We start from the raw sequence: 241,959 nt of genomic DNA on the forward strand, positions 1-241,959 counted from the left end.
GCTTGCGCTGAAGATAGCTTCCTGTCTCCAGCAGCTCCGAGATGCAGTGCAAATCACTCATAGCGCTTGTCTAAAATTACTTAATACCGTGCAAACAGAAAGATTGGGAGCAGTTAGCAAGACCAACCAAGATGAAAATGGCAAGAAGATGTTTCTAAACTTAATTCTTAAATGTTAGGAGGAACACACTCGTTTTCCCCATACCAAGGCGTTCTTGGAGGTGACGTTCCAAGGTGGAGCTCTTAGCTCTTCCCCAAGGGTTGCCAGATTTCCTACAGTATCTGGGTTTGAACAAAAAGCCAAAGCAGACATGGTTCTTAGGATACTTTTAGTTTAAATTTTAAACGGGTTTAGCAATGGTATTATCCACAAGGTATAAAGAGTACAGTGAAAAACCAGACTCCTGTTCCTATTCCCTAATTCCCCTTATTTCTTACTCCCAGAGGCAAACAGTATTACCAGGTTCTTCTGTGTCTTTCTAGAAATAGTCTACATGTATAAAAACAAATATGTAGTTCCTTTTCCCCAAACTTTTTATTTTGAAATAGATCAAACCTACAGAAAATCAAGTATAAGACAGTGAACACCCATCTCCTTCTAGACTTATTGTTGTGGGGCACACAGATTAAAAACACAGCGAGACTTTTGAGATCAAATTAGGAGTCTTTATTAGCCAGCTGCAACTGCCTTCTCACAGAGCAAGTCTGGAGAAGGCAGCCCTGAGCTGCAGGGGGAGGGGTGTTAAAGGCAAAACCTCTTCTTGTCAGTCTCCTGATAGGGAGAGCACTGGACTTGAACCCCTCTAATTAATAGGCAGGTGCCCTTACCTTGGAGATCACCAAGAGTAAGTCTTGGTATTTTTCTCCATTGGCAAAGCTTTTGTTGATGGGCTTGACTGGCAGTGATGTTCCGAAAGTCAGAAGAATTAGTGCCCATAGAAGCGTTAGTTCCCACACCCACATAATTGGCGGGCTCTGGGTTTACATACAGCCAACAATCCTAGGGTAGCGTTAGGATTAGTTTCACTCAGAAAGGTGAAAACGGAAGTCAGCATGTCCAATAGGGGACGGTGTGGTACACTGGACTCTGTCTGGTTGCTTGGTCTCTCTGTAACAGATGCTAAGGATGGCTCTGGGGAGCTACCGGACATGGGCTGGGGAGCAGGAGGGGACCTTGCAGGTAGTAACCGCAGCCTTGTCTCCTTTTCCAGCCCAGTGGGGTTAAGACTTAGCTTTAGGGGTAAAGTTGAATGGTGAATTCTATTCCTGGATCATAGCCAAGTACCTACAGTCCAAGTCCCAAAGTGTGTCCAGTTGCCCACCGCTTGCCCTATCCATCTTTTACCTTTATAATAATGGGGTTAAATCGGCCCTTTTGGCACCGTTTTTGTTTGGGTCCTCTGGAGAGGCTTATAAGGTGGTCTCTGTTAGTTTAGTCGGTTATAGTCTCACAACCTCAGCTAGCAACAATGATACTGGATTGTTCCCAGGCACCCAGGAGATCCTTTGGAACAGACATAGAACTGCTGTGCTGAGATCTTATTTTACCCAATCTTCTCTAGAGTGGAGAGCTGGGGGGTAAGGCCCCGCTGCATAGCAGACATAGGCCCCCGCCCCTTTCTCCTTGATTACAAATTCTGTCACTACTGGACCCAAACAGTGAACAGAGATCAAATTGAAACCAGGGGGAAGCGAGGGAGGAGTTCTTTACAATAATGGTGCCATCCCCAGTCCTATGCAGCTCCCGGTATAGTTTATTAACAATGCTCCCCTGCTGCTAGTATGTTAAACACTAAGATACTTAGGAAGCAAGAGTAAGTCTTATCTTTTGGGTCTCTCATAGGGCTGGCGGTCCATCATTCCGGGGCTTCAGACAATGAGGCTCCTTTTACCTGGGTGTGGTGAATCCCATGGCGTTTTCCTGCTACTTTAACTGCCATTGGCGTACTCAAGATCACAGGCAGAGGTTCAGTCCATCACGGCTTGAGAGTTGAGGAATTGTGTTTATCTTATGCACACGAGCTCCCTGGGTTGGATGTTGCAGGTGTCAGCACCAGGTCAGTTAAGGGAGATCTGGTCGTGTGGCTCTCTCCAGGGCATGGGCTTGTTGGAGGACCATCTGAAGAGCTTGTAAGGACTTAAGAAAGGAGTCATTATCCACTTCTGCCAGCCGTTCCTCCCCTAGTCTGGGGAGTAGGGGTGGTGGTCTCTCAAACATTATCTCATAGGGGGTTAAACCTACATAAGGAATACACTGTGCTGTAATAGGGCGAAGGGAAAGAGGCTTACCCAATTCCTGCCAGTTTCTCCTATTTATTTTTTTTTAACTTGTTGTGAACTCTGTGGTCTATAGGCAAATGCAGCTTTCAGTTTATCTTTAACACCTTAGTAGTAATTGAGTCACCTGAGCGATGAATGAGGGGACCATTGTCAAACCCTGTTGTTAGCGGGAGGCCGAATCTGGGGAGAATCTCAGAGACTAATTTCTTTACTACCACTTGGGCTGTTTCTGCCTTGATGGGGTAGGCTTTCACCCGCCCAGAAAGTGTGTCAACAAAAACCAGAAGATAACAGTAACCATATTTTCCAGGTAATATTTTCGTAAAATCCACTTCCCAATGTTCTGCAGGAGCCTTTCCCAGTAACCGCGCTCCTTGGGTTATCTCACCTCTTTGTCCTGGGTTTACCTGGGTGCAGATATGACACCGGGCTGAGACTTGGCATGTTCACTGACCTAGTCCGGGGATGTAATAGTAGCGTTGCAATAACTCAGTCAGTTTTGTACTTCCTAAATGGGTGCTGTGATGGACTTGTTCTACCACTTTCTGACCGATTGTGGTTGGGAGGAACGGCCTCCCATCAGGCAGGCACATCCATCCCTCATGGTCCATCTTAGCCCTTAGTGACTGTCCTTTGATTTTTCCTCTTCCATGTAGACGGGAGCCTTTGGCAGAGCTTGGACAGGCGCAACGGGGAGAATCTGGAGGAGCCCCCTGGTTTTAAGGCAGCTTCCTGAGCTGTTTTATCCACAAATGCATTTGCTTTGGCCTCTGGGGACTCCAAGTTCTCATGTTCCTTGTAGTGAATGATGGCTAATTTCCTTGGTAACCACACTGTTTCCAGCAGGACCAAGATTTCAGACACTTTATTTAATCTGTTTTCTTCCAGATGTTAGAAGGCTCCTCTCCCTACACAGTGCCCCGTGAACATGGACAATGGCAAAAACATAGCTGTTGTCCACGTAGATGTTGCCAGATATTTCCCTATTCCATCTTAGAGACTGAGTTAGTGCTATTAACTCAGTGCTCTGAGCAGAAGTTCCATGTTCTAATGCTTGGTCCCAAATAACTTCTGAGGAGGTGACTACAGCTGCACCCGCATACCTTACTCCTTCGGAGATAAAGCTGCTCCCAATCAGTGACCACAACAGCATCTGGGGTGTCCGTCAGATCCGCCCTGGTCTGCTGGTTAAGGACTCCAGCACCTCCTTGCAATCTTGGATGGCCTCCAATGGGTCATCATCAGGAAGCAGGGTGGCAGGATTTAAAGCCGGTGTTCTTAGGAATTTGATTCTTGGTGGATATAAGAGCAGTATCTAGTTTGAGGTGGTCCTTGCACTGGAGAGCCACCTCTCTGGGGGGCTTCCACTGGGGGGGGCACTATTTGTAAGTCCTGACCCAGAGTTAGCTCTGAGGCTTCCTTTGTGAGGATAGCCGTAGCTGCTGTAGCCCTCAAACATCCGGGCCATCTGGCAGCTACATAGTCCAATCTTCCTTGCAGTAGGCACACTGATCTTTGCTTAAGGGCGATCATGCCTTAGGGGGCCTTTGTCTGGCCCAACCTCTGGGGTTTCTTTCCTGTTCTTTAAAGGTTAGCACCATAATCCTGGCCATCTTTTTAGTCTGGGTAATAACAGGGTCACCTCTATTATTATAGACCTGTTGAGCACCTCCATCAATTCAGAATGAGGCTTTCCCCCGAACCCTTCCAATCTTTGTAACTTACGTCTAATATCTGGGGCCGACTGGGATACAAATGCTACATTAATGGCATGGCTATTAAATGAATTTGCTTCTTTGCTGCTGTGTGTACCTCCGTTATGAGAATATGGCGATACCCATTGAGAGCCTCCTTACGTCTATCATCATTTGGGTTCCAATCGGGGCAGCTAAGGGGAAACACTCTCTTCAGTCTGATGGGTTCAGAGGAAGGCTGGCGGTCAGGGCCCAAAACCAGTTTTTGGCCCTCTCACCAGTTGTGATCTCTCTCCTCCAGGGCGAAGAGGGTTTGGAGAAGTTGTTGACAGTCATCCAGGTCAGTTGATGAGTAAAAAGATAGACTCAAGGAGAGAGATTAATCCCTGCAGCCTCTCAGAGAAAGAGGGATTTTGTTGTTGTTAATTATATAGATTACTAGTAGAAAAGGGGACCCAAACCTTAAAAGGGGGCTTGTCTCCCCCCAAGGGAGGGGCAGTTTGCCACAACGGAAGGACTGGGACAGGTGGCTGTGTAGAATCCAGTGTTCCTTGAGGCTGTGGGTGAGATGTTGACCTGCTCCACCTATGTGGGGGGGCTGAAAGGACTGGGCTCCCCCTGGTGACGGTCCTCATTTGTGAAGAGTGGGAGGCCACCGGAGGTCCCTGGGGTGGGTCCCTGACACTATGCATTTGATAAAGCCTATTACACAGTCCAAAGTGTAAGTCACAAATATATTTAAATTACATTAGTTAGAATGTGGCAGCATTCAAGTATGGTATGCAGAATGTAAGTCTGTTTTCCCACACACAGAATCTGTGTCACACATGCGTGGAAACACTCACTGCAGGTGGTGGCAAACCGTGCTTGTCTAAGTCACCCAATGGGTCGAATCTACAGACTGAAAGAGAAAGGAAATGCACACGAACAGTGGATTCTACAGTGCTTTCCCACAAAGATAAAGTGGCACTTTGAGGGGCTGTCATTGTGGGGCAGCTGGTTAAGCTGCTGCCTCCTAATGCTGGCATCCCGTAAGGGTGCTAGTTAGAGTCCCGGCTGCTTCAGTTCCAATCCAGCACCCTGATAATGTTCCTGGGAAAGCAGCAGAAGATGGCTCAAGTCCTTGTGCCTCTGTTGTGGGGCCAATAGACTGGCTCCATAGGGAAGAGGGTCCAGTAGGCCTGGATTCTTAGGGAAGGGGGAACCTGAATAACAGGAGGTGGTGGCACCTTCCCCTTTGACTTGGCCAGGAGGACATCCTGTCCCTCAAGCATTTTTTACCTCCAAGTCTGGTCAGGATGGCTAGGCTTCCCTTAAATCACCTTCTGGACCTGTAAAGCTGTAGGAAGGTTGGTGGTTCCCTCTGGCGGCCACCTGGCATCAAAGGTTGGCCATTCACACAGAATGATTCACACAGAAGATCTGGAAATCGAAAACATTCAAAGTAAAACCAAAAGACTTAGCAGCATGCTTTTTTACTTCACTAAAATTTTGTAAGGATTAGCCCAATGGTGGATCAGCAGGGAGGGGTGATCCTTGCCCCATCCCTACGACTGTGACAACACTAACACAACAAAACAGAAGGAACAGACTGACCTTTATACAGATTGGACTCAACCAAGACCAGAAATCTGAGATGACGCCTCGAACTCAGACCAGGCTGTGGAAATGATACTGTGTCCAGCCTTCCAACAACCCCAGATGGGTTGACCCACAGACCAGAAACCAGAAAAAATAAAAAAATGATTTCTATTCACTGGTGAGGTAACAGACAACTCTTCTTATTTAAATTTAGCGAAGACTCCTGCCAGCAGTCAGCCCAGGGCTGAGGCACGTCTCTCTGAGCCTCCTCCTTGGGCTACACCACAGTGTTGGAGCTAGCCCACCTGTCCCAGGAGGGATGGGGGAGAGGACTGGAGCCTCCAAATGTTGTGGGGCGCACAGATTATAAACACTGTGAGAGTTTCGAGGTCAAATTAGGAGACTATTAGCCAGCTGGTGACTGCTTTCTCATAGAGCAAGTCCGGAGAAGACAGCCCGGAGTTGCAGTGGCAGGGTGGGAGTTTAAAGGCAAAACCTCTTCTTATCGGTCATTTAATCACGTGTGCGAGCTTGTGCAAGCAGAAAGCAGGCATACAGAAGTGAGAAGCGGTTAGCTAATTAGCTAGTTTTTTTAACTTTTTTTTTTTTTTTGCAGTGGGTGTATCCTTTTCAATAGCAGTTCAGCAAAACTTTTTTTCTTTGAAAAATGTAGCTATTCAGTTGTTCCCGGTCAGGTCAGGCATGGCGTTACTGACCTTGGTGCCACCTGTGTTATCCTGTGGCTGCAGCCAGAAGACAGGAGGAACCATAGTCTGGTGACCTTGGCCGTTATCAAGCAAGCAGAGGTACAGAAACCAGAAACAGGCCAGTCACAAACTAATATTTATTTTTATGAAGAACAGGCCCTGCTTTTAAAACAACCAAACAAAATAACCTATAGTCTATAACCACCCAGGCGTACTATACCTTGTAGACAATTCAAACATTTGAGTCACCTGTCACACTACTGTCCGGTTTAGTAGCTCTAGCAACATGTGGCATCACAATGTCACCAGTATGAATTTAGATATTCTGTAATGTGGAATGCACACTGGATTTTTAAGCTTTAGTCTGGAAAAAAAAATGTAAAACTTCTTAATGTTTTTTACATTGATTACATTTAAAATGATAATTAGATGTTTGGTTAAATAAAATATTTGAATTAATTTTACTTTCTTTTACTTAAAAAATTTTATTTATTTAAATGACATAGACAGGGTCAGAGGATGGGGAATCTTCCATCTACTGGTTCACTCCTCAGATGTCCACATCAGCTAGCTTTGGGCCAGGCCAAAGCCAGGAGCCAAGAACTTAATCCAGGTCTCCTGCATGAGTGGCTGGAACCCAATTGCTTGAACCATGACCACTGCCTCCCAAGGTCTGCATTGTTGGAAGCTGGAGCTGGGAATTGAATCCTGGAACTTAGATACAGGGCGTTGGTGTATCAGTGGCTAAGCCAAGCATCCACTCTTAAACTTAGATTTCAAGTCAATTTTCTGTGACCTTTTGAAGTAGGCTCATATATGTAGTTGTATAATGTTTCTGTTTTATAGTTCTGATCTAGATTCACCTGTTAATATGCTGCTCTATTTGCTTTCTCTCAATCTCTTTTTTTTCTGAGCCATGTGAGGTTACTTGCAGATAAGTTGATATTTTATTTCTATATTATACATCTCCTAAGAACAAGCAATAGTGTGATCACAGCTGGGAAATTTAAGTTTAACACAATATTGTTATTTATTATATAATCAATAATTGAATGTTCCAATTGTAATGTATTTCATAGTTTTTTATTCTTTTTTTAAAAGATTTGTTTATTTGAAAGACAGTTATAAAGATATATATATGTATATAAAGATATGTATATATATACATATACATATATATATATATATATTCCATCTACTGGTTCACTCCCCAGATGGCTGCAATGGCCAGAGCTTAGCTGATCCAAAGTCAGGAGCCAGGAGCTTCTTCTGGGTCTCCCATGTGGGTGCAGGGGTCCAAAGACATGGGCCATCTTCTGCTGCTTTCCCAGGAGCACTAGCAGGGAGCTGGATCAGAAGTGGAACAGCCAAGACTTGAACCGGCACCCAATATGGGATGCCGACACTGCAGACTGGGACTTTAACCACCTGCACCTACAACAATGGCCCCCTTTTTAAAATCTTTTTAATTCAAGATCCACTATACATAGTATTCAGATGTTACATGTCTATTATAGTCCAGTATCTAGTTTCCTTAATCTAGAACAATTCACACAGCCTTCTCTCTCTTGTACAAGAAAACAATTGTTTCAGAAACTCCCTAGGTTTTTATTCTTGCAGAGAAACTAGTAAATGATGTGTCCTCTTCAGTGTGTGCAGAATGTGCATCACCCCACTGCAGATCATCATCTTGAATGTTAAGTGGGGTGAACAGAATAATACTCACCCCCACACACACACATTCCCAGAACACACATAATCTCAGGATTTTTTAAAAAGATTTTAATTTATTCATTTGAAAGACAGAATAACAGAGAGAGAGAGAGAGAGAGAGAGAGAGAGAGAGATCCAACTTCCATCCGCTGCAGTTGCTGGTAACTTCCATCCGCTGCAGTTGCTGGTTCACTCCCCAGAAGGCTACAAAGGCTGGTGCTGGGCCAGGCCAAAGTCCTGGGTCTCCCAAGTGAGTGGCAGAGGTCCACATACTTGGACCATTATCTGTTGCTTTCCTAGGTGCATTAGCAGGGAACTGGATTGGAGCAGCCGGGATGGGAATCAGTGCTGTGATATGGGATGTCAGTGTTGCAAGCAGCCCACATTTCAGGATTTGAGATAGAAGAAATTATCCTAGAGTATCAGGGTGGACTGAAATTCATCACAAAAGACTCAAGTGGCCATTGCTAGCTCTGGAAACAGAGGAAAGGAACCAGGGACCCAGGGATGCAGGTGGTTTTGAGAAGCCAGAGAAAGCAGGGGTAGACTCCCCCAGGAGCCCCTGGAAAGCTGGCAGCCCTGCCAGCACCTTGACTGTAACCCGCTGAGACCTGTGCTGGACTTTGAATTACAGGGCTGTAAGCTAGGATGTGTGTGTTGTTTAAGCTACTAATTTTGTCATAATTTTTACAGCAGCAGTAGGAAATTAACACAGTATTTCTAGTCATTTGGTTATGGTGTCTGCCATATTTCTCTACTATAAGGATATCTTTTATACTTATAATTTACTAATATTGGAAAAAGCAAATATCCTTTGGAAGTGATACCCCAAGACTGGATACTGGTTCTATTCCAAGAAGACTTTCACTCTAAGGCTTTAGCTGGACATTTAGATGGTTTCAATCTTTGACTGTTACCAAAGTTCTACAAGAAATAACCTTGGACTAATATAAGAAAGCATTTATTTCCTATTAATTTGCCCACAAGTGATTTCACCTTAGAATGTCAATTTCTGATTTGAAAATACTGTTATATATTTGGAAGAAAAACAATGATATCTAACTAAAATTCAGCTATGTTTATAATTTGTTGAAAAATTTATTTTTCAATTTGATTTCAATCTGACTCAGTCATTTCTTTTGTTCATTAGTTTGTTTTCATAAGACAAATACCTATTGCAGCTAATTATACCAGGCACTGTTCGTCACCAAGAACACCATGGTGAACAAAATAGGATCCTGACCTTGAAGCTTGATCTGGAGGGTTCCAGTAACTGAGCAATTATAATATTGTAAAAGAAATATTTCATGCACCTTGATTAGTTCATTTAATAGATTGAAGATCCTTCTTGCATCACACATTCATATTGATGGGAATATAAAACACTGCAGCTACTCTGGAAAATAGTTTGGCAGTTTCTCATAATGCTAAATCATGCACTTAACATATGACCTAAAAAATATACTTTTGGGCTCTTATTCCAGAGAAATGAAAATTTATGTTCACATAAAACCTGCACATGAATTCTGACAGTAGTTGCTTTGTTATGGGCAGAAACTAGAAACAACTGAAATGTCCTTCAGAAAGCAAGTGGTGGGACAAACGATGGTAATCCACCCCATGGAGCATGGACATGCTATGTATTCATTTAAATTCTTAAAATATATATGTAAGTTCTTAAAATAGATATCTCTGCCTCGCTGTGACTCTACCTTTCAAATAAATAAATCTTTTTAAAAAATAGATATCTAAGAATATTTTAAATTGTATACATTTATGGTGTACAGTGTGATAATTTGATGATACATGGATATCTCATGATCTATTAGGGTCATTATGTTTCCATCTCCTTAAGCATTTATTATCTCTGTCTTTGGAGGTGTCAAACTCCTGCCTTCCAGTTCTTTATAAATTCCATAATAAGTTGTTGTGGACTGTAATCATCCTGCTATGCTGTGGAACTTATAACTCCTAATAGTATTTTGCTACCTGTTTTTTATGTCACAAAATACTTGTCAATAAAAGGAAGAAACTACTGATCCTCATAATGGCCTGGATAGGTATCAAGGGACTTGGACTACATGGGGGGAAAAAAGCCATTACAAGAGGTTGCATACTGTATGATTCATATATACAGCATTCTTGAAATTATAACAATGGGGACAAAGGTAGTGATTGCTAGGAATTATGGATATGGTAAGAAAGAGGTTTGGTGTGACTGTCAAGGGCATGACTCCTGGGAGCCTATATCTTATAGTGTTGCTGGTACAAGAACATATGCATGGGATAGAACACACACACACACACACACACTCACCCTACAAGAATGTATGTACAACTGGTGAAATTTGAATAAGCTGTCGAGATTACTTCAATTTCAATTTTCTGGGTTCTTTTGGAGGGGATTGTTTAATTCAAGAGAGATAGAGATAGACAGAGAGAGAGAGAGAGAGAGAGAGAGAGAGAGAGAAAGGAGAGAAAAAAAGCTATCCCATGTTTTGGTTCACTCTCCAAATGCCCAAAGCCAGAAATTCAATCCAGATCTCTTACATGTGTGACAGGAACCCAACTACTTGAACCTGTTGCCATCTCCACCCAGGGTTTGCACTGGCAAGAACTGGAACTGGGAGCTGCAGCCAGAGCCTGCTGCCACTCAGGGTCTGCATTGGCATGAAGCTGTGGGAGCTGGGGCCAGAGTTGGTACTCAAACCCACACACTCTGATATGGGTGGTAGACAAGTTTTATTTATGATTTTTTAAAAAAATATTTATTTATTTTATTTGAAAGGGTTACAGAGAAGGAGAGAAAGAGGCAGAGAGAGAGAGAGAGAGAGAGGGAAAGAGAGAGGTCTCCCATCTGTTGGTTCACCACCCAAATGGCTGCAATGGCGAGAACTGGGCTGATCCAAAGCCAGGAGCCAGGAGCTTCTTCAGGGTCTCCCACATGGGTGCATGGGCGCAAGTACTTGGGTCATCTTTTGCTGCTTTCTTAGGCCATTAGCAGGGAGCTGGATCAGAAGTGGAGCAGCTGGAACTCAAACAGGTGCCCACATTACTGGTGCTGCAGGCAGTGACTTTACCCACTCTGCCACAGTACAGGCCCCTGGGTGGTGGGAATCTTAAACACTCCATCTCAAACACCTAATGCTCAGTTTTCAGGTTTTGGCATTGTAGTGTAGTTATGAAAGCTATTACTGTTGTGGGAAAACTGAAAGGGAACACAGTACTTCCTCTGCACATTTTTTGGCATAATTTTGTGAATCTATATTATTTGCTTTGAGAAACTCAAATTTAGAATATTCATTGTAAATGTATTTCTATTTTTTAAGATTTTATTTATTTATTTGAGAGTTAGAGTTGCATACAGAGAAGGATAGATAGAGAGAGAGGTCTTCCATCTGCTGATTCACTCCCCCAAATAGCCACAACAGCTATAGCTGGGGCTATCTGAAGCCAGGAGCCAGGAGCTTCTTCGGGATCTCCCATGTGGGTGCAGGGGCCCAAACACTTGGGCCATCTTCCACTGTTTTCCCAGGCTGCAAGCAGAGAGCTGGATTGGAAGAGGAACTGCCTGGACTAGAACTGGTGCCCAAATGGGATACCGGCTCCTTAGGTGGAGGCTTAGTCTACTACACCACAGCACCGATTCCCATAAATTTGTTCCACTCAATAAATCCAAACTACCACTGGATATCATGTTGAGCTCAGGAATTCCTTTTAGAATTATAGATTGTGTCTTAGCACCAATGTCTTAACGCCAGTTTTTTTATTTGAAAGAGTTTCAGAGGTGTGGCAGGTGTGGTGGTGGGGAGGACAGAGAGAGAGACCTTCCATCTGCTAGTTCATACCTCTGGTGTCCACAAGTGGTCTCCCTTGTGGGTGGCAGGAGCCCAAGTGCTTGGGTCATCTTTGCTGGTTTCCCAGGTGCATTAGCAGGGAGCTGGCTAGGAAGTTGAGTAGCCTGGACTTGAACTGGCTCTCATGTGGATGCAGGTTTTACAGATGGCAGCTTAACCTGCTGCACCACACCAGCCCTAAAACCAGTTTATTTAAATATGTTTTCCAGAAAGTATCAGAAATATACTATGAACTATCAAGCTGTTGAACTATTTTTTTTTTTAGCAGAAATAAGCTGAAAGGGAATTGAAAAAGACATTTTAAAATTAGTTGAGGGACAAAAGGGCAAATTTATTGGACTTACTCTAATAAGCCATAAGTTCAACAAGCTGACAGGCACACAGACAAATTTGCCCTTCTCATTACAGATCAGTATTTCTTTCTCAAAGTACTCTGGACGATTCTTCATTTCAAATGACAAGGTGATTTCCACTTCCTGTTCAGATTTATCGTAAGCCCAAAGAAGCACTGCTCTCTGGGTCCATCCACACAAGGGCCCTGTTTCAGACTTCTTAGAACTTAAGATGGTATCTTAAAGAACCAACAGACCAATGACCTCACTGTGTGAAAATGAGCCACTGCCTTCAACACTCGTGAATAACAGGCTAATTTCTGTCTATTTAGGTGCAAGACAGCTACCCACACAGCTCTGCAGATGTCAGGAGTATTTACCTCTCAAGTTTACTGAAGTTGTTTCTCTCTCTGCTAAATAGTGGCCTGTCTTGGAGCTAGTAGCCTCAACTAGTCATTCAATGTAGGCATTTCCTCCCTGACACCTTTGCAGAGAACCTTCCAAAGAAGTTTCAGTACTTCTAGGAGTTATAAGATCATCATCTATCCAGGGAACCTTTTGTTTTGGCAAAGTATCATGCAATAAAAAAGGTCTTCAAAAAGCCTTTTTCCTTTTTTGAAAGAAATGTGTATAGTGTATTGTGAAAAAAATTATGCTTAGATTTCAACTATTTTGCATGAAAAATAAAATTAGTTTTTTTTTAAAGATTTATTTATTTGAAAGGCAGAGTTGAGGCCGGCGCCATGGCACAGTAGACTAATCCTCCGCCTGTGTTGCCAGCATCCAATATGGGTGCCAGTTCTAGTCCTGGCTGCCACTCTTCCAATCCAGCTCTCTGCTATGGCCTGGGAAAAGTAGTAGAAGATGGCTCAAGTGCTTTGGCCCCTGCACCTGCATGGGCAACCTGGAGGAAGCACCTGGTCCCTGGCTTCGGATCGGTGCAGCTCCGGCCTCTTACTCTCTGTAACTCTACCTCTCAAATAAATAACATATAAAAAAGGGCAGAGTTACAGAGAGGCAGAGGCTGAGGCTGGGGGGGGGGGGTGTCTTCCATCCACTGGTTCATTCCCTAGATGGCCACAGTGGCCAGAGCTGGGCCAATCTGAAGCCAGGAGCCAGGAGCTTCTTCCGGGTCTCTCATGTGGATGCAGGGGCCCAAGGACTTGAGCCATCTTCTACTGCTTTCCCAGGGCACAGCAGAGAGCTGGATCAGAAGTGGAACAGCCAGGACTCTAACCAGTGCCCATGTGGGATGTCAGCACTGCAGACAGAGGCTTTACCTGCTATGCCGCAGTGCCAGTCCCATAAACTCACTTTTTAAAACTTGCTTTCCACACCCATTTTTTGAAAAACCCTTGTATTTGCCAATACTTCTAGATTTCCATGACCCTGGGAAGTTACCAGTGCTGTGTTTCAGAGCAGAATGCTAGCCATATTTTTCCATGACAGAATTATCCCTAGATAGGTGGCTAAGAAAAATACTGAACTCATTTGCTTGGCTGCTATTGGTTGGTGATGCTTCTCTAAGCCCTGGAGTGCTCACCAAAGCCCTCTAGAAAGTCACTTGGGAGAACACCTGTGCCTGATCTCAGAGATGCAGCTGCCTCCTGGGTTCAGTTCCTATCCTGTGGATCAACAAAGGACAGGGCAAGGGAGGTGAACCCCCTTTCTTCTTGACAAGCTCCAGGCATTTCTGCTTTTCTTATCTACCTCAAATCTTCATCCCAGCAGTGAGCCAACAATTTCATATAAATTGTCCTACAGTGGCTTCTAGTCTTATCAAAGAAAGAATATTTAACAGAGGACTTCATAGCTATGTAATCAGTGTAGCATTTCATCTTTGCATTGACTCAGCATTCACCAGATACTGTGAAGGGGCATACAATTTTATTATTTTTATTAAATATTTATTATTGTAAAGTATCTTGATACAGTAATAGATTTTCTTGAAGACCAGATTCTAGACTTTAGTCTAAGCACTGTTCATGGATTGTCTCACCTACTGCCTATATCGAGCCTGTTATCCTCCCTTTAGGGAGAAAGCCATAGAGGCTAAGTAATTTACTCAAGGTCAGCACATGGTGGCGCTGTAGTCTGAAGCCAGGGACTGACTTCTTAAATACCACCGCATTCTTAAGAAGTACACTTCTAATGAGGTTTGACCTGTAGTGTACTGAAATTTTCCATTACCTCCTGTATTATATATTATCTCACAACTAAAAATTGGCCTCTATTCCAAAAAAGATTTTTGTACTATTGAATACTGGAGATGTTCTGTTCTGTGCTGCCCAAAAGGGTAGTCACTAGCCAAGTATGGCTCTTTAGCATTGAAATACGGCTAGTGCACCGAAGAAGAATTACATTTTAAATTGCATTTAGTTCAAATTTAGATGGCCACATGTGGCTAGTGGAGACAGTACAGGTCACCACAAATTTAGAGGATAAGGAAGTGGTTTTATTTCTTCTAATTTCTCTATGAAATTTAGGTAAATCAATAAGTACTCTCTGTGGAAAAGAATGAGTGAATAATCTTTAAAGAGTAAGTTTCTCATTTCTGAGCTAGGAGCATAAATCATATTATGTTAGGATTTTCACCACAGTAAGGTGTTATAATAAGAATGTAATACAATATGTAGTCCCAGAGGAGTTCCTGAAGACATTTAGATTATTTGCAATGTTTCTAAAAGGCTGACATTTTATAACAGAGGGTCATTACTTGTTAAATATACCGTTTTATCTTTCTCTCTACTACAAAAAATAATTTGTTTCCTTTTTCTAAATGGATGCATGGTTGATCTATCCTTTTAAAAAAAAATAATGATTACTCGAAAAACAGAGTGACACAGGGAGGGAGACAGAGAGATCTTCCATCCCCTGATTCATTTCCCAAATACCTGCAACAGTCATGGCTGAGCCAGGCACCCAGAGCTCAACTCAGATAATCTATGTGGGTATCAGGGACCAAGTACCTGAGCTGTCATCTGTTACCTCGCAGGGGTGTGCATTAGCAAGAAGTGAAATCCGGAGTGCACCCGGCATGCAAGCTCAGGTACCCCTATGTGAACGGGGCTGTGTCACAACCCTGCCCCTAATTTGTTTCTTGACAAGACACAGGGTCCATGAAAACAAAAGAGGGCTGCTGGTAATGGAAGGATGGGAAGCAGTTTAGAATTGGAGCCCAATGGGTTCTGTAGAACCCATTTTCTGTAGAAGCCACATTCAGAATTTGTAGAAGCCACATTCAGAATTTGTAAATTTGGGTAGAGTAAGCACTGTCAAATTTTCCTCGATACTGGGTTTATCCCGTTACTTATACATCACATATGCACATATGTACTTTTATAATCAACTAATTCAGGATTTTGGACAAAATACCATAAACTGCATAACAGGCAGTTTTAAAAAATACAGTGGGGCTCTCAATTAGAGAGACTCGGGGAGCAGCCAAATCACATGGTGATGTTTCCTGACTCAGCTCAGTGCAGGCAGGGCCCCACCCCCCACCCAACCTCCAATGTGCTAAAAGAACTCATCTCAAACAACTTTAGCTATCTTATTACAATTTGGATTTGCCAGGGCACAAGTTTCTCTTTTGCCTGATGTTTATTAACCTTGGATTTCAAAATCATAAGAGCACTCATCAAAGAAGTATGAGAGCAGCTCCAACTCTGGAGATTTCCAGCCAGGTTCGTTTGCTACAATGAAATCAGCTCTTCATATTTCAGAAACCGAATGTTTCCTTTCTAAACCCTAACTGGTTTACAAATAGCACAATGCCTGCAGATACAAAGAGGGAATATGCCTCATTCCCCACATTCAAACCAAAAATGTAAACCTGAAGTCTCCATTTAGACCCCTGGCAGAATGGGGAGATTATTTCGCATGTGTTAACCAGGGTAACAACCATCTGCAACTGAAATCCCAAAGCCACCGCTGTTCAGTTCTTTGTTCCGCCTGCCAGAGAGGCTGTCACAGCATAATCAGCAGCAACAGCCCAGGGGACGCCACTCTCTGTGGGTCTGTGGGGATGGCTTTGGCCACACCAATGCAATGTCATCAGGCCAACTGCAGGCTCTTCCTTGAGGTTTTGCTGTTGTTGACGACTGTAAGGCTGAACTCCGTGGCCAGGTCCTCCTAGCCATCACGCAGCGCTGGTCATGGGACCGCAGAGGGAGCTGCATCCAAGTGGGGGTGGGAAGCTCAAGGCACAGGCCCGGCTGCTGATGCAAATCTTCCCCAGGTTCTCTGGGGTCCCTGCCAAGAGGCAGCTGGGAGGGCCCCATGGCTACATGCCTATTGCTGTAAGATTGCAATTTGGCAGCGTCCTGGATGTTGTACGGGGACGGGCGGGGGAGGAGATGGTGGGCCCCTTTGCTCAGCGCCTCGCCGGAAGGCAGAGAAGGATGAATTCATTGTGGCCAGCGGTCCCCGCGCTGCAAGGAGAGTCAGGGGGTTCGAGAGCTCGGGGAGACGCTCGGGCCCCAGGTCTGCTCTCACAGCCCGACTTCCCACCAAGGGTGTGAGCCAAGGCCGGCCACAGGGGCTGCAGCCCGGGGCGAGGTAAGCAGACCTTTGCAGGTCCTGCGGCCGGCTGCAGGCACACGCTCGGGAGGCGTCACAAAGGGCCGCGGCCTGCGGAGGCCGCGCGCGCAGCTCTCCAGGGCGGAGCCGACGGCCCGGGCTGGGCTGTGCGGAGGCCGCCGAGGCTGCGGCAGTCGGGGTGGCCGGGCGGCAGGCCTCCCGGCTGCGAGGTCCAGAGGGCAGGGAGCATGCGGCAGCTGCAGCCCGAGCCTCCCCGCCAGGCCGCCGAGCGCCCCGGCCCCCGCCGCCGCCGCCGCCGCGGAGGGGCGCAGAGCGCGCCGCGAACCGGGCGGAGCTAGAGGCGGGCATTTGCACCGCGTCGCGCCACCCGCAACTCCCCGCCTTCGGCCTGGCCGGGAGCCGTCGTGGCTGATGCGCTGACCGCGGGCGCAGCGGCCGCCGCGCGTGGGGCGAGGCCTGAGGCGTCCGGGCAGCGGCTGCGCCCAGCAGAGCGCGGACGCGGGGCTCCACGGGCGCGCACCCCGCGCCCCTGCCTCCTCCCGTCGCCCCTCCTCGGCGCACGGTCCACCCCCACGCCTTCCTTCCACCCACCCTAAAGGATGCGCTCCCCCGCGCCCAGCGGCAGAGGCCACCGCTCCCCGAAATGTGTGCGCCCGACCCCCTTCTCCGCGAACCCAGGAGCTGGCGCCCCCGCCCTGTAGGTAGGTGGGTGGGGCGGGGCCGAAGCTCGCGGCCGCCTGCGGCTGATGCTGCCGGGAGAGGCCAGGGGCCCAACTTGCCTCCCGCCGCGCTCCGGGGAGCACTCGGAGGTGTGTTAATGGCGCTGGGGCGCAGCCCCCTGCTACCCTGCAGACCTCTTGGTGGGCTCAGGAGGCCGGGCGGGGGCGAAGGAGAGCTTGACCCTTCCCCGGCCAGCCCCTGGGGGCATGTGGGGTGCGGGGTGGGGAGGACAGGCTGGCGTGCGGCGGATTGGCAGAGGGGACCGTTGGCATTTCAGCGGCTCAGGTGGAAATGTCACTGCGATTTTCCGACTGGATTAGCAGATGGCTTCTTCCTGTCTTTTTAGCCCGAACAGGTAGACAGGCGAAGCATTCTGTTAGCGACAGGGAGCAGTCGCCGTGGCTTGCTGTGTTTCATTTCAGAGCTAGCTGGATGGCACATAAAATTGGTAGACCAGACCTTTCCCGACAACAGTCTAGGGCAGGTTGAAAGAAAGTCCTTCTAGAAGTCGGAGTGTCCAGGAGGTGGGTGAGGCCGGGGTGGTGTTGTGCTGCCCGGTTCGGAGCCCGCGGCTTGGAGAAGGGCGGTGCTGGCGGTGAAGTTGGATACAGGTGTCGGGTCAGGCTCTGCCGCAGGGACGCGCCGGGTCAGCCAGCAGAGGCGCCTCGTGCTCAGCCCCACGCCAGCCCGGTGGCAGGGTTTGTGTTTTCGAGAAACTGGTGATGAATGATTTTTTTTTTTTTCTCCTCCAGGTAGGAAGTTCGTGAAACAGAGCATTTGACAAGATTATCTTTCCAGACCGTGATTTTTAATTTTATATTAAGCAGTAAGGTCTAGAGGTTTGGAAAATTGATCATTTGTAAACTCGGTTTAGGTTTAGAGATTTGGAGAGATGAATCAGTAAAAACTCCAACCGCAAGTTCCTGTAATCTTAGTGCATTCTGCATTTCAAGCTTCATCTAAAGACGATTTAAAACTAGAGTGTAGGAAGGGATTCTCAAAAAATTCATGGAAAATGCGTATTATGAAAAAGCTATGCGTGGATTTCAAAATTTTTTTGCCCCCAAATTAATTCCATTTTCCATGAACTTTTTGAAGCATGCTTGTTATTTGTTCTGTAGCAGTGAAGTTTAACTGGATTTTAAAAATTACTACTTTATTTAAATTGGCACACTCATCGATGTTAACATGCAGATTTCAATTCTGCCCTTTTTAGGACCAAGGCTATCCTTCTGGAATATGTTATTAAATGAGGTAATTGTCTCCAAGTCCTAATTTCGTGTCTGAGCTTGCAAATTTTCCAGTCTCATTGGTGATCAACTCCATTTAAACTCTCACACAGTTTTAAAGTACAATTCATGTTTTAAAGAAAATTCTGAGTTACTTAAGAGGGCACAGTGATTTGGTTAATAAGTCACATATTAACTTGTTTTATGGTTGAATTATTGTGGTTTGCGCTAATTATAAAGGATTTTATTGCAGGTGTAGGTAAAAATAAACCACTTAGAAGTGTCTCTGATTACTAAGTAATTAAAAATGTGGTAGGAATACAAATTTTAACTGTCTTCTCGGTATATAGGTAAGCATATACGTTTCCAAGTTTGACAACCCTATTGGTTGTTAAAATGATGCCTTTGGAACAAACAGGGTCTTGCTGCTTTAAAATGTTAACGTCGTTTTACAGGAAAAACAAATCAAGGATAACCACATCACATTTCACGTGGCTTGTTTTTGTGCAGTGATATTTCCAATTTGGATTTCATTTTTGTTTTCCTGCCACATCAATTTTATGAGTCCATATTAGCTTCTTTTCAATCTCTGCTTAAAAATTTTTCTGGGAGTGGCCACATCATTTCCTTTCTATCTGTGGTTTTAGTACATCTTTACCATCCTCACTACATATTATCCAGAATTATTTTCATACAATATGGTAAGCCACAGTTTGTTATTGTTGCTTTTCTAACCTAGTGTTCTCAGTTGTGTGAAGCAATAACCCTTATAACCCTTTTGTGCAAAAGGCAGTAGTAAGGATCCAACAGTGGGAGGGAACTTAAGGGAAAAATCCAATTTGTTATGACTTATTAAGACAAAGCAGAAATTCTTCATGCAGTAAAGATAATATATTTTGCATGTCTTAAATTTGTAATCAAGGGTATTGAGCAGTTAGTTTACATTGTTTCTTCTTGTTCTCTCCTGTGGCTACAGACAAGTCTTTTTACTTTGCTCAGATAAACGTTTATTTGTATGTGTGACAAGAGAAGTTGAGTTCTTAACAATGTATTGTAACTCTGGGCCTTGGAGTCACAGTCAACCAAGAGCTGGCTCCTAACCTCACAGTGGAATAGGCATTTTTCTCTTCTCCGGGTCCTACATCCAATGCGCAATGCCTCTGAGATTGGATGAGTCACTTCTTGGGTCCTGTCTCCTGAGCGCCCAGTATCCGGTCATCACACATGCCCCTGGAGTGCTATTTTAAGACCCAGATTACTCTCTTATCTTTCTGTATCTTCCTTGAGGTTTTACTTTAGGAACCTCTCTTGCTGAATATCACTTACCTGCCTGTTAGAAAAAAATCCAAGCCCATCATTTTCTGAAGTTCAGTAGGATCTATTCAGTTCACATAGGCTGAACTCCAAGTTGTTATTTGCATATAATTCATAGTATGTGAAGAAAATGTGTAAATCATTGGAGTTCAAGTAGAGGGAAAATATTGTTGAAGAATAATTGTTATGTACAGGTCTCAGCAGTGGTACAAAATGCTTTTGCTTCTGCACAGATGAGGGGATAGGAATTGTCTGTAAATTTGATCAGAAGCTTAATTGAGAGAATTGATGTTTATGGAGGCTTGGCTGAACAAAGACTGAGGAGTCGGCCCATTCTTTTCCAGTGCTAGAATAGTCAGATCCTCCAAGGCTGTGTACTTTCATGACCTTGTTTTCCATCTTTGACACCCCCTCATTGTTCTCCCTCTGAGGGATTCTATTAATCAGGACACTGCAAAGAATCCTATGTTTGAGGGAGATGGTTAAGGTCATGATCCCTTCTAAGGTTCCTGTTGAAGGACCCTTGCAAGATATTTAGTTCTAGATGTGGAACGAAAGCTTTCCTTCATCTGGAAGGTAATATGTATGTGTCTTTTTAGTCATGAAAAATGAGAAACAAATTACTGACTATATTTTCCTTTCTAATTTGGCAACTAGGAAATTTACAACTTAATTTGAATACCATTTAAAAATTTCTAAGTTAATATTGATGCTGTCACTTTCCCTTTGGTCTTAAGCTTCTGTTCTGTTTCTCTTGCTACCATTTCTGTCTCATTATATATATTTTTTCTACTGGATTATTTTAAGCCAGCCCACAATCTTTGTAGAACAAGGCAAAACATAAAACCAAGTGAAAATTTTGCAGAAAGTATTTTTTTTTTTTTTGGACAGGCAGAGTGGACAGAGAGAGACAGGGAGAAAGGTCTTCCTTTACCGCTGGTTCACCTTCCAATGGCCGCTGTGGCCAGCATGCTGCGGCCAGCACACCACACTGATCCGAAGCCAGGAGCCAGGTGCTTCTCCTGGTCTCCCATGCAGGTACAGGGCACGAGCACTTGGGCCATCCTCCACTGTACTCCTGGGCCACAGCAGAGAGCTGGACTGGAAGAGGGGCAACAGGGCAGAATCTGGTGCCCTGATGGGGACTAGAACCTGGGGTGCCGGCGCCTCAGGCGGAGGATTAGCCTATTGAGCCGCAGCGCCGGCCAGAAAGTATGTTTTTGTTTTTTGTTTTTTTTTCATTTATTAAACTTTTATTTAATGAATATAAATTTCCAAAGTACAGCTTATGGGTTACAATGGCTTCCCCCCTCCCATAACTTCCCTCCCACCTGCAACCCTCCCCTTTCCCGCTCCCTCTCCCCTTCCATTCACATCAAGATTCATTTTCAATTCTCTTTATATACAGAAGATCAGTTTAGTATATGTTAGGTAAAGATTTCAACAGTTTGCCCCCATATAGCAACACAAAGTGAAAAAAATACCGTTGGAGTACTAGTTATAGAATTAAATAACAGTGTACAGCACATTAAAGACAGAAAGTATGTTTTTGATGAACAGGTTTTATGGGTTACGTTAAATGTATTTTTGATTAAGTAGTGCAGGTTTAGTGTACTGAGCTTGTATATACAAATACAAGAGTACTGCAAAAAGTGCTGCAAAAAAATATGTTTAAACCAATGCATACAAAGGGCATTCAAAAAGTTTGTGGAAATATGTATTACAAAAAAACTTTACACAAATTTCATATCTTTTTGCACCTATATAAGTTTCTATTCTGCTTTCCACAAACTTGTAAAAATACCCTTGTGTATATAGTCATGTGGAAAGCATGTTAGTTTTGCAAAACTAAATTCCACTTCTTTTTTTTTCTATTACATTTATGTTCTCTTATTACTAGTTTGAAGTTGCTAAAGCTATCAATGTAAGCCAATTCTATCTGGTAAACTTCCCTTGTATGCTATATTAGATGATTAGGAGATTGTGTATAATAAGAAAGGAGTTGATGTTTATCCTAAAGTGGCTTCACACTCACCGCTGCATTGGAAGCTTGACCTTCACATAGATGGTTCATGCTTGTTTTACTAAATTGTATGTGGGGTCTTCTCTGAGCCTTCGTTATTTGTTATGAAATTTAAAAGACTTGCCTGAATGTTTAACCAGAGTTTCTTCATTCTTACGTTTTAACAACTGTGAAGCTGGTTGGATTTTGCCAGGTAATTGTAATTTACATTTAATTGATGCCAAGTTAAGTTTGATATGTTTATCACCCAGGTCAGTAGAGAAATTGGCCCTTTTCAGGGATCAGGCACTGGTGCAGTCTTTGAGCCTGTGACATAAAAATAATCTGAATTTACAAGTGTACCTTGAGCAATAAGAGAGGGTTTGAAGAGATAACATGGGCAGAATTTTTTTTTTTTTTTATGAAGTGGCATCTCATTCTGATAACATCCGTGTCTTTTTGAAATTTATTTTTAGAATAGGTAGTACCTTCATGTGGCTTAACAAGTACAAATGAGCATACAGGAAAAGACTGCCTGTCATCCTTACACACCCACCCCTAACTCCCGCCAGGCCCACCGGTGCCCAGTCCCCAGGCAGCCAGTGTCATTAGCGAATTGAGACCCTTCCAGTGGTGTTTTTACACTTAAATAGGCCCTTATGAACACAGAGCCTCTCATTTCTCTCTCACCCACTTCTGCAATTCCCTCTTCCACCTCCACCGCCCTCCTTTGGCTCCTCAGATGCCTTGGGCTGTTGTCTGCATTCCGCTTTCCTCTCCGTGTCAGCCGGCTGCCTTGTGACTTCCCTCTTCAGACCTGCTATGGGGTTTCCATCACACACAGGAAGGAATCCATACACCTTCGCCCAGCCCCTAGGGCCATGCAGGATTCATTTCCTACCCCCTGCCCCTCCCAGGCAGGCATTTGACCTACAATCACTCCTAGCTAAGCCTCCCTCTTCATTTCATTTTTTTCCTTTAAAAAGTCTGATGAAAGTTCAAGGTGTCATCACACACCCGTTTTTCCCCCTACGTGTCCTTATTCATGGACCCCGAGTTAAGAATCTCTGTTTTAGTCCTACTAGATGGATTGCGTTTCCTGTCCACGTGTGCTGCTTCATGCTGGTCCCTCAACTTGGAACACACTCTCTTATTTGCGTTAGCAAGCCACACCCACTACTGGCATTACCTCCAGGAGCTTTCTTTAGTGGACATTTCATAAACTCATGGAGCCTTCTTCATGGAACTTAGTGTCTCAAGTAGGTGTCCACACGGGGAACAGATATTCTGCATAAATAATCACCTTTTTAGTTAAAATTAACTCTGATTTTGGATAATGTATAAGATTGGTCCAAAAAAAAAGTTGAGGCTTTTATTTAACTGTTCATCCCTCTTCTTCCCTCCTCACCCCTCCTTCAGTATAACACATGTCTGTATCATTTGTTTAGCAGCTCTGCCTTACTTGACTAATTCTCAAATCTGTGTTTACACTCATTAAAAATAGCTTTCATTTGGGAGGGTGGCTTTTGTGCCTCTGACCCTGGGTATTCCTCTGTAGTGGGTGCATAAAGCTGAAACCTTCAAAGAGGTGTCAGTATAGTTTAGGGATCTCATAGGAAAAAGGTTGCTGTTAAGAAATTGAAAGTTTTAAACATTGACCCTGATAGATGACATGAACACTCTAGATAGAGTTGCTCATCCTAAGAAGTAACTTCTGAGTGTGTGTGAGGTGTTTTTAAATCCGACTCAGGCAATCAAAGGGTATTCTGGGTGCTCAATTTTATTGCAAAGCACTTGGCATGAAGTAATTTGCTTTTCATGACTGCTTAACATAGGATTTAGAGAGTGAGAATTTAATGGCATTTGCTTAGCAATGTTTGTGTGAAATTTCTGCTGGGTTATCATAACCACTAACCAGGTGTCTCTTGTAGAATAGGAATAATTCATGAGACAGTTCTGTAGGTTCACTGATTTTACTTCTGTGATTCTGACCTTCCCATGCAATCCTCAGATTTACTGACTTCTTTTCCCATCAGGAATTGAGAGTTTCCCTGAGTAGCAGTGAGAATACTGTCACCATTGATGAAGAGGAGCTCCTGCTATATGAGAGAAGTCTCCATTTCAGGCAATTAATCAATCTGGAGGGAAAGTCTACTCAGTTCCCTGGTTTCTGGTGATTTCCTTAAGGTACTGCCTGTCTGTAGGGTCTCTCACTGAAATTGCTAGTTAATACACTTTACTGTTTCAAATCACAGAGCCTTCAAATCACAGAGCGAACATACCTTCTCTTTAAGAGACATTATAAAAAGGAATATGAATAGAACATTCACAAAACAGGAAATTAAGATGCCCAAGACATGAAATAATGCTGACTTCCTTGCATAAAAACATGCAGATTATAATTAGATTTTAGAAGTTAGTAACAGTGCTGGCCAGGGTGAGGTTGCGTCATATCCTTGATAGTATGAGAGTATGTTGTTACTATACCTTAGATGGAGAGTGGTTCAGCTCATGGACTCCCTTGGCACCAGTCATTCTTTTCTGAGTATATTCTAAGGAAGCAATCAGAGTTGAGGCTGAAGTTCAGTGATGAGCCCATTGTCTCTGAGAGACAGATGGTGTAGAATAGAGGTGAGAGCAAGGATGCTTGAGCCAGTTGCTAGCCTGGAATCCTGTTCCATCATCTACCTGTGTGAAGTTAGGCTAAAGTTAATTCCTCCACACTTTGAGTTTTCTCATCTGTCAAGTAAAGACAAAAATAGTATTTACCTCCTACGACATAGCACAGAGAATCAGGTAAAATACCTGTATCCTGGTTGGTACTGAGTAAGTAATTATGAAGTATTTGTTTTTTTATCAGGGGTGTTACTGTGAAAATTTGAGAAAAATCCAACAATGCAGTCATTTTTCAAGTGACTATGCATAAGTATGATAAAATATTTATCCATTAAAATAATAGTATTCGGCAATATCTAATCACATGGGAGATACTGATAAGAATTGAATAAGTCATCATATTATATATACAAAAAGAACCTAATTTGATTTTAAGGTATATCTGCTTAACAGACAACAGGAAAGTGACAAAATATTAAAATTCTTTCTCCAATAAAGGAACCATAGGTGACTTACATTTTCTTTTTTCACATTTTAATTTGCCATGTATTATGAATAAATGTTAGAATTATTATAATTACTATATCATAGAATTCTTATTTTTTTAGGTTTCTTTACCAAATGCATATTCATTTTGACATATTTTACTTTCTATTCCTCTTTTCAAATCTAGTAATATTTCACTTCCTCAGTATCTTCCCCCACACACTGATGCTTGGTAGTTTCTTTTAGAATTTTATTTATTTACCTATTTATTTGAAAGGCAGGTTAGCAAGGGGAGAGGGGTGTGGAGGAAGAAAGAGAAAAAAATCTTACATTTCCTGGTTCATTCCCCAAATATCCACAACAGCCAGGAGGCTGGTAATGCATCCAGGTATCTGCTGTATGAGTGGCAGGAATCCAAGTACTGAGGCCATCATCTACTGCCTTCCTAGGTGCATTAGCAGGAAGCTGGATTGGAAGTGGGGAAGTCGGGACTTCAACCAAGCATTCCAATATGGGATACAGACAACCCAAGCAGCAGTTTAATCCACGATGCCACTCTGCACCCTGCTTGGCATTTTCTTGGCATTTATCTTGCTTGTGTATAGATCAGCTTCCAGACATTTCTTCAAGTGTAGATAGGCCACATGAAGTGAGTTGTGAGAGTTTACTGGTGGTAGCTTTCTCTTGGAAGTTTAAGCCAGAGGAATCTGTTTAGGTGATGGGGGCACTGAATCCTCTGCATGTTTTACACATTCAAGTTTGTCTCCTGCTTTGACCCTGCTTGACCTTGGTGCTCCAGTGGAGTCAGACTCCTCAGTAATCCCACACATACAGGAGGGTGACTCCTACCTCCAAGCCATCTGCAACCCTTCCTATCTGAAATTTTTTTGCACATTTCTTCCTTAAAAGTCAATCTTCCACACTATATTGATACTTAATTTCATGAATACTTTCCAAAACCATCTGTCCTACTCTGATTTCAGATCTTTTGGCACTTAAATATTCGTACCACAAATGGACTGAATATTGGCTTTCTTTATTGCCTAGTTTTGTTATAGTAACTTTATAGGGGTTGCATTTTGTTTTACTCTGTGTCCATCAGTTTGTAGCACAACAGTATCCACTACATGCACATAGAACACAAGAAATTGCCTAAGAATTTGTTAGTCATATTCTTAGAGATGATTTATGAGTTTTTCAACTCAATCATCCCTTTTGCAATCCTTTTTTCCTTTTGTTTCAAGATCAGATTGTTATCTTAGTTGGTTCTCTCAGTGTTAGAGATACTTGTCTGAGGATCTGATAATAGATTTTCACTGTTAAAAATCTAAAAATTAAAAGGTTCAGTTGCTAAGAGTACCAGAGTGAGGAAATGTATTGACAGTAGGGATCTAGTAATGTGCAAACTAATCCTAGTTGCAAGGACAACTCTACCATTAAGTGTAAAATATTGCTTATTTGCCTTATAAATATGCCAGAGAATATTTGAAGTTCACAAATATATTAAGGCTTTATAAATCTATACATTCTGGAAAGTACCAAATTCCAGGAAGAGTTTTCGAATATCTGCTCTCAGTGTAGATCAGTGTTTTTCAAAGTGGGAAGAAATGGCTGGAAGGTCCGTGTCTTTTCACGACTTCCAGTTTTGCTCTGTGTCTTTTATATGTTAGTGCAGAAGACATGCTTTTGTATTACAAAAATTGGGATTTTATGCTCAGTTACTTTCACTGAATGGGGACCAGAGCTGATGTTGTTAAGCTAGGTTAAGCTGCCGCCTGTGACATGGTATCCTGTGTGGTGCCATTTTGAGTCCCAGCTGCTCTGTTTCCAATCCAGCTCCCTGCCAGTGTGCCTAGGAAAGCAGCAGGTTGGATAGCCTGAGTTCTTGGGCACCTGCCACCCATGTGAGAAACCCAGCTAGAGTTATAGGCTTCAGGCTTTGACCTGGTCCACTCCCTGCCCTGGTGGCCATTTGGGGAGTGTACTAGCAGATGGTAGATCAATGCTGTCTCCCTTGGTCTCTGTCTCTCTCTGTTTCTCCCTCTCTCTCTAATTCTGCCATTCAAATAACTAAAATAAACATTTAAAAAAGAAAAAAAAAACTGGTGCAGCAGGTTAAAGCCTCTGCCTGTATCACTGGCATCCCACATGGGTGCCTTTTCATGTCCTGTCTGCTCCACTTCCTATCCAGCTCTCTGCCAGTGTGCCTGGGAAAGCAGCAGAGGATGGCCCAAATCCTTGGGACCCTGCACACACATGGGAGACCTGGAGGAGGCTCCTGGCCCCAGTCATGGCAGCTATGTGGGGAGTGGACCAGTGGGTGGAAGACCCCTCTCTTTCTGTCTCTACCTCTCTCTGTAACTCTTTCAAATAAAATAAAATAATTCTTTGAAAAGAAAAAAAGTGGGGACCACTAATGTAAATAAAAAGCATGATATTATTATTCCATAACCTGAAGTAAGTCAGTTTATGAACAGTGTATTCTGTGTCCAGCCTAAACTGGGAGCTGTGATGTGTTTGTTCACATGAACATGCAGGGACATCTTAAAATACATTCCTTGCACTAAAAGAGTCTGTGGTCTGATTGGAAGGAATGTGGGTACGAAAAGCAACTAATTAGAACACAAGATCTATAGTCATTACAACTTTGATTGCACCCAGTCTCATCTGATCTCGGAAGCTAAGCAGGACCGGGCCTGGTTAGCACTTGGATAGGAGAAAACAAGGCAAGGTCCTACAGAAGACCATGGCTGCTACGTGGCCAACTTTTTATAAGGATGCCTGTCATTGGATTAGGGGTCTACACATTCCAGTACAACCTCATCTTAACTGATTACAAATGCAATGAGCCTATTTTCAATCAGGTCACATCCTGGGGTACCAAGGATTATGACTTCAATGTGTTCTTTTTTGGGGGGTGTGAAACAATTCAATTCATGACAATAGATGATCTATAAAAGCCTATAGATTAATAAAATATCAAATGATGCCTTCTTGGCTAAAACTTGAGCCATGCAAATCCATTTTGAGGTAAGTGACAACTGGAAGAAACGGAAGCTTCCTTGGCTACTTGGGTCACTTGGCAGCTTCTGTCTCTGGGCTTTGATATCCCAAGCCTAGGTAGAATTATTCATATAGGTAGTAATATGTACTGTGGTTTTTTTTTTTTTTTTTTGTGGATCAAGATGTTTCCAAGGGTATATTGAGTCTTTTTGTTGTGGTAATGCCACATAACAACCTCAAACCTCTAGAGTTTAGATCAACAAATATTTTTTCACTTCATGAAATCGGCAGGTTGACTGTGGTTTGACTACTCTTGGCTGTGTTTGGTAGGGCTGGGCTTGGCAGAGCTGTCTCCAGAATTGAAGTAGGGAATTCAGATCCGTTCCATATATCTTTGTCCTGGGACCTGAGCTGAAGAAAGACAACAACTGTCTTGAGCATGCTCTTCTGGTAGGGAGCAGAAACTTGACATGTGTCTTCGTGCTTCAAGTCAAAATATGTAACATGGTAAATCTTCAGAGTCCATTGGTCAAATCAAGTCATATGGCAAATTGAGTGGCGATGTACTCCTGCTCGATATACTAGTGCAAAGCTCCACAAAGTTATATAGCAAAGAACAGGGGTCTCTTTATAGCAAGGGTAAGAGTGTCCACCAAAGAGCCATTTTCTTTCCTTCCTTCCTTCCTTCCTTCCTTCCTCCCTCCCTCCCTCCCTCCCTCCCTCCCCCCTTTCTTTCTTTCTTTCTGACATTTTCTTAATAGCTTATATATCAAGCCACTTAATCACCTTTTAGAAGAAATATACACTTAAACCATAGACTTGATTTCTTAACCCAGTCTCCTGGAAAATTATAGTTGATTACCATATATATAATTTTTTCTTTCCAAAAAACTGGTCATAGTACTCACAGTGCCAGTTCAGTTTCACTTCAGGCCTAGTTCCTGCTATGTTGATACTTCCGTTTTGTCTTGTTCCTGAACCCGTATTAGTGTATTTGCCACATTTTACATTGTGCTCGCCAAAGCACAGTTTGCCTCTCCCCATTGTTGTCCAACATCTGAGATAGAATCCAGTAGAACTGCTGTTTTCTTTAGTGTGATCTGATAGAGAACATTTTTGTTCAGGATAAAACTGTTTTCCAGTTTACAGATGTGACTGTTGATGTGTAGCTCTGTTAACATAGAACCATGAATGATTATTTTGGGAGATGTTCTGCTTTTCACGCCTTCCCTAGCAATGCTGGCCCCTGTGACTTGGACCCTTTCTTCCCATTAGAACTTCCTCTGTGTTCATGCATTTTATCTCATATCCAGTTTTTATTCCACTTTTCTTTTAGTTTATTTTATGCAACTCTTGTATCCCTTGTCAAAAACGAATGTCTCCTCACAGTATATTGAACCCTTTCTATATCCATAGTTTTTAGTACAGTGGTAGTCATAAAACAGATTCTTAGCACGTGGTCACTGCATTGAAGAGAATGACTCACAGATGTTAGAAGGCACAAAGGATTAAGTACAGATTATTAATTATCGCTTAGACACTCAAAGTAAATAAATATGTTGAAAGCACATTGAAAAGAGTGGTCATGCAGTTACTGTTTATTTTGAAAATGTATTGGATCACACATATCATCCGCAGAAAAGAAAAGTGCATGTGCTTTTCCTTAGTGAATCAGCAATTGGCGGGGGTAGGGTAAACTTTGTATTTTCTTGATAAAGTCTCTGAAGACACTCAGATTTAATACTTAAAACATTAATGTTTATAGCCAGTATATATTAAGTGTTTTTTGCAAAGACGTTCATTTGTTTTTAAAATATTTTATCCATTATATTTAATTGATCATTCTCTTCAGCTAGCTCTTAATTCAATCAATTAATTTGATGACACCCACCAAATAATAATAATTAGTAGTAACAACTTTTTTCTTTAGACTGTCCCAATAGTTATTCATATAGATCTTTTGGACGTTATGCAATTCTCAAGTATAAGGGACAATTCTTCATTTTCTTGGATGTCCCACTCATTGCAAGACACTTGGCATCTGCTATCCCCAACTAAATGCCAGACAGTGTCTCCTACATGACCATGCCCACCAGTGCTTTGGTGGGGGGTGAGGGTGAGTAACTGCATACATTGAGAAACACCCTTAAGAGGAAAATCAAGTCCTTTGGGCAAGCTAATATTTTAAATTAGAGATTTTTAAGGCTGGTGTTGTGGTGCAGTGAATTAAGCTGCTGCTTGGGATGTTTGGGTTCGAGTCCTGCCTCTGATTCCTGTCTAGCTTCTTGAAAATGTGCACCCTGGGAGGCAACAGATGATGGCTCAAATACTTGGGTCCTTGTCACCCATTGGAAGACCTGGATAGAGTTCCTGGCTCCTGGCTTTGGTCTGGCCCAGTGTTGGCTGTTGTAGGAGGAGTGAACCAGCAGATGGACGATCTGTCTCTCCCTCTCTCTTTGTCAATCTGCCTTTCAAATAAAATGAAAATGAATTTTGAAAGGAAAAGATGTCTCTAAAAAATTTTTAAATTTTAGTTCCCAAAAGCTATGATTTTAGAAACTCTACACACCTGAGTTTTCAGTATGCTCTGTGTGTCACCTGAGGAGCACTTAACCCACGTTACTAAGGCAGAACAGCCAAAGCAAGACAGGCCTGGTTAAAATACAAACTGCTACCTGCAAGATATGTAACACTGTGCAAGTTACCCAGTTTCTCTAACCCTCCTTAGTTCCTTTATCTGTAAAAAGGCAATTGCAAAGATTAAATGTGTCTAACAGATGTCACTAGAGTCTGGTACCCTGTGAAACACAAAAATCCTACCCCCTGAGATTTCAGCAAATCCAAAATAGGATTTGAGAAAATCCTATTTTTTCCAACACCTGGAGAGCTGTTTTCAAATCTGCCCTCAATAGAAAAACTACATAGTGAATAAGCGAGGCAGACCTAGTGATTGGAAAGATTATAGGGAGCAAATTTCTTGTTTAGTGCTGACACACGTTGTTTGATCTTTATGGCTGTGTGAATAGTTCATATTATTAATCCTTTTCAGATAAAGAGTCTGAATCCATTCAGGGTCAAGGAGCCATGAGTTAGTCAGAATGATCAGGTCTGTGTAGGCCTGAAGAAAGAAGCACTAGTAATAACTGCCAATACAGTTCAAAAGAATAATAAGGGATGAACACCAGCATTCTGGCTGTTGTCCTTTAGGGTATAAACCCTGATCTATATTCAGGATAGGCATAACCAATGCATTGCAGTGAGTGTGAAGTGCCTTCAGGAAGTATGTACTGAGGGACCGGCATTGTGGCATAGTGTGTTAAGCTGCCACCTGTGAGCCAGTTTCCTGTATGAGCACAAGTTCCAGTCCTGGCTGTTCTGCTTCCTATCTAACTTCCTTTTAGTGCTCCTGGGAAGGCAATGGAAGATGGCCCAAGTACTTTGGCCCCTGCCACCCATGTGGGAGACCTGGATGGAGTTCCAGGCTTCAGCCTGGCCCAACCCTGGCTATTGTGGCCATTTGGGGAGTGAATGAACCACTGGATGGAAAATCTCTCTCTCTCTCTCTGCCTTTCAAATAAATCTTTTCAAATAGTAAAATATTTATTGCACTGATTATGTTTTAATGGGTTTAACTGGAAAACCCATTCTTTTAATTCACTAAATTAAATAAATGACCTCATAAATTTTAAGAACAGAAATAATGATATGTCTTTGAATGTTCTGGAGATATTTCTTTTAGCAGCTGGCATTTTCTTTTCTGTTTCTGTTGCATTGAAATGTAATATTCTACCAATCTGATTATTTCCTGATAGAAAATGGAATTTGTAAATCCAGAAAATCAGAATTTGGAATATTGATCAAAATTTTTTAGTTGATTTTAAATTTCAGAGGTCAATTTTTTCTAATGACCAAAAATATAGTACCTTTTCTATTGAGTTTTATAAGAATTCTCCAAGATATTTTTAATATGTTGAATGCATTCTGTCATGAATATAGAAATCAGCTTTGAGCAATTTTCTCTCTCTCTCTCTCTCTTTTTTTTTTTTTTTTTGACAGGCAGAGTGGACAGTAGAGGGAGATAGAGAGAAAGGTCTTCCTTTTTGCCGTTGGTTCACCCTCCAATGGCCGCCGCGGTAGGCACGCTGCGGCCAGCGCACCGCGCTGATCCGATGGCAGGAGCCAGGTGCTTCTCCTGGTCTCCCATGGGGTGCAGGGCCCAAGGACTTGGGCCATCCTCCACTGCACTCCCTGGCCACAGCAGAGAGCTGGCCTGGAAGAGGGGCAACCGGGACAGGATCGGTGCCCCGACCGGGACTAGAACCCGGTGTGCCGGCGCCGGCGCCGCAAGGCGGAGGATTAGCCTAGTGAGCTGCGGCGCCGGCCTCTTTTTTTTAAATATTTGAAAAGCAGAGTTACAATGGGAGATAGAGACAGTGAGAGAGCAAACACCAGCTTTCATCTCCCCAAATGGTCACAACAGTCAGGTCTGGGCTAGGCCAAAACCAGGAGTCCAGAACTATATCCCGGTCTCCCTTATGGGTGACAGGGTTCCAGTCCTTTGGGCCATCTTCTACTGCTTTCCTAAGTGCATTGTCAGGGAGCTGGATCAGAAGTGGAGCCAGCTGAGACTTGAACCGACACTCCATTGCAAGTGGTGGCTTAACCCACTGTGCTACAGTGCTGGCCCTGTGAATAGCTTTCTACTTGCACAGAAAGCAGTTAGAGGGGAGAAATCTGCATGTGATCACACAAGAAGTTCCTGGAGGCCAGGGAAACACCACAGTCGCCTGTGTTGTTCCCCTCTGCGAAGCACAAGAGAAAACATCCTCTTTGTACGTCAGTCATTGTTTATCTGCTACAGGAATGTGATTGTCCCTCGTAAGGGCTAAAGAGTTTTCTGAAGATAAGTCCCCACTATTGCTTAGATCACTTCAGATGATCTCTAAGATAAATTAAAGTGATAGGATCCATATCATCAAGGTGACTTGGGAAGAAAAGTTTGATCTTGGGGCCAGCGCTGTGACATAGTAGGCTAATCCTCCACCTGTGGCACCAGCATCCCATATGGATGCCGGTTCATGTCCTGGCTACTCCTCTTCTGATACAGTTCTTTGCTTATGGCCTGGGAAATCAGTCAAAGATGGCCCAAGTGCTTGGGCGCCTATACCCATGTGGGAGTCCCAGAGGAAGCTCCTGGCTCCTGGTTTCGGATTGGCCCAACCCTGGCTGTTGTGGCTATTTGGGGAGTGAGCCAGCAGATGAAAGACCTTTCTCTCTGTTTTTCCCTCTCTCTGTTACTCTACCTCTTAAATAAATAAATAGTCTTTAAAAAAAGGAAGTTTAATTTTTTTCTTCCCCTTGATAATAACATTTATCGGTTACAACATGAAATGGAAGAGGGGAGTTGGATATGATTCTCTGGCCCCCAGGGTGTTGTCTTCAGACTCCCCTGGAATTCTTTTTTTAATTTTTTAAGATTATTTATTTAGAAAGTCTGAGTTACAGAGAGAGAGGGAGAAACAGAGAGAGAGAGGGAGGGAGGGAGAGAGAGAATCTTCCATTCACTGGTTCATGCCCCAGATGGTTGCAGTGGCCAGCTTTGGGCCAGGTTGAAGCCAGGAGCTTTATTCTGGTATCCCACATGGGTGCAGGGACCCAAGGACCATCTTTCACTGCTTTTTCTAGGCCATTAGCAGGGAGCTTGGATTGGAAGTGGAGCAGCTAATGCTCGAACCGGCATCCATATGGGATGCTGGTGTTGCAGGTGGTGGCTTTGCCCACAATGCCACAGTGTCAGCCCCTGGAATTCTCTTTAGTACTCTCACACCCATTTAGAGAGAGGAGAGGCAGAGAAAGAGAGAGAGAGAGAGAGAGAGAGAGAGAGAGAGAGAGAGAGAGAGAGAGGAGAGAGAGAGGTCTTCATCTGATGTTTCACTTCCCAATTGGCCGCAACGGCTGGAGCTGTGGCAATCCGAAGCCAGGAAACAGGAGCTTCTTCCAGGTCTCCTACACAGGTGCAGGGGCCTGAGGACCTGGGCCATCTTCCACTGCTTTCCCAGGCCATAGCAGAGAGCTGGATCAGAAGTGGAGCAGCCAGGTCTTGAACTGGCGCCCATATGGGGTGCTGGTGCTTTAGGCCAGGGTGTTAACCCACTGTCTCACATCCATTTCTAAAATTACAGGGTCTTTGATCTGATTGACTTTTGTACAGGCATTTTCTAGCTCCAGCCTAAAAGGAATAAACTCCACCCTCTTCTGGAGTCTCGCTACAGGCACAGAAATTGGTCTCCTTTCTAAAGCTTTGCCAGGACCTGGTGCTGATGTGGATCACAGCACCCTGTTCTCACAGCAATGCCAGCGCCATTGCCTTGGGTCCTGGCCTTGCACCACACCCAGCTCCTTCAATTCCATGTAGAGAACTAAAGGGTTCTTTGAAAAGTTCGTGGAAAAGGTAATGTGTGTTTTCCAAGAACTTTTTGAAGACCTTTGTATCTGTATAGCTCTGCTGTATAGCACTGGTTTTTTCCCTAGTGTCTTTTTAGTACTCTCCTGCACCAGCCCCCTTTCAACTCTCCTTTCCTAGCCCCTCACCTCTGCTCTTTCATTTTCTGCTCCTGTGTAGTGAAATGGACTCTGATCGTACATCTCCTGTATCTAAACTTGACCTCATAAGCAAGCATATGAATATGTCATTATGTCTTCTAATAAACTTAGGCATAAGAACTTACTTATTGAAATACTTGTTTTCAGTTACTTTCCTTTTGGGCATCCTACTGATTTTTAAAAAGTTTTTTTTTTTTTTAATTTTATTTGCAAGGCCAAGAGACACAATGGGAGACAGAGTTTCTCGTCTGCTGGTTCACTCACCAAGTCCCTGCAACACCTAGGACTGTGCCAGGCTTGAACCCAGGAGCTGGGTACTCAGGCTGCATCTCCCATGTGTGTGGCAGGAATCAAAGAACTTGTGCTATCACCTGCTGCCTCCCAGGGTGTGCATTAGCAGGGAGTTGGATTGGAAGTGGAGCTGCTGGAACCCAAACCGGCACTGCAGTTTGGGATGCCAGTGTTGCAAACAGCAGCTTCACCCACTGCAGCACAATCCAGCCCCCAAAGCAGAGTCTTAACTGTGGCTGTAAACACACCCCCCCCGCCGCCGCCCATATTGGTTTTATAAAGTAAGAATGTAAATTCATATGGCTATGAATTTCAGTTTCATATTATCAAAAGACGTATAATAAAATATTTGTTTAGATGAGAATGTTGGGTTTGATCAGGATGAGAACTGCTCCTCTCCAGCAATTGCACACAGTGATTGTTGAGCTCACATATGGTCACTTTTGAGACGAGGAAGCCATTCTGTTTAGTCTGCTTATTGCATGTCTGTAGCAGTTTTCCTTATGTTGGTTGTGACCTTTCTCCTGTTGTATCTAATGCCTGGTCTTAGGTGCTCCCTTGAAGATCTATCAATCCTAAATCCTGCGTGAAGATGCTTTAGATATTTTAAAACCATTGCCACTTAGTCCTAAGTCTTCTCTTTAAGCTAAACCCAGCCAACTCTTTGACTAACAGTGATTAAATTTAGTTTTCAGTCATTAAACTGTTCTGGCTGCTTTAATTTCTCTGTGTTTGACCTCTAGCGTGGGTCCTGGAGCTACAGGCAGTCATCCTGAAATATTCTAATCCTCAAAAAGGCTAAGACAGACTCTTGTAAGCTTTTTATTCTGGGTTAATTTCGTTAGTGACTGGGGGGAGAATGGGCAGAGGACTCCCGCAGCTGGATGTTTGGGTATCGCTGTTATCTGACATCACACATCACATTCACTGGTGTAACCTCTGGCTCTGCCTCTTGCCCTCCTCAGCTTCTCACCTGTAGAACCTGAGATCCATCTGAGGCAGATCCCACCTTGTAACTGTGTACTCCCTCCCACAGAGGCTGAAGTCTTCCTGAGTCTTAAGGCTGTTATCCAGGATGCAGCTGGCTCCTCCCAAGGGCTGATAAGGCCTCTAGACTTTCATGCTAGTCGGGAAGACAGGGCATAAGAAAAGATCCTGCTTTCACCCGGTGACATCTTCCCTCCAGGTTGAGGTGGAGGTTGCCTCCTAGCTCTGTGAGGTTAGGTAGTCAGTGCATACTTGGTGCAGTGGGTCACTGACTCCCTTTACCCATCTAATCACAGAAGCATCTGTCCACATATCCATCTGCCCACATATCCAGCTCCCATTTCTCCATCTTACTCATAAGCATATTAGAGAAATTGAGCAGATGCCTTTTAAGTGCACTTACCCTGTGTTCACCTCATTTTCCCCATCCACTAGAAGAGTCACTTGTCAAAGAAGGAGGTTAGGTCAGTGTGGTTTGACTAAGCCCGCATTCCCTGGGTATCCAGTCCTCCCCCAGCCCGGCTCTCCACTCACCCTGACCACCCACCTTCCCTCCTGCTGGCTGTGCATCCTTGTTCTACCTGATGAGCCCAAGCTCCTGTGCATTCACCACTGGGGGATTCCTGCTCTCCTGCCTACCCAGCACTGGCCTCACCGGTGACATCTCCCGACACTCCTCCTCTTTGAGGTGCAGCTGCTTCCCTTTCTGTGTCTGTGGTTCTTTGCAGCTACCAGTGATATCAGAGCTCTCACCACTTCTCATTCTCCCAGCTCACGGGTTGCAGTCCCCCTGTTCTTCCTGAACGTCCTGGCCAGTGAGTGCTGCCATCATCATTGTGTCTGTAGCAGAATATTTAGTCCATGATAGCTTTGAAAAGGGAATTTTTTTTTTTTTGGTGGCTCTGCTGAATGGTTGGTTTTCTGGGAACTATCTGGATCTCAGAGTTCACAGCTTCCTCATCTGTGTCCTTAATAACCTTAATAATAAAATTTCAGATTTCTGAAATTTTCTTGGGGATATATATGATATCCTGCAGTGTATGGTTTGCACAATCCCCTTTCTAGCTTTTGTTGAAAATTAAAACTTTTGCCTGTTATCAAGCAGAGTTAGACAGTGAGAGAGAGACAGAGAGAAAGGTCTTCCTTCTGTTGGTTCACCCCCCAAATGGCTGCTATGGCTGGTGTGCATCACTGATCTGAAGCCAGGAGCCAGGTGCTTCCTCCTGGTCTCCCACGAGGGTACAGGGCCCAAGTACTTGGGCCATCTTCCACTGCCCTCCCGGGCCACAGTAGAGAGCTGGACTGGAAGAGGAGCAACTGGGACAGAACCGGTGCCCCGACCAGTACTAAAACCCGGGGTACCGGTGCCGCAGGTGGAAGATTAGGCTAGTGAAGCCCTTGCTCTTTTGACAATTCATTAACCTGCCAATGACTTTGTAGATATTTCCTTTGGATTTTTTTTTTTTCAAAGAAAACTTAGGGAATAATCTGGATCTGTCTAGCCCAGAGAATCTAGGAACTTGGAAAGAACCTTTTTACTCAAGTAAAAAGAGAGCACTGAAACACTTGTTTATGTCCTTCATGCCAAGATTGAGTTCTCGAGGCAGAGAATAAAGGAGTAAGAGCTGCTGAGTTCTCCAATAATTTTGCCTCCAAAAACTTTTGTTTGCTTGTCCCAAGTACAGATTGTAGCTGGTCCTTGATCGTCACCATGTTTCAGGCATAACTTTGTTTTTTTTGCTGGTGTTAAGTCTTGGTTTTTGTTGTTGCTTTGCTTTTGTGACATGCACGTGGTTATCAGGGGTGTGCTCTCCAACTGCTCACCTTACAAGCTTTGCGGCACATGTTTGTGTCTGGTTCTCTGTCATCCGCTTCCAGTTTCTTGTGACAGTAGTCAAGCTTCTGGCCTTGGTTAACAGCGAAATTTGAATAGTCACCCTTTGTTTAGATGACAGTGTGGCTTTGAGAGAGGCTGCACACCTGCCATGTCTCCATAGGAGTGTGAGCATTTTCCAGGAGGAAATGTCCATATGCAAAGGGACATTTTGGCTTGTTCCTTAAGTGCTAAACAGTGTGACTGAGCTGCAACCAGTGTTTCCACCATGATCTCATTTTGTATATTAGGAAACATGTTATTGGGTAAACAGCCAATGGGCATCATGGGTACACTGGCGTTTTTCTAGATCCAGCTGGTCATACGTGAGAGCTCAAGGTTGCAAATCCAAAAGTCACCCTGTGATGTGCAGGTTCATGCTGGTTTGATGTAGTTAGGCACTCTCTACCCAGGCTGTTCTGAAGTTCTCTCTAAATGGCACCATGGCCTCAAACAGGGAACACTTTGCTGGAAATACAAAAAGCACTTTGTCTCCAGCCAGGCTCCTGTGAGGGAAGAATTAGTATGTGCCATTTTAATGTGGATAATGAACTGAATTTAGTTTTCAGTTGAGTATACTGATTAAAGATTGCAAAAAGAAATATTTACATGGACCATTCATTGTATGCTCCCTCATAAAATCCTTTTCGGTCTTGAGCATACTATAAATGCAGGAGATGCTTACAAGCCAGTGTGTGGATGAGTCTAGAGTGTATTGATGTGAGGCGAAGTCAACACTAAATGAACCAAGGGCTTTTAAGAAGTCCATTATCTCCACTTATAATGGGAGTGCAGCTCCTATTAGAGATTGATTTAAGGAGCTCTGATTCTTTACCGAAGCATGAAGTCTGCTCTGTGGTGCCCTGCAAATCATTTTTATAGCTTCCTCTGCTGAGCTCTTTCTGGTTCACGTGCTGGTGGGTTTAGACCCAATAGGACTCTCTTGCTTAAAGTCACATAAGAATTCCCAGAAACTTAGAAGTCAAAAAGGAGCATATCTTTCATTTACCAAATAGAATATTGAAAAATGAAAAAAGCTTTACCAGTTCTGAGTAGACACAGCAGCACCAGATGTCAGTTCTTGGATCATTTAATCTTTTCCTCTTGTGTTTATTTTTGTCAATATTTTCCTGCTGGAACCAAGCACTGGTTCCTGGCTCAGCTTGTAATATAAAAAATTTCCAATTAGATTGTTATGACCTCATTTTTATTCATGAGGGGAAACTTAATAAACAGATCATCACATTTTTGAGTGTGTAGGAGAGGAACTTTAAAATAAACCACCTGGCCCAGGACAGTAACAAGGGCCTGGGATTCTAATTTTCTCTGGAGTCTGAGGGAGGCTGGCGTGATTCTGCATCCTCAATTCTTAATTTGGGTGGAATTCTTACTTAGAGACTTGACTCAGTCTCCCATATAATTGACCTTGTCCCCAGTTCTGGGTTAAGTTAACTCTTTGCTTAGCTCTTGGATGAATTTTCTGCCTACATCTCTGGAAGGAAGTGTAAGGAAAGTAGGAGACATGGTGGCAGTTAATTTGAAGGAATTTAGAGTTTGGGACTGAGGAGCCTAGATAAAATGGTTTTTTTCCAAAGTACAATGATTCTTCAAAAAGTTTGTGGAAAGGGGCTGATGCTGTGGTAAAGCCGCTTGCAATACCAGCATCCCATACGGGCGCCGATTCTAGTCCCAACTGCTCCACTTCTGATCCAGCTGTCTGCTATGACCTGGAAAAGCAGTAGAAGATGGCCTAAGTCTTTGGGCCCCTACACACACTTGGGAGACTGAAAGAAGCTCCTGGCTCCTGGCTTCAGATTGGCACAGCTGCAGCCATTGAGGCCATTGGAGAGTGAACCAGTAGATGGAAGACCTCTCCCTGCCTCCCCCCCTCCCTCCCTCCGTCCCTCTCTCTCTCTCTCTGTCTCTGTTATGCCTCTCTATATCTCTTCTTTTCAAATAAAATAAATAAATTAAAAAAAAAAAACTGTGTAAAATGGAATTGTATGGATTTTGGCCAGGTCGAAGCCGAGAGCCAGAAACTCAGTCCAGTTCTCCCATGTGAGTCGCAGGGACCGATTACTTGAGCCATCACCATTGCCTCCCAGGAAGCATTGGACATTGTAGTTTCCAGACTACTTTTTCTAGCTCACCTCAAAATGCTTTCTGGCTCCAAAGATTACTGAAAGACATTAGAGATCCTAGCAGGAAGCTGGAATCAGCAGCCACAGCTTGGACTCGAAACCAAACACTGATGTAGGAGATATGCATCCCAACCCATGTTGGAACTGCTAAGCTAAATGCCCACTTGCAGACCTATCTTTGAATTCCTCCTTTGCATGAACATTTTCAGGTCTCCCTTGCAGTAAGATAAAACGTGAAATATGTTCTAAGAGAGGAGAGAGACAAGCACACAAGTGTCAGGGAAGGCTTTACAGCAGAACTGATACTCATGCTAGGTGTGGTCAGAAGGGGAGAACTGATACTCATGCTAGGTGCAAGATCCTCAGATCTGGGGAAGGACTGAGGGCAAAGGCACAGAGCTGTGGAGTGGGTACAAACCACAGTGTGAGGTGGAGCTAACGAGAGCTGGGCGCACGGTCACAATCTTTGATTTTTCTTCTTTGTTTCATCATCCCAATTTGGGAATAAGTGTTAACTTGTTGTAGTATGGTTTCCTTGTAGTATGGTTTCCACTCCCACTACTCCATGGAGAAGTCCTGATGGAGGCTTTCAGTGACCGCCGTCCAGGGGGCAGGTGCATCTCTGTCTCTGTAGAATGTGTACAGAGGCATTGGTTATTGTTGATTCCAGACTACTTTGTCTTGCTCTCCTCAACATGCTTTCTGGCCCCAAACATTACAGAAAGACACTGGATTGTATAACCAACTGTATTTAAATCCTTCTCAACTGTGGCTGATGCTGTTGAATTAGGGAAATTCATTAGTATCTCTCAGCCTTCTTTGAAAGGAAGGAGAGATACCTAACTTGGAATGTGGTTGTAAGGATTAGTAGAGATAACTTACAGTTAATATGTTGAAATAAGTGGCTGCAGGCATCCGGGAGGCTCACTGTGTGCTTCCTGGCAGAATGTGCCTTGCCCTTTTCCCTCTCATTCTGTTGCCCAAGTGTTAGCCTCCTCTATCTCAGATACCTTGTCTCTCTTGTTTACCTGTTGAAACACTCACCACCCTGAAAGCTTAGCTTTCGTGCCTCCATCAAAATTGAGCCTTTTGTCTTCTGGGGTCTCAGGACTGATCATTGGAAAGCTGCAGTGACTACCAAATATTTTCGTTGTTTGCATCTCTTACTTTCCCACTGGATGATAAACTCCTTCAGGATAGAGGCATGGCAGGGAGATAAACTGGGTTGAGACAGTGCCCCCACGACTTCTCTACAGTGCCTTACACATAGCTATCATGCCTTAGGGCTGACTTCATCACCCTATTGTTTTGTCATTTCTTTTTTCCCGTAACTATAACCATATGCTGTTAATTCCTAAGTCTTTTCTGTAGCCCTCACTGCCCTCCTGAACTTTCTATGTGATCGAAGATCTGGTGAATGTCCCCAGCTGGCTATCCCAAAAGGCAACCTGTCCCACACTGATCTTCATCTCTTTCTATTCCCATGTGCAGTCTGCCTTTACCCTGCATATTGTATCCTTTGATGTCTTAGTCCTCCCAGCCACTGAAGCAGAAATTGGGAAGCCATTCTTCATTGCTTCCTCTTCTTTGTCATCTACATTGAATGAGTCACCAGCTCATTTGTCTTCTAACTATCTTCTTTTTTTTAAGATCTATACTTATTTGAATAGCAGAGTTACAGGCAGAGAGAGAGAGAGAGAGAGAGAGAGAGGCGGTCTTCCATCTACTGGTTCACTCCCCAGATGGCCGCAATGGCTGGAGCTGTGCCAATCCAATGCCAGGAGCTAGGAGCTTCTTCCGGGTCTCTCATGTGAGTGCAGGGGCCCAAGGCCTTGGGCCATCTTCTGTTGCTTTCTCAGCCCGTAGTAGAGCTGGATCAGAAGAGGAGCAGCCAGGACTTGAACAGGCGCCCATATGCGATGCTGGTACTGCAGGCGGCAGCGGCTTTACCTGCTTACTGTTTCTTGAATTCATCCCCCCTCTTGCTATACCAGCAATTGCTGCCTTCGTTTGGGCATCTTCTCTCAGCAGGTTTTACTGTCATTTCTTTCTAATGAGTCTACTTCACCCTGTTCCTATTTTGTCTTCTACCTCTACGACCTCTTTATGCCACAACCCCACAAGTAAAACCCTTTGGTGGCTCCTTTTCCTATATATTAGGGAGGAGAAAATTGGTTTTCTCCTGTCAGCCAGCCCTGATCCATTTGGTACTGGCTGCTGCAAACACTGCCATTGGGCTCAGAATGATTATTTAGTGATGTTGACAGTGCAGTGGAGTGGGCCAGGCATCACCCGTGGCTCAGATTAAGGTCAAGTGCTTTAGATGGCACAGGATCTTCCACAATCCTGATCTCCCCTGTCCTTATCCATAGCTCCCACCATTACCCTGCATCACATTATACCTTGGAGCAGAGGGAACTATTTTCCCTTCTTGATTTTGTGCAAGCTCTACCTGCTTCCCTCATACTTAACAACAACCTTAGTGTGTGAGAGGCATTCATGAGGTGGTTCCTGCCTGAAGCTAAGTGTGATTTTTTTTTAATTGTTATTGGGGCCAACACTGTGGCATAATGGGTAAAGATGCCTCCTTCAATGCCAGCATCTCATACAGGCACTGGTTCGAGTCCTGGCTGTTCCACTTCTGATCAAGCTCCCTGCTATGGGCTGGGAAAGCAGTAGAAGATGGCCCAAGTCCTTGGGCCCCTGCACTGTTGTGGAAGATGAACAAGCTGCTCCTGGCTCCTGGCTTTGGATTGGTGCAGCTCCAGCCTTTACAGCCATTTGAGGATTGAACCAGTGGTTGGAAGTGCTCTCTCTCTGTCTCTCTCTCTGCCTCTTCTCTCTGTAACTCTTTCAAATAAATTTTAAAAAAATCTTAAAAATTGTTATTTTAATTGACAAGTAAAAAACTTGGGTTCATCATATATAACATGGTATTTTAAAATATGCACACTGTGGAATGGCTGAGCTGGTTAAGTGTTGTTCCTCTAGGCTCTCTTGGTACCTGGTCCCTTCTCTATAACACACATCCCATTGTCTTAAAAACCGCAGTGTCAACCCTCACAGTAAATTCCATGAGAGCAAATATCATGACTCATTGTCTTTGGTCTTCAGTAGTGAACACGATACCTTTCGTGCAGTATGACTTGTGCCCCACATTGCATGCTGAATTATAATGAATTAGCAAGGAATTTTGATGGATGAATGTCTTTTGCCCTTTTTGATTCAAGTGATTGGTGAACGTCCTTTTGCTTCAGGGTGAAAGGACAGATTGGAGGAGTGTTAATGCAGAAGATGTAGACTGGCACATCAGGCAGTCAGCAGCCATTGGAAATTTTTGAACAGGAGAGCATGTAATGAATGTGGTATTTAAGGAAGATTGATCTGGAGACAACCTTTTATTACAGGTTTAAAGCTCTGCTGGCAAGCGTAGGTGGGGTGGCAGGGGTGGGGAGAGGGAGAGGCAAGCAAGCGTTTGAAGCCGTTCAAGAACAGCTTCCTGGGTCTCTGTACTTTCATTTCCACATTTGCTCGAGTGGGATATACTTGCTGGCTCCTTTCCTAATATAAAGCGGAACACTGTGGTTATTTTTATTTTTAAAGAAAGAACATTCTTATAAAACACCTAAGTGAGCCATTTTGCATAGTTACCTATGTACCATATTTGTTGTGAATTACTTGGAAAGATGGATTATGAGTTCACAACATTAAAAAAAAAATTGCACCTGCATAGCTAGGCTACAATTGTCTGAAGTCAGTGAAGTTTTCATTTGTGTACATTTTGAAATAATTGTTACTATGAAGAAAACTTTAGTTGGGGTTTTCATCACCCCCCTTTTAGTTTAACATCTCTATTTTCAGGGTAGTTTTGCGTCTTTTTCTCTCTCAGGAACATTTGTATTTTGTGTTTGACTCATGTGACTGTGCTTCCTGGTTAAAGTTTGTCTTTCATTTATTTTGAGCCATGTAGTTCTACCCTGCTTTATTCTTAATATTGGCCATTATAAACTTCTTAAATTACAGTTGCTTTGTTATTTTTTATTACAGGGTTATGACTCGTTGATCAAAACGGACTTTTACAAATACTTTGCACTTTTGATTGTTTATTATGGATACCAAGGAAGAAAAGAAGGAACGGAAACAAAGTTATTTTGCTCGGTAAGCATTAACTTTGCAAAGTTGTTTCTGTACTTAAAAAACATTTATATATCTATGAAGACTTTGTAAGTTTTGCTTGCCCTTTTTTGTCTTGTGACTTCATGTATAGAGCAGGTAATCAGTAGAGGGAATATCTATCTTTCAGAGTATTTTCAAAATATATCTGTCGTTCAAAATATTTTGCTTCATCCTTTTTCTTAATTGTGTTAGAGAGGAAACATTTGGTTCTACTCTTTCTTGGACAGTTCTCCCAGGCCAGTGCTAAGAGAATCTAGCTGCCTGCACTGACCTGCAGGTAGCTCTGAATTTCATGTTTGGCGACTTACTTTGAATTTAAAGTTGCATATGCTTAGTTCCTGCCATACTGTAGCTTAATTGGCAAAAGTCTGTGGCACAGTTCAAGCTTACCACCTTGTGGGGTGTCCATTACTAAAAAGTGCTTTTGTAGATAGGCGGAGTTGGGGAAATTAAGGCATTGGAATATGTGTCACTTTTAAGGCTTAAACTCTTTCACATATGTACATTTGGTGATAGCTGAATAGAAGTAATCTGGTATGTGATTGGTTACTGTTTATAGGCTTAAACTTCTTTGTGGCAGCACTTACTAATCGTAATAAAATGAATGACATGTTAAACATTTATAAATCATTTTGATAGAATTTTTTCACGCTCAGACAATATTCTTTTTTATAGATTGATCTTTGTGTTCTCTTAAATTGAAATAATTATTAAGGTATGAATTTAACCTCATTCCATCCCCAGTTCCCAAAGCATGCTCCTTAAAGATACATTTCCAGTTTCCTAAATATAAGTCTTGGAACTTAATCCAAAAATTTTTTTGTTGATGTATTTATCCAAAAATTATGCTGAATTTTAGGTTGCTCATAGGAAAAGGAAGGAAATAATTTAAGGACTGGCTATATAAGTACTTCATTATTTATATTAAATCAGTCTGTGACATAGGTTAGTTTATAGAAATAATTTAAGGACTGGCTATATAAGTACTTCATTGTTTATATTAAATCAGTCTCTGACATAGGTTCGTTTATGCTCACTTTGCCAGCGAGGTAGTTGAGGCTCAGAGTCTTATGTCTGTTTTATGGAGGGTTTGAGTCAGCATTCAAACATATGGCTGTCTCTCAAGGGCGTGCTCCAGTTAGGAGTAATGAACCATGAAGAAGGATTTTTTTGGGGAAGCAAGATTTTTTATTTATTTGAAAGGCAAAGTGACACACACACACACACACAGAGAAAGAGAGAGACAGACAGACAGAGAGACAGAGAGAGAGAGAGATAGAGTGAGAAAGAAAAACAGATATTCCCTCTGCTGGTTCACTCACCAAATGGCCACATTGGTTGAGACTGGGCCAGTCCAAAGCCAAGAGCCAGGTACTCCATCTGATTCTCCCGTGCGAGGCTGAGGTCCGCATACATGGGCCGTCTTCTGCTGCATTCCCCAGCACATTAGTAGGGAGCTGACTTGGGAGCATAACAGTGTGGACCTGAGCCAGTGCTCAGATGCAGGATGCTGGCATCACAGTCAGTGCCACAACACAGGTCATGGAAAGCAGAATTTAATTTACTAGTTGTGGTGAAATGTTTTCTGGTGTTCAGAACCAGAGAGTAACAAGATTGTGGAAGGAAGAAATCAGGCATCTAACAGGTGAAATGTTAGATAGGAGATAGGATGTTTAGAATAAATAAGAACCAGGGCCAGTACTGTGGCGCAGTGGGTAGGCCACCTCCTTTGATGCCAGCATCCCATATGGGTGCTGGTTTGAGTCCTGGCTGCTCCACTCTGATCCCAGCTCCTCGCTTCATCCTGGCCCAACCCTGACTACTGTGGGCATTTGGGGACTGAGCCAACAGATGGAAAATCCCTCTCTTCCTCTGTCTCTGTCTCTCTCTTTCTCACTCTTCCTTTCAAATAAATAAATCTTAAAAAATAAATAAGAACCATGTAACTTTATGTTGAGATAACTATAGATTCATGTGTAGTTGTATGCAATAATAGATACCCTGTGTTCTTTTTCCAGTGGACCCCAACACTAACATTTACAAGCCTATAATATGATATCACACTAGGACATTGACATGGATACAATCCACCAACTCTATTCAGATTTCACTAGGTTTCCAAGCACTCACTGTGCCTGTGTTTGTATGTATTCAGTTCTATGCACTTTTATCACATGTACAGATACCCACCAGTACCCACCATCTCAGCCAAGTACAGAACAATTCTATAAAAGGGATCCCACCTTTCATAGCTAATGCTCAACTCCCATACACACCTGCCACCCCGACAACTACTAACACACCCTCAATTTCTGTAATTTGTTATTTCAAGAATACTATATAAGTGGATTCATATACTATATAACCTTTGGCAATTAGCTTTTTTACTTGGCATAATTCCTGTGAGATCTGTCCAAAATGCTGCATGTATCATTGGTTTCTTTTTTCTTATTGCTTAGTAGTCTTTTGCAGTGGGGAATCTATCACAGTTTTTTAGTCATTTACTTTTGAACAGACAGTGGGGTTGTTTCCAACTTGAACTGCCGTGAGCAGAGATGCTCGAATCAGCCGTATGTGAGCTTTTGTGTGGACATCGGTTTTCAGCTTCTGGGATAAATGTCTGAAAGTGCTGTGATGTGGGATGCCAGCACCACAACCGGCAGCCTCACCTGCTTTACCACAGTGCTGGTGCCATTCTGTTAAGTGTGTAGCGATAGCTTGCTGAGGTTTCAATTTGTTTTATTTCATGACTGATGAAATTAAGCATCTTTTCATGTGCTTATTAGCCATCTGTGTATCTCCTGAATTCAGTGAAATCTCTTTTCATGTCTTTGCCATTTACTAATTGAATTGTTCATTGTTTTTACTGTTGAATTTTGAGAAATCTTTATATGTTATAGATACTAATCCTTAATCATATATGCGGTTTACAAACATTTTCTCCCAGCCTGTGGCCTGTTTTTGTTTGTTGGTTGATTTGCTTTTTATTTTATTTGGAGGGAGAGGGCGGGGAGAGATCTATTGCTCGTTCATTCCCTAGATGCTGGCAACAGCCAGGATGGGTCCAGGCTGAAGTCAAGAGCACAGAACTCAGTCTAGGTCCCCCATGTTAGGTAGCAGAGACCCAAGTACCTGGGCCATTGACCATCACCTGCTGCCTCCCAGACGATACATTAGCAGGAAGCTGGATTGGAAGTGAAAGAGCTGGGGTACAAACCAGGCACTGCTATATGGAATGTGGGTACCAAGCTGTGGCTTAGCCAGCTGTAGCACAATGCTTAGCTCTGTGGCTTGTTTTCTTATGCTCTTATCAGAGTCTTTAGTGAAGCAAAAATTTAATTTTAATATGCTTCAGTTTATCAATTTCTCCTTTTGTGAATTATGCTTTTGGTGTCAATTCTGACAGTCTTTAGCCTAACTTTAGATTTTGAAGGTTTTTTCTTAAGGATTTTATAATGTATATTTTATATTTAAGGCTATGATCCATTTCAAGTTAATTTTTGTATGGTAAATGAATTTAGGTCAAGATTTTTTTTTTTTTTTTTGGTTTGCCTATGGATGCCCTGCACGGTGTTTTTAAAAAGGTGTGTGCCTTTTCAGTCTGAATCTAAAGTGATTCCAATAATAAAAGTAATGGGCAGTTCTTGAATAGCCACCTGCTCAGTGTTAAAGCTCTTCATGTCCCTAAAATGTAGAGTAAGGGGTGACTCTTAAACTGAGAACACAACCCAAACTGTTCTGGGAGAATAGCAGTTTTATCGCCTTTGATATGTCAAATGCCTACCTTGACTTCTGAAAAGTATTCCGAGGCTAAAAAGAAAAACATATCCAAAAGTGTTTAAATGCAACCTTGGGAGATGTAAGATAAGGGCATAAATCTGGAGTGCTATTGAAATAGTACTTGGGGTTGGCGCCGTGGCGCAGCAGGTTAAAGCTGTGCCCTGCAGTGGCAGCATCCCATATGGGCGCTGGTTCGAGTCCTGGCTGCTCCACTTCTGATCCAGATTACTGCTGGTGCTCTTGGGAAAGTTGTGGAAGATAGCTCAAGTTCTTGGGACCCTGCACCCATGTGGGAGACCCAGAAGAAGCTCCTGGCTCCTGACTGCCTGACCAAGCCTCAGCCACTGCAGCCATTTGGGGAGTGAACCAGTGGATGGAAGACCTCTCTCCCTTTCTCTGGCTCTCTCTCTGTAACTCTGTGTTTCAAATAAATAAATCTTTAAAAAAATAAAAAAACAAAAAGAAATAATATTCAACATGATTTGTTATTGGGAAGTGACAGAGAGGAAGGTAAGAAAAAGAGAAAACAAGCCTATAGTTTACTTATTATAATACAATGACCAGAAATGGTCAAGCTATTAAAAGCAAAAAGTGATTAAAAAAAAACACAATCCCCCGAAACCCATCATTAGAGAGAGCCAAAGTTTTGCTTATTTTCAAATGCCTTTGACAAAACTGTGCCACTGCCATAAAGAAGAATCACTGACAGAAGTCACCTGGATGCTGGTTTCTGACAGCATGGGGCAGATTTCTCTGCAGTAGGGTACTTAGAGGCCATGGAAGCGAGCTGTCTGCAGAGGAATATTAAGGGCAGACCAAAGTGAGGACCCCACAGTTTTCTCTTACTGAGTCACACCACCTGTCTCAGCTGTTTGCTCGTGGTCAGAAGAAGGCGAGGGCTTTCCCTGAGGTTCTGCCTGCTACCACAGTGGTGTATCTGAAACCCCAGAACTTGCCTTTCACTTCCCTTTGGGCCTTGCTCCTTCCTGGTCCCCTTTGCAGTGGTTACATGACCCGAGTGATATCTTATCATGCAGCTTCCTAAACGCTGTGTGACTGTTTTGGTAAATGATCCTTTACCAGAACTCCTTTGTTGATGGCTCTCTCTCTGAATGTAACATCAAAGTTAAATTTAAAAGATGCTATTTTGATGTTTGGTTCAAAATTTAGTGATTTGAGTGTCACCTGGTCCTTCCTTCCTCATAGCTTATCTTGAAAAACTGCTGTGCAAGTTGAAACAGCAAGGGTGGGTTAGTATCACTTCCAGATTCATTCTGGGGAGGTCCTGGTACGTTTTCAGGATCTCCTCACCTTGGCCCCCCTGGTTTCAGGAGCCTCAGTGTAGTGTCGTTCATTCCAGAACAAATGAGTCATGAGATCCTTTACCATGGGTTTGCAAAGAATTGCTGTGTTCAAAAGCAATGAGTCTTATATGTATATTAATTCTGTGATCCCTGACAGATGTTAAGAAATAAATGAGAACTCATTGACTCAAGCAGATTCTGCTTTCTGTCCTGTTTGTCCGTGTGTCGTCAGGACCCCTGCTTTCTCTTCTCCCGCCTGTGGTTGGAATGCAGGTCTTTTTCCAGTAGTGCCATATGGGGCTGTCTTTCTCCATGCTCATTTGACATTATTTGATTTTTGTGAGTTTCATGTAGATCCTCCTATGCTATTTGTATGTGTGCTTGAAAGTGCTTTGAAAGTGTATTTTTCAGAATCAATGATTAACTGAAGACATCAAAAATACATTTGTATTTTTGAATGGAAGTGGTGTGCCTTGGAAGGTTTACGTTTGTCTCTGATAAGGTGTGGGAGGGCTTGTGCATGGACTCTGAGTGATAAAGCGTCATCAGCAGACCCTGCCTCCTCCAGGTCCCTCCTCCCTAGATCTGCTGGCTCCCACCACCAGTATTCCCTGGTTATCAAGAGAAGCAGAACAGCCACTCCCACCGCATCTCTGCTCTTACCAACCACTGCAGAGCTAGCACCACAATCCCTGCTACCTCTGTGGCCGCCTCCATGGTGATGGATGCAAAGTGTAGAACCAGCCTTAGCTCCCATCCCTACTCCTCAAATACCTCCTCACTCCTATCCCCAGCCACTGTCCTGGCAGTACAACGACCGTGAGCCTCTGACCCACCAGCAGAACACCTAATGTTTGAAAATCACCTCTGTGTATACCTTGGGCAAGTTTCCTAAACTTCTTTTACCTCCCATCTCTTCAATTGCTAAATGCAGCATCCCAGCTAAAAATGGGGAGAAGAAGAAGCCCAAATGGAATACCACAGGGAAGACCAAGGCTGAGCTGCTGGTCCCTCATCCCAGTCTTCAGGGAAGAGGATTTGTAGACCGTTTGAACCTACTGCATAGTTTTTTTAGTGTGCATGTTTAGGAACTTATATAACTTTTCCATTCAAACAAAACAAACCAGTATAGTTGTGAAAATTGAGCTGATAGAGCAAGAATTCCTGGTACAGTAGGTATTCAAATATTCTTTAAAAAATTATTTACTTACAGAGAGGGAGAGACAGCGAGAGAGTGAAAAAGCAAGAGAGAGATCGTCCATCCTGCACTCAGTGGTTTACTCCCCAACTGGCTGCATAACCCACTGTGCCACAGTGCCTGCCCCCTCAAACACCCCTTTACTAACAAACCATACCTAGCCTCCTGTACCCAGCTGTGCCTTTTTTATCACATAGTTCTCATATTGATGCCCTAGTCCCATCCTGTGAACTGTTCTTGTCATTCAAATAAGAGAGCAATGACAATATTACAAGTTGGAATCATGGTTTCCCAAAGATGATTTGTTGGCACTGCTAGGTTCTAGAATATGATAAAACTGAATTATATACTGTGGTCTAAATAGCCTTGAGAAATGTGAAGCCTCCTTTTGTTTAACAGTTGGACCACAAGTCCATGAGGCTTGGTGGACAGATGTGCTGGCTCCGTGGCTTTCCATGCATAGAATTGGGAATCAGAGTCCCACTACTTCTGTTGCTTGGCATCCTATGAAATCTCACATGTGCTGGAGATATGGACCCTCTCAGCCCTCAGAGTCGCCAGGCAGGGATTGGGTGACCAAGGACCTAGGCCAGTCACTTTTAGCTATGAGCTGCACCTTATCTCAGTACTTGGTGTGAGTACTATCCTTTCTGTACATGCCTTGCTGTGACACAGGCTTGTAAAAGTGGATCCAGATTGTTTTTATACCTAAAAGCTAATAAATAGAAATTTTGATGCCCAAATATGATTTGACTGCTGGGGAAATTTGGACTCAAAGGAGTTGAATAACTTCAGTGCTGCATGTAAGCAAAGGAGGATTTGAGCCCACCTCTGCCCTGCACCCAGAGCATAAGGCTGTGCTGCTTGCCCAAGGCTGTGTGACACCTTGGTGGCAAAGACTAGAACACAGCTTGCCTGACCTGCTCTCTTCACAGTGTGGGTTGAGTCCTGGCAGCTTAATGTTAATTTACACATTGTAAACTAATTTGAAGAAATGTATTCTGGATTCTAAAGATCTGACTTAAAAAAAGTAATCTTTTCAAAAGCATGTTTATGATTTGAAAATATCCCATACCACCTGTCTTGTTAGTTTTATCCATCCATAGTATATTTAATGCCAGAGTATTAACCAGCCAAGGCAATGGGGAACATGTAGTATGTGTACTCTGCCTGTGTGAGTCAGGGTCTTGCATTGCAGTTTTCCACTTTCTACTCTATTGCCCGTAGTAGAAATGAATGCAGAAATGCATTTAAGCTGAAAGCCTCTGTTTGCCTCTTGGTTAGGACCTGAGATCCCGTGGAAGGCATCACTTGGACAGGGCTGGCTGACATCTATGCAGTGGTTGACATCAGGATGTATTCTCTGTCTCCAGCCTCACAGAGGCAGACTTTGAACCCTGGGAAAGAACTGTCTCTTTCTGTAACGCCCGTTGTAAGAGTGAATGAACCACGTGGGTAGAGGGGTGTGAGGTGAACTCTGCCCTTTCTTTAGTTAACAGGCTGTAGATTGTTTTTTATTGCTGGCTAAAGGCCATTAGAGAAGATTTGACCATTCTTAGTATGTCTGAAATTTGAGAAGAAATATACTACCAGTTGTTGGATTTAGATATTCTATCATATCACAGGTTTTAGTTGTGTTAAGATTTCAAAAGCAAATAGAGCAATTTTAGTCTGTATTTACTCTGTATCATCTTAGTATTTGGTCATTTTATTCTGTGAATTTCACTATGCCTACTGATTTTCATAAAAGTTAATGCTAATGGCATTTGTTGGTACTTTTTATAATTTTTTTAACTTTTATTTAATAAATACAGATTTCCAAAGTACAACTTTTGGATTATAGCGACTTATTCCCCCCATAACCTCCCTCCCACCTGCAACCATCCCATCTCCCGCTCCCTCTCCCATCCCATTCACATCAACATTCATTATCAATTATCTTTATAATTTTTATAATTTATTTTTCTTTATTTGAAAACCAGAGCTAGAAGGGAGAGAGAGAGAATGTGTATGTGTGTGTGTGTATGTGTGTGTGTGTCTGGGGGTGGGGAGAGAGAGAGAGAGAGAGAAAGAGAGAGAGAGATCACTTATCTCCTAATTCTCTCACTAAATGACTAACAGTTGGGGCTGGTCCAGGATGAAGCTTGAGAGCCAGGAACTCTATCCCGGTCTCCCACATAGGTGGCAAGGACCCACATACTCGAGCCATCATCTGCTGCCTTAGCATCTATCTGCTCCACTAGTAGGAAGCTGATCAGAAGTGAAGGCAGGACTGCCTCCCAAGTACTCCAGTATGGAATGCAGGTGTCCCAAGCTGTGGCTCAACCTGCTGTGCCACAACATCCACCCCAACTTGTAAGTACTTTACAAAGTGCTTTCAAGACATTCCTCACAATGATCATACAGTATATATAAATGAGATGATTGATTTATTGTTTTGGAGGTTAAGGACTTGCCCCCAATTCTTAGCCTCACAATGGCAGTTCTGAACCCTGAATCCCTATTTACCGCATCTGTATCTCTGGTTGTTTTTCTTCATTCTGCATTGTCTCAGTTTACATTGTGTGAAATAATTTTACTTTGAAAGGGAGATTAGAACAACCTGTTAGCATCATAACATAGTAAATAGGAAAAAAACATAGATGGCTTTAGTAGTAGAATGTTTTAGTTGACTTTACTGGAAACCATACTGATTTCAGGTTCAGGGAACCATCGTCGATGACTGTTGTGTCGTATGCCTGTAGCAATCCACAGCACTGCCCAAGAATATTCTCTTGCATGACCTTCATAGCTCTTGCTTGTTTATGTGTTTATAGTCAGTCTCCTCTTGAGTGGCCATCTTGGGGGTGGAGCCTTTAATAGTTCAGGTCACCCTCAGTGTTTAATAGAGATTGGTTTGTAACAAATGTTAAATATTTGCTGACAAACTGACAGACTAAGAATAATTGAAACAGCTTCTTAACTGCAGGATATAAATGGTTTTTGAGTCTCGATTTTTATCACCACAGAATTTTCAGGATTCAGCAGTTTTGTTAAGAGGTTTTCACAATTCAACACTTTTTTTAATCTAAAAAAGATTAAGAATGTTTCAAAATCATTTCTTACAAAAATTTGTAAGTGCCTTATTTAACAATATTGTTATCATTAACTCTTGCCTGCATTGTAATGTTGTTTATGGCTTACATTTCCTATTTTCTCGATTAAGCTGAGACCAAGAGGCTCTTAAGGGACATTTACATTGCTTATCATACATTACTGTGAAAAACATCCATGGTCAGGTTTGATCGTCTCATGTTTCAAGGAAATCATTAACTTTTTTCTTTTCTTTTTTCTTTCTTTTTTTTTTTTTTTTTTTTTTTTTTTTTTTTTGACAGAGTGGATAGTGAGAGAGAGGCAGAGAGAAAGGCCTTCCTTTTTGCCGTTGGTTCACCCTCCAATGGCCACTGCGGCTGGCGCATCCCGCTGATCCAAAGCCAGGAGCCAGGTGCTTCTCCTGGTCTCCCATGCAGGTGCAGGGCCCAAGGACTTGGGCCATCCTCCACTGTCTTCCCGGGCCATAGCAGAGAGTTGGCCTGGAAGAGGGGCAACCAGGACAGAATCCGGCGCCACAAGGCGGAGGATTAGCCTGTTAAGCCACAGCGCCGGCCATCATAAACTTTTTTCTAAAGAGATTAAAAACAAGAAGGGCTTATAAACATTCAGCCACTAACAGGTATGTTGTGCTTAATTTTAAAGGGACAGGCAGTTACTTGATTTGATTCCATATAGAGTACTGATTTTTCAGGCCAAAGGTTACAACCCATTGGGGATGATCAATGGGAACCAGCACTTTTTTTAATGGACTGGAACAGAACAGATTGCACTAGGCTAAGCTAGGCTGAAAAGAAAAATATCAGAGGTGGTGTGTGTAGTAATAAAAAATAATCACTCATAAAAATTTTGTTTTAAATATTTTAAGTACATATTTAATCATAAAATGATCTTTTATTGTGGGCCACGATCTCAAATGCCTCTAGGATATTGAGAGTGAGGTTATTTTTTTTATCATTAAAAAAGAAATTTCTTTGAAAAGTATTCATCTAACACACATTGAGCAGTTGTTCCAAGGCAGCTGTGCATAAAGTGCCTGTTCTGTAAATATCCCTTCCCACAGAACAATGTCCTTATACTATTAGGATAATGTCAAGGGATCAATGACAAGCAGGTTTCCGTTTAACCTGAAATCATGGAGTGATTTGGATATCGCAAATCCCAGATAGAGACCAATAAATTGCAGCAAAACCCCAGGTGGAATTAGTGCATTTATGAAGCTTGGATCACTTTGGACCCCCTGTAAATTTCTTCTCTTAGGAACTACATGTTAGCCATGGAGCCTTGGGTATAGTTTTCTTTAAAACAGAAATGATAATACTATCTACTTTATAAGGTTGTTGAGAGAATTGAATGCACTAAAATTTATAAAGAATATTTTTAAAATAAGCACTAATGAATTTTAGTATAAAATTGTGCTCTATAAATGAGAAAGAATAGAGGAATAAATGAGAAAAAGTAAGAATAAATACATATGCACACATCTTATGTAAATTTCAAGCTGTTCTATATCCCCCACCCCCAACTCATCAATTTACATAATCTAGGCACAGTGCTCAGTGAAAGGCCTGGGAGTCCAGATTCCAAGATTCCAGGGGAAGAAAAGTGATTTGAGCCACTCAGCTGTCCACTCAGCTCTCTTATTGTTTTGACAGTTGAGGACAATTGTATCTGAACTGGCTCCTGAATATGAATTTAAACCTAGCACTCTTGGCTTGAGATAGCTTTTGTTACGTTGCTATAAACCGAATGTTCAGGCCCCTGCTCCCCCTAAAACTCACGTACTGAAGCTCCAAGTCCCTGGTGTGATGGTATTAACAGCTGCATGGATCTTTAGGAGATAATTAGGTCACAAGGGTAGAGCCCTCAAGATAGAATTAGTGCCCTTATAAGAGAGACACAGGGAAGATGTTATCTCTGTCTACAGTGGGAGGAGACAAGAAGGCGGCCACATACAAGCCAGGAGGAGGGCTCTCTCCAGGAGCTCCAGGACCCAAATCAGTCAGCACTGAGACCTTCGACTTCCCAGCCTCTAGAACTGTGAGAATAAATGCTTGTTGTTTAAGGTCTCCTTGCTGACCTCCACGGAGTATTTGTCAGCAGCAACACCAACTAAGATGTGCCAGCATCTGACATCTTCCAGTGTTGCTGCTCAGAGACCTTTCAGTAAGAGAAAAGTGAGTTCTGAGCCAAAAATTCTTGGTGCCACAGCTCTGAAGCTTCAGTTCTCACACTTGCAATTCAGCTGCTGGTGTCTTTTCCCTGAAAACTTACATCTGAAAATTCCAACTAATCATCTTCATTCTGTCTACCTTCATAAGTCAAGTTTTAACTGCCTAGTTTCCCACGCATCTTGCCAGATTAGTATTCCTGGGCAGAGCTCAGATATGTCACTTCTGTGTCCCAGCTTCTTGCTGGCATTTGAGATTCTTACACAATATGGCTCATTCCTACCTTCTGTCTTTATAGTATACTTTGGTTTTCTGTGCATGTCCTACACTTTTTCCCACTTAGAACTTGGACTTCTGCATACAAAGCTGTTTTTCACTCTCCTATAGACAGTGATGAGTGCATCCTTCTGTCAAAGCCATCTTTAATGGTGGCTTTGCCCTCTGGAGGCTTTCACTGTCATTTTTCCCCTCCTACCCCTCAGCCCTTAGCTGCCCCCCCCCCCTCCCCCCGCCACTCGACTCAGTGGGCATCATGGGGCTTCTTTGTGCCTGCTGTCGGGGCCCCTACCCCAGCTTATGTGTTGGGATTACCCAATGTCTTTCCTTATGTGTCTGTTGTTATTTATTCTCCATTCTTTTTCCTTTTTATATTCCTCACAGGATCAAGCCCTGTTTGTCAAATGTATCTCACACACATCTATGGTGTAACAGACTGATTTGCATTGTCATGTAATCTTGTAATTATTCCATGAGGTTTTCCCTGTTATCATCCTAATTACAGATATAGTTGCTAAGCCATGTAGATATGTGCCTTGCCCAAGGCTACATAACTATGTAGTAGCAAATGCAGGTTTCAGCCTGGGTGTGCCTGACCTCACAGCCCACACACTTCATTAAGCTATGTAAAATTTAACTTTCTAGAACCTCATGAGTTTTAATATGAGGGTAAATGGGAATTACTAAACAATAAAATGATGAAATATGGTATCTTCTGATTTTCAGTAGCACTTGTTCATGGGAACTTTGGGAAGAAACTAGGATATCTGTTCTACCAAAGAAACCTTGAACATCCCCATGTACCAACAACAAAAAAAAAATACAGTCTCCTGACCATATATTTTTGAAATAATTCCTCTATTACTTCATTCTAGGTTCAAGGTTGCAGGCTGTAATAGCTGTAACTCTCTGAGCTTGCATACTTTTGTGGTAAATAGGATGACCAGGTGCTTAAGCCACAGGACATTTGTTCATATAGCTTTACTACTCTTTTCCTTTGTTTATTTCCATTTCAAATAAAGTTTGCATAAACCAAATGATTAGGGTTTCATTGTTTTTTCTGTGCTCATTTTTGGGGTATTGTACCAGTGAACAGACATGTAGGGGCCTTGCCTACTTACTTTCAATTTTTGCTTTTTGCACATAATGGTAATGACAAGGGTAGGGGGCTATGTTTAAGGAGCCCTAGCAAGAGACAGGTTGTTCCAGGATTTGCAAATGTGATTCAGCACCAGACAATGCAAAGTCGGTCTGTCAATAGCTTAGAATATGAAATTGAATGTTCAAGGTGCAAGAAGGGGGAGAGATGAGCTGGTTGAATTGGAGGACTTCCCAGGCCTCTTCCCAAAGCAAGACAGGATCTAGCATCTGGTGAGGCAGAAGGTAGTGGAGAGTGGGAAAAGCATCCCTTCTCAGCAATGCTCTTACGTGGGGCCGGCATTTGGCACAGCGGTTAAAATAACTCTTGGGACACCCACTTCCCATATTGGAGTGCCTGAGCTTAAGTCCCAGCTCTACTTCTGACTCCAGCTTCTTGCTCAGTGCAACCTGGGAAGCAGCACGTGATAGCTCTAGTACTTGAGACACTGCTACTCATGTGAGAAATCCAAATTGAGTTCCTGGGTCCTGGCTTCAGTCTGACCCAGCCCTGGCTGCTGTGGCCCTTTGGGGAGTGAACCAATGGTTGAAAGATCTCTCTTTCTCTGTCCTTCCCTCCTTTTCTCCTTCCCTCCCTCCCTCCATTTCTTTCTCTCTCTTCCTTTAAAATAAATAAAAAATAAGTAAATAAATGAATTTAAAAATTCTTTTACTAAAGCTAAGAACCGATTTAATTTGAGGAAGAATCAAAGGTGATTTTGAGGTAAGGTTTCATGAAGTGAAATGAGAAGTGTAGTTTGGCTATGAAATAAAAAATGTTAGAAATGGAGAATATGAAGGAAAATTTAAATATAGGACAACCAGAGAATGGGGAAGATAAAATATGCCAATAAATTTTAAAGTGGTATTTATTAGTTTATTTATGGAATGCTTGAAGACAAAATGGTCAAAATGTGATCTTTGGAACTTATGAAGCAACTAGAGGCCAATTATGCATGTTTTAAGTATTATTTTCTAAATAAAATATTAATTGTATTTCTAAATCACCCTGGCTTTTTAAAATAAAATTGGCACATGTGTTTTCAAGGGCACATCTGTTGAACAAAGCAGACTGGACTCAGCATTAATTGAGTTCACTTTTGGACAGGTGAAGTAATTTAAACCAAATCCATGTCTGAGATGATTGAGCTGAGTCATTAATCATTGTGTTAACTTTTCCTGGGGGTGTGAGAATGTGTTCCTGTTGACAGTGACAGCCGTAGTGCATGTACTTCACAATTTTCAGTGAGAAGGGGCTTTGCTTTTGAAGTTTCATAATACATAATATAAAGCAGATGAGTTTTGCTATTTTAGATTAACTTTGTTAGCACAGCAGAAAGCTGAGTGGTAATTTGGTTATTTCATTTGGAGAAGGTAATTGAAGCAGATGCTGGTGAGGTCACTGGAGACTGCAATCTCCATCTCACTGGCTCCATCTTTGGTTTTTTTCAAGGGAGGTTGTTTCCTTTTGTTGTTCAAGATCAACTGCTTTCGCTTGATAATGAGAGAAATTTAATTTTGCTTACCACAACTTGAAGCTTATGTTATATGGATATTTTTCTTTTATATGAGTAGATGCATTTTAAGTGTAAAAATGAGTTATCTGCACACATTTATATATGTGACAATGTATAATATTTTCCTTTGATAACAGTGTATGAATTTTTAAAATATAAAAATCAGTTGTAAGCATGCACATATATGTTTATATTATCTTTTGGTGCAATTATATGAAATTACATTGACAAAGACTGTTGACAGTTAGATTGTTATGCAGTTAATTGAGTTGTGAACCTAATATATGTAATCTTTACCTTTTCGTTATTTATTTTTAATGCAGAGTATAACTGTTTCCTAGGTTTAAATAAATGGCCCATTCAGATTTAGTATTTTCTAATTCAGCTACATACTTGACTCCTCCCAGGTCTTTTAATCAAATATAAGACTTTTTTAGAGTCATAGAATGTTTATATTTGCGTTTGAAATCACGTGTGCTGTGGAGAGAAACACATACGTTGCTTGCACCACAGATAGACTTGAGATGCCTGCATCTGCTAAGTCCAGAAGGTAGAGTGGTAAGCCAAGCAAATATGGTCCTTGCTCTTAGGGAGAAGTTGTTTGTTTTTTTTTTTTTTTTTTTTTTTTCATGAAGACATTAGAGAAAACCGCAAATACATAAGCCATTGTGCACTGTCTTTTTTTGCCATGAGGGAAAAGCTGTTATAAAATTATGAGGACTGCTGGGAATGTATCCACTTTAGACAGGAGTGGTACTCAAGGAAGACCTCTATAGAAAAATGGCATTTATATGCAAGTAATGCTCCCACCTGAGGTCATTAAATGACACATATTTAATAAATTCACCGGGTAATCTGTGTTTTTAGGAAAAGGGCTGGGGAGAGAGGAAAGGAGGGGATTCTTAGGTAGCAAAAAAACTTAGATGAAAAGTCTGAAGGTGGCTGGCGCCGCGGCTCACTAGGCTAATCTTCCGCCTTGCGGCGCCGGCACACCGGGTTCTAGTCCTGGTCGGGGCACCGGATTCTGTCCCGGTTGCCCCTCTTCCAGGCCAGCTCTCTGCTGTGGCCAGGGAGTGCAGTGGAGGATGGCCCAAGTCCTTGGGCCCTGCACCTGCATGGGAGACCAGGAGAAGCACCTGGCTCCTGCCATCAGATCAGCACGGTGCGCTGGTCGCAGCGCGCCAACCGCGGCGGCCATTGGAGGGTGAACCAACGGCAAAAGGAAGACTTTTCTCTCTGTCTCTCTCTGTCCACTCTGCCTGTCAAAAAGAAAAAAAAAAAAGTCTGAAGGTGACAAAAGAATTGGCTGTTCCTGGGTCCACAACGCAGCCATGTACCTTGAACAGAGTGCTTTTTAGTGAGAATTGCACAAGAGGGGAGAAGAGGTAGACTGAGGCAGGCCATGCAGGGCCTTGCTGGTCATGGGTAGATTTGTATTGAGTAACTATTTAAATGGAGATGCCCTGAACTGAAATGAGAAAACTAGCAGCATGACAGTTTTGAGAGGACAGCTCAATAATTTTAAGTTTGGAAGTGAGTTTGAGTTGCTGATGAGACATCCCAGGGGGTCACAGTTAGAGACATGAATCTAGAGTAGAAACAGAGAAAGCCTGGGCCAAGATGGCAACCTAAGAGTTGTTGGCCTCAGCTGTGGGAATACAGCGTAACATACAAGGAGAGAGTGGACAGTAAAAAGAGAACAGAACCAAGGGGTAGGGAAAGCCCAACAATTAGTGGTCTTAGTATAGAAGGAGAAATAGGGTGAAGTCCAGAAGAGGCGGACTCACAGCAGCCAAAAGACGAGAGCTTGTCAGCAGGGAGAGACTCATCAGCAGTCTTGCAAGCAGCTGAGTGGTAAACTAAGCCAAAGATTGAAAAGTATTCATTGACACTGACCATGTGGAGGTCACCGATGAGTGACCGGTTGAGTGTACCAGTGAGAGAAGCCAATTTGATGTGAATGGGAAGGAAGAAGGTGGCCCTCAAGCCTCTAGGCAATTCTTTTGGGAATTTGGCTGGATAGGGAAACCAAATATCCAGGCCTGGGCAGTAGAGAAATACGGGGGTCAAGGAAAGATATGTTTGTTTGGATGGAGCAGGCATTATGGCCTGCTTGTCCACTGACAGTGATCCATTGGCAATGGATGTCTTGGAATTGCCAGTATGTAATGTTCAAGGATATTAGGAAGCAGTCGAGCAGGAGATGAGCCATACCAAGTTCCATGCACCCTGGCCATCTTCGGCCCATAGCATGGTATAAAGTTCAACTTGTGTATGCTGGTGGCACTGTGGGTTCTCTGCTCACTCTAGGGGCTTCCCAGATATGACCTCACTGACTTCTCAGAACAACCTCATGAGATATTTGGTGTTAGTTTCCTCCTTTTTATTTTATTTTGTTTTTAAAGATTTATTTATTTAAAAGGCAGAGCATCAAAGGGAGAGGGAGAGGGAGAGGGAGAGGGAGAGAGAGAGAGAGAGAGAATCTTCCATCTGCTGGTTCACTTCCCAAATAACCACAATAGCTAGAACTAGGCCAGGCTAAAGCCAGGAGCAGGAACTCCATCCAGGTCTCCCATATGGGTGGCAAGATTCCAATACTTGGGCCACCTTCTGCTTTCTTCCCAGGTGCATTACCAGGGAATAGCATTGGAAGCAGAACAGCTGGGATTTGAACCAGTGCTCCCGTATGGGATGCTGGTGTCACAAGCTGTGACTTAGCCCAATGTGCCACTATGCTGACCCCAGTTTCCTCATTTTCACGGCAAGGAAGCAGGCTCAGAGTGGTTTCCAACCCTCAAGTTAGACAGCTAGCAAGTAGTGGAGCCAGGATTTCTTCCTACTTGTGTCTAACTCCAAAACTTTTGTTTTTAACTTTTTGTTCTTAACCTCCATATTACCCTCCAAGTATAATATAATTAGAATAATTCTGTTCCATAATGGAAATTTTAGTTGTAATATTTTAAATGAAAACATTAATTTAGAGATTTTATAATTTAAAATCATAATAAAATTTAGTATTTTGAAGTTTATTTATTTTTATTTTTTAAAAATATTTACTTATTTATTCAAAAGACAGACATACAGAGAGGCAGAGGCAGAGAGAGAGAGAGAGAAAGAGAGAGAAAGGTCTTCCATCTGTTGGTTTACTCCCCAAATAGCCACAACTGGAGCTGCACCTATCTGAAACCAGGACCCAGGAGCTTCTTCCGAGTTTCCCATGTGGGTGCAGGGGGCCAGGGACTTGAGCCATCTTCTGCTTTCCCAGGCCATAGCAGCAAGCTGGGTCAGAAGTGGAGCAGCTGGGACTAGAAACTGGCACCTGTATGGGATGCTGGCACTGCAGGCGGTGACTTTTACTCACTACGCCACAGTGCTGGCCCCTGTAGAAGTATTTTGTAAAAATCTTATAATCAGGCCGGCACCGTGGCTTAACAGGCTAATCCTCCACCTTGCGGCGCCGGCACACCAGGTTCTAGTCCCAGTTGGGGCGCCGGATTCTATCCCGGTTGCCCCTCTTCCAGGCCAGCTCTCTACTATGGCCCAGGCAGGCAGTGGAGGATGGCCCAAGTCCTTGGGCCCTGCACCTGCATGGGAGACCAGGAGAAGCACCTGACTCCTGGCTTCGGATCAGCGGGATGCGCTGGCCGCAGCGGCCATTGAAGGGTGAACCAACGGCAAAAAGGAAGACCTTTCTCTCTCTCTCTCTCTCTCTTTCACTATCCACTCTGCCTATCCAAAAAAAAAAAAAAAAAAAAAAAAAACTTATAATCATTTGTAAAAACCTGTTATAATATGTAGTTTGTAATATATTTGTATATCAAACATAGTTAGAGAAGTCCTAAATGGTTCAGTTTAGTAAGTAGAACTTTTGCATATTATTTTAAGAACCAGATCTATAATGCTATGGATTAGAATACCTTGATGCTGTTACAACATTTTTTCTGAATGATATGGATTCTTGAAATAAACTGTGACAGCATTTTAACATATTATTAGTGTTTTAGTGTAATGCTGTTATAGGTGAGCTGCAATCATTCTTGTCTGTTTAAATGAAGAATACTAATCTTAATGGTGTAGGCAGCGATGACTATGCAGTAGCATGATGCACAGTTTGTTGAGCATGGCTCATTAGGCAGATTGTAGCATCTTCCTCTGTGTACAGAAAAGCAGACGACAAGCAGACATGTCCCTGCATTTTCGAGTAAACAGCACATAGTGAAAAGCTTGTGTCTTTTGAGCTCTGACAGTAGCTGGTAGATTTCTTTCCCTGTATACAGAATTCTGATGAGTGTCTCCATGACCTTTTCTTGTTGTACTATTTTTTTTTTTGGGGGGGGGGGGACAGGCAGAGTTAGACAGTGAGAGAGAGAGAGAGAGATAGAGAGAAAGGTCTTCTTTTTTCCGTTGGTTCACCCTCCAATGGCTGCTATGGCCAGCGTGTTGCGGCAGGTGCGCTGCGCCGATCTGAAGCCAGGAGCCAGGTGCTTCCTCTTGGTCTCCCATGCGGGTGCAGGGCCAAAGGACCTGGGCCATCCTCCACTGCACTCCCAGGCCACAGCAGAGAGCTGGACTGGAAGAGGAGCAACCGGGACAGAATCCGGCACCCCAACCAGGACTAGAACCCGGAGTGTCAGCGCCGCAGTTGGAGGATTAGCCTATTTCACAAAGGCTTAATCTTGTGGCCATATCATGTGAGGAACTTCATATGATAAGAGTAGGTGAAGTTGGTTCCAGTACTTATCCCATTGCTACCACTGTATAAGCATTCTGCTGTTACCATACATCCCTACAAATGTTTGCTGAGGGGAAGGTTAATCTCATGGTCAGAGAATAAAAGGGAAATGGTTCAAGAGGGATGAATGAACTTTCATCTCACAACTTCACCTGTAAGAGTAGGTGAGGCTTGTAGAAGCACCCACCAACATGGTCATTAGATAATGCCCTGAGGACCTGGAAGTAATGATTGAGAAATTAGAAGAAGACAGCATTTTCTTTTCTAAGCATCAGGTTCATGTTAACTTGGTATCCTTTATTTTCCTCACTATCTCCTTAATACTGGCACCATTTCTAATACAATCATAAATTCCTTTATTTGAAAGATACAGGTCATTTGGGCTGGAATTTTGACTGCATCTGACAAATAGCCCTTTTCCAGCCTGGACTTGAACTTTCTAGCTATATGGAAGTCTCAGGGATGCCCAAGGCTGCTCATTTCTTGCTTGACATTCTTGTTAGTTGAAAGTTGTTTTCTAATTCATCATTTCATTGATTTCAGAGTTCTTTGCACTAAAGTAAACATCTTTTGATTCCATTTTCCATGAATTTTCTGAACTACCCTATACAACTTGAACAGTTTGACTTCCAAACAGGCTGAATTGAATAGCTTTATGCATTATACCATATTAGTGCCACCAGTATATTAGATTATTACTTTTCAGCATTTCAACTTGTTATGAATGAGTTTTCTCTAAATTCATAGAACCAAATTCTCTAGTCCAACCATTTTCATTTTATTGTCAAGAAAATAGAGATACATTTTTCAAGGGACTTAGTGAAATTTTGATATATGTCCCCTGTAACTTGTCCATCAAGATGCCAACTATCAAGACACTATTTGAATTATGTTAGTTTGTATTCACTCACCCTAGTGTACTGTCGGTGGCCCCTAGCAGTCAATAATTATCTTAATTTAATGACACATGTGTTGTTTTAACATCTGCCCATTCATTTTTCTGGGAGTCATTGTCAGGCTGTTTAGTGTGCCATTTCTGGTTTACATTTTTCTCTTAAAATCAGAGGAATTGTTCTCCACTTTCACTCTTCTTCCCTGTGATTTTGCAGAATTTACTACTAATGGTTGCACAACTCGGAGGCTCTCTTCATATAGAACTAGAGACTTCCTAGATTTCGTTTTCTTCCTAGCCATTGTGGCTTGTCCATTTTAGCTTTTTTGCTTTTCTCGTTGATAGTCCTGCAGAAGTAGATTGGAGCTGCAAAATTCGATCTACTTTCCCTTTGTCGTAATTTAGCTTCACTTATTGTGTCATTAGTAGTTGGCCTATTTGCTTCTTGCCCCTTCATTTTCTTGATATCCCTAAAATTGTCTGACTAGTTTTCCTTTGCATTGTTTGCAGGCTTCTGCTCATTCTGCTTCTATTTAGGCTTCCATGGTTGTCTGTCATTTGCTTTTCTCCTTTTGATTGTACTTTACATGTGCCTCCTAGCCATCCCTTCTATTCCCCTTGAAATCTCGAGTTCACTGGGGCATATTTCTTTCTCGAGTTGCTTTCAGCTTTGACCCTTCAACAGGCTCATTTGTGATGTAGTTGACAGATTTTTTTTTTTTTTGAAAAACATTCATCCCTCTTGAACCATTTCCCTTTTATTCTGTGACCATGAGATTAACCTTCCCCTCAGCAAGCATTTGTAGGGATGTATGGTAATAGCAGAATGCTTATACAGTGGTAGCAATGGGATAAGTACTGGAACCAAGGTGACCACCAAGTGCTGTGGGTATCAGGCAGGAGAGCTGACTGTTCAGAGGATCCTGGACGTGATAAAAAGATGACACTGAGCTGTCTTTATGTGGAGTAAGTTCTCCATGGAGATGGGAGGAGAATTCCAGGCAGAGAGGAGACTGTGGACAGATGCAGGGACTTGTGAAAGTCAATGGGATTTTCATGAGACTGGGACACAGAGAGATTGTTTATATATATTCTTTGGGGGGGAAACTTGACATTTGGGTCAGTTCTTTCACACTGTCCAGTGCTTAATTCCATTGCGTCCTTTTGATTTACTGTCAGTCTTCAACTAGATGGTAAGAGGAAAATGTTGAAGACCCAAATCCACAAGATTCCCATTCAGAACTTCAAAGACCCTGGGTAATCATTTCAGGCTTCTTCCATTGAGGCTCAGTCTCTTGTCCATGTTCCTCCAGATGGTTTTGATCATTCTTAGAAAGTTCTCTGCCACTTTGTCATTGTGTTGACAAAACCTAACTAACTCTGTCAGGTCAGATTTTGGTTGATTTCATGCCCCCTGACAAGGACCCCCAAATACTATATTATTTTAACTATTAAAGAGATCAACCAAACAAGTACTGGATTTATTTTCTTGGTTGCCCGGCAAAGAACATGTACCAATTCATTGGTCATCTTACTGAGAATCAATTTTGCAGCCTGGGTAGAGGGGATGAGTCCAGAAGGACACAAACAATAGATTTTAACCAGTCCCCCTTTTTAACTGGTCAGTAAAGAGCCTGGAGTTAGAGCCCTTGAAGGCTAAGGATACTCAGAGAGGATAGTTTTATACCAGCTTGGGCCAGAGGTTCACTTAAAACTCATAACCAGTTCGAGTGAATACGGCAGCAAGTTGATCTCTTGGGGAAATACTGCTGCAGTGGGAAGTTTTTGACAGCACTCATGAAGGAGGACTCCTATCTCTTAGTCTCCTTTGCTGTTTTGCATAGCTGGGGCTGGTCCAGATTGAAGATCTGCAGGATGTCATTGTACTTGGGTCATAGCTTGGTTTCTGGGCCTTCTTCATTTGAAAATTCTGTTACTGATTTCAGTTTCTCTCTGGAACTTCAGAATAGCTTTTTTTTTTTTCCCTGTGTGTGTGTGTGTGTGTGTAAGATTGATTTTATTTATTTGAAAGGCAGAGTTAGAGAAGGAGAGACAAGGAGGTCTCCATCCGCTGGTTCACTCCCTAGATGCCCACAAGTGCCAGGACTGGGCCAGGCCAAAGCCAGGAATGAGAAACTTCTTCCAGATCTGCCACAAGGGTGGCAGGGGCCCAAGCACTTGGGCCATCCTTCGCTGCTTTTCCCAGACCATTAGCAGGGATCTGGATTAGAAGTGGAGCAATGGGGACTCTAACCAGCACCCATATGAGATGCTGACACTGCAGCTTAACCTGCTGCGCCACAGTGCCAGTCCCTCTTGTATTTTATGTAAATTATTTTCTAATTTCTAGAAACTCTGCTTACTGAAACAGACTTTTTTCAAAATAAAATTTCTGCTACAGTCTATGTTACCATAGAGTGAAACTATTGGCCATGGAAATGGTGATGTGTTAATTTGAGGTCATAAATTTTAAGTGATTTTTATAGTTTAATCTCATTCAAGAGAAAATGGGAAATCAAGGAGAAGTGGAAATTCAGAGAGACAAATGAGCATAGAATGAAGATCACACACATACATATAAGACATTTAGTTGAGCAGACACCTGAAACTTGGAAGAAATCAGTGATGAGAGCCGTTTATTTCAGTCAGGGTAGAGACACAAGGCACTTTAGGAGCGAGGCTCTCTCCTCCAACTCCATTGCAGTGAGCACTTCCCACACTGTCATAATGCAGAGAACCTGCTTGCTCAGTAGATGCGGCCTTAAGACATGACTGTGACAGGGCCGGTGCTGTGGTGTAGCAGGTAAAGCCACTGCCTGCAGTGCTGGCATCCCATATGGGCTCCGGTTCAAGTCCCAGCTGCTCCACTTCCGATCCCGCTCTCTGCTATGGCCTGGAAACACAGAAGATGGCCCAAGTGTTTGGGCTCCAGCACCCACATGGGAGACCTGGATAAAGCTCCTGGCTCCTGGCTTTGGATCAGCCCAGCCCTGGCCATTACAACATTTGGGTAGTGAACCAATGGATGGAAGATAGCTCTCTGTCTCTCTCTCTCTCTCTCTGCCTTTCAAATAAATAAAAGAGTAATAATAAAAAAAGATGTGACCTTGAGCTCCCCTCCTCTGCAAAGTCAGGTCTCCCCCAGCCTCTTCCTGTAGAGAAGTTATAGAGTAGCTACTGGCCTGCATATGGCCATTTATCTCTCCTTCTCCTTCTTCCTTTTTGTTGGTTCTACAGAGTTGTTTCCTCTGAGAAATAATAACAGACCTTTACAAAAACTGTCATGTTTAACTATAATGCCTTTCACTGTTTTCTAAGAATCATTTATGTAAAAACATTTGGGAGGTAGGACTATCAAGAAGTGATAATCTTTAAAAATAAGATGTACTTTGATCCACAGTAGGAGAGTATTAAAAGAAATATGTGGGTGGTTTCTTTTTGGTTTGTTTTTTCAGTAGTCACAAATGTTTAGTTTTAACCATGGAAAGTTCTCATGAAACACTTATCTGTGTGTCAAAATCATCACTAGAGAAAACACAAATAATACTTATTAAAATACAAAGCTTGTATTGAGTACAGATAATTTAGTTTATATGTCTAAACTACAGCTATAAGAAAATTCTAAGAAATTTCGTAAAGCATGACCATTTTATTATTTTGAGGGAGAGCAAGAGAGCTTTCATCCACTGATTTTGACTCCGCAAATGCCTGTAGTGGCTGGGATGGTCTGGGGCTAGGGCTGGACCTGAAGGTGAGAACCAGAAATACAGTCCAGGTCTCCAACATGGATGGCAGGAACCCAATCACTTGAGCTATTATTGCTGCCTTCCTGGGTCTGCAGTAGCAGGAAGTTAGAATCCGGAGCCGGAGATCTCAGTTGAAGCCAAGTACTCTGATGTGGCAGGAGGGTATCTGAACTACTAGGCTAAATGCCTGCTCCAGCTCCTGAGTTTTAGGAAGTTATTTAATCACAGTTACCAGATCATCAGTACTTGGAAACCATAAAGGTTTTCTCTTAGAAGAGTTGTATTTTCATCAAATTCTGCTTTCAGCAGACCAATTATAGTCCAAGCTTGCCATATTTTTAAACATCTAAAGACTAAAAGGTAGATAACTTACCCCAGAATCCTAAAGGTCCCCTAATACTGCAGGATGAAAAGCACCTTGATTTAGTAGTCCTAAAGTAGAGCAGGCATCCATTTTATTAGTATGTGATAAAAATTGCCAACTTCCTAACTACCATTCAGCTCAGCTCAGCCAGTCTACATTTTGGAGTGGACTCACATGGAGCATCCTTACTTCTTATGCAAGTTTCCATAATTGGATCCTTTTCCCTTTAGTTAGAGGCAAGTAAAGAAACAGATCAGAGGCTGGTATTGTGGCTCAACGGGTTAAGCTGCTGCTTGAGGAGCCAGCATCCCAGGTTTGAGTCCAGGCTGGTCCACTTCCCATCCGGCTCCCCACTAACGTGCCTGGGAAATCAGAGGAAGATGACCCAGGTGTCTGGGCCCCTGCCACCTCCATGGGAGACCCAGAAGAAGCTACTGGCTCCTGGCTTCAGCCCAGCCCAGCCCTGGCCCTTGGAGTGATCTGGGGAGTGAGCCAGTGGATGCAATATCTCTGTCTCTCTCTTTGTAACTCTGTCTTTCAAATAAATAAATAAATAAATAAATCTTTGAGGAAAAAATTAACAATCAAATTGGTTAATGAGAAAAAGGAATTTGGGGATTATTGATTCTCAGAAGATTAAAGTAGTCTTGGGTTAGATTTGACTTTAAAAATTCCTGTATATAGGGCTCTAGTAATGTCCTCATGACTCTTTTTTTTTTTTCCTGTCTGTCCATTCCTTGGGCTCCCTTTGTCAGGCTTTCCTCCATAAATACTGCCAACTCTGAATGCCCCTGGCCCAACAGCAGGCAAAGCAGAGGCCTGAAATGCACTTTCACTGAACTGTCTTAGATGGTGAGCTGGTTCTTGGAGTAACAGTCACAGCTGGGCAGTCTCAGAGGTGGGCATTCTGTGCCTTTGTTGGACAGGCACGTGTCAAGCATTTCCTTTCTGAAGCTAGGATGGAGCGCTACTCAGATCTGCTATTAGGGTGAAGGGTGTATATTTAATGAAAATTGCACCTTGTTGCCAAAACAAGGAGAAATCAAGAGAAGTCTACTACAGTTATCTGTGGCATGTCAGGTGCTGTACTAGGCACTGGAGTCAAAGCTTTGAAAAATAGAATGATACATATTAAGCCTTTTTAAAAAAGGTTTATTTATTTATTTATTTGAAAGAGTTACACAGAGAGAGAAGGAGAGGCAGAGAGAGAGAGAGAGAAAGAGAGAGAGAGAGGTCTTCCATCTGCTGGTTCAGTCCCCAGTTGGGTGCAACGGCCACAGCTACACTGATCTGAAGTCAGGAGCCAGGAGCTTCCTCTGGGTCTCCCACGTGGGTGCAGGGACCCAAGCACTTGGGCCATCTTCTACTGTTTTCCCAGGCCAGAGCAGAGAGCTGGATTGGAAGTGGAGCAGCTTGGACTTGAACCAGCACCCATATGGGGTGGTGGCATTGCAGGCAGCGGCCTTATCCACTATGCCACAGCACTGGCCCCCCTATTAAGTCTTAATAAGTTTCTAGGCCCTGGAGTTTTTTTTTTTAATTAAACTTTTATTTAATGAATATAAATTTCCAAAGTACAGCTTATGGGTTACAATGGCTTCCCCCCCTCCCAAAACTTCCCTCCCACCCACAACCCTCCCCTTTCCCGCTCCCTCTCCCCTTCCAATCACATCAAGATTCATTTTCAATTCTCTTTACATATAGAAGATCAGTTTAGTATATATTAGATAAAGATTTCAACAGTTTGCCCCCATATAGCAACACAAAGTGAAAAAAAATACTGTTGGAGTACTAGTTATAGCATTAAATAAGAGTGTACAGCACATTAAAGACAGAGATCCTACATAATTTTTTTTAAAAAAATTAATTAATTTTCTATGCCATTTCCAATTTAACACCAGGTTTTTTTTGGTCATTTCCAATTATCTTTATATACAGAAGATCGATTCAGTATATAATTAGTAAAGATCTCATCAGTTTGTATCCACGCAGAAACACAAAGTGTAAAAATACTGTTTCAGTACTAGTTATAGCATCACTGCACATTAGACAACACATTAAGGACAGATCCCACATGGGGTGTAAGTACACAGTGACTCCTGTTGCTGACTTAACAATTTGACACTCCTGTTCTTGGCGTCAGTAATCTCCCTAGGCTCTAGTCATGAGTTGCCAGGGCTATGGAAGCCTTTCCTGGAGTGTTTTGAAGGAGGCTCTGAGTATTGTAATTCATTCCATCAGTGAGTGGCTGATTTACTGAGATGACCTTTAAGAAGATACTTTTCTTTTTTTTTTTTAATTTTTTTTAAATTTTTTTTATTAAACTTTTATTTAATGAATATAAATTTCCAAAGTATAGCTTATGGGTTACAATGGCTTCCCCCCTCCCATAACTTCCCTCCCGCCCGCAACCCTCCCCTTTCCCGCTCCCTTTCCCCTTCCATTCATGTAAAGATTCATTTTCAATTCTCTTTGTATACAGAAGATCAGTTTAGTATATATTAGGTAAAGATTTCAACATTTTGCCCATATAGCAACATAAAGTGAAAAAACTACCATTGGATTACTAATTATAGCATTAAATAGCAATGTACAGCACATTAAAGACAGAGATCCTACATAATTTTTTTTTCAAATTAATTAATTTTCTATGCCATTTCCATTTTAACACCAGGTTGTTTTTTTTTTTTTTCATTTCCAATTCTCTTTATATACAGAAGATCACTTCAGTATATAATTAGTAAAGACCTCATCAGTTTGTGCCCACACAGAAACGCAAAGTATAAAAATACTGTTTCAGTACTAGTTATAGCATCACTTGGCTTTAGACGACACATTAGGGACAGATCCCACATGGGGTGTAAGTACACAGTGACTCCTGTTGGTGATTTAACAATTTGACACTCCTGTTCATGGCGTCAGTAATCTCCCTAGGCTCTAGTCATGAGTTGCCAGGGCTATGGAAGCCTTTAGAGTTCGCTGACTTTGATCTTATTCCGATAGGGTCATAGTCAAAGTGGAAGTTCTCTCCTCCCTTCGGAGAAGGGTACCTCCTTCTTTGATGGCCCCGTTCTTTCCACTGGGATCTCACTCACAGAGATCATTCATTTAGGTCTTTTTTTTTTTTCCATGATATCTTGGCTTTCCATGCCTGCTATACTCTCATGGGCTCTTCAGCCAGATCTGAATGCCTTGAGGGCTGATTCTGAGGCCAGAGTGTTGTTTAGGACATCTGCCATTCTATGAGTCTGCTGTGTATCCCACTTCCCATGTTGGATCTTTCTCTCCCTTTTTGATTCTATCAGTTAGTATTAGCAGATACTTGTCTTGTTTGTGTGATCTCTTTGACTCTTAGAGCTATCAGAGCTATCAATTGTGAGCTGAAATTGATCACTTGGACTAGTGCGATGGCATTGGTACATGCCATCTTGATGGGATTGTGTTGGAATCCCCTGGCACATTTCTAACTCCACCATTTGCGGCCAGTCTGATTGAGCATGTTCCAAATTGTTCATCTCCTCCCTCTCTTTTTCCACTCTTAGATTTAACAGGGATCACTTTTCAGTTAAAATTTAAACACCTAAGAATAATTGTGTGTTAATTACTGAGTTCAACCAATAGTACTAGAACAACAACAACAACAAATACTAAAAAGGATAAAGTATTACATTGTACATCTAAAGTCAGGACGGGAGCTGATCAGTTCATTGTTGCTTATAGTGTCCATTTCACTTAACAGGTTTTCCCTTTGGCACTCAGTTGTCACCGATCAGGGAAAACAAATGATATTTTTCTCTTTGGGACTGGCTTAATTCACTCAGCATGATGTTTTCCAGATTGCTCCATCTTGTTGCAAATGACTGGTTTCGTTGTTTCTTACTGCTGTATAGTATTCTATGGAGTACATGTCCCATAATTTCTTTATCCAGTCTACTGTTGATGGGCATTTGGGTTGGTTCCAGGTCTTAGCTATTGTGAATTGAGCTGCAATAAACATTAATGTGCAGATGGCTTGTTTATTTGCCAAATTAATTTCCTTTGGGTAAATTCCAAGGAGTGGGATGGCTGGGTTGTATGGTAGGGTTATGTTCAGGTTTCTGATGAATCTCCAGACAGACTTCCATAGTGGCTTAACCAGTTTGCATTCCCACCAACAGTGGGTTAGTGTCCCTTTTTCCCCACATCCTCTCCAGCATCTGTTGTTGGTAGATTTCTGAATGTGAGCCATTCTCACCGGGGTGAGATGGAACCTCATTGTGGTTTTGATTTGCATTTCTCTGATTGCTAGTGATCTTGAACATTTTTTCATGTGTCTGTTGGCCATTTGGATTTCCTTTTTTGAAAAATGTCTATTGAGGTCCTTGGCCCATCTCTTAAGTGGGTTGTTTGTTTTGTTGTTGTGGATTTTCTTGATTTCTTTGTAGATTCTGGTTATCAATCCTTTATCTGTAGTATAGTTTGCAAATATTTTTTCCCATTCTGTTGGTTGCCTCTTCACTTTCCTGACTGTTTGTTTTGAAGTACAGAAACTTCTCAATTTGATGCAATCCCAAATGTTAATTTTGGTTTTGACTGCCTGTGCTGTTGGAGTATTTTCCAGGAAGTCTTTGCCTGTGCCTATATCTTGCAGGGTTTCTCCAATGCTCTCTAATAATTTGATGGTTTCGGGTCGTAGATTTAAGTCTTTAATCCATGTTGAGTGAATTTTTGTGTAAGGTGATAGGTATGGGTCTTGCTTCAAGCTTCTGCACATGGAAATCCAATTTTCCCAGCACCATTTATTGAATAGACTGTCCTTATTCCAGGGATTGGATTTGGATCTTTGGTCAAATATAAGTTGGCTGTAGATGTTTGGATTGATTTCTGGTGTTTCTATTCTGTTCCATTGGTCTATCCATCTGTTTCTGTACCAGTACCATGCTGTTTTGATAACAACTGCCCTGTAGTATGTCCTAAAATCAGGTATTGTGATGCCTCCGGCTTTGTTTTTGTTGTACAGGATTGCTTTGGCTATTCGAGGTCTTCTGTGTCTCCATATGAATTTCAGCATCATTGTTTCCAGATCTGAGAAGAAGGTCTTCAGGATCTTGATGGGTATTGCATTGAATGTATAAATTGCTTTTGGGAGAATAGACATTTTGATGATATTGATTCTTCCAATCCATGAGCATGGAAGATTTCTCCATTCTTTGGTATCCTCTTCTATTTCTTTCTTTAAGGTTTTGTAGTTTTCATCGTAGAGATCTTTAACGTCTTTGGTTAAGTTTATTCCAAGGTATTTGATTGTTTTTGTAGCTATTGTGAATGGGATTGATTTTAGAAGTTCTTCCTCAGCCGTGGCATTGCCTGTGTATACAAAGGCTGTTGATTTTTGTGCATTGATTTTATATCCTGCTACTTTGCCAAACTCTTCGATGAGTTCCAGCAGTCTCTTAGTAGAGTTCTTTGGGTCCCCTAAATATCATCTGCAAAGAGGGATAGTTTGAGTTCGTCCTTCCCAATTTGTATCCCTTTAATTTCTTTTTCTTGCCTAATAGCTCTGGCCAAAACTTCCAGAACTATATTGAATAGCAGTGGTGAGAGAGGGCATCCCTGTCTGGTACCAGATTTCAGCGGAAATGCTTCCAACTTTTCCCCATTCAATAGGATGTTGGCCGTGGGTTTTTCATATATTGCTTTGATTGTATTGAGGAATGTTCCTTCCATACCCAGTTTGCTTAGAGTTTTCATCATGAAAGGGTGTTGTATTTTATCAAATGCTTTCTCTGCGTCTATTGAGAGAATCATATGGTTTTTCTTCTGCAGTCTGTTAATGTAGTGTATTACGTTGATTGTTTTGCGAATGTTGAACCATCCCTGCATACCGGGGATGAATCCCACTTGGTCTGGGTGGATGATCTTTCTGATGTGTTGTTGCATTCTATTGGCCAGAATTTTATTGAGTATTTTTGCATCTATGTTCATCAGGGATATTGGTCTGTAATTCTCTTTCAATGTTGCGTGTCTTTCTGGCTTAGGAATTAAGGTGATGGTGGCTTCATAGAAAGAATTTGGGAGGATTCCCTCTTTTTCGATTGCTCTGAATAGTTTGAGAAGAATAGGAGTTAGTTCTTCTCTAAATGTCTGGTAGAACTCAGCAGTGAATCCATCTGGCCCTGGGCTTTTCTTTGTTGGGAGGGCCTTTATTACTGTTTCAATTTCTGTGTCAGTTATTGGTCTGTTTAGGTTTTCTATGTCTTCCTGGCTCAATTTAGGGAGGTTGTATGTGTCCAAAAATCTGTCCATTTCTGATAGATTTCCCTGTTTGCTGACATACAAGTCCTTGTAGTAATTTCTGATGATTCTTTTTATTTCTGTGGCGTCTGTTGTTACGTTTCCCATTTCATCTCTGATCCTATTGATTTGGGTCTTTTCTCTTCTTTTTTTAGTTAGTTGGGCCAATGGGGTGTCAATTTTGTTTATTTTTTCAAAAAACCAGCTCCTCGTTTGGCTGATTTTTTGTAATGTTTTTTTGGATTCAATCCTGTTGATTTCTTCTCTGATTTTAATTATTTCTCTTCTCCTACTGGGTTTGGGTTTGGTTTGCTGCAGATTTTCTAGATCCTTGAGATGACTTGAAAGCTCATCTATTTGGTGCCTTTCCAATTTCTTGATGTAGGCACCTATTGATATAAACTTTCCTCTTAACACTGCTTTTGTTGTATCCCATAGGTTTTGGTATGTTGTGCTGTTATCCTCATTTACTTCCAGAAAATTTTTGATTTCTCTTTTAATTTCTTCTATGACCCATTGTTCATTCAGGAGCATGTTGTTCAATCTCCATGTGTTTGCACGTGCTCTAGGGATTCCTGAGTTGCCAATTTCCAATTTCATTCCTTTGTGGTCTGAGAAGCTGCATGGTATGATTCTAATTCTTTTGAATTTGCTGAGACTTGCTTTATGGCCTAGTATGTGGTCAATCCTAGAGAGGGTTCCATGTACTGCTGAGAAGAATGTAAAGTCCTTAGATGTAGGATGAAATGTTCTGTAGATATCTGTTAGATCCATTTGGGCTATAGTGTCATTTAAATCTACTGTCTCCTTGTTGATCTTCTGTCCTGTTGATCTGTCTATCTCTGAGAGTGGAGTATTGAAGTCCCCCAGTACTATTGTATTGGGGTCTAAGTCTCCCTTTAAGTCCCTTAACAAGTCTTTTAAATAAGCTGGTGCCCTGTAATTAGGTGCATATACATTGATAATCGTTATATCTTCCTGTTGAATAGATCCCTTAATCATTAAATAGTGCCCCTCTTTATCTTTCTTAACAGTTTTTGTGGTAAAGTTTACGTTGTCCGATATTAAGATGGCTACGCCCGCTCTCTTTTCATTTCTGTTGGCGTGGTATATCTTTTTCCAGACTTTCACTCTCAGCCTGTATGGATCATTGTTGGATAGATGGGTTTCTTGTAAGCAGCAAAAGGATGGGTTTTGTTCCTTAACCCAATCAGCCAATCGGTGTCTTTTAACTGGACAGTTCAAGCCATTAACATTCAATGTGACTATTGAGAAGGAGTAACTTTGCCCTGCCATTAGCCAAAGATACTTTCTAATATATGGTTTGAGATTCCTGTGATCTTTTGGTGTGAGGTTTCCTACCTTTACCTTCTTTCATATTGGTGACCGTGTTTCTGTGTTTCTGTATGTAACACATCTTTAAGCATCTTTTGCAGGGCTGGACGAGTGGCGACAAATTCTTTCAATGTCTGTTTGCTGTGAAAGGTCTTTATTTCACCTTCATTCATAAATGAGAGCTTTGCAGGATATAATATTCTGGGCTGGCGGAATAGGCAGGGAGCACACTATTAGTCCGGAGAGAGAGACAGGTTAATATAAGTGGAGATACTGCAGGGTCAAGGAAGAGTAGGGGATGAAACAGCATAGGAAACTCTTCTGGAACTAGTGATTCACAGTGTACCTGCGTGGAGAGCGTGGGAGCCCAAGTTCGGGACACCAGTGGCAGACTCAACACACCAGCGCTGGAACGCGAGGTGAGCCGAACCACAATAGCCCGAGACACCAGCGGGCAAGCGGAAAGAGGAGGCTAGAGGGAACGAGGCTTGAAACTTCGTGGGGAAAAGTTCACCAGGCTAACTAGAAGAGAGAGAGGAAAAAAATAAAAAAAAGCGACCGATACGGACACAAGTTTCTCTCTCTCCGCTCACCTCTCAAAGGCGAGCAAAACAAAGAGCAGGCGCCATTTTGGACATACGTCATAAGCAGGGCGACCTCAGGTCTGCACCAGCCCTGAGCCTAGCAGAAAAACCTGACTCTGGGGGGAGGGGTGAAATAACAGGAGATTAGCATCTAACTTGGCAACCCAGTGGGAGATTGCAGGAGAATTGGAGCCCACACTGAGGGCAGCAGAGATTCCCTGTGTGGTCCTTGGGAAAGAGCTTCCGATCTCTGGCTCCTGTGGGTATATCATTTGCCTGCTAACTACCTCCAATTACGTTCAGCTGTGCGGAATTACTTCCCTTTTGAATCAAAAAAGAGAGAGATTTACCACACCTAACCTGGGAGTGTCATCTTTGACACACCCTCAGCCCTGAGGAACCAAACACAGCTCTCAGTCCACACTCATCTCAAGCCTCTAAGGCACCACTGAAAGCAGACAGTCCACTTAATATAGAGCCATATGTAACAAGAAAAAACACCACAGTGAAGAAACCAAATATCTCCAACATGCCAAACAACAAACGCAAAAACCAAGCTAACAAGAACAAGGAAGACACTATGACACCCCCAAATGAAAAAGACACCCCAATTCAAGATTATGAAGATGAGGAGATTGAAGAAATACAAGAAGCAGATCTCAAAAAATTGATAAGAACATTAAGAAGTTCTCAAAAACAAATTCTTGAACTACAGAAATCCTTAATGGACAAGATAAAAAATCTCTCTCGTGAAAATGAAATATTAAGGAGGAATCAAAATGAAATGAAACAACTAGTGGAACAAGAAATGGTGATAGTGACGAGAAATCATAATGAAATGAAGAATTCAATAGATCAAATGACAAACACATTAGAGAGTCTTAAAAACAGAATGGGCGAAGCAGAAGAGAGAATATCAGACTTAGAAGACAGAGAACAGGAAAGGAAACAATCAAATCAAAGAAAAGAAGAAGAAATCAGAAATCTAAAAAATACTGTCAGGAATCTACAGGATACTATTAAAAAACCCAACATTCGGGTTCTAGGAGTACCTGAAGGCATGGAGAGAGAGAAAGGATTAGAAGGCCTTTTTAATGAGATACTAGCAGAAAATTTCCCAGGTTTGGAGAAAGACAGAGACATCCTAATACAGGAAGCTCATAGAACCCCTAATAAACATGACCAAAAGAGATCCTCACCACGACACGTCGTAATCAAACTCACCACAGTGAAACACAAAGAAAAGATCCTAAAATGTGCAAGAGAGAAACGCCAGATTACTCTCAGAGGATCTCCAATTAGACTCACAGCTGACTTCTCTTCAGAAACCCTACAAGCTAGGAGAGAATGGCGAGACATAGCCCAGGTGCTAAGAAAGAAGATACTTTTCTACCTGAGATTCTATGATTTATGCTTTTCAGAAAAATAATATGAAAAAGGCAATTTGTTTATTAGTTTAGATAATTATTTTGTTATTTTAAATTATTGTTTAACTTTTAAAACTTTTAATACTATGACAGCTTTATGTGGATTTCAGAAAGTTCAATTCAGTACTTATCACTAGATCTAATAATATCTAAATATGGAAGAATTAATATACTGAGAAAGAGTGCCTTTTTGTGTGTTTAATAATCATACTCAGGATATAATTGTTGGTACATGTGCAATTTTAGTTCTTGCTTGTGCCATTGTATAATTGAAATGAATATATCGGTTAAATTTTGAGCCCTCAATTTTTAAAATTTATTTGAGAGACAGAGACAAGGAGAGATCTTCCACCCAGTGGTTCACTCTGCAAATGCCTGCCACAGCCAGGGATAGGCTAAGCTGAAGGCAGGAGCCTGGAAGTCTCCCAACCTGGGTCACCCAAGTACTTGAGTTGTCACCTACTGCCTCCTTTAGTTCACATTTGCAGGAAGCTTGACTGGAACTAGATCTGAGACTTGATCCAGGGACTCTGGTGTAGGATGTGGGTCTCCCTAGTGGTGACTTAGCTGCCTGCCTTAATCCCTTTTTCATAAGGCACTGTTTGCTCAGGATATTGAAGATTCTTTGGCCTAAGACACACAAACAGCCGTAAGACTTTCTTCTATTCAAATTACACTGAATTGTAGCTAATATACTCCCCACAAAGAGTCTCAGTAATAGTTGAAAATATATATATATATATTTCCCCCATTATTAAATATTATTATAATTCCATTTTAGTTTTCTTCAGAGGCCATTTTAAATCTCAACCAGAATAAGATCCAGCTGAGTTTTCTTATGGCTTAATGCAGGCCCCAGAAAATCCACAGGAAATTTGGATGACTACAATTCTAATAATAAATGGTTAAGAGTTTTATAACGTGTATTAAAATTAATAGATATTTCTGAGAGCAAAACATCTGAAACTACCTAAACAAGTGCAAGTCTGTGAGAAATTATCATTGTTTTAAAAGATATTATTTATTTATCTGAGTGGTAGAGTTATAGACAGAGAGAGGGAGAGATAGAGAGAAAGGTCTTCCGTACAGTGGTTCACTCCCCAAATGGCCACAATGGCCAGAGCTGAGCAGATCCAAAGCCAGAAACCAGGAGCTTCTCCTGGGTCTCCCACGCAGGTGCAGGGGCCCAAGCACTTGAGTAATCTTTAACTGCTTTCCCAGGCCATAGCAGAGAGCTACTGGATTGGAGGAGGAGTGGCCAAGACTCCTAAATTTTTCTCATTTTAAGAGTTTAAAAGGGATGATGGGTTGGGGGTTGCGGCAATGTGGCATCCTAGGCTAAGGTTCCTCCTGAGTTGCTGGCATCCCCATATTGGTGCCAAATCCTAGCTGTTCCTCTTCCAGTCCAGCTCTCTGCTATGGCCTGGGAAAGCAATGGAAGATGGCCCGAGTGCTTGGGCCCCTGCACCCATGTGGGAGACACTGAAAAACTTCTGGCTCCTGGCATTAGATTGGCTCAGCTCTGGCCATTGCAGCCATTTGGGGAGTGAACCAGTGAGTGGAAGACCTTTCTCTCTGTCGTTGCCTTTCTTTATCTTTAACTCTACCTCTCAAATAAATATATAAATCTTTTTTTTAAAAAAAAAATTTAAAGGGCAACTTTATTGGAGATATTGGGCTCTTTTAGTCTCTGTCACATGATTAAATTCAAGGGTTATATCAATTCATGCAGTTTTACATAGATACCTTATGTTTAGCTTGCTTTATCTTTCCCGAATTAAAGTTTATTCATTTTCTCATTATTTCATTCATTGATTCATGTGCCATCATTAGAACACCTAAAAAAAAACCTGTGTATGTGGAACCCATGTATGACCAGCCTTATTTTGATCTAGTCCCAACATTAAGTCCTCTTCAATGAAGTAAGTATAACAGAAAAATAATTTAGTTGTTTACTTCACATCTCAGAAAACAGCCAAGACAGGAACAACTGCATGATATTTAATGACAATTTTAATCCTCCCCCTCCCCTGCATCTCTGACCTTTTACATAGGGGTCAGCCATGACTCCCTGTTTTTTTTTTTTTTTTTTTTTTTAAGATTTGTTTATTTGAAAGGTCAAGTTACAGAAAGGCAGAGAAAGAGAGGGGGAGAGAGAGAAAGAGAGAGAGAGGTGTCTTCCATCCACTGGTTCACTCCCCAAATGGCTGTAACGGCTGAAGCTGGGCCGATCTGAAGCCAGGAGCCAGGAGCTTCTTCCCTGTCTCCCATGCGGGTGCAGGGGCCCAAGGATTTGGGTCATCTTCTGCTGCTTTTTTGTATAAATCTTTCTCAGTCTTGGTTCCACATTGTTTTTTGCTGTGCTCTATTTGGGTTCTTTGGCAAAACTGAGACTTTCCTGTGCACTTCAATTCATTAACAGCTGGGGTGGTGCTGAGCTCCCAGGCCCTCTGCAGGTGCTACCACCCCCTGCATCCCAGTGTGCTCATCACTGTGGAAACTTTCCAGACCAAACTCTGGCCTTTAAGTGTTGTATGGAGGTGCAGTTATGCAGGCATGATTGATTAAATCATCGACTGCTGAGGATTCCACTCCGTCTCCAGGTGAGGGTAGGAGGGTGGGAAGAAAGTTCCACCCTTTCAGTCTTGGCTTGGTCTTGCTCATGACCAGCCCCCCTCTCCAGCTCCCTGGACATGTTCCCTCCTCCCTAGCTGTGAGTCTTCTCATTAGAATACAAAGACACCCTTATCATTGCAAGATTCCAACTGTTCTAGGTGGTTTGTGCCAGAAACAGGGACAAAGACCAAATATTTGCTTTGTTATTGTGCTGCAGGTATTCTCTGAGATCAGTGGAGAGTAAGCTGGTGCCCTTGAGAGGTGACCGTTGGTGGAGTTTTTTAAAGCACTTGATCAAGACTCATGTGATAGTCTCTAATATAAATATATGTTTTCTACCTTCAAAAAATTCATCTAAACTCAGTAATGAAGCAATGCACATCTTTTAGCAATTAAAAAACAAAGACTCACCTGATGAATGGTCAGTCCCACTGGAAATGGTCCTCAAAAATGGGCAAAGACTGGATTTTTTTTCTCAAAAAATCTCTTCTGGCTTTCACTTTTACATGCAAATGAATCCTCTTAACCTCAGAGTTCTACACTAATTTTAGAAAGAAAAAATTTCAGAATAGGTTCTATCAACCACCCACTCATGAGTACTATTTTTGAACAGTGTCTCTTTCCAAGCAAATGGCCAGTATATATCAATTGGAAAAATACCTCTGTGACATTGAATGGCTGTACTGGATGTACATCAAGTAAACTGAGGGAATCTGCCAAGATAACTTTCCAATTTTTATAGCTGACATCTGATTATTTTTTTTTGAAAGAATCTATGATGACTGGATGAGTTATGAGTTATAAGGCACCTTTTAGTTTATGGCACTGAAAGCTCATTATCATAAAAGGTAAATATATGTGTGTGTCTGAAATTGTTCCAAAGCAATTTAAAATTAATAAAATGGATTTTTTTTTCAGATTGCATTTTTTTAACTTTTATTTAATGAATATAAATTTCCAGTGTACAGTTTATGGATTACAATGGCTTCCCCCTCCCATAACTTCCCTCCCACCCGCAACCCTCCCCTCTCCCGCTCCCTCTCCCCTTCTATTTGCATCAAGATTCATTTTCAATTCTCTTTATATACAGAAGATCAATTTAGTATAAAGATTTCAACAGTTTGCACCCACATAGAAACACAAAGTGAAACATACTCTTTGAGTACTAGTTTTAGCATTAAATCACAATGTACAGCACATTAAGGACAGAGATCCCACATGAGGAACAAGTGCACAGTGGCTCCTGTTGTTGACCCAACAAATTGACACTCTAGTTTATGGCGCCAGTAACCACCCTAGGCTGTCGTCATGAGTTGCCAAGGCTATGGAAACCTTCCAAGTTTGCCGACTCTGATCATATTTAGACAAGGTCATAAAAGACAGAGTGAGGATAGTAACCAATGATCCTAAGAGTGGCATTTACCAGGTTTGAACCATTATACAGCATTAAGTGGGGAAGAGGACCATCGGTACACCCAGGTTGGGAGTAGAGCCATTGGTGGTAGAGTAGAGATTATGATTACGAAGGAATGAGGCCCAAGTACGCTAGACAGGGTCTAGAACAAAGGACAGAGTCATTATTAGAGGAGCTAAGAAAGATGATGTCTAAGCTACAATTAAGTTTTCTGATTTAGAGGTAAATAGAACCTGATAGAAGGGGCTTGATAATAATCTGGTGGGCTTTAGGCCTTGTAAGTTAAGAGGCCCAGACCTATCTATCTCTTCACATGGGGTATATCCTAAGGGAGGTGTGAACCCCCAAGGGAAGGCACTCTGTTGACTTTCATTACTTGGCTGGGCTGGGAGGAGAGCTGGCCAGGTAAAGGCAGGGGGCATCTCTAACAAGCAATTGACAGTTCTGCCTGCAATGTTGCTGACCCTACTTGACCATCCCCTCAGCTGCAGTGGTCACTTTGGAAATTGGGCTGAGTGAAGGGCTTTTCAGCTTAGAGCCAATAAGATCTGTGGCTCTGACCTGGGCATCCTTCAACTCCAGGGCAGGTCCATTTCCAGTGATCCAACTCTTGGCAGAGTTGCCAGGGCTCTTCACAAGCTGACTTCTGCTGAAGCCCAGGCTCACCACATTGAAAGCCACTGCAGTGGACTGGCCTGTTGGGTCTCCTTGAGGGCAGATCACTGTACAGATCAGCCATTAATAGGCCTGCCACCCATTGCTTCTGATGCCGAGCTTTCTTTTCCTCCTGGTTTGTGTTAAAGCAGACCAGAGGATGCAAGTCCAGGGAGTGCCCGTGTCCCATCTCTAATCTTCGGTGGCCTGAACTACAAGTCTATAGTCACAGGCATGTTCTGTAGTAGTTTTTCTAAGGTAGACAATGCCCATTAGGAAAATTATATTCTCACTTTAAAACTTTCTTTCCCTTTGGTCTGAAAGGGAGGTTTTTTTCTACTTACTGTATACTTTGCTGATGGCGAAGTGAATCTAGCTATGAGATTATTATTTAAGTTCTTATTTTGGCTCTGCTATTACAGAAAAATGTTAGCCATCTCTTTTATAAGGTCTAAAGATTAAATTGTGTGTCCTACAGATTCCTTCATAATAGAATTAGTTTCCTACCTTGAAGAGAATAGAGAAATGAAAGAACAAGTTGGGCTTAGAATAGAGAAATGAGGGAGCAAGTCCTAGATCGCTCGCTGACAATAGCAATATCACATGAATACTTAGCAAACAGTTTCAACCATTAGATAACAACTTAAGAAAACATTTACCAGAAGGTCCAATGCCTTCTATAAATTTTAAGAATCATGTATTTGAAAACACCTCTTAAATATCTAAGATGGTGTAGTTTGTTTAACCAGTAAACTTAAGCACAACCATATAAAATGTTTTTAGTTTCTTTCTACCAACAAGTTTAAAACATATGATACACAGATTCAGGTCACACAAATTGAAATGTATCTTTGATTGATTTTAGCAGCTTAAATTTATGGACAATCTTATCTAAAAGCCATTTAAAATAAAACTCTTAATAAAATTTCCCCATGTGGACATACAATATGTACACACATATAACATAGCATAATAGACCAATATAGCAATTTTAATAATAGCTTTTAAAATCTTTAACTCTTTTTGTAGATTGCCAATTGATTTGAATTGCTTTTTGTTTTTAGTAACCTCAGTTAACCATACTTTCTCTCAGTTGGTACTGTTAATACATTATTGGCTTCATCTGTTTACAGAGCCATCCCAAAGTACTGAATACAATAGAAGTGGTTGGAAAAAGTCCATAGGAACCTATAGGAGGGCAGCTAAACACAGAACCAACAACGCTTTAGTTTTATGAGCAGCAAATCATATATAACTGTGGATGACAAAAGACTTTAAGTCACCATGTTTAAAATTATAAACTCATCAACCAACAAGAGACACTTGCTTACTTCACAGTATTTTTGAAAGCACCTGTAGGATTGTACAAGTATTTAACCCTTTAGGCCTCTGGGGCTTTCTCATTAGGATAACTATCATGTCTAGTAACACAAGATCATTAGACTTTTTAATTCTCAAACATTTGTATTAATAGCATTTTCCATTATAGAAACTTAAAGTTTGGTACCACATCACATCTTGACAGTCCTTCTAATATAATCCAAATAGCCTGATTAGTTGGTGTCTCTATAAGATGAGAGACATAGAGGAGGGAGAGAAGTTGAGCTGGTGCATATTCTAGTTTCCTAATTGTTTTCTTTCAGCAGATCATTTCTGCTGTCAACTTTATGTCTCACTAGAGTATCAGGACAGCATTAATTTATATAATGAACCGATTATTTTCAGAGTTGCATTTTTGAACCTTTATTTTCCTCCTTGCTTCTTCACTCTAAGCAGTTATCAGGAAAGTTGGTTAAAATTGACAAACAAAATCCCTGGCATCATTGCATTTGTGTTTGCGATTTTTCAGGGTAGCTATGGTTTCATTGCTTGCTTTATTTAAAAAAGATGCAAGAAATCAAACTTTTCTATTTCTCCAGAAGAATTGTGTATCTGAAATATATTGCTGTTATAGAAAAATATGTTGCTAAAATATGCGTATATCTCAATGCTGTTTTCTATAAAATTGAGTAATCAGAGCATACATTTTTGTACAAGTGAAAAACAATTTCTAAAAATCTGACTTCTACCCAAACCACCCTAGGTAAAAAGACTGGGACTGGCGCTCTGCTATAGCAGGTAAAGCTGCTGCCTGCGAAGGTGGCATCCCATATGGGTGCCAGTTCGTGTCCTGGCTGCTCCACTTCTGATCTAGCTCCCTGCTGATGGCCCAGGGTAGCAGCAGAAGATGGCTCAAGTGCTTGGGCCTCTGGGCCCACGTGGAATACCTGAAAGAAACTCCTGGTTCCTGGCTTTGGCCTGGCCCAGCCCCGGTCATTGCCACCATTTGGGGAGTGAACTATCAGATGGAAGATTGTTCTCTGTATCTCCCTCTCTCTGTAACTCTCAAATAAATAAATAAGTCTTAAAAAATGACTCAGGGCATGCTAAGGAGCTCTGCTATAAAGAAAAAAAATAATTGGACAACTTCTTGGCTTTGGGAGTAATCATAAACAGTGAAGGACTGATTTCATGTTGAAGTGATAGACATGAAAATGAGATCCAACCCTTTAGAAATCCTGCCTGTTAACGTTTTCCCTCTAGTGTTCGCACCTGAAGGAGCCTGTCTTTAGTCACCCGATAGAAAACCAAAGCTTGTGTCTGTGGCGTGTTCACTGAGTAAACTTTGGTTTCCTTCGGAATCTCTTTCGTCCCAGCCCTGCCTGCAGCGAGCCTTTCCACAGGCGTGGTTTGCACGTGGAAGCTAAGACTCTTGCTGCAGTGGCACAGTGCTCAGCTTACCATAGTTTATAACACAAAAGCTAAATGAACCAATATGCTAAGTGAAAAACAAAGCTGCCCAAGATAGCCAGGTTCTAGTCCCTGGGACCTGAGAATGTTACCTTTTGTGGCAGAAGAGCCCTAGCAGATGTGATTAAATTAAGGATCTTCAGGTCGGAAGATTGGTTTGGGTTATCTGGTTGGGTGCTGTGCTCCATCACGGGTGTCCATAGGAGAGGGAGACAGAGGGAGATTCACCTGTGACTAAGGCAGTGTCACCTTGAAGCCAGTTGCTATGCTCCTGGTTCTGAAGATGCAGCAGAGGGCCACAAGGAATGCAGCTCTCAAAGCTGAGGAAGTCAAGGAAAGAGCCCCCTTCAGTCTGGCCAATCCGACTGCAGTCCGCTGATCTGAACTGTAGGAGAGGAAGTGTGCTGTTTTACATCATCAAGTTTGTGGGAATTTGCTGTGGCAGTCATAGGAAACTAACACAATGTTAGTTGAACTTTACATGGGTATTTCAAAAAGCTCTTGAAGGGGCTAATGTTCTAATATTGTGGCTCAATGGTTTAAGCTACTTCTTGCAACACCAGTATCCCATATAGAAGTGCAGGTTCAAGTCTCAGCTGCTTTGCTTCCAATTCAGCTTCCTGCTAAAGCACCTGAGAAAACAGCAGAAGATGGTTCAGTAGAATTCCTGGCTCCTGGCTTCAGCCTTGCCCAGATCTGGCTGTTGCAGCCATTTGGGGAGTGAACCAGCAGATAGAAGATTTTCGTATATTTCTCTCTCTCTCTCTCTCCTTTTGTCACTCTGCCTTTCAAATAAATAAATAAACCTTTGTTTTAAAAAAGTTCATGGAAAATACATATGATGAAAAATATATGCATGGAGTTCAGTTTTCTTTGCAGCACAATAAACTTGCCTGTTAATTTCATTTTTTTCATAAACTTTGTGAAATACCCCCATGTTAAATTAGCCACATGCATAACACTATTGTAAAGCAAAAGTACATAAACAGCTTCCAAATACTTTGCCACTACTTAGCATTTTGTTATCTTCTGTGTTGCAGTGTTTATCAGCTTTTTCTGGGTTGATAAGCAATAAAATTCCTAATATTTAAATATAGAATTTACAGGACTTTGCTGATTATTCTTAAACAACACAGTGTTCTGATTACCTGGAGCAAGTTTACTTACTTTCTTCTTCTGTAGCTGAGGTGTAGATCACCATTGTATAAGCTTTCAGTTGTAATTCATCAGCCTAACTTTTAGAAAAGGGACCTAGACTCCCATATGGGGAAACCTGTATATGTAACACAGCCTGTCCTGTTTCACCACTACCAGGCCAACGTTCTACACACTGTGCATCTGCTTTGTGGCAGTGTCGCAGTAATCCTGGTACTGTGGTGGTGGTGGTGAGGGGGGTGACTCATAAAGTTCTCTGAAATGTCCAGTATGAACCCACCCAAGATTCTACTTGAAGATTGTGAATTTGTTTGCATCTGTTTCTGGCCCTGTGCTTTGGTTACTTGAGGTCCCTAAAATTATCTGAGGCCAGCACTGTTTTAGTAGCACAGGAAATCCTGGAAAAGGGAAATTGGCTTTTTGTGGCTTGCCCCAGATCAACACTGTTTTTTTATTGATCTTTATTAGAATGTGGTTGTCCTTGAATCCAAGGGCAATTCGGTTAAGTGTATGTGTAGCTGTGTGGGAATATACCACTAGGTATTGAACTCAAAGCCAAAGAGTTGCTCTCCTTTTCTGTATCAGTTCTGTGAAACCAAAGAAGAAAAAAGAAGAATGTACTAGAATTAGGTACATCTATAGATATTTCCAGTGGTTATTCCTAAATTTTTTGTTTTTATTTGACCATGATTCCAAGAGTTTTCACTGAGGGAGGGTGGTATATTTGTATGTATTAACAGTTGTTCTTCTCATGTCTTTAAGTTTCATTTTATTTGGCACATTTCACAAACAGAGATTTGCAGTAGAAGCTGAAAACTCAGCCTCTATTTATATCACAAAATAAAAATGCATTGCAAGAAGTGATATTCTTCTAGAAACAATAAATAGCTTTGCACTGGTGACTTCATTCACAGCAGGGTTAAATAACATTAATATGTACAGTGAGGGAAAGAATGTGAATTTATCTTAGTACCTGGGATTTATCAAATAACTTCTTTCCCGGGTTATATATGTTGTGTTTTATGTTCTCTAATTTACTTAGATCCTTAGAAATCTCCAAGTGTACCAGCAGCAGCACAGCAAATTAGGAAGTTCTGGTTCCTGAGCTCTGGTGTGAGCCAAGCACGGGCTCTGTTTAACAGTAAAGTAAGCTTTCTGCGCACTGTTTAATCATGTGAGCTTACTGTTTTTATTTCAAGGACAAAGATACTGTGGTTTATACTAATGTGCCAAAGATGCACATCCAAGGAGCAAAAGAGAATTGAAACGCAAATGTTTTTGCACAAAACACTGAGCTTTAGTACCTGTTTCTCTGAGTCTGGGGGTAGCAAAAATCACGATCAAACAAACAGGAAAAAAACAGCCAGACTCTGAAGGTCAGAACAGTGCAGTGACCAGGTTGCAGCCTTAACGGCCAAGAGCGAGATCCAAAAGAAGGCTCCCCTGAGAGAGATGTACCGGCTCTGCCTGTTTGGGGGAAAGAAAGGGCGTTGGTCTGCAGTCCAGGAATTCACTGCAATAGCTGAATTCCCGAGAAGGAATAAATCACTGAGCAAAATCATCTTGGGCAAAATGTTGCCATAGTTGTAGATACTTCATTTTTTCTTGTTTATTGACCTTATCTTTACCAAAGTAACAGATACTTGAGTATCTAAAATCCAACATTCCAACATAAATTATACAAGTATAAAGTCAAAGTTCTTCTCTTCCCCTACCCACTGACCAACCATTTGCCCCTGTATACCACCAATCCTGTGTACATACATCTGTATGTTTATATTGTGATTAGTTTGGGTGAGAGGATTACCTTATTTTTTCTCCATAAAAATGAGGTCATACTGAAATACTATTTTATGATTTTTTTCATGGTATTGCATTGTACCTATGTCTTTTAATGCTAGCACTCGTATTTCCCTACAGATAATTTTAAGGAGAAATTTTGTTTGAAAGAACCATACTGGGGGCTGGAGCTGTGACACAGCAGGTTAAGCCATGGCCTGCAGTACCAGCATTCCTTATGGGCTCTGTTTCAAATCTTGACTGCTCCACTTCCAATGCAGCTCCGTGCTAATGCACCTGGGAAAGCAGCAAAGGATGGCCCAACTCCTTGGGCCTCTACACCCATGTGAGAGACCTGGATGAAGCTCCTGGCTTTGGCCTGGCCCAGCCCTCACCATTGTACCCGTTTGGGGAATGAACCAGTGGATGGAAGATCTCTCTCTCTCTCTCTCTTTCTTTCTGTCCTTCTCTGTCTCTGTAACTCTGCCTTTCAAATAAGTAAATACATCTTTAAAAAAACTAAAAGAACTATACTGCTCTCATGATTGGTCAATCATGTATTAATGTATTAATTTGAGAGAGACAGACATTCCCATTCCCTGGTTCACTCACCAAATCCCTGCAGTGGCCCTGGCTGAGCTGGGCAGAAGGTGGGAACCTGGAAATTCAATCCCTGTCTTCCATGTGGGTGGCAGGAACCCGAGGACGTGGGCCACCCAGGGTCTGCACATCAGTTAGGAGTAGAGCCAGACATCAAACCCAAGTACTGTGATATGGAACACAGGCATCTTAACCACCAGGTTAAACACCTGGATATTTTTTTAAAGATTTATTTATTTGTTTGAAAGAGTTACACAGAGAGAGAAGGAGAAGCAGAGAGAGAGATGATACTGGTCACAGAGGGGAGGGCGGTTGCCGGAGCGAGTCTTGTGGGTTCTTTTCCTCAGCTTAGTATAGAAATAAAAGGCCATGAAACAGTTTGCAAAGAGACAAACTTTTATTTGATTGGCAAACGATAGAGAAAGCGTCTGGTCTGAGAGGAGACCAGGCGGAGTGCCCGAGTGGGACACTGGCTTTGAGGAAGTGTCCTGGATTTTTAATGCATTACTCTGTGTTCATTGGTTATCTTATTGGGGGTGCCCATTGGACAGAGGGCCTTACATACGTATGTTGATTTGCTTGGGGCTCCTGGAGATAGCGGGGGCTCCTGGAGGCTGTGTACTTAGGGGCTCAGCCCCCTCCTCTGCTAGCTCTGGGTGAAACATTGCAGCCACCCTGAAGGTGTGATTTAAGGCCACAAGGTCACTCAGGATAGTCTGGATCTCCTGGAACCAGTCTGGCTCTCCCCAGGGGCTCAGCTCTCTCCTCTGCTAGCTCTGAATGAAAGATTGCACCCACCCTGCAGGTGTGATTTAAGGCTTCAAGGTTGGTGCTGGTGCTGTGGCGTAGTGGGTAAAGCTGTTGTCTGCAGTGCCGGTATCCCATATAGGCACCAGTTCAAGTCCTGGCTGCTCCACTTCCGATACTGCTCTCTGCTATGGCCAGGGAAAGCAGCAAAAGATGGCCCAACTCCTTGGGCCCCTGCACCCATGTGAGAGACCCAGAAGAAGCCCCTGGCTCCTGGCTTTGGATTGGCACAGCTCTGGCCATTGTGACCGATTGGGGAGTGAACCAGCGGATGGAAGACCTCTCTCTCTCTCTCTCTCTCTCTCTCTCTGCCTCTCTCCGTGTAACTCTGACTTTCAAATAAATAAATAAATACTTAAAAAAAAAAAAAAGGCTGCAAGGTCACACATGCAGCTGTTAGCAGGGGAGATGCCAGTTGGCCTGGAGACAGGCTTTGCAGCTGCAGCTGACAGTTTGCTTGTGAAGGACATTCTACCTATGTCTGAAGGGGCCCACAGACCCCAGCCCCCCTGGCTAGCCTCAAGGGAGAAAGGTCTTCCATACACTGGTTCACTCCCCAGTTGGCCGCAACAGCCGGAGTTGCACCAATCTGAAGCCAGGAGCCAGGAGCGTCTTCCAGGTCTCCCATACGGGTGCAGAGGCCCAAGGACTTGGGCCATCTTCTACTGCTTTCCCAGGCCAGAGCAGAGAGCTGGATAGGAAGAGGAACAGTCAGGATATGAACTGGTGCCCATATGGGATGCTGGCAGTGCAGGTGGCGGCTTTACCAGCTATGCCACAGCTCCAGCCCCTGGATATTTTTCACTTTTTTCCTAGAGCTAGTTAGTCCCAGATTGTAGATCACTGTTTGGGGGGGTGGGGTGGAGAAACTGTGGTTTTTGTTTTTTAATAGATGTTGTATATGAAGGATGTTCTGTCTTGACTTCTGAACATTCCCTTTTCTGGCAGCTCTGTCTTGGAAAGAAAATGTAATCAGATATAGGGAAGTACAAGACTCTTGGGAAGGTTTAGTTTGGATTTTTTTTTTTAACATAGTAACAGCTTTAGCACATTTCCTATCTTCTCAGCCAAGTGTAAACAGCTAGAGCCAGATAGGACCTTGAAAATCATGTCAGCCTCTTGGCTTTGTTTATTTAGAAGTCCCAGAGAGTATATCCTATTTCCTAAGAAGGTCAAAGAGCTGCTTACCCAGAGCCAAGGCTAGAACCCAAATCTGGGGTCACATCTTCCTGTGAGTGCATACCCTAAGAAGCCCACTGCATTTGTCAGTCTAACCGCCCCCAAGTTGGCCATTAAATTTCTGTAGTCGAGGTCATTTTATTTTAAAGGCAAGGTAAATATACACCATAGAGTACTTTTACAACAGGTAGTACTGGGAGGCCCAGGCAAATTGGCTCCAACCTAGGTTTGTGAATTCCTGTTGCACAACTCAGCTTTGCCCTCTGACCTGGGGAAATGGCTATGGTTTTTTTCAGCTTTCCTTTTCTTATCTGTAAAATGAAGATAAAATTTCCTAAGTCACTGGGCTTTAAGTAGGACAGGGTGATATATATTTGTATAGTACATAGCATAGTGCCTGACTCCTTAGTCAACTCAGTAGCTGATGCTAGAACAAAGCTCTTTCTTTTTTTTTTTATTTTTTTGACAGGCAGAGTGGACAGTGAGAGAGAGACAGAGAGAAAGGTCTTCCTTTGCCGTTGGTTCACCCTCCAATGGCCGCCGCGGTAAGCGCGCTGTGGCCTGTGCACCGCACTGATCCGATGGATGGCAGGAGCCAGGTGCTTCTCCTGGTCTCCCATGGGGTACAGGGCCCAAGGACTTGGGCCATCCTCCACTGTACTCCCTGGCTACAGCAAAGAGCTGGCCTGGAAGAGGGGCATCCGGGAATCCGGCGCCCCGACCGGGACTAGAACCCGGTGTGCTGGCGCCGCAAGGCGGAGGATTAGCCTAGTGAGCCACAGCGCTGGCCGAACAAAGCTCTTTCAACCTCTTCATAATAGCTTTTCGAAAAAGTGAAGCTCAGTTTTTAAAAATTTGACAATACTTGTTAAAGTATTCTTATAGTAGGAAGGAAACTTAAACGACTATATTTTTGAAAAAATTCTTGAATACCTATTCTACAGGGTATACAATTCAAAAGGTACAATGAAAAGTAATTTTTCTTACTAACTCTTCTTCCATCCCTAGGTAATAACTCTTTTTTTCTGGAAACTCACTTAGCCAATTTTTTGTGCATACTCATTGAGTTTTTTTTTTTTTTTCACCTTATGTAGCCTCTTTTTTGTTGTTGTTGTTGTTGTTGTTTCTCCCCAAAGAAACCTTTTATTTAATGAATACAAACTTCATGCATTTTATAAGTACAGCTTTAGGAATATAGTGATTCTTCCCACCATACCCACCTTCCCACCCACACTCCCACCCCTCCTCCTCCCTCTCCCATTCCCAGTTCCATTCTCCATTAAGATCCATTTTCGATTAACTTTATACACAGAAGACCAACTCTATACTAAGTAAAGAGTTCAACAATTTGCACACACACACACACATACAAAAACTGTTCCTCAACAGTCGAGACAAGGAGTGTTAAGTCATTGCATCTAGAAGTTAACTTCACTTCTTTTTTTTTTTTTTTTTTAGAAATTTAATTAGCTTTAACGAAGCACCCAAGAATGATACATCTTTTGCAAGCACTTAAACGTAATTATAATACAACTCTGAGGACAGAGGTCCTGCATAGGAAGTTAGTGCACAGTGACTCTTGTTAATTTAGCAATTAACACTCTTATGTATGATGCCAGTGATTACCCAAGGCTCTTGACATGAGCTGTCTAAGCTATGGAAGCCTTTTGAATTCACAAACTCCATCAGTATTTAGACAAGGCTATACGCAAAGTAGAAGCTCACTCCTCCCTTCAGAGAAAAGTACATCCTTCTTTGATGACCACTTTTTTCCACAGGGGTCTCACTCACCGATATCTTCCTTACCCCTTGCTTTAGTCACTGCTAATAGGGCTAACAGTTACTCTAGGTCAGTACTGGCCAGTACTTTCTGTGATGATCCAAATGTTCTATTTGTACACTATCCAGTACAGGACCCACTAACGTGAGTCAGTTGAGCTCTTGAAATATGTTTCTGATCATTGAAGAGCTGCATTTAATATTTTTATTTAAGTTTAATTAAATATAGTAACCATTGGTGACTGGTTAGTGGCTACTGTATTGGACAGTGCCATGCTGAATACTTATGTCTGTGACACAGAAATGCTAATTTACATTAGTTTTAAAAGTTTATCATTCAGTACATTTTCAGTTATATAGGGCTAATATATTTTATATTAAATATCTAAATAAGGAGATGGGAATTTGTTTTTGAGAACATGTTGCTTATCTGAGAAAGGTGTGAAATGGGCATACTTGTAGGAGAGCAGATCTCAACAAGATGAGAATGTAGGCTCATTCATTCAAGAAATATTTATTGAGTTGCCAGTGTGTGCTATGCATAGGCCCTGGGGGACAGCATTAGCTTTGCCCTCATGAAGCTTTCATTGTATGTGCTAATAAAAGCCTCATCACTTGGTGCTTTTTTTAAAAAAAAAATATTTATTTATTTGAAAGTCAGAGTTACACAGAGAGAAAAGGAGAGGCAGAGAGAAAGAGGTCTTCCATCCACTGGTTGACTCCCCAATTGGCCACAGTGGCTGGAACTGTGCTGATCTGAAGCCGGGAACTTCTTCTGGGTCTCCCACATGGGTGCAGGGTCCCAAGGACTTGGACCACTTTCTACTGCTTTCCCAGGCCACAACAGAAAGTGGTATCGGAAGTGGAGCAGCCAGGACTTGAACCAGCGCCCATATGGGATGCTGGCACTGCAGGCAGTGACTTTACCTGCTTTGCTACAGCACCGCCCCAACTTGGCGCTTTTTTAAAAAAACAAAGTATTTATTTATTGAAAAAAATTACTGGGGCTGGCGCTGTGGCTCACTTGGTTAATCCTCTGCCTGCAGCACCGGCATCCTGTATGGGCACCGGGTTCTAGTCCCAGTTGCTCCTCTTCCAGTCCAGCTCTCTGCTGTGGCCCAGGAAGGCAGTGGAGGATGGTCCAAGTGCTTGGGCCCCTGTACCCATGTGGGAGACCAGGAAGAAGCACTTGGCTCCTGGCTTCGGATCGGTGCAATGCTGTCCGTAGCGGCCATTTGGGGAGTGAACCAACGGAAGGAAGACCTTTCTCTCTGTCTCTCTCTCTCACTGTCTATAACTCTGCCTGTCAAATAAATTAAAAAAAGAAAGAAAAAGAAAAGAACTACACAGAGAAAGAGACAGACGCATACACACACACATGCACACACATGCACGCATATCTTCCATTTGCTGATTTGTGCCCAGGCCAGACCAAAGCCAGTAGTTTCCCCCAGATCGCCCATGTGGGTGCAGGGGTACAAATACTTGGACCATCTTCCACTGCTCTTCCCAGGCAATTAGCAGGGAGCTGGATCAGAAGTGGGGCAGCAGTGGTGCCTATACGGGATGCTGGCAGGCATTGTGGGTGGCGGCTCTACCCACCAGGCCGCAGCACTGGCCTCTCCTTGGAGCTTTTCCATGGTGAGTTCCACTGGATATTAGTAAGCCAGGGAAGAGACCTCTGCAGAGACTCGGAAAGGAACTTGCACAAGGCTGTGGCTTTGGTTGCTGTCAGTGCCCTGAACTCACTTCCTTTAGTAAAAAGAAAAGCTTCAGAGGAAAAGCAGTTTTCCTTCAGCTACTAAAAACGATTTCATCAGCAGTTACTCTGCTAGCTCTGGGCTGGGCCACTGGAAGGAGAAAGTCTGCATGTATTCTATGGTATTGCCATCATTTTAATGTAAAAAAGCCAGGAGATCCCAGTATGGCAAAGCTCCCTCTGTAATAGTCCATCATGCAGTTCACTAGGCAGCTCAGACTCGGAGCCGAGCCACGCTGCCTCATTCTGCCACTGAAGGAGGTCTGAATGGTGTGTCCCCCCTTTGCTTCTGGCCTTCACCTCATCTCGCCCAATGGTGCTTGCTTCTTAGCATGAACAGTGCATCACAGCCTTTGGAAAAAATCTTATGCATTTTGAATATGTATTATTTTCGTAACATTAATAAATAATAATAATATAGTATATGTTACTATAAGTCCGGACAGAGAGATGAGGACAGCCTTTACTGATTGATGGGAGCAGAGATCAAGAAGTAAAGGTGAATTTGAGAGGGGAAAATTTAGGGGAGAGAACTGACAGGGCTTGGGAGGGGGTTGAATTAAAAACATACTTCTTTCATGTGATTGTGACCTATTTTAATGAAAGACAAATGCACCCTAACAAAATATAGGTTTTTTTTTTTTTTCACTTGTATTCACGTGATCAGATGTTAAATCTTTCATTGCTTGTCAGACACTCATCTGGTTTACATGATTTGCCAGGTATACTTTTAGTTCCCAAAGTAAAAGTATGCATTTGGGGTCATTAAAAAAGCTTGGATGAAATAAGGAGAGTTCATTTCTCTGCCAGATATATATATTTTTTTCCAGTTTACCTGCCACTAAATGAAGAGATTACAGATCTCTATTGGGGAGTTGTCTTACTGTGAAAAATGTTGACTTGAAAACAAAAGAGAAGGCCTTTAGATGAAAGCCTCTAATGGGACTGTTTGGAAAGTGTTCCCTTAAAGCACTTTGCACAGTTCAGCCCTTGCGTCCCCTTGGATGAGCTGTTAAAAATCCATCTCTATGCTTGGGAGAAAGGATTTTACAGACAGCCTCCAGAGACACATGTCTGATTTTCAGTTGCAAGATCAGAATGTTCTGGTTATATTGATCACCTCTGGAGAGACAAGTTCTCAGGAGTACTTAAAGTCGAAACAAAAGATGCAGCTGATTGTAGAGTTTCCCAAGTATCAAAGGGTCCTCTGTTTTCTGCGAAACAAATTGGCTATTGCTGTTTCTCTGGCGTTTTTTCAGAAGTAGCAGCTATGTTTGGCTATACGTGTTGACAATAACGGTCTGTGTACAAAAGGGGAGAAACGAATAAAACAATGCAACCCATTTTGCTGCTTCCATGTGTGAAAAATCAGTCTTTAATGAGATGCCCCCAGACAGTGCTGCTGTTCACCAAAACACATGCCCCAGATCTGAGTGAGTTTAATTATCGAGGGAACAGCGAAATGAGGACACTCAAATCGAGTTAAGGTGGAAAAATTCAGAAGGTTGAGAAGCAGCACCTCTTTTCCCTCCTCCTGGAAGGAAGGATTTTTGGAAGGGAGCAACATGGTTCATCTCCAGCAAGCTGTTGATCAGCAAGTGTTCAGGGAACTCAGCCGACGCACACACAGCCAGCGTTTCAGGAACAAAGATCATCTCTTGGCACAGGCAAACCTCTCTGCATGAAAAGAAGATCTCTCTATGTTATCTCGCTACCGCACGTTAATTTTAGCCCCATCCCATGCTCTGGGATAGGAGAAAGCTTGTGTCGTGAGGAGCATTATCTTACTCAACGTAGTGAAGAGCCTCCTACTCTTCTGAGGGAAAACAGTTTAAAATTGGAGGATAGAAGATACAAGTGTGTTTACTGAAAATAATCCCCTTTGGGCCAGCGCCGCGGCTCACTTGGCTAATCCTCCGCCTGCGGCGCAGGTACCCCAGGTTCTAGTACCGGTTGGGGCGCCGAATTCTGTCCTGGTTTCTCCTCTTCCAGTCCAGCTCTCTGCTGTGGCCCGGAAGGGCAGTGGAGGATGGCCCAAGTGCTTGGGCCCTGCACCCGCGTGGGAAACCAGGAGGAAGTACCTAGCTCCTGGCTTCGGATTGGTGCAGTATGCTGGCCGTAGCACCATTTGGGGGGTGAACCAACGGAAAGAAGACCTTCCTCTCTGTCTCTCTCTCACTGTCTAACTCTGCCTGTCCAAAAAAAAAAAAAAAAAAATTCCCCTTATGAGTATCTCGTGTCATTTAGTTTGTGAGTTTTTTTTTTTAAACTTGCAAACATAAAAAGAAAGTTAAATAAGAGATGGAGATTGTACTTACCTATGACTTTTTTCTACCTCTCATATCTCCTAGGCCACATGTTCATTTATTACCCAGTGAAAATCTAAAAAGCTGGCTATCCAGTGCTCAACTTTGTTGAAAAACTTTTTAAAAAATATTTATTTATTTGTTTTTATTTTATTTTATTTTTTTTTTGACAGGCAGAGTGGATAGTGAGAGAGAGAGAGACAGAGAGAAAGGTCTTCCTTTTTGCTGTTGGTTCACTCTCCAATGGCCGCTGTGGCAGGCGCACTGTGGCCAGCACATCACGCTGATCCGAAGCCAGGAGCCAGGTGCTTCCTCCTGGTCTCCCATGTGGGTGCAGGGCCCAAGGACTTGGACCATCCTCCATTGCCTTCCCGGGCCATAGCAGAGAGCTGGCCTGGAAGAGGAGCAACCGGGATAGAATCCGGCGCCCCAATCGGGACTAGAACCTGGTGTGCCGGCACCACAAGGCGGAGGATTAGCCTGTTGAGCCATGGCGCCGGCCTATTTATTTATTTGAAAGTCAGAGTGACAGAGAAAGTGGGAGAGACAGAGAGAGAGGGAGGGAGAGAATGAGAGAGATCTTCCATCTGCTGGTTCACTCCCCAGATGTCTGTGACACCTGCGTCTGGGCCAGAGTGAAACCACGAGGGTGGAACTCCATCTGGGGCTCCCACATGAGTGGCAGGGCCCATGTACTTGGGTCACCTGCTGCCTTACCAGGCACGCTAGCAGAGAGCTGGATCAGAAGCGAGCAGCTGGGACTTGAACTGGCATTGGATATAGGATGCCAGTGTCCCTGGCCGCAGCTTGACCCACTGCACCATGAAGCCGGCTCCTACTGAAATATTTTATAGAATATGAGGCCAGAGAGTGTCGTATATTTTATCATGCTTAGTTTGCATGCAATTATATGATTGTATTAGGGGATATTTTACTATTTCTGTTTGTATGTTGATATTACCTCAATTAATCATAATAAAAGACCCTGGTAGTTAAGGAAATACAATTTTCACCATTTAGTATATAAGAAAAACACTGCTCTTGCTGTATCCCATAATTTTTGATATGTTGTGTGTTCATCATCATTCACTTTCAGGAATTTTTTTATTTCCCTTTTGACTTTTTTCTATGGCCCACTTTTTATTCAGGAACCTGTTGCTCTATCTCCATGTGTTTGCATATTTTCTAGAGTTTCTTAAGTTGTTAATTTCCAGCTTCATTTCATTGTGGTCAGAAAAGATACATAGTATGTTTCAATTTTTTTTTTTTTTTTGTATTTGTTGAGACCTGCTTTTTGGCCTAACATATGGCCAAAACATATCAGGTCCTCAGCCTGAGGTTAGAGCTCTCTTCAAGGTCAAAGCCTCAGGGAGGGACCTCTCTAGATGGTCAGATTGGTTTGTTTAGCATTCCAGAGCAAAGCAACGTAAGATCAGACCTTCGTCATGTAGTATCCTAGAGTTACCCGGGCTTTCTACCCAAACATTTCCTTATCCTTTGCCCAACATCAAACTGTGCAGATGCCTGAGAGAGCAAAAGAAGTAGAAAGGTCTAAGAGGAAGCTCATTGCTAGGCACTTTCTATCCAGGCATGGGGGAAGAGGTCCTAAATAAAATATGTGTATGTGTGAGCGGAGTGCAGCGTGAATCAGAGGCCCAGGCCCTTGTTCACAGAGACTTTACATTGTGATGAGGCAAAAACGTTTTCAAGAAGGACAAACAGTACAGAGTGACACATCCATTAATTACACAGCTGAGCATCAAGTAGAAAATGTTTCAAGTTCCTGGATTTCAGTGAATTATGAGAGACTTCATCTCTTGAACATCTTTGACTCAGTAAGAACGAGGTGAAAAGTGTCGCGTACGTTACCTGATGTGTCAGTCGGCTCTTGTGTTAGTAATCATGGTAATTATGCTGTGTCACTGCGGCGTTTTCTGTCTCAGGAAATGCACATTTTTCTCCACCACTCCTGTCATGTGTGTAAAGGAACCAAATAGCTCAGACCTGACCCACTTCCCATCTTACAGAGTTTTATACTGTGTGTAAGCCAATTAGGAAGGACTTATTTGTACAAATGAACTTACCCATCAGTCTAAAAGGGACCACTGAACACAGCAGAAGCACTTTTTCTTTCTCTAGATTTATTTATTTGTTTATCTGAAAGGCAAGAGAACTTTCATCCACTGGTTTACTCCCCATCTGGCCACAACAGCCGAGGCTGGGCCAGGCTGAAACCAAGAGCCAGGAAATCTATCCTGGGCTCCTGTGTGCAGGGCAGAAGCCCAAGCACTTGGGTTATCATCTTTTGCCTTCCCAGGCAGAAAACTAGATTTGAAGAAAAGTAACCAGGATCCAAATCAGCACTCCAGTATGGGATGCTGTGCCACGATGCAGGTACCACATTTTCTCCTTTCAACATAATAGTCCAAATAAGGCATTGTAGTAAGGTAATGGTATATCTAGAGGTTTTTTTTTTTTTTTGTTTTTGTTTTTTTAATATTCAACATTTAGTAATCTTACAAAGAATGTTTTTGCCTCAGGCCAAAAGCTTTTCCCAATAATTTGCTGAGATGTAATATTGAGGGTTTAAAATTGAGGAAAAGTCATGAGTCTTCACATAAAAATTTTTAAGTGATCAGAAAAGAAAAAAGACCAAGAAAATGTAATTAACAATATTATTTGGAAAGTGTTTAATATGATTCCTATGAGCAAATACTTTCTCCAGTGTTTTCCTCTTTTTCTCATTTCTAGATTGAAAAAGAAAAAACAAGCCAAACAAAATGCAGAGACAGCCTCAGCTATAGCTTCAAGGACTCATTCTGGGAAAGAAGATGCTACCACAGTAATTTTAGATCAAGATAAGTGTAACATTGCTGTGGAAGAGGAATATATTGCTGATGAGAAAAAGAAGAGAAAAAGTAATCAGTTAAAGGAGATCAGGCGTACAGAACTAAAGCGATATTATAGTACTGGTGAGTAGTGATGGCCCTGCTGTGGCAGTTTCATCTGACAAATCCAGTAATTTTTAAAAGACTATAATTTGTAAATTATCATCATCATCACGCTAACAGTTTATTGGGCTGCTACATGTCCCAGGACCTTTATATTTATAGTCTTAAGTGATAGGAAAGTAATGGAATAATGTTTTATCACATTCAACTTTGTGTTCCCACCATCCAGCAAGTGTTTAGCTCATACTGTGTGCTAATGATCATGTATCTAATGAATCAACTCTTTCTTTGTATGAGAAATATTGTCTTTATATATATAGTTAAATATTTATTTATTTATTTGAGAGGCAGAGTTAGAGAGACAGAGAGAGAGAGAGAGAGGGCTTCCATCCATTGATTCGCTCCCCAGATGGCCTCAATGGCTATAGCTGTGCCGATCCAAAGCCAGGAGCCAGGAGTTTCTTCTGCATCTCCCATGTGGTTGCAGGGACCCAAGCACTTGGGCCATCGTCTACTGTTTTCCCAGGCCAGAACAGAGAGCTGAATCAGAAATGGAGCAACTGGGACTTGAACAGGCACCTATATGGGATGCCTGTGTCTTAGGTAGAGGCTTAGCCCACCACGCCATGACACTGGCCCTGAGACATATTTTTATTAATGTATGTAGGTGTGTCCATACAATGTTGATAGAAATGCCTGTCATTTTTAGCATCAGGCAATAGAAAATTAGTAGCAGACATGGCCTAGTATCTGTCAGTTTAAAAAACACACACACAATTGAGAGCTTTAATTAAATGCAGTCTTAAACAAGTCCACTGTGTTACATAGTTCTCAGAATAGCTATTGCATTTGAAATCGCCTTAGCAGAAGTGGCATATCTGTCTTTGCTTGGGTCATACATCTCACGCCTACTGTTCTACCACAGACAGGCCTGGAGTACATTCCAAAGAGACTGCAAATAAAGGGTACCGGCAGTCAGAACGTGATGTGTCATAGATGTTAGGGCACAGTCGAAATTGCTATGCAAAGAAAGAGAAAACCAAGGGACGTGTCTGAGAACACAGTGCAGAGACAGTCTATGAAATGTTGCCTTACGGAAGAGTCAGGAGGCTTGTTCTGAAGGACCTTAAACTTGATCCCAGTTAATGCCCGACTTACTGGGAGACATATGTTGTCTCCATGTTCAATGTAGTTTTCTAACAGTGCTCATTGCAGGTAAAAGGGCCTACATGGAGGGGGTCGTAAGTGCTGCGTTGCTGACATTGCTGTAGCAGAGACAGATGAGGTGTCTGAAGCAGAAAACACATGGCTTGTAGCATTACAGGTGGCTAAGATGATTAAATAATGTATTGCATGGCTTAATGGATGCTTTTCATCTCAAGCCTTTCAGTGTCTTATAAAAAGCTGTAATTGTCAGTCTATTGAAAGACATTTTCTGTGTGTGTGATTAATAAACTTCCTCCTAAAATTTAAGGTGTTGATTATTATCCCTTATTTCTAAAAACAGGGAGAGGATTAAGAGAGATTGCTTTATTCATCTTCCTTTATAGATGATTCTTGCTGCATTAGGATAGTTTTTTAATATCTTCTCTTGCATTACACTGAGCCAAAAACAATACCCAACAAAATCAGCTCAGACATCATCTTTTTCCGGAAAGGCCTCCTTGACCCTATCCGGGATACACTTCCCTTCTGCATTGTCATAGATTTATCTGGTTCCCTGTGTACAGGAGTTGACGTAGGCCCTGTTGTATTAGCTTTATGTAGTATCTGCAACATTACAGCTACTCTTAAAATGTATGTTGAACGGTAGATGTGATACACAGATCAGTGAATACTCTTTTATGTATCTTACATGGAAATTCTAGAAGGATATAGGTGGCAAGAAGTCACTGGGCAGAATTATCCTGTGACTTTATCTGGAAGCAGTAAGAGATGCTGCCCTTGACGACGATAACAACCACTTTGGAGGTTTGGGACATTTCTTTAGGGGAACCCAGTGCATAGATAAAACTTCTGGGTGGGTCTCTGACATCTGGCTATAGCCAGCATGATCCCATCCTTGCATGTTTGCTGGACCTCACAGGGTCTGGCCTGGAACGCTCCTTACTCTCCTCCCAGGATGCCATTCTGCACCACTAGGTGGAGCATGAGACCTCCAGTCAAGGGTCAGTGCAACTTCAGTTCCCTGCTGCTTTGGATGGCTCTGGTCTGGGGGAAGCAGACAAGAAAATGGTAGATCAAACTTTACCCTGTATACAGTAGGAAGGTATGGGGGGGACTCCATGATAAATCTGAAATGATGAAGGTAGGCTCTGCTAATCTGGACAGGAAAGGGCCCACTGAAGAGATATTTTATTTTTTCATCTTCTATTACTGTCAGCAGGGTTCTTGTGAGTTCATTAGTATATCCCCATTTATATATATAAATATATATATATTTATATATATATAAATTTAAAATATATTATCGATACATTGAATATATTTGCTATATGGATGAGTTAGTAATTAGTACAAAGGTTTATTCAGATAATCCTAGACACATCAGTTGAGGAAGCAAGCATGGTGTTAGAAACATCCTTAGATACGGAGATGATGTGTCCTTTTTGCCAGTTTTCCTGTCACCCTAGACGGAAGCTAGGGGAACATGTAGGAGAGCTGAATTGTTTTTCCCCTCCGAGGAGAGTTTATGCTCATAGAAGTAGCAGTGTTTGCGGATTAGTGCAGTGTGTGAGGGAGAGAAAGAAGAGAGTTGAGAACGGGCAATCAGGACATCTCAAGAAGGAGGAGGGCTGATCATAAATTTGTGTTTAAAGATGTTTTTGCGAATGTCAGTGAATTTGTCTAGAGGGGCCTAGATTTTGGATGAAAAGTCTGTAAATTTTTACTTACAGGTGAGAGGCAAATGCATATATGTAAAAAATAGGATCAAGAGGAACAGGGAGTCAAAATGAAAATAATGTTATATTGTTTTTAATTTCATTTTAATTCAGTAGGGAAAACTGTGATTTGAAATGATTACTATGAACATTAAAGATTTATTATTGAAAAGCTAAGTTCATTCTTCAGAGTGTAAATTTTCCTTAAATAGGTCTCTGACTGTAATAATCACAAAATTAGCCACACTCTTATGTAAGTCCTTCATATTTGCTATAATGGCCATCCAAATTCAATTCTCTTAAAATTTCTACTATCCAGAATTCTTGGTATTATTATATTAAAACATTATATAATCAGAATATAATTTCACTTTCCTCCCTTATTTATATCTCCATCTCTTCCCATTCTCATACCTCCATGGCTAAGTTTGAACTGAAGAACTCCCCTACCTTGAAATGTCATTCACATTTGTAAAACTCCCATTTCTACCTCTGTTTTCTTAGAAACAAAGATGTGCAGTACTTGAGGATTAAGCCACATACATGCCTTTAATATAAAAGTATCTTGTGGTACAATTCATGCCAGCACCTAGCACAGCACCTGTCAGGCAGTAAGCATCAAAAAACCTTCAAGAATAAAGGAACTCAACCCTTCTGTGCTTGCATTTATATTAGCATTTGTATAGGACTCATTTTCATTTATTCTCTTTATGTAAACCTAAGGATCTATTTGGTAATGTGTCATATGTTTCAGAATTAGCTGTTAAGTTAAAATTGACACATGTATGCTGGAATCTTTTAAAATGTATTAAAAGATAATTGCACATCCTATTATCCATGTTGCATACTCTCCTACCCTGCAATATTTATGTATATTTTATAGTCTGAACATCCCAATTTCTTGGTTCCACATTGTGAGCAGTTAGTGAATTCCTGACAGACCTGTGGGGTGAAGAGAAGTTTCCATTTCTCATGACTTGGAACTTCTCAAGCCTCCACAGGGCCTTCGGGGCCCCTCCCTCTTGGGCCTCGATGGACAGTTATTTTTTTGTCTCCTCTCTCCATTTTCAGTGTTATTGCTGTTGACTTTTTCATCTAGTTTGCAAAAACTGCTCTACTTAAACAACTCAAAACATCAGCAATGTGCTGAACCTCATTCCATAGAAAAATCGTTCCCAAGAGATTTGGGATCTAGACTTTCAGAGTTACATTTCCTTAGAATCTCTAGTAGTTAGGGAGTATGAATGTGTGCAGGCAAATACTTGTGAAACAAATGTCTGCCCCCTAGGCAGATCGTCCCAGCTTTGATTCAGGAGCACTCCTTCCCTGTCCTTTCACAGCCCCGGAACTCCTGTCTACACTCTCTGTCATACCCGTTCTTGTCACTGGTGAACAAACAGTGTAGTCATTGAAGCAAGCAGCTGCGTTTTCAAAAACCTTTCAGAGAACAGATGAGCTTAAACTTAGAGTCCAACCCCATTGTAATCAGAGCAGTCTGTACTCTGCAAATTTCTTCCCTAATTCATCTGTTGTATTATATCATCTTTGTGTGCATTATAGAAAATGTCCCTGTTAGAGAACTGACCAAATGTGAGTTAGACTGAGGGAAGGACTATAGGTTAGACTAAATAGGGTCAGTGGTATTTAAGCTTTGAAAAATCAAACTAGAAATGAATTGGGGAAGTGATAAAGGTAATACACTCTAATTCTGTTTTGTCTATTTGGACTACTATAAAACAAAATACCATAGACTGACTGGCTTACAAACAACAGACATTTATTACAGTTCTGGAAGCTGGAAAGTCCAAGATGATGGTTCTGGCAAAGTCAGAGTCTGGTAAAGGCCTGCTTCCTCATAGACCACGGTCTTCTCACTCTCACCTCACACGGCCAGAGGGCGTGGGATCTCTCTTGGGCCTCTTCTAGAGGGCACTAATGTCATTAATGCAGGCTCTGCCCCCATGACATAAAGACCTCCTAATGGCCCCCACTTCCTGGTGCCATCACCTTGGGTGTGAGTATTTCAGCATAAAAATTTGCAAGGAACATAAGCATTCAAGCCAAATATATCGATGGGAGGATGTGGCCAAATCTTTTTGGAGGGCCTTTGGCCATCTTTATCTAGAGTCTTACCTCTGCATATGCTTCGACCCAGCAATCCTCTGTGTACAAGTTTACCCTAAGGAAACAATCATGAGCATATCAGAATAACCACAGGGACTATTGTTGCATTGTTTAAAATAGCAGGAAAATGAAGATAACATAAATGACACACAATGGAATATTGTGTGCTGTTTTTCAGTGATGTCATATAGAAAAACAGTTGATGACATGGACAAATTTCACAAAATATTAGAGTAGAAAAATGGGTTGGCAGTAGATGTTGATCATTATTACATTTTTGTTTTTTAAAAATACCTCATCTACACGCTTACAAAGAGAGGGCTAGAGAGCAGCTGGAGGTCTCTGCACCAGGATGCAAACATTGGTTCTCTCTGAAAAGAAGTACAATGGATGATTTGTAGTTTCTCCTTTTGGTTCATCTGTTTTGTTTTTTTTTTAACTGAGTGCCTCAGTATTTGTGTCCCTCCAAATTCATATGTTGAATTCCTAATCTGCAAGGTGATGGTATTAGAAGGAGGGGGCTTTGGGAAGGGTTAGCCCATGAGGGTGCAGCCCTCATAGATGCGATAAGTGTCTTTGTGAGAGAGACCCCAGCGAGCTGCCTTGCCCCCGCCCCCTACCATGTGAGGGCACAGCGACCACGCCCCTTCTCTGGGCCACAGGAGGGCTGTCACCAGACTCTGAATGTGCCAGTGCCTTGGTCTCTGACTTCCTGGTCTCCAGACCTGTGGGAAATACATTTCTGTGCTTTATCAGTGATTTATGGTATTTTGTTAACAAGAGCCTGAGTGGCCCTAAACAAGAGTTTATATATAGTTTTGAATCATGTGGAATTGGCTTTTATATTTTCTTCCACAGTTTAAATTTGCCCAATTAAGTCCTTGACCCATTTATAAAAACCCAAAAGCCATTTTGAAAAGAACTTTTGGAGGGTGGGAGAGAGGGCAGGAAGGAGAGCAGTAACGGCACTGGTTTTGAGGGAGAGCAGAAGGAATCTATTTTGGATGAGTATCCCCTGTGGACTAGGTGCTTTGTTTCACTCTTTAATTTGTGATTTGTCATGTTCCTATAGGAGGTAGCAGCCTATTTTTTTTTAAATTTATTTGACAGATAGAGTTAGATGCTGACAAAATGATCAAAATCATCAGTTTCTTCATTCACTCAGAGTTCGTTGCCCAGTTAGCTACTGGATTAGTTCATTCATTCCGGAGCCGCAGGAAAGCCTGCTCTGTGTCGGGTGTAAAACATTCCATGAGCTCCTAAAGTGCCATGCCCTTGAAGCACTTGCGTTGTAGGCTCGAATTCATTCTGACTCACTTTGGTCAAGGAAAAATATTATTGTGACTTGCCCAAAGGAAGGGACGTTACAGGTACTATGTGACCTGTCTTTCCCTTTGTGTCAAAAGATGAAATACACAGGTTATGCTGAATACAGAGTTCATTCTTTCCTGTCACATAGTCCCTCCCTCCCCTTTTTCTTTTTATTGAAACAGCTTATGATTTAGATTTTCCAGAAGCTACCCTTAAAATGTTAAGTAACAGAATTGAATATTTTTGTTATTCTTTTTTATGATCAGTCAATAAATTGAGAATATCACTGAGAAGTTACTTCTTTAAGCAAATATGAGTTCTATGTTTTCTTCAAAGACACTTATTATGATTTTATTTTTTATTATTAAGCTTTGAATTTATCTACATGGATATGAGAGTGATATAAATTTTTCTCTCCAAATCTTAGCCAGTGTTCATGCAACCTCATTTAATCATTAACCCTAAGCTCTTTGTGCATTGTGGAGTGCTCTTCCTAAATTGTCTTTTTATTTAAGATCTATTTATGTATTTATTTGAGAGGCAGAATTATAGACAAAGAGAAGGAGAGACAGATAAAGGTGTTCCGTCTGCTGATTCACCCCTCCAAATAGCCGCAATGGCTGGAGCTGGGCTGATCTGAAACCAAGAGCCAGGAGCTTTTTCTAGGTCTTCATGTGGATGCAGGGCCCCAGGCGTTTGGGCCATCATCTTCCACTACTTTCCCAGGCCATTAGCAGAGAGCTGGATCAGAAGTGGAGCAGCCAGGACACAAACTGGTGCTGCAAGCAGAGTCTTTACCTACTAAGCCACAGCACCAGTCCCTGTCTTTTTTGTTTGTTTTTTGTTTTAAATATTTATTTATTTTTTTGATAGAGTTACACAGAGAGAGGGAGAGACAAAAAAAGAGAGCTTCAATCCGCTGGTTCACTTCCCAGATGGCCGCAACATCCAGCATTGAGTCATGCCGAAGCCAGGAACATCATTCTGGTCTCCTATGTGGGTGGCAGGGACCCAAGTACTTGGGGCCATCTTCTGCTTTCCCAGACCATTGGCAGGGACTTGGATTAGAAGTGGAGCAGCCAGGCCATGCACCATTACCCGTAAGGGATGCCAGTGTTGCAGGAGGCTTCTTAACCCACTTTGGCACAATGGTGTCTCCCTGAATTGTCTTATTTAATCCCTACAGTAACTCTTTGTGGGAGGCTGATTTCACCCCATTTTATACACGGGAAACTCTCTGTGATGAAGTAAAGTCCCTTACCAAAGTGAGGGACACAGTACGAGTGCACACGGAACTAGGGTCAACGGCAAAACCTCCCCAAAGCCTCCCAACTAGCCTGATATTTAGGGGGAAAGGCAGCCTTTCCTTATTGACTTATTATTTATTTGAAAGTCAGGGAGAGAAAGACAAAGATCTTCCTTCCATCTGCTGGTTCACTCCCCAAAATGCCTACAACATCTGGGGCTGGGCCAGGTCAAAGCCAGGAGCTGGGAACTCAGTCTGGGTTTCCCACCTGCCTGAACTGTCGCCTGCTGGTTCCCAGAGTATGCATTAGCAGGAAGCTGGAATTGAAAGTGGGGCCAGGACTCAAACCTAGGCACTCTGATATAGGATGCTGGCTTCCCAAGCAGTGCCTTAACTATTGCATCCAGTGCCTTCCCCTTCTCATTTATAATGGAGTTTTTATTTTACACTAAATTCTTTTTAGTTATGACAGCACCAAGTTATAATTGCTGTACCTTTGTGTATCAGTAGAGTGTACCATTAGGTACTTAAGAAACATTCTTATCAATTTGGCAAATGTCCCTTCTCCCAAACTTTTTAGTTTTGATTTAAGTTACATTTAATTTAAACATTAATTTGAGGGGCTGATGTCATTGGTTAATGACACTCACTTGGTTAATCCTCACTTGGTTAATCCTCCGCCTGCGGCGCCAGCATCCCATAGGGGCACCAGATTCTAGTCCCGGTTGCTCCTCTTCCAGTCCAGCTCTTTGCTGTGGCCTAGGAAGGCAGTGAAGGATGGCCCAAGTGCTTGGGCCCTGCACCCTCATGGGAGACCAGGAGGAAGCACCTGGCTCCTAGCTTTGGATCGGCGCAGTGCACCGGCTGCAGCATGCCGGCCGTGGCGGCCATTTAGGGGGTGAACCAATGGAAAAGGAAGACCTTTCTCTCTGTCTCTCTCTCTCTCTCACTGTCTAACTCTGCTTGTTAAAAACAAAAACAAAACAAAATTTTTTTATTATTTTCTTTTTAGTATTTAAAGCTTTTATGTTTTGCTTTGTCTAGACATTCCAAAACAAAGTCAAATATAAATCATGAAAGTAGGAATTTTTCTATGATATTGATATTGGCTAGTGTTTTATTTATTTAAATTTTAATGTTTGCTTTTGGTTTCCTGTAAGGGGTCATCTCAAGTTACACAGGTGTGCTTTAGGAGAACTTAGAATGGTTTCTCCAGAGACCGTTGATGAACACACAGGTGCGCATAGTGCATTCCAGGGCAGCTACAGCCTCATGGCAGGGACGTGAAATGTGACTTCCAATGAATGGCAGGGATTCCGTTCTTGTCTGTGGGGTTTCCAGACTATTTCTGAGGTGTTTCTGTATTCATTTCCACTACCAGGTTTTTTCTTTTTTTTTTGTTTTGTTTTGTTTTGTTTTGTTTTTTTTGACAGGCAGAGTTAGCCAGGAGCCAGGTGCTTCCTCCTGGTCTCCCATGCGGGTGCAGGGCCCAAGCACTTGGGTCAACCTCCACTGCCTTCCCAGGCCACAGCAGAGAGCTGGACTGGAAGAGGAACAACCAGGACAGAATCCAGCACCCCAACTGGGACTAGAACCTGGGGTGCCAGCACCACAGGTGGAAGATTAGCCTAGTGAGCCGCAGAACCGGCCTAGGTTTTTTCTTTGTGACTTTAAATGCTGCGGTTTGGTCTCATGTGATATTAGAGCAGCCACTGTATATGGTCTGATGGAGTGGTTACCACCAGACCCCGAAGCCTGAGTAGCTTCGCTGAATTGCTCCTGGGCATAAGTAGAGTAAGGGGAGTGGGTGGAGATGCTTAGCGCCTGGTCTCTCTCCCGCTGCTCCAGTGGGATCCCTCTTCCACAAAGCTGGGGGTGGGGGCCTCATCAGTGCCTTAGTTCACCCTGAACTCAGGTCATGAGCCCATTATTGCATACCCAGAAGTGATGTCATGAAGTCATTTAGTTTTCATTCTTTTGTTGAAATTGTTGATGTATATATGTGCTAAGCTTGCATTGCTTTTTCAGAAACATATTCCTAATGAATGTCAAAGACTAAGTTCTTCATCATGCTGAGGAAGTTCACTCTCAGTTCTTTAACACTTGCATTTTAAAAAGAATTTTGTTCTTTTTAAAATACAACGTGGGGGCTGGCACTGTGGCATACTAGGCTTAAACCTCCACCAGCAGTGCCTGCATCCCATCTGGGTACCAGTTCGTATCCCTGCTGCTTTTCTTCTGATCCAGCTTTCTGCTATGGCCTGGGAAAGCAGTGAAATGTGGCCCAAATGCTTGGGCCCCTGCACCCGTATGGGAGACCTGGAGGAAGCTCCTGGCTCCTGGCTTTGGATTGTTTAGCTCCTGCCATTGCAGCCATTTGGGAAGGGAACCAGCAGATGGAAGACCTTTCTCTCAGTCTCTCCCTCTCTGTGCGTAACTCTATACCTCTCAAGGAAATAAATAAAATCCTTAATAAAATAAAATATGATGTGCTGCTTAATTTCATCAGATTTGGGGGGCATGTGTCAAAAGTGATCCATTAGGGTTCTTCTCCTATAAGCAAGTTGTAATAACCTATCATGTAATAACCATTTCACTGCTGTATTTCTGGAATGAAATCTTTTGCTAATGGTTTATAATTCTTCTAATATACTGCTCTGTTTGGATTGCTACATACTTCTATTATTGGCATTATTAATAATAATAATAGCATTTTTTCAGCACTGACTCTGTACCTTGCTCTAACCCTGCATTCAACTCCTCATTTTCTCAATATTATGATAGTTCTTCATTTTACACATGAGGAAATGGATACACAAAGATTTCCAGTAACTTGCCTAACATCACATAGCTATCAAAATGCATCAGAATTACTAGTTGAGCCTAGCTCTTTTTTTAAAAATAAGATTTATTTATTCACTTTGAAAGTCAGAGTTAGAGATCTTCCATCCACTGGTTCACATCCCAGATGGCTGCTGTGGCCAGTGCTGGGCCAGGCCGAAGCCAGGAGCTTCATCCTGGTTTTCCACATGAGTGGCATGAGTCCAAACACTTGAGTCATCTTCTACTATTTTTCCCAGGCCACCAGTTTGAAAGTGGAACAGTCAAGACTAGAACCAGTACCCATTATGGGATGCTGCATTGTAGGTGGCAGCTTCACCTGCTTTGCCACAACACTGGCCCCTGAGCCTAGCTGATTTTGATCCCTACACCAAGGTGTAAAGATGGTTGGTGACTTAAAGGAGATGCACATGACCTGATTTTCTGATGGATGTCATTAAATTATGGTAGCCAAATGCATCAGTTTTCATTGTGGTGAACAGGTTCTCCTTTCATAGATCAGGGTACCTCTTTCTTAAAAAGATCTAGAGAGACACAGTTTTTGTACCACTGAATCCCCCTCATTTGGATGCCATGAAAACCACCTTCCCTCCTTAGGTGAGGCGTTGAGCGCACTGTGCTGCCACTTCCTGAGCCCCATTCACAGATCTTCTGATAGAACTAGATGGGGCGGGGAAAGTTGATTGTCCATGGGGAGCAAGGGAAAAGGGGCCACACACATTCAGTAGGAGTCCTGCTACAATTTGAAAACCTGATACTTTCAAAAGTTTTGTCTGTGCTTGTTCAGATCATTGGTCGTACCGGGGGGAGGGGAGGTGGTCAGGAGAGAGTTCTTCCTACTGTCTGTTCTGTCCTTCCTGAATCTCTGTAGAAATATGGAATCAAGATCCAGGGAATTTACAGGTGTCTCCTTTATTTCTGTTTTCAAGTACAATAGTGAGTGACGCCCACTGTCCTGACCTCATTGCTCCCTGGTGGCCTGTGACAGGAGGTAGCTAATGTCTCAGGTCTGAAGGACACTCGTGTTGACTCACTCTTGCTGGTTTTTCTCAGAACCAAAATATCTACCAGGACTACATTCCTTAACAGCCCCCTTTCTTTCCCCTTAGGGATTCACTAGCCACATCTAATGTACTACTTGAATTCTCAAAAATCCCCTCTTTGAATTTCAACTTCTTATCTTTTCCCATAGATGTGTTCTCTGCCTGTGGTAAGCAGAATAATAATCTGCCTGCCCCCACCCTGAATTCATGTCCTAATTTGCAAAGCCTGTTAGGTTATATAGCAAAGTGAAATGAAGGCTATAGATGGAATTAAGATTGCTAATCAGATGATCTTAAGAAGTGCTGCCTAGGGGCTGGCACTGTAGGCATAGTGGGTAAAGCTGCCACCTGCAGTGCCAGCATCCCATGTGGGCGCCGAGTCTGAGTCCTGGCGGCTCCACTTCTGATCCAGCTCTCCGCTATGGCCTGGGAAAGCAGTGGAAGATGGCCCAAGTCCTTGGGCCCCTGCACCTGCATGGGAGACCTAGAAGAAGCTCCTGGCTTCGGATTTGCTCAGCTCCAGCCATTGTAGCCATTTGGGGAGTGAACCTTCTGATAGGAAACCTCTTTCTCTCTCTCTCTCTCTCTCTCTCTCTCTCTCTCTCTCTCTCTCTCTCCCTGCCTCTCAGTAACTCTGCCTATATTATCAAGGTGGGCTAATCACAGGGACCCTTAAAAGTGAAAGAGGAAGGCAGATGAGAGAGAACTAGAGAAATGGAAACATGAGAAGGGCTTGGGCAGCGCTGCTGTATTTGTAGAAAAGGCAAGGGAACCTCAGAGCTTCCAGAAGGAAAGCAGTGAGACCCGTGTCAGACTTGTAGCCTGCGGAACTGTAAGGGAACAGACTGTGGTTGTGTTTAATTCTGAGCCACTAAGTTTGTGGTGTTGGCTACAGCAGCAACAGGAGACCAACACATCATGCCATTCTCCTCTCCCCTCCAGCATCTCCCTGCTCTCACCTGCATCTGAAGGCCCACAGGTGGCCGTTTCAGCAGTGTGTTTGCTTACTCCTTCCTGCCATCCTGCTGTGGAGACCGCACCTGTGGGTGACCCTTCATGGTTGCTTCTTAACATTCACAGCATTGACACTTTATCTTTGCCACAGTAATAACTCTTTGAGGGGCCGGTGCTGTGGCACATTGGGTTAATGCCCTGGCCTAAAGTGCCGGCACCCCATATGGGTACCGGTTTGAGACCCGACTGCTCCACTTCCAATCCAGCTCTCTGCTATGGCCTGGGGTAGCAGTAGAAGATGGCCCAAGTCCTTGGGCCCCTGCACCCGTATGGGAGACCTAGAAGAAGCTCCTGGCTCTTGGCTTTGGATCGGTGCAGCTCTGGCCATTGTGGCCAATTGGGGAGTGAACCATCAGATGGAAGATCTCTCTCTCTCTCTCTCTGCCTCTCCTCTCTGTGTAATTCTGACTTCCAAATAAATAAATAAATCTAAAAAACAAAACAAAAAAACCCTCTTCGAGATCTCACAACCTTTTGCTCCCTAATGCTGTGTTCTTCCCATTACATTTTAGCCAATGTCTCTACTCCTATGCTTCTGTCTTGTAATCTCTATGCCCTTTGGTTAGCCATTTCTAGGTTTCTATCTCCTGGCCTCTGTGCAGCATTTGACAGTGTCAACAATGCCTTCCTTTAACTTTTTCTGTGGCCTCTGTGATAGTATTCATTTTCCTAATCCTTGAATTGCTTCCCTCCCACCCCTTCTATCAGCCATGCTTCCTTTTGTTCCCCAAATGTAAGCCTTCCTTAAGTCCTGTCCTCCAAACCCAGCCCTCCTCCTCAGGTTTGTTGTGCTGGCCATCTAACCTCATCCTAGACTTCACGGATCGCCTCCACATGGGCTCCTTCATGACAGCTTTCCTGCTGTTCCAGGCCCAGGCATACTGCTAGAATCTCTTTTAGCCCCAGTACTGGAGAGAGAGAGTTGTTTTTTACTAAACTTTTGTCTGGGACCTTTTCATATGCAGGATCCAAGAGCTTTCTTTTCTGAACACTCATGTTTCAGGACTTTTGGGGAGGGAACTAAGATGCACCTGGTCTGAGGTTAACATGGCTACCCTTTTCCTACTCCCCATTCCAGCTCTCACTGCTAAGATTTGTGCAGGGGGCTGGTATATGGCACAGCAGTGCCAGCATCCCACATGGATGCTGGTTAAAGTCCCAGCTGCTCCTCTTCTGATCCAGTTCCTTGCTAGTGCATCTGGAAAAGCCACTGGAAGATGGCTCCCGCATCCATGTGGGGGACCTGGAAGAATTTCCTGGCTCCTGACTTCGGCCTGGCCTAGCCCCGTTCATTGCAGCCATTAGGGGAGTGGACCTGCAGATGGAAGATCTCTCTTTGTCTCTCCCTCTCTGTCACTCTGCCTTACAAATAAATAAGATAAATCTTAAAAAAAATATTTATGTAGACTGAACCAGGCCTGGCTTGAAGGGCCTATGTTTTATTCCTCTGAGGGTTTTGTCAATGAGGTGAGTCCTTATACTGAACTGGGAAAATCCAGCTCTGAAGATTGTTTCAGAGGTGGGGCAAGTAGGAGGTTCAGTTCTTGGTCTGGAGTGGTTTTTAATGAACACCTCCCACTTCCCACCCTGGCAATAGATGCTTTTACATTATTGGCCTCAGGTTCTTGGAAGCAGAGTTTGGGTGAGTATAAAATGCTGTGAGGAGGCTGGAAGTGTAGGTGTCAGTGCCATTAGGAAACCGTCACACCTTTAGGGATGCTCATGCTAGATTTCAGTACACACACACACACACATCCCAACATGCAGCAGAGTAGTCCCTGCCTGTGGCAGTTCATGTCTCTTCCTAGCTCTCCAGGGACAAAAGACAGAGACCTCTCCGGTGCTTTGTGAACTATCTGCTGCACATCTTGTCTCGGTAGGACACACAGCACCTCGCTCAGTGAGGCACATAGTTGGATGTACTTACAGCTCACTGCAAAAACATTTAAAAAGCATTATGATACCTTACTGTGTGCTATGACTATATAGAGGGAGTTGTTAGATACTTAGAATTTACCGTTTACTTCTCTGCTTTCTGTATTGAGCTATATTTCTATATGGAACATTGTGTAAAGCACAGTGATCGACTTTTGGCTGTGATAGATACCTATGATTCTCCCAATGTAATGTTCTATCAGTGAGGAGTGTTGCCCACAATCAGACCCATCAGGCTCGTTGATGTGTACTGAGAAGTTCATTCAACCAAATCCACTGGGTATCACAGTAAGGCACAAGACATTCAAAGATGGGAACATCGTGATCTCCCCTGAAGGATCGTGACATCTTTGACTGTGGAGGGAAAGCCTTTTGTTTTTCTCCATTGAGTAATAATATATGCTTGACATTTTTCTAGCCTATCCATCTATGCCAAAGAAAGGTAATTTAAATTTTGTACTAATTTGGGTGCGCGTAGTTAAGTTTATTGTGAAAGGTTCAGCCAGCATGCAGTTATTGGTAGCAGCTGGGCACCAAGTAAATGCTCGTGAGATGGTGGCTTATAATAGTATTCTGCTCTGGGATAGAGATAACTACGTGCAGCTTGTGGGAGGGAGGGGGCCAGAAGCTGCCTCAGAGGAAAAAAGGAAGGCTCAAGAAATAGGAAGCATTTGCAAATGGATATTTAGAGACTGTCCTGAATCAACAGGACCTAAGGTGATGACTGATTATGCTGACAGTGGCAAGGTCAAAGGGTACAAGAAAGAAAATGGAGGTGAGCTATTGAAAGGAGTGAACAACATTCCATCTAAGCCAAAACCATCTGTGGAAGAGTGTGTCTAGGCGTATTAGCCTGTGATATCCATTTTCCACATGAACAAAGCAAAAGCAAACAATGTATGTGTTTTTTTTTATTATTTAGAATGGAAAAATATTTTGTTAGCATTTCATTGTTTATCTGCCAAGAGCTATGCAAGCTAGATTTTATGTTTTATATGTAAATTCACAATCATTAATCCCATCTTCCTGAAGTAATTTCAATGTGACTGCCTGGAGTGGGGAGGTCATTTTTTTTTTCAGTCTTAGGGAATTTTTAGTGTGCCTTTGGTTCTCTGAACAGATCTGATTGGAACACATAAATGACTAGAACAAGACTTCTAGATCAAAGCAGCTTCTATTTAAATGTATTTTCTTTCCTCTTGGTTTTGAATTTTAAACAATATAAAGGAAATATTTAAAGCCAGATGTTTTTATACTCCTGTGTCACCTTCTCCTGCAGTGACCCTGTATGTGGTCTGTAGGTGATATGATATCGTTGATGACATTTCTCAATGTGGGCTGTTAGTGACACTTCTCAGATCATGGCATGCCATCGCCGGTCAGAGCAGTCCTCCTTGTGATTTGCTCATTGATTTCCTTTTACCCTATTCCCTCTCATTTCCCTCTCCCACTCCATGGCATTCCATTGTGTGCAGTGTGTGTAGGCTCCTATGTTTATATGCCCTTGAAAAATGGTTATGGTTGTTTTGTATTCATCTGTTTCAAATGTACATAAATGACACTGTTTTATACATCCCATTCTGTTTCTCCTGATACAAACTTATTGCTGTGTAAACTTCTAATGACTGCCTGGGATTCCAGAGCACAAGGACCACTTTGTACTTACCCTCTAGCCCATGACCGCCACCACTGACTTCCAGTAAATAGCCTCAGGCAGGCTACTTATGGTACACGAATGTGTACCTCTTGGCAGGTGGTGCACATCCGTGAGTTAAGTTGCTACATGAAATGAGTCATAATTCACTGGAATGGCTGAGCCAGTTTACTTTCCAGGTAGCAACACTAGAATATTCCAGTTTTTTGCTTTCTCTGTTTCTCCACCATCATGGTGAGTGTACCTGACTCTTTCTCGCCATGCCTCCACACAAGACTTGCAGAATCAAGAGATTCCTGGCTGTCCCCCCCAAAAAAATTAGTAATAAAATCAGGTATAACTCCAAGAGGTGACGTTGGAGAAGAACCAAGCTGGGTCTGTAAGGAATTACACTTGAGAAAACACATATATTTATGTTGTATCAAGGCTTCTGTCTTCTTAATTATATCAAGCTGCAGATGTCACCATTGTTGGACTAGCTGGACATATTTGGGGCTGTGACTTGGGGATTGGCTCAGTAATAAATATGTGAAATGTTTTGGGGAAAAAAGGAATATTCCAACTTTTCAATTTTGGTATAAAATGATACCTAATTTTAATTTGTACTTTTCTGATCACACAGATGTTAGGGCATCTTTTCATAGTTAATTCAATTTTATATTCTCTTGGTAATTTTTATTCATTGTGATATGTCTCTACAATATTCAATATATGGATTAATATACAAGATGTTTTTAGCCATAACAATGGGGCTTAATCATATGCAGCTGTCAATGGTTGAACATTTCTGAGCTATAAGAACAGCACAAATGTATGGTCCAACTTAATACATACAAGTCTTTCCAAATTTTCATTACATTAAGAAATATTGCAGTAACCATATGTTATGACGTATAGCATTTCTCTTTTTTTGAATTTGTCCTTAGAATGAATTCCTTAGAGAATGATTACTGAATCAGGGAATGAACATTTTTATGGCTGTCATACCTTTTGCAAAACCATTTTCTAAAAGGGCTGTACTGGTTGGCATTATGTAACCTTTATATCATGAGTCTATGGTTTTAATCCAACTTTACCATCAATACGTGGTACATTTAAAGTATTTTAATAACTTTCAAACTTTACCTTACCTCTTTGTTTTAATTTTAATTTCTATTATTTAATTGCTATTAGTATTTATCATATACTGAGGTGTTCATTGATAAATAGTATACTTTATGAGATTGCTGTATTATGTCTTTAGTCCATTTTGTTAGTGTCTTTATTTTAGTCAATTTGAAGGTGAGTTTTCATGTAGTGTAGTTCATGCTGTCTTCAATTTCTGAAAATGAAATTATTTACTTGCAATTTATTCTTCAGATGACAATCAAAACAAATCACATGACAAAAAGGAGAAGAAGATGGTGGTTCAGAAACCCCATGGTACCATAGAATACACGGTAAGTAAAAACAGAATGGTGTGAACATTTGTTAGTATTACTAGGTTGACCCAGTGTTTTTCCTTTACACCTCCTGCTGCTTACCTGGATTTTTCTTTTTCTACCTGCTAAATAATGAAGCTTCTCAAGGCCTGCTCTAGGTCATTTCTTTCCCTCTGTATTTTCTTTCTGGGAAATTTTATGTGAAGCAATGATCTGAGGATGTGAAGGTGATCTGGCTGCAACACCTGTCACCACATTGGTCACCAGCATTGCTCAGGCTGATCTGGCTGGTTCAGCAAACAACACCTTCCATCTTTGCTCCACGTCCCTCCTCCCACCCCCCAAAGCTGGGTAGAAGCTAACTCATCATGTCTACTTGTCTTCCATGCTTGGTGCTTTTTAAAGAAGTGGTGGCTTCATCATCCATTCATTCATACAAACAACACCCTTATCTTTGGCATCTTCTCTTCACTCTCTAAGTTCATTCTGTGTTCATCCAGAAAGAAAGGGCTAGAACCTTTCGTTTTATACTCTCATAGAACCATGTCCCTTTACATAGTTTGTTTCAGTGTAGCATTATTGATTCATTAGTGTGAGTGTTATTTTTATTTTGTACCTTCAATTTGTGTATCCATGGAGAGACTGGACTCCTTTATGTTCACCATCGTGTTCATGGCACCTTGTAAGATGTAGACCACCATACTGTTAAATCAATAATAACTCATGCTGTTATGTGTACATTACCACAGCACACTGTGTGGTCTGTGCTTACCTCTCTGCCTTCACCATGAAGTTAAATAGTTCAAAGTTTTAATTTCTGGGAGCCCTCTTTTATATACCCATCCTAAATTTTTGTAAAAACACTTTACGACTGTTTCACTGTAATCTGTTACTCTGTTTATTCTGAGACATTTTATTGCGTTAGTAGATTTTGATTCCAGGGGCAGTGGTGAGTTTGATTCTGTGTCTGCATCTTTATTTTTTCTCCATTCCTCATCCTCCTGCAGCCTTCTCTCATCTCCGTGTAATTCAAGGCTCACCTAGTGGAACCAGTTCTGCTTCCAGGGTCAGCCACCAGTCTAGACTTAGGGCTGGAGATGGGAACTTCTTCTTTTTTAAGATTTATTTAATTTTTATTTGAAATGCAAAGTTACAGAGAAAAAGAGAGATTTTCCATCTGGTGATTCACCCCTCAAATGGCCACAATGGCTAGAGTTGGGTCAGACCAAAACCAGGAACTTCTTCCAGCTGTTCCATGTGGGTATAGGGGCTCAAAATCTTGGGCCATCCCAAAGCCTGCTGCTTTCCCAGGCTCATTAGCAGGGAGCTAGAAGTGGAGCATCTGGGACTCGAACTGGTACCCATATGGGATGCTGGTGCTGTAGGCAGTGGCTTAACCGTATAGGCCACGGCTCCGGCCCCAGGAATTTCCAATGACATTCATCAGAATGACTTCCCACTAGCAAGTTTGCCCACTGACTCTGGACAGGGAATGCCTAGGGTACTGACATGACTGCTGGCAGCCAACTTCTGGTGGGGCTTTCTTACGGTGGAGTTTCTCATCTTCTCACCACCCTCTATTCCTGTTTCTCTATTATAGAAAGAGAGAGGTATACACCTAGAGCATATGTCACACATTTTATAGATTTAGGGAATAATGCGAATTTGGTTGACCATGGAAAACAGTCATTTTAATGACTGAACAATTACAAGTAGCTAATCTGAATTTCTTTCAGATTTCCTTGCCTTCAAAATTCTTCATTTGTTAGCTGAGTGACGTTCATGTGCTGATCCCTGGGGAAAACACCACTGATAAGTCACTGTTCAGGAGCTTTTAGTGCAGTGAAGAGTCGGGCAAATAGAAAAATGATGACCTTAGAGAAAATTGCCCTACCTCTCCTATGGGTAGACACTGTGTGTTTTATTTCTTTTCTTCTTACAGTTTTATATTACATCTCATAGACTTCTACTCCATACTAATAACTTGTGTCAAAGTAAAAATAGGAAGTCATTGGTATACTGTGAAATTTGTTGATGAGGGAGCCCAGAAATTAATTGTATTTAATAAGACTTTGCTTTTATGTTATATTAAGAATTGAGAATGTTTTTATTTTCTTAAGTACATGTGGATGAAACTGTTACCTTTTCATTTACTCCTATTGTGGCTAGATTAATGTTGTCTATCAAATTGTATATTGAATCTTTTCTATTACTCTGTTTGATTACTCTAGGCTGGAAGCCAGGATACCCTAAACTCTATAGCATTGAAGTTTAACATCACTCCCAACAAATTAGTGGAACTGAATAAACTTTTCACACACACTATTGTTCCAGGCCAGGTAATTAATTGCTTGTTGAATATGACTTTTTCCCATTTTTAATGCCTGACTGTTGGTGTCATGGAATTATCATGTGATAAGTACATTGGCTTAATCTCTTCTCCTTTAGATTCAAGAATTCTGAAAGTGACGTAGAACTTATGAGGTATTCAGAGATGAGCACCCTGAAATGACTGACATAGTTTATTATCACTATTGTTAGTGAGTGTTTCCTAGGGCATCAAAGAAAGTTCTAAATTAATGTCATGTTTTCCCTCTGTCAAACAACAGACATTCTTGGAATATTTAATTCAGAATTACAAGTTTCAATTTAGTCTTCTCCTCTGGGGTACAGTATTACCACCATTTTATTTTAAAGTAGGTAGAATTTTTGTCTTTTTTTTCTCAATTTGATATCATGAAAAGAGCCATCAACAAAAGACCACCTTTTTTCCCCCAAGTTTTTAATTTTAATTGTTAAACTGAGTGAAATTGACAAATTATATAATTTTGCTACTCCAATCTAGTTAACTTATTTTGAATACCTTCTACATAATGAGATATTATTAAAATTACATCTATGCAATAAATTTAAATAGTTAAGTCATTAAAAAATAGAACTTAGCTGAGACCAGGTATCCAGTCCCGTTAATTAAGTGCTTCATTACCATGAGCAAATTTTGGTTTCCTTGTTGATTCACTAATGCATCTTTGACATTTCATTCTTCCAAGATAGATATTGCTACTTTAAAAAATAAAATAAAAAAAATAATAAAAAAGTTTTTTTTTAAAGGCAGAGTGACAGAGACGGAGGGAGAGATACAAAGAAAGAGATCACTCATCTGTTGGTTCACTTCCTAGATGGCCACATTGGTTTGGACTCAGGCAGGCAAAAGCCAGGAGCCTGGAACTCTATTTGGGTCTCCCGTATGAGTGGCAAGGACCCAAGAACTTCAGCCATCTTCTGCTGTTCCCAGGCACATTAGTAGGGACAGGAAGTAGAGCAGCCATGACTTAAACCAGTGCTCTGTATGGGATCCAACATTGCAGGTGGCAACATAACCCACTGTGCCACCATGCCAACCCAATACTGCTACTTTTCAGCACAGTTTTCTTTAGGCAATGATAACATTGTTCTTTGCATTTCTTTAAAGGGCAGCACATAAAGCCAACAGGCCCACACGTTAGCCAGTTTGTATTTTAGTGTTTCTGGTATTTATGTTCTTGTCAAAGGGAGAAGTTAGGATACTGCTAGTACCAGGTAATTGGGTGGGAGTGGAGGGAGGAGAGACAGAATTTTCAAAAATTAACTAGCTTTTATCTCTTAAGAAAGCAAACAGATCTTGCTCACTTTCATTGTTGGTGTTATTTTATAATCTGGCATATTGCTGTACAATGTATAACTGAGGGAATAGGCTTGTATTTGCTTTCTTTTTTTTTTTTAATTTTATTGTTTATTTGAAAGTCAGAATTACAGAGAGGTAGAGACAGAGAGAGAGGTCTTCCATTTGCTGAATCACTCCTCAGATGGCCGCAGTAACCAGAGCAGCGCTGATCCAAAGTCAGGAAGGAGCTTCTTCTGGGTCTCCCACATGAATGCAGGGGCCCAAGGACTTGGGTCATCTTCTACTGCTTTCCCAGGCCATAGCAGAGAGCTGGATCAGAAGTGGAGCAGCCGGAGGCTGGCACCGTGGCTCAACAGGCTAATCCTCCACCTTGCGGCGCCGGCACACCGGGTTCTAGTCCCGGTTGGGGCACCGGATTCTGTCCCGGTTGCTCCTCTTCCAGGCCAGCTCTCTGCTGTGGCCCAGGAGTGCAGTGGAGGATGGCCCAAGTGCTTGGGCCCTGCACCCCGTGGGGACCAGGAGAAGCACCTGGCTCCTGCCTTGGGATCAGCATGGTGCGCCGGCCGCAGCGCGCCGGCCTCGGCAGCCATTGGAGGGTGAACCAATGGCAAAAAGGAAGACCTTTCTCTCTCTCTCTCTCTCTCACTGTCCACTCTGCCTGTCAAAATATATATATATATAAAATAAAAAAGAAGTGGAGCAGCCGGGACTAGAACCAGCACTCATATGGGATGCTAGCACTGCAGGCAGAGGCTTTACCAGCTATGCCACAACGCCTTCCCCTGTGTTTGCTTTCTTTTTTCTTTTATTTATTTATTTGTTTGTTTGTTTGTTTATTTGACAGAGTTACATAGAGAGAGAAGGAGAGGCAGAGAGAGAGAGAGAAATAGAGAGAGGTCTTCCATCTGCTGATTCACTCCCCAGTTGGCCGCAATGGCCAGAGCTGTGCCAATCCAAAGCCAGGAGCCAGGAGCTTACTCCAGGTCTCCCACGTGGGTGCAGGGGCCCAAGGACTTGGGCCATCTTCCACTGCTTTCCCAGGCCATCGCAGGGAGCTGTATTGGAAATGGAGCAGCCAGGACTCAAACCAGTGCCCACATGGGATGCCGGCAATGCAGGCAGTGGCTTCACCTGTCATGCCACAGAACCACTCCCTGTATTCATTTCCAAGTGACTATCAGTACAGGAACCTAGAAAAATAATTTTGAGTGATTCCTTACACTGTGTTCATAAGTGATTGTTACCGTATTAAGGACCAGTGGCCAATAACAGTATAAGAACTATTTGTGTCTACTGCAATGCTAAGAAATTCTCAAAATGGAAACCTCAAAACGTTTTTCCATTTGGCCTTCATTTTATCTTTGTGACCTGGGCAAGTCACTTCCTTTTTTTGGGTGTCAATTTCCTAATCTGAGAAGCTAGGGGTTGGGCTACATTATCTCATGTTCCTTCCAATCTTTTATTATGTCCAATTACAGAACAAAGCAGATATATGCTGTGTATTGTCCCAGGACATCTGTATTTGTGCTTTCTACTGACAAAGATAAGGAATCAGAAAGAGTGAAATAGACTCAGGGGCTTTAAAACTGTAGATGACCTTTTCACTTTTAAAGATTGTCCAGTGCTCTGTCTTGGTGCCTGTAGGGGTACGGTATCCTTCTCATCTCAGCAGATCCGATAAACCAAAACTCGTTTGATCTCCTCTGGTTCCAGGAAATTTGAGACTCACTCTTCAAGACACTAGTTTGATGATTACCTTGAGGTAGAAAGAAAACTGGTCTAGCTGGGTCAGTGGCCACCTGCGAGAGTGATTTTTAGAGGTTACCTGGAAGCTTACTGAACTAAAATGGTGCCCTAGGCTTGTTGCTTCAAAAGACAAAAGCCAAGATGAGAGAAACATTAAAAAACAAAATGGGGGCATAAAATGTTTTTCAGATTAGGCTGTGAGTTCTGATACTTAAACAAAATTTGAAGATGTGTACAAAAGTGTACTTTTGCAAATGGTTTGTCCTGAGCACTCAGATGTTACCCTGTAGATGTATATATATTTTCGGATGTTTTAATTTTTATGGGATACCTTGGTTTACCCATGCTTAAAAGTTGTTTTCTAGACTACTGCAGCTTTGTTTTACGGGGGAAAAAAATAACACTTCAGCATCTCAAATTCCCATTTGTCGATGTGTTAGAGCAAACTTCCATGTTCAGGTGGCACATAGTCACCTGGGAAGTCAAAGCTTCCCAGCCTTTTAATGCCACTTCTATCTGCAACTGATTAAGCATATGGTTAGCCCCTGATTCAGCATTTAGAATGTGTCAGGCAATAGAATCCCAGTTGAAGCTGCTGATACCTTTTAAGAGTTCAGATGCAAAAATTAATTAGTTAATTAATTAATTAACTCATGGTGAGTTACTTGTGAGAAATGCCATCCATTCATTTCTCTAGTTTATCAATGGAAGATAAATTAAGAGAACTGTGTATGCAGACCACACAACTTTAGTCCTTTTTAAACTGCTTGTATAGAATTCTAAGCTTTGCCTTTTGCTGTTGACCTCTATTGAAGATATTGTAAAAAAAAAGTCCTCCAAAACCAGTTGTTAATATTTATTGTTAGTGCACCATTGAGGACAATTAGTTAAGTCTAGAACATTACATTTTATGAAATTCCACAGGAGAATACTTGCATTCCTGAGAAAAAGATTTTTATCTTGTAGAAATTGGATTCTTCTAACTAATGATGTCTATCTTTGCATTGATTATGTAGAAAATAATTTTATGTCCTACAACTCAATGAACATTTCATAATTTTGGAGCATATATTTTCAGAAGCAGTCAATCCTTATCATATTTCTTTGACTTTGATTTTTCCCACTTGTATGTAGCTTTTGTTGCTGCCTCAAAATTTTCTGGATTGAACTGAAGCTTAAATAAAGTTAAAACAGAAATATTTCCCAAAGACACTGAATAATACTATTGATCAATGATAAATTGTTTTATGATTAGCTCTGGTTTCTGTTTTATAACAATACAGGTTATCATTTTAAGATTATAAATATTTTGTAGAAGGAGGTTATTTTGTACAAGTTGTTGGCGGCTTTTTATTTGTAATTTTAGATAACCCAGACACTGATGAAACAAAGTATTGGGATTACTATGTTGATCTGACCTTGTAAGGGTTGTCATGTAAGGATCTTACTACTCTAGCACTCAGGGCCTGCTGGGAGGGAGCAAGCCTGGCTTTGTTCCATTGCTACCTGACACAGGTATAATATTTAGAAGCACACCTTGCTTCTCTGTCCTCTGTTCCCCTGTACTATTAGTGTGCTTCCCTAGAAGGCTCTTCCCACCTTCCCATCCACTTCCCACTTACTCGTCAAGGCTTCCCGTGGACCTACTTGCTTCCAGTGGCCTACCCAGAATACCCACTCACCTTACTCTCTCCTTTCTTGAACACCTGCAGTATCTATAGTTGTGTTCCATACCTTTTATTGCATACATTCGTATTGCTAAGTATAATTTCAGGGATTTCTCTATGACAGTTAGTATTATGGGTTCCATGGAAGCCAGTTAGATCTTGGTCATGCACCGAGCAGGTTGCTGTGCAGGGTGCATAGCGCTATAAACTCTGGCTAGTGGTTTGTTGATTCTTGGTGCTCACCCAGCTCTTCTGTTGCATTCTCAGGTCCTTTTTGTGCCAGATGCCAACTTTCCTTCCAGTACCTTAAGACTATCATCATCCAGTCCCGGTGCTACTGTCTCTCCTTCATCATCTGATGCAGAATATGACAAACTGCCTGTATGTATGTTATTCACTCCACGCATTGACATTAATTTTATCAAAAAGATTTATTTGTGAGTTAAGGAATTTAACATGTTGTTTTTTGCAAGATTATATCTGAAATTCCCCCCAAAGGGACTAATTTGTCAATTAGTGGAGACAGTGCATCCTCTTGCAAGAGAAACCACTTTAAATTTAAGGTCTCCAGGAATAAATGTGACTTGATTGAAATTATGACATTGAACTCCCAGTGAAACAGATGGGTTGTTTGTATTCCTCCTTTCTCTAGAGAATGTGAATCAGGAGGCTAATGTGAATTCTTTCCTTTAGGTTATATTCTTACCTTTTTTTTTTTTTTTAAGATTTTTATTTATTTGAGAGGCAGAGTTACAGTGAGAGGGAGAAACAGAGAGAAAGGTCTTCAATCCACTGGTTCACTCCCTAAATGGCCATAATGGGCAGAGCTGGGCCAATCTGAAGCCGGGAGCCAGGAGCTTCCCCCAGATCCCCCACGCAGGGGTGCAAGCCAATCCAACTCCTGGAGCCAGGAGCTTCCTCCAGGTCTCCCATGTGGGTACAGGGGCTCAAGCAGTTGGGCCATCTTCTATTGCTTTCCCAGGCCATAGCGGAGAGCTGGATCAAAAGAGGAGCAGCCAGGACTCGATCCGGCACCCATATGGGATACCAGCACTGCAGGCTGGGGATTTAACCCGCTGCGCCACGGCACCAGTTTCAGATTTTTTTTTTCAAGCTAATATACCATACTTGGTATGCTCATAGAGAACCATTATTGCTTGATTTATACATGTAACTTGCTTTGAAGAAATATTTTTATTTGATTTTGGACATTTTTGCTTTCATAAGGATGCTGACTTAGCAAGAAAGGCCTTAAAACCCATTGAAAGAGTTTTGTCATCTACTTCTGAAGAAGATGAACCAGGCGTTGTGAAATTCCTCAAAATGAATTGTCGATACTTCACAGATGGAAAGGTATGTGGCGACACGTGTTTCCTTTTCTTGAAATCTGTGGAAAACTAAACAGAGTTACAAATTACTGGGGATTTATACTAAACTGTCTCACCCAAAGTTTCAGTTAAGGGTTTGCCAAGAATCCAATCACTTTCCTTTGGTGTGTGCCTGGCATTTTACTTATCGAGGGAATTGTCATCATTGAGCAGAAGTGTGATTCTGTGTGACCGTGAACTTGTCGTTTAATCTTTCAGTTCTTGGTCTGCATGTTGTTAGACAGTATAGTGTATGTTTAACAGCAACGATGCAGTCAGACTCACTGAATTTAAACTCCACTGGTGGCATGCACTGGCTCTGACACCATGGGCAAGGAAGGTCTTTACATTTCTTTCCTAAGCCTTCAATTTCCTCATGTTTAAAATAGGAACAGTAATAAAGTTTAATTGTCATAAGGTCTGGTCATTAAAAGAGATAATTCATGTAAAGAGCTTACCACATAATGTGGAAAATAGTGAGTTCTCGAGTTGTGTTTGCTGCTAGCAATGCTAATGTTAAAATTAGTGCCTACTACTTCATCCTCTTGGCATTTTGGGTGTTGAGTTTTTTTTTAAGATTGATTAATTTATTTGAAAGGTGGAGTTGGAGGGAGAGAAAGAGAAAGAGAAATTGATTGATTGATTCTTCCATCCACTGGTTCACTCCCTAAATGGCTGCAAAGGCCAGGGTTGGGCCAGGCAGAAGCCAGAAGCTGGGAAGTTCTTCTGGATCTCCCATGTGGATGCATGGGCCCAAGTACTTTCTGCTGCTTTCCCAGGCACATTAGCAAGAGGACTGGATCAGAAGTAGAGCAACCGGGACTGGAACCAGCACTCATACGGGATGCCAGCATTGATGGCTTAACCCACCGTGCCCCAAGGGTGGCTCCCATTAGTTCTATCTATCTATTTATCTATCTATCTATTTCTTTTTACAAAGAACAAATCCACATTTTAGCCTCTGAAGAAGGGGATGTATTATTAGCCTGTTCTCAAAGTAGAGACTTCCTATCAGCTTTCAGATAATAGGAAAAATGTTATTGATGTGCAATTATAAGTTTACAAAATAAGAATAAGTGGTGCTTGCACAGAGGTAATTGCTATACACTAAAAGTACCCAAATACATTATTTTTCTAAAGGAAGCCATTTGTATCCTGCTGTCTCCCTGGTAGCTAATACCCCCGTGGCCACTGAAGTCTGTAATGTAATCTACCCAAGCTGCAGACTTCACAGATCCCAGCAGTCTGCTGCTTTTTTTTTTTTTTAAGAAGAGAAGCAAGGTTTATTTTTCTTTATTATTTGCTAGGTAGAGTTATAGACAGTGAGAGGTTGAGACAGAGAGAGAGAGGTCTTCCTTCCGTTGGTTCACCCCCCAAATGGCTGCTATGGTCGGAACTGAGCCGATCTGAAGCCAGGAGCCAGGTGCTTCCTCCCGGTCTCCCATGCGGGTGCAGGGGCCCAAGCACTTGAGCCATCCTCCACTGCCATCCCAGGCCACAGCAGAGAGCTGGTCTGGAAGAGGAGCAGCTGGGACTAGAACCGGTGCCCATATGAGATGCTGGTGCTGCAGGTGGAGGATTAGCCAAGTGAGCCATGATGCCAGCCCGATGCTTTTTGCTTTTAGTTCTTATGCTCAGCTGCACTCAATTTGGCTGCAAAAGGTCATATTCAAATATATGTTGAAACATGGATGCAACTAGAAACCATTATTCTTAGTGAAATAAGGCAGTCCCAAAAGGACATATATAATATGTTCTCCCTGATCTGTGATAACTAATAGAGCACCTAAAAGATAATCTATAGAAGTGAAATTGACACTTTGAGATACAATGATTTTGAACAACCCTTGTCTTGACTGTTGAGGAACAGATTTTTATACAATTTATTGAACTGTTTACTTAATATATGTGTATAAAGTTAATTGAAAATAGATCTTAGTTAAAAATAAGAATGGGAGTAGGAGAGGGAGAAGAAGGGTAGGAGTGCGGGAGGGAGGGCAGGTAGGGTAGAAAGAATCACTATGTTTCTAATGTTGTGTCCATGAAATGCATGAAGTTTATATACCTTAAATTAAAGGTTTCTAAGTAAAAAAATTGCAACTGTGAAAAAACCAAATATATGTTGAATGTTGCTGCCTGTGGGCTTTCTCAATACTTTAGAGAAAAACATTGGGATTATTCTCTGGCACCGTGGCTCTGAGCCGGCTGCTCGCTGGGCACAGCACGATGCCAGGTACTTGTTGGCCACGTGGTGAGGATTCGCTGAGTGATCTATGAAGCACTCGTTTTGCAGACCAAGAACTGCGGAATCTGAGGCAGGCATGTGGGCACCAGGACCACAGTGCACGCGAGGCATGTCCATTTGCGCTGCCTCAGCACCCATCGTGGCATTCTGCAGCCTGTCTTTCTAGCCCTCATCATGGAGATGTGGTTGTCACGTAGGATGCTGAGGTTCACGATCTCTTGGAATGGCACCAGGAGTTAAAGCTGTGGATTTGGTTGCTGGAAGCATTTCTGCCTGAAATGATCCTGTCCTGTTCCTCTCTCCTACAGGGAGTGGTCGGAGGCGTCATGATTGTCACTCCTAACAACATCATGTTTGACCCTCACAAGTCCGATCCCTTGGTTATTGAGAACGGGTGTGAGGAGTACGGCCTCATCTGCCCCATGGAAGAGGTCGTCTCCATTGCCCTCTACAATGACATTTCCCACATGAAGATCAAAGATGCGCTGCCATCGTAAGTCACTTCCTTTGTTCGCCAGTACAGGCGGGTGGGGGGAGTCAGATGCAGTCAAAGAGTGAGGCCATTTGCAGGGCTGAGGGTTTGTGCAGAGGTGAATTTGAAGGTGGGATATTTGGACATTAAAAAAATAAAACCAGAAAAATTAAAGTAGAAATAGTGCAGTCTGTGATACGGGAAGAGTTCAATATATAAGGGCTAAAGGTCAACAACAAAAAAGCCAGCATTTAAAAATATTTGGCTTGTTTTTCCAAAAAGCAGTGCATGTTTGTTTGTTTGTTTAAGATTTATTCATTTAAAAGACCAAGAGGGAGAGAGATCCTGCACCCAGTGGCTTGCTTCTCAATGGCCACAACAGTGGGTCTGGGCCAGACCAAAGCCAGGAGCCTGCAACTCCACCCTGGGCCCCCGCATGGGTGGCAGGGCCCCGAGTACTTGGGCCATTTTCTGTCACCTTTCCAGGTGCATTCAATAGCTGGATTTGAAACAGAGCAGGCAGGACTCAAACTAGCACTCTAATATGGGGTTCAGGTGTGGTAAGCAGGGGCTTAAACCTGCTGCACCAAAATGCCAGCCCCACAATGCATGTTCTTAATGAGTTTATGAAGGAAATGAAGTTTCTTGGAAAGAACGTTGGTCAGATGATCAGGAAGTAAGTGAATTGTCTTCTTTTTGGGAGAGCTGTGTTCCTCTCCATCCAATTGCCGGAAGAAGCCATCTTCCTAATGCAGAGAGGTTTGGGGGGCATTGTGGTAGTTCTCCCCACACTGTAACTAGGCTGCCTTACGTAGTGTTGTTGTTGTTTTTTCATCTGAATTATAGATGAATAGTCCCTTAGTCCTGATTACTTTGCTGTATGGTACTGAGTTTATTATTTTAAAGAGTGGGACGCTGCCTCTCCATGAAGAAAGAGAGTTAAGAAAGCTGAGGGCGTTGACTTCCAGGGACAACCTGATTTCGACTGTCACAACCTGATTTCAGCTGTCACATAGCCACTGTGTCTGTTTCTCTATCAAAGCCCTCAGTAGGAATCCTAGGAACCCCTCAGTGATAGGAAGGTAGAGGCAAGGCAGGAGGTCCTCACAGTGCAAAAGGGAGCCAGCCCTTGTGACTCATGGGAAAATAAGGAGAGATAGCTGGGGAACGAACCTAGACACAGTGTCCCCAGCGGTTTGTGACAGCAGGCTCCCTGGACTCTGCCTAACCCCAAGCCATGGAAGCTTTCACAAGAACGAGAGCACTGGGCTAGGGTCTGAGTTCTGCTACCAGGAAGTGTTGACACGAGAGCTTTAGGAGGTGGCAGCAGGTCAGGCAGTACTGTGCGATGAGTAGGACCAGAGCTACATTGCCTGGCTTTCCCTTATGCCGCCTCTTATGGCCCTGTGTCCTGCATGCGCTCCTCAGTACTGTACCTCCATTTCCTGTTCTGTAAATGGAGCTAACAGCATTGTTCAGCTGGTAGCACTGTGGTAAGAACTAAGCACATTTATATTCCCAAACTCTTGGAAAACAGCCTGATACTTGCTAAAGTGTAGCCTGTTATTTGTGAACTTTCAGTGCAAAGCTGAAGCTCTGTTCATTGCTCTGTGCAAATCTTGTTATCCATGGGATGGAGGCATCTACTGCATCTTAGTAGATGCCTCTTTCATGCCAGTGATATGGAGACAGGGGGTGCCCTTAAGGAGCCTGCATTCTGTTGGGTGCCGCAGACATGTGGACACAGTAGTAGCTGCATGGCCCTGTGAATGCAGCAGTGCACACAGCACTCCATGAGGACTCAGTTGAGGAAATGAGGGACTCTTAGAGGAGGAGCAGGCAAGGCAGTGAAAGAGTTGGTTCTGGAAAGCAGGTGCGAATATTGAGTTCTCTGTAACAGGAAGGAAGAAGATAAGGATTGTTAAGGTATAATTAAGATTGGAAATGGATGACCAAACAGCGACTTTTTTTTATCAATTGCTGGCTTCCAGTGGATTAGTACTTTGCACATCTTCAGCTTGGGTTCTTACGTTTTCTGCTTCATAATAGAAAGGGAGGGTGCATCTTTACAGAATAATTTCTCTCAATGTGAGATTATGTTAGTGATCCAGAACACTGGCAGAAAAAGAAAAGAATTAAGAATTTGCTCCTAATTTATTGAAATTAATTTGGGATTATACATTGATTCCTGTTTTGGATGCAAGTTTATATAGGATTTTTAGTCTGATGAGCAATGTGTGTACAAAATAGCAAAACTGAATGTGTGAGTGAAATCAGGATGAAATGAATTTTTTATTGTCTTCAGAATTCCATCAACTGTTCAATTGCTTAAAATGTCTATATGACTGAAAGTTTAATGGTAAAACAATAAGTGCAAATTGTTTAGGTGCAATGTACAAATCGTTTTTTAAAGTGCAAAGGTATTTTAATGTTCATGGAAAAATGTAATTAAAACTTTATCTTGGTGGCAAAAACTTTTGAAATACACATGTGTTTTTTTTTCATAATACACATTTCCTTGATTTTAAGGATCCCTCATATGCATGAGTTTCAAATTTTTTGTACCAAAATAAACTGATGTTTACATTATGCTAACTACAAACTTCTTGAAAGACTTCGGGGGTGTGTGTGTGTGTGTGTGTGTATGTGTATATGTGAGTGCACATGCGTGTGTGTTTTAACTCCAGCTGCTACTGAGAGTAGGAAGGGAACTAAAGAAATTATTGATCAGCATGAGGTGCCTGGCTGAGTCTAGAAAATGTTAATTAACAGCTAAGCCAGATGACAGCATTATGTGCTTTGCCCTCACACAGCCTGGCAGCTGCATTGTAAAAAAAAAAAAAGCAGATGGCTAAATTAATCCCATTTAGGGAATTGGAAGCCTGGATTACATAGAACAAGAAGGGAGGGGCGGGCAAGGTAGTTTAGAAGCTAATTAGCTGCAGTTGAATGTACTCTGTGGGGGTCAAGTGAGGTAGGGAATGTGGAGTTAGGAAAGGGCTTGGATGTTTATGGAGGAGTTTTGCTTATAAATCATATATATATCTATATATAATGTATAGATATAGATATAGATATAAAACTAGATATCTCTCTTGCAGGGCATCTTGTAGTATTTTATATGTGAAATTAAATGTTGACTTCCAATGTGATGATTACACTACAGTATACCAATTGGTTTGACTCTAGGATTGAAGCATATTTATCGTCTCCTGGGATGCCAATATTGGACTGAAGTGCAGAGACTGACCCACCCATAGTTTAGAATATGACACTCAGGGACTCAGTGAATGCTTATTGGGCTGAAATGGGTTATGAATCAAAGAGGCTTTGTAAAGCATGGGAGCAGGCCTTAACATTTATGTAGACTTTTGTTTTCTGTTGGAAAATGCAAGGATGTTCCATTCAAGTAGTTTATAAAATAACTTCAGGGTAGACAGTCTTGTAACTGGAGAGCTGCCTGATATGATGCTGTTTTGTTGTCATAATTTATTTTAAAGGCAGAATAATAGAAAAAGTACCTGAAGGTGATCTGCCCTTACTAAAAATATAATTATTTGTGAAATTAAAATGTTTTGGAAAAGGGTTTTTATATTTCTGTACTTCAACTCCATAGTGGCACTACCACTAGTAATGGTAAGTAGAAATACAGGGTTATGTGAGATATTTCTAGTTACAATTTTTACATTGTGTGTTTCTTAGCCACGTATTTTAAACTTGGGTAAGATATCTGTCAATATTTAATGTAACTCAGGCTGGCGCCATGGCTTAACAGGCTAATCCTCCGCCTTGTGGCGCCGGCACACCAGGTTCTAGTCCCGGTTGAGGCGCCGGATTCTATCCCGGTTGCCCCTCTTCCAGGCCAGCTCTCTGCTATGGTCCGGGCAGGCAGTGGAGGATGGCCCAAATCCTTGGGCCCTGCACCTGCATGGGAGACCAGGAGAAGCACCTGGCTCCTGGCTTCGGATCAGCGAGATGCGCTGGCCGCAGCGGCCATTGGAGGGTGAACCAACGGCAAAAAGGAAAACCTTTCTCTCTGTCTCTCTCTCTCACTATCCACTCTGCCTGTCAAAAAAAAAAAAATTAATGTAACTCAAATCTGAGTAGTAAAGTGTCTATTATTAAAGAAAAACAATTGGGGACAGGTATTTGGTACAGTACTTGGGATGACCCTGCCCTATACCAGGTTACCTGGTTGGAGTCCTGGCTCTGCTCCCAATTTCAGCTTTGTACTGATGTTCACCCTGGGAGGCAACAGGTGACAGTCCAGTAGTTGGGTTTCTACTTGGGAGACCTGGATTGAGTTCCTGGCTCCTGGCCCTGGCTATTGCAGGCATTTAGGGAATGAACCAGGAGATGGGAGGTTCTTTCTATCTACCTGTCTTCCTGTCTTTTAAATACATTTTTTAAAGGAAAAAAATAATTGACTGCATCTAAGGACAATAGATTTCAGCTGATAAACCAGTTGCCCTGCTTCCATAAAGTAAGATAATATTGTTACAAAAAGAGAGAGATGTTTAAATTAAGAAATTTAAAAGTATTCTAAATAAGAGCTTTTTTTGGAAAGACTTTTCAATAAATTATAAAACTGTAAAAGGGAGCTACTGCTATATATCTACAGTATTTATAGCACCTCCTTGTGAGTAGCATCTCTTGCATTTCTTTCATGCATAGCAGGGTGTCAGTTATTGGAAGCATTAGCTTCTAGGTCATGAAACCTAAAATTAGGGTTCAAGATCTGTCACTGTCTATAGAGCAGTTAAATGAGTAGCTACTAAGTCAATTAGACTTTCAGTATTAATGCAGTTGTTCTTGATACTATTTAATTAAAATTTTGAATGTATAAGGAAATTGAGTTGTTGATAAAGCATTTCCTCTCTTTTATCCTTTCTTTTATGAAAAATAAAAAATCTCAGGTAACATCACTATTCACATGTCTTTCAGAACCATCCATGTGTCTCTAGTAGGATATGCAACTCTCATGGTTCATCCTTTTGCCATTTTCTTTAGTTGACTTCTGTTTCATTTTGAAATTTATTTCTTGATTTCATTTTTTATTCTGAAATCATGTAAGCATAAGTTGTGGTTTATTTGTATGTTTTTTGTTTGAGTTTTTGTTTTGTTTTTTGCCTTTCCTCCATTTTGCTTTTGGTTTTATTTTTAACATTCCATGTGCACCCACCATTTCTCCCCCAACAGTGACCTACCTCAGGATCTTTGTCCTCTGTACAGGCCTGGAGAGTGGGAAGACCTGGCTTCGGAAAAGGATATCAACCCATTCAGTAAGTTCAAATCCATCAGCAAGGAAAAACGCCAACAGAATGGAGAGAGAACCACTTCTTCAGATGCCAAGTCAACAGGACCTTTGGAGAAGTCCAGAGAACACACACCTACGAAGCCCTCAGATGGCCACATGTCAGGGAAATTCAAGAAACTGGAATCCTCTAGGGAGACAACCACTGGGTCTCCCACAGTGACTAAGCTCCTCAAGAAACCCTCTGACACTCACACTGCATTTGAATCTGTGACCAAAGAAAACTCCCTTTTAGGAGAAGATGATGATTTTGTTGACCTGGAAGAACTTTCTTCTCAAACTGAGAGTGGAATGGACAAAAGAGACCCCTCAAAGGAGTGCCTTTCGCTTGACCCAGAAGAGCGAAAGAAGGCTGAATCACCACTAATCCGTTCCACTGTGGAAATGCAGGTGCGGTCAGCCTTGGACTTTTCAGGAACAGAGAGTGACGCTGAGCTTAAGGGGGCTCTAGATTTAGAAACTTGTGAGAAGCAAGATATAATGCCGGAAGTAGACAAGCAGTCTGGTTCCCCCGAAAACCAGGTAGAAAACACACTGAACATACACGAAGATCTGGATAAAGTTAAACTCATTGAATATTACCTAAATAAGAACAAAGAAGGGTCACAGTTATCTGAACATTTGCAGAAGGCAGAATTAAGTGATGGCAGAAGCATTGAGCCAGTGGGAATAGACATCACCCTTAGCAGTTCTCTTCCCCAGGCAGATGATCTCCTGACTGAGGGTAATAAAAAGACAGATGAAACTTGGGTCAAAGAGAGAGGGCCACTTCCACTGAAACTGGACCCTTCCACAGGAGAAAATGTGGATAAAGAGTCTCTTGACTCCTCTTTGGATTCTGCTCTGGACAACAGCTGTCAAGGCGCACAAACAGATAATAAATCTGAAATTCAGTTATGGCTGTTAAAGAGAATTCAAGTACCCATTGAAGGTAAGCTGTTTTTCTGTAATGTCTTTATATTGGGTTGTATAGCTATCTTTCTAAAACTCCCACAAAAAATAGCAAAGGTAGTACAATTACTTGAGAACAATTATTTTTTTCAGTAGAGTATGTCATTGTTGATAGCATTAATTGGGAAAAATATATGGTATCTATTTTGAAATTGAACTATGACATCAATTTCTAGAATTCCATTTAAAAAATAATTTGAATTTTAAAAAATCTTTCAAGTAACTTTCCTTTTTCTCCCTTGAGTTTTCAACTTCCAAGGAGTACAAAATGTTCCCAAACTAAATTGCAGTATAGTATGACTAGGTCCTCAGTACCGTTCTTGTGGACTGTCAGAATGCTCCATCATTTGCTGTTGGATTGGTTGTCACACATTTCCAGGCTGTAGCATCCCATATAATGTGGAACATTTGAAGATTTCAAAGATTTTTCCTTTTATGCTAAAGAAGGTCTGAAAAATTTATTAGTCCTGATAGGATGTAGTGTGATGCTCCTGCCATATGTTGTCACTATTCATCACGAAGAGGGGATTGGACACTATAAATACTCTGTGCATTAGAAAGACTTCCTGTCACCAATATTGTTGTTGTTGAGGAAGATTTTTTTCGTGTTTGATTCAGATATACTTCCTTCAAAAGAAGAGAAAAGCAAGACCCCACCCATGTTTCTGTGCATCAAAGTGGGAAAACCAATGAGAAAGTCCTTTGCAACCCACACTGCAGCCATGGTCCAGCAGTATGGCAAACGGAGGAAACAGCCAGAGTATTGGTTTGCTGTTCCTCGAGAGAGGTGCGTATAGGCTAAGTTGGAAACTGTTGGTCAGTCAGAGTCTAATTGCATTTTTATATTCTTCCTCTTAAAACGCTGAATTATTTCTTGACTAGGACTTTTCTCATGATTATAGATTTTATAATCTCTAGCAGAATGCTATTTGAGTGGCTTTCTGCTAAATGGTGGTTGTAATATAGAAAATATGAACTCATCATAGGTATTGTGTACTAAGCCACATTCATAACTTTCTACCCAGCCGATTTTTAAATGAAAGAAGATTTAGATATTCTCAAATGCCAGTAATTAGAAGTGCCCTCCCATTGAGAATAAAGGAATACCATGGAGCAAATCCAAACCCTCTCAGTGCAGTAAAGAAGTGTGAGTATAGGTTTTTTAATGATTTATTTTGTTTATTTGAAAGTACAGTTACAGAGAGAGGAAGAGAGAGAGAGCGTGCCATCTTCCATCCTCTGGTTCATTCCCCCACATGGCTGCAAAGGCTAAGGCTCGGCCAGACTGAAGCCTGGAGCCAAAGGACTTGGGCCATCTTCCACAGCCTTCCCAGGCACATTAACAGTGAGCTGGATCAGAAGTGAAGCAACTGGGACTGGAACCAGCACCCATATGGTATCCTGGCATCGCAGGCAGCCCCTTTACCCACTATGCCACAACAGTGGCCCTGATTGTAGTTTCTGAAACACTTATAATCTAAGCAACTAAAGATTCTGTGGCCTTTTGGAGGGAGTTCCTGAGGCTTGACAGCATGAGAAAAGTTTTGGGTCCTCCCTGGGTAGGTTTGAGGGGTTGTGCACCTTTAGAGAGATTTATGGTTATTTTTAAAATTTTATATTTTAATGCTGCATAATAATTGTACATATTTAGGGGATGCAATATGATATTTTGATGTATAAAACCTGCACTGATCAAATCAAGAGTTTAAATATATATACATATATATATATACATATATAAAATACCTCACACACTTCATATTTCTTTGTGTTGGGAACATTCAAAATCCTCTCTTTTGCTGTTCTGAAATAAACAGTAAATAACTGTGTACTAAGATCACCCCCACTGCACTATAGAAACCAGAAGTTATTCCTCCTATTTAATTGTAATTTTGTAAGAATTAACCAAATTCTCCCTACCCCTACCCCATTCCCAGCCTCTGGTGACCACAATTCTACCTTTAGTTTGGTGAGCTCAACTCTTCTGGCTACCACGTAGGAGTGAGAACTCATGGTATTTGTCTTCTGTGCCTGGCTTATTTCACTTAACATAATGTCCTGCAGATGCATCCATGTTGCTGCAGATGATAGGATGTCATTTTTTATGGTTAATATTCCTTTGTGTATAGCATATTTTCCATATGTTCTTTATCCATTTGTCCACTGGTAGACTCTCAGGTTGATTCCATTCTTCATTATAATGTTGACTTCCATGAATAATGGGAATGCAAACAAGGGATTTGTATTTTGAACAATTGAAGACATTTACTGGCTATGTAGTCTAGGATAACAGAGTTAATGGCGTAGAAAATACTCAGAAATTCACTATTGGGGATGTTTTTATAATACAAATAATTAGAAAACATTCTTTCTAGCAAAAATGGTGTTTCTCTTTAGTCTGCGTGGTAAAATAAAAACATCTTTAGAGAGGCCACACAATTAGTTTTAAATTATTAAACCCACACATAATTACCTTTCCCTGACTAGTCATTAAACATTATCATCTGGGCCAAGCTCTTGGCTGATACACCTGCCCAGAACAAATATACCCAGCAAGCATCCTTAGCATGAATCCTCATAAAGCAAATTAAATTCCAAACAATAGCTGGCTGATGATTACCCCGAATGATAATTCTTACCAGGAGACTTGTCTCATTTTAATAAATACATTTAGAGTGAAAAATAGCAGGATTTTTATTATTGCATTTGCTAAGAGCTTTTCTTTGGCTTAGAAACAAACCCTGTCAACAAGGACATTAAACATATTACGTTTTGCCTTTGTGTAATACTCAAATACTCCTTTATCTGTACCTGCAGCCCACTGCATCTCATTAAAGCCTTCAACGAGGGATACTGGAGGAGTGGGTAGTAAAATAGGTGTCTTTTGCTATTATTTCAAAATGTTTCAACAGAAGCAAAATAAATTCCCTTAGCCCTTTAAAATGGGAGTTGTGGAATTAGAAATTCAGCTGCTCAGAACCTTAGAGATTCTGGCCAATTTGGGATCATCTAAATGAGAAAAATTAAGCACTGAAACTGTGTGGGTGTATAAACTTTTGTTCTCTACCAGAAAAATTACCTGTCATAGTTATTGCCTTTCTCTGGGAAAATATATTATTGTTAAGAAAAATGTTTTTTCTCAACTTTATCTTTAATGGGATCGTGTGCGCCAAGAACACTTGTGGAATAGCTGTAGCAGTCTCACAATCTAATTATTTTTACTGTCATTCTTTAACCAAGAAGAAATGCTTAACACTGAAATAGTGCTTCTTCTAAGCTTTTGAAACTAGGTCACTTGTTGAATTCATTATACTGCATTTTATAGTGACTCATTTGTCTTTGGGCAGCAAATGCTTGGAATATTTATAATTATTATTAATTGACAAAAGGTTTTTTTGGAGATGTTATATAGCACTGTGCTGATGATAATTGTTTTTTTTTTTTTTGAGGGGGTTATATAGAGGTTAGGAAATTTCATTGTAGTTGTTCCCTTATGTAGTTCCATGTCTTCTTGCCCAAAAGGAACCCACATTTTACTTTAAGAAGAGAAAAATGAAGCAGTCCTATATCTTATAGCTAATTCCCACCAAAACCTCAAAGTGCACAGTAAGTTCATTTTTTATTCCAGTTTGTGCAGTTCTTCAGAGCTTAAAGCTCAACAGAAGTCCTTCAGGGGAGTGAAGTAGCATCGTGTGATACTTTTTTCATTGTGATGGCAACTTGATTCCCCCCCTGCCTCTACCTGAATCTGTCCTTCTGTGTCATGGATCCCAGCATGCACTGGCATTTCAGTAGCAAGGTGACGTCACCCATGCAGTGGTTACATTCTTGGGTCTCAGTGTCCTCATGTAGACCTTGTAGATGTGACAACCTGTTACCTTTAAGCCGTCTCAGCTTTTCCTACTCTTACTCTTGGTGCTAATTTAAACATCAAGGCTGTACAATTCTACTCCTTTGAATCTTTTTTTCTTCTTTTCTTCCTCTTTATTTGGAGTGGCAGTGAGGGAAGGAGAGAGAGAGAGAGAGAGAGAGAGAGAGAGAGAGAGAGAGAATCTCCTATCAACTTGTTCACTCCCTGAATGCCTGCAACAGCTGGGGCTGAGCCAGGCCAAAGCCAGGAGCCAGCAATGCCATTTGAGTCTTCCACATGGGTGGCAGGAACCCAAGCATCTGGGCCATAATCTGCTGCCTCCCAGGTGCATTACCAGGAATTGGGTTGGAAGTAGAGGTAGGACTCAATACCAGGCACTTTGATACAGGATGCTGGCGTCCCAAGCAGCAACTTAACACGCTGCGCCATGACACTCCGTGGTCCACCATATTTTAATAATCTGATACAGGATTTCAGAGCCTTGGCACTCTTGATGTTTTGGGTCGCATGATCCTCTGATGAAAGGGAGTAGAGAGAGGATGCCCCGTGAATCTCAGGGTGTTTAGTGACACTCGTGGCCTCTTTGCACCAGCGGGCAGTGGCACCTCACCAGTTCGGACAAGCAAAAGTGTTTCCAAATGTTGCTACATATTTTCTGAAGAACAAAGTCCAGAATTGGACCTAGGCCCATGAGTCTACACCATTCTGAAAGTGGTGGAAGACAAAATAGCTTAGAGATTTGACTACTTAAATCTATATTGTACTTGATCATGTTCATGATATTAACTTATCTGCATATAGTTCGTTTCCTTTACTAAACTATTTTCTTAAAACCCATTTTTCAAAGAATGTCATTAAAACTTTCTTAGACTTCTTACTACTCCATAGTTTTGTATCTATAAAAACAAAATATTCCTTTAGAGGAAATGGTGTTACCTGGAGGGTAATCTTAAGTTGATAGGATACTACAAGCAATTAAGGTAGTTGGTATCGACAGGAATTTATATCTGTGCCTTCACTTTGCATAAGCCTTTGCTATGATCCATGTGAGGTCTGATAAGAAGACAGTACTGTTTCCAGCCCTGGAAGACGCATGAAGACTTCTGTTCCCAGAATGATGGGATTCATGGGCCCCAGAATGGGGAAAAGTGAATGGAAATTCCTAGGAAGTATGGGTCCTTAAATGGGATATTCTATCCTCTTTAAAATAATTTGTTAATTTGAACAAATGGGATTGTGAATGTTAAATAATTAGATACTATTTGAATAATTACAGAATACATACTTCCTGACTGGCACTGGGCTATTAGATAGTACCTCAGGGTCTTAACTTGAAGACCTTATGACAAGCTATTGAAAATAGATGCTAGCACTTTCTAGAAACTTAGTATGAGAATAGTTCAGAAAATTTGTTGGAAAATGGAATTACAAGATTATTTTGGTGCAAAAATTTTAGACCATGCATATGCAAGGTCTTCCTATTAGTCATGAGAATGTGTATCACCAGAAAACCATCCATTTTGATTCTTTTTGCATCAAAATGCTTTTTTTTTTTTTTAATGAGAAACAGACACAGTGAAAGGACAACACAAAGAGAGACAGACAAACAGATGGAGCTCCCATCTGCTGACACATTTGCCAAATGCCTCCAACTGCTGGGGCCAAAACTGGGAGATGAGAACTCAATCCAGGACTCCCACATAAGTGACAGGGACCCAACTATTTGAGCCATTACCTGTTACCTCCCAGGGAACACAATAGCAGAAAGCTAGAAACTAGAAGTGGAACCAGAACTGAAAACCAGGCACTCCAACACAGGATGTGGGCATCCCAACCAGCAGTTTAACTCCTAGGCCAAATGCCCTACCCTAAACTTACCTTTTAATTTCATTTTTCCAGGCTGAAATTACTCTCATGTATGGTTATATTACGTAAATTTGGACACAATTAAAAAACATACCAAAATTCTCAATAGTAACAGACTATTTCTGTTGTTGGAAAGAGCCAATAATTTCTATCCAAATCAGAACTGTTTTCTTTTTTCTAATTATCCATGTCCATAATCTCTGAAATGTTTCACAGTAGGTTGTTTTTATATTATCCTGCTTTTATAATCAATATGATAAAATAGTAATAAATAGCAGGAATTACACAGAATTTGCCAAGTCATGTGTAAATGTTTAATCCATGCTGAATTAATTGGTCAGTGTGATTTATATAATAAGTAAACTCATGAGAAAAAGGCAAGAAGAGAAGAGGAGGGGGAAAAAAAAGCATGGGCTTAAAATTTCTTAATAATCATGCTATGCTAAGAATTTTAGCAATACTTGAATATACAGATAAGCCAAAAGGAAGTGGGAGGAAAATCTATTTTCAGATTAACTTTTTTCCACTTAATATGCTGTGCACATTTTCCACATCATATGCTGCGTTATTACATATTCAAGAGCACTTTCAAAAGTTCGTGGAAAATGGAATTAAAAAGGAAGTATTTTGGTGCAAACATTTTTGACATCTATGTAGTTTTTTCACAATCACATTTTATTTATGTGTGTGTGTGTGTGTGTGTGTATTATCTATTTGAAAGGCAGAAAGAGATCTTCCATTCACTTCCATTCACTCCCAAAGGCTCACAATTGCCAGGGTTGGTTGTGGTGAGAGCTGGGAGCCCAGAACTCTGTCTAGTCCTTCCATGTGGGTGGCAGGGATGCAAGGACGTGAGCTCACATGCTTATTTCCAGTGTGCATATTAGCAGGAAGCTGGAATCAGAAGCAAAGATAGGACTTAACCCAGGCACTCCTGTATGGGATGCAGGTGTGCTAAGCAGCAACTTAACAGCTGTACCAAATGCTCATCCCTGTATTAAGCATTTTCCATGAACTTTTTGAAGACTCCATGTGTATAAAAATATAGTTGGCATTGGCATTGGTTTCTGATTGATTTAATCACACATCTGCTTTGGATAATAAATTTGATTTTTTAGCTATTAACCATCTTTGTAAAAATCCTTCAGGTAGTATTAGCAAGTCAAAGAATATGTTTGCCCATGACGATGTGGCAATTTATACACCCACAAGTATGAGAGGGTCCTTTTTCCACTTGCTTGGCAGTCTAAGAATTATGAGCCTTTATCAATTTTATGAATGAAAGAGGAAGCAAATGTATATTTAAGGTATTTCTTTTATATATATATTTTTTCTTTAATTTGACAGATACAGTTAGACAGTGAGAGAGAGACAGACAGACAGAAAGGTCTTCCTTCCGTTGGTTTGCTACCTAAGTGGCCGCCACGGCCGGTGCTGCACCGATCCGAAGCCAGGAGCCAGGCGCCTCCTCCTGGTCTCCCACGCGGGTGCAGGAGCCCAAGCACCTGGGCCAACCTCCACTGCCTTCCAGAACCACAGCAGAGAGCTGGACTGGAAGAGGAGCAACCAGGGCTAGAACCTGGCGCCCATATGGGATGCCAGCGCCGCAGGTGGAGGATTAACCAAGTGAACCACCGCACCGGCCCCTTAAGATATTTCATTTTAAAGTTGAGTGAACACTTTTTATATAATGTTTGATATAGCGTAAGGCCAGTAGTGGCCTGAAGATGTTTACTTTTTGTGATTCTTTTAATAATAAAAGTTATTTGCACCTTGATATACAAACGTATATTTATTTGTTGAAATATTCTAAAATGACATTTCTCTATTTTCTGATTAGGATCAGTAAACTTTTGATTTATGTAAGACAGACAGTTGTTTTATGCCTGCACACATATTTGGAGTAAACTCATCACATGTAGGTTGCTTTTGTTTTAGAAGTATATTTTCTTCCATAATTTTGGAAATAACTGCTTGTAATAGTTGGAGTGTTTCTTATTTTTAAAATAAATGTAAGTAATACCCACATGAACACACAGGTATCTGTCCTTTCAAATGACATTCTCCATGTTGTGTGTATAGGTTTCAGATTCTAATTTGTGAACTAGAGTAGTGCTTCCTGTAGTATGTGTTATCTCTCCAGAGCTCCTTGTGATTCCTCAGCTCTTAAGAGCAGAACCAAGTTCAAGACCCCACTTTGAGGAAGCACATTTCCCAGAGGTGTTCAATGGAAAGCTAGCCCTATGGACAAATAATAGTTTCTTCTAGTGAAATATTTTCCACAGTTAGTTCTTGGCCCCATCTGGATTAGAGCTTTATAATCACAGTTGCTGCTCCCTTAATAGGCTTCTATAGGAATTTCTTAGTTTTATTTTCTATTCTCTATTATTTTTCCTAATTTTGGTTTAATAGCATATATATTTTATTTTATCTCTTATCACATTTTAATTTTGAGATACTTGGCAATCTGCCTATTTGTTTAAAGAGTTTTTTAGTCTGTGTTGGTGTTAAAGTATATAATAATCAATGCAAATTGGGACTTATTTCCTGTTTGGTTTTTTTTTTTTCATTTTGAGTAGTAACAAGATAATATAGTAATCTTTTTGTCACTAAAGCTATATTATATTGTTAAAAGTGACTAGCTGATGACCATTTGAAGTCAGGATCTACTTTTTAACTGTTGTGTCTTGTTATTTCTAAAAGTTTTCACTTCTAGTTTTGGAAAATTTAGAGCCATGCCAGAAAGTCATGAGTACTGAGCTTTTCATGATGTGCTACCCATCTGACATCTTATTCATTATAAAACAGTAAGTGCTGTACTTCACTGGAATCTGTTATGATTTTGGTCTATGAATTACAGCCATATAAAATGCATCAGATTACTCTGGTTGAACACATTCTTTTACAGAGATGATCCTATCATATCTTCAGCATCCAAAGTATAATTGCTACTCTTGAAAACTCAAAGATGATTATTTAGAAAATAACCCATCAGCTCAACTACCAGTTTCCCTAGCTCTAGGTTGGAGAAGTTTTAAGAAGTAGGGAGGGTATGAAATAGGTTCCTCCTCTCCCCCTGACTTTGTACTAGGTATGACACTTTAGATGGTGCTCTGCATGAGTTACTTAACATTCCTGATAGTTCTGTGAGGCATTTGGTGTGTTATTCCCATTTTAGTAATGAGTAAACTTAGACATACTGAGTTTAAAGTAGCAGATACCCACTTTGGAATTTATACTCAACTCCATTGAATTTCAAATCCCATTCTCGTCACCCTACACTAGAATAGGTAGTTGAAATTTTATTAACTGTACTCTTTATTTAGGCTGACAAGTCACTGAAATGGGAGTGGGAGAGGGAGACTGTACACACAGAGCCATTTTTTGGAAAATGAGAGAATGAAAATTGTATCACCAGGTTTGTTTATCCCCTTGGACATTCCTGAAGTGCCTATCATTTGATCAGATACGTTTCAGTAAGTATGGATAGAGGAATTGATTGATCTTTATGGATGGCATTCATGGCCACTCATGAATTGAATGGAGATGCTCTAATAAGAACATTGTATGGAAATTAAAAACATGATTGAAATTTCCTCACTATATTTGTTTTTATTTTCTGACATTAGACATTTTTACTTAGTTATATGCCACTTCTCCATTGGCTCATTATTCCAGTAAACTTTTATGTACTACAGTGGTTATCTGGTCAAAAGCAGAAAATTCCACCCTCTAAAGCTAATATCATAAGATCAAGGTATGTTATTGTATATTACTCTTATTGTGAACACAGCACCTTGTACCTAAAATACAATTTTCTATTCTCTAGTTCCTCCCCTTAAAATTTCTTATGTATTGATGTACCGTATGGCTATAATAATCTTCTGAAAGAAAGGTATTGTGATCTTGTTATATTGCGCAAAGACATCTTCAGCCTTTGGAACTAAATCCTGAGACTAGCATTGTGGCATAGCGGGTTGGGTGGCCACCTGCAGCACTGACACTGACATCCCATTTGGGCATCAATTCTAGTCCCAGTTGCTCTGCTTCCAATACAGTTCCCTGTTCATGTGCCTGGGAAAAGTAGTGGAACATGGCCCAAGTGCTTTGGCCCCTGCATCCATGTGGGAGAACTGGAAGAAGCTCCTGGCTCCTGGCTCCTGGATCCTGGCTCCTGGCTCCTGGCTTCAGTCAGGCCCAGCTCCCCTACTGTGGCCATTTGGGGAGTGAACCAGTAGGTGTAAGATCGATTTCTCTCTCTCTCTCTCTCTCTCCCCCCCCCCCCTTCCACTTCCCCCTCTTTACTTCCCCTCCCTCCTTCTCTCTCTCTCTGTAACTCTGCCTTTCAAAATTAAAAAATAAAACAAAAGGACCAAATCCTAAACCTCTTGTTCGTTTTTAAAAGCCCTTTGCAGTCTGGCCTTCCTTCCCAGCTTTTTTGTAATCTGCTTGATTCTGTAGCTTTCCTGACATTGATCATTTTTTTGGACCTTGCCAAACAAGTCTAGCACCTTTTAGGCTTGGCATCCCTTTCTCTTTTTTTTTTTTTATCTCTTTTTTTAACTTTTATTTAATGAATATAAATTTCCAAAGTACAGCTTTTGGATTACAATGGCTTTTGCCCCCCCCCCCCATAACTTCCCTCCCACCCGCAACCCTCTCCTTTCCCGCTCCCTCTCCCCTTCCATTCACATCAAGATGCACTTTCAATTCTCTTTATATACAGAAGATCAGTTTAGTATATATATATATATTTTTCACTTTTTTTTATTTCATAAATGTGAATTTACAAAGTGCAACTTTTGTATTGTTGTGGCTTCCCCCCCCCCCCCAACCTCCCTCCCTCCCGTGGCCCTCCCCTCTCCCTCTCGCATCCCGCCCTTTATTGAGTTTCATTTTCAATTACCTTCATATACTGAAGATCAACTTAGTATATACTAAGCAAGGATTTCAACAGGCTGCACTCACACAACCACACAAGGTATAGGGTATTGTTCGACTAGTAGTGTTTTTAAGTTTCATAGTAAAACACATTAAGGACAGAGATCCTACGTGGAGAGAATGTACCCAGTGACTCCCGTTGTTGATTTAACAATTGGCACTCTTATTTATCACGTCAGCAGTCACCCGAGACTCTTGCTATGAGCTGTCTAAGCTATGGAAGCCCCTTGAGTTCACCGACTCTGAACTTGTTTAGTCAAGGCCGTATCACAGTGGAGGTTCCTTCCTCCCTTCAGAGAAAGGTGCCTCCCTCCTTGATGGCCTGTTCCTTCTGCTGGGGTCTTATTCACCAGGATCTTTCATTTAGATTGTTTTTTGCCATCGTGTCATGACTTGCCATGCCTGTGAGACTCTCATGGACCTTTTAGCCAGATCCGAATGTCCCAAGGGTTGATTCTGAGGCAGGAGTGCTGTTTGGGGCATTTGCCATTCTATGAGTCTGCTGTGTGTCCTGCTTCCCCTGCAGGATCATTCTCTCCCTTTTAATTCTATCCTTCATTATTTGCTTACACTGGTCTTATTTGTGAAATCTCTTCGACACATACCCTATCTTTTTGATCGGTTGTGTATTTATACTTATCACTTTACCTAGTGCACTGGCATTGGTACCTGCCTCCTTGGTATAATTGAGTTGAAATCCCCTGGCACATTTCTAGCTCCACCATTAGAGGTAAGTCCGAGTGAGCATGGCATCCCTTTCAAACATGATATTCTTGAGCTCTCTCTTCTCTACCTGTGCAAATCCTTTTCTTCCCAAACAAAAGGCCCTATATTGATCGATCCCTGGACTGGCAATTACAGCAATTTCCCAACCTACCTTGACTGGTAAACAACACATAGGTGTAGGGGAGGAATCGAGAGTGTGCACCCTTTCCCCGTAAGGGAACAACCAGTCTTAGTTTTGAATTAAAAAATGTTGGGGACTGAAGCCTGTGGAAGAACATATTCTGTTAAACAGATAGGAAGGTATATGGAGTTAATGATGCCCAGTGCATGTCAAACTTAGCTTTATAATAAAACTATCTAGGAGCCCTTAAACATACTGTATACCCAACTCCTTCCCTGAATATTCTGCTTCTTTGCCTTTGGGTTAGAATGCTGGAATCTGTTAGGCATCCTCCATATTGTGATAAACAAAAGGTCATTATTTTGTCATTAATTTACTTAAAAGTCACATAGCTTTTAGCACCATTGTCACTCCTACATCTTTGACACCTTTTATCCCTTCTCTCTACTGCCTCTTCCCAGATTTTTCCTTCCTCTGCCTTGACCTTTTTAATGGCCCTCTCTCTGCACCCAGTTGTGCAGTTCTCTTACATGCCAGTCATTCGTTTCCAGCTATCTCCAGTCTAGAACTTTCTGCTACACCCCAACACATGTTACCCACAATCTTCAATAATTGAGTAATCCTTGGATCAAAAACATTTAGACTAACCATGCCCTTCAGTGAGTTTCTTATTTCCAACTTTATCCCCGCTACTGTCCTCATAATTGGTGCCCCATGCTTTCTCCATTATGATAAATAGTACCATCAGCCATTCAGTTTCTAAAGCCTAAGTGTGGACAGAATCCTGCTTCTCAGTTTCCCTCCCTGTGTTGATTGGTCACCATATCCAGCTTATTCTATATATTCAACATCTCCCAGATCTCTTTTTTGATTCTAACACTTCTATGGACTACTGGCCATGTTTCAACTTTAAGAAGTGTACCTCTGACATAACAGATGGTTTGCTTGGGATGCCCGACTTCCTCCGCCATATACACCTCACTCAAGTGCACATAGTAGTTCAAATGTGTCCTCTAAGAGACTTCCCTGTCTGGGTTAAATGCCCCTCCATTGTCCTCCCAGATCTGTCATGGCACTTACTGCACTCTTCTAAACATGTATATTACCTGTGGCTTTTGCTTACTGGACTTTAAGCTTCCCAAATATAGGTACCAAGTCTGTTGACACTGTGTCCTAGAAACAGTGTAGAATCTAGAATATAATAATTATTTCTAAATGTAAGTTGGGTAGATACATGAATAAATCAGCCTGTAGTCTATAGTAGACTTCTCTCTCTCTCTCTATCTATATTTATATATATATATGTATATATATATATAAACTATGATAGTTATTCCTGATAACTAAAATATATAGACTTTATAAAATGCTTAGAAAATATGCAAAACCAAAAAGAAGAAAATTAAAATCTTGTAATTCTGTTACACAGATTCATTCTGTTTCTGTAGTCTTTCTGCCTTTCTTCTATGGTGATTAATAATACTGAATAGACCATACATACACTCCTTTATTGTGAACTGCTTTTACTTAAAAGAATATCTTTCTCTGCCATTCAGTATTCTGTCATCATGCATTTTAGTGGACAGGTCTGACTTCTATAATGATATGTAAAATAATAAGAAAATATATTCTTCTATTAAACTTATTTTATGATGAACACGTGTCCAAGTTCTAAGGACCCTCCTAAAGACTGATCAAAATGCTCTTTTTTTTTTTTTGACAGGCAGAGTAGACAGAGAAAGACAGAGAGAAAGGTCTTCCTTTACCATTGGTTCACCCCCCAATGGCCGCTGTGGCCGGCACACTGTGACCGGCACACCGTGCTGATCCAAAGCCAGGAGCCAGGTGCTTCTCCTGGTCTCCCATGCGGGTGCAGGGCCCAAGGACTTGGGCCATCCTCCACTGCACTCCTGGGCCACAGCAGAGAGCTGGACTGGAAGAGGAGCAACCGGGACAAAATCCGGTGCCCCGACTGGTACTAGAACCCGGTGTGCCAGCACTGCAGGAGGATTATTAGCCTATTAAGCCACAGCACCGCCCTCAAAATGCTCTTAACTGGGGCCTGCGCTGTGGCGCAGAGGGTTAACACCCTGGCCTGAAGCGCCAGCATCCCATATGGGAGCCGGTTCCAGACCTAGCTGCTCCACTTCAGATCCAACTCTCTGCTATGGCCTGGGAAAGCAGTGGAGGATGGCCCAGGACCTTGAGCCCCTGCATCCGCGTGGGGGACCTGGAGGAAGCTCCTGGCTCCTGGCTTCGGATTGGTGCAGCCCCAGCCATTGCAGCCAATTGGGGAGTGAACCATTGAATGGAAGACCTCTTTCTCTCTCTCTGCCTCTCCTCTATCTGTGTAACTCTGACTTTCAAATCAATAAATAAATCTTTAAAAAATGCTCTTAACTGTGCCTTCTTAAAGAATGAATTGAAGGAGTTACAAAGGACCTAATTTTCTAGGATGAAATCTTTAACTACAGTTATGAAATTTTCTGATCAGAAGTCACCTTGCTTTTGATAGGATCAGGACTAACTTAGAATCTTTAATGATCTACAGTGCCAGCAAGACCATGGCTTTGAACATTCCTTTAGATACTTTCTGGAACAACCTGGGTTCAACTTAGCAGCCAGATCAGATAATTTCAGAATACAAACTATGTGTGAGTTTTACGCATCAAACACCATTACGTCATACTGTAATCTGATTGCGAAAACATCACTAGTTTTTAAAATGTTTTTTGTTTTAAACTTAAATGCTTGCTCTTCATTTCTCCCCTGGTCATTTTCTTTTTGTTTCATCAATTTCAAAGTCTAGAAACTTATCATTCTCCTGAAACACCTTATTAAGCAGCCACCCTTCAGTAACCAGCTTTGGCAGATGCCTTGAGTTAATCATTGACTTTATAACCAGATCTTAGCTCACAGAGAAGCAGCCTTTTTTTAAGGGAGCTTGTCACACTGGCGGCCTTACTTGCTGGTGGAGAAGCAAGCACCAGCAGTTTGGAGAGTAGTTTGGGGCCCATTTCCAGTGCCTGCAAACCAATCCCTACCCATGGGTGCTGCGCACAGTGTCTGGGAGTAAGTATGCAGAAACAGTAATTACAGCCATCCTCCTGTCTGCCATGTTGCTTCCTGTAGCTCCAGTTAACTGCAATCTGAAAATACGGTACAGTAAGGTGTTCAGAGAGACAGAGATCACGTTCATTTAACTTCTGTTGTAATAATTGTTTTGTTACTATTTGTTATTGTTGATTTGTTACTGTGCCTGAAAGTGTATGTTTAGGAAAACACATGGCCTGTACACATATAGGTTTGGTTCAGTTGGTTCCAGGTATCCCTGGTGGACAATGGAGGAGTAATGTATTGTACACCTAAAGGCCTGAAGGGACCGTGCTGAGCAATGGAAACAAGGGAGGCCAGGGGACAGGGTTGAATATAGAGCCCAGCTCTAGGAACAGCTGCTGCGGATCTTTAGGCTGTGTGGGAACATAGGCCTGGTGGTGTTAGATCTTCTCATCTTTTTCAAAGGAGGCTGAAATATGGATTGTGCATGTCAGATCTTCCTATTTCAGTATTGGCCATTGTTTAATGAAAAAAAAAATCAAAAGAATGCATCTGTTGGTGAGTTCAGATAGGCCTCTAAGCATTGATCTTAGTATAAGGTTTTACTTTTTACTGACTTTTAAGTGATCCTCTTTAGAACAACAGTTGTTGTTTTCAGCAATGATTCTTGAGAGAGCTTTGCTACTATGAGGGTTCTTCAAAAACAAAGGTTTGTGGAAAATGAACTTAAAAGATATTAATTTTGGTTTAAAATTTGAAATAATGCATAGTTTTTTTGTGAGGTGTGTTTCCCATGAACATTTTGAAGACCCTGCTATATGTAGTGTTGATAGCATCTGTGGTTTCAGGCAGCCTTTGCAGATCTTGGAACACAAGCCCCACAAGTAAGGGGGAAGTACTATATACAATACAATATTGTTAACTGTAGGCATGCTGTTGTCCATTAGGTCCAAAGAAGTATATTCAGTGGTCTGTTGTTTTCTTTGCATTGACAATACTAAAACCCTTTTTTAAAATGGGCATTATACCAGAGTATCACAGACCATTGGTTTCATTTGGAATTTTGGAATTTTGAAACTGCAAGGGCTAAATAGAGCAAGGAAAGCTACCCTTTTTGCATAAGGTCTTCTGGCCAGGCCACTGAGACTGGATTTTAAAAGGGAATAGTTCTCTCGCAGCAACCTCTGTGATGAGTGCTTTGCCCTCGGGGGCTTCTGTTGCTGATTCCTTATGGAACCTGTGGCGATTTTAGACTTGAGTGCATGTGAGTAATTTGTCATGGGCAGTACCAGTAACCATGGGCAGCATGTACACACAGTCTCTTACTTCTAAGCCATCCGCTTTGCTTCTTCTTTTTCCTTGTGTGTCTTCTTTCAATATTTCCCATTCTCTGTACCATAATATGTTGTAAGTTTGTTTTTTTTTTAATATGAGATACAGAGACAGGAGGGAGAGAAAGTGTGTATGCCAGTGAGCACTCCCATCTGCTGGTTTGCTTCCCCATTGCCTGCAACGGGCTGGGGCTGGGCTGCAGCCACAATCAGGAGCCTGGAACTCACTCCAAGTGTCCCACATGGGTGACAGGAACCCAACTACTTGAGCCATCATCACCACATCCCAGGGTCTGAAACATCAGGAGACGAAGGTCAGGAGCCAGCGCCAGAGCTGGAGATTGAAGTCAGATACTCCAGTTTGGAATCTGGGCATCTTAATGCCCACTCCTGAAGTCTATTTTAAATACAATAGCTATCAAATTGTTTAATGTTTCCTGCTTATCATTCTAAAGTCATGGATAGTCTAGAAGTTATATTTTTCTGTGTATAGTCCTGGTTTCTGTGATTGCCACTCAAGTAGCCTCTGATAGGGCATTAGTATCTTAACTGCTACTGATTCATTTTGGTCAAGCCTGTTTATGCAGTGGCAAGTTTTTAAGTCATGACATAGAAGGGACTTTCTCAGAGACTTGTCTAAAAGTAAACTGAACTGAACTTGCACATTTAATACTGCCTGACACCAATAGGAGGAGCTGATTTTTTTAATGTTCACTTTGGATCCAGGCTAAGGAATTTTCCTAGAGCCTTCAACTGCTAACAGGTGGTATCAGTTTGGGATTTCAGGTCTTAGAAATCTACCTTTTTTTTTTTCTACTTTATTCGTAGCCTTTTTTAAAAAAAGGAAGTGAGGGTGGAAGGAAGCAATAGTAAATTAAATTCACCATAACTAATAGTCTTGTTTAATAAAATAGATTATTATACATTAGGCATGAATGGTAGAATAATGTCTGAGTCCAAATATCGACTCACATAGAGCTTTCATCCCCTGGGCCCTGCAGCTTTGTCAGGAACAGGTGTTTATGATGAACTAGTAAAACCAGGACAGCAGGGCTAACCATAGGAAGTGGTAAAACGTTGTTTAGGACCATGCACTGACCTGATGCTGGTTGTGGGTCCACCCCCAGGGGGCTGTGTGACCTTGGGTGCGTTCATCTGTATCAGCATTTGCTTCTTCACCCACCAAATGGGAATGATATGAAAGTGACCACTTCATGGGCTTGCAATGAGAACAAGTGAGCTTGTCCATGCTCTGGGAAGTTTGCCTGACCCCAGACTTACAAGGGTCCTCACTAGGTGGCAGCTGTAGCTGCTGCTACTTTTCCTTTGCTTCTTTCTTCTCTCTTCTTCCCTCTTCCTTCTTCATCTTCTTCATTACTACCACTGATTATTTTTTTAAAGATTTATTTTTTACTTATTTGAAAGGCAGAGTTACAGCGAGAGGAAGAGAGAGAGGGAGGGAGATCTTCCATCTGCTGGATCACTCCCCAAATGGTCACAATGGCCAGGGTTGTGCCAGGCTGAAGCCAAGAACCTCAATATTCCTCTGGGTCTCCCACATGGGTGCAGGGGCCTAAGGACCTGGGCCATCCTCCACTGCCTTCCCAGGGGCATTAGCAAGGAGCTGGATCGGAAGTGGAGCAACCGGGACTCAAACCAGTGCCCAGATGGGAAGCCGGCATTACAGGCAGAGGGTCATCCCACTGCGCCACAGTGCTGGCCCCTACTACTGATTATTTAAAGCAGCAGTGTACACACAGAGCCAGAATGGATGCTGAAGCAATGGTGCTAGGTCATCTGGCCAGAAGAAAGAGTGCATTTTGGAGGGTGGCACAAAACAAAGCTCTCAGGAAGCCCCAAGGAGTTTGAGTTGATCTGAAAGCCTGTGGGGTAGACAGTGGAAGGACTTTTAGGCAGCCTGGTAAAGACAGTGTGGTCGTGTTTCACATTGTTTCTCCCTCTCTGCCATTTTTTCTTGGTCTCCTTCCAGAACTACTTCTCCTTCCTTAAAAATTAGCTTTTCCCAGGAACTAGTACTTGACCTGGTGTTCATTCTCTGAATCTTCCCTCCCTTCTCTCTCTCTCTCTCTCTCTCTCTCTCTCTCTCTCTCTCTCTCTCGTGTGTGTGTGTGTGTGTGTGTGTGTGAGAGAGAGAGAGAGAGAGAGAGAGAGAGAGAGAGAGAGAGAGAGACAGGGACAGAGAGATGAGAGACCATGCCCACCTCTTCAAAAGCAGAGAGAAGCCAGAGGGGCTGCGATTACTGGTGACTGTGTTGGCTCAGCCAGAATCCCAGGACGGTGTGCTGAGGCAGCTGAGGCCCAGAGACTCTCCATGATGCTAGACCATAGGGCGAATCCCTGGGGAGCTAGCAACCAGGCGGTCAGCAGCCTTTCCCAGGGCTAGCAAATTATGACTGAGACACCGTGGAGTCTGTTGTCTTTCAAGACAATCAGCTTCAGCAGAGTGGTGAGGAAAAAAAATAAGATGTAAAAACTCCACCTTCTACCAGAAAGTTATCCGAGCCAGGCTTGACTTAACAAAAGGCATACACCAAGGGGTTAATCCAATCAGCATGGAAGAATCTAGGACTGAACAGGACTTGGAAAATATGCCATCCCAAATCTTGACAGTACACTCTGAAGGGCAGGTGAAGGGTGGGAGGGAATTCAGGAAGCAGCAACATCCAGAAACATTAATTTTTTCTAATAGGGCAGTAGAAGCACGTGTGGGGGTCGTCAAGATGGAGATGGGGCATGAAAAAGATGGGGGAGATAGGGCAGAAATAACAGATGGCATTCAGCAAGGAGTGGGACCATCAAGAGGACGGGGAGGAGAGTGAAAGTGGATGAAAGAGGGAGTGCCGTCTTCTGAAAAACGGCACCATAGCAAGGATGGCAGGGGGAGAGCCTGGTGAGGACCGCACTGCAGAGGACGCTCTGGTCAGGGGCGGGCAGCTGGGACGGAGAGGGGAGAACTTGAGGACGTGGAGGTTGGGAACAGCTCCTGTGTGTCAGAGAAAAGGGAAAGAGCCTGGAAATGCACCAAGGCTGGGTTTTTCCTGGCCACGGTTCGGGGGTGTTGATTGCCGAACAATCCGTTAAGCATGAATAAGCAAACACAGCAACATTTATCATCCCGAGATGCGAGTTGGAAACATGAGTGCACATTGGGGAGTTTCTGGGGTCTGTGTGCGTATGTTTCCCTAAGAGGGCATTTGGAAGGGTAGGTGCAGAAGGATCACACCCATGGGCCTCTAGGGGGATGGAAAGATTGGCCTGCCAGTGTGTCAGTCCAGGGGGGCTTTGGGGGACAGGAGAAGGGGCAGGAGCAGAGGTCAAGGTGGGAACCCAGCAGGTGATGAGGAGGATTGTGCAAGGTAGGAGGCAGCAGGACAGGACTTGAGATCTTTTCCAGTTTTCAGGGTTGGGTTCTGGGAACTAACCACTTGGAAAACCCAGTGGGCCAAAAAGAACCATTCCAAGAATTAGGTTAAATAAACATAAGACAACTTTAACCCACAAAGAAAAACGATGAAGTCATAATAAATAGTAAAGTAGCATAAACAAAGGAGAGAGAATTGAGCAAAAATGGAGCTGGAAACAGGAACATGGATTCCTGCTCTTTGGTCTCCAGGGGCCTGTGAACTTATGTAAGAGAATGGATTCCAAATAAGTTTTAATTTTCTCTTTTGGAACAGGCTATTTGAATCCCTCATTCCTCTGCTGTTCCCACAGAGGCATCATATAAGGCAGCCCTTGAGAGAATGGTGGAATATTAGGCACGAGGCGATTTATTGCTGAAGCGAGTTGGGGTGTGCAGTGCCTGAATGTCTGAGAGAAATGACATAACCATTCCCCAACGGAGTGGCCCACTGCAGGACACGCCTCTGAGATTTCCCAGCTCACTTTCCTGAGATTGGGCCGACTCTGTTGGCATCAGAGACAGAGCCCACCGCCTGAGGAGGAGGGAGGACACTGAGGGAGTCTGTACCATGCTCCCCGTGTTCCCCAAGCACAGAGAACAGTGCTGACTGGCTGGGGCAGGGGCCCTGGAAGACAGAACTGTGAGCCTGTAGGTGGGAGGTGCAGCAGCAAGAATGAGTTGGGACTGGGAGTATGTGCCCTGAGGACCACCAGGATGCTCATCAATAATGTTACTTCTATGTCATTAATAAAACTCAAACCCAAGGAAGTAGTCATCTCATCCTGTGATATGAGTCCTCTGACTATGTATGGAAAGAAGCAAAAATGCACCTGTTCCCCTTGGAGTTCAGCATTTACTTTTTTTTTTTTTTTTTTGAGAATACCTTTTCTGTTCTGTAAGGACATTTTGCTCCTGTGATGAGTCCAAGAAATCCAGTGCTAAAGTTGCTCTTGACCCACCATTGGCTGCTGCAGCATGGGCCACTCTCAGCGCAAACAAACCCAGAGCCTTGAATACTACTTACTGCAAACCTGGCAATCCCAAAAGAAGAGGCTTAGAATAAGCCCCCTCAACCTAATCACCCAAATTCTTGCCCTAGGCTGAGATATTTCTTCTAGAATGAATGACATCAGCGGGCAAGAATGCTTTATGCCAAAACTGACCACCCACCAACCCACTGCCACTTGTTTCTGCTCCTAAGAAACACACACACACACACACGCGCATGCACAGCCATTTCCTCCCATAGTGTGCCCTTAGTGATGGGTCTGGGCCTATATCCCAGCACCAGCAGCATGCCATGCTCAAATGTGTCTGCTCCTGAAGTCATCAGGGCGAGCTCAGGCAGATGCCAGCCCCTTCGGTGGAGTATCCCTTCAGCAGTGATGGGGTGGAGAAGGGGTCTGTTTCCTCCAGTGTACTTACCTCTGTTAGGCCCCACTTCATTCAATAGAGAGGCTCCAAAAATGCTCAGCTTCCAAGAAGAAGGTTTTAAGCCCTATGTCTTTCTTAGTAAATCCTTTAGACTTCATAAAAAATTCCCCTTAGTCCCCATCCACCCTCCCAGTGGATTGTAGGAACCAATTGTCTTCATCAAGAAAGGTGTGCCTAATTATACCCTCCTCGGCAATAAGAAGTCTGCTTATCTTACATCCGCAGAATTAAACAAAAATTAATGTCCTTGTCAGCAGAAACGGAAGTAACAGGTAACAACTAAGAAAGGTTTCTTTCCCTAAAGTCTTTATTGACTGTCACTTCTCACAATTGGTGTTTTTAAATAACGTCTAAGAAGAAATGAAATCTTACCTCCAACTCCGTGACTCATCACTCATTCCCTTGCCGTCTTGCTCCAGAGTGTATGACAGTGTGAACTGTTACCATTCATTTCTTGGATTGTTTGCGTCCTCACTGAATGTTCACGTTGTATGGCAACTTCCTCCAAGAGAGTAAAATGCGAGAGGGAGAATGAGCAATGCCTTATGGAAAGTGGATCTAGGGACCGGCACTGTGATACGGCAGATTAACATGCCACCTGCAGTGCCAGCCAGCATCCAGTGTCTTGAGTGTCGGTTTGAGTCTAGCTATCCCGCTTCCAATCCAGGTCCCTGCCGCCTACCTGGGAGACCTGAATGGAGTTCCAGGTTCCTGGTTTCAGCCTGGCCCAACCCTGGCTGTTGTGGTCATTTGGGTAATGAACCAGAAGACAGAAAATATACAACCCCCTGAATCACGTGTGTGTGTGTGTGTGTAACTCTGCATTTCAAATAAATAAAATAAATCTTTAAAAATGTAATTAGAAGTGTGTGTTGTATCATAAGTAAGAAATTACATGGGAAATGGTTCAGAAATCAATGTGCAGAAATGGGAGAACTTTTTAGTGTGGTAGAAAGGACCCTGCGAGCTGTTTCTGCTGAGATACAGATGGCTGTCAGTCCTTTATGTCTACGGAGAGCTAGCTGAATTAAGTGACATCCCGTATTCCCCCAACTCCCCTCTAATACTCTGGAAGGTAAGCTCACGTAGACAGTGACAGTGCACAGGAAGTATCGCCTAAGGAACAGTATGCTCCAGCCAGAGATCACCAGGAACAGGCCCTGGAGCTGAACGCATTTGGTTGAGCTGCCGCAATGAGGGAACCGTGGACCATCTCCGTAAGCGGCTGTGAGAGAGGGGGTACAGGATTTAGATTTGAGTTAAGAGACTTTAGGGGAGGACTTCAGAAAGTAGGACTTTGTTCTAGAGGGAGTGCTGTCATAAAGCAACGGAAATTCTGTTATCAACTATCTTCTTAAAAGGAGAACTATTAGAGATTGATGCTATAATTGATTAAAAAATCATGGTTATTCATACTCCCCAGTTTAGGGGGATGTTTGGACATTTTTGTGGGTGGAGAACACTTGTGATTTTTGTGTTCAGATGTGATTACAGAGTGGTCTTGGTTTTGTCTTCATTTGTCGCCATCACAGAGTGGCCTTAGCTGATATTGCCATTATGTGAAATTGTTTATCACCAGTAGGAGAACACCAGGGCTCAGGGGTGAGTGCCAGGCCAGCACCTAGCAACACTGAAGCTGAGGTCACAGCACCAGGCTGGATCCCAGGTGTTGGGACTGCTTTGCTGTTTCTCCCAGTAAGACACCCAACAAACGATCAAGAAACCATTTGTGGTTTTCATATTTGAAAATTTTCAACGTGAACATGCACATAAAAAGTGTCTACTCTTCCAAAAGTTAGAATGATGCATATTTGCCTCTCTCCTCCAAAATACATTGAAGATGGACTTGATTTTTAAGTTTTGGAAAAATTAAAAGAGTTAGAATTGTATACTTATCTGATCCTTCTGGAATGGTGATTTATTTCATGTTTTCTTAGTTAACTTTTAGTAGGTAGGAAGGTAAAAGTATTATTACCCCTATACAGGACAACATGGTATTACATATCAAAACTGTAAATGAATTTTTCCTTTGATGATGCAGTTCCAGTCTGGGACCATTATCCTACAGCTATCTGTGTATGAATGGGAAATGACTCACCTGTGACGTTAATTCATCATAGCACTGTTTATTACAGCACAATCTTGGAAATAATCCAAGTATCCAACTTTGCAGGATAATTATACAAACAATGGTAAATCATGCAGTAAAGTACTCTGTAGCTAAGGAAAAAGTGAGAAAACTGTTACACACTGATGTAAAAGAAATCTAAGATATATTGCTAAGTGAAAAAAAGTTAAGATAAAGAATTAAAAAGACAAGAATTGTGTATTCATATTTATTTATATCTAAACATTACAAATACAGGCAAAAATGGATAAAGTCACCTTTGTGAGGTGGACAGGAATGTTAAAAGGAAACTTGTCATTACATGCCTTGTAAAATATAATTTTGATATTTGAATCAGAAGTATACCTCTATTTTGAAAATTAAAAGTTTAAAGAAAGATCGATCTGATATAAAACATGTCTTTCTCCCATGCCATTCTGTTCCCCAGAGGTAAACACTTTGATCAGTTTCTCATGTTCCTTTCAGAGTAGTCTGCTGTGTTAGTCAAGGCTCTCCAATAGAAACAGAACCAATAGGATGTGCTGCACACAGAGAATAAGGAGCTGGCTCATGGAATTGTGAGGGCTGGTAAATGCGAAAGATACAGGGTAGGCAAGCAGGCTGGCAGCCCAGTGAAGAGCTGATGTCGCAGGATCAAATCTCGGCAAAGTCCAAATGCATAATTCTGTCTTCTCAGTGGTATCGGAAATGACCCCCTAAAAGCTATATGAAAATGTGGCCCCTGAAAGTTTCCCAGAAGTCCCATCTGGGGTGCCACTTATGCCATCGAAATTTGGGGTGCCATATGATATCACCATACACTTATTAATAGATCCCCAATATTAATAAGCCCGAGAGGGTTCTTGCCTAATATTTAGAGAAGAATTCTAAATACTGGCATAGATAAATGAGGCAGCATGGTACATTTTAAGCTTTTATTTAGTGAGAAAGATGCAGAGGAGAGTGAGAGCTTTATCTAAGAGAGAGAGGTAAATCTGGGTTCATACCGAGCACCAGGAACCAGCCACGTGGAGGAGCATCTAGGCCAGGAAGCCCCCTCCTGGCCAGAGGCCAGGGCAAAGAAGAGAAGGTGGACACACCATGTCCCAGGCTTTTTAACCCACTTCCAAAGGGGAGTGGTTAATTAACCTGATTGGCTGGTTGGCACCCAGGTGTGGCCAGGTAGGGGCATGAGGTCACACAGGGGCATGACGAAGGCGTGATCTTCCAGCTCACAAACCTAATCGATTTTAACTTGTGTGCCTGCCTACTTCATCAGGGCCTCAGTCTTTTTTGCTTAAGGCCTTTAACTGGTTGGATGAAGCCTGCCCACAATACGGAGGGTCATCTGTTTAACTCTCAGTTTACTGATCTGCATGTTAAAAATGTCTTCACAGCAACATCAAGGCTGCTGGTTGACCAAAACTGAGTACCAGGGCCTGGCTGCACTGAAGCATAACCATTATATCTCTGTATAATCATAGCTTATATCAATATCTATATTTAGCTTTAATATCAATATTAATATGCCACAAACACTTGGTCTTAGTTGGTTACATGTTTTAAAGAAGAAATCTAAAAAGAAATCTTTAAACTACATAAAAATTAGTAATTCTGTACTATGGGGAGGAAGAGGCATGATTAATATATAAAGGGAAATGACTTGGAAACTCATGTGAAGGTGGTTAATGTTTACTGTATATAGTTTCCCACAAATTGAAAATAAAAATATTGACGCCATAAACCACAAAAAGGCATTTCACAAAAGAACAGTCTAACCAAGAAGGAAACATCTCCTGACATGTAAAGAAATGCACAGTGAGTCAGGTAAATCTTTTACCCAGTAAACTTATTTATTAAAAAGAAAGGTAACTAATGGTGTAATGAAACCTAGACATAAACTGCAAAGTTGGTGTCAAAGAAAGTCGCCATCCTTTTGGAGGCATTTGGGAGCATGAATCAGGAACCATAAAGTCATGCCATTGGCCCAGTAATCCCTTTCTGTGACTTAACAGGCAGTAGTTCAAGAGATGGTAAAAGGCATAGACTATGCAAGAAATTCATGGCTGGAAAATGTTGGGAATAACACTAGTTATTATCTTGATTTTAGAAATACGAGCAACATTATTCATACAATCAAAGACATAAAAGCAATCTGTCCTGGCAGAGAAATGAAGACTAAATATGGTTTATTAATTCATGAAATGTAGCCATGAAAAACAAATACAACATTAGGTATACGGTAAAGATGTAATGTTACATGTAACACTTGTGTCTTGGCTGTGATTTCAGGAAAAGAAAACTGTGTACAAGCTGTATATACATGTAGGCAACAGGAAATAGGAATCTGGAAACCCAAAAATAGTTTGATCCATTGGAATATTAAAGTTGTGGGTCAAATTTATGTTTTGTTTCAGTTCCATTAGCATCATTATAATGTTTTAGCATAATTACTACTTTTGAAAATTTCATGAGAAGTTAACATTGTCCCAAACAGTAGCTTCCAATTGAAATGATCAGTTTGCAATTACAAGAATCTTTAAAACAGTCATTTGGTTTCATTGCCCTCTCTGCTGTGATGATATGGAGTCTAAGATCAGAACTCTCTTGAGTCTCTTATTTAGGAGAGATTTTTAGAGGAACTGGACTGTTCTTTGCTTAGGAACCAGCTATCTCTTTATTGATTAAGCTTAGAGAGGTGCATCAGAGCTTCTATATATTAAATATGTATAAGAGAACAGAGAAATTGGAAGCAAAGTACATTCCAATGGCAATAAAATTGGATGTCTTTTTAAAAAATTATTTTAAATTTATTATGGGGGGAAGAGAAGGGGAGAGAGAAGAGGAGAAGGGAAGAGGAGGGAGAAAGAGAGAGACACAGAGAGAGAAGAAAAATCTTCCATCCACTTGGTTCATCCCTCAAATGACAAAGCGAGGAGCCATGCACTCTCAATCTAGTCTCTCACACTTGAGCCATCATCTGGTGCCTCCCAGGGCATGCATTATCAGGGAGCTGGATCAGAATCAGGAAGCAGGACTGAAGCCTGCACTATGATATGGGAAGGCATCTCACGCAGCATCTAGACTGTTTTGGAAATGCTGGCCCTAGATCTCTTTCTAATATTAACATAGTAGCTAGTGTTACTCCTGATGCTTTCTAGTAATCACAGGTTTATATTAATACATATTAAATACAATATAGTAGTATTTTGACCTACATAAAGACCCAATGGAGTGTTGTATATTTTTATTCCTAGCTAGAATTTCAGTATTTTCTCTTAGTGAATTCAAGTGTCCAGTAAATGAAGACCTAATGATGAAAACACATTGAGTGTAAATATTTCATTGGTTGTTTTACAGTTTATGTTTCCTCCGTTGATCTTTCCCTCAGATGAAAATACATTTTTGACAATTTCCCAATGCCTATGGATTTCTGTCCTCATTTGTTGACTCTTGTTTTCTTGAGTTTGGAAGGCTACTCAGAGAATCTTGACAGAAGGAAATTTTCAAATAAACAACATGGATTTGCCAAACAGGAAAAAGAGGTTGTGAGTATCCGAGTCCTTGCTAGTGCCTACCAGAAAAGCAGAGTGCGTGTTAACGCCTTTGGTGACTGTGTTTTTCAGGGTGGACCATTTGTACACATTCTTTGTTCAGTGGTCTCCTGACGTCTACGGGAAGGATGCCAAAGAGCAAGGCTTTGTTGTAGTGGAAAAAGAGGAACTGAATATGATTGATAACTTCTTCAGTGAGCCAACTACCAAGAGCTGGGAGGTGAGTACTTGGGTGGAGTTGTGCTGCCATGGTCGTGTCAGCACAGTGTGTAGTTGAAATGATCTGCAGTTTGGACTCCAAGCAGCTTGCTGATAAAGTACACAACGGGGACCCAGGAAGTTACAGGGCAAGATGACTTTAATTATGTGTGTCAAGGACAGTACCGCCAACACCGTGCATACATGCCCACAATTCATTCTGATTCCACTATACACATCCATCTGTATCCTCACTCTTAGCTGCATGTCGCCTTTGAAAGGTCAGAATGTTTTTTTTGTAAAGGGCCTGATGTTAAATATTTTTTATCTCATAACTCATATAACCCTGGTGCAACTACTCACGTCTGCCACTATAGAGCAAAAGCAGCCCTTGAAAATACATAAGTTAATGAGCACAGCTGTGTTCCATTGCATACCATTATTATATATCTCAAAATTTTACTTTTTTTACTCATTTTTAATTTTTTTATTAATCAAAATTTTTTTCAGTAATTTTAATGCTATCTTTAAAAATATTAAAGACTTTCTTTAATATGCCAAAAAGGAGCAGATGGTGGGCTGAATTTGGCTAACAGGCTGTAGTTTGCCCACTTCCCACCCCTCATCCAATCAGACAAGTACCTTTTTTGGTTAGAGCCCTGGGAATCTGATGATGTGCTTAATAAGTTCACAGAACCGGGAAGCTGGGAGATGAGACACGGAGACATACGTCTGCCTCCTTCCTATGGCTAAGCCTTTTCCTCATCCTCGTAGATCCCTACTCTCTGGCTCCTTGAGTCCTTCCAGCTCTGTTCCTCTCTCGGACCCACAAGGCATTTCTTCTTTCCCAGCTTAGACAGATGGTTAGCAGATTCAGAAGACACCTGTATTGAATTCCTGGCTTCAGCCTTGGCCACGCCCTGGCCAAATAAATTATATTTTAAAAAATTTCTTTAATGCTGCCAGATCCCTTTTACCCAATATACGAAATTTGAGCTCCTTAACTTGGCTTGAAATAATATTGGTAATTTTTTTCCGAACCTGCATGAAACCCTGTCTTCACTAGGGATGCAATGGATGAAATTAGTAGGGTTTCACCTCAAGGAATTTAAATAAATCATTCGATATAATGTAACAGGTGGCAATAGGTGAGGTGCCAAGTGATTCAGCAGTGTGTAGTTAGTCACCAGGCCCAGCCAGGGACATCAGGAAACACCTCCTGGAAGCATTGATCTTAACATAGGTCTGAAATTAGAGTCTGCATAGTTGGGGTGGGATTGAAATAAAAAGCAGATTGTGTTGGTGAGAGAAAAGTCTGTGCAGAGAAATGACCCAGTGGAGAAAGAGCATGGGCATTTCATGGGTGGTTCAACAAACATTTACTGGGGTTGAAGCAGAGTGTAAAGCTGAGGGAGTGACAAGAAATGAGGCTGGAAAAGAAAGCGCAGATCTTGAAGGACCTAGTTAGCCAACAGTAGGAGTTTGGCCATTTCCTTAGGGACAGTTGGCATGGTTTTGAGCATGGGGGAGCACATTGAGATACACAGATTGAGTGGGGAGCTCTAGATTAGGGTTGGACAACTCTAGAGGCTTGACGGCCCATTAGGAAGGAGACTTTTCAGGAACTGAGAGGTAATGGCTGCTGAGAGAGCATCAGGAAGGGTGGACATAGTTGGGTGTCTCCAAAAGACAGAGAGAAGGTGTAATTGATAGACATTGTGAGTTAGCAGATTGGAAGTATCAGGAAGATGTCAGTATTTCTCTTGGTTGGTTTTTAGAGTGGGGAGTGGAGTGACATGGTACCTTCTTGTCACTGAGCTAAAGTGCAAAGCAGAGGGATTGGATTTATCCAGAAAGGTTCTGTGTTTTGGTTTTAATCTCGATTTGTACCCTTGGAATGTCCAAGAGACAACTAAGCATGAAACTCACAAAAGAGATCTGAAGACACACTCTTGAAAACCGCTAACAGAATTGAAGTTGTGAGCGTAGCTGAGGTCATCACAGGAAAGGGTATACAGTGAGAAGAAAACTGGGCTGAGAACAGAAACTTGAAGTTTGCCAGCATTAAAAAGAGCCAAGGTGGAGTCCTTCAAGGTAACCAAGAGGGAGAAGCTGGAAAAGGGAGAGGGAAGCACAAGGAAAGCCAGGTCTCAGACACCGCGGCAGGAGGAAGTCCCTGTCAAAAAGGACCAAGAGCTGGAAGGGTCAGAAGACAAGAACGGAGAAGATGGGTCTTTTGGATTTAAAACCAAGAAAGTAGTTGGTAGCTTTGACAAAAGCAGTTTCATTAAAGTGGCAGGGTCAAAATTTAGATTCTAGTAGAGGGAAAGCAAGGAGAACTGGTAAATGAGGGCAAAGAACTCACTTAGTTTTAGAGAGAAGAAATGAGATGACACAGTAAAAGCTAGAAGAGATGAGTTGGGGCGAGGGTTTCCCTCTTGAAGGGAGACTAACATTCTAGATGTGAACAGAGATGATCATAGAGTAGATGGTGTGGAAGGGATAAGGTCAGCAATCACCGGAAGAGTGGGTCCCTAAGAATGTGCTGGTGATGTGAACTGTATCATATTATTAAAGAGTTTTATGTTTTTACTGGTTCCGTGGTATATTTGATCTCTTTATTTAACAGTTCCACTGTTGGGGAATCATTGCCTTGATTCGAGCTTTTTTCAAGGATGAAATGATCTGCAACCCTTAGTATTCCCTTAGTTTCCCAGAAGTGAAATTTCATGATATTAGGTACAAACATGTTAAGGAAGGTTCCTGGTTTTTTTATATAATGCCAGCCTAACTTGCCCACATGTGAAGAATACCCTTCTTCCTGTTTCAGCCAGCAGCAGGGTATTATTGCTAAACATTTTTTTACTAATTTTTAAGATGAGAACTGATACCTTGAAATTTGTTATTTTGTTGATTACTCTTGAGGCCAGAATGAATATAAATAGTAGCCATTTGTGCCCTTTCTTCCCTATGAAGTCCACTCATTGCCTTTGCTCATTTTCCTAAGGGCTCTTCTTCTTCTTCTTCTTCTTCTTTTTTTTTTTTTTTTTTTTTTTTTTTTTTTTTTTTGACAGAGTTAGACAGTGAGAGAGAGAGAGAAAGACAGAGAGAAAGGTCTTCCTTCCGTTGGTTCACCCACCAAATGGCCGCTACGGTTGGTGCACTGTAGCCGGCGCACTCGCCGATCTGAAGCCAGGAGCCAAGTGCTTATTCCTGGTCTCCCATGGGGTGCAGGGCCCAAGCACCTGGGCCATCCTCCACTGCACTCCTGGGCCACAGCAGAGAGCTGGACTGGAAAAGGAGCAACTGGGACAGAACCTGGCGCCCCAACAGGGACTTGAATCCAGAGTGCCGGCGCCGCAGGCGGAGGATTAGCCTAGTGAGCTGCAGAGCTGGCCTAAGGGCTCTTCTTAACTCCACCACTTATTCTGAGCTCTTTTGTGATGAAGGATTTGGATTCTTTGTCCCTTGTGTTTTGAAAGATTTTCCCCATTTTGCTATTTGTCTTTTTTGATCGTTTTTATTATGCTTCTTACTTCTAGTGACATTATGCATAGTTAGCCTTGCACTCTCAATTTAAGATCTTACTCAGGCTACAGCTGGCTTTTTTTTTTAAATGTATGGTAGATGATGTATTTAATTTTTCCCCAGCACTATTTAATGATTTGTTTCCTGAATCACATTGTAATGTCTTATATTGGTGCTTTGCTGTCTATTTAAGGTGTCACTTAACCGCACAAGTGAGCTCATACACTCCTATGCTCAAAACACTCAGTGGCCCCCACTGCCTTGAGCAATTGTTAATCACCTGAGGAATCACTAGAATAACCACCAGGGATTTTTTTAAAAAAATGTTTATTTGTTTGAAAGGAACAGCCCCCCTCTGCCGCCGCATTCACACACACACACATACATCTTCCATCTGTTCCCCACATGCCCGCAACCGCCTAGGCTGGGCCGGGCCAAAGCCAGGAGCAAGGAACTGCATCCAGATCTCCCACGTGGCAAGGACCCAAGTACTTGAGTCCAGTCCCTTATCACTGGACACTTCGATTCGGTGGATCTGGAGGAGGAATTTCAGAATCTGCATTTTCCGGAGTTCCTAGGTGATGCTGAAGAACAGCCAGGTTTTACAGACATTGACCACAGGATAAACTCTAAGCCCCTTCAGAGCATCAAGCTTCCTCATCCTGCACTCTCGCTCCCTCCCCAGCCTCATTCCTCTCCCTTGCCTCTGCTTGCCTTGCTGCCCTTCTGCAGCCTTAGAAGCCCTAGAGTCATCTCTGCACCTGGCTGTGCCCTTCACCTGGCATCTCTCCCCCAAACCCACCCCTCCCCGGAGCTCTCCAACTGAAGCCCCTTCATGAAAATCCATCTCAGAGCTCCATGGGTGGTCCCAACTCCTTTTAGCATTAGTATCCCACGAGGTGGATGCATTTAATTTATAGTTGTCTCTCTGCTGTCTCTTCACCTAGTGGAGACTATAGACCGAATTATGTCTTTGCCCCTGGCAAAACACTTGGTATTCATGGTCAGAAAAGAAGCCCTGAATAAAGTTAGCTGTCCGGAAGGGCTAGTATTTCTCCTTCCAGTTAAGATGCCTGCATCCCACATCATTGTACTTGGATTTGATATCAAGCTCCAGTTCTTGCTGGCTGTTAATGAATTTTGGGAATGAACCAGCAGATAGTAGCTGTCTCTCAGTCTGTCTCTGAAATTACAGAAAAAAAACGGAGGTGAGCAGTTAAGTTGCTGCTTAGGATGCCTTTATCTCATATCAGGGTCCCTGGGGTTGAGTCCCAGCTCCAATTCTGATTCTAGCTTCCTAGTGATGTGCAGTCTGGGAGGCAGCAGGTGCTGGTTCTAAGGGATGGTGCCCCTGCCATCCACATGGAAGACCCAGATTGAGTCCCTGGCTCTCAGCTTCAGCCTAGTCCAACTCCAGGTGTTGTGCACACTGGGGGAGGAAACCAGCTGATGGGAGCATGCTGTCTCTCTCTCTCTCTCTCTCTCTCTCTCTCTCTCTCTGCCTCTCAGTAAAAATTAAAAAAAATAAATAAATAAAAACTGATTTTTTTTTTAAAAAATGCTAATTTTTGTGAAGTGCCAGGCACTGAAGAAGTGCTCTTTCACTGGCACAAAATCCCAGTGATTCTGCTCCAGGTTGTGTCCAGGCCCTTGAGTCAGTTCTGGCTGACCTGGGATGGTTACTGATCTGCAAGGAATCCTATTTGTAACTGACCCCCAGGATGAGTGGTGCAGTAGTACCCTTAGCCCCTCCACAGCCCCCAAGACCGAAAGGCTACTTCAGATCTGGGATAGTCACAGAAAGAGCATGAAAATTGACCCAGTGGTGATCTCTACTTTTCAACTCGTGACATCTGATCTGAGGAGTGGAGAATCACCATGCTTACCATCATTAACACTGATTGTACAATGTAAGAGGCTAAATGTTACTCTGCTGGTATTATGTAACACTACATCACAAAGGGGCCGGTGTTGTGGTGTAGAAGGTTAAGCTGCCGCCTGCAGTGCCAGTATCTCATATGGGTGCTGGTTCAAGTCCTGGCTGTTTCGCTTCCCATCCAACTCCCTGCCAATGTGCCTGGAAAAAGCAGCTGAAGACAGCCCAAGTACTTGGGCACCTGCACCCACACGGGAGACCTGGATGAAGCTCCTGACTTCTGGCTTCAGCCTGGCCCTGCCCAAACATTGTGGCCATTTGGGGAGTGAACCAGCGGATGGAAGATTGATCTCTCTCTTTCTGCCTTTCAAATAAATAAATAAATCTTTTAAAAAAATTTGCAAAAAAACTACATCATAGAAACCAGACATTCTCCCATGTTTTTGAAGTCACGTATGCCCAACAAATCTGACATGGCATTGGGTGAAATGCATTGTTCTCACTTTAATGAACCTACCTCAGTTAAAGGCTCCTTTTCATCTTTGCTTGGAGATTCAGACTAATGCCAGGAAGTGTACACTGCATTTATAATGGAGGCTTAGAGTTAACAGTGGGGCTGGGGAAAATACTCTGAAAAGACAGGGCCAGAAAAGCTAAGTTCACCAGCAGACAGTTACGGAGTAAAACCTAAGAAGAAAAACGAGAGAGAGAAAAAAACACCAATGGGGTTTTATTGAACTGTTGGGAAATCACCCTTTCAAAGGTGAAAGTGTCATTTTACAGTATCACGGCCATGCCTGACGGGAAGTGGGTTTGCTCTCAACCCTAATTTGGGCGTGTTCCTGTAGAAATGTTGAACTCTCTCCTAAGGAAAACAGAAACTCAACCTTGCAGGAAACTCGATACTGAAAGCAGTTGTAGCTTGGCGGCGTGGCTGTAAGTCTGTGTGGTGCAGAGGTGGCTAGAAAACAGAAGTGCCCCTCTTTAGACAGCAAACCTTGCAATGAGAGGCCGGAGGGTGCCCTTGGACATTCAGATTTTCTATTGTGCCAGACCTGACCAAGAGCCTTTTGTGAAGGTAGGTTGCAGTGTGTCCCTGAGGGCTAAGCCAGGGACGGAATGCTCAGAGATGTTTTTACAGTTTGTTCTAATGAGATTGGATTGTGCTGACATTTCATCCAGTGCAGGTATTTGATTCATTGTGCAGATGGATATGGTGTAGCTGCTCATTCCTGTTAGAGTTAGAAATCTATGTTTGATTTTTTTTTCATCCTACACCCAATTTTGTTCCTATGGTAAATGTAGAATCCACCAAAGGTATCTTATTTTGTATATTTAAAATGCTGGCTTTGTGATTCTTTGCTACTGTTTTCTCTGTGTTAATACTCTTTCGGGAGATGGTAAAATTTAAAAACTGATTCCTTTCCTGAAATCTGGCACAGGTGACAACCGGTAGTTTTTATTTATCACTGTGTGTTTTAGAAATTGAGTAAGTGCATCCTCTGAAGCTTGCACTGGATCTAACTTACATGCTTTTCTCTGTCCCCAGAATGTTCATGGATTATTTGTAATATATATATATATATATATATATATATATCCCTCAATTTCAAAATAATGCATTTAGCGAATTCATTCATTTAATGCATTCATTCATTTAGCATTTAGAACTTAAGAGGGGCAGGCGGCAGGCTGGTGCTGTGGCTCACTAGGCTAATCCTCCGCCTGTGGCGCCGGCACCCCAGGTTCTAGTCCTGGTCCGGGCACCGGATTCTGTCCCAGTTGCTGCTCTTCCACTCCAGCACTCTGCTGTGGCTCGGGAAGGCAGTGGAGGATGGCCCAAGTGCTTGGGCTCGCACCCACATGGGAGACCAGGAGGAGGCACGTGGATCCTGACTTCGGATTGGGGCAGCGTGCTGGCCGTAGTGGCCATTTGGGGGGTGAACCAATGGAAGGAAGACCTTTCTCTCTCTCTCTCTCTCACTGTCTAACTCTGCCTGTCAAAAAGTTTTTTTTTTTTTTAACTTTAAAAAAAAAAGAACTTAAGAGGGGCAAAAGATGAATTTTTTTGGCAATAAAATTTCAGTTTATTTTTAGGTTTATTAAACACATAGAATGTTAAAAACACTGAGCCCTCACCTCAGAAGCATCATATAAGGGATCACAGTAGATTAAAATGAATTAAAGGCATGTGCATATGTGAAAATGCAGTGCCACATCCTATCATGAAGTTAGGTTATCATGAAGATGGATTTTTAGATGAAATGGACTTTGTAGTTCGTAAGTATAGATACCACTAATGAATGTTGTAGACAATATAATGTTTCTCAGTTTAGAAGGGAAAAATGCTTTGATCGGTTCTGAACTGAACATGAAGAATCAGAACCTAGTTGTAACTTAGACTTAAGCCCCATGCTTCTCCTGTGGTTGCTCCTGGTGGTTGAAATCATTCATTATTTCTATCAGAGTTGGTTGCTACGTGCACAGCCTTGAGATCAAACGTCAGGAACCTTGATTAAAAACTATGCTTATCTTCCCGAACTCCCTATTTATAGAAGATGTACTCACTGAATTATCTCTGATTATTTCCTTAACAACTCAAATGTGGATACAGGCTACAGGAGACAAATGTAGGGTATATGTTGCTTATGGAGTTGTATACAATTCCCAAGGACTGAGCAGTCCACAGCAAGAGCAGAACTGGGATACTCAGGACTTTATATGTATTATAAGCTTCGGCTACAGTGTCTTAAATTCTGCAATCATTCTGAAATTGAAAAATTCGCCATTTCTGGGGCAGGCATTTGGTGCAGTGGTTCAAATTAAGATGCTGCTTGGGATGCCTGCATCCCATATTGGAGTGCCAGTGTTAGTGTCCTGGTTCTGCCCCCTGATTCCAGCTTCTTATTAATGTGCATCCTGGGACACAGAAGGGGATGGTTCAAGTAGTTGAGTCCCTGTCATTCTTGTAGGAGACCCAGATTGAATTCCAGCTTCTGGCTTTGGCCTGATCCAGCCCTAGCTGTTATCTCTCTCTCCTCCCACCCCCCACCACCTCTCCCTTTCTCTCTCTCTCTGCCTGCCTCTGATATAATTTAAATTTTCTTAAAAAAAAAAAAACTCTAGTCATTTTGCTAGAGTCCTGTTCAGTTTATTTCTTGCTATCAAAACTCTCCCTTCAGCATGGTGTATCTGAGGGAGTTTGACAGCAGCTGGAAGAAAAGCAAAATCCATTCTCCTTGGTTGTTTTCTCCCTGTAGATCATCACTGTTGAGGAGGCAAAGCGCAGGAAGAGCACGTGCAGCTACTATGACGATGCGGACGAGGAGGTGCTGCCGGTCCTGCAGCCCCACAGTGCGCTCCTGGAGAACATGCACATAGAGCAGGTGCGTTCCCTGGGCCTTGAATGTGTTTCCCATCCCTGACCATATTTGTTCTTCTGACTTGGGGTGAAGAGTGAGTCAGGTTTGAGACAAGGAATGCCAGCAGCTCTTAGCAATATATATCTTACTTATATTCCTTCGTAAGGAATGTATATCTTATATACAATATATCTTACTTATATTCCTTAGTAAGGAATCTCTCGCACTTCCCTCATTAACAAGGCCTATGTCCCATTTTCTGCTTCAGAAAACTTAACAGCAGGGGTAGGCATTTTGGCATAGTGGGGTAAGCCACTGCTTAGTACACTGGCACCTTATATCCAAGTACATCACATATCGCGTCCCAGCTACTCCACTTCTTTCCAACTCCCTGCTTATGTCCCTGGGAAGACAGTGAATGATGACTCAAGTGCTTGGGCCCCTGCACCCATATGGGGGGCTGGATAGAGTTCCAGATTTCTGGCTTTGGCCAGTCCTGCTGGCTGTTGTGGCCACTTGGGAGTGAACTGTGTATGGAAGAGCTCTCTCTCACTCTCCCTTCTAGAAGATAAAAACAAAAAAACACATCAAGAACAGTTAGAGCAGTCTTCCCTACCACCTTATTGGGAGCATTAGGAGATGTCAGACTCTAAGATCCTTCTGTCAAACCTGAAGCAAAGTCATTTCTTAGCTTAAAAGTATTTTTCATGTCCTACCATAGCCATAATGTACTTCAAATGGACAAAGTTATCCTAGAAGTTGTGGAATGGTTCTGATGGCTTTCACTTACATAGCCGATGTGTGCTTTATTTGCTTCATGAAAAGTACTTGTTTTTCTGTCATTTTCTTTGTGTATGTTATAAAAATTTATTACTTGCATTTTATGATCTAATGCGCTTATGTTTTATTTGAGAGACATCAGAGGTATAATCACACACACACACACACACACACGTCCCATTAACTGGTTCACTCTCAAATGCCTCCCAGGTTGAATCTGGGAGCCAGGAACTTAACCCCATCCTTGTGGGTGGTTGGGGTTAATTAATTTGAGCTACAACCACTGCTTGCCAGAGTGTGCGTTAGCAGGAAAGTGGAGCTGGGTCCAAGAATTGAACCCAGGCTTTCTGTTATGGGATGGAGTCATCTTAACCAGTAGGCCAAGTGCTCACCCTCTATAATATACTTATATTCCTTAGTAAGGAATCTCTCGCACTTCCCTCATAGTTATCTTAGAAACCTGAATTTCAGAGAACTTAATCAATGAAGTTTCCGTGCCCTAATTTTACAAATGAGTCAGAAAAGGCTCAGGAAAGCCAATAGACTTTTACCAAGTGCTTATAGAGATGAGATTCATGCCAGATTTTAAACACTACATAGCCTTCTTGAGTAATGTTCTTAAAATAATGTACATTATTCATACTTATGGCAGCCGAGTTTAGTAAAAATATTCGTGTAGGTGAAAGATATGGTTACATTAAGGACAGACTCCCTCTGACTTCTCACATAAAACACTTGTTTTCTTACTCTCACTTCTGTAGGAAGCTACAGTTGTCAGTAGCAGCTCTGAGCCAATGAGAATTTAGAAAGAATAATTGGAGGGGCTGACGTTATGGTACAACAGGTTAGGCCACTGCCTGCAACGCTGGTACCCCATTTGGTGTCAATTTGAGTCCTGGCTACTCCACTTCCTATCCAGTTCCCTGCTTATGTTCTTGGGAAGGCAGTAGATGATGGCCCAAGTGATTGGGCACCTGTACCCACAGGGCATACCTGGTTGAGGCTCCTGGTTCCTGGCTTTAACCTGGCCCAGCCCTGGCTGTTGTGGCCATTTGGAGAGTGAACCATTGAATCTAAGATCTGCCTCTCTGTAACTCTGATTTTTCAAATAAATCAATCAATCTCAGGGAGAGAGGGTGGAAGGACAATTGGAGAAATACAAAGCGACTTCAGAAAGTTTCTGGGAAGTGGAATTAAACAGTGATGAGCATTTTCCGTGAGCTCTTTGAAGACCCTCCCATGAGTTGTTTGGTCAAAGTCAGGTTGGAGGGTAAAGGAAGAATGAGTATCTAGTTCATATCTCTCTAGCCACTTCATTCTGCATCTTCAGTGTACAGAGGCAGGGGAGAACCCCCACAGTGAGACTCTGAAGGGGTCCTCTGGGTAGTGTCGCTGTCAAGGTAAATGGTGTCCATCAATGATTTCCCTGTTTGGTTTTTAGTTGTTTTATAGTGGGAAATAGTCACCCAAGTAAAGGGGAACGGTATGTAAGAGTCTGATTTTGAGTCTGAGTCACAGGTGGTTATGTTCTGCTTCTAGTTTGTGAGTGATTTGTGGGGGACCCATGTATTTACATCTCCTTCTTTGGCCCTGCAGCTGGCCCGTCGCCTTCCAGCAAGGGTACAAGGGTATCCCTGGAGACTGGCCTATAGCACGCTGGAGCACGGAACCAGCTTGAAAACTCTCTATCGGAAATCAGCATCACTGGATAGCCCCGTCCTGTTGGTCATCAAAGATATGGATAATCAGGTGAGGCCTGTTCCTCTCATAGGAAACATTTTAAATGTGATTTTCAAACCTACCCAATAGTAGAGAGACCAGCACAATGAAGTTCCATTACCCAGATGTGACCGTTAGCAAGATTTTGCCACATTTCCTTCTGTGTGTTTTTTCTTTATATTTTTCTTTGTTAAAGTATTTTTTTTTTAATTTTTGACAGGCAGAATGGACAGTGAGAGAGAGACAGAGAGAAAGGTCTTCCTTTTGCCGTTGGTTCACCCTCCAATGGCCGCCGCAGTAGGTGCGCTGTGGCCGGCGCACCGCGCTGATCCGATGGCAGGAGCCAGGTGCTTCTCCTGGTCTCCCATGGGGTGCAGGGCCCAAGCACTTGGGCCATCCTCCACTGCACTCCCGGGCCACAGCAGAGAGCTGGCCTGGAAGGGGGCAACCGGGACAGGATCGGTGCCCCGACCAGGACTAGAACCCGGTGTGCCGGCGCCGCAAGGCGGAGGATTAGCCTAGTGAGCCATGGCGCCGGCCTTATTTTGTGATAAGTCCCTATCATGCCATCCCACCTCAACCTATGTCTGTCATCTGTAAAAGCAAAATAGAGCATTTTTCCTAGTCTTATTCTAAAGACTTAGTTTTGCTATGCTTACCATGGATTTGGAAACCATAATAATACTTGACAACTAGAAGCTGGAAAAGTCCAGTCTGGATTTGGAGATAGTAGCAGAAATATATTCTGGTGCTATGCTGTAACCTTTTTTCTGTGTTGCAGCAGTCTCCCCCAAAAATGGTTGTAAGGGAGAATCAATCTAGGCCAGGGTGTGTCCTGCCTGGAGTGTCCAGCTGTTGAGAAACATCAGGGTGTGTACTGCACCATTCTGATTTTACTCTCACCTCTGTTAGAGCTGGGCTTTCTTGGAGACACTGGTGAAATTGAGCTGTTACTGCATGTAGCCTACGTTCTTTCTTCTTCCCTCATACAGAGTGGAATCTGTCCAGGTTCCCTTCATTAACTACCCCATCAGGCTTGTGCATCACTAGAAGGCATTATTCACATCTGTTCTTCATTCTTTTCACTTTGATTTGTGTTATGTTAAGAAGAAATCCTTTAAGATTTCTAAGATGGGGATGCCATTATTTTTCTACTTACTGGTTTTCACACAGATTTTATTCAACCCCCATTCATTAATTTATTCATTCAGCAAATGGCTAACTACGTGTTACAGACAGGGCATTGTTCAGCATCGGAGTACTTACTGTGAAACACAGAATCAACATGTATCATTTTAGGGGAAGCAGAACTTTGCTGTCATTGTGCATCTTAGGAAAAGATAGAAGAGATTGGGTACTAAAGACTCTCTCTCTTAGGATTATTTACTTAATTGAAAGGCAGAGTTACAGACAGAAGGGAGAGACAGAGAGCTTCCATCTGTTGGTTTGCTCCCCAAATGGCCAGAACTATGCCAGGTCAGATCCAGGTGCCTAGAACTCTATCCAGGTCTCCCATGTTGGTGCAGGGGCCCAAGAACTTGGATCATATTCTCCTGCTTTCCTAGGCATATTAGCAGGGAGCTGGATCTGAAGTGGAGCAGCTGGGACTCAAATCAGTGCTCATATGGGATGCCAGGTCACAGGCAGCGGCTTAAGCCACTGTGTCACAGTGCCAGCCCTGACCCTGTCTTTCTTAACGGTAACCTCTGTGACTTTGTAAAGAAATAATGATAGTTTCAGAGTTGCATGGAGGAGTGGAGCTGCTTTTGATGTTACTATTATTATTTCCTAATTGATGGCATTTTGTTTGTTAACAATCCATGTTGGAATACTGGGTAGAGTCAATATAAAAATTAAAATCATAACATATGGTGTCAAATGCAATTATCGATGGGTTTAGTGAGGTGTCTGAGAAGTTGAGTGCTATGTGTTGAGTGAGGTAAGACGTGGTTATGTTAGACCACTCATACAACCCTTCCCCATAAGTATAGATTAATTCTACTTACTTACTGAAGACATCAGACTTTTTGGAGAACATGATGGTCCACACAGAGCAGGTATGGATGCAGCACAGTCTCACCAAGCTGCCTGTCAGCAGCTGCATGCAAGAGGCCTACAACTGAAGCTTACACTGTTTGTTAGGGGTGGAGTCTTATGATTCATGTACCTTGGGGCACTTGTATTGTTTGAGGGCACCTGAACACTAACTCTGCTTTCCCCACCCCACCTAGCCCCAAGGAAAGAATGTGGCTTGGCTGTGTTTGGGAACATGACAGAACAACTCCTGTAAATGTATCTGCACATAAATTAAATGAAGTTCTAATGTAAAAATATTTCATAGGCCGAATGGTAGCTGTTAGGAACTCTGCAGAAACAATCTCAGTGAAAGAACCAGAACTGGTGGAAATCTTAAAAACAACAATCACTTAAAGTCTGGAAGATGTCCTAAGGGCATGGAGAGTGATATTCTGGGACATTTGAGGTACCACCTTCTTACCCTCTCCACCCCCCAGCTCAGAGTGACAGGAGTTCTTCTCTGGGCAGGAGTCTGTTGTGGTGGACCCCCTCTAGGTGCAGGTCCTCAGCACTTCTTAGCACTACTCAAGGTCTGGATTTCAGAGGCTAAAAATCTAGGCAAGTGTGGCCTGTAGATAAGAGACTCTGTTCCTCCATCCAGACCCACTCACAGAGCCTTAGGTACGGCAGGCTGAGATACAGGGATCTCTCCTGCCCTTGTTCCAGTGCCCAGGGCAGAAGTTCCATGCCAGGTGAGGTAAGCCAAGACCACAGGATACTGCCCCTGCCTACCACCCTACCCATAAAATAAGCTTGTTCCTCCAAGAGAAGAAAGCCATTGTCCAGCTTCTAATCTAAGGCAATGGCTTAGAAGAAGCAGGTCGTAAGACATAGAGGAACTGACTGACTCAGATCACTAGAGGAAAGTTCAGGACACTCTAGAAAACCATGAAAGTATTTCTGGCAAACAAAAGGATTATTTTTTTCTTAAAAGTCATTTCAAACTAAGCTATATTGGCTCAATCATTTTAAGGATCTGGTTTTAATAAGTATATTGATATACATATTGATATCATTACAGATCAAAAATAATGAAAGTTTTGTTTTCTTGGTGAAAAGCCTGGCTGTGATTCGCTTATAAAACGTAAGAGATGTGACTAGTTCTCCCAAGCCCTCACCTTTATGTGCAAGGTGCATCTTGTTGTTTACTGTTCCCAGTATGTTACCTGTTACTCACTTAAAAAAAAAAAAAAATGTCTCCATGGTTGAGTTTGGAAGTGTTGGGCCAAACTGTTGGCTTTTGACAAACAAGTTCTCTCAGTTTTATCTGATGGATTTTCCTTGCATTAGGAAGCTAGGCAGCTGGGCCACTGGGGTTCCAGTTAGAGCTGTGACATTTTGTTGATTCTTTTGTTAGTAGGTCTTTTTACTTACCAAGTATAATTTGGTAATAATATCTGCCAAAAGAGGTATAATGAGGTCTGAGAACAAGACCGTATCAAAAATATTTCCTAGAGCTGTTCTTTGAGAGGTTTAGATTTAAAAGTTGGTAACATTTCTGTTTTCCTTTGACAGATTTTTGGAGCATATGCAACTCATCCTTTCAAGTTCAGCGACCACTATTATGGCACAGGAGAGACTTTCCTGTACACATTTAGCCCTAATTTCAAGGTACACAGATGGGGGAAATATCCAACTTTCCAATGTCATAGTGTCACCAGGGAGGTGGGTAGGGAGTGGTAGTTATGAGGGCACCAACTGTCCTGTAACCTCTTCTGGACTCATGCCAGCCCAGGTTAGCACTTCATGACTGTAACACACAAACAGCTTCCAGGCCTTGGGAATTGCTCAGCCTGGAACCCAAACAGGGGCTGCAGCTGGGAGCAGCTGGAGACTGCATTCCAAGGCCAGGTCTGGCAGTCCAGAGCTTGCTAGGTCAAGGGGTAGTTTCCTTCCACCCAGAAGTTCTATCTAATGTTCACTGTTTGTTAATTTCTCCAGATTAAAATGTTTGTTCTCTGTTGTGTGTTTCTACCCCTAGGTCTTTAAGTGGAGTGGAGAAAATTCATATTTTATCAATGGAGACATAAGTTCTTTAGAACTTGGTGGTGGAGGGTAAGGTTGTGGTTGTTACTGTTACTGTTTTACCACCTGACTTGAGTGGATCTGTTTAGTCTCAGCTAACCATGATATTGGTGTCAGGTGACTTTTAGCTAATCTGTGTGCTAAACACATGACCTAACCACTGACACAATCAAAGTGACCTAGCACATGACACAAAGAATCACAGGTAAAATCATTTATTTATATGCCTAAATGAGCAACTATTACCACTTATCTTTTAGAAAAGACATGTAGTTTCAAGGAAATATAGGAAATATACCCTGTATTTTACAAGCATGTTAGAGTTTTGTCTGTGGCATAAAAGAAAGAAGCTAGGGCAAGGGAGGGCATTAAGTGCTCCACATATGAGAAGTATTTTCATCTTTTTTTTTTTATATTTTCAGGGGACGATTTGGTTTGTGGCTAGATGCTGATTTGTACCATGGACGAAGCAACTCTTGCAGCACTTTCAATAATGACATTCTTTCCAAAAAGGAAGACTTCATAGTTCAGGACCTGGAGGTATGGACATTCGAGTGAAATTCAGACCGCCTTAAAACACAACATTGAAAAGACTGGGTTCCCTTGGCCCTCCTAACGTTGGCTGGAAAACAAAGTCCCAGGCCAGGCTGCCCCATCCCACCATATTGCTTTCTTTCTGCCGTCATCTCAGAGCATGATCACCTTGCAGAAAGATTCTGAAAGGTATGTGTGGAAGGCAGGTGCTGAAGAAGGAAATTTGAAGTCCAGACTGTTGAAAGACTTTGTACTTCCACTTGCTTCCAATCCATGCAGTGAGGAATCAGAGTGTTTATAGATATATGAGTTAATGCAATTTTTATTTTTGGTAACTGTGAAAAAAAAAAGATACTGTGGAAATATATACATGCCTTGTGTATTTATCAACATAATTTTCATTACCAAATGTACAGCTGTTGTTTGCCGTGGGAAAGGTTTGTCTCATTCAGAAAAATTGAAAGTACACAGCACTTAAAGGGAATAGTTTTTTTTTTTAAAAAAAGTGTTTTATTTATTATTTCTAGTTTATTGTCTACAATGTGTTGGCAGGTTTTTTCTTTTAATGTGTCAAATACTGAAATAAAGAAATGTATACATTTTGTGCTATGTTTTTGGGAACAAATCTGTTTGATTTATATAGTTTTATATTGAATTTTTTTTGCCCTGATTGTTTAGGGTGATAGGCCATCAGTAGCATATATGTATATAGATATATACATATGTGAGTATATAATACTGAATTTTTAAAAGCTCATTACCAATGTTCATTGATTTGTCATATTATAGAACAGCTTTTTATTTAGCCATTATAAGGTACGTTTTTAGTTTTTCAACCGTGAACATATTTGTGTAAAAAAGAATGTACCACTTTTCACAGTTTTAAGTTGATATTTATAGAAATGGATACCTTTATGAATCTAGACTTAGGACAGAACACCCCTTTGGAAAAAAAAAGTTTTACTTCTTATAAAATCATGTGTGTTAATAGCAAAAACTTTATTTTCATAGTGTTTTTTGCACAGCTTTCCCTAAGTGTTTACATTCATGAGCAGGCCTCTATTTTAAGGGGGGTTGGGTGCTTTAATTTCTGCATTTTTGAAAATCAAATGAAAACTGTCAGGTTGGACCAACTATCTTGGTTTCTAGATTTTTTTTTTTATTTGAGAAAAAGCAATGTAAAGAAATTTGGAATTCTTTACCAGAATTGAAATAAAAAAGAAAACCCGTTTCTAAAATACCAACCCATTTTCACATCATAAAAATTTTTATTATAAGTATAATAAAGCCTCGTTAAAAATTTAACCAATATTATTGATTGTTAGACTTCTATGAAAGCCAAAGACTGCTGATGAAAAAAAAATTACAGGTAATAGCCAAAGTTGAAACTGGACTGTCGTAAATTATTTCCTCACTGATCTTTGAAAGGACAAATTAATAACAAGTAGTACTTATGCATCTGCATTTAAAAAAAGCTCTTAGAGTATTTCCTTTAGATTTTTCTCCTATTTTAGACTATTTGTAAGGGAACAAACAAACTTGCCAGTGACCACTTGTCAGATCAACAACTATTATACTCCCTTTCCATTCCATGCAAGTTTAAATGAATGCTATAACATTTTAAATCTGTAGTCCAGGCATATTTTTCACCCAAGTTCTCCTATTGAGAACTCTTGATTAACAACATTATTGGCAGTTTAACTTTTTAATCTGCTTGTTAAATATGTGTTGGTGTGAGATACCAGGAATGTTTCATGTTTATCATATTTACCATTTGCAACCATATGCTATTAATAAACAAAATGGTCATTTTGCATATAGTTTACTCTTACCTAGTTTAGTCCATGATACTATACTTGTGAGAGCATATCCAGATGCTATGTTCTCTATTTAAAACAGTATTGTCCAGTCAGAAATGTGTGATCCTTCCTTGATGGCTATTGACTATATGTAATGCAGTGCTATCCCAATATTTTCAATAAAGGAATTTATGCACTCAGTGTGATTTTCTTTCCCAAGGATTTATTCATCAGGCATTTAATTGGGTACTAGAGTGTTTACTTTTGTGAGATGGTGATGAAATATCTGAGACTAAACAAGGTCCAGCACTAGTGTTTTCATTGCCACCCTGGAAACTCTCTCTTCATTCCCTGTAGCATCCCCGCCTCTTCTCTCATCAGTTCATGGAAATTACTTTGTTGTAGTTACTCCAGACAAGTCTTGCTCTGTCTACCAGCCTCTCTGCTCTAAATCCTCCTGGCTGTTCTATGAATAATGACTTCCTCCTTTTAACATCTGTCTCAACCTGTTTCCTCATTTCCTTGAGGGAGGGACACTTTCCCACTGGATGAGATTTCTTTGGCATCCTGTAACCTAACTCCTAAAGATGAAAACACCAAACAATTTTCATTACTTCTAAATCTTTAAGTTCATAAGTCCCTATCACAGGACTTAGGTAGGAGGAGGCAACCAAATGTTTTTCCAGGCTCTCTTGAAAATGATTTAGGTATATCCCCATTCTGAAAGCCACCAGGGACACCCAGAACTAGTATGAGAAGTATGCTGCCCTTAATTTAACTTCCCTTTCCTTAATTCCGTTTACAGTTTTAGACACACACGAAACAGAAGTAATAAAAGATTTGCTCTCCTTTTGAAGGCATTGAGGACCTCTCAAGCCAGAAAGGGGTTCTCAGGTTTATGTTCTTTTTAGGACATTTAACATCTTTTACTAATTTAATCACAGAAAAGTAAAAGTGGTCAGAAGCCAACAGAAATGTCAAAAACTCTAGATTAAAGAGCCATACTCACTCCTTGTACAAGTCTCAAAAGTGCCTTTGACCACTTCCTTCTGCCTAATCAGATCACACTCTTTCTCATCTAGGGGAAGCCCCTGATCTATTCCCACGTCCTAGCCTATGATCTTTATTCACAGTGATCCCCTCCCAGAAGCTGTCTTTAGTGAGAAAGTTAAACTTCACAACTCACACCAAAGTCTTAAGGTCTTACTCCCTTACCTTACCTTCTGTTTCAACTCACTAGTGGTTCAGAATAAAAATTATACAGGGTCTCCCTGGTAGGACCAATCAAGCCATCAAAATGGTGTATTTTTATAGAATAGTTTGGGTAACCTTTTATCTTTTAGATCAGCAATGCACAATAGAACACTCTATGATGGTGGGAATGTTCCACTAATTGTCCTTTGTGATAGCAACCAACTATCACACTAATGTCCAACACTTAAAATGTGCCTTGGGTGTTGAGGGAGCTAAATTTTCTATTTCATTTACTTTTTTCATTTAAGATAGCCATATATGACAAGTGGCTTACCATATTAAACAGCACAGCCTTAGATCAAAATGTTACTACCAAATTTTATTATCATCAGACTATGCTTTCTCACTGTAACAAAACCTTCAGTTCCAAGGATCTGTATTTTTCTCTCATCATTCATTATATATTTCTACACAGTCTGGCACCACCTGAGATTTTAGCATGTCTCCTAGTCTTAAGGTAGGCAGCTTACAAAGCAACCAGAGAACTGCATTCTGTAGACTGTTTCCATAATGAAAAATTGAGTCCCTATGGGATTACTGATCCCTCTCTCTAACCAAGGGTAATGAAACCTCTCCTAGTGCCCAGGGCTGTCTCACATAAGGTTTTCCTGATGTGGCCATAGCACATGTTTTTTCTTATACTGGATGTGCTACTGACTCCTTATCCTTAACAGGCACCTATCCACAATTCATGATAAGGGCCACACAAAAGAAAAATGAACACATTACTTACATAGAATTATGCATCCAATCTCAGAGCCATCAGGAGTAATGGGACCCTTAAGAATGCCTCCTGGGGCCAGCACTGTGGCGCAGTGGTTTTAAGTCCCAGCCTGCCATGCTGGCATCCCATATGGGTGCAGGTTCAAGTTCTGGCTGTTCCACTTCCCATACAGCTCTCTGCTATGGCCTGGGAAAGCAGTAGAAGATGACCCACAGTGCTTGGGCCCCTGCACTTGTGTGGGAGACCTGGAAGAAGCTCTTGCCTCCTGATTTCAGATAGCTCATCTCTGGCCATTGTGGTTATTTGGGGAGTGAACCAGTGGATGGAAAGCTTATCTCTCTCTCTGGCTCTACCTCTCTCTCTAACTCTTTCAAATAAATAAAATAAATCTAAAAAAAAAGAGAGAGAGAGAGAGAGAGAGAGAGAGAATGCCTCCCACAGTGCTATTCGATGACCAATCTTCCTTTCCCAGTTAGCCTTGGAGGGTGGGAAGATTGCCACATGTACACCCAGAGAAATTACCTGAATGTGGAGAAAGTTTTCAATATTAGCCTGTTAGAATGAAACGCAGCCAAAATTCGTGGGAGGGAGACAATTAGATAGACTTAGTGCCATCAACAAGGGACTACAATTTGATTAAACCCTCCACTGCAGCATTATGGAAAGTAAACCTGAATGAAAAGCCCACAAGGGCATTTCAGGCATGGAAAGCCAAGACACTGAGGCAAAAAATGTCCTATGCGAAGGATCTCGGTGGGTGAGACCCCAGTGGAAAGAAGTGGTCATCAAAGAAAGAGTTATTTTTCTCTGAAGGGAGGAGAGAAATTCCACTTTGCTTATGGCCTCATCTAAATACTGACAGAATTTGTGGATTCGAAAGGTTTCCATAGCCTAGGCAGCTCATGTCAAGAGCCTCAGGTGATCACTGACGTTATACATAAAAGTACTAATTGCTAAAGTAACAAGAGTCACTGTGCACTAACTTCCTGTGCAGGACTTCTGTTCTCAGAGAGTTGTATTATAACTATGTCTAAGTGCTCCCAAAAGATGTATCATTCTGGGGTGCTTCTTTAAGGTTAATTAAGTTTCTAAAAAAAAAAAAGTGAAATTCAAGTTGCAATGACTTTGATTAGCTCTTGTCTCAACTGTTGAGGAAGTTTGTTTTTGCTTTTTTTTTTTTTTTAACCATGCACATTGTTGAACTCTTTAGTTAGTATAGAGTTGGTCCTCTGTGTATAAAATTAATCAAAAATAGATCTTAGTGGAGAATGGGACTGGGGATGGGAGAGGGAGGAGGAGGAGGGGTAGGAGAGTGGGAGGGAAGTGGGGTATGGTGGGAAGAATCACTATATTCCTAAAGTTGTACTTATGAAATGCATGAAGTCTGTATTCCTTAAATAAAACGTTTCTTTTGGGGGAAAACAAATAAATTTTTAAAATTTATTTATTTGAGAGGTAGAGTTACGGAGAGTGAGAGGGAGAGACAGAGAGAAAGGTCTTCCATCCGTTGGTTCACTCTCCAGTTGGCTACAACAGCTGGAGCTGCACCAATCCGAAGCCAGGAGCCAGGTGCTTCTTCCCAGTCTCCCATGTGAATGCAGGGGCCCAAGGACTTGGGCCATCTTCGACTGCTTTCCCAGGCCATAGCAGAGAGCTGGACTGGAAGAGGAGCAGCCAGACCAGAACTGGCACCCATATGGGATGCCAGCACCTCAGGCAGAGGATTAACCTACTGCGCCATGGCGCCGGCCCCATAAATAAATAAATTTTTGAAAAAGAAAGTGTATGTAAAAAAAAATCAAAATGAAACGAAAAAAAAAAAAAAAGTAAACCTGAACTAACTTGACATGACCCTTTGGAAAAATGCTGAACAAGAAACACCCACAGGATACACATTCACAGTCAACAAGCTTAGATGATAAGGCATGTCTTCGTGTGCTTCTACAGCCAAAAACATCCTCACCATGACATCATTTTATAAACATTGGAATTGAGCCAGTTCAGCCTTCAGTCTCCACAGTAGTCCTCCTGGGCTTTACCTCACTCTCCTGTGCTTGAGATCAGATCCCATGCTTCCATCTTCAAAGACTCCAGTTAACAAAAACGATCTTCCTACAAATATAGGAAACACCATGTCAATCTTGAGAGTTATTACTACTTCATACCCAATAAGACCCAGTCTTGTTCCCTTGTAGCACCTTGTTTCTCTATTAGATCCTTCAAAGGGCCAGAAAAGTGGATAGGTTTGATCTGGAAGTGTCCCAGGTGAGTGTTAGGGGCTTATAGCATGGGTCACTTTTAGAAGGTGATATGGTTAGATGACTTGGGTAGAGCTCAAAACTTTTTTTTTTCATAAAAGATTTATTTTTTTGAAAGGCAGAATTAGAGAGAAAGAGGGAGAGATTTTCCATTGCTGATTCACTCCCCAAATGGCTACAGTGGCTAGGGCTGTGCTAGGCCAAAGCCCGGAGCCAGGAACTTCATCTGAGTCTCCTAAATTGGTGGCATGGGCCCCACCACTTTCCAAGACTTATTAGCAGTGATCTGCATCTGAAGTGGAGCAGGTGGGATGCAAACAAGATGAATTCAAAACTTCTAAAGACTTCAAGAGGTGGCAATGCACAGGGGTTAATGTATGGATTCACTAACAATAGATATCCTGGGTTTTAATGTCAGCTCTAGAGCTTACTAGCTTTGTGACTTTGACTATGTAAGTCGTTTGTGTTTCATTTTCTTTATCTTTAATAGTATAATTATAGCCACTTCAAGACTATATAGTTATTAAAGCACTCAAAATAGTGCCTGGCATATAGGAAGCACTAACAAGTGATACATAAATAAAATAATAGAGGAATTCCTCCTTTCAGTGGAGAAATTATCTAATGAAAAATAGATTACAGGAAAGTTCATATTTTAAGTTAGTAACATTTCAGTTTGAAAACTAGATGCAGACAGTGTAATGACTTATGTGCTCTTTACATATTTCAATGTTTTTTTTAATTTTCTAAAACATTTTTGTTAATGTATGAAAAGCAGAGTGATGAGAGAGAGGGAGGGAGAGAGAGGGAGAGGGAGAGAGAGAGAGAGAGAGAGAGAGAAAGGCGGAGAGAGAAACAGATCTTCCATCTTCTGGTTCATTCCCCCAAATGCCCACAACAGCCAGGGCTGGGCAAGGCAGAAACCAAGAGCCAGGAACTTCATCCAGGTCTCCTACATAGGTGGCAATGAACCTAAGTACTTGGGCCATCATCTGCTGCCCCCAAGGCACATTAGCAAAAGTTGGATCAGAAGTGAAGGCAGGGGGCCAGTGCTGTGGCGTAGCAGGTAAAACCGCCGCCTGCAGTGCTGGCATCCCATATGGGCCACGGTTCGAGTCCCAGCTGCTCCACTTCTGGTCCAGCTCTCTGCTATGGCCTGGGAGGGCAGTGGAGGATGGCCCAAGAACTTGGGCCCCTCCACTCATATGGGAGACTGGGGGGAGGCTCCTGGCTCTTGGCTTCGGATTGGCACAACTCTGGCCGTGGTGGCCATTTGGGGGGTGAACCAATGGAAGGAGGACCTTTCTGTCTCTCCCTCTCACTGTCTATTTGTCAAATAATAATAAAAAAAATTGGGGAGTGAACCATCAGGTGGAAGACCTCTCTCTGCCTCTCCTCTCTCTGTGTAACTCTTTCAAGTAAAATGGATGGATCTTTAAAAAAAAAAAAAAAAAGAAGAAGTGAAGGCAGAACTTAATTTCAGGCACTCTGATCTGGGATGTGGGTATCCTACAGTAGCTCAACTCTATGCCACAACACTCACCTCTGTTTTTTTTTTTTAAACTTTTATTTAGTAAATATAAATTTCCAAAGTACAGTTTATGGATTACAATGGCTTTCCCCCCAATAATTTCCCTCCCACTCGCACCCATCCCATCTCCCACTCCCTCTCCCATTCCATTCACATCAAGATTCATTTTCAATTATCTTTATATACAGAAGATCAATTCAGTATACACTAAGTTAAGATTTCATCAGTTTGCACCCACACAGAAACACAAAGTGTAAAATACTGTTTCAGTACTAGTTATAACATTACTTCACATTGGACAACACATTAAGGACAGATCCCACATGAGAAGTAAGTACACAGTGACTCCTGTTGTTGACTTAACAATTTGACACTCTTGTTTATGGCGTCAGTAATCTCCCTAGGCTCTAGTCATGAGTTGCCAAGGCTATGGAAGCCTTTAGAGTTCACCGACTTCAATCTTATTCTGACAGGGTCATAGTCAAAGTGGAAGTTCTCTCCTCCTTTCAGAGAAAGGTACCTCCTTCTTTGATGGCCCCGTTCTTTCCACTGGGATCTCACTCGCTGAGATCTTTCATTTAGGTCTTTTTTTTTTTTTTGACAGAGTGTCTTGGCTTTCCATGCCTAAAATACTCTCAATGACTCTTCAGCCAGATCCGAATACCTTAAGGGCTGATTCTGAGGCCAGAGTGCTATTTAGGACATCTGCCATTCTATGAGTCTGTGCATGGAAAGACAGGAGAAGCACTTGGCTCCTGCCTTCGGATCAGTGCAGTGCGCCGGCTGCAGCATGCCAGCCGCGGCGGCCATTGGAGGGTGAACCAACGGCAAAAGGAAGACCTTTCTCTCTGTCTCTCTCTCTCACCGTCCACTCTGTCAAAAAAAAATAGTGAGTGCATAAATGTTTTCTTCTTTTTCAGCTGTGAAAGTAATATTCATACTAAATTTATCAAACAATACAGAAGAAAACCCAGTAAAATACCAATGTTTCTGTCCCTATATTCTCAGAGGTAATAGATAAAAAAATTAATTTTATTTCCTTCTACAGCATTTCTGTGCATGTACAAGCTTATTTATATCTTCTTCATATAAACAGACACATATTATACATACTATTCAGTTAGCCTTGTTATTTATTTATTTGAAAGGCAGAGTGAGACACATACACACACACACACACACAGGGAGAGAGAGAAACCTTTCCACTGGTTCACTTCCCAAATGGGCACAACTGTTGAGATAGAGCAGGCCATAGCCAGGAGTCTGGGACCCCACTGGGGTTTCCTGTGTGAGTGGCAGGAACTCAAGGACTTGTACCATCACTGGCTGCTTCCTAGGAACATTCTCAGGGAGCTGGATTGGAAATCAAAGGCACACTAATATGGAATATGAATGTATCAAGCAGTAGCCTTAGTTTGCCTTTTTAATTATATACCTTAAACATTTTATATCAACATATAGTTTTAGATCAATCTTTATTATATGCATCTGTCATTGTTTCAACAGTTCTTCATTAACAAACTGTTAACACTTCTTTTGGTCTATCACAACCAGTTTTTAAAGATTTATTTGAAAGAGTTACAGAGAGAGAGGAGAGACAGAGAGAGAAGAGAAGAGAGAGGGAGAGAGTGAATGAGAGATCTTATAGCCCCTGGTTCACTCCCTAAATGGCCACAATGACTAGGGCTGGACCAGGCTGAAGCCAGAAGTCTGGAGCTTCTAGATTTCCCACATGGATGCAGGAACCCAAGGATTTGGGTCATCTTCCACTGCTTTCCCAGGCACATTAGCAGGGAGATAGATTGGAAGTGGAGTAGTCAGGACTCAAACCAGTGCTTATATGGGATGCTGGTGCTGCAGGCCATGGCTTTAACCTGCTGCACCACAGTACCAGTCCCTACAACCAATTCATAATGAACAATCTTGTAGATAGAATTTTGTGTGTTTATCTATTGTATATTTGTAGGATACTTTTTATCAATGCATCAGTGTATATGCTTTTAAAAAGACACTATGAATTACTCCACTTCAAACATTATACTAAAGAGTGTTTTTAGCCTAGCAGTCAAGAAACCCACATCCCCCATCAGAGTACCTGGGTTTGATAGCTGACTCTGGCTCCTGACTGCAGCTTCCTGCTAATGTAGACCTTGGGAGATAACAGGTGATGTCTGAAGTAGCTGGGTTCCTGCCACCAGTGTGGGAGATCAGCATTATGTTCCTGGCTCCTAGCTTTGGCTTGGCTCAGTCATGTCTCCATGTACTCCAACCCTCACACAAATTTTAAAAAATTAACAATAAAAAAGTTATACTAGTTTACATCAACTGTGTATGAGCACATCAGTTTTTTCACACCCTGACCTATACTGGCTAGTTAATCTTTTTTTTTTTTATTCTTTGCTCAAAGGGTATGTTATTTCAATTTTTATTCTTTAATCATAGATGAGGTTGAACAACTTTTTACATGTATTACTTGTTTATGTCTTTTTTCTGAATAGTTTGTCCATGTACTTTGTGTATTTTTTAAAAAATATTATCTATTTTACTTGAAGAATTACAGAGAGGGAGAGACAGAGAGAGAGATTCCATCTTCTAGTTCAATCCACAAATGGCTGCAAACTGCCAGAGCTGGGCCATGCTGAAGCCAGGAGCCAGAAGCATCCTGCAAGTCTCCCACGTGGATGAAGGGCCCAAGCACATGGGAAAATTTCCACTGCCTTCTCAGGCACATTAGCAGGGAGCTGGATTGGAAGTAGAGCAGCCAGAAATCAAGCTGGCACCTATATGGGGATGCTAGTGCTGTGTGCAGTGGCCTAACCCACTATGCCACAGTGCCAGCCCATTTTGTTCATTTTTCTATTGAGTTAGTCATCTTATTTTTACCAATTTTTAAGTATTCTTTGAATATTCACAAAATTAGCCCTTTGTCATGTATGTATTATACATATTTTTCTGTTTAAATATATATATTAAAGATTTTATTCATTTATTTGAGAGGTAGAGTTACAGACAGAGAGAGAGAGACAGACTGTCTCCGTCCGATAGTTCACTCTTCAAATGGCTGCAATGGCTGGAGCTGAGCTGATCTGAAGCCAGGAGCCAGGAGCTTCTTCTGGTCTCCCACATGGGTGCAGGGGCCCAAGCACTTGGGTCATCTTCTACTGCTTTCCCAGTCCATAGCAGAGAGCTGGGTTTGAAGAGGAGCAGCTGGGACACAAACCAGCATCCATGTAGGATGCCAGTGCTGAAGGCAGAAGCTTAGCCTCCTATACCATAACGCCCACCCCTCTGTTTATATTTTTAAAATAGACTTTTTATACATGAAGGTTTTAAAAAATATTATCAGGTCATTGTCCTCAGATTTGCCAATCATTTCCATTATAACCTCTAAACTATAATTGTTTCAGATTGTCACATTTATTCTGCATTATTTTCACTTCCCATATAACCATCTCCCAAAATTATATATTAATACTTTCTTTCACCTAATCTAGTAATGCACCCTCTCATTTAGTCTATGCTGTTACACTCCCTCCTTACCTCAGCACAGTTAAAAACAACTTCCTCAGCATCAAATTCACTTTGAATTGGCCTCTAATCTTCTAATACATACCAGCACCTTTAGGAAGGGTCCTAGGGCAAGAGCTGAATGTTCACCTTGAGTAACATCTTCAAATGGGTAAGCTACAGCTAAGCAAGTTTGACAGACTTCTATCTGGATCTACTGAGCCTTTTACAGTGCCTTGCTGAGGATCAATTTGTGTATTAATAATAGGGATAGGGACCGGTGCTGTAAAGCCGATCCAGATCTCTGCTATGGCCTGGGAAAGCAGTAGAAAATGGCCCAAATCCTTGGGGTCCTGCAAATCCTCAAAATGAAGACAATACAATTATTATATCTGTTATATAGGGGAGAACTCTCCAGGAGATTTAGAGAATTTGCTCAAAATCACAGAAATGTATGAGGGACCCCAGAACTGACCTTTAACCACAATAGAGCATTAGTATTTTCCAATCCTTATACTATCTCCCCCAGCCAGTACCCTCACTCTGCTTAACCATCTCAGGCACCAAGAACAACTGTCCTCCACTCTAGAAAGCAAGCTTCTGACTGGTTAGGAGCTCCTCTATGACTACCTAAGTCCTACTCACCTTTATATCCTCAGGGACTGGCAGAGTATACTGCCCCTAAGAGGCATTCAATAAAAGCTTGTCAAGCTTAGCACTGAACCCCAGAGTTGTTAATGGATTTGTCCAACATTTCTCAGCTAAATGACAAAGCTGAAACTAAAGCACAAGTTTGGAAATCCTAGCTCTCCTGCCCTGTCCCCTACATAGTGCTGAATCTCAGATTTACAGGCATCAGTCTTGAGAGATGGCTCATGGTGATGTAGGAAGGAATGATCTCCTCTGCAGCTGCTAGGTTCTCCTCTTTGGATTTTAGGAATGTAAGAGAAAGAGACAGGAGAAGACATTTGTGGGGGATGGTTACCTCTTAGAGGATAATTCCTTCATTTTCAATCTCTTAGTTATTAGCACTCTGAAAAAAAAAAATGTAGAACGAAAGGAAATTCCAGGGCCTTGGCAGTGAGTCACATTCTGAATTTCCAAATGTGATGCTTGAAAATAGTTCATCTTGTTGCAAAAGACAGGATTTCCTGTTTTTTTACAGCTGAGTAGTACTCCATAGTGCATATATACCATAATTTCTTTATCCAGTCAACAGTTGACAGACTTCTGGGTTCGTTCCATATCATAGCTATTGTGAATTGTGCTGCAATGAACTGCTCTTTCATATACTGATTTCTTTTGGTTTGGGTAAACTCCCAGGAGTGGGATAGCTGGATCATATAGTAAGTTTATATTCAGATTTCTGAGATATATATCTCCATACTATCTTCCACAGTGGCTGCACCAAGTTTACATTCCCACCAACAGTGGATTATGGTACCTTTTCCCCCACATTCTCGCCACCATTTGTTGTTTGTTGATTTCTGTGTGAGAGCCATTCTAACCAGAGTGAGATGAAACCTCACTGTGGTTTTGATTTGCATTTCCCTGATGGCTGGTGATCCTGAGCATTTTTTCAAGTGTCTGTTGGCCATTTGAATTTCCTCTCTTGAAAAATACCTGCTCAAGTCCCTTGCCCATTTCTTGACTGGGTTGTTTTGTTGTTGTTGAATTTCTTGAGCTCTTTATAGATTCTGGATGTTAACCCTTTATCAGTTGCATGGTTTGCAAAAAATTTCTCTCATTTTGTCACTTGCCTTTTCACTTTGCTGAGTGTTTCTTTTGCAGTGTGGAAGCTTTTCAGCTTGATATAACCCCAATTGTCAATTTTGGCTTTGATTGCCTGTGCATCTGGGTTTTTTTCCAAGAAGTCTTTGTGTATGCCAATGTCTTGCAGAGTTTCTCCAAAATTCTCTGGAGATTTGATGTTATCAGATCATAGATTTGGGTCTTTGATCCATTTTGAGTGCATTTTTGTGTAAGGTGTAAGGTATGGGTCTAGTTTCATACTTCTGAATGTGGAGATCCAGTTGCCCCAGCACCATTTGTTGAAGAGACTGTCCTTGCTCCAGGGATTGGTTTTAGCTCCTTTGTCAAAGTTAAGTTGGTTGTAGATGTATGTATTGATTTCTGGAGTTTCTATTCTGTTTCATTGGTCTACATGTCTGTTCTTGTGCCCTTACCAAGCTGTTTTGATTATAACTGCCCTGTAGTACATTTTGGAATCAGGTTTTGTGATGCCTCTGGCTATATCCTGACTTTTACAACAAGATGGATACAAATGAAAAACATTTAGTGAAATAAGCTAGTCCCAAATGAAGAGATACCATATGTTTTCCCTGATCCAAGGTAACTAATAGAGTACCTAAAATGTAATGTTTAGGAGTGAAGTGGACATTTTGAGATCTGATGGTTTTTTTATAGCTCTTGTTTCTTCTGTTGAGGGACAGTGTTTTTTCTTCTTCGTAGTATTTGTTGAACTCTTTTACTTAGTGTAGGGTTAACTATACAATCATTAAGTAAACTGAAAATAGATCTTTATAAAAATTATGAGTGGGAATGTAGGAAGAGGAATAAGGGTTGGGACTTGGGTGCTGTGGTGGGGGAAGTATCACTATGTTCCTATATATATAAAATACATGAAACTTGTATAACTTAAACAAAATTTATAGAAAAAAAAAAGAGGCCGGCGCCGCGGCTCACTTGGCTAATCCTCCGCCTGCAGCGCTGGCACCCCGGGTTCTGGTCCTGGTTGGGGTGCCGGATTCTGTCCCGGTTGCTCCTCTTCCAGTCCAGCTCTCTGCTGTGGCCCGGGAAGGCAGTGGAGGATGGCCCAGGTGCTTGGGTCCTGCACCCGCATGGGAGACCAGGAGAAGCACCTGGCTCCTGGCTTTGGATCAGCGCAATGCGCCAGCTGCAGCGTGCCAGCAGTAGTGGCCATTTGGGGGGTGAACCAATGAAAAAGGAAGACCTTTCTCTCTGTCTCTCTCTCACTGTCCACTCTGCCTGTCAAAAAAAAAAAAAAAAAAAAGAAAAAAAAAAAGAAAAAAGAAAATGGTTCAAGGTGCTGGCGCTGTGGCATAGTAAGCTAAGCCTCCGCCTGCAGTGCTGACATCCCAAATGGGCACTGGTTCGTGTCCTGGCTGCTCCTCTTCAGATCCAGCTCTCTGCTGAGGTCTGGGAAAGCAGTAGAAGACAGCTCAAGTGCTTTGGAGCTAGTACCCACATAGGAGCCCTGGAAGAAGCTCCTGAATCCTGGCTTCACACAGGCTCTGCTCTGGCCATCGCAGCCATTTGGGGAATGAACCAGCGGATGGAAGATCTTTCTCTGTCTCTCCTTCTCTGTGTCTGTAACTCTACATCTCAAATAAATAAAATCTAAAAAAAAAAAATTCAAAAGATTATTTAAATGAACCACAAACTGTCAACTTATGTTGCACTTAGGTGATGGAATTTAAAGAAGATAGCAAGGCATGTGATTACCTGGATTCTCCCATTCTAACTCATAGTGATGATTTAGGTAGGAAGGAATATGAGGCAAAGCAATTAAGGAGGGCAGTTTATAAAGATCATTTTTCATAAAACAATCAAGGCAAAGTAGGACAGTGTCTGGTACTGCTGACACATGTAATAAATATTAGCTAAAGGGGCTGGCACTGTGGCATAGTGGGTAAAGCCACTGTCTGCAGTGTTGGCATCCCATATGGGCACCACTTCTTGTCCCAGCTGCTCTACTTCTGATCCAGCTCTCTGCTATGGCCTGGGAAAGCAGTACAAGATGGCCCAGGTCCTTGGGCCCCTGAAGTTACGTGGGAGACCTGGAAGAAGCTCCTGGCTCCTGGCTTCACATCGGCTCAGCTCTCTCTGGCCATTGGGGCCATCTGGGGAGTGAACCAGAGGATAGACGACCTCTCTCTCTCTCTGCCTCTGCTTCTTTGTAACTCTGCCTTTCAAATAAATAAATCTTTTTTTTTAAAAAAAAATTTAGCTAGATCCTAACATCTCTGCTTCTTTGCACAAGTTACTTAGATGCTCTCAGTTTCCTCAACTATAAGATCAATAGTACCTACCTCTCATAGATGTTATGAGAATTAAATGGATTAATATGCACAAAGTGCCTTTACACAGTACTGTATTAATTTACTTTTTAGAGAGCCATTCTTTTCCTTTTCCTTCATTATGGTTTCTAAGATTCATTTATGTTATTACTGTAGTTATACTTTATTTGTGTGTATCCGTGTGTGTGTTTACTATTCATTTGTATGGATATACCACTCTACCACTACTTACCCATTCTCCTGTGAGTTTTGTTTTCAGTTTTTGCTTTTTGGAGTATATGAATGAATGTTTGGCTTTGAAAGACAGTACCACAGTGGTTCACATAGTGACTTCACATGTCCCTCAGAGTGTCCTGCTCAACATCTGATTTTGTTAGTTTTGCCAATCTCAAGTGTGTGTGATGTTATCTTACTGTGGTTTGCATTTCTATGATTACTAATAAGGAAGAGCATTCTAATCTGCTTTTTTATCCATTCATATTTTTGTGAGCTGTCTCTTCATGTCTTTTTGCTTTTTGGCCTGTCTTCTTGGGAGGTCACATGATCCCCCACTGTTCTTGTCTTAAGAATCATAGACATTAGTCAGCCTATTAATCCTATAGACCTGATGAAGATGACAGTTTACATGATATAAGAGAGTCTCAGGGCCCACAAATATATTTTCTCAAGAGTCTTCCTTAAGCCCACTGTAGCTAGAGAGAGTGAAAAAGAAGAATTTTTGACAGTTTGTGTTTTGTTTTTCAGATGTGGTTATGTATTTGCACTTTTTTTTTTTTGACAGGCAGAGTGGATAGTGAGAGAGAGAGACAGAGAGGAAGGTCTTCCTTTTTGCCGTTGGTTCACCCTCCAATGGCCGCTACGGACGGCGTATCTCGCTAATCCGAAGCCAGGAGCCAGGTGCTTCTCCTGGTCTCCCTTGCGGGTGCAGGGCCCAAGCACTTGGGCCATCCTCCACTGCCTTCCCGGGCCATAGCAGAGAGCTGGCCTGGAAGAGGGGCAACCGGGATAGAGTCCGGCGCCCCAACCGGGACTAGAACCCGGTGTGCCGGCGCCACAAGGTGGAGGATTAGCCTGTTAAGCCACGGCGCCGGCCTGTATTTGCACTTATTAATTTGTTTATATAATTTTTAAAAGAAGTAGCATTAAGTAGTTCTGTTGTAATAATAACCATTTATTGAGCACTTCTGTTCTAGCTGCTATGCTAAGTACTTCACATGTACAATCTGAGTCTTTTCTAATATTTTATTTATTTATTTATTTGAAAGGCAGAGGGAGAGAGGGAGAGAGGGAGAGAGGAAGAGAGGGAGAGAGAGAAAGTGTCTTCTATCTGCTGCTTCACTCTCTCAGATGGCTGCAACAGCTGGAACTGCACCAATCCGAAGTCAGGAGCCAGGAGCTTCTTCCAGGTCTCCCATGCAGGTTCAGTGGCCAAAGGATTTGGGCCATATTCTACTGCTTTCCCAGGCCATAGCAGAGAGCTGGATTGGACGTGGAGCAGCCAGGACACTAATTGGTGCCCATGTGGGATGCTGACACTGCAGGTGGTGGCTTTACCTGCTATGCCACAGCGCCGGGCCCTGATTTCAGTCTTTGTAATAGCTTTTGATAGTCATAAAATAGGTGTTACTATTATTATTTTCCAAATGAGGAAATGGAAACCCTGAAAAATTAAATAACCTGTTCAAGGAGGAATCACTACTAAATATAAAAATGGATTTCAACTTGAGGCAGTCTGACTCCTAAACCCATCCACAGGAAGTATAAAGGGAGAATGCTGTGGGTGCCCAGAAGCTATGCAAGGAGTTGATGAGCATCTGGGGTGCACTAAGCAGGGAAGGAAATGAATATGGGAAGGTAGATGAAAGAGCTGAAACACCAAGAATAGGAATTACTAGGAAGCCAGGAGAGTACCAAAGGCCCTGGGACAGCTGCTTGCAGAGGTGTGAAGACATTTTGAAGTGCAATGTTTTCAGAAAATCTGGGTAAACATCAAGTTAGTATTATGCCACAGGCATGAATTGTGGTTAAGGAGGAATAGAGACAAAAGGCTCTGGACTCTTTTTGGAGAAGCCATGAGTCATAGATGCTGAAGCAGTCTGAGATAATGGCCAGCAGGAGTTTGGCAGCATTTGTGAGGCAAGTGCTGAAGCTTTCCGTAAGTTAGGGCAACGATCTAGAAGCCGGCAGATGGTGGTGATTGCGCTGCATGCCCTAGCATGAGACTCAGAAGGCAGAAGGCGGGGAGTGGGTAGGAATGGAACCACCTGAATGTGGCAGTTAGAAGTAAGCAGAATGCCAACATTGCTTCCAAACCTCTCAGCATGTTGGCCGTGGGAGGAACAAGCAGCTTTTGCTTGTCAAGGCTCAAGGGAAATGATGCCAGGTTTCAGTGAAGGCCAAGAAAAGAGAGGGCTCTGTGAGGAGATTGAGGGTGTAGAGGGCTTATAATGAAATTGTGGTTTTTACAGCGGAAACTGTCAAAGGAGGTCAACTGTGGTGGGAAAAGCAGCCTGGGACAGTTTGGGTATGAGTAAAAAGAAACTATTGCTTTGAACGTAACTAATAAGAACAAGGATGGGTGGTACAGATGAGCAGGACTAGCCTTGAGATTATAAGAAAATAATTACAAGTGAATTTGAAAGGAAACCAACGTTAACTTTAAGATGTCGGTTGCTGATTGACCTCCTGGCTGTTTCCTTTTGCTTTAGGGGAGAAAGTGACTCTGGTGCTACTAGAACAGTTGTGAGACAGACCCCTCTCTTATACACCAAGTAAATTATCCTGGATAGGGCCAGTGTTGTGACACAGTGGGTAAAGCCGCCTCCTGCAATGCTGGCATCCTGTATGGGTGCTGGTTCAGGTCCCGGCTGCTCTGCTTCCAATTCAACTCCCTGCTAATGGACGGGAAAGCTGCAGAAGTTGGCTCAACTGTTTTGGACCCTGTCACCCTGTAGGAGACCAGAATGAAGCCCTTGGCTCCTAGTTTCAGGCTGGCCCAGCCCTGGCCATTGCAGCCATTTGGAGAGTGAGCAAGCAGATGGAAGAGGTATCTATCTTTCTCTCTTTCTCTCTCTCTCTCCCTTTTTTTAAAATAAATAAATCCTAAAAAAAATTAAAAATTCTGGACTAAGTCATCTTCCTTGTCCCATCTTCTCCATTTCTAAAATAGAGATAATACTATCATCTCTGAGTTTTCATGAGAATCAAATAGATTTATTTATATGAAGTGCCTTAGAAAATTATAAAATTCTAAATGTACACTAGAATTACTGTTTGTCACAGCAACTTTTGTTAATGCTGAATTCCTTATCAGAAATGCAAGATGTAGGTATACTTTGTTCTTTTAAAAAAATTACACTCTATGCTTTATATGAGGAAATGGATTTTAAGAAAGCATTATGTCAAAAAGCAGAAGTGTTGGGGTGAATGTTTAGCTTAGAGTTTAGGACTCTGGGTCCTCTATCAGAATGCCTGAGTTTGTAGCTCACCTGACTCATCACTCCAGCTTCTTGCTAATACAGACCTGGGGAGACAGCTGTGATGGCTCAATAATTAGGTTCCTACTACCCATGTGAGAAGCCTAGACTGAGTTCTCTGCTCCCATCCTATCCCCAGCTATTGTGGGAATTTGAGGAATAAAAGAATGGATGGGATCTCTTTGTGTTAGTAAAATGATGCCGTCTTATCTGTGGCACCATCTTAAGACCTGGGTGCCATCTTAGGCTCTGGCCCCCAGACCCATCTTATACAGTATGCTTCAGTTCTAAGCCCAGCCTGGCTTGCTAGAAGTCAAGTCACCAAACGTCCCAACCAAAAGCGTCAGCTCCACCCCTACCCTAACAGGATTTGCTGCTCCCACTTCCCTACCTTCTGCAAGGCTATAACAGGACCTGCTTCCTGCACATGCACTCTTGACTTCTCTCTCCCTTTACCCCAGCCTGTCAGGTCTCCTCCACCTGACAGTAAACCTTTCCTTCAGCTCTGGTGTTTGGTGTGTTTTGTGGTGGCCTTACACTTTGTCTGTATCTCAAATAAATAAACTTAAAACAGCAGAAGTGTCCTACTTTTCAGATAAATGAGTAAAATAATTCATCAGGGCAGTAAGAGATGGGGAAGTTGTCATAAAGAGGAGTGGTGTTTTTCTTCCATCTTTCTCTTCATTACAAATGATTTACAGTTTCTGCTTAAGAACAACAGATCAAGACTTCTCTTAAAGTCCCTTAGCAAAGCTCCAAGAGCCACAAGTCTAGATTTTGGGCCACCTGCCAATGTTTGTTCCAAGGGAGCTGTAAGTTGAGCAAATTAATGACCAGAAACTGGAAATTCCTCTCCTTTCCCATACGTAAGTGCTCCTCCTCGCCTTCCTTTGCCCAGACCTTTCACCTTCCACCCTTAATCAAACAGATGGAGACCAACAGTACCCCACACAACCATGTTAGCCTTATTTCATTTTTATTTTTCTTAAAGAAGGGAGAAATGCATTTACTTTTTTTAACCTTTGAAAACATCTAATATTTTTGCAACACTGCTAAAATAGCAAAAAAAAAAAAATTATCCTTATCCACTAAATATAATCCAGGGGAGGTCTCTGTATTCATGTCCAGGAAATCTCCATATAGGATATGAGAAAGGAGTTGCTTATTGTGAACATGGTATTTGATCAGATTTGAACAAACTCACCAACATACTTTCCACATCCTCACTGTAGGATGGAAAGAAAGATGACACTCTACCAGCAAATGTCCTGTGTCTTCTGATATCATGGCAGAACAACTCAAAAATGTATAGAATGAGATCATCTATAAAACAACAAAAAGGAGGCATCAAGCCCTAGTTTATCCAGAGACCAGTGTTAATGGATCCTTTCCGTCATTGTCTTCAAAATCCATATGGAATATCATACTATCTTCTAACTTCTTTTACTTAGACATGTGTCATAGTACAGTAGTTAAGAACACAGGTTCCTGGCCGGTGCCGTGGCTCACTAGGCTAATCCTCTGCCTGTGACGCCGGCACCCCAGGTTCTAGTCCTGGTTGGGGTGCCGGATTCTGTCCCTGCTGCTCCTCTTTCAGTCCAGCTCTCTGCTGTGGCCCGGGAGGGCAGTGGAAGATGGCCCAGGTCCTTGGGCCCTGCACCCACATGGGAGACCAGGAGGAAGCACCTGGCTCCTGGCTTCGGATCAGCGCAGTGCACTGGCCGTAGCGGCCACTTGGGGGGTGAACCAATGGAAAAAGGAAGACCTTTCTCTCTTTCTGTCTCTCTCTCTCACTGTCTAACTCTGCCTATCAAAAAAAAAGGACACAGGTTCATGTTAGAGTGCTTGAGTTTGCAGTTTTGCTGTCACTAATGGGATGGCACTGCGTAAATTCCTTAACTTTTATGCAGACAGGGATGGAGGTTTTGGACAGAAAAATGACAGAATCTACAGCTACAAGAGTTAGGTTGCCATCAGACAAAATCAGAAGTCTATGAATAAAATGTTTGTAGAGATTAGCAGTTCAATCTATGGGCCCCTGAGTGAACACATCAAGTATGCAGTTGGATTTTTACTTGGAGAGAGTTATGAGCAGTTATAAATGTGGGAGTCAGGGCATCAAGATGGAGCATGGAGACTGGACAAAATCATGGAAGTAATTGTAGACAGGCATGACCAGGGATTGAGGACTGGGACATCTGGGCACTAAGAACTGAGAGGGGAGATAAAAAGAGAGCAGAGGAAAAGTTTAGGAGGAGTGAAGAAAAGCAAGAACAGAGTGACCTGGAAGCACATGGAAAAGGTGCATAATAGAGGCAGAGTAGTAAAATGTGCCAGATGCTGCTGATATGTCAGATAGGAAAAGGACTGGAAATTAACCTTGAATTTGGCAACGTGGCCACTGACCATCTCCAACAGCACTCTGAGCGCAGTGAAAGCTTTGGGGAAGAGTAGGTTTAGGAGAGAACTGGAGGAAAGAAATTGTAGAGTAACAAATACTATCGGGTCCTGATTGGGAAAGTAGGTATAAAAAAGTTTCATTTTTATTTTTAACGTGGGAGAAATGATAGCATGTTTGTAGGTGGATTGTAACAATTTCAGTAAAGAGAATAAAATCGATGACACAGGATGTTAAAAGGGGAATTTCTGGAGTGATGTCCTTGAGTGGGCAGGAGAGGATGGGATTTAGCGTGACTGAAGGAATTAGCTTTGATGTGAGCACAGAATGTTTATCTTTCATAACAGTCAGAAAGGCCAAATATATGAGTCATCAATTTGGAAGGAGTCTTTTCTCTTCTGATTACTTCGATTTTTTTCATTACATCCGTTTTCCTTGTTCATGGCAGTTACACAGGAAGTGTCAGGACTCCCAAGATGCCCCTCATTTCCAGTCCTCTAGCTTTCATAAAGCTTGTACTTCCTGTAAGTGTTCTCCATTTCTCACTCCTGAAACTTTTCCACTTATTTTTAGGAACGTAGGAGGCATAATTTCAACTGTGTGTGACAATGTTTGTTTATTTACATAATGACAATACTGAATGGTAAGGAATTTTTGCAAATCTGATAGTGAAAAATGTTTTTCATTATTTAACTTGAACGCTTCTGGGTTTCTACTAAGGTTGGGTATATTTTCCATATATGTGTTGACTGTACTTTTTCTTTTACTGAATAACTTGCATATAAGCTGCTTACTTTTCATGTTTTTTTAAAAATATTTATTTGAAAACCAGAGTTACAGTGAGGGATGGAAAGAGAGATTTTTTTTTATCCCCTGGTTAATTCCCCAAATGGCCACAATGACCAGGCCTAGGCCAGGCTGAGAAAAGAGCTTCATCCAGGTCTCCCATGTGGGTGCAGGGGCCAAGCTCTTGGGCCATCCTCTGCACATTATCAGGGAACTGGATCAGAAGTGGAGCAGCTGGGACTGGATCTGAATCAGAACTGAACTAGAACTAGATTAGAAGTGGAGCAGCTGGTACTCACATGAAATGCAGGTACCGCAGCAGGTGGCTTAACCTGCTGTGCCACAGAGCTGGCCCCAGCTGCTTATTTTCCTATGGCAGCTTTTTTCTCTTTCTGGTTGTTTGGTTAAAAACTCTTCCTATGTTAGGATTACTAATCCTATTTCTCCTGCACACTGCAAATAGTCTTACTCTCCCCCCTTCCATTTCCCTTTGATTTTCAATGCAGCATTTGACATTTATGGATATTGTTCAAAATGTTTTATTTTATATCCATCAGTAATTCATTTTATAGAATTCATTTTAGGTACTTATGTCTTTTGCTTTCTACCCCAAGACAAAATTTTCACCTACATTTTTAAAAAATCTGGCTTCATTTTTTTTTTACACTGACATAAATATTTCATCAGTAGTATATCCGGGTGTTAAAACATGATGCATTTTTTTCCCCTTGAAATGGTGGCCAGTTGTTTCAATTATCTTTATGTGTTAATACCTTATACTAGAAAGCTTCACTGCTCCCTTCCTTGCTGAAGTTACCACCCAGCTGGCAGTTTCCTGCTGAGGGTAATTCCCTGGGGAGTGCTCTTAAGAAAGGATTTGGGGGCCAGCTCTGTACAGTAGCAGGTAAAGCTGCTGCTTGCAGTGCCAGCATCCCATATGGGCACGCAGTTGCTCCACTTCTGATCCTGCTCCCTGCTGTTTTGCCTGGGAAAGCAGCAGAGAATGGCCCAAGTGCTTGGGACCCTGTACCTATGTGGGAGACCTGGATGAAGCCGCTGGCTCAGCCCTGGCCATGGTGGCCATTTGTGGGGAGCCAACCAGTAGCTGGAAAATCTCTCTCTACCTCTGCCTTTCCTTCTCTGTAACTCGTTCAAATAAATAAATAAATCTTTAAAAACAAAATAAAAGAAAGGATTTGGTTGTCAATTGGGTTTTGTACTTGGTCCTAGGCAGCCTCTTAGCTTCATGGCAGCTTGCCAGAAACAGCTCCATCCAGAAACCTGCTATTACCTGGTACCTGAAGCAGTGAGAAAAAGAACATTACTCACTTAGCATCAGGGAGAGAAATGAGAATGAACAATAAGAAAAGTTGAGCTTGAAAGAACAATAGCAGCAGCTACGCCACCAGTGCTGCCACTGAGAAAATGGAACTTCAGCTTCCATTTCCTTTGTGTAAAATCCTTCCCTGGCCAGCGCCGCGGCTCACTTGGCTAATCCTCCACCTGTGGCGCCGGTACCCTGGGTTTTAGTCCCGGTTGGGGTGCCGGATTCTGTCCCGTTGCTCCTCTTCCAGTCCAGCTCTCTGCTGAGGCCCGGGAAGGCAGTGGAGGATGGCCCAGGTCCTTGGGCCCTGCACCTGCATGTGAGACCAGGAGGAAGCACCTGGCTCCTGGCTTCAGATCGGCGCAGTGTGCCGGCCACAGCACACTGGCTGTAGCGGCCACTTGGGGGGTAAACCAATGGAAAAAGGAAGACCTTTCTCTCTGTCTCTCTCTCTCTCACTGTCTAACTCTGCCTGTCAAAAAAAAAAAATAATAATAATAATCTTTCCCTTCAGAGACCCAGAAGATCCAGGCTCTTGGCTTCAGATCGGCACAGCTCTGGCTGTTGCAGCCATCTGGGGAGTGAACCAGCAGATGAAAGATCTCTCTCTCTCTCTCTCTCTCTCTCTGCCTCTCTGGAACTCTGCCTTCCAAATAAATCAATAATTTTTTTTTTAAAAAAAAATCCTTTCCTTCATTCATTCACATGATTTTTCCATTGCCCATTTTGAGGCAGCTAGGTTGGATGTTATGATAAAAAAGGCCATGTCCCAACCACAGAGAACCTGCATTCTAGATGGAATGCTATAGGGAGCTACTGCCTCATGTAGGAAACATCTGTCCCAGGTATAGGATGCAAACAGCACACAACAACAGAACAGTTTAACAGTGCATGATTAGGCAAATCAACATGTCAGAATACAAAGCATGGAAATGGAAGCGAGGGTATAAGAATCTGAAATGTAATGAAGGTAGAGTTGGAAAGATGGTGAGTATAACACAAGCTTTCTTGGGTTAATAGGAAGGGAGACACCTAAGTAGGTGAACTTACATGATATTTACCTTGCATTGGTAACAGTCACTCTGCTGTCATTCCATCATCTCTACTTTTGGTCTTCATCAGTGTAGCTTGTAGTCTGATTTTCTTTGTGTTCCCTTCCTTTTTTCCTGTGAATAATGTGTTCAGTCTGTTTATATTTGCTGCCTTAAATTTATTTACTTTCAATCTCTCGTAAACCCAACTGGAATCAGGCTTTCTCCCCAACTCCACCACTAAAACTATTTTACCAGCTTTTCCAATGATGTCTGTCCCAGTCCTTTCTCCTCTTTTTCATCCTGACAGCAGCTTTGACATAGATGAGCACTGCCTCTTACTGAAAACACACTGCTTTGCCTCCAGGGCACCACTCCTGGTTCTCCTCTTGTCTGACAGCATACTTTCCTCAGTCACACTTGACCATCTCTCATTTCTCTGATTTCAAAATGGTAGAGTGCTGTAAGCTCAGTCCTTGGGACTTTTTTCTACTTCTACTTACTCTTTTGGAGATCTCTTCTAATTTCATGAAGGCGAATGTTCTGCATGCTGAAGAATCTAAGATTGAAATCTCCAACATAGACTCCTCCCTTAAACTTTAAGCTCATATGTCTGATTACCAATGACACTGCTGCTTAGGTCAAATAGGGATCTATAGTACATTGTATTATTGTTCACAATATCTGTTGTCTTTCCCAGGGATAGGACTGCATTTACCCTGTTCTCTTGATATCAGGTAGGCCATGTGACTTGCTTTGCAAAGTCAGTGACATGAGTGAGTCACTTCTGAGAAGAAGCCTTAAGATCCATCATGGGACTCCACTGTGTTCTTTTCTCTCTGTCCTGATACCAGAAACACCCCAGACAGAGGCTGTTTCTTCTGTCTAGGTCCTGAGATAAGTCCACAAAGCCAGAGCTGACCTATGGTGGACACAAATGAGAGTAAGAAATAAACCTTTTTGCTTTAAGGTATTAACATTTTTGGAATTGTTTACTGCAGCAAACTTAGCCTACACAGATTAAAATAGTATTTCACATTAACATACCCAGAACCTAATGCCTGATTTTCCCTAGCCACTTGCTCTCTGCAAACCTGTTCTTCCCACAGAGTTCCCCATATGGGAAGTGTCAGCTTCAGCCTTGCAGTTTTTAGACTAACAACCTCGGAGTTGTTCTCGACTATTCTCTGAATCTCAGTTTCCATATATAGATCATGGGGACACATCAATGCACAAAACAGACACAAAAATAAAAATTCCTGTTGATACTCTACTCCACGGGGGTGAAGATGATGACAATAAAAAACTACAGTAAACTAAATTTGTTGTATATACAATATATGATACATATTACTATATAACATTAAATATTTACATTTAAACATGTAAAAGGTAATGCATGCAATGGAAAAAATAGAAGGTAAAGAGGTACTACTAGGGATGAGGGTGAGAGGATAGGGTACAAGGACTATCAGGGTTGATCTCATTGTGGAAGAAATATGTGAGCTGAGACTTGAGAACTGCAGAACTCTTGGCACACAAAAACACTGTCCACAACTCCGTATTCAGCTGATGAAATTTTAACAATACTTTTCACAGCATACGTTCCGGTCCCTGGGATACCCCAGCAAACCCCACTGCACTCCTATCAAACAACTGCTCTGGGAAGCCCAGCACTGTCAGGTGAATTTATAATGTTTGTTCTAGCCAAACCTATCATCAAGATACGCCCTTTCCCTTCTCTTCCAAGAGTACTTACTAAAATGGGCTTACAACCATGTTTCTGTATCCCCTGTAACTCAGAAGTTATCTTTCTCAAGGACAAGAAAGCCATTCCTTTGCAATGTAATCATGAGGAGGGACAGGGCCCATCTCCCAGTCTCTATGGGATGACAAAAGCTCCCAGCCGGCCTAGTAACACTTGCACTGACCAACCTTTTACAACATTTCACTTCTTTCATTGATTCCCAACCCACAACCCATTCTTCCTCCCTTTAAAACACCTAATCATTGAAGCATAAATAAAAATTGAACTCAACATCACCCATACTAACAGTAGTTATTGAATAAAATCCGTGTCACCACTTTAATGTTCAGCTGTGTTTATATTTGACAGACTTGAAGGAGAGTACAGAGGCCTGTAGTAGAAAGTGTTACAAAGAAAGGGACAACCAGGGCAGAAGCTCAGATATGGGAGCCTGCCATACTCCTTGTTACTCCATTGTGTCTGTAGCAGAGCAATGACAAACACTGGTGGCAGCTGGTATCTGAATGTAATGGGGTGGGCAGATATCATATAATTTAGCATTTCATGACCTACTAGGGGTGAATACTTGAGCTTTTAGTCTCAATGGGATAGGGAAATCCTGGGGATGTTAAGGAGAGGAGTGACATGATCTTTCATTTTACTTCTTAATATTTGTATTTATTTTAAAGACAGAGAGCAAGAGATATCAAGATCTCTTTCATCAACTGGTTCACTTCCTAAATGGCAGCAACAATAGCCAGGGCTGGGCCAGGGTGATGCCAGGAGCCAGGATCTCCATCCAAGTCTTCCATGTAGACAGTAGCTTAACACACTGGTTTACAATATCTGCTAAATATCTGCTGTGAGGTTTACATTTTTAAAAGAAGTTTTAGTTATTTATTTGAAATGCAGAGTTACAGAGAGACAGAAACAGAGAGAGAGAAAGGTCTTCCATCTGCTGGTTCACTCCACAAATGGTCACAATGGCTGGAGCTGGGCTGATCTGAAGCCAGGAGCCAGGAGCTTCTTCTGGGTCTCCCATGTGGATGCAAGGGCCCAAGGACTTGGGCCATCTTCCACTACTTTCCCAGGCTATAGAAGAGAGCCGAATTGAAAATGCAGCAGCTGGGATTCGAACCAGCACCCCTATGGGATGCCGGTACAACAGGCAGAAGTTTTACCATTATACCACAGCACTGGCCCCTGAGGCTAACATTTCAAAAGTTTCACTCTAGGTGCAGTGTTGAGACTAAACAGTAACATGGAGTCAGAGCGTAGGCTTAGAAGCAGGAGTCCAATTAAGAAGTTATTAAAATAATCATATGAGGGATGATGATGGCTCCGTCAAGGGTGAGAACAATGACAACGTATGACTCTGGATGTACTTTAGAGAATTTACTGACAAACTGGATTTTAGGAATTAAAAAAAAAATCAGGTCTGATTTCAGTTTTGTCCTGAATAACTAGCAGAATGGGGTTTCTCTCAACTGAGAGACAGTAGCAGGTTTGGTGGAGGAAGCAAGGAAGAGCTCTCATTTCAGGAAAGAGTTCTACACTACACATTTTAATTTGGGAGTCACTGGCAAATATATGTTGTTGAAAGCCACTGACTGCATGAGATGATCATGAGAGTACAACTAAAGAGAAGAGAACCTAGGACCAAAGCCACCCAACAAGAAGACAGGCTTAGAAGAGGAGGCAGCAAAGCAGACTGAAAGGAAAAGCCAATCAGAAAGGAGGAAAAGTCACAAAGTATGCTATGATGGAAACCAAGAGAAGAAAGTCTGCCAAGGGGAAGAGAATGACCAACTGTCTCTGAACAGATGAGGACTAAAAAGTGACCATTAGATTTAGCAACATGGAGGTCACTGGTGACCTTGACAAGAGTTATTACAGACAGAGAGGTGGCAGCAAAAGCCTGGAAGGAGGCAGTGAGATAGAACAGAGGCAGGATTTGAGTTGGTCCAAGCAATTTCTTAGTGTTTACAAAAAGGAGCTCTGGCTCTCAGTTCTTTACTGAGATGCCTGCCTGGTCTTTTCATTAAACTCAGCTAGCGTTATGGCTACTCTGTCCCATGTCTGAAATTCTTTTCTTGCATGAAGACAAGAACTTCTGCTTAGGGGTCTCCTAGAACAAAAGGACTTAGATCTAGAATATATATTTTAGAAAACCACTATCATGTTCTCAAAACCGTATATATGAAATTATATATGAAAATTGTTTGGCATCCTTTTATGGATGCCAGTTTGAGTCCCGACTATTCCACTTCCAATCCAGCTCCCTGCTGATGGCCTGGGAAAGCAGCAAAGGATTGCCCAAGTACTTTGGTCCCTACCACCCAGTGGGAGACCCAGAAGAAGATTCTGGCTCCTGGTTTTGGCTTGGCCCAGAAACAGCCATTGTGGCCATGTGGGGAGTGAACCAGAGGATGGAAGATTTCTCTCCCTGTCTCTCCTCTCTGTCCGTAACTCTTTCAAATAAAGACATATCCAAAAAAAAAAAAAAAAAAAAAAAAAGGATATGTATCCAGAATATTTAGGGAACAGATAATTCAATAAGAATCCATATTTATGGCCGGCGCCATGGCTTAACAGGCTAATCCTCCGCCTTGCGGCGCTGGCACACCGGGTTCTAGTCCTGGTTGGGGCGCCGGATTCTACCCCGGTTGGGGCGCCGGATTCTATCCCGGTTGCCCCTCTTCCAGGCCAGCTCTCTGCTATGACCTGGGAAGGCAGTGGAGGATGGCCCAAGTCCTTGGGCCCTGCACCCGCATGGGAGACCAGGAGAAGCACCTGGCTCCTGGCTTCAGATCAGCGCGATGCGCCGGCCGCAGCGGCCATTGGAGGGTGAACCAACGGCAAAAAGGAAGACCTTTCTCTCTGTCTCTTCTCTCTCACTGTCTAACTCTGCCTGTCCAAAAAAAAAAAAAAGAATCCACATTTGAAAAAATGGGCAAAAAGTTTGAACATTTTATGCAAAAAGATACACAAATGGCAAATAAACACATGAAAGACGCTCCTCAGTTTTCAGGGAAATTATAGCAGCTAAACTGTTCAGTGGGACGCCCACATCATGAGTGCCTGGGTTCAAATCCCAACTGCTTCCAATTCCAGGCTCCTGCTAATGTACACCTTGGAGGGCAGTGGTGATGGTTGCAAGTGATTTAATCCCTGCCACCCACATGGGAGACCTGGATTGATTTATAGGCTCCTGGCTGCAACCTGGCCCAGCCCCAACTACTGTGGGCCATTTCAGCGTGAACCAGTGGATGGAGGATTGATCTCGGTTTCTCTGTGCCTTTCAAATAAAACTTTAATAAACAAAAGGAAGTCTGTTTTCAAAAAGTTTAGTGGGTTCTGGGGACAGATAAACCTTTCTCTGCACTTTCTCACTACCAACTAGTCTTCTGTTGATGTCAAGAAAACAAAGAAATAACTTAGGAAGTTATTGTACTAGTCAAGGTGAGGCACAGGGAATCACTGGCAGTGAATTTCTGGAATATCTGAGACGGTCAACAGGGCACCACATTCACTTGGCTGGGTGGACATGAAAGGCTACTTTTTTTTTTTTGAGAACAAGGAAAAGACGGAATGAAGGAGACACACACACACACTCTATCTGCCCACTCACTCCCAAAATGTCCCCAGTGGCCCCAATCATCTGAGCTACCCCCCGCTGACTCCTAGGGTCTGCATGGGCAGGAGCTGGGGTGCCCAGCTACTCCAAAGTAGGACGCAGGCGTCTAACCTTTAGCATAACACCTGCTCCTAGGCCCTAATTTAGATTTAGCTAGTACCGTTGACAACAACAAAAAGAAAACCGAGACGTCAGGGTCAGGTTTACACATTTTGAGCTTATGCTAGTAAACATGCAGCACCACACGTGATCTATACTGAAAAGGCTCTAGAAATTTTGGCCGTCCTCTTACAACCTATGAATGTTTAAAATCAAACTTTAAGAACACTTGAGAAAAATAAGGGTGACACTCGTACTCTTCTGAAACTCTGCCGTACGACGGGACTCGAAGGAGCGCTGATCAGAGTACCCACCAGGCTTCACTCGGCAGACGTTCGGCGCCCCAGTGATGTCACCCCGACGCACGGCGCGCTCCTCCATCTCGGCGGACGTCGTGCGTCCTTACCAACGAGGCGCCGGGGGCGGGCGACTCCAGGTAATGTCCTCGCTCGCCACCTAGTGGCTCCCGGAGTCGCCTTTCCTCTACCGGCCGCCTGGATCAGCGCATGCGCCCACCTTCCTGCCCACTCCACCTCCAGGCGAGCGGCGACGCCTCGAGGTAAAATTGAGTAGGTGCGGGAGGCAGCAGCAGCGCGGGCCTAGGGGTCCAGGAAAAGCCAAAACTCTGTCCTGTAGCGACCCGCGCGAAGGCAGCCGGGGAGCGGGGGAGCATGGAGCCGAGCCCCGACTGTGATGCAGCAGTCACTGCAGGACCTAAGGCGTCCTCCACGGAGACGTCCGCGGCCGCCAAGTCCTCGGAACCCGAGGACTACGACAGCAAGTGCGTGTTCTGCCGGATCGCCCGGCAGCAGGAAACCAACACCGAGCTCCTGCACTGTGAGGTGGGCGGCGAAGCACGGCCGGGCCGGGGGAGGCCCGAGTTGGGGCGCTCCCGAGGCGGAGCTGTTTGTGCGCTGGGGCTGGGGAGCCGGAGTTTAAAGTTTCATTTTAAACATAGGTTGTAAGAGGACGACCAAAATTTCTAGAGCCTTTTCAGTATAGATCACGTGTGGTGTCCGGCCCTGCAGACTGCCCCAGTGTCCCCGAGTCCCCCACCCTTGCTTCGCTCCGGGGCCGGGGCGTGTCCCCCAGAGCTATCTCTGAAGTTAGGAGAAGGGAAGAGGTGGTGCCAGCGGGACCTGGCCTAAAATGGCACAAGTTTGCGCGTTAATTACACGGATTCCCCCTAACTCCATTCTAGATAAGAGTTTTGATTCGGATCACTTTAAGACTGATACTGAAAACTACTGGAAAATAAATCATGGCAGTTGTGAAAAGCTGAGTCTCAAGTCCGACCATTGCTTAACAACCTCTGATTTCCCCTGAAATGTCACTGGGGCTGTGTGGTAATCTGAGCCCTGAGCCTTTGCCAAGATATTGTAAAACAGATAACCTGATACACACCTGATTTCACTGGTGCTACTTTAGAGAAACAACCTTTTGGGAGAATCAGCGACAAAGATAGTGTGGTATAGTTAGTATTCCTTCCTTCCTTAGAAACAGATTGAATTCCATCAACCACCTTGTTTTGGAGATCCAATTGGAGAAGACAGTAAAGGCCTGTTTGTGTAGAGGTTTTATCTTTTTTGTGTGTGTCTGTGGTTGTTAAGATTTATTTGAAAGAGTTACAGAGAGGCAGAGAGAAAGAGCAAGAGAGCGATCGATCTTCCATCCGCAGGTTCACTCCTCAAATGGCCACAATGGCCAAGGGCTGGGCCAGGCCGAAACCAGGAGCCAGGAGCTTAATCCGGGTTTCCCGTGTGGATGCTTGGTCCCAAGCATTTGGGCCTTCTTCCACTGTTTTCCCAGGTGCATCTGCAGAGAGCTGGATCAGAAGTGGAGCAGCCAGGATTCAAATTGCACACACATGGGATGCCAGCGCTGCAGGCAGTGGCTTTATCCGCTATGCCACAACACTGGCCCCAGGTTTTTATCTTAAAAGGCAGAGTGAATACAGAGGAAACAATTGATTACCAGGCCCGGTGCATTTTAGGTGTTTTGTAAGCCGTGGAGTGGGCTTACCCAGATTTGAGGGGTTGGGGAAGGCTTTCCAGAGCAAGTGAGCCCTAAGTAGGAGTTGACCAGATAAGGAGGGGAGGAAACCGTGTCCTAGCTGGAGAGAACTTTATCCAGGGGAACATACATTGGCCAACCAGCAAGGGAAACTCCACAGTGCTTTGTGCTGGGGCGAGGAGTTGCTGAAGGGTTTTATTCTTTGACGTATCCTTCCACCACCCTGGTGGGGAATGGTTTGGGGAGGACCAGAATGGCCGGAGGGAGTTCTGTTAGGAGGCAGTTGGAGTAACACAGCCTGATGATGCCTTGAAATCAGAATGTGGTAGCAGGGACAAAAGGTGGATCAAAGTAAGAGACTTAGGTGGTGACATAGGCAGGACTTGCTAGTGGATACGAGTCAGTGATTTCAGCTGCAGGCAGTTAAGTCTTCTGGGTGGCAGGGACTTCTGGCAATGCTTTGAGATAGTTTTGGTTGTACACACTGTGTGTGTGTGGGGGGGGGAGCAGGGGAGCTACTGTCCCCTAATAAGTAGAGGCCAAGGTTTTTGTTAATGTACATTGCACAGGACAGCCTCCCATCACAAGGAATTACCGAGCCCCATAGGTAGTGCTGAGGTTCTGACCTTGATGTAGATTTGGTAGAATGAGGAAGACGAAGAGAAGGAAGTAGAAAATGCTTTCTGGCTAGAGTGAACTGATAGTGGTGGCACCTTGTCATTAAGATTAGGAACACAGGAGGAGCACTGGTGGCCAAAGCGATGAGTTCAGTTGTGGAGTTGGGAGTTTGAGGTGAGTGTGAGGTAGCGAGGTAAAGTCTGTGAAATGGTTGAATAATCTGGCCCTCTGGAGAGAGATCTGGGTTCCTTACTCAGATTAAAGGAACTGATTTTGTAGATGGAAATTGAAAAGAAATGCATCCCCTCGGAAGTAGAGTAAGCAGTGAAAGGGAGTGAAAACACTGACATGGCCAGGGACAGGCAGAGGATGAGGACCTGCAAAGGGAAGAAAGCTAGGGAAGCAAAGAAAAGGGGGTGTGCCAAGGAGCAAGGAGTTGTTTGCAGCATCAGCCCTCCTTCCCTAATCCTCAGAGCTGGGTGAGCTGGCCTCTGTGTGCTTGCAGCGAGGCCACGCGAGATCACAACGGGCTCTGTCCCCAAAACGGTGATCCTCGACCTTGAGAGCAGTTGCAATGCAACTTGGTGAGGCCCAAGGCAGTGAGAGTGGACTGAGAGGGACCTGTGGGATGAAGGAGTGAAGACAGCCAATGTAGATTACAGAGCCGAGCTCCGGAGCTAGGGCGAGCGGAGGAAGCGCAGCAGCTGATGGCCAAGCACTGCGGTGAGAGCCAGCAGCCAGCGATGGCCCTGAGTGACCGACAGTGGCCGAGGAAGTGTCCTGGGAACCAGTGGCAGCGTGTGGGCGGCAGTGCAGGAACAGTACAGAGTGGCAGCCAGATGGGGCAGATGGCATCGTGGATGGCGCCATGGACCAGAAGGTGTTTACCAAGGAGCTGGACCAGTGGATTGAGCAGCTGCTCAAGCAGCTGAATGAGCGCAAGCAGCTGTCTGAGTCCCAGGTCAGGAACCTCTGTGAGAAGGCTAAGAAATCTGGACAAAAGAATCCAACATGCAAGAGGTACCATGTCCAGTCACCCTCTGAGGAGATGTGTATGGGCAAGCTCACAATCTCATGGAACTGTTTAGAATGGGTGGCAGATCAGCAGATACAGGTTACTAGTTTGTGGGAGATTATGTTGACAGATGATATCATTCCATTGAAACAATTACACTGCTTGTAGCTCTTAAGGTTCATTACCATGGATGCATCATCATTCTAGGGAATCATGAGAGCAGACAGATCACACAACATTATGGTTTCTATGATGAATGTTTAAGAAAATATGGAAATACAAATGTTTGGAAATATTTTATCTTTTTAAGTGTCTTCTTCTCACTGCCATGGTGAACGGGCAGATCTTCTGTCTGCTTGGGGACCTCTCGCCACCTCTAAGTATGCTGGATCCCATCAGAACACTTGATTGCTTCCAAGAAGTTCCCCATGAGGGTCCAATGTGTGACTTGCTGTGTCAGATCCAGACGACCACAGTGGCTGGGACGTATCTCCTTGAGGAGCCAGTTACACCTGTGGGCAAGATACTTCTGAGATGTTTAATCATGCTGGTGGCCTCACATTGGTGTCTAGAGCTCATCAGCTGGTGATGGAGGGATATAGCTGGTGCCATGACCCTAATGTAGTAATTATTTTTAGTGGCGTTTCAGCTCCAAACTGTTGTTATCATTGTGGTAGCCAAGCTGCGATCATGGAACTTGATGGCACTGTAAAATACTCTCTCTGGCAGTTTGATCTAGCACATTGTAGAGATGAACCATGTGTTACTCATCGTACCACAGTATTTCTGCAATGAAATTTTAAACTTGGACAGTATTGCCATGAACTGTATATGACCTAATGGGATTAGGAAGAGCAACAGTAACTCCACAGTGTCAGAAAATAGTTAACCTTCGAAAAACTTGTGCCATATAAAAATACAAAACTTCTTATGATCCACAGCTGTGGCCACTTTAGAAGAACCAGTTCATTGCACGCTGAAGTGACATCGTTGGTCAAGAAACCAGATCCATTTCTGGCATAGTGCTATTAGTAGTTACTTTGGCTTCCTCCGAGAGACTGCATGGAATAAGATGTGAACATTAACACCTTGTGAATACAATAACTTCCGTGCAGTTATAGCTTTACTTAGCACGACTATAGAAAAGGACAGCAGCAAACAATCACTGGGGGTTAATGAGCACTTTAAAAAATAAGTACCAATTGGGCCGGCGCCGCGGCTCACTAGGCTAATCCTCCGCCTTGCGGCGCCGGCACACCGGGTTCTAGTCCCGGTCGGGGCACCGATCCTGTCCCGGTTGCCCCTCTTCCAGGCCAGCTCTCTGCTGTGGCCAGGGAGTGCAGTGGAGGATGGCCCAAGTGCTTGGGCCCTGCACCCCATGGGAGACCAGGAGAAGCACCTGGCTTCTGCCATAGGATCAGCGCGGTGCGCCGGCCGCAGCACGCCTACCGCGTCGGCCATTGGAGGGTGACCCAACGGCAAAAGGAAGACCTTTCTCTCTGTCTCTCTCTCACTGTCCACTCTGCCTCTCAAAAAAAAAAAAAAAAAAAAAAAAAAAAGTACCAAGACCTCCTTCTACCTGGGAGTTTTGAAATAGTTTTTTTTTTTTTTTTTCCGGGATACCATTTAATTTAATTGTATGATTTGTCTGCACTCAGTTTATTCCTTTCTCAGATCTCACCCCTATGTTGTTCTTTGTTATTTTCTGGGCCTGGTGAGTTGTTTTGAACATCCTGTAAGATGACGTTATTGCACAGAGCACGGCAGTGGTTTTTTTTTTTTTTTTTTTTTTCGTAATAAACTTTCAGAACCAAGAAAGCCAGATTTTAATTGTATCAGTTAATAATTTAATAAAGACTGGTGCCATTTATTATAAAAGATAATTAATAAACTTGTAAATTGTAGGTAAAGAAAAATAAAAACCAAGGCCACTGCATTAAAGAAAAACCCAGCAAATGTAGACAACTTCATAGGAATTTGGCAAGCAGGAGGAACTGGGGGTTAAGAGAACACTTTTTAAAACAGGAAGACTTAGGTAGGGGAGGTTGAAATGATCCACACAGGAGAGGGCGTTGTTGTTAAGCTGAGGCTGGTGAGGCCCCCATTTCTTGTCAGAGTGGCAGTTCAAGTCCTGGCTACTCCAGGCTTCTGATCTAGCCTCCTGCTGATGCAGATGATGGCTCAAGTACCTGGGTTACTACTACCCACGTGGGAGAATTCCTGGCTCCAGCCCCAGCACTTGTGGGCACTTGGGGAGCGAATCAGTGGATGGAAGACCTCTCTCAGGCCTCCCTGCCCCCAGTCATTCTTTCAAATAAATAAAACTGGCTCACATCAGACTTTTCCCCTGGGAAGAAGGAGACTCATTCTCTCCTTCCTCAGTCAGTTTTTGAATGCGCGTGCTAGCACTGCTAGAGGCTTTGGGATACAGTAGTAGAAGTATATAGAAACCCGAGGCCTCTTAGTGCCTATAGTCTAGCCACAGTAATAGAAGCGAAACAATGAGGAAAATTGGGTGCAGCCTTGAAGGATGTGAAGGAACAATGGTGTGGTTATTTGGATGTAGAAAGCTAGAAGCAGCGCTTCTGGAGCCCAGGAGAGACAATTAGGGAAACCGAGGGATGGTTGTGCCAAGATGAAGGTCAGGTGAGGTTGAGGATGTCTTTTTTTTTTTTTTTTTTTTTTTTAAGATTTATTTATTTGAAAGGCAGAGTTACAGAGAGAAAGATAGAGCGAGAAAGATAGATCTTCCATTCACTGGTTTGCTCCCCAAACTGCTATATGGCCAGGCTGAAGCCAGGACCCTGTAACTCTATCCTGGTCTCTGCCACATGGGTAAGGGCCCAAGTATTGGATCTGTCACCTGCTGCCTTTCCAGGCACATCAGCAGGGAGCTGGATCAGAAGTAGAGCAGCTGGGACTTGCATCTATGCTCATATGGGATGCCAGCGTTAGAGGTGGTGGCTTATCCTTCTGTGCCATAGCGCTGGCCCCCAACATTAAGTTTTAAAAATGTAAAGCTGTTACCACCATTGTTGTGTAGTGAGTAAAGCCACCGCCTGTGATGCCGGCATCCCACGTGGCGCCATTTTGTGTCCCAGTTGTTCTACTTCTGATCCAGCTCCCTGCCAGTGCTCCTGGAAAAGCGGTGGAATATGGCTCAAATGTTTGGCCCTCTGCTACCCACATAGAAGACCTGGATGAAGCTTCTGGCGCTTGGCTTCATTCTGGCCCAGTTCCAGTCATTGCAGCCATCTGGGGAGTAAAAACCAGTGGATGGAAGATCTCTTTCTCTGTCTCTGTAACTCTGCCTTTCAAATAAGTAAAACAAATAAATCTTACAAAAAAGAAAAGTAAAAACAAAGCTGTGGATTGGACATCTGGTTCATAGGTCACATATTTCCTGTGATGCCCACATCCCACATTGGAATTCCTGGGTTCAAGTCTAGGCTCTGGCCCTATTCCAGCTTCCTGCTCATACACTCTGTGGAATGCAGCAGGTGAGGGCAAGAGCAGTTGAGTCCCTGCCACCCATGTGGGAAACCTGGATTAAGCTCCTGGTGCCTGGCTTCATCCTGGGCCTAGCACTAGCTGTTTGAGAAAGTTTGGGCAGGAATCAGATTCACAATTTCTGAATCATGAATTTGTTTCCCTCTTTATCTGACTTTTCTTTATTGTTTTGAACATTCATTTTATTGAAAGGCAGAGTGATTGCAACAGCCAGGGCCGGGCCAGACCAAAGCCAGAAACTCCATCCAGGTCTCCCATGTGGGTAGAAGAAGCACAAGCACTTGGGCCATCTTCCACTGATTTCCCAGGCATATTTGCAGGGAGCTGGATAGGAAGTGGAGCAGCCAGGACACAAACCAGCCACAGCTTTACTTGCTGCTCCTGCTGACCCCTTAAAGGGGGTTCTCTTTAAAGTCTGCATAGTTGTGTGATTCTCCCCATATCCAGCAGCAGCCTATGTGTAGGTTCAGACAAGGTGGACAGTTGTGTTAACCCAGGTTTGGGTCTTGCTTGTGGGTGTTACAGAGGTACAGAAGTTACCTCTGAACTGCAAATTAAGAATTGATGGTTGGGGCCGGCGCTGTTGCTCACTTGGCTAATCCTCCGCCTGCAGCGCCAGCATCCCATATGGGCACCGGGTTCTAGTCCCAGTTGTTCCTCTTCCAGTCCAGCTCTCTGCTGTGGCCCGGGAAGGCAGTGGAGGATGGTCCAAGTGCTTGGGCCCTGCACCCGCATGGGAGACCAGGAGAAGCACCTGGCTCCTGGCTTCGGATCGGGGTAGCTCCGGCTGTAGCGGCCATTTGGGGGTTGAACCAACAGAAGGAATACCTTTTTCTCTGTCTCTCCCTCTCACTGTCTGTAATTCTACCTGTCAAATAAATAAATAAATCTTAAAAAAAAAGAATTTATGACAAGAGAATGACTAAAGTGATAGACTATGGAAACTGTTAATTGAGGGAAGAAAGTAAAGTTTACAAGCTGTGACAGGGAGAAGCAATCATTCCGTTTGTTGTCCATCGGGACTGATCCATAGCCTCACAGGGACCCAGCTTTGTCTGTAGATGAACATTTATCTCTTATTTTACTGGATATAAAATTAGGATCTAGAGATGTGGAATATATTTTTAAATTTTGCGGAGTTCACTATTTCTTAGTGAATTTTCTATATTCAGCAATACTAAGGAGAAAAATAATAGAAAATAGATATTAATAGTCATGGGGAGCTTGGTTTGTCTGAAAATGTTTATCAAGAAGGAGGTGGAATGGCCCAGACTTCTGTCTCAGTTTACTTCTTGGCCAAAGATCAGGATTAGGAATGTAAAATTAAAGATTAATCAGTTTAAAAAGCGAATTAATCATTTCACATTTAATATGTATGCTTTTATTATATATAAAACATAGATGCATATATTCATTGTGAACGTAATTTACATAAAATATTTATATACTCACTGTAAGCATTTACAGTGTTAAGATACATATTTATTCACATATATTCCTGGTTATTTAGAAACTATTGGGTTTCTTTCTAGTGAGGTAGACCTGTAACTAAGTGCAGAGGTGATAATTTATAAAGTAGCCTTTCCTTAGCCCAGGGGTCAACAATGGGGGACTCCTAATAGACATCTGAAATTGTAGGTAATAAGGAATTCTATCTATACTTTGTCTTTTCCTGTACATGCATACTTTTTATTAAGTTTAATAAATTGTCACAGCAAGAGATTACAATAATAACATCATAGATCAGTTACAACAGTATACTGTAATAAAAGTATTTTTATGTTTGCAGATTATTTATGGGATTTTCTATTTAATATTTTGAATCACAGATAAATAATAGAGAGCAAACAGTAGCTAAGTGGGGATCACTGTAAATGGAGTTACCAGTGGTATTTGGGTTGGTCTGGGAAACCTTTCAGGGGAAATCTAGAGAAGATTCCTCATGCCGCAGAGCTCCCTATATAGCATTTTTTATTGTGTTCTGCAGAATTAGGACTAGGCAAGGCGAAACCCATACGTCCTCAACTGGGCAGGTGTTATTCCTGGTGAGGTAGAAATCAGTACTTGGGCAGGAGGGGGCAATATAATACTCGTTTTACCTATAATGCACATATGCATCATATGTAGACAACACAAATAGAGTATATCTTTTTTTAGATTTATTTTTTATTTGCTTGAAAGGCAGTGACAGAGAGGAAGAGAGAGAGAGAGAGAGAAAGAGAGAGAGAGAGAGAAAGAGAGATTGATTTTCCATCCACTGATTAACTTCTCAAATGGCTGCAATGGCCAGGGCTGGGCCAGGCCGAAGCCAGGAGCCTGGAGCTTCTTCCAGGTCTCTCATGTGGGTGTAGGGGCCCAAGCACTTGGAACATCTGCTGCTGCTTTGCCAGGTGCATTAGCAGTGAGCTGGACTGAATTGGAGCAGCTAGGACTCGAATTGGTGCCTGTATGGGATGCCAGCATCATAGGCAGAGATTTAACTTGCTACACTACAATGCCAGCCCTGTATATTTTTGTTATTAAAATATGGTAGGCCAGCGCCGTGGCTCACTTGTCTAATCCCCCGCCTGCGGCGCCGGCACCCCGGGTTCTAGTCCCAGTTGGGGCACTGGATTCTGTCTCGGTTGCTCCTCTTCCAGTCTAGCTCTCTGCTGTGGCCTGGGAAGGCAGTGGAGGTTGGCCCAAGTGCTTGGGCCCTGCACCCACATGGGAGACCAGGAGGAAGCACCTGGCTCCTGGCTTCGGATCGGCGCTTCGTGCCAGCCATAGCAGCCACTTGGTGGGTGAACCAACAGAAAGAAGACCTTTGTCTCTTTCTCTCTCTCTCTCACTGTCTAACTCTGCCTATCAAAAAAAAAAATATCATGGTAGTGGATTAGCCTTCTTTAGAGGGGTGATAATGGAAAAATGATTGCAAAACACTGACTTAGACTTCACCTTGCTTGATCATCTTGGGGACATGCCTCCTTACCTGTGATTCAGAGAGGAGGAAGCAGTGTCGTTTTCCACTTTTGAGCGGTGTTTCTTGTGGGAACACTATTGGCATTTGGAGGGTAGGGCTCTGTTTTATTGCTTAGAACTTTTCCACCTGTTGCAGGATGTTTGGCTTCCTTCACTTCTGGGCACTAAGTGCTAGCAGCGTCCACAACCCAAAGAGTGCCTGTGTACCTCTACCATGATTGAGAAACACTGCTTCAGAAGAGCTACACTATGCCTGTTAGGTCCTCACTGACAGTTCTGCTGACAAAAGATGAATGGCTTATGCTCATCTCTTGACACTCATGAAACTAATGAGCAGATACTAGAATGAAGCTGGGGAGAAGGGGAAGACATGAAGCAGATCTGTGTCTTGCCATGTTTGCCAGCTGGAAAAGCAGAAGCGGCAGGAAGATGGCTTTGCCTCAGGTCAGCTTCCCAAAGCATCTAAATGACCTAATTTGACAAGATCCAAATTCTATTTAAGATTTTTAGTTTTGGCTGGTGCTGCGGCTCAATAGGCTAATCCTCCACCTGCGGCACCGGCACACCGGGTTCCAGTCCCGGTCGGGGCGCCGGATTCTGTCCCGGTTGCCCCTCTTCCAGGCCAGTTCTCTGCTGTGGCCCGGGAGGGCAGTGGAGGATGGCCCAAGTCCTTGGGCCCTGCACCAGCATGGGAGACCAGGAGAGGCACCTGGCCCCTGGCTTCGGATCAGCACAGCTGGCCACAGTGGCCATTGGAGGGTGAACCAACGGCAAAGGAAGACCTTTCTCTCTGTCTCTCTCTCTCTCTCACTGTCCACTCTGCCTGTCAAAAAAAAAAAAAAAAAGATTTTTAGTTTACTTCTATGCCTTCTGTGTGGCAGAAACTATTTGGGATGGAGATTGAGCGCCAATCTACCCTATGCACTGTAGTTTCTCTGATGTATAGATGTATATATGCTGATGGCCAAAGTCAGTGGTGATAATCACGTTAAGATAGACTGACTGTCCAATCCGTTATCAAAAGAGATAAAAATTGGTTCTTGCCTATGGTGGTGGGAGATGCAAAAATGGTTACTCACTTATAGGACATAAACAATGAACTGTATATCTGTGGTACTGTCATGGGAACGAGATAACTAGAAGAAAAAAAATCTAAGATGGTTTCCAGTGGGGGTGGTAATTAGAAGAGGCTGAGAAACATTGGTCTAATCAAACTGTGGCCACAATTCCTACTTACAAAGATTTTGTGCAAGGAGAGACTGAAAGATTGGGGAAAATCCATCTCTGTTCCTGGAAAGGTATCTGAATATCCCATGGCCCACTATATAGCACTATATATACACACACACACACACACACACACACATATATATATTTTTTTTTTTTGAAAAGGATGCAGGAGTGTGTAGTAGCACCTGTCATCTATCTCTTCCACAGTTTTGCAGGTTTTCTATGTAAAGTTCCCTGATAAGTGTGGTATGCTCACATTGGGAGGCTTTCCGAGGGTCCATATTCAAAGCAGCAAGTGAAAATTCTTAGTGAATGTCACTAGGGGTGGATAATCAGAATTCTGTGTTTTAAAGTCACTTGAGATAATTCTTTTCTTTGTGTGGCTATTCTAGGTACATTTGTTTCAATTTTTAGGGATTGCTTTTTTTTCTAAGTTCAAAAATGAATACTAAATATTTACATTTTCAATGCAAAGTATATTTGGTTCCTCTTCCTTCACAAGAAATTTTAAAAAGTATTTTTGACTTATCCTTCTATTGTGAGTAAATATGTGTGTATATATCAACATTTATATTCCTGCTCCTTACACAAAAGATAGATTAACCACTCTCCTGCTCCCTCCTTATTTGTCTTACACTTAGGAATATATAATGGAAAAATGTCATAATTACATAGAAATCTGCTTTATTTCCTTTTATAACTACTGAATATTCCACTTTATGGATTTATCATGATTTATTTAACTAGCTCTTAGTTGAACCATGGATATTTGGGTTATTTGCAGTCTTTCACTATCATAAATCATGTTGCCAAGGATAGCTTTTTACAGATATTATTTCATATTCTTTGCCAGCACATCCTTTAATGGGAGGATAATCTTTCTTAAAATGGAAAGTGTAAGTCTAAATAAATAATAGTTGGACTGGGAGTAGCAATGGGAGTGAGGGCCACATTAGAGACCAGATTTCAATATGTTGGAAAGCCAATTCAGTGGAAATCCAATTCAGTCACTGTGTAGGCTGACTAAGGCATCAAGTTTCTTGACTTCTTGGCAGAAATTCTGTCTGCTCCTAGTGATGATGATAGTTATATTGATTGGTAGTTTTTTATTGATTAGCATTGGGAAAGTAAATTACATATGACTTTTTGTAAAGAAAACCTTACAACATGAGGGTTGGGAGATGGACAGAGAACGGGGCATTGATGGTTCATTCTTATGGCTGGTTCTTGGAGTCTGAGATAGCAGATTTTTAGGAACTTCTTTGTTTTCTTCCCTATTTTCCGTTAGAGTGACACTTTCTAGTTCTGTTAATCTAAAGAAGCATCACTTTGCTTCTGGATTTTTACAAGTTAACTGCCATAATTGAAAAGAAATAAAGACATTTAAAATGGTGTTATCAGCCAATCTGGGAAATATGATTGTGGCAATTTTGTTGTGTTATATTTCACTCTTGGTATTAATTGTTTCTCAGCTGGAAGACTAAACAAGTAATAGAAAAAGTAAACAGTCAAAAACAATGTTGTCTTTTAGCGGATCATTTTGAAACACATTCCAGTATTTACATTTGTTGCTGGATGGCAAAACTATAATAATGGTATTAAAGTGAACATAATTTTTATTTTTGCTGTTTTAGGATAATCAGTATTATCCATGGATGTGAGGCCATTGGTCAAATTGGATTTGGGCTCCTGTCGTAAGAACTAATGAGTAACAAGGCTTTCAGGGAATTTTTCTGAGAGAAATTAATTGGACTAACACTAATACAGACTTCCTGGATACTGTCTTGTTTCATTTATAAAGATTTAATTGTTTACTTATTTGAAATATAGAGGAATGGGTTAGGGGTGCAGAGAGAGAGAGAGAGAGATCCACTACAGGTTTGCTTCCCAAATGGTGCAAAAACCAGGTCTGGGGCAGGGTAAAATCAGGAGCCAGGAACACCATCTGGGTCTCCCACATGGATGGCAGAAACCCAAATATGTGGGCCATCATCCACTGCCTTTGCAGGTGCATTAGCAGGGAGCTGGGTAGGAAGGAGAGTAGCTGGTATCAAGCCTCTGTGATAATGGAATGCCAGTGTTGCAAATTGCAGCTTAACCCACTGCATCATAACACTAGCCTCTGTTTTAATTTTGACTTTGTATTTTGATATGAGATATGAAATAAATAACTTAGTATATATTTTCTTTTGGGAAAACTCAAAACTGAAATGTTCATAGCTTGAAATATAGCTGACTTTCTTTCCTGTTTTCTGTATATTACTGTGTGGAGTAAGAAAAACCAGGATATGGATGTCATATGTGTAATAGATTGAGTGCTTATGTTATTACTAAACTGGAATTTGAGTGTTTGAAAGTTGTTTTTGTCTTTGTTTTTTTCAGATTTATTTACTTGAGAAGCAGAGCTAGAGAGGTAGAGACAGAGAGAGAATTCTTCCATCTGCTGGTTCACTCCCCAAATGACCACAACAGTTGGAGCTGGGCCGATCTGAGGCCAGGAGCCAGAGCTTCTTCTGGGTCTCCCATGCGGGTGCAGGGGCCCAAGCACTTGGGCCATCTTCTACTGCTTTCCCAGGCCATAGCAGAGAGCTGGATCAGAAGAGGAGCAGCCCAGAACATGAACCAGCGCTCATATGGGATGCTGGTGCAGCAGGTGGAGACTTATCCTACTGTGCAACAACGATGGCCCCTAGATTATATTCTTGATATAATTAAAGAAAATGCCACTCTGGAAAAAAATAAATTAAAAAAAAGATTTCATCTTGCTGTGATTCTGTAGTCAAACCTTTAAAAGTATATATTAAGGGTGCAAACAGCTAGCTTAGGTTGGGGATGGAGAAATATTTAATGAAAAAACTCTCTGGGATTGTTGGTAATGGAATTTTAATGAGTTATTCATAATTGTTTTTCTGAAATGACTTAAGCAATTCTCTGGAATAAATGGTGAGTATCTTCTGAAAGAAGTTAAATCTTGGGGCTGGTGTGTGGCATAGTGGGTTAAGCTGCCGCCTGCAATGCTGGCATCCCATACTGGTGCTGATTCGTGTCCTGGCTGCTCCACTTTGGATCCAGCTCTCTGCTATGGCCTGAGAAAGCAGTAGAAGATGACCCAAGTCCTTGGGCTCTTGCACCTGCATGAGACCTAGAGGAAGCTCCAGGCTCCTGGCTTTGGATTGGCACAGCTCCAGCCATTGTGGCCATCTGGGGGGTGAAGCAGCGGATGGAAGACCTCTCTCTCTCTCTCTCTCCCCACCCCTTCCCTCTCCCTCCCTCCCTCCCTCCCTCTCTCCCTCTGTTCTCTGTAACTCTGCCTTTCAAATAAATAAATAAATCTTTTTTTTTTTTTTTTAAGAAGCTAAATCTTGTCTTCATACAATTGTCCAGTAGGGCTTAATTGTGATGTAAGTACCACTTCCCTATCAGACTGAGATTTGTGATGTTTAAATCATGCTAGCACAGCATTAGGAAATTCTTTTTAAAAATTCACTAACACATAAATGTTTTTGCCTTTAGAATGAAGACCTAGTTTGTTTCAAAGATATCAAGCCAGCGGCACCTCATCATTATCTTGTGGTGCCAAAGAAGCATGTTGGAAACTGTAAAGAGCTAACAAAAGATCACATAGAATTGGGTAAGATGATGGCAGTATTCTTCATGGTTATATCATCTTGAATTGACATTCAGTGTTAGCTGTGAAAACTGAAAAAAAAAAAATGTAGCTAGGTATTATGAGAAAACAGCATTATGACTTTTGGAAACTTTTATCATTAAAATTATTAATTATATAAAAATAGAGAAAATAGTGTTCATATGTATTTGTCACTTAACTTCAGTATTTATTAACTTGTGGTCATATTAACTTTTCTTTCCAGTTCACTTTTTTACATTTTTTTAATTTAAGATAAACAAATTTCATATATACAGATTTCTTGACATAGTGCTAATCCCCACCCTACCCTCCTAACTTTCTCTCATAGTAGATTTAAGCAAATCCCAGAGATTATGTTATTTAATTTTTTTAATCTTTAAAAGATATGCTTCTTTATGCTAACTTTTTAAGTGATGATTTTGGGTTGAAAGTGAAAAGTACTATGAAAAATTACAAGCAGAAGTTATGATGTGACAGAAAAGTATATTTCCTGATAGTGAATTCATGTTGATACCTGCCATGAGTCTCCTATGTAGGTGAATTAGCACTTTAGTTGAATTATAATATTTTAATTATGAACTTTTAGCTTCTGAACAGAATCTGTATTTTGCCTCTTGCAGGATTATTCTACATTTTCCTACTCATGCCCTCTATGACTTAAGCTGTCATTTCTTAAGATTGCTCCAAATTAGCTTTGATAGCCTTTGTCACTAGGGTCTTGTATTAATTTGATTAGCGCTTTAAGGTAGCCTACAATAATGATAAATTGTGGTCGAATTTTTAAAGAGGGATAAGAAGCTTCTTTAAGATCTTGATGTACCTTTGATTAATGTTTAGACCACCACATTACCATTTTTTATTTTATTTTTTAAAATATTTATTTGGGGGGATGGGAGAGAGAGTTTCCATCTGCTAGTTCTTTCTGCAAATGCCTGGTATGGTTGGGGCTGAACCAGGCTGAAGCCGAAAACTAAAACTCAGTCTGGGTCTCCTACATCAGTGGCAAGAGCCCAATTTCTTTCTTTTTTTTTTTTTTACAGGCAGAGTTAGACAGTGAGAGAGAGAGACAGAGAGAAAGGTCTTCCTTCCGTTGGTTCATCCCCCAAGGGGCTGCTATGGCCAGCACGTTGTGGCCGGTGCACTGCGCCGATCTGAAGCCAGGAGCCAGGTGCTTCCTCCTGGTCTCCCATGTGGGTGCAGGGCCCAAGGACCCAGGCCATCCTCCACTGCACTCCCAGGCCACAGCAGAGAGCTGGACTGGAAGAGGAGCAAATGGGACAGAACTGGTGCCCTAACCGGGACTAGAACCCTGGGTGCCGGCGCCGCAGGCAGAGGATTAGCCTAGTGAGCCACGGTGCCGGCGAGAGACCAATTTCTTAAGCCATCACTGTGGCCTCCCAGGTTGTACATTGCCAAGAAGGTGGAATCAGGAGTCAGAACCAGGTATTGAAGTCACGTACTCTGATGTATTGTGATCGGAATGTAGACTTCTTAACCAGTGTTTTTTTTTTTTCTCTAAAGATTTAGTTACTTATTTGAAAGTAAGAGTTATACAGAGAGAGGAAGAAACACACACACAGAGAGAGAGAGAGAGAGAGAGAGAGAGAGATTTTCCATCTGCTGGTTCATTCTCCAAATGGCTGTGAAGGCCAAGGCTAGGCCAGGCCAATGTCAGGAGTCAGAAGCTTCTTTGGGATCTCCAATGCTGGTGCAGGAGCCCAAGCACTGGGGTCATGTTCTACTGTTTTCCCAAGCACAGTAGCAGGGAGCGGCATAGGATGTGGGGTAGCTCTTGCTCTAGCACTAGCACCCAAAGGATGCCGCCGCTGCAGACAGCAGCTTTCCCTTCTATGCCTCAATGCTGGCCCCTTAATTGATGTCTTAGCCACAAGACTAAGTACTTGCCCTAGCATTACCAGTCTTTAAATTCTCATTCCTGTGTACTGCACAGCTTCTTAGTCATCTGCAGTGTTATCAGTATATTTCAGAATATACATGATTATAACTAGAGGGTAGCCTTTGTGCTTATCAAGATCATATCCAAATTAAATTTACTTAACTGTGATTGAAACATGCTAGCATTTCTCTTTTCTTGTTAAAAGTTTCAATTTTTGTTCTTATGATTATTGGAGATCTCACTTTACCTTTTTAGGAATTTTTCCATTTATCATTAAAGTTTTCTAATGGAGTGGCTTATTCCCATTTGAAGGCCATAAAACACTAAGGGAAGAAAGGTGATAAGGTAGCAAGTTTGGAACCCCAAGTCATTATACAAATGTTTGGCTAGTAGGGGCTAGTCTGACTTATAGGATATTGTATCTGTTTTAGATTCAAAGATACATTAAAAGTTTTTAAATTGACAAAATTATATATATATATATATATATTCATGTGCACAACCTGGTATTTAAAAATATGTATACATTGTGAGATGACTAAATTGAGCTAATTAATATGTACCTTACCTTAACACCTCTATCATTTGTGTGTGTGTGTGTGTGTGTGTATGTGGCAAGAGCACTTACAATAAATATATTGTTAATAACTATAATCACCATGTTGAAACAGTAATCTTGCATTTATTCCTTCTATATATGCAATCTTCTATCTTCTAACCCACATCTTCCCTGGTACCCACCATTCTATTCTCTGTTTCCATGTGTTTAATTTTTTACATACCACATATAAATGAGATCATGTGTTATTTGTCTTTTTATGCTGTCTTATTTCACTTAACATAATGTCCTCCAGGTTCATCCATGTTGTCATAATGGACAGAATTTCCTCCTTTTTTAAGATTGGGTAGTACTCTATTGCATATGTATACCACAAGTTCCTTACCCATTCATCCACTGATGAACGCTGAGGTTGATTCTGTATCTCAGCTATTGGGAATACTGCTCCAGTGAACACACTCTTCGTCTTAGTTCAGTTTCTGTTTAACTACTTGGTATCCTGGTGATTAGAATTCGACTGCAGTATGATCAGATTTCCTCAATAGCCACTTTACCTGTCAGCAGTTGTCCAAAGTCACATGACACATGAGGATTGCCCTGGGGCTCAATTTGAACCTTCATTTCAGTTATTCATAAGCAGTAGCTTAAAGCTGTTGAATGTGCTTTTAAATGTTTTCTCATTTGTTAGGACTATTGACTAGAACTCTAAAGATTAACAGCAATTTAGTGAATTTAACATCTACTGGAGTGTAATATTTCTTTCTTTTTTATAGTTGAGAGCATGGTAACTGTTGGAAAAGCTATTCTTGAAAAAAATAATTTCACTGACTTCACAGATGCAAGGTATGTATACTTATAGATAGAAAACAGTGTTTCTGAAATGTTATTTCTTCATGAAAATTGGAGCAAAGGAAGCAGAGTTTGTGGGTTAGATGCATTTTTCCCCCCAAAGAAACTGTTTATTTAATGAATACAAATTTCATAAGTACAACTTTAGGAACATAGTGATTCTTCCCATCATACTTACCTTCCCATCCCTACTCCCACCCCACCTATCCCTTCCTCTCCCATTCCAAGTCCCATTCTCCACTAAGAAAAAAAAAAACCAAACTGTTCAATAGTCAAGACAAGGGCTGTTCAAGTCATTGCTCCTCAAAGTGTCAATTTCACTTCTACAGTTTTCCTTTTAGGTGCATTATTATCACAGATCAGGGAGAACATATGGTATTTTTCCCTTTGGGACTGGCTTATTTCACTCAGCATGATGTTTTCCAGATTCATCCATTTTGTTGCAAATGACAGAATTTCTTTTTTTTTCCATGTGTAGTACTCCATAGAGAACATATCCCATAATTTCTTTATCCAGTCTTCAGTTGACGGCCATTTAGGTAAATTCTGTGTCTTAGCTATTGTGAATTGAGCTGCAATAAACATAGGGGTGCAGATAACTCTTTTATTTGCTGATTTTATTTCCCTTGGGTAAATTCCCAGGAGTGGGATGGCTGAGTCAGAAGGTAGATCTATATTCAGATTTCTGAGGTGTCTCCAAACTGATTTCCATAGTGGTTTTACCAACTTACATTCCCAGCAACAGTAGATTAAGGAACCCTTTCCCCTACATCCTCACCAGCATTTGTTGTTTGTTGATCTCTGTGTGAAAGCCATTCTGACTGGTGTGAAGTGAAACCTCATTGTGGTTTTGATTTGCATTTCCCTGATGGCTGCTGATCCTGCGCATTTTTTCATGTGTCTGTTGGCCATTTGGATTTCTGCTTTTAAAAATGTCTGTTAAAGTCCTTGGCCTGTCTCTTAAGTGGGTTGTTTGTTTTGTTGGTGTGGCGTTTCTTGATCTCTTTGTAGATTCTGGTTAATTATCCTTTATTCGTTGCATTGTTTGCAAATAATTTCTCCCATTCCATTGGTTGCCTAAATCGCTGAGTGCTTCTTTTGCAGTACAGAAACTTCTCAGTTTCATGTAATCTGATTTGTTGATTTTTGCTTTGACTGCCTATGCCTCTGGAGTCTTTTCCAAGAACTCCTTGCCTGTGCCAATGTCTTGCAGGGTTTCCCCAATGTTCTCTAGTAATTTGATGTTATCACGTCATAGATTTAGGTCTTTAATCCATTTTGAGTGGATTTTCATGTAAGGTGTAAGGTAGGGGTCCTGCTTCATACTCTTGCATGCAGAAATCCAGTTTTCCCAGCACCATTATTTGAAGAGACTGTCCTTGCTCCAGGGATTGGTTTTAGCTCCTTGGTCAAATATAAGTTGGTTGCAGATGCTTGAATTGATTTCTGGTGTTTCTGTTCTATTCCATTGGTATATCCATCTGTTTTTGTACCAGTACCAGGCTGTTTTGATTATAATTGCCTTGTAGTATGTCTTGAAATCTGGTATTGTAATGCCTCCAGTTTTGTTTTTGTTGTATAAGATTGCTTTAGCTATTAGGGGTCTCCTGTGTTTACATATGAATTTCAGCATCATTTTTTCTAGATCTGAGAAGAATCTCTTTGGTATTTTGATTGGTATTGCATTGAATCTGTAGATTGCTTTCAGAAGAATGGACTTTTGATGATATTGATTCTTCCAATCCATGAATATGTAAGATTTTTCATTTTTTTGTATCTTCTATTTCTGTCTTTAATGTTTTATAGTTCTCTTCATAGAGATCTCCTCAGTGTTTTCACAGTCCTGGCACCCAGCCCTCAGTCTGGTCTCCCCACCAGACTTAGGAGTCTGCTTGGCTCGTTGCTGGGCGTGAACATGAGCTGGCACAGCTGTTACGAATGTCCAAAATGGTGCCTACTCTCTATCAGCTTGTTACAGGTGACTTTTCAGGATGACTGGGGAGAGAGAAAGTGTGCATTCCCTCCCCACTTTGTTTTTTCTACTCTAGTTTGGTGGGTACACTATCCCTTTCCTCCAGGGGTCTCCAAGCTGGATTCCCTGTAGGCTCTTCCTGCAGCTTTTTCGCCGGTGGCTTGGGCTACTGCAGTCTGGTCTCACTTTGCTTTCCAATGCTGGTGCAGAGGAAGCTCTTGGCTGGTGGGGTCCTAAGTTGTGTGCATCTTTGCCCTCCATGTAGGTTCATTGTATTCCTCCAATTTACATAGTTTCCTCTGCTGTTTTCTCCCTAACTCTTCTCTGAGACTCTAAATGCAGTTTTCATGAAAGTGAGAATATAGTTCATTGGTGGTGTATGTATGTATATGCGTGTGTGTATATATTTATATATATACACATTTATTTGTAACCTGTATATATATATATATATATATATATATATATATATAGTATAAATTTAATGTAATTTCTTTCACTCCTGTCTCCACATCTTCTAAAAATTTTCATTTATAATTTGAGCAGACAAGTTTATTTAGGCAATGGGTACATAAGAAGTCCACTTTTCTTTGTTCAAATAATGCATTCCTTTAAATCTGTGTGAAGTAAATTTTCTTAAATAAATCTTTATTTTACCTGATTTAAGAATTATTCTACTTCTAGCATAAAATTAACTTGAATTCATTGCCTGCTGAATTGAACTCTGGCACTCACCAAAGTTTGAGCAAAACCACAATGTTTAATTTGTAAACCCTTTTTTTTTTTTTTTAAAGATTTTATTTATTTACTTGAAAGTCAGAGTTATACAAAGAGAGAAGGAGAGGCAGAAAGAGAAAAACGTTGGTCTTCCATCCACTGGTTCACTCCCCAGTTGGCCGCAACGGCCGGAGCTGTGTCGATCCGAAGCACTGGTTCACTCCCCAGTTGGCCGCAATGGCAAGAGCTGTATCAATCTGAAGACAGGAGCCAGGAGCTTCTTCTGGGTCTCCCATGTTGGGGCAGGGGCCCAAGCACTTGGGCCATCTTCCCAAGCCACAGTAGAGAGCTGGATCGAAAGTGGAGCAGCTGGACTTGAACCGGTGCCCATATGGAATGCTGGCACTGCAGGCAGCGGCTTTACCTGCTACGCCACAGCACTGGTCCCTGCAAACCCTTTTTAATTAATCTAAGTAATGGGTTTCTTCTTAAAAAAAAAATTCTAACTTTGCCTTATGTGACCCAAGCAGTACCAAGGCAAGTATAGTATAGTGGAGATTATTTTAATAGTTCTTTTTTTTTAAAAAAATGATTTTTTAAAATTTATTTGAAAGACAAAGCCACACACAGAGAGGGAGAGACAGTAAGAGAGACACAGAGAGATCTTCTATCCACTGGCTCACATCCATAAGGGCTGCAACTGCCCAGTCTGGGCTATGCTGAAACCAGAAAACAGGATCTCCATCCTGGTCTCCCAAATGGGTGGTGGAGGTCCAAGTACCTACATCACCTTCCACGGCTTTTCCAGGCACATTAGCAGGAAACTATATCAGAAGCAGAATAGGTGGGACTCGAACTAGTGCTCTGATATGGGATGCGAGTGCTGTGAGCGCTAGCCTAACCCACTGTACTACATTGCTGGCTAACCTTCTAATACTTTTTTTTTTTTTTTTTTGACAGGCAGAGTAGACAGTGAGAGAGAGAGACAGAAAGAAAGGTCTTCCTTTGCCGTTGGTTCACCCTCCAATGGCCGTTGCGGCCGGCGCACCACGCTGATCCAAAGGCAGGAGCCAGGTGCTTCTCCTGGTCTCCCATGGGGTGCAGGGCCCCAGCACTTGGGCATTCCTCCACTGCCCTCTTGGGCCACAGCAGAGAGCTGGCCTGGAAGAGGGGCAACCGGGACAGAATCCGGCGCCCCGACTGGGACTGGAACCCGGTGTGCCGGTGCCGCAAGGTGGAGGATTAGCCTAGTGAGCCACGGTGCCGGCCTTCTAATACTTCTTAACCAGAATTCAGAATAGGTCTGAATTCTGATACTGCCCAGGCTACATATTGTGTACCATACTTGTGCTTGCAGCATTAGTTTGTCATTTAACCTACAAGATAATACCTGCCTTGCCTACTTGCAGGCACAAAATGAGATTATGTGTGTGAAAATCTTCTGAAACTTAAATATTATCTAAGTGTGATAATGACAAAGAACAGAAGGTATTCGAGACCCTTTGCCGTGAAGCTATACATTTCCTTTCCCAGTCACTGGAGTATTTATTAGAATGAACACTGGACAAGGAGTCAAATGTTCTGAGTTTAGCTCTAAGTTTTACTACTCTGTGACTTTTTGGATCTTGGCTTCTCATCTTTAAAATTAAAGAGTTGAGGGGCCGGTGTTGTGGTGTAGTGGGTTAAAGCCCTGGCCTGAAGTGCTGGCATCCCATATGGGTGCCAGTTCTAGTCCCGGCTGCTCTACTTCCAATCCAGCTCTCTGCTATGGCCTGGGAAAGCAGTAGAAGATGGCCCAAGTCCTTGGGCCCCTTCACCCGCTGGGAGACCTGGAAGAAGCTCCTGGCTTTGGATCAGCACAGCTTCGACTGTTGTGGCCATCTGGGGAGTGAACCAGTGGATGGAAGACCTCTCTCTCTGTCTCTACCTCTCTATGTAACTTTGTCTTTCAAATAAATAAAATAAATCTTTAAAAAAATAAAAATTAAAAGAAATAAAATGAAAGAGTTGAGTGAACCATTGAGTTGCTTCTAGCTTCTAGATTACTTGGTTCTACTTTATATAAATCTTGTTTTACAGAGGGAAAACCTGGTCTCTTTATCCAGGTACTAGTGGCAGCTTTTCAATATCTGCTGTGTATCTGACTGTACTTCATTGGTCCCAGAAGATGAGTGCTACAGGATAGCAATTCTCCTTGCCTTCTTCTCACACTCTGATCGCTCCTAGTTTGAACAGGCAGATACTTATAGGTTTTGGTTTTGATACAGGTATGCTTCGCTTCAGTCAGTCTAAGTGGACTTGTAAAACTATAAACTGATTTTAAGAGATTAAATTGGCCGGCGCCGCAGCTCAATAGGCTAATCCTCTGCCTTGTGGCGCCGGCACATTGGGTTCCAGTCCCGGTCGGGGCGCCAGATTCTGTCTCGGTTGCTCCTCTTCCAGGCCAGCTCTCTGCTGTGGCCCGGGAGTGCAGTGGAGGATGGCCCAAGTGCTTGGGCCCTGCACCCCATGGGAGACCAGGAGAAGCACCTGGCTCTTGCCTTTGGATCAGCGTGGTGCACCGGCCGCAGCGCGCCGGCCATGGCGGCCTTTGGAGGGTGAACCAACGGCAAAAGGAAGACCTTTCTCTCTCTCTCTCTCACTGTCTACTCTGCCTGTCAAAAAAAAAAAAAAAAGATTAAATCATATTTAAAAATTTATACTATTTAAAGGAATTATCTTAACAATGTGGCACAGCACATTAAGCTTCCACCTGCAGCGATAGCATCCCATATAAGCACTGGTTCAAGTCTTGGCTGCTCCAGTTCCAATTCAGTGCCCTGCTAATGCCCCTGGGAAAAGCAACTGGTGACAGCCCAAGTACTTGGGCCCTTGCCATCCACATAGGGACCCGGATGGAGTTCCTGGCTCCTGGCTTCTGCCTGGCCTAATCCTAGCCATCGCAGCCATTTAGAGAGTGAACCTGGAGATTGAAGATCTGTTTTTCTCTCTTCTCCCTCTTTCTCTGTAACTCTGCCTTTCAAATAAATAAATAAATCTTAAAAAACCAAATTTAATAAAAGATAATTATGATGTTACTACATAAATTTACTACATAACTTGTTACTACATAAATTGTTTTTAGTAAACAAGAAACAGTAAATGTTTTTAGTAAACATTAAACAAGAAATGGGGATAATAAAGATTTTTTTAAAATCACATGATTATGATTAATCTCACTACTGTTAGATTGGTTGGTAAGAAATTACTGAGCAGTTTATTAAAGGAGAAGGCATACTCTTCTGGCTGTGTCTTGCAATAAAGGAATACCGCTAGAGTGTCTTTTTTTTTTTTTTTTTTTTTTTTCAGGGGAGGGATTCATTGCAGGAGCATATTTTAGAAAAATTAAAACTTACTGTGATAAGACTGAGGTGATAAGACATAATGCCATCTCAATTTAGAATGATTATCGTGAGGCATAACATGCTGTTGAGGCCTTCCTTGATAAAGAGTTGTTACCATGAATTTTTATAAGAGGTGGAGAACTGTGTGAATACTCAAAAGTGTTTAAAGAGATACACGATTTTGGGCCAGCCCTGTGGCCTAGAGGGTTAAGCCGACACCAGCAGCGCTGGCATCCCAGTTGCTCCTCTTCCCATCCAGTTCTCTGCTGGTGTGCCTGGGAAAGCAGCGGATGATGACCCAAGTGCTTGTGTCCCTGCCATCCATGTGGGAGACTTGGAAGAAGCTCCTGGATCCTGCCTTTGGTCTGGCCCAGTTCTGGCCATTGCAACTATTTGGGAATAACCCAGTAGGTGGGCGCATTCTCTCTCTTTCTCTGTAACTCTGCCTTTCAAATAAAACAATCTTAAAAAAAAAAACAAAAAGATGAGTGGTAACTTGTCTGCCTTAGTTAGCCTCTTTTGGATATCTTAAGTATTTATGTGTTTTAAGCTGGTCATTAGCTTTAAAGTACTACAGCACTGATTTGTCAATCATCATTTATCTTTTTGCTTTAGGATGGGATTTCATATGCCACCATTCTGTTCCATTTCTCACTTGCACCTTCATGTTCTGGCTCCAGTCCGTCAGTTTGGATTCTTATCAAAGTTGGTTTATAGAGCTAATTCCTATTGGTTTATCACTGTAAGTATTACAGTTTTACCACCAGCATATAAACATATTAAAAAACATATGTCCTTTTCGTTGTAGTTTTTGTTTTCTGGGCACTTACAGCTCTCATAGTTTTGGTCACCAAAAATACTTTAAAATAGCTGCTTGCACATATCCAAAATAATATTTTGATTTGGAGGATTTTCTAGGTCATCAGATCTATAAGAAGATAAGCTATGACTCAGTCTCCCCATTGCAAGCAAGGGATCTGATGTGGATGAAACATGGCATTAAGAATCAAACTGGATTCACATCTGGCTCCATTGCTTACTTGAGGGATCATGTGCAAGTTACTTAAACTTTTTTAGACTGAAGTTCTTTATCACCTGCATCCATACCTAGCCTTAGAATTGACGAGAGAGAGAAGTTAATTCATGTCTAAAATGCTTAAAACAGTACCTTACCAAATAGTAAGTACTCAGGAAATGTCAACTACTGCTTCTGAAATCATAATCACCAACATCATTGCCAAAATTGAGTACTTATAATTTTTGGTGGTTAGTTTAAACCCGTTTGAAAAGGGATGAAGTAGTACTATCAATTACCAGATCTGAGTTTGAAACCTGGAGTCTGAAAAATTCAAAATTCTACCCTGCTGAGTCAAAACTGGGACTAAAATTGAAAGGTTTCTAAGCCTATGGTCTGTCAAGCCTTGGTTATTAAGTGACTTTCTCTATGGCCACTTGACAGGTAGTTTACCCAGCTCTTATTGTAATGAGTCCATGATGATATGATGGCCTGTATTTACTTTATCTGAGCAAATATCAAATAATATTTATTTCTTATTAATTAATGAATGGTATTATTCTAGTCATAGGCCATAAGAAATTAAAAAGCAGCTCATTTCTAAATACTTTGTATGTCAGGCATCTCTCTCCAACTTGTCCAGGTGATTTTATTTAACTAAATATATTATATATGCATATACATATTTAAGATATGTCTACAGTTATCCTTTGGTTTCTGTGGAGGGTTGGTTCTAGGTCTTCTCCAAAATACCAAAATCTGTGGATGCTCAAATCCCTTCCATGTATCTACCATTATAATATCATGCAGAGCAGTTTCACTGCCCTGAAAATCCTCTGTGCTTTGCCCATCCCTCCCTCCCTGCCTCCCTTCTAACATCTGGGCATCACTGATCTTTTTGATGTCTCCATAATTTTGCTTTTTACAGAATGTTATACAGTTGGAATTGTATAGTATGTAACTTTTTTAGATTCGCTTTTTTCATTTACTAATATAAGATTCCTCTAGATCTATTTTTTTAAACTTTAGTATTTATGTTCCTTTTCTTATTGAAAAACTTCAATGAAAAATACAGTGTATGTAACACTATTTTATACAATGTACCTTTACTATCCTATTGTATATAAAACTATTATATTCAGATTTTTTGTTAGATAATTTTAGGAATACATTATATAATAACTAGCTTTTCTGGGTGGTTTGTTATAATAAGGATGCTAGAAGAACTATTTGAAAGAGGCTATTATTTTTTTAAATTACAGGCTGATTCTTTGATTGAAAAATTAAGAACATGAAAATTTCAACAGTGGAGATTTTCCGAATCTCGGCTCAGTATAAACTAATATTTTGGTTACTTGGAAGACTAATTGCAGTTTTAAGGTTTGTTGGGTTTTATGAATGGCACTGAGTAACCTTAAATCTTTCCTGATTATGTTTGAGATCTGTGACATAGTTATATGAATACTTTGTCACTGACTTCTTTAATGTTTACTTGTCTGAGGATTTTATGTGTAACATACTGTAGGTAAAAACAAATTCTGAAAGATTCTATATTTTTAAAAATTCAAATATTTCCATTCCTTAGGAGTCAATTGCAAAAGTGATTTATTTATGAGGAGTAAGCTGATATAGAAAATACTTTATTGGAACCAGTTTATTACTGTGAAGGAGAGAAGAAATTTTTTATTTCTTGACAAAATTCCAAAATAAAGAATACTATCCTACACAATGATCTCTGTGCTGACGGAAACAATTACTTGGGTCACTTTTTACTGCTATTTAAGATGCTGGTTTTTATTTCCTAAAGCCTAGTATCTCTGATAAATCAATCCTGAAACCTATATGAGATATATATAGTAGTCTTGCCATATCTGTGAGGGCTATGTTCAAGACCACCAGTAGAAGCCTGAAATCTTGGAAAGTTGTGAATCATATGATGCATACATACCTTTAGTAAAGTCTAATTTAGACCTGTAAGAAATTAACAATAATAGTTAATCTTAAAATGGAAGAATCATAACAATACATTGTAGCAACAATATAGTGCTTTGTGGTTTGGGGCTATTAAGTAAAGTAAAGGTTACTTGAACATAAGAACTGTGACACATGACAGCTAATCTGCTAATTGAGATGGCTGCTAAGTGATTAATGGACAGGTAGCATATACAGTATGGTTACATTGCCCAGAGCAATACAGGCAGGATAGAGTAAAATGGCACAAGATTTCATCATGCTGCTCAGAACAGCACACAATTTTAAAGTTAAGAACTGTTTATTTCTGGAATTTCTCATGTAGTATTTCTGGATCTTGGTTAACCTGGAATAAATGAAACTTTGGTTAAATGTGGACTCCTGCAATAAAATTTCTAACAGGAATTACAATCAATCTAACAGAATTCAGTGTAGTAGAGTTCTGCCTGTAATGACATAAAGGAGAAGGAAATATAAAGTGGTTCTATTATTAAAACTGGAAGAAATGGTTACTTAGTGGCATATTCATTTCTATACCAAAGAAAAATTGGAATTAAAAGTAGCTAGGTCTTAATTCTAATTTATCATGAAAAAGGCTTGATTTGAAAGTAGATATATAGGCTTAGATGAGAGACTTTATTTTAATAATACAATGTTAATGTTCATATTTCATGAAGCTTGTTTGGTTAGGAGTTGTCATTTGGTACTAATCTACAGTCAACAAGTGAATGTGAGAATGCAGAGCAGGTGCTAAAAGCTAATTCTGCGTTGTGCTAGTGAACATAAATGAACAAAATTATTAATGGAATTATCACAAATAGGTTGAGATTATTCATTTCATTTTCCTTTTTGAGTTGATATTAAAAGTCATTTTATGTAATGAAATATTTATTATAATGTTTGGTAAGAACATTGGGAATCAATCTTATTTAGTTGGTTTTTCTATTTATTCATTCAAAAAATACTTATTGAGCATTTAACATGTACCAGATACTGTCAGAATCAAGAAATAATGAGGACAGTCTGCCTTCAATTGCTGATAAAGGGGTCAGACAAAAATCAGTGATTAGAATTTAGTAGTTAAGAGCTGTAATGTCCACAAAAGAGGAAAACAAGTAGCAGTAAAACTGAGCATTCAATACTGAGTGTTAGTCATGTAGACAGGCTGAGAAACCCACATGTGCTTTCCTTGAGTTCTGCTATTTTGTAATTGACAGGGATGTGCAAATTTGAGCTTATTTACTGGAGGTAGACAGAGGAATTTGGAAATAGGATTATGGACTCTCAAAATGAGATTTACAGGTTTTTAATAATGCTTTGTGAGATAGTTCACTGAGCAGCTACATAGATTAAGTTACAAATTTCTAGAAATCACTTAAAATGACCAGCTTCAGGGAAGGAATTTTCAACATATGCAACTTCTGTATGTTTTCTAAAATAATATAATTGACATTATGATAACATGAAAGTATTTAAGGAATTTTCAAGTGTCTTATGTACCTCTTAAAAACATAATTAGCCAATTGATTCAATTTTTATCTGCTTATACCCTCACATACAAGCTTTTCTTTGTTGGGAAGCCCCTGAGAACTCATTTCTAGTTTAGGTTCTCTTTATATATGGAGACTAACAGTCAAATTACTACAATTAAAATTCACTTAGCCTGTTCATTAATCTAAGTATTTGGTTACTCCCTCACTATCTATAACGTTGGTTCAAGTTTATTCAGAACCTGTCTTAAACATGTTTCACGGTGTATTAAGGACATTATACACGTTGTTTTACTAGTTATAGAATTGTAAAAATATTATAATGAACTATTTCAAATTGTGTGTACTGAGCTCTAAGAGATCTAAATAAAGATGGAAAAATACTGTGTCAAATATTGCTTTTCTGGATTCTGTTTTTTAGAAATTGTTTAGTTTCATTGTATTGGAAAGGCAGAGAGAGAGAGAGAGAAAGAATATGAATGAATCTTCCATCCACTGATTCATTCTCCAAATACCTGTAGAAGCTGGGCCAGCCTGAAGCCAGGAGCCAGCATCTCAATATGGGTCTCCCACATAGGTGGCAGGCACCCAACTATTTGAATCATCACTGCTGCTTCCTAGGGTGCATATTAACCCGAAGCTGGAATTGTGGAATTGCAAGCAGAGCTAGGACTCGAATCCAGGCACTCTGTTATGGAATTTGGGTGTCCCAATTGATGTCTGAATGACTGTACCAATTTCCTGCCCTGTTGGACTCTTCATGTAGTACTAAAAGCAGAGGTGGAAATGAAGTGTTTGATAAATTGGTTTATCATAATGTATGAAAACTTCACTGTTAGAGAAATAGACATACCTCTTATTTTACATTAAAAAATCTGAAAGCATAGTCTTTATTATTACAGCACTCATATATATCTAGGTTGTGATGTCAAAAGTCACTAACAAAGTTGATCCCTACAACTTCCATTAATTTTTTAGTGTGTACCGGGTACAAGTACTCAGAGTTCCTAAAATGAATCTGATATTTGTTAACTGTTTATGAGTCAGCTTTTATTCTAAAAACATAAACAAAAACCAGGTCACATTCAACTTAAATCTACTTAATGAAAATGTCTAATTTCACCAATAAGTGGAGAATCAAATCCTCACTGTATTATTATTAAAAACCACAGTCGTGCATTAATTGAACAAATACTTAAACCAAATATCATTCAAATGAATATTGTATTTTCTATTATTATAAAAGAAGTAACTCCAGCTCCCATTTCTAACCCACTTTTCTCAATTTTCCCAGTTTTGTTTTTGGCAACTCCAATCTTTCAGTTGCTCAGGCCCCAAATTTTGGGATCATCCTTGATGGTCTCTTACAGCAAATACTGTTAGCAGTGCCTTAAAAAATATACTCAGAATTTGACCACTTATCACTTGTACTGCAGTCACCGTGACCAAGTTATCACTCTTGTCTAGATTATTGTGGTAGCTTCCTGTGTCCCTGTTTTTGTCTTCACCACCCTTCAGCCTATTCCTAACACATTTACCTTTTCAATAAATACAACATGTATGCTGGAATGTTCCTTCAGGCCTACAGTTCCTGAGCACTTTGCCCTCAGAAAACTTTTGGCATCAGCGTTTCGCCTTGAAGGAACTTGGAAAAACAAATCAGTTCATTCCTCTCAGTGCCCCGTGTCTCTGCCATCCTCACTTAACCCTTAATGTTGCTGGAATCTCATTACTGCGCTCCATGCCTCCAGTCGCTACCTCTGTAACACAGCCTCTATTAGAGTCTTTTCTAAATTACTCACTGAATTACAAAATGGGCCATGCAATTTTCTTATGAAATCTTCACCATTTACCACCAAGATAATTCATGAGCCATTTCATCTCTATTTTCTTCACTTGTACTCAATGTGCTAGCTATTTTTACTATAATCTGACCACAACTTTGAAAATCTGTTCACCCTTCAGGTCCAACTCAGACATTATCTTCTCTGTGAAGACTTCCCTGATAACCTCCCATTTCCAACTGTAGCACCGTAATCAGGTGACTCATTCTGAAAGTCTACACATCAGCTGGATTTTCCTAGCTTTATGTGCTTCCTGGTAGTTAGTATCCATGACCAGTATAACTCAAGTGTGAAACCTCTTTGAGTTCCCAAAGTGTCCACTCACATCAAGCACTTAAAGTATATAATAAACCAAACTGATAGCACTGTGGAAAAAGTACCGTGTGGCTCCTGCCATTTTGCTCTCTTTTCATCTACTTTTCTCCTTAACTTTGGTTTTTTTTTTTTTTTTTCTCATTAAACGTGGTTTAACTTTCTGTGAGGCCTTAATTAGCCAACTTGCCCAACCCACAGGAAACTAACTTAAGTAGGCTAACTCTAGATATTTTCTCAGCCAAGGAGATTCTCTCAAGATTAATTTTCAAACTAGCTGGTAAGAAGGGAGTATTTTGTTCTTGTTACAGCTTCCTCAGAGAAAAATATTTGCAGCACTTTGCAAACTAATCACAAATTTCTCAAAGATTGGTAAGATGTCAGAACATTATTTCTGGTACCTGGGCCCCTCGAGCCTCCAAGCTCACGAGTCCATCCCCTTCTCTTGCAGGAATTCATTTCTAAACCTTAGGGTGCTTCAGAACTACTTGGCAGGCTCCTTTAAAACAAACTGCAGGGATCTCACCTCCAGATTTCTGATTCAGCAAGTTTGAGGTCAGGGCAGGATTTTGCATTTCTAAATGGTTTCCAGGTGATAGACATTGATGTTGCCTTTCCATACCACACTTTGAGAACTGCCAGGAGGGATTCTTAAATATGGCTGCATGTTAGAAGTTGACAACTGGGAATCTTTTAAACTTTTTATTTAGGCAATACCAAGATAAATTAAGTGTAAATCTCTAGGGATAGATTCCAGGCCACAGTATTTAAAAACAACAACAAACCCTCAGTTAACTCCAGTGTGCAGCCAGTTTGAGAAACTCTGCCCTACAGAATTGAGTAAAACCTTTGTGCCTTGTTACAGTGAATGCTCAAAAAAATCACTCTTACGGAAATGAGACTGTACTAGAATAGGTGTGAAAGAAGTCTTTACTGACATGAACTGACAATAGGCAGATTAATAGAGGAAAGATACACAAACATTTAACCAAGATTTCACGTGATATGAGAGCTTACTGAGGGAGATCCAGCAATGCAGGGTGAACTATCCATCTTTATGCTTAGGTTTGATGAAGCATGGACAGTTCTGGAGGAACCTTATTGGACAGAAGGGTTATGATCTAAGAGTAATAGACTGGGGAAACCAAAGACTGTTGAGTCTTTTTGGCCTCTTGTAGCCACATTGTTTCCTCCCAGCAATGGTATAGGACTCCTTCTGAACATGTGTTAAGGGTGTTTTATGATCTGCTCTCAAGATAGGTCAAAGAGTTTCTTGATGGTCAACTCCAAGAAAGGCAAGGAAAAAAAAAATTTTTTTTTTTTGGCTTCATAGATTGCTTAGGGGTGAAGGGGTTCTAATTTATATAACCTGCCTTTGGGAAAAGAAATTCTAGTGTCTATGGCTTGCCTTGGGGGGAGAGCATATAGGAGAAAAGGAGGTCAGAGGGAAACTGTTTCTGAAGTTTTTACTGTATTGGATAACTCCTACTTATGGGAAGCAAATAAAGTTTTTCACTGGAGGGTGAAAAACCTGGCTCAAATGAAGCAAATGTGCTGTAATCTTAATTGCCCCTGACTCACAAGTTCTGCCCAAGGTAATAAACGGGGTCCTACTCAAAGACATGCAGAAACACCTAAGCCGTAAAGCTGAAGAAGCCTGGAGCAGTGGGAATCCAGGTATGGCTTGGTCCTGTGTTTGGAGTGGAATAAGATAAGTGAAAACTCTGTTGACTTTCATTACTTGGCTGGCCTGGGAGGAAAGCTGGCCAGGTAAAGGCAGGGGGCATCTCTAACAAGAAATTTACAGTTCTGCCTGCAATGTTGCTGACCCTACTTGACCATCCCCTCAGCTGCAGTGGTCACTTTGGAAGTTGGGCTGAGTGAAGGGCTTTTCAGCTTAGAGCCAATAAGATCTGTGGCTCTGACCTGGGCATCCTTCGACTCCAGGGCAGGTCCATTTCCAGTGATCCAACTCTTGGCAGAGCTGCCAGGGCTCTTCACAAGCTGACTTCTGCTGAAGCCCAGGCTTACCACATTGAAAGCCACTGCAGTGGACTGGCCTGTTGGGTCTCCTTGAGGGCAGATCACTGTACAGATCAGCCATTAATAGGCCTGCCACCCATTGCTTCTGATGCCGAGCTTTCTTTTCCTCCTGGTTTGTGTTAAAGCAGACCAGAGGATGCAAGTCAAGGGAGTGCCCGTTTCCCATCTCTCATCTTCAGTGGCCTGAACTACAAGTCTATAGTCACAGGCAGGTTCTGTAGTAATTTTTCTAAGGTAGACAATGCCCATGAGGAAAATTATATTCTCACTTTAAAACTTTCTTTCCCTTTGGTCTGAAAGGGAGGTTTTTTCTACTTACTGTATACTTGGCTGATGGCGAAGTGAATCTAGCTATGAGATTATTATTTGAGTTCTTATTTTGGCTATGCTATTGCAGAAAAATGTTAGCCATCTCTTTTATAAGGTCTAAAGATTAAATTGTGCATCCCACAGATTCCTTCATAATAGAATTAGTTTCCTACCTTGAAGAGAATAGAGAAATGAAAGAACAAGTTGGGCTTAGAATAGAGAAATGAGGGAGCAAGTCCTAGATCGCTTGCTGACAATAGCAATATCACATGAATACTTAGCAAACTGTTTCAACCATTAGATAACAACTTAAGAAAACATTTACCAGAAGGTCCAATGCCTTCTATAAATTTTAAGAATCATGTATTTGAAAACACCTCTTAAATATCTAACATGGTGTAGTTTGTTTAGCCAGTAAACTTAAGCACAACCATCTAAAATGTTTTGTTTCTTTCTACCAACAAGTCTAAAACATATGATACACAGATTCAGGCCCCACAAATTAAAATGTATCTTTGATTGATTTTAGCAGCTTAAATTTATGGACAATCTCATCTATAAGCCATTTAAAATAAAACTCTTAATAAAATTTCCCCATGTGGACATACAATATGTACACACATATAACATAGCATAATAGACCAATATAGCAATTTTAAGAATAGCTTTTAAAATCTTTAACTCTTTTTGTAGATTGCCAATTGATTTGAATTGCTTTTTGTTTTTAGTAACCTCAGTTAACCATACTTTCTCTGATCTTACTGCAAACTAAAGAATCAAATTAGAGGCCAGTGCTGTGGTTAGTAGGTTAAACCTCCACCTCCGTTGCCAGCATCCCATATGGGTGCCTGTTCGTGTCCAGGCCGCTCCTCTTCCTACCTAGCTCTCTTAACAGCCTGGAAAAGCAGTAGAAGATAGCCCAAGTACTTGGGCCCCTGCACTGGTGTGTAAAACCCAGAAAAAGCTCCTGGCTTCTGATGGGCTCAGCTCCAGCCGTGGCAGCCATTTGGGGAGCCAATCAGTGCATGGAAAATATCTCTGCCTCTCAAATAAATCTTAAGAAAAAAATTAGAGATAAGAATAAAATTAAAGTGGCTCAGAGGAAACTTTGGCAGGCTCTAGGTTAGCCTCCTTTCTGCCACTGGCTGAGATTTGAGGACAGCTCTCTTCCAGATTGGCTCAATCAGGCAAGCCATCCTTGACAGCGACAGCTTTAGGACCAGGAAAAAGGTTGAGCTCCCAGCCTGTTTTTCTCCATTTTTCTGTGCTTAGAATCTGCTTCATAGGTAGCAAATGACAGCAGAGTTTGTTACCAGAGTTTCAGGTTTGTTCTAGACTCTCTTGACCAGAGGACAGGGTCGACTTTGCTCCAATTTTGGAGATACTTTTATTGGAAATTTAACTCTAAGGAGCGGAATTATTTGTAAATCAATTCCAGCTGTTTAAGTCTGAATTGGTGCCTCAGAATTCTGTCTTGTTTCCATACAGCAGCCAGTGTTACTTATCTTCATGAATTATTTTCAGTAAGACTATCTGGAGTCCCCTTCTAGCATTGCACGAAGTGTTAACGCCCTCAAGAATGCTTCCCTATGGTGAACTTTCCATAATCCTTACCTAACTTGCTCCAATAAAAGTTATTTCCCAAACTGTTCAGAAACTACCCCCTTTTGCACGAATTGTAAGAATTCCACTCGCAGTACACAGGAAAATACCCCTCCCGTTTTTTGTTTGTTTTTTTAATTATTGATTTTAAAGAGTCAGGGAGAGGCAGAGATCTTCCGT

The 241,959-nt window shown here is 42.0% G+C and overlaps 2 protein-coding genes, 1 long non-coding RNA gene and 1 pseudogene across 12 annotated transcripts; 3 read left to right on the forward strand and 1 right to left on the reverse strand.

The window, feature by feature from the left end:
- The first annotated feature begins 16,635 nt into the window (after window positions 1-16,635).
- Window positions 16,636-179,188, forward strand: NCOA7 (nuclear receptor coactivator 7). 8 transcript variants are annotated; one of them, XM_062186720.1, is made up of 16 exons: window positions 16,636-16,723; window positions 44,018-44,128; window positions 99,562-99,782; window positions 117,171-117,250; window positions 119,464-119,571; window positions 124,577-124,690; window positions 125,537-125,662; window positions 128,230-128,414; window positions 133,593-134,638; window positions 135,277-135,445; window positions 161,163-161,310; window positions 169,953-170,078; window positions 172,431-172,583; window positions 176,145-176,240; window positions 176,611-176,684; window positions 177,077-179,188. In XM_062186720.1, the coding sequence occupies exons 2-16, from the start codon at window positions 44,079-44,081 to the stop codon at window positions 177,210-177,212; spliced, it is 2,832 nt and encodes a 943-aa protein (XP_062042704.1). In that variant the 5' UTR covers window positions 16,636-16,723; window positions 44,018-44,078; the 3' UTR covers window positions 177,213-179,188. The 8 variants fall into 8 exon arrangements, with proteins under 8 accessions (XP_062042704.1, XP_062042703.1, XP_062042709.1 ...); XM_062186719.1 differs by lacking the exon at window positions 16,636-16,723 and adding an exon at window positions 17,239-17,406; XM_062186725.1 differs by lacking the exon at window positions 16,636-16,723 and adding an exon at window positions 17,239-17,406 and having other exon boundaries at window positions 133,626-134,638.
- A 3,369-nt stretch (window positions 179,189-182,557) lies between these two features.
- LOC133757092 (uncharacterized) lies at window positions 182,558-207,219 on the reverse strand. 3 transcript variants are annotated; one of them, XR_009865564.1, is made up of 3 exons: window positions 207,135-207,219; window positions 201,368-201,472; window positions 182,558-183,077 (listed from the first exon to the last, which is right to left on the reverse strand). It is a non-coding gene; the product is annotated as an uncharacterized LOC133757092 (long non-coding RNA). The 3 variants fall into 3 exon arrangements; XR_009865566.1 differs by having other exon boundaries at window positions 207,078-207,159; XR_009865565.1 differs by lacking the exon at window positions 182,558-183,077 and adding an exon at window positions 197,017-197,121.
- A 124-nt stretch (window positions 207,220-207,343) lies between these two features.
- HINT3 (histidine triad nucleotide binding protein 3) lies at window positions 207,344-236,053 on the forward strand. Its single transcript, XM_062186727.1, has 5 exons — window positions 207,344-207,662; window positions 221,681-221,798; window positions 225,046-225,115; window positions 231,809-231,935; window positions 233,471-236,053. Exons 1-5 carry the CDS (start codon window positions 207,492-207,494, stop codon window positions 233,501-233,503), a joined length of 519 nt encoding a protein of 172 aa, XP_062042711.1. The 5' UTR covers window positions 207,344-207,491; the 3' UTR covers window positions 233,504-236,053.
- On the forward strand, window positions 210,320-211,301 carry LOC133756368 (serine/threonine-protein phosphatase 2A catalytic subunit alpha isoform-like; annotated as a pseudogene).
- Window positions 236,054-241,959: the final 5,906 nt, after the last annotated feature.

Source organism: Lepus europaeus, chromosome 3 (genome assembly GCF_033115175.1).
Source record: "Lepus europaeus isolate LE1 chromosome 3, mLepTim1.pri, whole genome shotgun sequence".
In the NCBI taxonomy this organism is placed as follows: domain Eukaryota; kingdom Metazoa; phylum Chordata; class Mammalia; order Lagomorpha; family Leporidae; genus Lepus; species Lepus europaeus.

Bases quoted from the DNA above. Each gene is read 5' to 3' on its own strand.
- NCOA7 (XM_062186720.1), top strand. From the start codon at position 44,079: ATGGATACCAAGGAAGAAAAGAAGGAACGGAAACAAAGTTATTTTGCT. The intron at 134,639-135,276 runs GTAAGCTGTTTT...TGTTTGATTCAG, and splicing joins AATTCAAGTACCCATTGAAG to ATATACTTCCTTCAAAAGAA. The intron at 172,584-176,144 runs GTGAGGCCTGTT...TTCCTTTGACAG, and splicing joins TCAAAGATATGGATAATCAG to ATTTTTGGAGCATATGCAAC.
- HINT3 (XM_062186727.1), top strand. From the start codon at position 207,492: ATGGAGCCGAGCCCCGACTGTGATGCAGCAGTCACTGCAGGACCTAAG. The intron at 221,799-225,045 runs GTAAGATGATGG...TCTTTTTTATAG, and splicing joins AAAAGATCACATAGAATTGG to TTGAGAGCATGGTAACTGTT. The intron at 231,936-233,470 runs GTAAGTATTACA...TTTAAATTACAG, and splicing joins ATTCCTATTGGTTTATCACT to GCTGATTCTTTGATTGAAAA.